The sequence below is a fragment of the Mytilus edulis genome, chromosome 14 (genome assembly GCF_963676685.1).
Source record: "Mytilus edulis chromosome 14, xbMytEdul2.2, whole genome shotgun sequence".
NCBI classification, from domain to species: domain Eukaryota; kingdom Metazoa; phylum Mollusca; class Bivalvia; order Mytilida; family Mytilidae; genus Mytilus; species Mytilus edulis.
In genome coordinates, this window is record NC_092357.1 from 9,196,624 (window position 1) to 9,422,825 (window position 226,202).

General features: G+C 33.2%; 11 protein-coding genes across 12 annotated transcripts in view; 3 read left to right on the top strand and 8 right to left on the bottom strand.

Moving 5' to 3' along the window:
- The window catches only part of LOC139502525 (acyl-CoA 6-desaturase-like), a 14,518-nt gene extending 3,428 nt beyond the window's left edge, over positions 1-11,090 (top strand). The window contains exons 2-10 of the mRNA XM_071292015.1: positions 1,432-1,521; positions 2,067-2,270; positions 3,133-3,234; positions 3,540-3,726; positions 5,581-5,657; positions 6,906-7,003; positions 8,697-8,873; positions 9,985-10,110; positions 10,636-11,090. Of these exons, the coding sequence (XP_071148116.1) occupies positions 1,432-1,521; positions 2,067-2,270; positions 3,133-3,234; positions 3,540-3,726; positions 5,581-5,657; positions 6,906-7,003; positions 8,697-8,873; positions 9,985-10,110; positions 10,636-10,687 (1,113 nt within the window). The 3' untranslated portion in view covers positions 10,688-11,090. The remainder of the gene's footprint in view (positions 1-1,431; positions 1,522-2,066; positions 2,271-3,132; positions 3,235-3,539; positions 3,727-5,580; positions 5,658-6,905; positions 7,004-8,696; positions 8,874-9,984; positions 10,111-10,635) is intronic.
- A 7,827-nt stretch (positions 11,091-18,917) lies between these two features.
- Positions 18,918-36,818, top strand: LOC139503820 (prolyl 4-hydroxylase subunit alpha-1-like). The gene is made up of 13 exons (XM_071293751.1): positions 18,918-19,231; positions 21,431-21,588; positions 23,461-23,798; positions 24,581-24,632; positions 25,769-25,911; positions 26,819-26,986; positions 28,371-28,417; positions 28,799-28,904; positions 30,069-30,113; positions 30,587-30,640; positions 31,590-31,658; positions 32,077-32,146; positions 34,997-36,818. Exons 1-13 carry the CDS (start codon positions 19,044-19,046, stop codon positions 35,074-35,076), a joined length of 1,518 nt encoding a protein of 505 aa, XP_071149852.1. The 5' UTR covers positions 18,918-19,043; the 3' UTR covers positions 35,077-36,818.
- Positions 36,819-41,519: 4,701 nt separating this feature from the next.
- LOC139503278 (fibronectin type III domain-containing protein 2-like) lies at positions 41,520-58,620 on the bottom strand. Its single transcript, XM_071293039.1, has 8 exons — positions 58,161-58,620; positions 47,808-47,920; positions 46,317-46,515; positions 44,514-44,795; positions 43,909-44,202; positions 43,434-43,628; positions 42,650-42,742; positions 41,520-42,272 (listed from the first exon to the last, which is right to left on the bottom strand). The coding sequence occupies exons 1-8, from the start codon at positions 58,465-58,467 to the stop codon at positions 41,917-41,919; spliced, it is 1,839 nt and encodes a 612-aa protein (XP_071149140.1). The 5' UTR covers positions 58,468-58,620; the 3' UTR covers positions 41,520-41,916.
- A 21,837-nt stretch (positions 58,621-80,457) lies between these two features.
- On the bottom strand, positions 80,458-88,118 carry LOC139503958 (acetylcholine receptor subunit beta-like). Its single transcript, XM_071294001.1, has 5 exons — positions 88,091-88,118; positions 83,898-84,046; positions 83,350-83,394; positions 82,644-82,756; positions 80,458-80,629 (listed from the first exon to the last, which is right to left on the bottom strand). Exons 1-5 carry the CDS (start codon positions 88,116-88,118, stop codon positions 80,458-80,460), a joined length of 507 nt encoding a protein of 168 aa, XP_071150102.1.
- A 5,720-nt stretch (positions 88,119-93,838) lies between these two features.
- Positions 93,839-101,879, bottom strand: LOC139502851 (acetylcholine receptor subunit alpha-like). Its single transcript, XM_071292479.1, has 4 exons — positions 101,837-101,879; positions 101,133-101,245; positions 98,435-98,967; positions 93,839-94,650 (listed from the first exon to the last, which is right to left on the bottom strand). Exons 1-4 carry the CDS (start codon positions 101,861-101,863, stop codon positions 94,247-94,249), a joined length of 1,077 nt encoding a protein of 358 aa, XP_071148580.1. The 5' UTR covers positions 101,864-101,879; the 3' UTR covers positions 93,839-94,246.
- Positions 101,880-112,401: 10,522 nt separating this feature from the next.
- Positions 112,402-124,988, bottom strand: LOC139502852 (acetylcholine receptor subunit alpha-like). The gene is made up of 6 exons (XM_071292480.1): positions 124,878-124,988; positions 121,805-121,953; positions 118,793-118,837; positions 118,176-118,288; positions 114,867-115,399; positions 112,402-113,225 (listed from the first exon to the last, which is right to left on the bottom strand). The coding sequence occupies exons 1-6, from the start codon at positions 124,942-124,944 to the stop codon at positions 112,822-112,824; spliced, it is 1,311 nt and encodes a 436-aa protein (XP_071148581.1). The 5' UTR covers positions 124,945-124,988; the 3' UTR covers positions 112,402-112,821.
- A 7,671-nt stretch (positions 124,989-132,659) lies between these two features.
- On the bottom strand, positions 132,660-166,691 carry LOC139503959 (acetylcholine receptor subunit alpha-1-A-like). The gene is made up of 6 exons (XM_071294004.1): positions 166,391-166,691; positions 142,222-142,370; positions 139,285-139,329; positions 138,682-138,794; positions 135,190-135,722; positions 132,660-133,198 (listed from the first exon to the last, which is right to left on the bottom strand). Exons 1-6 carry the CDS (start codon positions 166,689-166,691, stop codon positions 132,741-132,743), a joined length of 1,599 nt encoding a protein of 532 aa, XP_071150105.1. The 3' UTR covers positions 132,660-132,740.
- A 4,698-nt stretch (positions 166,692-171,389) lies between these two features.
- On the top strand, positions 171,390-174,657 carry LOC139502418 (glyoxylate reductase/hydroxypyruvate reductase-like). Its single transcript, XM_071291870.1, has 3 exons — positions 171,390-171,705; positions 172,971-173,141; positions 174,042-174,657. Exons 1-3 carry the CDS (start codon positions 171,414-171,416, stop codon positions 174,638-174,640), a joined length of 1,062 nt encoding a protein of 353 aa, XP_071147971.1. The 5' UTR covers positions 171,390-171,413; the 3' UTR covers positions 174,641-174,657.
- Positions 174,658-186,528: 11,871 nt separating this feature from the next.
- Positions 186,529-188,483, bottom strand: LOC139503798 (inositol oxygenase-like). The gene has a single exon (XM_071293725.1). It carries the CDS (start codon positions 188,382-188,384, stop codon positions 187,515-187,517), a length of 870 nt encoding a protein of 289 aa, XP_071149826.1. The 5' UTR covers positions 188,385-188,483; the 3' UTR covers positions 186,529-187,514.
- Positions 188,484-196,919: 8,436 nt separating this feature from the next.
- LOC139502529 (probable Bax inhibitor 1) lies at positions 196,920-206,676 on the bottom strand. Its single transcript, XM_071292025.1, has 8 exons — positions 206,295-206,676; positions 205,027-205,135; positions 203,355-203,524; positions 202,064-202,161; positions 201,497-201,576; positions 200,425-200,525; positions 199,065-199,134; positions 196,920-198,243 (listed from the first exon to the last, which is right to left on the bottom strand). Exons 1-8 carry the CDS (start codon positions 206,357-206,359, stop codon positions 198,226-198,228), a joined length of 711 nt encoding a protein of 236 aa, XP_071148126.1. The 5' UTR covers positions 206,360-206,676; the 3' UTR covers positions 196,920-198,225.
- Positions 206,677-212,131: 5,455 nt separating this feature from the next.
- Positions 212,132-223,062, bottom strand: LOC139502528 (uncharacterized). Of its 2 annotated transcripts, none has more exons than XM_071292023.1 (5): positions 222,466-223,062; positions 220,281-220,952; positions 219,178-219,380; positions 215,464-217,198; positions 212,132-212,329 (listed from the first exon to the last, which is right to left on the bottom strand). In XM_071292023.1, the coding sequence occupies exons 1-5, from the start codon at positions 222,664-222,666 to the stop codon at positions 212,213-212,215; spliced, it is 2,928 nt and encodes a 975-aa protein (XP_071148124.1). In that variant the 5' UTR covers positions 222,667-223,062; the 3' UTR covers positions 212,132-212,212. The 2 variants fall into 2 exon arrangements, with proteins under 2 accessions (XP_071148124.1, XP_071148125.1); XM_071292024.1 differs by having other exon boundaries at positions 220,287-220,952; positions 222,466-223,059.
- Positions 223,063-226,202: the final 3,140 nt, after the last annotated feature.

Below are 226,202 nucleotides of genomic sequence, written 5' to 3' on the forward strand. Positions count from 1 at the left end.
GAAACATGCACAAGATTTGCCGTAATTTCATAAGAAATATTTCCACCTCTATCTAAAAATCTGCTCCTATTGAGGGTAACAACTGTGAAGTGGCCTTTTGCATTAGAATAGGAATAACAGTAACTTTTGTTGTTACCACCATCAATTTTTACATATATAGTTTCGTTTTTTATTTGCAAGAATATGAACAAATAAGATATATGTTAAATTGAAAGTTTTTTCAAATTCCTAGTGATAGAAAGTTCCATTTATAAGGTAAAATTTAATAGTCTGTTTACAGACAGTCGGAAACCCGGTTGAAATAGAACAAAAGAATCGAAGCTCTTTGTTAGAGAAGGCGATAAATGTGTACTGTTATGTTTACCATAGTGACAAAAATTTTAAAAGTTAATAGAAAAAACAAATTACAATTTTCTTCTGAATTACGAAGTGTTTTATTTTAAAAACACCATTTGCAGAAGTTTTCAATTTATCTAGTACATAGTTAAGCAGAACAATTAGATATCAAGTCGACGACATGGGTATCTTTCAAGTTGGATGTAGAAAATGCATAACCTACGATTTTTTTTTTAAATTACCACGGACAAAAAATGACGGATGGAAAACATATCAATCTATTAGTTGAGTAATTTTCGTGTCTGCCCTTCCATTATGCGACTCAAGAAAAAAAAAAAAAATTGGGTAACAATAGTATCGAAAAAAGAAAATTGAGTGCACCTTTTAATGTAAGGGTGTGTTTGAGTTGAATATTTTGTACAAAGCAAGAATATTTCATACATCGTCTCGCTTCAGATTCTATCATTTTTATATATCAAAGCTACAGGTTGACTTTATAACATAAAAAAAATCACAGTACTAAAAGATGAAATATATTGGTGAAGTGAAATACCTATCTAAATATATAATGAATCACAAAAACAAAGTAGGTGTGTTCGAATAGCTATTTTTTTACTGTTTACGACAGTCTTTCAAGTTGGATGATGAAAATGCATATCTTCGAAAAATTATAAATTTTTGTGTGTGATAAATTGGGTTTATAGTCTTCAACCACTAAAAAAATCTAGTCTGCCCTTCCACGAAATATTTAATTGGAATTTTTTTTTTAATATTTATGAATTTTCAAAAATTTCACCTGACAACCGATCAGACAATAGTTTTAAGTTGAATCAATGCAGACAAGATCATTAACTGATGCTCATTAGCTATTTGATACAATTGTCTTTTAAAATACAACTGACATATAAGGATCGTAATGGTGCAATGTGGATAAATTTATAGGTTTCCAAGAGCAAATTTGGTAGCACATCATCCCTACAATGGCTTCCATTTCTAAGATTGTGAAAATGAACTGGCGTAATGGGGAGATAATTTTGACGAAGTAGAATCCTGACTGCAGAGAAGTATTAAGGACACATTTTCTTTTCTTTGTAGGATGCATGGAGAGCATTTCATAATGATAAAGACTATGTAAAGAAGTTCATGAAAGCCCTGTATGTTGGAGACCTAGAAAGACCAGAGGAGGTATGGTGAAACAGGATCACAGTGTTCTCCCAAGAATGTTAAGATAGCAACATGGAAATTAACATGCAATGTGGCACTGGTTTAAAAAAAAAATAGCACCATGGCCTCAATACATAATTACATTCCATTATAAAATCATACAAGATAGACCTATGGTAGAAAATGTAACACAAGGTTACTTTAGTGCGTTGCCTGGTGAGGTCACTGGGATCAATGATTATTGAGAGTTATCAAATTAATGATATAAAAATCACAATTTTAATGCACCAGATGTGCAATTCTATATTTAATGCTCTAGACAAAACCAGTTGATTGATTGATTGTTGGTTGCTTAATGTCCAGTGGCAAATATGTTTTATGGACAATCCAAACTATTTGAAAATTTAAACTGTGATACATTTGAAGAACAGTATATATGTACAATGTATGTAACTGTAAAAGTTGATTTTTTATTTGTTTGGGGATGAGTCTGTTTCATTAGAGAATAAGATAAAAGCTGAGAAAAACAATATTATATTAAAGGTTTGAATTATTTATACTTTCAGAGTTTGACAGAATTAAAGAGTGACTTTAGAGAACTGAGAAAACACGTTGAAGACAGTGGCATGCTGAAAACACAACCCTGGTTCTACACTTTACATCTTGCTCATATCATTCTGTTAGAAGTATTTGCCTATTGTCTGGTGTCATACTATGGTGGAGGACTGTATACATTTATAGCAGCAGCAATCATTCTGGCTGTAGCTCAGGTAAAACAACAATTTAGCAGATTAATTAATTATCGCTATTGTACGAAATTTTCCTTTGATCTTGCTGACATGATAATTTCCTTTCTCGGTGGAGTCAAGTGATATTAAAAATTATTGCTAGAAACTAATGGGGCACATGTCTTAGTCAATGAAGTTAACATGAAAATAACTACCTCGTTTAAGGTAAAATAGCTATAAACAAATGATCATTGATCATCTCAACTCGATTGTTTTCACTTTCCCTGTATCGGCTCAAGCCAGAAAATCAATGTCTTTGAGATGATCAATGATTATCTATAAGTACAGCATACTAATGCTCAGTGACTCAATGTTAACTCAAGAATTCTTGTGTCAGTCTCTCTCTGCTAACATGTATAATTATATATATACATGTAAATAATCACATTACATTTACAATGTATGCTTGACAGAGAAATATAGGATGTTTTATTGAGACAACAACAATTGATTTTTTTTCATAAGTTGAACATAAAATACAGTTTGTTGAGATTTTGAAGTTTGTTTTGACATATAGGCAAGGTTTGGTCAATATGACATGTCAGACAAGTTAAGTTGACATGTCAGACAAATTTTATTCAATGTGACATGTTTGGCAAGTTTTTGATTGGAAAAAAATACACAAAACATTTTGTAACCCTTTCTTGTAGGTACAAACAAGTTAATATTGACTAGATTATTGACATAATTTTATATATATCCTTTATTCTTCCAGCAATTGCACTGTGGTTTAATGTAGTATTCATTATTGTTATAAATCTATATTTGAATATTTTAAATATATGCATGATATAGTTACATTCTCTTACATGTGTAATCTATAAACCTTTACATTCCTTTTCAGGCACAAGCTGGGTGGACACAGCATGATTATGGACATAATTCTGTGTTTCCAAGTCATAAAATGAACAAAATATTTCATCATATAGTTATAGGACATATTAAGGTATGTAGAAACCAAGGTAGAAGAGGAGAAAGTTCTGTTCTGGAACAAAAATTGGTCATAAAAGATCTCCAGTGAACCTTGAAATGAAATACTAATATATACATGAATTTATTTTATTCAAACAACTATGTGTCTTATTTTTAACTTATCTTCAACTGGAAAAATGTATTACGAAATCAAGTATAAATTTCTTATAGACACTAATAATACTAACTATTCACTTAATAATCTATTGTTTTATATGAAATGACTTCAAATATATTATATATGCATTTAAATTTTTATGTTTGTTTGTTGTTTTATAGGGTGCATCATCTCATTGGTGGAATTTCCGTCATTTCCAACATCACGCCAAACCAAATGTTGGGAAGAAAGACCCGGATGTAGATTTCCCTTATCTTTTATTACTTGGAGAACATTTCCCTGTGACCTGGGGAAAACAGAAGAAGGGTTACATGCCATATAATCAACAGCAGAACTATTTTTTCTTGAGTAAGTTTGTGACAAACAGATTCCTACACTGTTTCTTAAATGATTATTATCCTTCTTTTTTAAAGATTTTCAGAAACTTGTGTTCTTTATATGCGACATCATCAGGCATGGTTGCCTTTTTTCATGGCGTCAGATAGGAAAATTCAGAAGAAAACAAAACATTTAGACGTCATAATCAAATTTCAACTAATCATTTGCTAAGAACAGATTTTTCACTAGTGAGGAGAAATATTTTTCTCACACCAGTCAGGAAATGTAATACAGTACATTCCGGTTATTTGCATAGCCTATTTGTCAGACGAAATTATGCAATAAAGCGGAGTATGCTTATATCCGAAATGCCAAATTACGGAGTCAAATAACATCGGTAGTGCAGATCAGTATAAAAAGGAAATCCCTGAAGAAAGATGAACGTCCATAATCCACTTACAACATATTGCTTGCTTATTTATTCTAATAAAAGTTATTTGTCTAGTGTTATACATTTTATTTCATTGCGCATACTTTCAATAAAGTTTATAAACACATTTTGTTTTTAGTTTATTTGTGTACCGACTTTTCCTTTACCTGTGATACGAAAATAAAATTGATCTAAAAATAGATTTGTTTCTATGACCCGGATGTACACATTACATTGTTAGGCTTTGATTAAAACAAACTGTTTAACAATGGTACATAGTTTATAATCATTTTAAACAATAAATGTGCAATGAACTGCCTTTGATATGCAGTATTTACCGATTACACAGTGATGTAACACTGTCACTTTAACCTCGTTAGTTTCGTATATGCAAAGCAGTTAGGTAATGGGGCCCTGTACGGGTTATTTGCTGGACACGAGTGTTGAAAGTTAGAAAATATAATAATTGGAAGTAAATGTTCTTTTAAAAAAAAAAAAAAATGAAAGATTGATTTATTAAATTCTTTAACCCTATAAATATGTCCTGTAATATTTAACATAAATGTAGATCACCCCTAGCCGAATTACGAGATTAACACATTGGATAATGATCGATAATTAGCAGGCGTTAATGTTTTAAAAATTTACTAAAAAGGTAATTTGTGAACAATGTTTGAAACCCAATCAATAATTAACACATTTGGATATAGAAGATCATAGAATGGTTGTGTTTTTACAACAATCAGTTGATTGACATTTTTATGACCTCGAGGCTTAAAATAGAATATGGGAAACTTTACCTGTGTACACATCGAGGACTTTTTTATAATCATATAAACACGAAACTGTTTTAAAACTTTATTTAAAAAACACAGAAGTAAATGTGAAATATTAACGAAAATAATGATGCATTCAAGAAAAATATACTTAGCAAATTGCCGTTTCCGGTCAAAAATCTCGTCAGTTTTAACTAAGCATATCTAGCTGGCGATTATTTTCTATGCAATTAACCGAAATGCCACTTGTAAGGCTATGCATATAACCGGACAATTTAACATTAGATGAATGGGAAATGGTTTTGTGCAGGAGAAAAGTATGCAATTAACCGAATTATGCTATTAAGCGGTATGCAATTAAGTGGAATCGACTGTATGTAAAAAAATTAGAAAAAAAATTATTTCTGTCCTATTTCACTTTTATGATATTCAGATACACTTTTTCTCAATATTTGCTTGTTGGAATGTTTTTCGCATACTTGTGATTTGACAAAACTGTTTTTCAAATATTTGATCATAAAAAAGCTTAACTTTGATTTGCTTCACAAGGTTAAAAAAAATGAATTCCAATACAATGTGGTTAGATTTGAAGATTATGGTAACCATGTAGACAAAGTTATTGCAGCATATAGAATATAAAACCTATAATATTAACAACACCTTTCTTTTATTTTTCAGCAATGCCACCATTACTGTTGCCACTCTACTTTCACTTTGAGAATATCTTATTTGTATTTAAAAGACGTGATTGGGTGGTAAGTTTTGGAGATTTTGATTGGTCTAGAACCAAATTAATAAAATGCCATTTGTTTCTGTTTTAACTTATGCTATACATCTTTGTTATTTGAACATAAGTCATACTTTCTTACATATATCATGTATATATTGCCTATAAGGTAAACATATATTGTTACAAGAACGCAATTATTCGTCAAGCATTTTCTATAGGATTCTAATGGTGTTATGTATTTTATTTCACAAAAAGAATACACAAAGAAGAAAAAAAGTAGCATTCCTGTTACTAGAAATGCCAGTGTTGATGACAACAACAAAAATATATATGATCATGCAGCAAAAATTGACAAAAACTGCATCTGAAAAACATGGTCTTTTTGTTTTACTTAATGAAAAAGGCATATTCTTATATGACATTTTTTTGTTCACTTTGTGAACAAACCCATGCCCTAAATCCAATAAAATTTATTATGACTGCATTAATATTACGAAATTGACTTATTTGACCTAGATACAACAACTGTTCATGCTGGCTGTTCAAACTCCTCCCTCTGAAAAATCACAGTGCCAGCTGTTAGCTTCTTTACAAACAAAAAAGGAAGGTTCATGAAAGAGCTTACACAAACGCTTTTACACTTATACTAATCGGCCATAGAAATTACCTTAATTAATTGTCCTATTCAGAATCAAAATAATTGCTATCGCTCAGTCAAAATTAATCACAATATAATGCCCTACCCATGTTAAAACTACAATAAAGTATAGCTTGCATCAATTATTTCTTAATTTTTAATTGCTTGGAAGTGCAGAAATGGAAGATATATATTTTGTACTTTGTTAATTTGGAATTTTTTTTCTGGATTTTTAAAACCTAACTTGTCTGCTCTTTGTTTGGGTTGTTGTCTCTTTGACATATTCCACATTTCCATTCTCAATTTTTATTTTAGCTTTTGATTAAAAGTAATTCCTATCCTGTATCATCCAATCATAGGTCAGTCGTACAAGATTATATTCTGAGTACAACCTTTGGGTAAAAAATTTGCCTGTAATGCATTCATAAGGAAGATAAAAATTGATTAAAATTGGGTTTTCTAAATTTTATTGGAATATTTCATTTTTCAGTTCTGGCACACTCGCATATCAAAGCTGAAGGAACAATGCTTTTATTGCTTTATTTCAAAGTTTTCATGGTTATATACATATTTGTATAATATGATAAGTTACCACATAATGTAGATAAAAATAGATTTTTTTTTTGTTTATTTCAGGATTTGTTGATGACAATATCATTCTTTGGACGTTATTTTTACCTGTACACACAGTTCTGGGGTGCATGGGGAACCTTTGGATTCTACATGTTTGTAAGGTGTGTATTTGTACTTAGATATAGTAATGATAATCATATTCTGCTTTTGATGATTTACAGAGTCATTAAGGAAGCTGGCATGTCATGTTTTAGATTTTTTTGTCAGATTTTCGGAATCCTCTGGTTTTATCCATTTGAATGCATTGAAAAAAATTGCCTGGTGACCCCCATTTTTCTTTTCGTTAATCTTTTACATGTATAATGATAAGCCATCTGTAAAAGTCTTATAAAATTTTAATTACTTTTTAACAGTTTTTGAGAACTTTAATTGTCAATGATAAAGCTATGAAAAGTCAAGAGAGAATATTTTCCCGCCAAAATTTCAATGGCATATCTCGAAAACAAGCACAGTGACCTATATATAATTTTTTCTCTTTCGATTCCTTCATTAATCCCCTATCTATATAAACCAGTGTTTTGAAAAGTTAATTACTTTGAAACTGAGAAACAAATTTCCTTAACTGAAGAATGTAAAAAATAGGAGATGTTGTATGATTACTTATGAGACAACCAGAGACCAAATGACCAGGTCTTTAGGTCACCCTACAATCTTCAACAATGATCAAAACCCATACCACATAGATAGCTATAGGTCACCCTGCAGCCTTCAACAATGGTCAAAGCCCATACCACATAGATAGCTATAGGTCACCCTACAGCCTTCAACAATGGTCAAAGCCCATACCACATAGATAGCTATAGGTCACCCTACAGCCTTCAACAATGGTCAAAGCCCATACCACATAGAAAGCTATAGGTCACCCTACAGCCTTCAACAATGGTCAAAGCCCATACCACATAGAAAGCTATAGGTCACCCTACAGCCTTCAACAATGGTCAAAGCCCATACCACATAGAAAGCTATAGGTCACCCTACAGCCTTCAACAATGGTCAAAGCCCATACCACATAGAAAGCTATAAGATAGCAACTATAGGTCACCCTACAGCCTTCAACAATGAGCAAAGCCCATACCACATAGAAAGCTATAAGATAGCAACTATAGGTCACCCTACAGCCTTCAACAATGAGCAAGTCCCATACCACATAGAAAGCTATAAGATAGCAACTATAGGTCACCCTACAGCCTTCAACAATGAGCAAAGCCCATACCACATAGAAAGCTATAAGATATCAAAAAAGGGGAAAAAAACCAACACCGAAATAATAGCCTGATTTATGTACAAAAACAATTAAAGAAAAACAAATATGGTATACAACAGCAAGCAACAACTCCTGAATTACAGATTCATTTAAAAAAGATTGCTTGTAACTCATTGTTACTCATATTCTAGAAACTGATAGCAGATATTTGGAAAAAAAATACTGTTATCACAAATTTAGTAAATATGTTAATGATACTATTTCACATGTGATATTTTTTTATCAGATTTCTTGAAAGCCACTGGTTTGTGTTGGTAACACAGATAACGATACTATTTAACATGTCATATTTTTTTTATTAGATTTCTGGAAAGCCACTGTTTTTTTTGGGGTAACACAGATAACGATACTATTTCACATGTTATATTTTTTTATTAGATTTCTGGAAAGCCACTGGTTTGTGTTGGTAACACAGATAACGATACTATTTAACATGTCATATTTTTTTTATTAGATTTCTGGAAAGCCACTGTTTTTTTTGGGGTAACACAGATAACGATACTATTTCACATGTTATATTTTTTTATTAGATTTCTGGAAAGCCACTGGTTTGTATGGGTAACACAGATGAGCCACATATCGATGAATATTGACATTGAACGAGATAATGATTGGTTCACTTCACAGCTGATATCTACATGTAATGTTCACCAAGGACTCTTCAATGATTGGTTCACGGGACATTTGAACTTTCAGATAGAACATCAGTAAGTTAATAGGTGTTTTTGGTTATAATAATGATTTTAATAAGAGAATATACCAAGGGGGCATAATCAGGGTTCTCACTCAAGCAACTCATGAAAATCTGCCTGGACTCGCCATTTTCAATACTGGTGAGTCCAAAGATGCATTAAGATTAAAATATTTGGTATAAACTGAACACACATATCATCATTTTGTAGCAAAATAATAAAAGTAATCTGAATTTAATGTCACTTCATTGTTCTATTAGATCATTGAGACTCAAATAATAAGTTTTATTGCTTTAAAATATCTTCTCTTTACTGTTGGACTCACCTTTAAAAAATCCGTAATGAGAACCCTGATAATTTTGCCTCATAGATCTTTCGACACTTGCATGAATGAATAAATAATTTATTTAAGTGCAACCTGATTGACATAATATAATATGCAAATGTTATAATCATTAATATTTTCAGTCAGCTGTACATGTAGCTACATTTGATATAAAAAATTAAGGTGTACTGTTTTTACTGTGTGTAGATTTTGTAAAGTAAAAGTGTTCATATATTAATCATTTGTCTTATCTTTAAACAACTTATGACAAACTTTGCCACTGTTTTTTGGGGTTGCTTTCATATACACATATAGGGATTTTTTTTTTAATAAAAATTATTAATAAATTGAAGTTGACAACCTTTCTGTATCCCTCATTTCTTGTTACTTTCATATTTTTTTATTTTTAATTTATAATTAATGACTCAGTGTTCTCCAGATATTTCATATAGCATCTTGGTAATCAGGACAAATTTAAATACCATCTTGTTTCTAAAAATTATAACATCACATTCAAGATTCAAGAAATATAGCATCACATTACCATGATGCTAAAAGGACCTTGGTAGAACATTAATTATGTTATTTCCTTTCAATGTATTTTCCATTTGTCATGTGATATATATTTGTGTATGGTTGAAATTGAATAAGATGCCAATTATGATAAATCTAATTTGAAGACTGGCCAATTATTTTGGTAATAGTAGGTTAAATCAGGTTTTATTTACATTATTAAAGTTCTACTACATGAATAACGATTATGAAATTAAATATTCTTATAAATAAATATTTATCTTTCAGTTTGTTTCCTACAATGCCTCGTCATAATCTACATAAAGTGGCACCGCTAGTCAAGTCTCTGTGTAAAAAACATAACATTGAATACATTAGTCTGCCTCTGTTTGGAGCATTTGCTAGACTGGTTACGTAAGTAGAGTTATTTCCCATTATCATGCAGTGTACAGTTAATCGTCATACCACTTTTATTGCAAACAACATATTTTGTCCATAAAAATTTTGCAGCTAAACTTATGCTTTGTTTGTTTAGTGTACAATTATTGTTTTCTTGATTTTTTTGTCATGTAAAAATTATTATATTTAGTTAAAATTATTAAAAAATCTCTACTTTTTGATGTGCACATGCTTAGAAATAAATAATAAAAAAAAAAAACCCAGAAAAGATATTTACAAAGTGATTGTATTTTGTATTCATTGGCAAAAACATATTTTATGTAAAGTTTGTTCTCTTTATTAGTAGACAAAACGTTCCTAAATTCATCTATTTCTTCTTTAAAATATCTGAAAATTTCCATTTCAAGTTTAATAATGATAAAAGAATTAACTTAAAATCATAAGGGGCCTTGGTATCTGATATTAAAATTTGCCAAAAGAACACAATATTTTGTCACATTATATGATGATTAAAACATATTTTTTTTTTATCTTTTTCAGTTCCCTGAAGAAGTCTGGAGAGCTATGGTACGATTCATATTACAATGGATAATAAACATAATCACAGACTGACAACCTGAATACTCTTCTGGAAATGAGTTATCAATATCTTTATGTCTTAACTTATTGTTTAATTGTGCATATGTAATTCTTTCACTAATAACTTTTATGCTTTGTTAAATTTGTATGTATGTGTGTTTTTTGGGAGTTTAAAGTGCAAATGAAAATGAAAAGTTGTCTCTATATATATACAGAGAGGAGAAATTGTTTTCTTACACTCATCCTGAAATAAGAAAATAGCATGAAAATTTAGAGAATCATTTTTTTTTTATCCTCACGACAAATACAACCATGACATTTAATAAAATCTCAATACTTTTCGCTAGCAACTGAACCAATTAATTGTTTATTGAACATGAACTCGTATAATTTTGTAAAATAAAAGATTCACTATATATTGCAAAACTCATATTTAAGTAATTATATCATATAAAACCAAAGAGCTGGAAAAGCAGTATCTATAAAAAAATTAATTTGAATTATTTTTTTTGCCACTTAAAGTTTTCAATTAATGTTGTTTAAATGACTACCGGTGTTCCCTGTAAACCAAACACTTTTTTAGTAAAATGTGCAAGGTTCAATGATTTTATTTTAATGTGTTTAATAGCAGCAATATAAGACTAGATACAGTACTGTGGATTCAGTTATTTTTGTGGGTATCAAGTTTCGAGGATTATGGGAAACTTGCATGTTCGTGGATTTAGTACTGTGGATTCAGGTATTTTTGTGGATATCAAGTTTCGTGGATTGTGGGAAACTTGCATGTTCGTGGATATTTGATTTCATGGTTTCGCCATTCTCCGCAAACAAAGCCTATAGAAAATTGTAATTGGTTGAACATTAAAATGCTTGGATCCCTGCACCCACGAAACCAACAAAAATTGGTATTTAATGAATAATAATAAATCCACAGTAAATCATCAATTCTGGCACTAATTATATGTCACTATTTTGTTTTTTAAGGTTTTTACAATATGAAAATATGTAGTGCGAAAGGGGTGTCATGTCATAGAATGGACACATATTCTTGCTCAATTTGTTTTTATTCCTTGATGACACCTGTTCAGCATTGTTTTTTTTATCAAAGTTTTAATTTTGTACATGTATGCAGTTTTTTAGAAGTATGATAGATGTGAGAGTGTTTTAAGTTATAAATATCAATCCTTTTTATCTGTGATAGTTTAAGTATTATTCCACTGAGTATTTGACCATCAAATATATTTATATTTATTAAAAACAAACGTTGTAAAAATGTGCTATATTTATAGGTAAACATTTCTTCGTTAAAATTTATTATTAAAACTTTATTTGCATGCTCATTGTAACGTATATTGTCAGCATTTTATGTATTATATGTAGATCAATCAGTGATGTAACGCTGCTACCTGTTTGCAATAAAATCACAATATAAACATGTTGATACTTCAAATTTTTGATTGTGCAAGTGATATTTTCCAAAAATCTACTTTTTAAAAAGGGGGGGGGGGGGGTTGAAGGACCTTTATACTTCAGGATCGGGTGTTTTTAAGCTCAGGATTTTGGGATTGATCCTTTCGGGATCCTTGATTCCTTTTAATTTCAGAATGTTGGGATTCAAATTTCTTTAAATTCAGACCTAGGGATTTCATGTTTTTAAGCTGAGGATCCCCCCCTTTTAACAATCAACTGCAATACAAGGGAGATAACTCTATTTTTATTTACAGTATAAAAAGAAAAGTTTGTATTTTTTATGTTCCACCATTGTGTATTTATAAATGGCAATCTATGGTTCACCTTAAATGTATCATGGTTAGGTCTGGCAATCTATGGTTCACCTTAAATGTATCATGGTTAGGTCTGGCAATCTATGGTTCACCTTAAATGTATCATGGTTAGGTCTGGCAATCTATATGGTTCACCTTAAATGTATCATGGTTAGGTCTGGCAATCTATGGTTCACCTTAAATGTATCATGGTTAGGTCTTATATGTCTGCAATAGTTTCCACATGTTAGACCTATCCTTGATATAGATTTAAAACAGGATCTCATTTAATATAATCTGATCTTTTGATTGGTAAATATTTACTTTGGGATATTAAAATTGTACAAAAATAGTATTTTTCTCTTTTTAGTATGTGAAATGTCTAACAAATTTTTCTTGATTCTTTTTATTTAAAGCATAAAGTTCTTGTTAACAATAATCATAAAATTTTAAAGGCCAATTTATACGGAAATGGACCAAATTTTGTTTTTTTAAAGAAATGAAGCAATTTATGTCAAGTGTTTATTCATAAAATTTTACAGTTTAAAAAAATATATATATATTGTGTATAGTTAATAATTATTTTCTCTGTATTAATGTTATTTGCTTTATGAGAATAACTTCATTAATATTAGAATTTTATTTAATTATTTACTCTAAATATGATTAAATCTACTAATGCATGTAAATTATTGACATAGTTATTTTTAATAGGATAAGTTTTGAACTTTGCTTATCTTAAACATAACAGAAATATTTATATAAAATACTGTAACTTTACTAAGAATATATGGAGTGAATTTAATGTTGATATGAATGTGTATTATTTATAGATTAATGTTGGTCATCTCAACAAGATTGATTTTTTAAGCTCCACCTACGATTCACCTACTATAGTAGAGGGGCATTATGTTTTCTGGTCTGTGGGTCCATTCGTTCGTCTGTTCGTTCGTCTGTTCGTCCCGCTTCAGGTTAAAGTTTTTGGTCGAGGAAGTTTTTGATGAAGTTGAAGTCCAATCAACTTGAAACTTAGTACACATGTTGTTTTGCTTGAGCTGGTAAGGCAAGAGTAAGAAAAGTAATCAATTTATCGCTTTTTACCTATGACAACGTTGTTAATTTCATTGACAATGCACAATCACCCATAATTTCTAGCAAGAATTTTTCATATCACTCTACTGCACTGAGAAAAGAAATTATCAGTCAGTAAGATCAAAGGAAAATTTCGTAAAATAGGAATAATCGTCTTTAACATTATGGAAATATTTTAAAGTGAATTAAGGATACACTAAGGTGAGGTTTGGCATTTGGGTCAAGTGCTTGGACTCTTTGGTGTTTTCCCATACAAAACAAGGTATTTGCCCCATAACACCCATTTATTTTTTTCATACAAGATTTAATTGCTTATAAAAGGTCATTTACGCAAATTATAGTTGATTGTAGATTTTCTTTCTTTTGATTTTGGACCCAAATGGTACCAATGCAAATATAAGGTAAAAGTCCGGGTCAGCCTTTTCCCGCCATATTTTCAATATCAAATATCTCGAAAAGGCGCTCCATGACCTATCAATATTCTTTGTTTATTTTGATTCTTAACCAATACTCTTTTGACTTATAGTATCAATTTTAAATTCTTGATTTTTTTTTAATTTCACAAACCCTCACCTAAGTACATCCTTAAATAGTGATATGAATGTGTATCATGATTTATTATTATTGTCTATATATAGAGATTGATAATATATATTTCAGGGGCAGTAAACTTAGCTTTTGTCTTTCAGAAATATCATAAATTATATGATGATTTTTCAGGGAAAGTAGTTTGCTAGTTCACCTATTGAAAGTGTTCATAAAATAAATAAGCAATATAAAAATCTGGAGAGCAAAGGGTTTTTTCCAATTTTCCAATTTTGATTTTGAATTTTGATAACATTATTTAATTTGTTATCAGTATTTCCAATTATTGCAGTAATTAATCAAACATTATTGTCATTTGTACAACGGCTGCAAAAATAAATGTACTTAAAATTTTCTCAGTTTATTACCAACCCTAAAACAAGAAAAAAATGCAATACAAATCTTGAGGTCATAGTGCAATTTTCAACAATAAAAAATGGTTTAAATTAAATGTCAAGCTGTGAATAGCTTGGAGTCTTGGCAAGTATATTGACATAAATGATTCTTTAAGTATTAAAAAATAGATTTAACATACTCATTTATTCATTCAATAATCTCACGTCTAATAATTTATAAAGTTGATTACAATTGTATGTATACTAAGTGACAATAGAAATTAATTCTAATGTCAATTTTCTGTTTAATACAATTTTTTTTTTAAAAAATCATTGCAAGATTTAGCAGCTTCTGCAGGGAAGCAACCAAAACTTTGCAGACAAATTTTCAAGGATTCCAGATTTTTAGATTAAAGTATCTTACTATTATTCCCTTTTTAATTTGCAAGTTCTTAAGAAATTTTAACCACATAAATGTAGAAGGAACTCTGCTGGCAAATAATTGAAAGAATGGCAAATGTTGAGGTTTTTTTAGCAACCTTGACTATCCAGGAGTGCCTTGCATGGTCAGCTATGGCAAATTTTACAAACATAATTACAGTTATATAAAATTTGTTAGTTTAGATTTTTACCACTTTGAGATTAGTGGAAAAGTTTACAAAATAGTTGATTCGATACACACTTGTTTCAAATGCATTGAATTTCTGTTGGTTCTCAGTATAGTTTTCTTTCAATCAAATTTATTTTTTATAGATGTTTTTAAAGCTTAATGTTACTTTTACATTTTTCACAATAAAATTTACTTTTGAGACTTTTATTTTTATTTATTTAAAGTGAATAAAATGAGACAGCATTCTACCAACATATATAACTAACAGGCATATAATCTAGAGATATTTGTGGTACGCACTCCACACATTGAGGCCTTGCTCCAACTCATTGAGTGGTCTATATTTCGCCTGTTGCAAGACAAACGTTCTGTCCATTTACAATGCCCCCTTATTATACAGTTGTGGTCCTTTGTCCCTTTGGACCATGTTAATCAGACCTCACTATTGAAATATTTGTTAATAAAAATAAGGTGCAGGGGCGGATCCAGCCACTTTAAAAAGTGGGGGTTCCCAACCTAGGACAAAAGGGGGGGGGTCCAACTATATTTCACCATTCAAATGCATTGATTGGCCAAAAAATAAGGTGTGGTATGAATTCCAAACAGACAACTCTCAATCTAAGTCACAATGTATAAAAAAGTAAAGAAATATAGGTGAAGTAAAGCCTTAAATTTGTGCTCACCCTGATGCATGAAATATTTGCCACTGGACGAAAAGCAAGCAATCAAACTCATTCAGAGGTGATGCCTTTTATTCTAACATAAGAAGATGTGGTTGTATTGTTAATGAAACAACTATTTACCCAAGGCCCAAATGAAGTAGACGTTGATATAGGTCACCGTACAGCCTTCAACAGTTAGAACCTCATAGTCAGCAATAATTGTTCACGACAACAAAATGTAAAATCAAAATCAAACTATCACAAAATTATTGATCAAAAAAAAAAATCATGACGAATTTGGAAAGCAAAATATCTTAACAAACTGCAAATATCAGTTGACTCATTAGATCGACACGAGTCCCTAAAAGAAAAGTGCGTTTTGAAGACACAGAACCCAATACTAGCGTGTAGTTACATTATGCAGTATTGGATTTGCTTATGTTTAAAGTTTGTATTTAAGGTGACCAGGAAAATACAGGTTAATGAATATAAGTATGATAGGATTCAATTTTTGTTTAGATCTCAAACATATGTATTAAAGAACTTGATAGTGTATAGCAAATATAACTTATTTATAGTGTATTAATGTTCGATTAGTATACAGAAAAATGCTAAAGCGCAGAAAAAAACATGCTTTTTAAATTAAACTCTGCAGCAATTTAAGTATTGCAAAAAGTACTATACGTTGTGATTTAACAACAACGTACTGTATATATAAAACAGCTACCAATAAATCTATCAAGCGAAATGCTAGATGTTTTAAGGATTATTCTTGAGTTTGGCAGCTTCAAATTAAACATTATATAACCGTAAAGAACTGGATGCAAAGTATATGAACGATTTTTTTATACGACCGCAAAATTTGAAAATTTTTCGTCGTATATTGCTATCACGTTGGCGTCGTCGTCGTCGTCCGAATACTTTTAGTTTTCGCACTCTTACTTTAGTAAAAGTGAATGAAAATCTATGAAATTTTAACACAAGGTTTATGACCACAAAAGGAAGGTTGGTATTGATTTTGGGAGTTTTGGTCCCAACATTTTAGGAATTAGGGGCCAAAAAGGGCCCAAATAAGATTTTCTTGGTTTTCGCACTATAACTTTAGTTTAAGTTAATAGAAATCTATGAAATTTTGACACAAGGTTTATGACCACAAAAGAACGGTTGGAATTGATTTTAAGAGTTATGGTTTCAACAGTTTAGGAATTAGGGGCCAAAAAAGGGCCCAAATAAGCATTATTCTTGGTTTTCGCACAATAACTTTAGTTTAAGTAAATAGAAATCTATGAAATTTAAACACAAGGTTTATGACCATAAAAGGAAGGTTGGTATTGATTTTGGGAGTTTTGGTCCCAACAGAATAAGGGGCCCAAAGGGTCCAAAATTAAACTTTGTTTGATTTCATCAAAATTGAATAATTGGGGTTCTTTGATATGCCGAATCTAACTGTCATGACTGTGTATGTAGATTCTTAACTTTTGGTCCCCTTTTCAAATTGGTCTACATTAAGGTCCAAAGGGTCCAAAATTAAACTTAGTTTGATTTTGACAAAAAATGAATCAGTTAGGTTCTTTGATATGCTGAATCTAAAAATGTACTTAGATTCTTGATTATTGGCCCAGTTTTCAAGTTGGTCCAAATCGGGGTCCAAAATTAAACTTTGTTTGATTTCATCAAAAATTGAATAAATGGGGTTCTTTGATATACCAAATCTAACTGTGTATGTAGATTCTTCATTTTTGGTCCTGTTTTCAAATTGGTCTACACTAAAGTCCAAAGGGTCCAAAATTAAACTTAGTCTGATTTTAACAAAAATTGAAATCTTGGGGTTCTTTGATATGCTGAATCCAAAAATGTACTTAGATTTTTTATTATGGGCCCAGTTTTCAAGTTGGTCCAAATCAGGATCTAAAATTATTATATTAAGTATTGTGCAATAGCAAGTCTTTTCAATTGCACAGTATTGCACAATGGCAAGAAATATCTAATTGCACAATATTGTGAAATAGCAAATTTTTTTTTAATTAGAGTTATCTTTCTTTGTCCAGAATAGTAAGCAAGAAATATCTAATTGCAAAATATTGTGCAATAGCAAGATTTTTTTTTAATTGGAGTTATCTTTCTTTGTCCAGAATCAACTTAAATCTTTGTTATATACAATATACAATGTATATTCACTTTTTACTACCAACTGATAAATTAAAATAATCTTTACCATTCAGTGATAACAAGCAGTTTTTTTTACATATTAATATTTTATGATGTATTTAAATGAGTAGTTATTGTTGCAAACTCCATTAGAAATTTTAATTGAGATTAGTTTTGGAATAAGGGAAAGGGGGATGTGATTAAAAAAATTGGGTTCAATTTTTCTCATTTGAAATTTCATAAATAAAAAAGAAAATTTCTTCAAACATTTTTTTGAGAGGATTAATATTCAACAGCATAGTGAATTGCTCTAAGAGAAAACAAAAATTTTAAGTTCATTAGAACACATTCATTTTGTGTCAGAAACCTATGCTGTGTCAACTATTTAATCACAATCCAAATTTAGAGCTGAATCCAGCTTGAATGTTGTGTCCATACTTGCCCCAACCGTTCAGGGTTCAACCTCTGCGATCGTATAAAGCTACGCCCTGCGGAGCATCTGGTTAAAGCTTTTTTTCTCTTTTTATCAGATTGTATGTTCAGGTCTCAATATGCTTATTTAATTTTGTCTCGTGCGTTTACTAACTTAAAAATTCTCATAGTCTATTCATTTATTGTTTCGTTGCTTTTAAGTAGCTATTTTCCCTTATTTTTTAATTTGATTTTATGAATGTGCGATATCAATTTTGGACAAAATGAGAACAAAAAGCCTTGCAATCGATTTCATTTTAGCGTATTTTAAAATTCGATAAGAAAACGATAATGTTTATTTAGAAAATATATAAATAATTTCTTTTTTTGATGAATATGCCACTTTTTATCAGTAAGATTCTACTCCAGGTTCCTGTTATCAAGTGGCTGATAATAGTTAGTTACCTATCCAGAAATGGTATATTAAAACTTGTAGTATTTACGTGTATTTATGAACATGTAAAACATGCCACATAACTAAGATCGAATCACACCAAGTTAGAAAAGATAAACGTGGAGACAGGATTTATCATCCATCCTTTGTTAGGTAATCGATTATTATTTTTAAACCATTGACCGCGCATTCGTTTAGTCAATACTCCCGCCATATGTTACACTCTATAGATTGATAGCATTTACTTTAAAATTTCATTATCTTAATTTAAATATTGTCCCCACCGCGTAGTAAAATATTTTTTTAATAATGCGGCTTTACATCTTAATTTTATACTTTGTGTATCAAACTGTTTATTCGGAACTTTTCACAACTTATGTTAACTTTGAGAGATATTATCAGATGGAAGAAGAACTAATAGTACTAACGGATTTAGTTATTCAACAGGAAAGGATAATACACGGGGAAGACGTCCATAACTTTAATAATATAACACAGTAAGTTTGTTTTAGTTTTTCAAAAGAGGCAGACGAAAAAAAGAGGGGGGGAATCAACAATCTAAATTGTTAATACCTAGACTTTTCCCGTGCTCTACTCTACCCAGAACATTGCCTAGTTTGACCCTCTCCATCCTCCTGTTCCAAATTCAGGTCCGCGAATTTTAGTTCAGCGTCGATGCAGTGTATTACTTAGTTTTCATTTTGCCAATAGTAAACCAAAAACAATTGAGAATTGGAATGGGTAATGTGTCAAAGAGACAACAACCCGACCAAGGAGTAGAAAACAGCCAAAGGTCCACGGAAGCATATATTTTACACATGATGTAAGCTTGAGAGACACATAGTTATATTTCTTTGATTCTTACTTGTAAAAAAAAATAACACGATGTCTTAAGATTTCCAATAGACACGGAACTCAATTAAGTTATATTGTTAGAGACAACTCTTGAGTATTTTTGTATATCACAAGTCTGAAACTTAGTAAGATGAAGAAAAAAAAATATCATTTGTCCATCCTCAAACATTTTAGAGTTACAAAGCATTATAATAAAACAATTACAAGAGATTAAATAGGTAATTGCCTAAAAAAAAAGCCAAAATAGAGTATGTTTAAAAAATCCGAACGGATTGTGAACATTATCCGAATGGATTAGCATTAGATGTCATCATAAGATGTCTATATGCTTGCAACAGATGTCTACCAGTGATTTACAAAGAGGATCGATTTGTGCAACAATAGATAATGTTAGATGTTAGATGTAACTAACTGTATCCATCATGTGTACTATAACAAAATGAACGAATCGATTTTTTTTTCAAATTTACTTAGAAAGAGGATGTGTCAATTTCAATAGACTTCACACTTTAGTTTACTCAGAAAATCTTAAAGTTGCAAAACATACTGAAATTTAAACATTTAAGAGTCTTCGACAATTGAAATTCAAATTTAAACAGCCATAATATCAAAGTTTTAGCTCAAAAATACATTGCCGTTGAAGTCAGTAGTTATACTATGTCGAATTTTTTTCTAGTACTTCCTATGAGTTTAGGTTTTGATGACGAATGAAATATTTTTATTCACTTTGTCTCGACTATGGCTACCGTTGCTTTATCGTCGTCTATATTTAGGTTCAGGTATTAAATTCAAATATGTATTCATATACCAATCACGTTGTGAAGCTATCTTTCACTTTATGGATTTCAACGAAACTTGTGCAAAATCTTGTTTATGACCGAGAGACAGCATCATCTAGAGCAAAACTTTGAAATAATTTTCTCGTAACTTTCTGCATATTACTAATAAATAGATAGACTTGGTTTTTTGTATTGAAGTTTAGGACTCAGATACAGCTTTAACGGTTTTAGTAAAAGCTAATTTTGTCTAACCTTCATAGAATTTTATGAAACGTCGATGATAAAAGCTTCGTAATTAAAAGAAAAAATTTAAAGCACAGTTTAGAATTTAGTTTTTTTCGTTTTCCATACACGTATTTTACTGAATGATTGACTTCTTGTTGACATTTTCGGTCAAATATGTGCAATTCATTTCAAGTAGGCGGCATTGATAGCCTTTTCCTTAAATTAACTCCCGTATCTGTATAAACTGCATGGGCCGTCGACTCACAAACTTTACATATAACTCAGATTTAGAGTTACATTGCAACCACATTTAGAAATAAATCAACAGTAGTATACCGCTGTTCAAATAAAGGCAACAGTAGTATACCGCTGTTCAAAACTCATAAATCCATGGACAAAAAACAAAATCGGGGTAACAAACAAAAACTGAGGGAAACACATTAAATATAAGAGGAGAACAACGACACAACATTACGCCCAGATACAAAAGTTTGAAAGCCGAAACAAGTACAAAGTTGAACAGCATCGAGAAACAAAAGTTCAAAAAAGTTGTGCCAAAAAACGGCCAGGGTTTTCTGTTAGGTACCAGAACATCCCTATTATTTAGAATAATTTATACTTTTGCAAACTGTAATTTTATAAAATGACTAAACAAAAGATATATGATAAAACTGAAGTATTAACTAATTACAAGAAACAATCGAAATACACTACATAACCCGACGAAATGCAGCACATCTGAATAAGTTTAAATGTGTTTAATCCTTATATTGTTTTTAGTTAATAGTATCTTTATAGTTTTCGAGATGGATCCTTTTAACTATTTCTTCTTTTCAGTACGATCGACGAGGCGAAATCGATCCACTTGCAGCATGTAGAGGACATAGAAACATATCTCTCCCATCCTATAAATACATTTCGTCTGTCCAGACGTCTCGCTCAAAATTGGAAACAGATTATTGGACAGATGATGGAAACAGACACATGCGTAAAAGGTTAATATAGATTTGATTGTATATTCGGCACTATTGTCTATTTTGTATATATAGAGGCAAATTTGTTTGATATGGAGGAAGCTATAATATTCATAGACAGTTTCGCGCAATAGTTTCTGTAGATAAACCGGTATCTGGTTTCAATGTGTAGCAAGTACTAGCACTTGTGTGCAAGTTTTACTATTGGAGTGATTGATAGATTGGCAGTTTAATTAAAGTCAGATTAGAATATTGTAAAACACCTTTGCCACTAACTAAAAGAAAAAAAAATACAACTTACTTTATAATTCGGTTAGCATAAGAAATAAACTCATCATAGATACCAGGATTAAAATTTAAAGTTGTGCCAGACGCGCATTTCGTCTACAAAAGACTCATCAATGACGCTCGAATAACAAATGTTAAGGCAAAACAAAGTACAACTTTGAACAGCATTAAGGACCAAACATTCTGAAACGTTTTGCCACAATACAGCTAAGGTAATCTATTCCTAAGGTAGAAAAGCCTTAGTAATTTAAAAATTCAAAATTTTGTTAACAGTTAATTTATAAATATAACCATATCAATGACAACTCATGTCAATACATATTTGCTTCACACAATTACTATCATTGTTTTCATAGAACATTGCAAGGTTCATGTTCGGAACCAAATCGAAATATATTGGTTTCACTAATGTTTTGCAATAATTATATCACATAATCTATAATTATGTTTATAAAGAGATAGATTCCTTCTGATAAGAAATTATCAGGTTTGTATTATATATGCTATTTATTAATTATTAATCCTATATTAGTGTAGGATTGATTGCAAACATATAAAATTTATAAATAGCATATATAATACAAACCTGATAATTTCTTATCAGAAGGAATCTATCTCTTTATAAACATAATTATAGATTATGTGATATAATTATTGCAAAACATTAGTGAAACCAATATATTTCGATTTGGTTCCGAACATGAACCTTGCAATGTTCTATGAAAACAATGATAGTAATTGTGTGAAGATGAAGAGGGAAGCCGTGGACGTTGGGTTTCGCTTTTTCTTAATTGAAATTATGATGTATACCGACCAATCCCGATCTCTACACGATCCTTTCTCGGTCAATTCGACTGCTACTCGACGAATTTTCGATCTCTTCTCGGGTGAATTGCTTCTCGGACCTTACTCGATTGTTTTTGACATGTCACAAACTCTCGGGTAGATGGTCAGATCGATGACGAGTAGGGTAGACTATCCCAAACATCCTTGTCGATTGAGTCAGACCAGTCTCCCGATCACGTAATTTGTCTTGAACGGGCTTGATCGAGTTTGATCTGATCGGCAGTGTGAACCTAGCTTAACAGTTAATTTATAAATATGACCATATAAATGATAATTAATGTCAATACAGAGGTGCTGAGTACTGGGGTGGTGACAAACTCGGGATATAAAAACTCCACCAGCAGCGATATTGACCCAGTGGCTGTAAATGAACTCATCATAGATACCGGGATTGAAATTTTAAATTAGCACCAGACGCCCGTTTTGTAAATTGACGTGAATTGAAATGACAATAATCTTATGGTCTATATTGAAATGGATTTGAAATGCAAATGTTTATATTTGCTCAGATTTGAAAAAAAACCGTATTTTAGGAATGCTCAAGAAAGCAATCTAAAGGGTTCTATCTGTGGTAAACACCTTCTCATTTACCTTTAGTAAATTTCCATTTACTGAATATGATATTCAATAAAAACCATTACCTAAATATTGTGCTGTATTTCACCAAATGGTTCTTAATTTGTTTTTTTTTACCTTACATACAATGATAAGACAAAACTATTAATTTGAACTAAATGAGTATTTATTTTCTTACTTTAGCCTTAAGAGTGAAATTACAAAATATGGAGGATAACATCCCAGACGACAAGCAGCTCACAGAAATTGCCAATTCCGTGCTCAATTTGGAACAATTTCACAACATAACAATTGGCGAACTTTTGTTGGGCGAGATTAATGGTCATTTACCTCACGAACCTTTAAAACTTGGAGATCTTGTATATATAGCAAAGGCCGCATACGACACTGAACAGTATTACTATACCATCACATGGTTGCGACACGTGATAGACGAAATTAAGGTTCAACGAATTGATGACGTCGATGGCGAATATACAAAAGCCGCTGTTTATAGTTTACTGTCGTCTGCATACTTTAAAGTAAGTAAAGAGTCTCTAATGAGTTATAGAATACACTAGTTATCAATAAAAAGGGATTTCATATTAAGTAGGCAGAATGATTATCAAAACAAAAGAAAGGTTTGCTTGCCGAAGGTCCTAATTGAGCTTTTTTTCGTTGGATATTGGGATTTTCGAGTTTAACAGTAGGAATTGAAATTGGAGCAAGTTATTTCAAATTTAGAAAAGGGCGTTCTATTAAAAGGGATTTCTGGTTGAGACATTAATACGTACACATACCTGTACAAATCATTATTAAAACAACAGGCAAAATCATTGCTTATTCTATTAGAATTATTAATATTACGCTTATTACGCAATGCTGTGGATAAAGTTGAATCCCTTGGCTTTTTGCTCATTCTATATGAGGCGAAGATCAGGGTACAACGTTTACATCTATGCGTTAACCTTAATTACTAACAATTGTAAAAACATGCCCAGAACAACCCTTTATTTGGTGGTCTTTACATATATTATTGTATATATATTCCAAGTCAGGAGCCTCTAGCCTGTGTTAGTCTTGTATTATTATTATTTTTTAGTTTCTTGTGTACAATTTGGATTTAAGAATGGCGTTCATTACCACTGAACTAGTATATGTATTTGTTTAGGGGCCAACTGAAGGACGCCTCCGGGTGCAGGAATTTCTCGCTGCATTGAAGACCTGTTTCTACTTTTGTTTTTTAATGGTCGAGTTGTTGTCTCTTTGACACATTTTCAAATTCCATTCTCAATTTTATTGTTTATTTGGTGTTATTTTCTAGATGGGACACATTAAACCAGCAGCTGAATTAACACATGAGATTCTATCATTCGGTAAGTTTCTCTATTATCTAGACACAATTTAACCAGAAGTATAAATTCTGAAATTGGTAATACAATTAAGATCAAACTACCATGTCTGGAGCAAAAGGCAACAGAACATACAAAATAGTATAAACCTATATGACACAGCATGTTTTGTTGCGATAGCAATTTTCCAATTGTGTATGAACTACATTGCATTACATTTTTTTGTATAGATCTGCTTATACTATAAAAGTTCGTTATAATTTTTTTTCTCTACTATCAACTTAGTTTCTACACCTAAACAAGATTTTGCAAGATTTTAATTCCTATTTAATAAATGATTTTTTTTTCGTTTGAATTACACCTTCATACCTTTCACGTCAAAACATTTTATAGAGTGCTTTATCATATATGTTCTACATATTGTTGAAAGTTCCCACCGTGACATATAATCCCTTACTTCTCTGGGGAGAGTTTAGTTTAAACATATTTATTATAGTTTTGAAACTTATATTAATCCCTTTCCACTTTGCGGGTGCGAGTGCTGCCTTGTAGCGGCATTAACCTACTCTTTTTCGAAATATACAAGGGTGTCTGTAACGTGCAAGAAATATGGCTTTCTCTTAACACGGGTCAGCCATTTATCGTTCCCTTTCGACGGACTATCATCGTTTCCTCAGGACCATACTCGCAGATGGTGTCAAGGGAGAGCGTAAAATTGAATTCCTGAATTTTCATCCCCAACGGGAGAGAATGCTACTATCAAACACGTCTTGTTACTTTTATAAAGTTGAATTTCTTTAGACAAAGTTCACCTTAGATAGTGTTGGCTCTCCTTTAAGATGCTTTAAGATTTGCTTGGCTGCTCTACAATATTTCAAATTTTTGGCTTTCTAAAATTACTAGAAAAAAAATGAACTCCGAGGAAACGCAAAGTCATATACATCCAATCACAGTGCTCTAGCTGACTTCTTTCACCTGCCTTGTGTACACAAAAGGCCAACCTAATCCTGGGAAAATTTTATAGTACCGTTTTCCCTTTATTTGCCTTGTGGGAACGTAGGTATGATTTTTGATTGCCCATTGTTATCGCCCTTTAGATACTTAGCTTTCAATAAAACTTTTATACATTTTCTAACACATAATGATACACTCTTTTACAGATCCAGACAATGTTATAGCACAGAGAAATAAGATATACTATGACACAGTGGTGGAAAATAATCCTAAAAGTATTACTAAAACTAAACCTTCTGAAAAAGTCAAAAGATTGTTTCATAAGATATGTAACCAAGGCGTAAAACAAGTAAGAGAGAAAGTGTATAAAAATGAAAGATGAAAACAACATGAAAATGTCATATTATAAATTTTAATTTCCAGATATTCTTATACCGGTTATGCGCAATGACCATTACGTCTACATATTTTGTGTATCTCTTTAATTTTTCTAAATAGTAGTAGACATTTTAACTATCATGTCATATATTGCACAGATCGACAATATTCGGTACAGATATTCATATTGGTTTTTGTTTTATTTCCGGCTTTCTTCAGAATGGTATGATTGTACTAGTCGGATGTCAATGTAGAGCAGGATATGCCTAAATCTCCTAAGTATCTGATACCGGTATCACTCTTTGCATTTTATCGGTTGTCACATATTTAAAGTAACCAAAGACGAATTTTGAAAAAAGTAAAGCATTTCTTTATTTTACAAAACATACCGGAATCCTAGAAAATTTCAAAAAGGAAAGTCCTTTATCAAAGGCAATACTAAAAGCTAAAACACATCAACTGTCATATTCCAGTATGTTTACTGGATGTGTCATACGTAGAAAATGGTGGATATTAAACGTGAGATAGAAGATACCAAATGGTTTTCTAACTCATGAGTAGAGGGCAAAATGGCCAGTTAACAAAACTACTAATTAACCAAAAAAAAAAAGAACCCACATGCAACAGTCTACAAATTAAACATAGAGAAAAGCCTAAACAACCCGAACCGAACCCAAAACAGTTTAAAATACTAGTATGCAATACATATGACCTGTATTCTTTTAAAATATGCACTTATTGTCATGCTTTTTTCCGCTCTCATTCAATTCTTGATAATTCTAATTATGCATCAATGTACCCGTTATCTTCTTGAAGTATTCAGTGCTCGTGAATTACTTTCAAAAGATGACACATTTTCTTTTTAACTTCTCTTTTAGAAAATATCGCGAGAGAGATGCTTATATTTTCCGTTAAGAAATAAAATGTGGTACATGAAGTCTGATATCAAAGCAGAAGTACTGAAGAATAAACCTCTTATTATATACTTCCACGATTTGATAGACAATAAAACAGCAAATGCTTTGAGATACATGGGTTACGAAACGGTTAGTATGTTATAAGAAAATACATATGTTGACGAATGATTTTGTACTCATATTTTCATTTAACTAGCATCTCCGTAAATCATTGATATAGACAAATAAAGGCAACGAAAGTATACCGCTTTTCGAAGTTCAAAATAGATTGATAGAAAACAAATCTAGGTTACTAACTGAAACCGAGGGAAACAACTTAACTATAAGAAGAAAACAACGAAACAACTGATACACTGAATTGCAACACAAAACAAACAACACTGGAACACACAGAGAAACGAACTATAACATAACAACTGCCATTTTATCAAAAGCAGAAAAGAACATATGCAAACTGCATGGATCATGCTTTCTCTACTGTGAATTTGCGTTTTAATATATTTTCAAATCGATGTGAACATCTTTGCCTTAAAATTACGACTTGAATGTCAAAACAAAAGGTAAAAGCACAAAAATACTGAACTCAGTGGAAAATTCAAAAAAGAAAGTCCCCAATCAAATGGCAAATGGCAAAATCAAAAGTTCAAACACATCAAACGAACGGATAACAACTGTCATATTCCTGACTTGGTACAGGCATTTTTTTATGTAGAAATTGGTGGATTGAACCTGGTTTTATAGCTAGCTAAATCTCTCACTTGTATGACAGTCGCATCAAAGTCCATTATATTGTCAACAGACACAATACGTAAAAATGTCAAAAAATGGGGTACTTCGCTAAGTAGATTCCTTGTTAATGCATATATTATCATCTTATTAAAATCACAAAAATACTGAACTCGGTGAAAAATTAAAAAATGAAAGTCCATAATCATATGGCAAAATTAAAACCCCAAACACATCGAATGAATACATAAAGTGTGCATGCAAAGGACCCAGCAAACTGTCTACACTGATAACTGTCATGTGTCTATAAAACAAACGATGCTCTGAATCTCGCAATTGACTAAATGGGAGGTGACAGTAGTTTTAGGGATGTTCAAAACTCCTACATCGATTACGAGGATACAAATCAAGATCATAATAATTGAAGATAAAATATCAACAGAAACATGACACAAGTCAGTTTGGATACAGACAAATCATATCAGTCAATCTGTACAAAGAAGAATTACAAAAATTACCAACCCCAAGGAAATGTCAAATAGACTAAATTTAGAAAAGATATACAAATGACAAAAGCCAATGTTTAAGGACATTTTAAAAATTAAGATACATGTACGTATAATGGATGATTTTAAAAGATATAAAGTGGAAAATCAACAAATAACTAAACCAAATTAAAAAAATCAAATAAACCCAACGAAAACATTACACGAAGGACGACGGAAATATAAACAACCATATCAAAAGACTACACAGCTTAGCAAAGACATCTTTTGATATACTTTAGTTGATGAACAGCACCAGTAAATACAGATACAGTTATCCTAGACAAAGGTGAGTTTCTCGTTTAGATGAAGTATCTTGATTTATTATGCAAGTCACAATTATGAATGATTTAATACCGTTTAACACAGTTCTGAATGGTCAAATGAATTATTAGGCAGCTGTAAATGGTTTTGTTATGCTTTCTTTAAATTATAAGAATATAAAAAGGGATACCACATACAATGACCGGTCGTAATACAAATATGAAGGTTAATAGGTCGCAAATAAGTGAGTCTTAGAATGATAAATGAATTAGGTAAATAGAATTTCTCGTATAAAAAATATTGAGTTGATATATGTAAATTGTTTTACTTGTGACTTTACTTGTAATTGTTAACGTTATATAAACATTAATACACATATTTATACAATTATCTGATTGAATTACAGTTCTATTGTTTATGATAACACTAATTGGAACTGGGTTCAAAAACTAAAGGAAAAATTCTACAGTATGGACATCAGCAACAAGCTGGTTACAAAGTCAAAGTTCAATGTAAGTCTAATTTTTACAATCTATATAAAATGAGAAAAAACACATTAAATAATTATCTTATGGTAAAAATTAAATAATTTAAATGCCCAAAGAGGTGCAGGCCGTGCAAGGGCTGTATAGCCAGTCAAGGTAGTTAAAAACTTTCATCGTCGTAAATGTTGTACGTCTAAACACTCGTGAACGCTTAAACTCTGGAATTTGAAAGACCACGATAAATTTTCCTATGGTGATGAATAAAGGTAAAACCACAAAACTAATGATTGGATTTTAAATGATCATACAAATGATGTTGATGAAAGTTAGGTACTACTTCATCATTTCGCACGCGGTTGTTTTTTATATCTATATTAAAATAATGAACATTTTGGATAAACACCATTATGAGTCAAATATGGAATTTCCATAAAATCACACTGACATAACAAAAAAATATTTGCACTAAACTGATCAGACATAGATTTTTTTAAGGACATACTTTATTAGAAAACATTTATTTTTTATCATAAATCTGAGGTAACATAAGTCATCCTTTGTCCAAATCGCATCTCAAACATATCTAATCAAAGCATGGACAAAAGCATCGCAAAAAGGCCGCACTACTAGTCAATCCAAAAGAGGAAGTTCACAAAAGGACAAAATCAAACGCTAGCAATGATTCGAAAAAGTGAGAAAAAAAATGCCATATTCCTGACATGGTACAGATGAAGGTACAAAATGATGAAGCGAATTTACAGGATCGTCGTCTCCTGCCACATGTTTGCTTGCATCACCTCCCATGCGAATCTAAATCAGTCTAAATACCACAATATATTTATTGGACAACATCGACAAACTGACAGATCAGACGTCAACGCTAGAATCTTGAAATCTAAGACTGAAAAATTATAACTAGTTTGTTAAGACAAAGACACATCGTATGAGTCAATCAATTAGTGATTGCAAAATTAAGCACTAACTGTGGGTTATCGAGTGACAAGACAAATGAATGGAAACAATGAAATTGGCAAGATGCCATTTGAAAATGTGTTATAAGTGCCAATGAGACAACTCTCCACAAGTCATCACAGGGACGAGATATGTGAGTGTTATATGTGAGAATTACATTAAGTCACATATTAAATTGAAATATGCATCTTAAAGTATTTTCTCCTTTTTTTTAAATAGGTGATGAATATAGGTTTGGAAGGATCTATTAGGAAACCACAAAGGGTAAGATATAACTTCATTCGTAGCTCGGATAATTGAAGTAAGTAGTTGATCAGGCGATTGGGCAAATGCAAATAAAATTAAAAATTTAGTATTGAAAGAAATGTTCAGTTTTGCCGTTGGAAAACTATTTTACTGCTATTTTTAAATGTTTCAAATATCTAGTTCATTTATAAATATATAGACCTTTTTATATAAACATCCTGTTTTCTAAGCAATTTCGTTTATGATGATATTTGTTGATCTTATGATTTGCTAACTACCATTACACGACGATAATATTTATAGTTAAATGAAAATACAAAAGAATTAAAACTTTTCCTCAACATTGTATAGCCAACAGGTAGTCCATATATACAATATTCTAATGATCTTTTTCTACATGCTATTCGTTTAATATTATTTAAAAAGAAATCTATGTTTCATTCTTAAAAAGGATTCCTAGTTTCTTAAGGAGTTATCTTTCTATTTTACAGAACATTTATCCATATCCACTTGGGTCCTTAGTAGTTGGATCGTTTATAGTTTCTGTGAGTACGGAATATATACATACGACGATGGGGGTGGGTTTGGGTATTATAACGAATGAGACAACTATCAAATACAAAAATGTGATAAATCCGACATCGTAACGACAAAAAGAAATAGATTCAGCAACATGATCCCTGCGTATCACTATGTTAATTCCTCATGTCTTACGCTAACCAATTTTTCTGCATCAACCATTTAACGTTAAGGGGAACAATTGGTTCTGTTTTTTTGTCTGAATCAGAATAATTTTCCAATAAATTGAGGAAACTTAGGCAGAATATCCGTTTAACAGATGATAGCGGATATGGTGCTTATAACTTCAATACCGTTCCCTTTTCACGAACGTGACCCTCCGAATTAGACCGATTTCCGGGTTCGTAATAACATGAGCAACACGACATGTGCCACATGTTGGGCAGAATCTGCTTATTCTTCCAGAGCTTCCGCGATCAACCAGTGTTTTGGTGGGGCTGGTGTTGCTCAGTCTTTATTTTTCTATTTTGTGTTTTTCTGCTATTGTTTGTCTGTTTGTCTTTTTATTTTCTAGCCATGACATTCGATAAATCTGTTTGAATGTCCCTCTGGTATTGTTTGCACCTCTTGGTACGCCAGACGCGCATTAACTATTCATATTTGTAATTAATAAAGCTCGCATGAAAACAAATGTAATGACTAATCAAATGTGAAATTTAGGAGCAGTATGGGTTTTTAGCAAGGGCTCACAATTCAACTTGTTAAAGCTGAATTAGTATTTTCTAGTGTAGTCGGATAGTTTTTAATCCATCATCCATTACTAATGTTTGCACGTTTATCTAATTGGTTCGTTTCTAAATAAAGCATGAGTACGTTACCTTTAGGAATGCTTCCAACGGATGGATTAATTTAAGTTCAATATAAAGTATTATGTTTGATATACATGTTTTGTTTATTTTTCATTTCATTTTACAGCTGTCAGAGAGATCATTAGGAGGGGAATTGGTCTTTCCTTTAGCCAACACTAAAGTATCAATCAATAAGGTTGGTCATTTTTTTATTAGATATTTTTTGTTAAATTCTTAAATCAGATATGTTAAAAATGGCCACAATCTGTACACAAATAGAGATGCCATAAAATGGACAAGAAATGATCTTTTTAGAAAGAAAACGACAAAAAGACAGAACACAGGTTCTATAAAGCGTATTCACTTTCTACTGCAGTAAACCCATTCGAAAAGATTTCAAGATAAAGAGACTTTTCTGCAATTGGTTCATTATTATGTTTTATAATTGTCTACAATAGAAAATTGTGACTGCTGTTTACAGCAGTTAATTGCTTAAATATGACATCTAAAATTATTTACAACTCTTTATGTGTTATAATACTTATGGAATTAAATACATAATTAAAACAGTACATATCTTTCCAAAATATAATTTGATACTTTCTCCGTTCTAGGGAGACGGTGTGTTTTATGAAGAAACAGCACTTCTGACAATGTGTCCAGTGGCTTATGGTAGTCAGTGGTGTAAGTATTAGCATCTTGTTTTATTAAAACAAAATAAAAAAAATCCCGATGTCCAAAGTAAATTAAAAAAGGGGGTATTCTTAAAATTTGTCATCAGAGGAAGTTTTGTATATTGAAACAAGGCAAAGAACAAAAAACGATTTTCGCTGGTATGAACGTTGGAACAACATGAACTAATAATCACCAAAAAATAATGACAAAAATACCGAATTTAAAAGTAAATTCAAAAAGGGGGAAGTCTACTATTGTGTGTTTATTATACCCCACGCAACGAAGTTGCGCAGGGTATAATGTTTTTGACCCGTCCGTCCGTCCGTCCGTCAGTCCGTCCGTCAGTCCTGTTTCTTGTCATCGCAACTCCTCTCAAACCACACAACAGAATTTCACGAAACCTTTTCAGATAATAAGGACATACTATGTAGTTGTGCATATCGACGGGAAATTGCGATTCATTTTTTTTCTAGGAGTTACGCCCCTTTGAACTTATTTGCTTCAATGTGCGTTGCAGTAGTTTGTCATCGCAACTCCTCTGAAACTACATAACAGAATTTCATGAAACCTTTTTCAGATAATAAGGACATACATGTAGATGTGCATATCGACAGGAAATCACGATTCAAATTTTTTTCTAGGAGTTACACCTCTTTGAACTTATTTGCTTTAAGGTACTTCTTCAACAGTTTGTCATCTCAACTCCTCTCAAACCACACAACAGAATTTTCATGAAACTTTGTAGATAATAAGGACATACTACGTAGATGTGCATATCAACAGGAAATTACGATTCAATTTTTTTCTAGGAGTTATGCCCCTTTGAACTTATTTGCTTCAATGTACTTCTGCAACAGTGTGTCATCTCAACTCCTCTGAAAACACACAACAGAATTTCATGAAATTTTGTAGATAATAAGGACATACTATGTAGATGTGCATATCAACAGGAAATTACGATTCAATTTGTTTTCTAGGAGTTATGCCCCTTTGAACTTATTTGCTTCAATGTACTTCTGCAACAGTTTGTCATCTCAACTCCTCTGAAAACACACAACAGAATTTCATGAAATTTTGTAGATAAAAAGGACATACTATGTAGATGTGTATATTGACAGGAAATTATTATTCAGTATTTTTTCTTATACTTATTTAATTTCTCCAATGACAATGTGGGTACGTGGGGTATGTGAGCGTGCTCACTAATGTTCTTTAATTAAATTTGTCATCAATTACAGTTGTGTATATTAAATCAAAGCAAAGAATAAACTCCATTCGTCTCAACTCGGCCGATTCCGTACCCTCATAAAACCTCGTCCGTAATACGTAGGTTTTCATTACTGATCTCCTGTAAAGGAGGGAGATAAAGTATTAAAAATATTAGCACTAGCAGTAAATCGTTCAGCTTCCGGCGAAGAAATGTAAGGCGTAGACACATATCACATACCGTATTACAACCGAGGGATAGAAGGAGAGTAGCAGATTCTGCCGAAGATTGCTGAATGGTACAAACTCATATAACATTGGCAAACTAACAACGCCATTGCAGATATAATTAATGAGGATCACAAACCTTATAAACAACCAGGAGGTGATCGGGAAAATGATAACTGTGGATTTTGAATAGACGTTGAAATAAACAGTCTTTAGTTTACATTTCTTTCAAACTCAAACAATTTGGTATTATGCTCTGATAATTGTGTTTAAAATGACACTGACATTTCATAAATCATCAGAGACAATGTATCATGTCTACTGACGATCTTCCGCATAATTAGCGATTGACATGTGGCTGTTTACACAGAAAGTGCACCTGATGTTAATGCTTAGAATTCATAAAGAATGTAGATTGTTTTAGAAAGGTAACCCAATATAACCTTCCTAAAGTAGTAAATTTGTATAAAAATATTTCAACAATAAACCTCCAGTCTTGAAGCAGAAAAAGATTCTTGGTTTCAATAAATTGAAAGTGTTTGCTATTCACTATATAATGAGTGATGAGCATGAAAACGTTTGTTTTTTTTTTCATTGTATTGTGCACTATCATAGAGCTCTTTAGTGAGGTCCACCAAGGGTGACTGGGGAATAGAAATATTGTCACTTGGTCTTCTTCCGACCGGCAGTAAAACGCTTGCCGAAGTGGGGCGTCCGTTTGGCTGTGCGGGATGTACCAAGTTCGCAGTCACATCAGGTCAGATTGGGGACGTTTAATCCGATGTCTCGTGTAAAGAGAGTGCCACGCTCTTTGCACGTTAAGAACCCTTGTAACAACTCTTTGAGGGGTCCGTAGATGGCCTGTTGCAAGGCAAAATTTCTGTCCCTAACCAATATACCCTCATTTTCCAGTGGCAGTCCGAATTTCCCCGACTATCATCCCAAATGACCTCTATTATGACAAGTCCTACCTATTGTATTTATTGTTAACTTGTTCTCATCCTGAATATGCATGAAATATTTGCCAGTGGACGTTAAGCAACCAAAAATCAATCAATCAATATTTTGAGGTACTGGTCTTTCAACTGGATAACGTTAAATAAAGATTGACCTATTGTTTATCAAGTTGTATATTATATATATATTAGGATGTGTTCGAGTTCACATAGACCGACAGCCAGAATGTATGTCTTGATAGTTATCAAAGGTACCAGGATTATAATTTGATACGCCAGACTCGCGTTTCGTCTACATTAGACTCATCAGTGACGTTTAAATAAAAAAAGTTATAAAGACAAACATGCACAAAGTTTAAGAGAAATCTAGATTTCCATATAATCAAGGAATGTATTTGTTGTTAAACTACGTTTATTACTAAACTTTTATACGTCTATGAGACAAAACCATTTTTTTCTGTTCTTTCAGATGGATTTCAGTATTTATACCAAGTACCATACTCGCATAAAATATGTCCACCTAAACGACACGTCAGGAGGGGATATTAGTAGAAAATCATTTGAACATTTGATTGTCAGAGAAGCATTTTATGACAGTTATATTTGTGCAGAATTTAAAACGTATTTACCTAATTACAATTACGCAATTTACTATAATAAAAACGTATTTACTTAATTGTGAGAACAAGTTACTATAACAAAAATGTTACTAAAGAGATTGGTATTTCTGCAATAAATGCAGTAAATGTATACAAAAAACTGACACTAGTGTGATGTATTACGTCAAAATGGAAACTAGGCGTATAACGGTAAATCATGCATGTTTTTAAACTTGGCATTACGTGATGATGTGGATAGTCCCCATTCATGTTAAATGTAATGAATTTTAAAAGGTCACTTTAATTTTGTCTTCAATATTGAATATATTATACAGATATTTGACGTGGCTCGGTACTTATACATCTCGTCAATGTGTTTGTATTGTCATTCATTTTTTGGTGGCGTGTTTTGTATATGCGACTTTTTGTATTTCTTTGGTTCTTATAACGTGACTCTGTACTTAAACAGATCCCGTCAGTATGATATTGTTCTATTTTATGTCATTATGATATATTTCTATTATGAATTGCAAAATACGTTGAACCATAAACGTCAAAATCATTCAATCGCGTAGTGGAATTAACTATTTGTGGATTCTTATAAATTCTATATATAACTTTTGGACTATTTTCAATCTCGGTCTATTTCTGAAATTTATTCTTACACACTTTTGATTTTTTAACCCTATATGCTAACATTGCCTATGTAAATTTTAAAATTGTTTGTATGCACATTGAACGATAAATCTATGTGACGTATAAAATTTTCTGACGTCAGATACAAAAATCAATGAATGTGTTTATAGATAGATGTTTTGTGTTCTGTTAAATTGTTCCTTTTAAAATTGTTATACGATGATGACTGATGTACCCATATTTTGACTATTTTATTTATTGTGTCTGTTTAGTTAACGCATCAATGTAAATATAACGGAATTTGATGATACTGTCATCAAAGTGAGAGGGTTAGCGCTATAAATCCAGGTTAAATCCACCATTTTCTACATTTGAAAATGCCTGTACCAAGTCAGGAATAAGACAGTTCTTGTCCATTCGTTTTTGATGCGTTTTGTTATTTGATTTTTGCCATGTGATTATGGACTTTCCGAATTGATTTTCCTCTAAGTTCAGTATTTTTGTGATTTGACTTTTTATTCTTCATGTATATGATTGTAAAGCCTAAACTGTGACCAGGGTATAAATATAATGCCACTTTTGGTCTTCATCCGACTGGAAGCGATATCATTTAGAAGAAGAAAGAAATGAGAAATACGCAGTAATCTATGATCTTATGATGAACTTTGAACTTTAATTGTGTGTATATACTGCTTGTAGAAAAGACATAGAAAGACGACTGGTTTGATAAATAGAGACAAATCTGTTGGTTTATTTTTGGTGTAACAATGTTTTCGATATATTTTGTTTTGTAACGGCAGTTGTGCATGGATGAATATTCGTCTTTTAAGCATGTGAAATCACGTTGAAGGATCTTAATATTATATCGAAAGCTAGACATAAAGGACTGATTGTTTTGAATGTATTTTGCAATCAAATCTGTTTTATCTTAGAAAAACATAAGTAAGAAACCTTAATTCTTTAATTGCGTAATAGCATAACAATAGCGTAATTAAAAATTGACGGTTAAAAAATAATGCTTGAGATAATTATAATTAATAAAGATGTAAAACAGTTTGAAATTTGTATTCTGTAGGCACATGGTATTATCTTTATGTGGAAAACAATACATTAAAGAATAGATTTTTTTTATTAATTTTACGGTTAAATTATGCTTAATCTCAAGAGTTAAAAACCTTCAAAGGTCATCTTTGCTGGAAGAAGATACAACCTTAATAACTGTGCATTGTAATTATTTGTATTTTATAAAAACCTTCACAGGTCAACTTTGCTGGAAGAAGATACAACCTTAATAACTGTGCATTGTAATTATTTGTATTTTATAAAAACCTTCACAGGTCAACTTTGCTGGAAGAAGATACAACCTTAATAACTGTGCATTGTAATTATTTGTATTTTATAAAAACCTTCGAAGATCAACTTTGCTGGAAGAAGATACTACCTTAATAACTGTGCATTATAATTACTTGTATACAAATTACCTAATCACAAGATACCAAGATAAAAAGTTTATACACCAGACGAGCGTGTGTTGACACCCAGTTCAATTGGTTTATATTTCCTTATTTCTGACATTTACCTAGACAGATTCACTTTTTATGTTACTAGTAGCTCATTTATTTTACTAGTACTACTTCATGCACCATCATACAATGATTTCCGATTACGAAACCTAATATAATTCACATAATGACTGCTGTAATAAATATAAAACGTCAGGTTTCATCGGACACAAAAAAAAAACCCCAACAAACTAGACAATATTTATTGTACAGCACACGTTGTCATAGATTTCATGTTACACTTGTCAGTTTGTACATACATACACACATATAACATGTATATTTAAATAATGATAATGTTGACACTTTGGTTTTGTCCTTGTCTTGTACAATACGCATGAAAAACCTATATTAAAATAGAGGATGGCGAAGGGAAGCATAGTTGATGAGTTTGGATTGATACTTCAAAAGATTGTCCGATTTATTTTGAACATAAATAACACGCAGACAAAAACAACCCAACATTCTTTTATTTCACTTATTAACATTGACATATACGTAGGAGGTTTGGCTAACTATAAAATTAGGTTCAATCCACCATTCGTATGCCCCAACTAGTAGAGAGGCATTATGTATTATGGTATGTACGTCCGTTTGTTCGTTCGTCCGGCTGTCCCGCTTCAGGTTAAAGTTTTAGTAAAGGTAGTTTATGATGAAGTTGGAGTCTAATCAACTTGAAACTTATTACACATGTTCTCTATGTTATTCTCTTTCCAATTGTACTGCCACATAAGAGTATTTATTTTAATTTCACGGTCCACTTAACATAGAAAATGATAGTGCGAGTGGGGCATCCGTGTACTATGGACACATTATTGTTTCTTAAAATGTCCTGTCCAACGTCAAGAGTACAGCATTTGTTATAAAGTAATTCGTTTCTATGTATGTTGCATTAGCGTTTGTTTTAGTTGTGCTTCATCTTTTCTATTGTTCCGTTGTTTTCCTCTTATAGATTGTTTGTTTCTACGAGTTTTAGTTTTGTAACCCGACTTTACTTTCTCTCAATCGATTTATGACTTTTGAACAGAGGTATACTACTGTTGCCTTTAAATTATCTATGTTGTCCTGTCACTTAACATCTTATATTGAAGTGAGTGTATGCATCTCATTTACCACAATAAACCTGAGATTAAAGCTACTACCGAAACTAAGATATACTTTATATCATGCTCTTCTCCTTGATATGGACATAGTTTGACTACTTCAAACTAGAATATAGGAAAAATTGACCTTAAGACTCGAAGAAAAACTGAAAAAGACGAACAAGTCCATTTAGCACCGGAGATGATCTAAGGTGCAACGGGAAGGTACTAGTAAAATATATATTTTTATAATATGTGGAAATCTGCATACATTTAAGAAAAACTCACAACACAGGGAAATGACATTTTTTCATTATCTGAAAATTGATCGTAAGGTTGAAAGATCGGAAAATATTGCTGTTTCACCAGATGATGTATGCGTCAGGATAACCCAGGAATTAATCATGTGCTATGAACGTCGTTGATATATTCAATGTTATTGAAAATATACAATCAAACATGATAAGTTGGTACTGCATAAATTAAATAAATGTATTCGTGAAGAAATGTTTCAACAGAAGTTATATGTATGATTTATGATCTAACTATTACAAGCATTACTATTGTGAAATTATACAAAGAATTTATTATATTTTCATATCAAATATAATTTGATATTGATTTAATGTTTGAATAGATTAATTAGTTTTCCTTTTATTTGTGATTCGTGATGAGTAATATTGTGTAAACACGAACTATATATAATTAACTGGATTAAATTAATATATTTTGAGACTAGGTGTTGTGATGCAGTCTTTAAGACATCTTCAACATTTATTAAAACAAGCAGTCAATTAGTGAATGAATATTGTTTCTATATTTTTTCTATAACGAAATACATGTCTTTGGTTTGATCGATTGTTAATGATATCTATATTCAGTATTAACATCTAAAATATGAGGTGTTCGAGGCTGGTTTTGAATTTATCAACTATGACGAATTTGTCTGTTATGGAGCTTCATCCTGGATTTTGGTAGAATTCGTTTTTCTCATTCTCAAATGATTTAGTAAAATATGTCATGGACTGGTTTTTTTCCTTATTATTTGTCTTTATTCCTTTTTGGTATTAGTTTTTTAATACTATGAATTATACATTAAACACTGCTTGATTGATTGTAAACTATTTTAGTATAATATAACAATTAAATACGGCTGTGTACCATGTCCATGTAATTTAAAATTAAGTACTTTAGTTTTACTTATGGTAGACATACTGTACTTGCTGTGCGTCTTTCACCTTTCGAAAGAGTAACATTGCAAAATCCTTAAAGGAAATAAATGTTTATCAATAAATCCCGTAGAGTAAGTGGAAGGATTGTAATCGCGTGGCGCTCGACAAATTCGAGTCAAATGGAGTACAAAAGTACATTAATTTAACGATAGCAACAATAGTTAAATATATTAACAAATGTTAACCTTTGTTTTCGGAAAATGCCTGTTAAGTCAGAAATATGACAGTTGTTTTGTAGCCGTTCTGTTGGTTGTGTCCTTTACGTGTACAATACGCATGAAAACCCTATATTGAAATAGAGGATGGCGAAGGGAAGCATAGTTGATGAGTTTGACGGACTGGTACTTCAACAGATTGTCCGATTTATTTTGAACTTCGGTATTCTTTTATACTAGTTTCTTCATCCCCGTATTCAAACCATGAGAAAACATTGAGAAATGTCCATGAATCACAAACAGAGCGAAACGTTGTTTTTTGGATGTAATTAAAGAAATGAATCTCTTCCCTAGAGGACAAAACGGACAAAATGATATGCGAACACAACTACAAAAATAAATTAGGGACACAATTGACTACAAACACATGTAATATGATAAGGATAGATCAGAGAATTATAAAAGTTGTTGTGTATATGCTTCAAGGACAGACACAAACATTAAAATCACCTAGAATTATAGAGGTTATAAAACACTCCGAGTCTAGCTAAATCCGATGGACTTATTCAGGCAGAAACTTTCAAAGATCGGGAGTCAACACCAAACAAATAAAAAAAGAACACATTGTGTATGCTGTAAAAATTGATACATAACAAGGATAGATTAGCTAACAAAACAACAACTTCTATACATAACTGACCAGATAAACAACAGACATACAAAAAACATAAAAAATCAGCAACCAACAGCGAAAAGTCTAAATAGCCTCAGACTTTATTCTTTTGGAACATGTACAAAATGTGGACGATTTCAATCAGTTCTACCTACGAACAAACCTGCAATGTGCTGTATTCATATCTAGTCAAATAATTTAATTTTGGATGAAACGAGTCTTCTGATTGGCTGACGTTATTTTGTTATCAGCCCATAGACATAATTTAGTCATGTGACCGTGACGTCATCAACTTTTTTTCATGGTTTTCTACGGTTTAAAATGGAATTTAAAATTAAATTATAAGAAATGACTGTAATATTTTTTTTGTCTATTCGAAATAACATAAAAAAAATGTGGTGCACACTGTTAAATAACCCGCTACGCATAAACAGAAAAAATATTACAGTCATTCCTTAAATAATAAAGAGCGATAAAACAATGATTGACATGAAAAAATATCTTTATTTGTACAGTATATAAAAAATGAGAGAGGTCAATGTTCCAAACACTACATATTTGGTGTATCATATATCAAAATAATAAACATTCTTGCCGCAACTCTTAAACAAATTTATAACTGATCTAAATAATAATTTTAATGGCTTTATGCTATTGCCAATCGTTTTTGATACTATTTTTTGTGATCACTTACTCATAATGTACACCAGTATGAATGTACTAAATATGTTCAAATTGAGAGATATTTTGAACGTAATAACTTGGACAGCAGTTTTATTAGTTCTTGTCATTACCGTGATAGAAGTGTTTAACCACAATCATATACAGCGGCACCAACGTATACATTTTATACTAACATTTGGCCAAGAGCAGACCAAATGAATAGTTTCTATAAATGAACCATGCCAGAAAATTCTTTTTGAAACAACAGAGTAAAAATGAATTGTCTTATGGGCATGTGTACTTAAAAAATCGTGTCCCTTGATGATTATTAGAGAATCTCGCAGAGTATGTAACTTATGGTTAATATGAAAACTGAAAAATTAACCAACCTTCAAACTTTATGACATTTTTATGGTGAAAAGCAGTTACATCAATACAACTCTTATTTATATACTGCAGACAGGTATCGAGAAAGAACGAGGTCCCATTTTTTGTTTGTTCAACTCGTTATGCTTTATTCATGAACCCCATCCATACCATCCTGTAACAATAAGTTAATTACATTAAAAAATTAAAGGGAAGTATACTCCTAAAACTAATGAATGTTCCAACCTAAGTTAAAAAACGTTTATAATGGATACTTTTGAATATGTTTTTGACTCAAAGGTCAATATTGTTAATCCACAATGAATACTAATTAATTTGCATACATCCAATGCTGCACCCAATATCAATGTTTGTCACAATAATACTTTTATTGTAAAAAAACAATCGGAACTTTCTTCAACTAAAGTGGCGGAGGACCCATACCATGCATACCAGGATTCCTATTATGGTTTTGGTTCATATTATGATTCTGATGCGTATTATACATGTTCATAATTTGTCCTTTCGGTATTCCTCGGACAACAACTATATATGGATAGTCTGGTTCAACCAATGGGATTTCTACATTACGTGCTTCTGGATCGAATATTTCAACAAGTTCCCATCGTCCACTATACACAAGCTGGAACTTCCTAAATAGAATACGGAATCCGTCTACGGAAACTGGCGGACTTGACCACGTGACATTTAGTATTGTTGAACCGTTTGATTGCAGTTGTAAACGTGCCACTTTAACATTCGGTGGAATAATTGGTACTGAAAATAAGTAATTAATATAAAAGTAATTTACATTATGAGATTTCAAGTTTATAACTATCATCAAGTACAATATTACAACCATGTCATACAGATCAATATCATTGGAGAAATTCGAGGCTCGTTGACCTTCTAACTAACTTGAAAACACAAATTACGCCAAATTATGCTGTTTCAGATAAAAATAAAAGAAATATCAAAGATCAACAATTAAACAGGAGCAAGGACCAATTAAAAGGGAATTGACAAGAAAATAACAAACACATTAATAGAATATAATGATACTAGACGTTCAAGGAAAGCATCAGGTTTTGTGAGAGGTATCTGGAGGATACAATCTGTCATAATAATACAGTGTAAACATAAATAATACATACCTTTTTTAGGAGTCATATACGTTGTGACAGCAGCTTCTCCTAATCCTACTTTATTTACAGCAGAGAGTCTGAACACGTGAGTCGTGTCATCATCTGAAAATTTTATATGAAATGTAAATTAAATGTTCTTTTCTGTAAGTTTATACCGTTTATGCAATGTTAAATTTTTCAAAATTCCAAAGGTTTGTCAAGCCTAGTGTTAAGATTGCCTAGTTGCATTTGGCACATCTGTTCGGAATGTTCTGTTTTTCTGTGTTAATTGTTTTAATTTGTTTTGTAAAACTTGTTTTATACGCAGTTATTTTTATTCAAACTTTAGTCAACAATGTTTATATAAAAAAACACGTCTAACCATTGTTTCCTTCATTACTTTACATATCATAAGTTATAATGCAATCCCTTCAGTCAAATAAATCAACACATAAAAACGTGAATATTCCTTTTATATAGCTGGTCACTTGGTTTCTTTTTTATGCAATAAGAGAAAAGTGTCGGGTATATCGATCCCACATCTATATTTGTAATAGGGGCTCGGATTATCAAGTCTTAAGCTTTTTATGTAGTGTTTTGTTCACTAAGTCTTTTCATCGCCTTTCATTTTGCCATGGCGCGTTCTCTTCGATCTGTGTTATATTTTTTGACTTTTTTTTCTTTTTGACCTGTCTCTCTCTATGTTTCGATAATTTATAATCTGAATTAATCACTTCGTTATATTATAACTTGTCATCTCACTTATTTGTGTTTATTTTTATGAACATGTATAAGTACGTATTTTTATACTCACCGAGGAAATCCGAACTCCATTCCAGTCTCGTTTTACTAATATACTCCGTCCGATTCGCGCCATTTTGAACACCCCATACTAATGTATAATTTTTTAGATTTCCGTATGTATGAAGGGGAGGTAACCATGTCAGTGCAATCTTTGGTGGTTCTTCTCTAATTGTCATGATCTGGAGTTGACGAGGTGGTGAAGGAACTGAAATTATAACAAACGACTATCGTTATCTAAAACCAGATCATTACCCTTTTCATGATATTTTTATTTTGAAAATTGAAGTGATCTTTTATAGATTTGTAATCTGTTTTTGATATTGTTCGTGTATATGATTTTTTCAAGTAGATCATGGGTCTCAATAAAATTCGATAGAGTTTTTTTTAACAATTTGCCCTCTTAAAGTTGATTTCATTAATGCTTATGCTTATTTAATCTATTATAAAAAAGTTTATGACACGAAGCACAACAGATATATACATACCATCTGCAAGTGTTTCAAGTGCGATAACTGGGCCTCCTCTTCCGACTGATTTGTGTGTAAATGCAAAAGCACGGAAATAGTAGACTTGGGCTGGGGTTAAATTAGTAATAACAGTTTCGAACACGTCCGCTCCAACTCTGTGCTCGGCAACATCCGTATAACGAACGTCAGTGTAGTTGATGAGGTAACCACGAATTATACCATCTCCAGGTTTAGGGGGAGGAGGTGCCCATCTTACGACAACAGCTGTTTTGTTAATGGCATCGCCCTTGAATGCTTGTGGTGCGCCTGGAACTGTAAAAAACATTAATATATTGGGGACGGTCAAAATTATATTTACTTTCTGGACTAGAAATTTTAAATAACCGTAAAACTAATGTCTTCACTACAACAAGTATTTACAATTTTCATTTCATTAATTCGTAATTATGGTAATAAAAATTGAGAAAAGTATTACATAGTCCATCGTATATTTACGTCCACCAAATCGAGAAGCAACCATTAACTTATTATAACAAGAGCGTTTTGGATATGCTACAAACAGGCAATGTTATAATTATTACCCACAAATAAGTTTGACAGGAGTGATACACTTCAATACTTACTAAAACGCTGCGTTGATCCTTCAATAGGGATACTTTTTTCTCCTTCACCATTGTCTGACTTGGCAGACACTTCAATTTTATAACTGGTACCCTCTGTCAAATCTTTGATAACGTACATGTTCTTTGGAGGGTTGACTGTTATGTGAACCTTATTGACGGGGTTCTCCTCGTAGTATATCTCATAGGACATGAGATCGCCCATGATTGGTGGAGGATTCCACATCAATGTAATTGTATTTGCTGTTGAAGACTTTACCATCACGTTACGTACTCTTGAAGGTACTGAAAATGATATATTATATTTAAACAAGTGTGGACACAGATAAATGTGGATAGTATGTTTGGATGTTTCACAGTGTTTTCTGACAAAAACAGTTCTTTGGTATATTTAAATCAAATACATATTAACTCATTTGTATTAGGTTTTTGGACTATCAAATTTGTCTACTTCGAGCATCACCGAAGAGACATCTATTGTTGAAATGCTCTTGCAGTAAAATTGGAATCGTTAACTTAATGTTATTACTACACGTGTGTCGATATCTCTGAGAATATTACCATACCACTTAGTATTTCGGTATTGGAATTTTGGTGATATTATTTTATTTAAGTTAGAATTTTGAAATGATTTTAGATTAAGGAATGTATCTCTCTCATGCACACTCCCAAATCCTTGTCCACGGTTGGCTTTGTTTGTTTGTTTTGTTTCTTTCTGGTTTAATCAACTCTTCAACAATTTAGGACTTTCAATTTTATTTTACGTCGAGCATCACTGAAGAGACAGTTATTGTTGAAATGTGCATCCGGAACAGTGGAATTGATACCGTTCATTTTATTATTCATACTTTTAAAAAAAGGTTTTCAAATTCGGCGAGGTTTTGATTAATTAAATTCATATGAACCGACGGTTTATTAATTTGGTTATGTCTTACGGTAAGACAAAAGATGATTAATAATCCGCCATTGTATGACGCTGGTTCAAAGGTTAGCTAGTTAAATGATTTAAACGAAGCAACATGGCGGATGTCAATAAAGAATTCTTATTGTTCAATTCAGTTTTAATTGTTTAACGTTTTGTATAAAGAAAGAAGGTGCAGTAGGCTTGCTAATAAAATAAATCTCCGCCATAGACGAAATGTCGAGATACGTCACAGGGGGAAACGTTTAATATAACTAATGTACATGCACTAGTAGTTAACCCTTTAATGACCGATATGTTGTAGTAAAAATAATTATGACATGTACTACTGTTACATATATCCATGCAAAAGACTTAAGTAATTACATGTATATATGTAAATGTTAATCTTGTATGTACCTAAGGTTAAACAAACAATTGTCATTCATGTCCATTACGGGAACCTTACAGTTGTTATTATTTTATCACATTTTTATGCATAAATTGCTAAACAGGTGCGCGTCAAGACAATAATTTATATAAAATACCGGTCAGTTACGCACGTCTTTTACGATGTTCCTATAAAATTTTATTTTTAAGGATTTGATTCTGTAAATTTAAACCAAATGCAATCAAATGTCAAATTGATATCAATGTTTTCCTTAATCAATTTTAACACTCAAAGATACACTCTTTTACTGACAGCTGGACATTTTAAAGTTTTAATTTTGCTCTTTGTTGAAATCCATACGGTAACCTATAGTTGCTTACTTTCCGCCATTTTTTTTTAAAAGTTGGTCACATTGGCAATCCTATTACAATCCACGTAAATTTGGACTCTAGTCGATAGTTGTTTAATTGGAAAATTACTACAACTCCATATTCTTACGGAAAAAAATTCTTACTTATATCTGGAGTTTTTACATTAAGTGGCATGCTAGCCCCCTCTGCCACAGCGCCTGCTACTGCTCCGACTCTAATCCTGTATCTTGACCTAGGGGTTAAGTCTGTGATAGATGCTATTGTTTGTGTTGAATCACAGATCCTGAACACTACTTCTCCTGCTGTTTGCAGACCATTCATATCCACTGGTACAAAATACACCTAATAATAGATAATTAGTAACATCAATGGTAATATAGTATCATTTTGTTAGCTCGGATAAGGTCAAAACCAATATTAGACAGTCTTGTATGTTTTTCTTTGCTATATTTGGTTCGTTGCTCCCGGGTGCGGAATTGTCTCCTTGTGTCTAAGACCCATTGGTAGCCTTATGTTGTTATCTGGTCTTTTGTCGGGTTGATGTTTGGTATTGGTTAGGTTCGTTTATAATATTTTGTCTCTTTGACATATTCCCCATTTCCATTCTCAATTTTAAAACTATATAATTTATATGTATTTATCTTGTTCTTGGTGCAATTCGCCTGTCTCATTAAGTTTGCCTTTCGATGATTTATTTTCAGGGGGTACTCGTGTGTCTATGTGTTTGATTTGCAAGTGAATTGTAATTGATTTAACTCTTTGATTTGTTTCCTTCTGGTAATGTGCATTGGATTCATATTTTAAGAATTTGTTTTTCTTTTATTCGTTTTACAAAGTACTGTACACTGGATTTGCAGAATAATACAATCCCAATAATCTTTGAATGTACACTGGACTTGCAAGGCGTGCAACATAACGTTTCAATGCGACGAGTGTTGAATGCTGAACAGAACATGGAAGCCAACGACCTCGAATGACGTCAATAGAAGTCTTATTATGCAATTATATTGTCTAAGATTTTAATTAGTTTGCTTATTACTTGTTAGTGTGTTTGTGTTCTGAATATTGATGGTTATAAAACCCATCCAAACACCGTCTGGAAATTCTATGTTATAAACCTACACGTTCTAGTGTACTAGTATTTTAGTCAGTTAATGCTTAACAACTTCGGTTTCTTTTTCGTGTGTTTTTTTTTTTTTTTTTTTGCCTTTTAAACTTTTTTATTCGAGCATCACGGATTAGTCTATTGTACATCTGGAGTTCAGTTTTTAAATCTGGTATCTAAGATGAGTTTATTGTATCCGATTGTTTTGTTGTCTCTAGAGGAGTTTGCCTGTTTATAGAAGGTGTTTGGTCTTTTGGTCATTGTAAAACAATTGTTTCAAAGCTCTTGTCGATTACGAGCCTGACATATTGCATCCGCACTTGTGTATTGTTCAAGTATATTAGTCATAGATACGTGTTGTACCGCATTGTATCTTCCTCATTAATGTTCCTTGTATTTGAGTGATCTTCGGACTATCCAGTTCTAAAATTATCTTTTCATTTTTCAATGCATGCATATTCTATTGGTACTTATCTGGTAAAACTGAAATGTTCATAGAATGAAAACAAAATGGCTACCGTTCTCTTACTTTATATTGCATATTTTCTGGTGGGTTAAATGGTGGATCCCACTTGACGACAATAGATGATACATTATCAACAGTAGTTGATTCTACGATGACGTTCGTTGGTGGAGGTGGCGCTGCAATAATTAAAGAAATAACTTTTTAAATCACGTGATGACATTTTTTTGCAGCTTAAAGGTGGACAAAATACTGATATGAATACAGAATGGTAATATATGCTCACTTTAATTATTGGTGTCGTGTTTAAATAGCACACTCATAAGATTAAGCAGATTGTACATTATGATGGGGTGTATCAAACGCTCTTCAAATCTCCAATGTCTAGGTACATACAGACAGACGGATTTAAAAAATAGTACGAACGGTTTTATATCAAATTCAGAAGATGCGAGATGAAAACTTGCGACATGTTTTTTTTAAGTTAAAAAAGGTATTATTATCACATAATCACTATTCTAACACTATTACAATCGTAATGAATTTGTGAGAAATGCGTTAATTGTATCTCGAAGTACTCAAATTGGTACCATATAGGCTTATCTTTCTCTGATATATACTAAATTGACAAAACTAAAAGTTCTAACACACGATACAAATGGAAAACAAATGTCACATTCATGACTTGGTACAGGCATTTCCTTAAAAAACAGTCAAACAGTCATAACAATTATTCAATTTGATATGATAAGACATCAATATATTCCTGTCACAAGCATGTTGGATAAAAACAATTCCTTGTGTTTGCGAAGACTATAAATTATGATTTACATTGTTTATAGCACAAACAACATGTTCAGTTACACTATAGGCAGGTGTTACATAAAATTTGAAAAGATCAAGGTGAAAGACAATTTGACCTTCGAATGACCTCGATCAGAATGATTGATATACCGCATGTATTGACGGCATTGGCATAGTTTATTGAAACTTAACATGTACTTAATAAATAGTTGGTACTAATGAACCTACATGTATAACAAAACATGGAATAGGATTAAAACTTTCGAAATAGAAATGCAATCGCCATGATAAAACAAAGAAACAAGCTGTGGTATGATTGCAAATAAACAAACCATCAATCAGAGACCAAATCATAACGTTACGACACCAACCATTGGATAACATACTCTTGACGTGGGACATGCGTATTTATAGAATGTGGCAGAGTTAAACATGTCCTCATCTGACACATCATCAATATCTACGTTAATTCTATACAACACTTAGGGAGCTACCATTTGATTTTTAGGGGGGGGGCTAGGATGAAATTTGAAAAAAATAGGCTGGACAGGAGTTTTGAGTAAAAAAAAAGGCAGGATGAGACACTTGCAATAAAAAAAAGTCAGGATGACAATTTATGTAAAAAAAGTCAGGATAAACTAAAAAAAAAGAAAAGCAGGACCGAATAGAGTGAAAAATAAAAAGGCAGGACAGAGATTACAACTCAAAAAATATGCAGGACAAAATTTTTCATCCTAGCCCCCCCCCCCATAAAAATAAAATGGTAGCTTCAATGGTAATTTCAATTGGCATTACTGTCCTTTTGTTGTTCTACTGAAACAAAACCTAAACATCAGGTTTTAATGGATATGATAATAGAAATGTAATGTAATTGTATAATACAAAAGTATTGAACTCACGTACAAAAACTATCGACCTATTGTTTGTTAAAGCTTTTCTAGTCATCATGCCAATAGTCTGTCGTTTTATGTAGAGAGCGAAATTAAAAGTCGAAACGAAGTCTAGTCAGACAAGAATGAAACCCTTTAAAGATAGGTGAATGGACCAACCAAACATTGTAGGATGGTTAATAGTTAAAATATTTGATCTGGATGATACCAGTTATTTTTTTAAGTTTGTACAGAGAACTGTAGTTGTTTAGATTCTTTCACTTTTAGTTTTTGGTGAATAGCTGTCGTACTTGCTGTATTTGGCAAAACGTTTTGGAATATTTGAACTTAAGTTCTTCAATTTCGTTCTTTGTTTCGTTTTTTTTTTTATTTAAGCGTTCCTGGTGAGTATTATTTGTGTACAAAAATATTGTCATGGTGTTGATGATAAAGTTTATTAGCATACCCTTAGTTTATATTCTTACTGATACAACGGATCAGAACGTACCGAAACCTTTATCATATCCTGCATACCCCATTTGTTACGTGACCAGTGGTCAATGCTCGTTACTTGGTCTAACCTTTAAAGATCAATATAGCGGGGAAAACTGACATAAATAATAAGGAGATGTAGTATATAGTAACCAATGAGAACGTTTGTTAGGTTAATGTTCTATTTAGTTTGATGAATGGCTTAAAGGAAAACCGCACGTGGTGAAACCATGACGTCAATATGAAAAATGAAGTTATGTGATCAAATTGACACGACCTTATTACTTACATTATAAATAAGTCAATTAAAATAATGTGTGTTTGTTTAGAAAATGACAGATATGAAATTATAACAAAGTATGAGAAATTATCTTGTTACTTCTGGTATACTGTGCAAAGTGGGTATGGAACGGTAGTTAACCGGTCGAAACCGAGATTCTGTACGAATGACTAATTTATTTTTACTTCCCTTTTTGATCATATAGGCTAGTATCTCTACTTTAACATCCTTGACATTCGAATTCTTTGATTTCAGTGTTAAATCTAGAAAAGTGCTTCCGATGCATGAAATTTATAAACTGTGGTTTTTATCGTATTATTCAAATTGTACAGCTGTTCAGCTAAGAAAAGATTTACATTGTAGCACTTATTTTTTATGTAAATTATGCATTCACATTTGTTATTAATTGTTTTGTACATTATAGCTTGGTGACACGTTAGGTCAACCGTACGTCTGTTTTGGCTCAGACTCGAACAGAACGAAGCAAATATCGTTCAATCTATTTCACTGTAAGTTCATTTTCTTACGATACAATGCACTGTTGATATTTATGACTACACTACCAGAAAGACATTAATACATGCAGTGCAGAATTTTATAAGTAGACTAAGTTGTATAAAGATATAAAAATGTTAGATTTTACAAAGAAAGGAAAAGATCTGACAACATATGGTTATCAATCAATATATTGTGCATAACATAATAATAATGAGGAAATACTAAAAAAGAGTCGAGGAGAAACCCACAATACCATGGCAAAAAAAGTATGAAATAATGAAATGCTAGTCTTCCTCAGTGAGATAATACTGAACACTACAATATCAGTTCAATCCTTAATACAACAGTTTATGACCATTAAAAATAATAAAAACATTTCCTTGTTTACCTTCTTTATATATATAATTACAAACAAACAACCATCAATGTTTCCTTTACACTATATATACACTAAGTCGTTTTACAAGAAAAAGGTCAGCTTGGCTTAAGACATGTACGAATCCAATTTATGCTTTTTGTAATAAGGACACAAATATGTTTGTTAAAGTGTTTACTTGAACTGCATAAGTAATAAAATAATTAGCATGCGGTCGCTGAGTTGAGACAAACTGTAATAAAATTCAAGACCATGGTAAATATTTCAAATAACGACTGCATATATAGCTTTGTTCATAAATCACGCCAGTTAATTTGAAATTTCAATAACAAACCAGATAGCTTTCATTTCAAAGGTCTAATTGTCAAAACAATTGTCAAAACTTCCGCCCTCCTCTGCCTCCCCCATCCTCCCTTGCCTCCCCACCGCCCAGCATATAGTATCGATTTTACCGATACTCTTTGCTCATAAGTTATCAAATCCCTCCGTTTATAGCTTTTTTTCTAGCTCCCACTAATTCTATTCTTTGTATCAACAAATGGAAGTTTTTAACTACCTTGACTGGCTATACAGCCCTTGCACGGTCGGTCCTTTGTATCGAACATCACCACCTTTTGTTATATCCCACTATTTACCCCCCCCCCCCTTTTCCTCCTTTGTTAGAACAACCCAAATGCGTTTTACTACCCCCCCTCCCCATTCACTGGTTTAACCCTATATCCCACACGCTAACTATCTCCCCTTTCGCATCTCTTTAAATACTTAGTAGAATAACAAAGAGTACATAAAAGTTGTACCAGGTACACTTTATTGTCAACGAAATGTTGTTTATTCACGTGGCACTATATAGTACGACATAATGACCCTAAATCATCATGTGATACTCTAGTACGATATAATTACCCTAAATTACCGGTACATCGTATAGATCAAAGATAAATAACGACCCCGTAATTGTCAAAATGTATTTTGTCATTTGCGTTAATTATATCATTAAGAACAGATATGGGATATTTCATGCACAAATAGAAATATGTATATGTATTATGAGGGTCGCGATTGGGGGCTTCCTTTGTGTATGCTTTAATTTTTTTGTTTTTCTATTCTCCATTTTTGGAACCCATTAATTATTCTATATTCTTCATACATTTAGAACCCATTATTCTCTATCCCTTTGGATCCTCTTGTTTTATGCCAATTATTCTCTATCCTTTTGAGTCCCCTTTTTGTTATGCCCACTGATTATTCTCTATTCTGTAAATCCCACCAGATCCTCTACTCTGTTTATGTACTAGATGTGTACAATAAATATATAATTGTCATAATTGGTATTATACAGGGATATCGTATTTGGTCGTTTAAATTAAAATCGTGTAATGGTAGATAGTATTTGCTGGAAACAAGAAAACGTTTTCTACAATTTATAGCTATTGTAATTAAAAATGCTACTTTAATATTTTCGTTAAAACTTTCAAAAATTAGGAAACTTATTAATTTTAATAAGGCATTTTCCACAATTGCTGTTATAATTTCAGAATCTAGCTGCAGTATTTCCCTTTCTTTAACCTTATTTATCATACATTTATATATAATTCTACATTGAATGCCTGATTAACTGTATTTCATACAAAGTTTAACCTGTAAAAATAATTTCTTAGAAGTGTGACAGTAATGAGAACCTATCATCGTGTAATGTGTTTTCGTACTAATAACAATTTTCACTGCTTACGGTTTTTACTGTTGAGTTTTTATTTAGGTGTTTACTCAGATTTAAAAAGCATGTCCTGTAGATTGATTTTAGGTATCTAGTTTTTTTGTCAATGATTTCTACGATTTTTTACTGTTTCCGATTACTTTGCGATTTTTGTATGTCAAAAAAACGGCGTCATATGTTTTCGTATGAAATAAAAATTGGATCAGTAAACGGACAGGAAATGACTACAAAATCCGGAAATAAATTTTTTCTAAAGTCGTGGTTCTGGTGATCGCTTGAATCATAAAAAAAGTTATTAAATACTTTTCAGTACTAAAAATTACTAGTAAATAGTGTAAGGTTGGTGTTTCGTGTGATGAAATTTTTAGATTTTGATTAATTTTCAGATTGGCACCTGGTTTGTACAAAATACATTATTTTTTCTAAAATAAAATGCAGTTTTCAAAATTTATGATTAAATATAAAAAGTTAAGACTGTTTTCATCTTCATGTATCAAGGATGTATAAAAAAAAATTGTCAATGAAATATTGAATAGTTGGATTTTGAACAACCATTTTATATAAGAACCCTGCTAATTTTAACTCGATGGTTTGTAATTAAAACGGCCAAAAAAACACATGACAGTCATATGTCTTGAAGATCCGGTGTCTGACTTGCAAAAAACATATCTGGACTTTATTTTAACCCTTCAGAATTTTTTTCCACAACTATTCTAGTGATGCGTATTTTTGACATTAAATAAAAATGGCTAAATAGGTCAGTTTTATTTAATTTGTTCTAACGTCTTTAAAAAGCGACGTTGAATATGTTTTGAATATATCAAGTTGTAGTGGTGTTGTTGTTCTAAATATAGAAACAGAAAAACATGTCACAATGTACGCGTATGCAGTCGAAACCGACGAAATGTGGTTGATACGAAAACATATGACATACGAAAACATATGACACGACGATACTTAACATAATTTCTGTTATTAAAACATTTTTTTTCTACTTTAAATATTTCATATTATATACAATTCTGCATTGTTTCCCTAATAAATGAATAACTATTATATTTCACAGTTATTTAAAAACATTTGACAAAAAAGTGACAATAATGTTTTAATTCTTAACAATACGTCTGTTAATAAAACACTTTAACTGCTTTAATATAAACACGCTTTCATTCGAGAGACAGGTACATGCATCATATATCAACTTCGTGACGACATTTTTTAACAATATTTAAGTATAATGTTTATGCCTCTGAGTCAAATGTTAAAAAAATCTACGTTAAATCATGTTCCTTTTGTTGTCAATTCCACGATTATGTCTAATGCTACCTCTGATTGTGACTAATTATAAATTAATTATTAATGATAACGACAATAGATAGATTTAAATGTCTCACATTTTCTTTGAGCGGGTCACACACGAGAGTAAGATGGATGTGACAAAATGACATGAATGTCTATTTATATATTATACAATTGAAATAACATACAGTGAAACCTGGGTAACCAAATCATACACAAACCGAAAACCTGTAAAAACCGAAGATTTGATATCAAATTGTATGAGTTGTGAACCTGATAAAACATAACATCGGTCAAAGCCGATAAAAATCTTAAGTCCCGATGAGGTTCGGTTTAAACAGGTTTCACTGTATCTTTATGATGTTTCACTTAAAGGCTATTCATTGCGACTAGTTATTCGATTATCAATAATGCTTAAACTAGCAAAACTAGTTATGTATGAACTGTCAAGACCTGCTATATGTCCCTACAATTTAAGGATTAACTTTCATGGTTGTAGCCAAAAAATGTTTTTATAAGAATTGAATGCTTCTTTTTGAAATTTTATTGAAGTTTAAAAAAGAGTTGAAAGTAGCATTTTTTATACGGGACACAGAAGCGGTTAATTCTAAAAATGTGCATGATCCACGCTTTTACAATTCTGTAAAACTACAAGGAGAAGCATTCAGTTCTTATAATCACATTGATTACATGTACATGTGTGATTTTTAGGCCACAACCATAAACTTGTGAATTAAATCAAAATGTTCGTTTGTTTTCTAAAGCATTGTCTTGACGTTGTCTTGATAAGCAACTGCTGATATGAATGTTAAATTATACTGAGAAATACAATTTGTTTTTGGAATGCATCGCGATTGCTTTCAGCCAATTAAAAGTTCGGATTTTTATGAAACATGCATGACATGTAATCATTGTCATCTTCGACAAACTAAAATTAAGAATGGAAATGGGGAATGTGCAAAAGAGACAACAACCCGACCATAGAAAAAAACAACAGCAGAAGGTCACCAACAGGTCTTCAATGTAGCGAGAAATTCCCGCACCCGGAGGCGTCCTTCAACTGGCCCCTGAACAAATATATACTAGTTCAGTGATAATGAACGCCACACTAATTTCCAAATTGTACACAAGAATCAAAAATTAAAATAATACAAGACTAACAAAGGCCAGAGGCTCCTGACTTGGGACAGGCGCAAAAATGCGGCGGGGTTAAACATGTTTGTGAGATCTCAACCCTCCCCCTATACCTCTAGCCAATGTAGAAAAGTAACACAATGTAGAAAAGTAAACTGCTTTTAAAACATGAATATGTTATCCATTAGTCTGACATCTGCACAGGGACTCCAAGGGCAATTATTTTCTTGGGGCATCATATCACTGTTTGTCTAAAAAGATTGTTTGTTAATAGAGAATGTGCAACAAGTTTTGTATAAGTTTTCAAAGTAGGGAGCTTGTTAACCAGTGGTTGTCGTTGTGATGGATGCTGTTTAATTTTATTGTTTTTCGTTACTGCTTCAATTCTCTTCTGAAATGTTTCATATTTTTTGTCATGCCATTGCCTTTTATAGCCAACTGTATGAGTCAATTCGATGACCTGAAGTTGTTTATCCTTAGACTCTGGTGGTTGCTGTTTCATTGGCAATGATGCCATAACTCCTTTGACTCATGGCCTATCGTTCAGTGGCTGTCGTTTGTTGATATTGTTTATAAGTGTTTCTCGTTTCTCGCGTTTTAAATAGAATGGGCGGTTCATTTTACTGTTTGAATGGTTTAACACTATTCATTGTTATGCCCTTTAAAGCTTGCTGTTCGGTGTGAGCCAATGCTCCGTGTTGAAGGCCGTACTTTGATCTATTATGGTTTACTTTTACAAATTGTAACTTGGATGGAGAGTTGTCTCATTGCCACTCATACCAGATTTTCTTATATATACTAACATGGGATTGATGGCCCTGACTTGGGATTGATGGCCATGAAAAAGAACTGAATGCCCTGACTAAACACTGATGACTATAAAAAAGAAGATGTGGTATGATTGCCAATGAGACAACTGTCTACAATAGACCAAAATGACACAGACATTAACAACTATAGGTCACCGTACGGCCAAGTAGTAGGACTGATGACCCTGATTTATGCATAAAAGCCTTCACTTGTTATTGATAGTCATGACTAAGCACTAATGGTCCTGACTTAGCACTGATGGAACTGACGTAGCACTAATGGTCCTGACTTAGCACTAATGGTCCTGACTTAGCACTAATGGTCCTGACTTAGCACTAATGGTCCTGACTTAGCACTAATGGTCCTGACTTAGCACTAATGGTCCTGACTTAGCACTGATGGAACTGACGTAGAACTAATAGCGAAGACATTGAACTGATGGCACTGATGGCCTTGACTTTGGGCTGATGGCTCAAAATTAGTACGTATGACCCTGATTGTAAGTTACACAAAGTTTTCTAACAATACTACAACAGGAAAATGTTCAAATAAAAGAGAAAAAGGGGGAGAGAGAGAGAGAGATTTTCTTCCCTCTTTTTTGTTTCAAGCAATGCAATGATATATAACTGAATATTTATAAAGATTGACACGAGGCAATTAATCACATGACAATAAATCAATATGACAACCCTTATAGGTGACATAAACAATGCTTGATGTTATGTTACTAGAAAATCATTAAGACACGTGCACATGTCATATTTGGTATGCACATTAAAGTGCAAAGGTCAGAGGTTGGGGATACACGGGTACATGTGAAAACATTAAAAATAACTATTTTTTTTAGTTTAAACGAGAAGAGACAAGAAGTTTTTAACCCTCACTTTTCATGGTAGAGGCAAACTGTTTTTAATCTTAGTGACCTCGGAACTCTTTTCATTTCAATTCACTTCTTCACCGGAACCCTAACATTAGCTACCTTATTTTCAATCTTAAAGAACAAAACAATTTTGCAAATAAGTTTTGACAGTATTACTTGTATACAATTAAGCAAGCTTCATATTGAAGGAAAAAAATCCTGCATTAAAATGAGAAGAAAATGACGGGGGAAGAACAACCCCAAAGTAAACACAATTTAGTTCTGAAAATATCGAATGAAAATAAAGAAAGCAATTATATTATATCAAGTACTATGATTTAAAATTCTTTGTCCAAGTTGCTGAAACTGGACGTAACTGGTACGTGGTTTATTGGAATTATCTGACAAGACATACTAGGTCATAGAGGTTAAATGTATGCAAGGTTAAACGAGAATCTAGTAGGAGGCTGCAAAATTATAATACAATCATCAAAACAAATTTAGGATTACTCGTTCGGAAAATATTGGGGATATACCGTATGAAAGAGTTTTTTTTTTATTAGGAGAAATGTCATTGGACATCAATTCCTAAGCCTACATACAACAAAACATCTCATTTGTGTAAATTTTCACAACGCATAATAAATGATGGAGGGGAGGTTGAATCCCCCTTTTTTTTGGACGATCAATACATTTGAATGGGAGCATATAGTTTGAACCCCCCGTTTTTACTCTTTTTACCCCCCCTTTTAAAATGACTGGTCTACTAGTTGATGTAATTGCTAATTGCTTCTAAAATTTTGAAGCATTTAAAATAAATAGAGAAAGTCATTGGAAGACAGTGATGTTCCGAATCCGTGACTGATATGGACACAGATAGATCATTATATTTTTTCCAACTTGATGTGAAATATTGCAGTAAAAAAGTCAAGTTTGATGTAGATGTTTATAGTTTTTAAACAATTTCAAAAACCTGGTGGGCTAAAAAAGATAGAATCTTTCCCAAAGAGTACCGGTATCTTGTAGGTAGGTAATTTTAAATGCTGAAATACAAATAGGATTTACTGCACAAGAAAATAAACAAAAATTTGCGACATTAAAATTACCGATGGACGTCCGCAAAGCTTCAAATACAATACAGTTATCTCTTGATTGTAGGGGCAAGGATAGAACAAATACGGGACAATTCATATAAGTTCAGCTTACCCAACGGTGCATCCGGGCTCGTTCTCGTAGGGGCAACGATAGAACAAATACGGGACAATTAATATAAATAAAGCTTACCCAACGGTGCATCAGGGCACGTTCTCATAATTCGGACTAATTCTTGCGTCGCCTGTTCCATATCGGCGAGACGTGTTTCAACGTCATTTATAAACGAAGAATAAGCGACGTTGTGGCTCATTAATGATCCACCCGTCATGTTGCCTCCGCCGTGCTTTTGTCGCTCTTGATAAATAAAGTCTAACAATGTCTGACCGTTTTGCACAATACTTCTTAATTGGTTTTCTGCCGTTGTAAACATGTCTTGTCGCCATTGCGCATTTGTAAAAGACACTAAAGTCAGTAAAACTATACCGAACGAAAACATTTTGAATGTTTTTTTGTTTTTCTAAATAAATATGTTTTTTTTCCCTACTGCTTCATATGTAAAGAGCTTAAATCCAAGACGAAAATATTATCTTTGTATCTATCCCTGATATTACACCGTATGTCTCTTTTACCCAAGTGGACGTTTCCTTCTAATGGTTGCTGGCAGAGACAAGTTATATTTATTAGCCTTTTGACGTGTTATACGGACTCATTAGTATGCAAGCTGAATGTCGACCTCAGGCAAAATATCTTACATTGTCTCCTGTCAAACAAAATAATAATAGTAGGTAAAAAGACATGCATTTGGTTTTTCCCCTATGTTACGCGAAAACGTTTTAATTTATGGGTTATATCAGTAGCGTATTAAAACTTGTTAACCGGAAGTTGTTGAATTTATGCAAATCTTAAAATGAAATGCGCAGTTTCTTTTTTATTTAAATGGTCGATTGGATTACTTCCAGTCATTAAGCAGTATTTTTAAATCTCTTTAAGAGAAACAAACAATAATAAAATTGAAGCTGACAAATGAAATTATGTATTCTTCAATTTTCTGTACACGGTACGAAATATTGAGAAAAAAATGAAAATTAAAAAATAAGGTTATAATTAAATACCTTTGAAAAAAAATTGGTATCGCTTTTAACACCCTTTAAAAGTAAACAAAAAATTAAAAAAATGTTACAGGTTCCCGTCTTGAGGCAGGCACACAAAGAATACTCGCAGTAAATCAAAGCTAGTTTATAGATAATTTCAACTAACATATAAACCATGTTTCTTTACTGTATAGGAATGCATATGGAGTTTTTTTTATTAATTTAAATCCAAATCAAATTGTTTTCATTTTTTTAAATATAAATTGAAGGGCTTTGTTAAAAAGGGATCGAAAGATACCAGAGCGACATTCAAACTCATAGATCGAAAATTAAAAAAAAGCTGCCTATACGGTGATCTGTAGTTGTTAATTTATCTGTCGTTTGATCACATGCGGAGAGTTGTCCTATTTGCAATCATACCACATCTTCTTTTTTATATGCAATAAGAGGTTCATTTGTTTGTTCATCCCCCTAATTTAGTGATAGTGGATAGCTAATATCCGTGCATAGGCACACGTAGAAAAATGTGATTTTTGCTAGAATTTTGTTTCAGATGTTAATTTTGAACTCCCCCCAAATGAATTGAAGGATTCCACATACATTGATAGTTTCCTTGGCGTCTGACGTTTCTTTTTCTTAAATAACTAACATAGCTGTATTCAAATCGTCGAAACTATTTCTATAAACCTAGATACATTTTGATACATAATTGTTCATATGCATAATGCATGGAGATAATCAACATCTTACAAATTGAGGATGAAAATGGGGAATGTGTCAAAGGGACAACACCCAGGCCAAAGAACAGAAAACATCCAAAGGCCTTCAATAGATAGCATGCTTCTTTGCAAGTTATGAGGCGGAGTTGTAACGCTGACTGAAAATGAAGCGGCTACTTCGCGTAAGTTTCATGTTCAGCACTTCGTTGGTGCTGGTAAATAAAAGAAATCGCATCTTTTGAATTTTGCTTCGAATATTTAGACAAATATCCCAAATCTAATGATGCAATAATAAAACTAAAAGAATAGAAAAAACAGCATTTTTTAGCATGCAAATGCTGATATGATACCGTACACTGATAAAATCAAAGTTAACCATATATGGTCATTTCTAGGTTTCTTTAAGGGATATAGCTCTTCAACTGTGTTGGTTCTTATACATCCTTAACTTTCACAGATTCTATTTTGAGCGTTTCTGATGAAGGTAAATTCAGAAAAGCGCATCGGACGCGTGTCATTGATTTAGTGTTAAGAATATAAGAACTAAATATACGATGGTAAAAAAATCTATCATTTAACCGAGTTATTACTCTTTTAGAAACCTTAATTATATAAGAAAAAAAATATACGATGGTAAAAATTCTATCATTTAACCGAGTTACTTCACTTTCTGAAACCTAAATGAGACGAACTTCTGAAAGTAAGCTAATAATCTTATTGAAGATTCCCTGTCACATAAGAATGTACATATGTTCTCTGCGATATGTAATTTTATTAGTACAACAATAATAAATCGTAACACACGTCAGCCATGGGTATAAATATAGCATCGTATTAGTCACTTGACATCACAAACTTGACCATTGCGTCATGTTTTATATAAAAATGTCCGGTAAAGGTCAGATTTGTGAGGTCACTCAAGTTTAATAATAATTACATTGTCAAGATTATACACTAAACTATAATAAACTCATCCCCAATACACACACACTGACTAGAAACTTTATGTACAAAATGTCCGACGATGGTCATACTTGTGAGGTCACTGTATTTGAAAGGTTAATTCATTATTATCTAAATTGTATAACGCCATAATAAACTCATCCCAATACACAAACGTAGACTAGAAACTGTATGTCAAACGATGGTCAGATGTGTGGGGGCACTGTGGTTGAAAGGTTAATCATTAAATCACATCATAACAAGATCATCCCAATACACGAACGTAGATCAGAACTTTAGTTCTACGATGGTCAGATTTGTGAGGTCACTGTAGTTGAAAGTTTAATCATTGTTATTAGAATTATATAACGCCATAACAAAATCATCCCAATACACGAACGTAGATCAGAACTTTAGTTCTACGATGGTCAGATTTGTGAGGTCACTGTAGTTGAAAGTTTAATCATTGTTATTAAAATTGTATAACGCCATAACAAAATCATCCCAATACACGAACGTAGATCAGAACTTTAGTTCTACGATGGTCAGATTTGTGAGGTCACTGTAGTTGAAAATTTAATCATTGTTATTAGAATTATATAACGCCATAACAAAATCATCCCAATACACGAACGTAGATCAGAACTTTAGTTCTACGATGGTCAGATTTGTGAGGTCACTGTAGTTGAAAGTTTAATCATTGTTATTAAAATTGTATAACGCCATAATAAAATCATCCCAACACAAAAACGCATATCAGATGAGAAATTCGTCACTTTGTCAGTGATACATCTTGTTGGTTTTTTTCTTTATCTTTTTTGACATTTATCAAAAAATTAATAAGCCATTAAATTTGCTTCGGTAATATATTTGATGTAGGTTTTGGCTAATTATTTTTTGATGTAAACAACCGGTATTTAATGTTTATCGGTCTTTAAAATAATGTTGTTCTTTTTACTAAACAAAATCTTACGCCTTAAATTGATCGTAATTAAGTCGTATTAAAATGTTCATTACTTAATTTTAAGATTTTCTGTGAAGAATTAATCCATTTATTGACCTGAAATATTTTTCTGTACTACTTTTTAATATCTTGTTCATATGTTATATCAGCACGATACATTGTTTGTCTTCTACATATGAAGTGTCTTTTATATTCAGTAAAGTGCTGGAGATTTAAAGGGTAGATATGTAAACTCAAGCGCTGTAGATACAAAGTTCAGGTAGTTCAGTTGTGGACTTTACACATTCGGTGCTTAACTGGTAACCTACATCTTACATCCCAGCGCCGAAGTTTATTTCTACAGCGATAGACTTAACTTAATCATCACTGGATTATTAGTCCTAAAGTGCCAGACTTTGTGTCTCTAGCACTGGACTTAAAAACCCAACTCGTTATCTACGAGACCAACAGGGCTCCGTTTATCTGTATCGTTGCACAAATCTTTAGACTTAAATAGATACATTTAGTAGGTCTAATATATTTCTCAAACGATGGCATAGTAATTTTCAACCACCAAATCGTCGGCCGCAAATTTAATTTCTAATTCATCTCTTGAGAGAGGTTGGTATACTCTAATCTGTTTTTTTCTATATGGATTCTAATACAATTTTGAGTTTTGACACCGACTCTTCAGAAACCATATTCTTTGCTTCGGGGTTAAAAAGACGATTTAACTTCTATTTCACCAATGAAAACAATCCACATACTGCCACAGCATCTAACTATATTTTTCAATTTTGAGGAAGGATTTGTAGCTTAAATATAATCAAACTATACCCAGAAAACAATAAACGGTCTTCGACAATAAACAGGTAAACAGTGTTTGCCTGAAAATGGTCGTACTAAAAATGCATGCACTGGTTGCAACTGGACGTTTAGCAACCAGCAGATGTAATCGGTCTATACTTGAAAGGATGAATATATTATAAAACAGAGAATACCCTAACAAAAAACGCTCAATAAAATGTTTTGTCAAAGACACAACCATTTGCAAGGTTGTAGAATGGGACAAACAATGTAGAGAGCGAGCATAACGTTACGAGCCTCTGGCCTTTGTCAGTCTTGTTAGATTTTTTTTTACAGCGGATGACCGTGAGGGCAATCGCCTAGATTTCCAATACGTAATATTCGTTTTGGGTTTTTAACCGATCTATAAACATGATGAATACGTTGGCATCATCAAGTTCAAACTAACATTTCTTACTGCTTGTTATAAATTCATTTCTTCAATGAATACTCATCAAATACTTTTTAAAGAAGATACATTGATAATATTGAAATGTTTTTGTTGTATGTACTATATACATACAAATAAAAAAATATTGATATCGATGCACATGCGTCCGGAAGAATATCTCAAGAACGTTCGCAATCTCAAGGAACGAAAACTCTGCATGGATGATTACACTTTTTTTCGGGAAAATACGAATGCTTACTCAAATCTATTCTATTAGAAAAAAAGATTTATACAGAACAGTGTCCACCATGCACTTGCACTGACTTGCACTATTATTTATATAATAAAATAGAATGATATACAAATGCATGAAATTATATATACCTGTATCTGTAATATACAATTCATGGTTAATATAATATATAACAATAAACCATTTGTATTTGTATTTTGATTTGTATCACTACAATATAATAATCAATACGGTGAGGTTGAATTCCCTGTAATTTATTTATCATACACATACGAACTTGTCCCAGAAAAAAATATATATGTACAAAAAACTCACTTGAAACATGTATAGAGACAAGTGCTTGTCGGACCATCCAAAACAACTTGCGGTCATCCGATGTTCAATACTTCAGTACTTTGATTAATTGTAGTTTCTTTTATGTAATAGAGTTTAGTATGATTTTAATTTCTTTTATTTATCGGAGTTTAGTATTACGTCCATTATCACTGAACTAGTATGCATTTTTGTGTAGGTCAATCAGAAGACGTGTTTCATCCAACATCAAATTATAGGGAAAACGGTACTATTTATTCTGCCATAGTCGACAATGTTAACATTTTCTAAATTTACCACTTTTTAAAAAAAAAAACTGGATAAAACAGTTATATGTTGTGTTAGTACTTTATTATTCTGTTTTAAAAATTAAAGCCAAATAGTATCATGACCAACTTCCAACGGAGCTTGTTTATGTTATCCATGCCCACCATCATTTTGCACCAAATTTATGAAATTTTGCAAGTCTTTTCGAATAATTCTCTAGAAAATATTTCAATAGGTTTTAAAATTTATATTGTCAATATACACACTGCAGTTATTCATAGATAAATAAGAAATATATTGTACCCTTACATCCAATCACAGCGCTCCCAATTTGACTTCCTTCACCTGCCTTGTGTACACAAAAGGCCAACCTAATGCTGGGAAAATGTAATACTACCGGTACCGTTTTCCCTATAGAGTGTATAATACTAGTGATGAGTTAAAAAGCTTGGCATTAGGTACGGGCATTAACCATTCCGGTTTGTTTTTTCGTTTTTTTGCGTAAACCCCTGAGGGTTTACGCAGTATATATTGGACGAGTGATGTAGTCTTTCGGAACACCGGATGTTAGTCGGAACACTTCTGGTCTTTCTATGACCACCTTTCAAATACATGCGCAATAGCTATTACCACCTTTCAAATGCATGCGCAATAGCTTACAAATCTGTTGAATATGCATTAGCATCTTAAGTTGCTATAGAGATATTTTACGTATGATCTGAAATTTATTATGATATAATATTTTCTTGCACACGATTACAAGCTGCTAATATTAACCTACATGCGTAGTATTTTAATTAGTCAAACGATGTAACCAGCTGTGTTTAGATATGAGATAAGATTTCATGTAAACAATGCGCTTTATATTCTGAACGAGAATAATTAAAAATAAAATCTTTAGAAAGAGTTTTAGTAGCATTTTATTTTAGATTTTACGTTTAGTGAAGATGTACATGTTGTAAAAAGCAAGCTATTTATTTTTTTATACTGAAATTAAAGGGAAGTCTTTCTTGCATATGATTAAATTACAGTTATTTTTTTGGTTAAATATTGCAACTTTAATAAAAAAAAAAATGGTTATTAAAAATAAAATTAAATAGATATTGAATATGAAAAAATAAAATATTTTGAACGAGAACAATTAAAAATAATATCTTTAAAAAAAGTATTAGCACTTTTTGAAATTTTACGTCTAGGATAGACCAAGGACATGGAAATAAAATCATAAATACGTGCCTCAAATAGGTGTAAAAACGAGGATTTAAAAAAAAATCGTTTATTGAAAATAACGTTAAAATTAATTATGAAAGTTATGTCCGTATTTATTTTCATTAATATTGCAAATTTAAAGTTATTTTCTTTGTTTAAATATTGCAACATTATTTACTTTTTTTAATAACCTCTGAATCCTTTTGTCATTAAAATGCGACTGATAAGTATAGATATTCAATATGAAAGGGGGGGGGGGGGAATAACCGTGACTGAAATCTAAATCTAAAATTTATTTTAAAAAAATACACATTTGACCATGCAGATGTAAGAAATGATACTTCAAGCAATGAAACAACGAATTAAATGTGCCACTTTAATTACGACTGATAACCTAAAAATGAATCATGCATGCATTTTTAGCAGACTTAACCAGGTCGGCGATAAGATATCGAATATAAAAAAAGAAGATATCGGGTTTGGTGTCAATGAGACAACTATCTGCAAGAAACCAAAATAACACAGAAATACAAACTATGGGTCACCGTACGGCCTTCAACAACAGGCAAAGCACGTACCGCATAGTCGGCTATAAAAGGCCCCGAAATGACAATGTAAAACAATCAGTCAAAAAAGAAAATTAACAAAGTCCGTATCATCGTATGCGTAACTTAGTTGCTCACCAGAGGAACTTTACGCAAGCGTTTAAACACGCGTTTCATAAGTTTGAAGTACGTCGAAATGCAAAGGTATACGCTTGGTGAACGCTTTTACTTCAGGAAAATTTTAATAGAACATAAAAAAAATCATTCAGCTCAAGCGTTTGTCAAACGTATATACATGTACCTGTAAACTGCACGCACATAATATACACGCTACACGAGCGTTGAAAACGCTACAGATAAGTTTTAGACACGTTAAGGGCACATTGCATACAAAAATACTCGTCGCCTTAAAGCTTTCATTTAGGAAAAGAAGTCCGATACGGGTGAAACTTCATCAAACCTACAGAAGATATTACACCCTCTCTAACCATGCAACATGGATGGGACTAGACATAGAAGTACAGGAACTACTCACATTAGTTTGAGCTGTACAAGATCTACAAAAATATCCCGCCTGCCTCAAAGGTGCATATAGGATCGACCATGGTCCAGCACTAATGATACAAATACCAACCAGAGTTACAATGACGTGGTAGTAAGTCTTTAAAGGCCACCGAGCGGCCTTCAAAAATGAAAAAAAACCTACTATTTAGTCGGCTATTAAATGCCCCGACCATTAAGATTTAAAAACAAAAATCAAACAAAACTAAACAGCCTTATTGATAACAAAATAATTTACGAAAACAACTTGACCGACATGAATTATGAACAACAACCACTGTACTACATGTTTCTGGCTTTAGAATGGACATTGGCACATAAACAATGTGGTGGCCATAAACCCAACCCTCCCAAATGAACCAAACCTTAAGGACAACACATCGCAAGAAAAAACTGTAAAATATCAGTTGCAATTCGCGTCCCTAAAATTATGGGTACGGTGCACAATAATCAATTACATAAAAACAATAGACACAAATCACTGAAATAATCGCACTTACCGAAAGCTATTTCAAAGCTAGTGAACATGTAGACGAACCAGTGGACATAGACGGACTGGTAAACATATAAACAGACGGGCGAATGTGACAGACTTATTGACAAACATTCACATATAGACAGACCTGCAGTTGGGAATGTAGGAAGACCAGGAGAAACGCTAAGGTACGCTTTACGCACACCCAATACACGCTTTAAGCTCGTTGTGCACACGATACAGATATATATGATTGACAGGTTGAATGCATCAAAATTACTAGCGTTTTGGTAGCGTGCATGATTTTTTTTACCTCGGCCGACGTACGTCGGATCTATACGTTGATGTGTGAAGCCGGTATTACATTATTTAAACCACTAAACAGGCAATGTCAGTTTCTAATTCTTATGCACAACAAAAGTAATATAAGACAATACATCTTTATTAAACAATTATCTAATATATATTTAATGCCAAACAAGCATTTGGGTTTACGATTGCATTTCTTTTTTTAAAGAAAGCAACTTGTTTTCACCGTTATCTTCTACCTCAATGACGTTTCTAGACATAAATTCATTAACAAGTCTTTCACACAAGAAAGCATCATGATTCATGAACTACGACTTTTTCATGTTTTTTTGAAACGGTAACAAATATTCTAATTTAAACATTTCCTGGTATGAAAATACCTAAGTAGCCCAGGTTGTATATACTGAGGACCCCTGTTATTTTTAAATGTACTACGACTTTTTCCCCCTGTATTGACAAGATAAAGGTGATAAAAAACGCTGTTGTATAACAATCTTTCACAAATACTTTATCATAATAAATCACGCCCCACTATTTTAAATACATTTGTAATTGAAAGATTGAGGATATATATAGTTGGCGTGATTTTTTAAACATTAGATAAATCTTTAATACGAATATTTTGACACATATTATTCGTAGCTTTCTGCGTACTTAAATGTCCTTAAAATTTGTAATTTATATATATGATTTTTTTTCTCGTGATTTAGAAAGTGTACTTCATTTTTTTGTAACTCATTTGAGACGTTTTATCTGTTGGTAATACATGGTTATGTTTTTTTTCTTCTTCTTTTTTGTCTTTCCTTATTCCAATGCTTTTCTTTCTCTTATGTTTATCTATTCATTTATTAGTATTTTTAAATGCTGTTATACAATGTTCGGTACCACAGGGATTTATACATAACAAGCGGAGTTTTTTTTTCTTACAGGGAAATTCGTAGATATCTTTCTACCATAGGTGACAATACTCATATTTTCTAAAGTTGTTTCTATTTATAGTACATACATGTGTTTTAAGGATGTTTGCTCCTCGTCTTTTTGAATTTTTGCCAGATATTCAGAATCCTCTGATTTTATCCATATAGTGCCACTAAAACAATTTACCCACTAACCCCTACTTATCTTTTTATAATTTTATAACAAATATTTTAAAAATCCATAATTTAAAATATTATTATTTTCGTGTTATTTTTTTCATGTTTTGAAAGGAAAAATCTAGAGAGAACATTTTCCCGCCAAAGTTGAGGTCAACTATCTTCTTATTGACATCTATACACCTCAGTTTTAAAGAAGTGAATGTAAGCAATTGTATCTCACCTTTTATACATTTATAGGAATATGAATGGATAAATTGGAAATGCACCACAAAATAACTGTCCTATGACCATCTTGATGTTTGTTCCACTTTCTACGTAAAGATGTAATACCACCAAAGAGGGGGAGGACAGGGGGTACCCTTCTCCCTTCTCCCACCCCTCTTCTCTTTTCTCCTACCCCTCTTTTCCTTATTTTATTTTTTTTAATTTACCGGACAAAAGGGAGATATTTTATTTTTTCATATTTTATTTTTTTCTCCAACCTTTTCTCCTTTCTCCTACCCCCTTTCTCCTTTCTCCCACCCCTTTCTCCTACCCCTTTCTCCCTGTCTCCCTTACCCCTGTCCTCAGTCCCCCTCACCAAATACAGTATGACGAAAAAGGGTCGAAAAATTATTCCCTTGAATTTGACAGTTATCTGATATTTATCCTACATTTCATTGCAGCAAAACAAAGCTGGGTAATAAACATATATGTCTTGTTTGATTCAAAGCACCATTATTCTTTATTTGGTGTTTCTATAGAATATTTTGGAAACTTGAGGTTACATGGTTACTAAGCTTGTACACAGGTTAAAAGAAGGTCATCATTTGATTGGTTAACTTCCAGTGATAGTTTTTTTTTCTATTATTCAATGAAACATTGTGTGAAATATTTCTTAATTTGAAATAAAGATAAATTCTGCATAACTCTTTGAAAAGTGCAAATTAATGTGGGGAAATCAACGGTGGTATAACACCTAAACATGATTTAAATTGTGTCATAATTTCACAATGCAGCCCTATATTTAAGATAAATAATAATAATCATTATAGCCCTGTAGTTTCAGCCTCCCTAAAAAAAACCAACCAAATACTACTTTAACATAGACGACAGCTTCACGACATTATAAAGTTCTACCATTCAATGCAATCAAAATAAAAAGAGAGCATGCAGAACTAGTCACGTAGAAAAAATAAATCATTTATTTCCATAAACTATAATTAAATGAATATTTTAAGCAAACTATTAACCGATAGAGTGATATTTTTGTTACTTATTACTTTTAAATGTTTATAAAATTTTCACCGCAGTGACTAGACGAGAGAGATATAAAATGTATACATTCATGATACAATGTATACGTACTTTTTTATTATTAGATAAGTTTATTTTTACACGAACATGTTATGTCGTAGCAAGGCTAGAAAAATCAAATCGATTATAGTCAAATTTGTCATGAAAACAATTTGACAATTGTTCTCTGTTTTACGTAGAATAATGGATTAATAAAATATTTTTTCTGTTTTTCTTCCGTTTAGATTAGAGTAAACATTACTTTTTAAGTTTGAAGATTTGCTGGGGCATTTTCATTCAAAAAAACCAAACTAATAAGCTGATGAATAAATGAAATAATTAAATTTGGGATGTAACGCGTCTTCTGAGTGGCTGACGGAGTTTCGTCTATCAGCTCATAGACATAATTTTGTCATGTGACCGTGACGTCGTTAACGTTTTTCCCTGATTTACTCTTGCTTAAAATGGAATTAAGAATTGAATTATAAGAAATGATTATGGCATTTTTTTTTCTATTTAATACGCAAGTTATTTAGTGTGCACCACATATTAATGTTATTTCTTTATAGACAGAACACATATTACAGTACAGTGGCGGATCCAGCCATTTTAAAAAGGGAGGTTCCCAACCCAGAATAAAGTGGGGGGGGTTGGGGGGGTTCCAACTATATGCTCCCATTCAAATGCATTGATCGTCCAAAAAAAGGGGGGTTCCAACCCCCGGAACCCACCCCCTCCCTGGATCCGCCACTGCAGTACTTCCTAAAATGATTTCTTAAAAGGGGAGCTAGAAATTCAAACAGTTTAATTGAGGTCTGTAGTTTGTATGTCTGTGTCTCCAATTAGTCCTTTGTTAATGTATGTATCATTGTCATCTTGCGTTGTTTCTTTTGTTACCTATTCCAACATCGAACTCGTACTTCTTTTAAACTGAGTTTTACTGTGCGTGCTATTGTGTGTGTGGTTTTTTTCTACACTGACTAGTAGTATAAGGGAAGAGTTGAGAAATCACAAAACATATTCATACCCGCTGGATTTAGGCCTTTGTTATTCTTGTATGATTTTTTATTTTATTTCAATTATATGTTTTTGAGTGTAGTTTGGCGTCCATTTTCAATAAACTAGTAAACATTTTTGTTAAAGGGCCAGCTGAAGCCCGCCTGCGGGTGCGGGATTTTCTCGCTCTGTTGATGACTTTTTGGTGTCCTTCGGCTGTGTTCTGCTATTTGGTCGGTTTGTTGTCTCTTTGCAACATTCCCATTTCCATTCTCAATTTTAAATAACTTCGGTTACAAAACTGTATATATTGAACAATAACTACAATTTGAACTTTAAGTACTTGCTCGCTGTGATATATGATGTAACGATACAATTAGAGCGTTCATACCGCATGGAATTCGATGTACATATTTGTACATATTTTGTGGTTTTTCTATATTGATATGTACATGTTATAAACTATTATAGGTGTTTTGTCTTAATAAAATTAACGGATGTCATTTAAGAATAAAAATAGTGAGTAATATGTGTAAATTGATAACACAATTAAACATGGTAAAGACTTGAACATGCATATTTCATCATGTCAATTTATAATATTGATTTAAGAGCCAAATTGGAAATAATTTTAAACTCTCGAATCACGAAAAAAAACCAATTAAAATGCAATGTGTATCTGTTATGTCATATCATTGGTAGAAATGTGTGAGAAACGGGAAATATCATGATGATGTGATTTCTTCATTGACTCAACACACAATAGTAAACGGAAATATTCGTAAAAATGGTCTCAAACCTATGACGTCGAAATTAATTCGAAATTATTCAACTTTCTAATTTTTCTAACGAAAAACCCAGCTTTAGTATTTGAATCACTTTTTCATGTCTAAAACAAAAGAAAACTGGTTTTTTTCCACGTGATCATTTTATTGACCTTTTTATGTTTTGTGTAGTACTTTGAATAATTAATGTTATTCTTTGTTAGCTGCGGAACCCTCATGGTCCTTACGGTATTTACAATTTGCGGGCCATTGTATATAATATAATAATGACCATAAGAGCTACAGTTCAGCAGGTAATTCTACAGCTTCAAGAAAATAAAGATTTTATGTATCAAAACAATATGTTGCATGATTCTTATTCATTTTATTGTGTTCACATTCAAGGTGGGCAAATTGCTTAGACACAAAATGTTTTAAGTGTTAACAAGAGCGAAAACAGCATTATTACATCATTGAAAAAAGTCTTCATGGTAGTTGCGACTGACACAATTAATTAGCCGCAGCATAATGAATTTGTCTCTCCTCTTGGTGCACCTGGACGCCCGCTTCTACCTTTCCAATGTGTCAGGTTGAAGATTTCTATAGTTAATACCTTTTACCTGTGACAACCTGTGACATTCCAGTTTGCAATTGTTCGAGTATTGCCGATTGATACCTTCTAATTTGCCACCACCCCTTTCCCCGTTGTCCCTCTGCGCCCACTTTTATCCTTTCTCTGGTAACAAGCATCGGGATGAAATTTCACCTTACTTCAAACTATAAAATCTCTGTTTTGCCTTTTTCTACTCTATTCGGTACTCCCTTCTTTATTCGTTTATTCTGACTTTTTATTTACATAAATTGTCATCCTGCCTTTTTTGCCAAAGATTTTCATCCTGCCTTTTAAAAAAAGAAGAACTCATGTCCTACTATTTTATTTTTTACAAATTTCATCCTAGCCTCCATAACAATTAAATGATAGCTCCATAATCATGAAATGCAACCATACCCTCAGTTTAATGCTATGTTATTAATAACGACGAAGTAAGGAACTGAACATCCCCCCCCCCCCCCCCCCCCATTAGTCTTTGTTACATTTGCACTTTTCAAAAAAATGTGCATAATTTATCTTTGTTTCAAATAAAGAAATACTTGGCATGTGTAATATAAGGTTTTATCCTGTCCAGTACTTTAGAAAAACAAGAGTGCACACGCTGAAATGTCTCGCCTTCTATACTAATCATTGATATTATGTTGATAGTCCTAAGTATAAAGCTTAGTTTTATTACAACTGTCTCATAAACTTAACATTAACCAAGATAACTAAACAAAGACTAATGAACCTTGAAAATGAGGTCAAGGTCAGATGAACCATGCCAGGCAGACATGTACAGCTAACAATGCTTCTATACAACATATATAGTTGACCCATTACTTATAGTTTAAGAAAAATAGACCAAAACACAAAAACTTAACACTGTGCAATGAACCGTGAAAATGAGGTCACCGTCAAATAAAACCTGGGCGACTGACATAAAGATCATCAAATATTTCCATACACCAAATATAGTTGACCTATGGCATACAGTATTAGATAAAAAGACCAAAACTCAAAAACTTAACTTTGACCACTGAACCATGAAAATGAGGTCAAGGTCAGATGACATCTGCCCGCTACACATGAACACCTTACCATCATTCCATACAACAAATATAGTAGACCTATTGCATATAGTATGAGAAAAACAGACCAAAACACAAAAATTTAACTATAACCACTGAACCATGAAAATGAGGTCAAGGTCAGATGACACCTACCAGTTGGACATGTACACCTTACAGTCCTTCCATACACCGAATATACTAGCCCTATTGCTTATAGTATCTGAGATATGGACTTGACCACCAAAACTTAACCTTGATCACTGATCCATGAAATGAGGTCGAGGTCAAGTGAAAACTGTCTGACATACATGAGGACCTTGCAAGGTACGCACATACCAAATATAGTTATCCTATTACTTATAATAAGAGAGAATTCAACATTACAAAAAAATTGAACTTTTTTTTCATGTGGTCACTGAACCATGAAAATGAGGGCAAGGACATTGGACATGTGACTGACGGAAACTTCATAACATGAAGCATCTATATACAAAGTATGAAGCATCCAGGTCTTCCACCTTCTGAAATATAAAGCTTTTAAGAAGTGAGCTAACACCGCCGCCGCCGCCGGATCACTATCCCTATGTCGAGCTTTCTGCAACAAAAGTTGCAGGCTCGACAAAAATCACATAACATTTCATTACATATAATGTAACCTCAAGTTTCCAAAATATTCTATTATAGAAACCCCGAATAAAAAGATAATTGTGCTTTGAAATACCCAAGATATATGTTTAGATCAACGCGCTTAACAACCTAGCACTGTTCACTTATGACGAATAAGAATGTTAATCTGAGAATACCACACAATGGTACATGTGTTGTGGTAAAGTATCTTTTTATAATTGACATTTTGGCATTTTTTTCCTTTAAGTCAACAAATATTGACTAATATATATTCACGAATTGTTTTCGTATTATTTCGACAAAATAAAAATAACAAATATTTGAAAAATGTGTTTGGTAGTGATTTGTTTGGATTTGTATTCAATTGGTTTTTGTGCGAAGAGTAGAGAAAATTAGTAATTTGGAATTCTCATGACATGCCTCGCTCTCAAAATTAAACAAAATGATTTTGTTTACTTATGTGGAAGGTGTGCCGTGTAATGACTTACGTAACAAACATTTGACATATAGGAAGTCTTTTTCAACATTTAAAAGAAATAGTATTATTCTAGCCTGATTTACTTGATAGCACAATTTCATTCGTCACAACTCGACTTTATCGATATCGGATTCACCCGAACATTGCCGATTGGGAATGATTTCTCCATTCTTTTTGTACCAATCAGAATGAACTACACATATTGTCTGCACGTCTGCAAATATTTCCACATTTTTCTCATCTATTATTGTAAAAAAAAAAACCTGCATCTTTGGTCAGCCTCTTGATGGGTTGTAATATGGGTCTATTATATTTTCCTATGTGATATAGTTTTTACCAATTTTTGCAGGCCATACATGTACATGTGATGTATGGTAACATATAGTCCATATAGTACGCCTATGGAACCGTCTCATTCTTATGGACGACGAGAGACTCACGAAAAAAGTTTTCGAGTGGGAGTATAAGAATAATGGATTATGGTGCACACAAGTTATGGACATCTTTAATAAACTTGGTTTAAGTAACCTCTATGAAACAAAACAAATAGTGGACATACAAGAAGCCAAAGAAAATCTTTTATGTTTACTGAAAGTGAATGGAAATACAAATCTGCTTTATCACCGAAACTACGAACATTTGTGACCTTCAAAGAAAATTACGAACTAGAACAGTATATTACATCAAATCTGTCTAAACAAGAACGATCGGCTCTTTCCCAATTAAGATGTGGGATTCTTCCTATACGCATTGAGACCGGAAGGTTCCGTAACGAAGCGCTACCAGACCGAATATGTGTACTGTGTGAAAAGCAAGAGGTCGAAGATGAAAAACATTTTATGTTAAACTGTCCATGTTATGACAAACTTAGACAAAGGTTTCTACCTATGGCCGCATTAGACAATATTAGTGACAACAGCGAAAAACTTATCCATTTATTGAAATACTATCAAATTCAAACTGCAAAATTTGTAAATTCAGCTTTCATTCATAGAAAAAAAAACTTTACGTCTAATTCTGTATTTTTATTTTGTAAACTTTTACGTTTTCGGATATGATATTATATTGCTAAAGTGACATATAGGTCCAATGGGCCGGGTGTAAATATCAAATTGCTATGTATATAATTGTATAAATGTATGTTCTGATACACATGTCACTATAATAAATAATTACTTACTTACTTACTTACTATAGTGATTGAGAAAAAAACAAAACAAATCCGGGTTGCCAACTAAAACTGAGGGAAACGCATCAAATATAAGAGGAGAACAACGACACAACAGAAACATAACATTGAAATGTAACCACAGAAACGAACTATAATGTAGCTATGGCCATTTTCCTGACTTGGTTCGGGACATTTTTGGAGAAAAAAAAATGGTGGGCTAACATCTACGTTATTTCGTATCTGGACCGGTATGCATACAACCACCAAAGTTAAGAAATCCAATCATAGTACTATAATTCATCGTATTAGAACGTGTATAAAAGCTAGTCCGTCCGTGCGGAACAAGTCTTAATTTTAAAAAGTAGTTTTATACATACAGGCCAGGTATATGGTTGTCTTATTGGAAATCATATCCACATCTCTATTTTATTTAGTTGTAGATAGGAAGAAAATATTTCAACTTATTCTTGTTGTCAAGATTTATAATTTCTGACAAAACAACTGACATAATGTACGAATTTCTGCTTTTTTAAAGAATTCTCAGACTTCTGCTTAAGAATGCTCGTCCTATTGTTTTAGAATTTAGGAATCTTCTGATCTATGTATTGTCATAGAGAATCTTACCCTCTAACCCCTTCTATTCTTTTCATAATTTTATAACATATAGTTTAAAAAGTCACTTTTGAAACTTTTATAAACTCCTTGTTTTTAAGGCTGCATATGTTAAATGTATGAAAAATCTAGAGAACAACATTTCCTGCCAAATGTTCAATGGTTTTATTTCTTTGATTTATAAGCTATTGATTTGAAATAGTGTTTTAAGGTGGTACCTAACACTACAGGGATATAACTCTGTAAAATTAGCAAAACGTTTTAATCACGTTGTATTGTTAAGGTAATATTAAGCTTCTCAATAATCAAAATTAGTGTTTCTCAAACTGCTATATAATCAACAATAACTTTTCTGTCAAAATGGTTGGTTAAAATGTTTTGAAGTTTTATATTTCTGTCAAAGGGTCAAAGTGAATACTTTTCTCAACATTAAATGAAAATCAAACGAGCAAAATTAATTTAAGTCACAGTGTTAGGTACCACCTTAAAAAGTTTATTATTTTGAAACAAAGTAACGAACAGCCTTAATTGTTTGTTATGACGAAGAGACATCTGGATTCATTCTGATCAACTGTCATCTTGTCCATATATAATATATCCAGCAAGCAAAGTGACCATCATAATTGTTGTGATGACAATTACAAAAATCATATAGACGATGAAAAAGAATTCATCCCAAATTCTGCTTATTTCGCTCCATGTCAGGTCCGGGTTATCATCTGATTTTATTTTGCACGCCGCATTCTCCATTAGATCGACGGTGCTTACAGTTTTCGATTTCAGGAAATTTACCTTTGTTGATTTTTTATCATTTCGTCTCCAGCAGTTTAGGAACTTTTGAAAACCAGAAGTTGTAGACAAAAGCCATTTTGGTACAGGGTCTTGTGAAGACTCGTGGTGACATTTAAGTATAAACAGAGTAATTGGAATAGAGAGAATTCCTGCTATCAGCACCAGTAAATTGTAAAGACCTGAAAATAAACACTAACATCTTTAAGTTCATGTTGTAATAAATGATACTTTCTTGACAGATTCTGCACACCTAAACTGATGTACGCTAGAGCAATATTGTCTGAGGTTTGCAACTATAGTTGTGTAAAAAGCCATTGTCCTATTTTACAAGGCAACAGAGAACAACCACAAAACACAATACAGTTGATAACCGAGAGGGACCATCTCAAAGATTTATTTACTTGGTAACTTCACGGGTTTATCGAGAGAATTGATCGTAAAAGAATATCTAACGGTGGTCAAGCATTTCGTTTAATATCGTGAAAGATCTGGTACCGGATCGTTAATGTAATCAAATGTTAATTCTATCTCAAAATCTGCGGAAAAACGCTGAATTTTCAAAACGTTGAACAAATCCGAAAAACAAATATGCCTGTCAAAATTATTCAACTTTCTCCAAAATACTGTGCAATAAGATAAAGAAAATATACAGCACTTTATGAGAAAATACAAAAGGGGCTAGGATGAAATTTGAAAAAAATAGGCAGGACAGGAGTTTTGAGTAAAAAAAAAGGCAGGATGAGACACTTTGCCAAAAAAAAAGTCAGGATGACAATTTAGGTATAAAAAAAGTCAGGATAAACTAATAAAAAAAAAGGCAGGACCGAATAGAGTGAAAAATAAAAAGGCAGGACAGAGATTACAACTAAAAAAAAATGCAGGACAAAATTTTTCATCCTAGCCCCCCCCCCCCTTTCCCCCCCATAAAAATCAAATGGTAGCTCCCTTATGAAAACCTAAATTTTTGTTGATTTTTCTTCAAACTTGATCGTGAAAGATCAGGCAAGGCATTATTTTAATCGTTTCAATGCGTAACCAGACTTTTGGTCTTTTGTGGATAGTTGTCTCAACCACATCTTCTTTTTTTTTTATATTAAACAATAACAAAACAATTGATTTTGATATACTTACAACTGATGGAAGAATGTCAATATTTTAATCACTATTTTAAGAAAGAACATTCAAGCTTTCAATTTTATCTAAATTCAACCCTTTACCTCGAAAGTTAAAACGTGTCTAGATAAGTTGATTTCCAAAATAGAAGGATACCTATGGGCGAAAAAAGGTATATATGTATCTTTAAATTCCTCCGCCTTTGAAATACATGCATGTGCAAGCATTTTTTTGGTAAGGGTTGTTACTTTCAGTTAAGTTGAGTTTCGGTTGTGCATACATAATATGATACTGTTGTTATTTCGTGGCTGCTCCGACACAAACTAAAAAGGAACAAAGATAACGTAATTTATAATTTTAAAATTCATTGTTTGTTTAATATTTTCATAATAGCTTTACGTCATTGTACCAAACTTAGTGGGGAACCTTTCTTTCAACGTATAATTCTTAGGAATGTCCAGTTTGGACTGTTACTTAACTGATTAAGCTCTATTCTCAATCGTTACAACTTTTACTGAATCTGCACTGATATCATCAACAAAAGAAACACGAGTTAGTCATGCAAATCTAGTTCTTGGAAAGATTAGAACTTGTTCTAAATCTTTACTAAGACACCGGTCTCCCTAACAACAGGACAGGTTAGCTACTGTTAGTAAATGTATTCATACTGAAATATAGTTCCCTATGGTTCTCATGTATGTGCACATAATACACATATAATCTGAAAAAATGGGTATATTATTGGAGCAGTTAATTCAAGACTGTGTGTCATTAAGGTGTGTGGATGTGCAGGCTTTTTTAAAAAACATTTTGATTAGGTAATTGGGTATTGATACAATACTAGTATGATTGACAACTGTCATTATCACTAAACAATTAGAGACAAGGTAGACCTTTAATTACAATGCCCAACCTCCTAAACTGTCAATCAAATTGACCACATTACATATCAACCTCAGTCTTACATAATTATACAGGGGCCATTACACAGAACCCTGTAATATACATCTAGATCTTAATATACAAATATTTGACCTCATAATTGAATACACAAATGTATATATTAGATGTGTGATATATATAAGGATGATAAATTTATTGATTGCCTATTACTTTTGATCTATATGAATATATAAAAGGTATTCAAGTACGGCCTATAATTTACTTGATAACTTTCCAATAATTATCTGTAATTAATCAACTATTTAGATTAGTTCACTTTTTTATCAGGTATTGGCTTGAAACAGTTTTAAAATTTTAAAACTTTTAATTATAACAAACCATTGTTTATTAGTTTACTCCCCATCAATCATTATGTCTATTTTAGTCATTTGAATTTAATAAGTTTTTTAATTTGTTTACGTTGAAAGGGTACATTTTCAATGCCCTGTGCGGAAAAATACTTTAAAAAATTTATCAAAAGGCACTCTATAACTTTTAATCTGCAATATCATAGAAACTCTTTTTCAACTTACAAAATGCCCCAAAACGACATTTTTAAATTATTTTTGTTGACACTTTAAAGTTCTTAGCTGTTGGTCTAGATTTTATGTCTTACAAGGATAGTTGATAACATTTACTAGAAGAATTTTTGATTTGCAATTTTGTTTTTTAAACATGTTCAGAACAGGCAACATTATTTGGATAAGATATAAACTGCAGTTTAAATAAAATTGTGCAGATTAAGAGACTCATGTTATTTAATTTGAGCTCATTTTATCCTCATACTGGAAAAGCATGTTTCCTTCTAAAGACCTGCTGTTAATGCAATTTTCAGCAATAGTGCTTACTTAAAGTTCATTTTCCCCCACCATATCATAATATGAAATTATTCCAACTACTCTTCTAATCTTTCCATGAGTGATATCCATCACTTTGATTTCTATACCAGTAACAAATATAACTTTATCATTTAATTAAAGAATGATTTGAACGTCTTCGTAGCATCAGATCTTTCACGATCCATTTCACGATCTTCAAAAAGTGGTACATGATCTTTCAAGGTCCGGATTATCAATTTTATTTAAATATTTCTGTTTTACAGAGTTTTTGATTATGCTGACACTAAATATATTTTTGAGAACCATTTGATTCATTCAAATGAAATCATCTTTTTTGGAGAAAAGTAGTTTAGTCAGTCGAATTATGAAAAAAATCATGTTTGTTTACATTTAATGTAATGATTTGAAGTAATGTCGAGGAGCAACCTGTCTATGTATTTTTTTTAAAAACGAAGTACTTTTAAACCTGGATTTTCTCACATATTGATCATAATGTGGAATCATTTTGACAGACAGTTTTATTTTGTTGTAAATATATCCGCTTGATTAATTAAGATTGAATTCATGATCAGGTACCAGAGCTTTCACGATCCAATCGCAATACTAGACCACCGTTAGATATTCTTTCACGATAATTATTCTCGATAAACCGAATTATACCCGTAAATGTGTATTTCAACAAAATAGAGAACGATAATATGGAATGTGTAAAAGTGACAACAACCTGACCAAGGAGCAGAAAAAGCCCAAGGCCAGCAACAAGAAAGTTCCACACTCGGAGGCAGTTTTATACAAATTCAAAAAGAAACTTCTATCTAATTAAGAGCTTTTTTTAAAACATAAATAAAAGAGAAATGCCATACCGTCTTATGAGAGCTAAATTCAATCAACTTACTGAGAACAGATACATGTACCGACGTTGTCGGCATATTATCCGCAACTAAAGTGAGGTAAACGGCGTACGCCAACATCACAGTCAGACAATATCCAATCTTTTCCCCGGAATCAACTGCTACCTTGAAAACAAAAACTAGTCAGAATGGCTATCCCAATCACTGGTAAAATAATGTTCATAACCATAAAACCAGGTCGACGAACAAATTTGAATTCCAGCTTAGCCATATCGAAAGGAATTCGATCTCTATACTCAGCGTAGACGGAAGTTTCGTAGCCTGCGTACACCCATTCCCCGTTCTCACTGAAGAAATTCATTATAACTGGGTTGGTGTTAAATACTATAGTGACTTCGCTATTAAGACCAACTAGATAGTATAATTGAACATTTCTGTGCATCAAACGGGTAATACGTAATGTCACTATCACAATGTGTTGTTATCAACTTCATCTGCACCCAATTAACCTGGCCTGCCATCACAATTCTCATCATATTCACATCATCGTCTATAATACTAAGGTCTTCAACTCTGTAAAGAGATATAAAACAAAGAGTTAAAAAGGTATATAACACTGCAGGGAGATAACTCTAAAGAAATATAGATCAAAAGTTAACTTGACCACTTTTTACAGATATTTTGCTGAAAAAATATCACCAATTAAATACTATTATCGATATTTTGCGCATTTTTCCTATGATCTTTTATTTTGTGATTTTTATATCATGCTACTCGCTTGATATGGAAAAGTATCGCTAGAAACTAAAGAGGCACGTGGCGTTGCTAATAAAATTGAAATGTAATTGACACCGTCGACATAGGTAAAATAGAGATAAACAGATTATCATTGGTCATTTGAACTGGATTGCTTTTTTCGCCTTTGCCATACCGGCTCAAACAAGAAAATCAATCTCGTTGGGATAATCAACGATAATCTATAGAGGTCTCCAACTCTGTAAAGAGATATCAGATCAAAAGTTAACTCAACCACTTTTTACAGATACTTAAGTTTGCTTAGAAAACATCACCAATCTTATAAATTATAAAAAGAAGATGTGGTATGAATGTCAATGGGACAACTCTACAAGAGACCAAAATGACACAAATTTAACAACTATAAGTCAACCGTACGGCCTTTAACAATGAGCAACGCTTTTACCGCATAGGCAGCTATAAAAAAAAATGACAATGTAAAACTATTCAAACGAGAAAACTAACGACATAATTTATGTACAACAAGAATGTGTCCCAAGTACACAGATGTCCCAACCGCACTATCATTTTCTATGATCAATTAACCGTGAAAATGTGATAAAACTTTAATTTGGCATTAAAATTAGAAAGATCATACCATAGGTAACATGTGTACTAAGTTCCAAGTTAGTTGAACTTCAACTTCATAAAAAAACTACTTCGACCAAAAACCTGAAGCGGGACAGAGGGACGAACGAACGAACAGAGAAACGAACGAACGAACAGAGAGACGAACGAACGAACGAACGAACGGCCGGACGCACAGACCAGAAAACATAATGCCCATAAATAGGGCATAAAAAAAAAAAAAACAAGACCCTTTTGTTGAAAACATCACAATATAAACATAAAACAATGTGGCCCTAAGTGGCTAAGTGGCCAGTATATAATTTGGTCGTCTTTTGTCTTTTGTTATCAATATAGCTAGTCAACACTTAGGTTAAGAGTTCAGAAACACCAAGCATGGATCCACAATATTCCAATCTTAATTGACTAGGATTGGCCAACTCCTTATCTAATGCCAAAGTTTTGTTTAAATTATTATCTGCTGTCCTTATCCAATATATCCTCATTTTCCAATGTGATCTAAATTTGCAGATCTTCATCCTAAATGTACTCTTACAGTACCTACCTATTGTATTAATTGTTAATGAATCATGTAAAACTCCTATTTCAATTCCCTCGGGCAAAGTAGCCCTTTCATGGATTTTGATAATTCTATGTTTAACTTTCCTTTTGGCTCTCGATAGTTTTGGTTCATATATTTACTGGACTTTCAATTATTCAGTTTTCAGCGTTCCGTAGGTAAAGGCTTCACTTAAATCAGCATTTTATGAATTGCTCTGGTTTTTTTAGAGCACCTCCGTCGTGCAGAAGGGGGTGACCCTCTCTTTACACGCCCATTCTTACTAGACGTAGCTGTGTACTTGCTCCAAGTTGATTGTGTACGATGACTTCAACTCGCGCAAATAATAAAGATGGAACTATCCCCTGATACAAAAATATCCCGTTTCCCTTTAGTCATTATTTATAAACAGAGATGGATTAAGGGGAACCGACCCTTAAAGGAGCTACATATAGATATATATTGAAAACGATCTTTAGAAATTTAAAATTTTAATTACTTGGGGAAAATTCTATAATGACAAACATTTTAAATATTTAAATTTTGATATTTTATAACTTTGATCAGAATTTGAAACTTTTAAAAAAACATTGAATTGATAATTGTTACACGGACCCGCCATGTAAAATTAAAAGTACTCAGTGAAGATGTACTTTATTTACTCACGAGTTCGCTATAAATAATGTTGGTCTCCATGTGTAGTCAGACGTACTAAAGATATTATCTATTGAACTGTAGGTTGGATCAGTATCCCATGCTAATCTTGTATCGTTCCAATGCTGTAATAAAAAAATTCAATATGAAAGGATTATCTGTCATCACAATGAACACAATCATAGTTTAAAAATAAAAAAAAAATTAATTTGAGTAAAGAAACACCATTTATAGTATGAAATATGTGCGACGTCACTTGTATGTTTGTATTTTGCTTCTCCAGGTATCACGGTATGAAAAGTTTCCACAAACACACACAAGAGCAACTAGCATGTTACACCTTACATACTATTTCTTGGAATTGTAATGTACAAGGTGTTTAAATAGATAACTTACCAAGAATTTAAAACAACTTGTAAAGTATTTAAAACAACATACCAAGTGTTATCAAGTATTTCAAACAGCTTATTAACCATTTAAGACAATTTACCTAGCATTTAAGACAATTTACCTAGCATTTAAAACAACTTATCAATCATTTAAAACAACATACCACGTATTCAATGTAAAGCACCAAGTTTTTAAAACAAAGTATGAAGTATTTAAGACAATTTTCCAAATATTTATATATTATATATTCCAAGTATTTATTAGATATCGGAAGATGTGGTATGAGTACCAATGAGACAACTCTCCATCCAAATTTATGACAACTTACCAATTGAAAATATCCAGTCATCGACATTGTTTGATCTTTAATGCTCTGAAAAGTAATAAAAATCAGAGAGTTATTTAACAGTTTTCTTGAGCATGAGGTGCATCTCTTTCCGGTGCACGTGAGCTGATCCTCGGTTTATTGTGTTGTTCGTTGTGCTAGGAATATAACATTTTTTAACCATTCGTTTGATGTTTTTATTTTTTTTGATTTTGCCATTTGATAAAAGATTTTCTGTTTTGGATTTTCCGTTGATATATTTTGTTATTTTACATTTTAAACTGTATTCTCAACGTTTACAAAAACACATCGTTGGAAAGGACATAAACAAATGTATACTGACATCAAGGACAACCTTCAGACCCTAAGGAATAGTTGTATCTTTTTTGTAAATATAGAAAATAAACGCTTACCAGAGAATTGAGAGCTGCCGGGGTGATGGTCATTTCTTATACTTACCAGAGAGTTGAGAGCTATCGGGTGAAGGTCAATCCTAATACGTACCAGATAATCAAGAGCTGTCGGGGGTGAAGGTCAATCCGAACACTTACCAGAGAGTTTAGAGCTGTCGGGGTGAAGGTCAACCCTACTTCTACTGATGTGTCTGGTCGACTTAACACTTGGTAACTGTTAGTTGTATATAATAATGTCCTTAAGTTATTTTCTAGAGTATACGAGTAAGCAAAGGTTGTTGGAACATCTGAAACATACAACAGTATAGTAAGAGTAATAGGTTAATTTGAATGAGCAATTAGTTTACCCATATGGTAAGAAAAAACCTATACGAAAAGAGAAGACAAGGACTATTTTAAACGTAGAATGATATAGTCAGAGAAGTTAAGTTTATTTAAATCATCAATAAGATTACCCGCATCGTGTCTTAATTTCCTGACTCGGTAAACAACCTCAGATCATGCACTTCTAGTTTTTGGTGTTTCTAAGTCTTTAGATTTCTATGTTGTGTTATGTACACTACTAATTTCATTTGTTTGTTTGTCTTTTTCTATTTTAGCCATGGCGTTGTCAGTTTATTTTCGTTCTATGAGATGTGGAATGTCGCTATGGTATCTTTCGCCCTCCTTTTGGTACAACAATTTTCCAGAAAATATCCAATAAGTATACTAAGTTCTTTTATATTTCGAAGTTCAGGGTACTCATGTGCTGTCTAAACGCAGTCTGCAGATGGCAATATGTCATCTTTCGAAATCAAATGACTTAAAAAAAACCCGCATTATTGTGGCACAAAAGAATACCCTTTCGGTCCAAGCTTCAACCCTGCATCACTAAAACGACTAAGTATTTCATCTAAATCAGAAATGTTCTAGTAGTATTTGTATTTTTATCCATCTAATGAGTTAAGCCTTTTTCAACTGATTTTTATAGTTCGTTCTTATGTTGTACTGGTACACTACTGTCACAGGTAAGGGGATGGTTGGGATCCCGCTTACGTGTTTAACCCCACCACATTCTCTATGTTTGTGCCTGGTCTAAGTCAGGAGCCTATAATTCAGTGGTTGTCATTTGTTTATGTGTTGCTTTTTTTTTTCGTTCATTTTTTGTACATAAATTAGGCCGCTGATGTTCTCGTTTGAATTGTTTTATATTGCCATTTCTGGGACTTTAATAGCTGACTATGCGGTATGGGCTTTGTTCATTGTTGAAGGTCGTCCGGTGACCCATAGCTGTAAATTTCTGTGTCATTTTTGGTCTCGTTGGCAATCATACTGTATCTTCTTTTTTATATGATCAAAAGATTGAGGAACATATTAAACATCATCTTAATCACATAAACAAGATCTGAATGTAAGTCCATGTAACACAATCACAATGTCAATGAATTCATTTATAAAGACGGAACAGAAAACAAAATATAAAACTAAAAATGTCATAACATCAGCCGTCAAAAGTAGTTGAGGTCCTTCACCAGGACGAAATCGTATATAAAATTCAATTTTACTGCTCAAAATATATTTGTGTGTGACTACCTTAGTTTAATTTCGCATTTTGACCATGGTGATTTTTTTAAATATAAAAGTTTTGGTACAAAAGAATTGATTTTTAGATAGTGAAAGAATAATATAGCCTTCCAAGTGGGTTTAAATGAAAAGTTTTTTATGCCATGTTTCTGTTTGATAGTCTGTATTTCTACATCGTTCCGTCCATAGGTCCAGAAATTATTGTGCTTTTAAACAAAGATTTGACTCTCGATCTTTTCAATTCAATTTTATGGAAAAACGAGCAGAAATGGATTCGGGAAAGGTATCACTCTATCACAGGTTCAATCCACCATTTTCTACATTTGAAAATGCCTGTACCAAGTCAGGAATATGACAGTTCTTGTCCATTCGTTTTTGATGTGTTTTGTTATTTGATTTTGCCATGTGATTATGGACTTTCCGAATTGATTTTCCTCTGAGTTCAGTATTTTTGTGATTTTACTTTCTAATTGATTGAAAAATTCCTTTGGACCAAATTGTTAAGACTTTTGACTTTTGTGGCATTGGTAGAAAGGAAGAGTAAAAGGGTGGTTAAAAATTATAAGTGTCAATTATTTTGTTTTTCTTACTGTGTAAACTGCTACCTTTACGTGTGGCGGGAAAAAGAGAAAGAATGCTGTTGAAATATAGATAATTGTACTATGTACACATATCATCCAGGAGCACCACTATGATTCCGGTTCGATATCTACTGAACTACGTTTCAAACAATCATATTCAAATAAAGTATATATAACATTTGACCCAATTGGCCGTTTCAGAATCTAAAGCATCATGGGTAATTTCATTGTTCGTACCCCAAAGTGAAAATAACGTTACGTCATTGGTTGAATTTCCATTGTTTATAACGTTTTAAACCAATCAAAACGCTTTGATGTACGCTTTTGAAAATATTACCCAGGATGCATTAGATTATGAAACGACCAATTGGAAAAAAGTGCTGAATTAAGAAGGGAATTTCGATGGACACCAGTTGAATTTATATGTTGAATGCGATTGTTTTAGCACGGAATGTTGTATTTTGTTTTCTTGCCATTTTGTAAAATCAAGCTCATATTAAACTATTGAGTTGAAATACGACTCCAACTAAATTCTAAGACGGTTTTTACCAAATCCCTTTTCACATCGACCCTTAAACTACAATTCAGTTTGGATGTAAATATAAAAGTCTATTAAAAATAAAAACAAGATAACACGGTATGTGCTATAATAGCACGATGACACAATGTGTTGTTAAAATACGATTACACGATGTGTTGTAAAGACACGATTGCACTATGTGTTGTAAAAGAAAGATGACACGGAATAGTTTAGTATATGGCAATCAGACCGCTATTCAACGAAAAAAAAGGTTCACATACGAAGTTCAGCAAAACACAGACTATTCACTTTGTACGAAATTAAGCATGAAAACCTCATAACAATGATTATAATATATATACTTACAATTGAGTAAAAATAAAGTCGCTAAAGAAAAACGTTTGATATAATAATAACACATCCCCGGATTTATCTTTTTCGATATCTTTTCGAGACATCCAATAGACAACTTTCGAGTTCGGTGCATTTCCGTCAAAAACTCTGGTTTTAGTGAACGTCATTTGTGCGTTTAGGGGCGTCGTCACTTCCATTCCAATGTTGAGCGAGTGGTTAGAAAACTATAATTCTATATTGTACGCATTATTCGGCAAATTGAATTCTCAAAATTGACAATCAGCATTGTTGTTATTAGGGAATTGTCATAATGTACCTACAGAACAACCATTATTTCTAGTTTATCCTGCACAATGACGATCACTAAGACGCTTGATGAACGTAAATAGTGCAGGGATACAGGTGACCCCCTCTATCTGGTAAAGGACGTCATAAAGGCGCGTATAATTGACGAGTTTTTGCCGGTGACGGATGAACTCGAAAGTGGTCTATTATTCTAATATGACGTGCTTCTTAAGCTTTGTAAAGAAACCATACTTTATTATCCAATAAAATTAGTTTGCACATGCGTATATTGACTACGGCAGAAAAATGAATTTCGTCAAATATGATATGCATTTAATGTATTTCCTTAAATTAAACCACTTTCAAACACTAAAATGATACACATTTTGTTACTTATACTTTTACAATGACAACAATGTGTTACAATTCGTAATTGACATATTTGACCTAGATACCGCATCGTTCATGTTGGCTGTTCTAACTTCAAAACCCCTCCCTCTGAAAAACACATTTCATCTCTCCTTTTAAAAAGGCATGTCATTGTATAGAATAATTTCATTGAAACATATGTTCCGATGATAAAATATAAAATCAAGTATAGGTTATTATTACTGTTGTACTGAAATGACAAAATTGTTTCATATATTTCTGATAAAATGGATTGACCCTAGCAGGGAATCGAACCCCATTCTCCTATAAAAAAAAAATAGGCGTAATTACCAATATACCACCAAGGTTTCCAATCCATTTACAAATGCAACAAGATTGTCACCCAGTATTAATTTTAATCATCATGTAATACAGCATTTGAAATCGTCAGATGCACAAAGGCGTGCCCTTTGATCAACTTTACAAGGTGTAGCCACCGCAAGTATAAATGGATCTCTGTCAAAGGGCCCCTCCTTCCAAGTCTCAAATGTCAGCACAACTTTATCAAGGAGTCCTCTATCAAATATAAACATATTTACCAATGCTACACTATTAACCGGCGAAATATTTACGATTAATTTGGTAAAATAAAGACCTACCCGATTCTCCTTGTGCGTCCACCGCCATTGACAACTGACTTGAAAATGTGCGTGTCAGAAATTGACCTCAAAGGAAAAGACTGTTGTAATATAAATTTTCTGTTATATTGTGACTCAAATATTGTTTTAGTTAGGCTGATAAATTAATTTGTTAATTTCTGTTTCAATTTTGAATTTTAGAAACCTACAACTTTGCGAAATTAAACTGGTTTGAACTAGTTGGATAAAAATCGACAGCGAGGTTGATGGAAGAGCCTACACGAAGATCGTACACTTATACACAGCGAACATAGAAATTACCGTAATTGTCCTAATCAGAATCGAAATAATTGATGCCAGCTATACTTTATTTTAGTTTTAACATGGGTAGGCATTATATTCGTGTTATTTTAGCCCTCGCTATCGCTCTGGCAAAAATAATCACGAATATAATGCCTACCCATGTTAAAACTACAATAAAGTATAGCTGGCATCAATTATTTCTTAAATAATGCATTGGTTATATATATGGTAGCAATAGGAATTTCAGGTATTCCGTCGGTTATAAACTTTAATCTTTAGTATTAAAATAAACATAACGCTTTTATATACTTTACATTTTAAACAATAGTATTTTGATAATGTTAACAAAATTTAAAGATTTATATTATAAGAAGAAAGTTTAATCATATAACGAAGTATTCTCTTTATTTTTGATACCCGGAGGCTATTTGAATACAGCATTAAATACGATCGTTAGTCAAACCCTTAACAGTGATTATAAACAAACCCTATACTTACAATTGAGTAAAAATAAAGTCACCAAAGAAAAATGTTTGATTTGAAAATAACACGTCCCCGGACTCATCTTTTACGATATCTTTTCGACACATTCATGTGCTGCATTGACCATATATTAATTATATGGTAGGAATTTCATGATTGCCGTCGGGTTAACTTTAATCTTTAATAATTTTTATTTACAATAAGCTTAGACTGAGAATACGTGATTTTAATAACAATAGTATTTTGATAAGGTAAACGATACTAAATATTGATATTATATAGAAAAGGTTTAAACGATTTCCCTAAGTGTTCTCTCTATTGTTTTTAAACTCCAATCGATCTATCAATGCGGTTTGTTTTGAATGTTTATTTGTTTCGTGACTTGATTTGGCAGCAAGTCAACATTGTGAATTGATTTGACCATGTCATGGACATGTGTTGTGCTTACTATCGAGCAACTTACTGTGTCCTACATATTACCTCGAACGATTTATTGTGGTCTAAATAGTACATCGGACGGTAAGGTGTGTACTACATGGTGTACCAAACGGTCTATTGTGTCACAAATAGTGTTCCAAACCTATATTGAATCATACATAGTGCCCCAAGCGGTCTAGTAAATCTCATATAATATCCGAACATTCTATTATTATAAAAATAAGAGGAATTTGTTAATGAGATAACTTATATAGTGCACCGACGGATCCAATGTGTCTTTCATAGTGCACCGACTGATCCAATGTGTCTTTTATAGTGCACAGACTGATCCAATGTGTCTTGCATAGTGCACCGACCGATCCAATGTGTATAGTTCACCGACCGATCCAATGTGTCTTACATTGTGCCCGAACGGTCTGTTGTGACCTACAGAGTGCACTGTACGGCCAATTTTGTTCTCCATAGTTCAACGAACGGTTTGTTGTGACATACAGACTGCAATGAACGGCCCACCTTGTTCTCCATAGTCCAACGAACGGTCTGTTGTGACCTACAGAGTGCACTGTATAGCCTATCTTGTTCTCCATCGTCCAACGAACGGTCTGTTGTGACCTACAGAGTGCACTGTACGGCCCATCTTGTTCTCCATAGACCAACGAACGGTCTGTTGTGACATACCGAGTGCACTGTACGGCCCATCTTGTTCTCCATAGACATACAGAGTGCACTGTATGGCCCATCTTGTTCTCCATTGTCTCAAAATTCGGATTTGTGGCCGTATGTTCCTTTTAGAAAGAAAGACATAACTTTTTTGTTTTAAAAGATAAACACAAATTGTTTTTTGTTAAATAATTTGTAATTTCTGTATTTTAGAAGTATTCTAAAAATTTATGCATTTTTTGTTTAGAAATAACTCATATTTATCAAATGGTCATGAATTGAGAGAAAAACAGTAATTTTTTGCTGTACTTTATCAAAATTAAAACAATTGCACTATTTACAGTTTTATAAAATTTGATCCACATAATCTCCCTGCAAAATGAAACAAAATGTCGGTTTAAAAAATGGGGGTCCATGAACTCGTTTTCGAATTAAATCAGTTTGGATGCAAAAGATCAGTCGGAAAATGCATCTTTTCCCGATATGTCACAGTTTGACGTCGCGAAAATAACATTTTACGTTAGCAACGTCATTACCTCCCCTGTAACTGTATCGTATGCCCTTAATGTAAAATCAGTTTAACGTTTTAATTACGTTGTGTTGTTAATGGAATATTAAGCTTCTCAATGATCAAAATAAGTGTTTGTCAAACTGCTATATAACCAGTGTAATTTTTCTGATAAAATGGTTGGTTCAAATTTTTTGAAATTTTTATATATTTGTCAAAGGGTCAAAGTAAGTAGTTTGTCAAAAGTTTATGAATATTAAACGAGCCAAATTTCAATTATATGTTTTGGAGTGTTGTTTGGCGTCCATTTTCAATGAGCTAGTACACATTTTTGTTAAAGGGCCAGCTGAAGCCCGCCTGCGGGTGCGGGATTATCCGATGTGTTGATGACTTTTATTGATGTCCTTCGGCTGTTTTCTGCTGTTTGGTCGGTTTGTTGTCTCTTTTCAACATTTCCATTTCCATTCTCAATTTTAAATAACTTCGGTTACAAAACTGTATATATTGAACAATAACTACAATTTGAACTTTAAGTACTTGCTCGCTGTGATATATGATGTAACGATACAATTAGAGCGTTCATACCCCATGGAATTCGATGTACAGATTTGTACATATTTTGTGGTTTTTCTATATTGATATGTACATGTTATAAACTATTATAGGTGTTTTGTCTTAATAAAATTAACGGATGTCATTTAAGAATAAAAATAGTGAGTAATATGTGTAAATTGATAACACAATTAAACATGGTAAAGTGCATATTTCATCATGTCAATTTATAATATTGATTTAAGAGCCAAATTGGAAATAATTTTAAACTCTCGAATCGCGAAAAAAACCCAATAAAAATGCAATGTGTATCTGTTATGTCATATCATTGGTAGAAATGTGTGAGAAACGGGAAATATCATGATGATGTGATTTCTTCATTGACTCAACACACAATATTAAACGGAAATATTCGTAAAAATGGTCTCAAACCTATGACGTCGAAATTAATTCGAAATTATTCAACTTTCTAATTTTCTAACGAAAAACCCAGCTTTACTATTTGAATCACTTTTATGTCTAAAACAAAAGAAAACTGTTTTTTTCAAAGTGATCATTTTATTTACCTTTTTATGTTTTGTGTAGTAATTTGAATAATTAATGTTATTCTTTGTTAGCTGCGGAACCCTCATGGTCCTTACGGTATTTACAATTTGCGGGCCATTGTATATAATATAATAATGACCATAAGAGCTACAGTTCAGCAGGTAATTCTACAGCTTCAAGACAATAAAGATTTTATGTATCAAAACAATATGTAGAGAAAACTGGTTATTTGGAATTCTCATGACATGCCTCGCTCTCAAAATTAAACAAAATCATTTTGTTTACCTATGTGGAAGGTGTGCCGTGTAATGACTTACGTAACAAACATTTGACAAACAGGAAGTCTTTTTCAACATTTAAAAGAAATAGTATTATTCTAGCCTGATTTACTTGATAGCACAATTTCATTCGTCACAAATCGGCCAATTCCGTACCTTTATCGATATCGGATTCACCCGAACATTGCCGATTGGGAATGATTTCTCCATTCTTTTTGCACCAATCAGAATGAACTACACATATTGTCTGCACGTCTGCAAATATTTCCACATTTTTCTCATCTATTATTGTATAAAAAAACCCTGCATCTTTGGTCAGCCTCTTGATGAGTTGTAATATGGGTCTATTATATTTTCCTATGTGATATTGTTTTTACCAATTTTTGCAGGCCATACATGTACATGTGATGTATGGTAACATATAGTGCATATAGTACGGCTATGGAACCGTCTCATTCTTATGGACGACGAGAGACTCAAGAAAAAAGTTTTCGAGTGGGAGTATAAGAATAATGGATTATGGTGCACACAAGTTATGGACATCTTTAATAAACTTGGTTTAAGTAACCTCTATGAAACAAAACAAATAGTGGACATACAAGAAGCCAAAGAAAAACTTTTATGTTATACTGAAAGTGAATGGAAATACAAATCTGCTTTATCACCGAAACTACGAACATTTGTGACCTTCAAAGAAAATTACATCAAATCTGTCTAAACAAGAACGATCGGCTCTTTCCCAATTAAGATGTGGGATTCTTCCTATACGCATTGAGACAGGAAGGTTCCGTAACGAAGCGCTACCAGACCGAATATGTGTACTGTGTGAAAAGCAAAAGGTCGAAGATGAAAAACATTTTATGTTAAACTGTCCATGTTATGACAAACTTAGACAAAGGTTTCTACCTATGGCCGTATTAGACAATTTTAGTGACAACAGCGAAAAACTTATCCATTTATTGAAATACTATCAAATTCAAACTGCAAAATTTGTAAATTCAGCTTTCATTCATAGAAAAAAAAAACTTTACGTCTAATTCTGTATTTTTATTTTGTAAACTTTTACGTTTTCGGATACGATATTATATTGCTAAAGTGACATATAGGTCCAATGGGCCGGGTGTAAATATCAAATTGCTATGTATATAATTGTATAAATGTATGTTCTGATACACATGTCACTATAATAAATAATTACTTACTTACTTACTTACTATAGTGGCAAAAAAGGCAACAGTAGTTTACCACTATTCTAAGTTCATAAATCGATTGAGAAAAGAAAAAAAAATCCGGGTTGCAAACTAAAACTGAGGGAAACGCATCAAATATAAGAGGAGAACAACGACACAACAGAAACATAACATTGAAATGTAACCACAGAAACGAACTATAATGTAACTATGGCCATTTTCCTGACTTGGTTCGGGACATTTTTAGAAAAAAAAATGGTGGGCTAACATCTACGTTATTTCGTATCTGGACCGGTATGCATACAACCACTAAAGTTAAGAAATCCAATCATAGTACTAATTCATCGTATTAAAACATGTATAAAAGCTAGTCCGTCCGTTCGGAACAAGTCTTAATTTTAAAAAGTAGTTTTATACATACAGGCCAGGTATGTGGTTGTCTTATTGGAAATCATATCCACATCTCTATTTTATTTAGTTGTAGATAGGAAGAAAATATTTCAACTAATTCTTGTTGTCAAGATTTATAATTTCTGACAAAACAACTGACATAATGTACGAATTTCTGCTTTTTTAAAGAATTCTCACAGACTTCTGCTTAAGAATGCTCGTCGTCTTGTTTTAGAATTTAAGAATCTTCTAATCTATGTAGTGTCATAGAGAATTTTAACCTCTAACCCCTTCTATTCTTTTCATAATTTTATAACATAAAGTTTAAAAAGTCACTTTTGAAACTTTTATAAACTCCTTGTTTTTAAGGCTGTATATGTTAAATGTATGAAAAATCTAGAGAACAACATTTCCTGTTCAATGGTTTTATTTCCTTCATTTATAAGCTATTGATTTGTAATAGTGTTTTAAGGTGGTACCTAACACTACAGGGATATAACTCTGTAAAATTAGCAAAACGTTTTAATCACGTTGTATTGTTAAGGTAATATTAAGCTTCCCAATGATCAAAATTAATGTTTCTCATACTGTTATATAATCAACAATAACTTTTCTGTCAAAATGGTTGGTTAAAATGTTTTGAAAATTTTATATTTCTGTCAAAGGGTCAAAGTGAATATTTTTCTCAACATTTAATGAAAATCAAATGAACAAAATTAATTTTAGTCACAGTGTTAGGTACCACCGTAAAAAGTTTATTATTTTGAAACAAAGTAACGAAAAGCCTTAATTGTTTGTTATGACGAAGAGACATCTGGATTCATTCTGATCAACTGTCATCTTGTCCATATATAATATATCCAGCAAGCAAAGTGACCATCATAATTGTTGTGATGACAATTACAAAAATCATATAGACGATGAAAAAGAATTCATCCCAAATTCTGCTTATTTCGCTCCATGTCAGATCCGGGTTATCATCTGATTTTATTTTGCACGCCGCATTCTCCATTAGATCGACGTTGCTTACAGTTTTCGATTTCAGGAAATTTACCTTTGTTGATTTTTTATCATTTCGTCTCCAGCAGTTTAGGAACTTTTGAAAACCAGAAGTTGTAGACAAAAGCCATTTTGGTACAGGGTCTTGTGAAGACTCGTGGTGACATTTAAGTATAAACAGAGTAATTGGAATAGAGAGAATTCCTGCTATCAGCACCAGTAAATTGTAAAGACCTGAAAATAAACACTAACATCTTTAAGTCTATGTTGTAATAAATGACACTTTCTTGACAGATTCTGCACACCTAAACTGATGTACGCTAGAGCAATATTGTCTGAGGTTTGCAACTATTGTAGTGTAAAAATCCAGTGTCCTTCTATTGTCGAAGTCAACAAAGAACAATCAATACAATATAATACAGTTGATAACCGAGAGGGACCATCTCAAAGATTCATTAACTTGGTAACGTCACGGGTATATCGTGAGAATTGATCGTTAAAGAATATTTAACGGTGGTCAAGCATTTCGTTTAATATCGTGAAAGATCTGGTACCGGATCGTGAATGTAATCAAATGTTAATTCTATCTCAAAATTTGCGGGAAAAAACGCTGAATTTTCAAAACGTTGAACAAATCCGAAAAACAAATATGTCTGTCAAAATTCTTCAACTTTCTCCACATTACTGTGCAATAAGATAAAGAAAATATACAGTACTTTATGAGAAAATACAAAAGGCGCAATACATGTCTATGGGATTCATTACAAAACAAACTTTTTGTACCATTAATGGTCAAATTTCAATATATCATTTTATACTTTAAATCTTTGGTATGTCCGATAGTATGTAGTAAACCGTTCATCTGTTTAGAGAGCTACCATTTGATTTTTAGGGGGGGGGGGGGGGGGGGGCAGGATGAAATTTGACAAAAAATAGGCAGGACAGGAGTTTTGAGTAAAAAAAAAAGGCAGGATGAGACACTTTGCAAAAAAAAAGGCAGGATGACAATTAGGTAAAAAAGTCAGGATAAACTAATAAAAAAAAAGGCAGGACCGAATAGAGTGAAAAATAAAAAGGCAGGACAGAGATTACAACTAAAAAAAAATGCAGGACAAAATTTTTCATCCTAGCTCCGCCCCCGCCCCCACCTTCCCCATAAGAATCAAATGGTAGCTCCCTTATGAAAACCTAAATTTTTGTTGATTTTTCTTCAAACTTGATCGTGAAAGATCAGGCAAGGCATTATTTTAATCATTTCAATGCGTAACCAGACTTTTGGTCTTTTGTGGATAGTTGCCTCAATGGCAATCATACCACATCTTCTTTTTTATATCAAACAATAACAAAACATTTAAGCTTTCAATTTTTTTGGGGTCTAAATTAAACCCTTTACCTCGAAAGTTAAAACGTGTCTAGATAAGTTGATTTCCCAAATAGAAGGATCCCTACGGGCGTAATTTGTCGAAAAAAGGTATATATGTATCTTTAAATTCCTCCGCCTTTGAAATACATGCATGTGCAAGCATTTTTTGGTAAGGGTTGTTACTTTCAGTTAAGTTGAGTTTCGGTTGTGCATACATAATATGATACTGTTGTTATTTCGTGGCTGCTCCGACACAAACTAAAAAGGTACAAAGATAACGTAATTTATAATTTTAAAATTCATTGTTTGTTTAGTATTTTCATAATAGCTTTACTTCATTGTACCAAACTTAGTGGGGAACCTTTCTTTCAACGTATAATGCAATTGGAATGTCCAATTGGACTGTTACTAAACTGATTAAGCTCTATTCTCAATCGTTACAACTTTTACTGAATCTGCACTGATATCATCAACAAAAGAAACACGAGTTAGTCATGCAAATCTAGTTCTTGGAAAGATTAGAACTTGTTCTAAATTTTTACTAAGACACCGGTCTCCCTAACAACAGGACAGGTTAGCTACTGTTAGTAAATGTATTCATACTGAAATATAGTTCCCTATGGTTCTCATGTATGTGCACATAATACACATATAATCTGAAAAAATGGGTATATTATTGGAGCAGTTAATTCAAGACTGTGTGTCATTAAGGTGTGTGGATGTGCAGGCTTTTTTAAAAAACATTTTGATTAGGTAATTGGGTATTGATACAATACTAGTATGATTGACAACTGTCATTATCACTAAACAATTAGAGACAAGGTAGACCTTTAATTACAATGCCCAACCTCCTAAACTGTCAATCAAATTGACCACATTACATATCAACCTCAGTCTTACATAATTATACAGGGGCCATTACACAGAACCCTGTAATATACATCTAGATCTTAATATACAAATATTTGACCTCATAATTGAATACACAAATGTATATATTAGATGTGTGATATATATAAGGATGATAAATTTATTGATTGCCTATTACTTTTGATCTATATGAATATAAATATGAATATATAAAAGGTATTCAAGTACGGCCTATAATTTACTTGATAACTTTCCAATAATTATCTGTAATTAATCAACTATTTAGATTAGTTCACTTTTTTATCAGGTATTGGCTTGAAACAGTTTTAAAATTTAAAAACTTTTAATTATAACAAACCATTGTTTATTAGTTTACTCCCCATCAATCATTATCTCTATTTTAGTCATTTGAATTTTTATTAGTAGTTAATATATGTTTTTGCAATCAAGAAAAATCCATATTTCAATAAAATAAGTTTTTTAATTTGTTTACGTTGAAAAGGTACATTTTCAATGCCCTGTGCTGAAAAATACTTTAAAAAATTTATCAAAATGCACTCTACAACTTTTAATCTGCAATATCATAGAACCTCTTTTTCAACTTACAAAATGCCCCAAACCGACATTTTTAAATTATTTTTGTTGACACTTTAAAGTTCTTAGCTGTTGGTCTAGATTTTATGTTTTACAAGGATAGTTGATAACATTTACTAGAAGAATTTTTGATTTGCAATTTTTGGGTTTTTTAAAACATGTTCAGAACAGGCAACATTATTTGGATAAGATATAAACTACAGTTTAAATAAAATTGTGCAGATTAAGAGACTCATATTATTTAATTTGAGCTCATTTTATCCTCATACTGGAAAAGCATGTTTCCTTCTAAAGACCTGCTGTTAATGTTCATTTTCCCCCACCATATCATAATATGAAATTATTTCAACTACTCTTCTAATCTTTCCATGAGTGATATCCATCACTTTGATTTCTATACCAGTAACAAATATAACTTTATCATTTAATTAAAGAATGATTTGAACGTCTTCGTAGCATCAGATCTTTCACGATCCATTTCACGATCTTCAAAAAGTGGTACATGATCTTTCAAGGTCCGGATTATCAATTTTATTTAAATATTTCTGTTTTACAGAGTTTTTGATTATGCTGACACTAAATATATTTTTGAGAACCATTTGATTCATTCAAATGAAATCATCTTTTTTGGAGAAAAGTAGTTTAGTCAGTCGAATTATGAAAAAAATCATGTTTGTTTACATTTTTAATGTAACGATTTGAAGTCATGTCTAGGAGCAACCTGTCTATGTATTGTTTTAAAAAAACGAAGTACTTTGAAACCTGGATTTTCTTACATATTGATCATAATGTGGAATCATTTTGACAGACAGTTTTATTTTTTTGTAAATGTATCCGCTTGATTAATTAAGATTGAATTCATGATCAGGTACCAGAGCTTTCACGATCCAATCGCAATACTAGACCACCGTTAGGTATTCTTTCACGATAATTTCTCTCGATAAACCGAATTATACCCGTAAATGTGAATTTCAACAAAATAGAGAACGATAATATGGAATGTGTAAAAGTGACAACAACCTGACCAAGGAGCAGAAAAAGCCCAAGGCCAGCAACAAGAAAGTTCCACACTCGGAGGCAGTTTTATACAAATTCAAAAAGAAACTTCTATCTAATTAAGAGCTTTTTTTAAAACATAGATAAAAAAGAAATACCATACCGTCTTATGAGAGCTAAATTCAATCAACTTACTGAGAACAGATACATGTACCGACGTTGTCGGCATATTATCCGCAACTAAAGTGAGGTAAACGGCGTACGCCAACATCACAGTCAGACAATATCCAATCTTTTCCCCGGAATCAACTGCTACCTTGAAAACAAAACTAGTCAGAATGGCTATCCCAATCACTGGTAAAATAATGTTCATAACCATAAAACCAGGTCGACGAACAAATTTGAATTCCAGCTTAGCCATATCGAAAGGAATTCGATCTCTATACTCAGCGTAGACGGAAGTTTCGTAGCCTGCGTACACCCATTCCCCGTTCTCACTGAAGAAATTCATTATAACTGGGTTGGTGTTAAATACTATAGTGACTTCGCTATTCGAATAAGACCAACTAGATAGTATAATTGAACATTTCTGTGCATCAAACGGGTAATACGTAATGTCACTATCACAATGTGTTGTTATCAACTTCATCTGCACCCAATTAACCTGGCCTGCCATCACAATTCTCATCATATTCACATCATCGTCTATAATACTAAGGTCTCCAACTCTGTAAAGAGATATAAAACAAAGAGTTAAGAAGGTATATAACACTGCAGGGAGATAACTCTAAAGAAATATAGATCAAAAGTTAACTCGACCACTTTTTACAGATATTTTGCTGAAAAAATATCACCAATTGAATACTATTATCGCTATTTTGTGCATTTTTCCTATGATCTTTTATTTTGTGATAGTTTTTTATATCATGCTACTCGCTTGATATGGAAAAGTATCGCTAGAAACTAAAGAGGCACGTGGCGTTGCTAATAAAATTGAAATGTAATTGACACCGTCGACATAGGTAAAATAGAGATAAACAGATTATCATTGGTCATTTGAACTCGATTGCTTTTCTCGCCTTTGCCATACCGCCTCAAACAAGAAAATCAATCTCGTTGGGATGATTAACGATAATCTATAGAGGTCTCCAACTCTAAAGAGATATCAGATCAAAAGTTAACTCAACCACTTTTTACAGATACTTAAGTTTGCTTAGAAAACATCACCAATCTTATAAATTATAAAAAGAAGATGTGGTATGAATGTCAATGGGACAACTCTACAAGAGACCAAAATGACACAAATTTAACAACTATAGGTCAACCGTACGGCCTTTAACAATGAGCAACGCTTTTACCGTATAGGCAGCTATAAAAAAAAAAAAAATGACAATGTAAAACTATTCAAACGAGAAAACTAACGGGATAATTTATGTAAAACAAAAAAGTGTCCCAAGTACACAGATGTCCCAACCGCACTATCATTTTCTATGATCAATTAACCGTGAAAATATGATAAAACTTTAATTTGGCATTAAAATTAGAAAGATCATACCATAGGTAACATGTGTACTAAGTTCCAAGTTAGTTAAACTTCAACTTCATAAAAAAAACTACTTCGACCAAAAACCTGATCCGGGACAGAGGGACGAACGAACGAACAGAGAGACGAACGAACGAACGAACGAACGAACGGCCGGACGCACAGACCAGAAAACATAATGCCCATAAATAGGGCATAAAAAAAACCAAGACCCTTTTGTTGAAAACATCACAATATAAACATAAAACAATGTGGCCCTAAGTGGCTAAGTGGCCAGTATATAATTTGGTCGTCTTTTGTCTTTTGTTATCAATATAGCCAGTCAACACTTAGGTTAAGAGTTCAGAAACACCAAGCATGGATCCACAATATTCCAATCTTAATTGACTAGGATTGGCCAACTCCCTATCTTATGCCAAAGTTTTGTTTAAATTATTATCTGCTGTCCTTATCCAATATATCCTCATTTTCCAATGTGATCTTAATTTGCAGATCTTCATCCTAAATGTACTCTTACAGTACCTACCTATTGTATTAATTGTTAATGAATCATGTAAAACTCCTATTTCAATTCCCTCGGGCAAAGTAGCCCTTTCATGGATTTTGATAATTCTATGTTTAACTTTCCTTTTGGCTCTCGATAGTTTTGGTTCATATATTAACTGGACTTTCAATTATTCAGTTTTCAGCGTTCCGTAGGTAAATGCTTCACTTAAATCAGCATTTTACAAATTGCTCTGGGTTTTTTTTAGCACCTCCGTCGTGCAGAAGGGGGTGACCCTCTCTTTACACGCCCATTCTTACTAGACGTAGCTGTATACTTGCTCCAAGTTGATTGTGTACGATGACTTCAACTCGCGCAAATAATAAAGATGGAACTATCCCCTGATACAAAAATATCCCGTTTCCCTTTAGTCATTATTTAAAAACAGAGGTGGATTAAGGGGAACCGACCCTTAAAGGAGCTACATATAGATATAATGTATTAAAAACGATCTTTAGAATTTTAAAATTTTAATTACTTGGGGAAAATTCTATAATGACAAACATTTTAAATATTTAAATTTTGATATTTTATAACTTCAGGGGCGGATCCAGCCATTTTAAAAAGGGATGGTTCCCAACCCAGAGTAAAGGGGGGGTTCCAGCTATATGCTCCCATTCAAATGCATTGATCGGACAAAAAAAGGGGGGTTTCCAACCCCCGTAACCCCCCCCCCCCCTCTGGATCCGCGCCTGAACTTTGATCAGAATTTGAAACTTTTAAAAAAACATTGAACTGATAATTGTTACACGGACCCGCCATGTAAAATTAAAAGTACTCAGTGAAGATGTACTTTATTTACTCACGAGTTCGCTATAAATAATGTTGGTCTCCATGTGTAGTCAGACGTACTAAAGATATTATCTATTGAACTGTAGGTTGGATCAGTATCCCATGCTAATCTTGTATCGTTCCAATGCTGTAATAAAAAAATTCAATGTGAAAGGATTATATCTGTCATCACAATGAACACAATCATAGTTTAAAAATGAAAAATAAATTAATTTGAGTAAATAAACATTTTAGTATGAAATGGGTGCGACGTCACTTGTATGTTTGTATTTTGCTTCTCAAGGTATCACGGTATGTATAGTTTCCACAAATACACACAAGAGCAACTAGCATGTTACACCTTACAGACTTTTTCTTGGAATTGTAATGTACAAGGTGTTTAAATAGATAACTTACCAAGAATTTAAAACAACTTGTAAAGTATTTAAAACAACATACCAAGTGTTATCAAGTATTTCAAACAGCTTATTTACCATTTAAGACAATTTACCTAGCATTTAAGACAATTTACCTAGCATTTAAAACAACTTATCAATCATTTAAAACAACATACCACGTATTCAATGTAAAGCACCAAGTTTTTAAAACAAAGTATGAAGTATTTAAGACAATTTTCCAAATATTTATATATTATATATTCCAAGTATTTATTAGATATCGGAAGATGTGGTATGAGTACCAATGAGACAACTCTCCATCCAAATTTATGACAACTTACCAATTGAAAATATCCAGTCATCGACATTGTTTGATCTTTAATGCTCTGAAAAGTAATAAAAATCAGAGAGTTATTTAACAGTTTTCTTGAGCAGGAGCAGCATCTCTTTCCGGTGCACGTGAGCTGATCCTGGGTTTATTGTGTTGTTCGTTTTGCTAGGAATATAACATTTTTTTAACCATTCGTTTGATGTTTTTATTTTTTTTGATTTTGCCATTTGATAAAAGATTTTCTGTTTTGGATTTTCCGTTGATATTTTTTGTTATTTTACTTTTTAAACTGTATTCTCAACGTTTACAAAAACACATCGTTGGAAAGGACATAAACAAATGTATACTGACATCAAGGACAACCTTCAGACCCTAAGGAATAGTTGTATCTTTTTTGTAAATATAGAAAATAAATGCTTACCAGAGAATTGAGAGCTGCCGGGATGATGGTCATTTCTTATACTTACCAGACAGTTGAGAGCTGTCGGGCTGAAGGTCAATCCTAATTCGTACCAGAGAATCAAGAGCTGTCGGGGGTGAAGGTCAATCCGAACACTTACCAGAAAGTTTAGAGGAGGGACGAAAGATACCAAAGGGACAGTCAAACTCATAAATCTAAAACAAACTGACAACGCCATGGCTAAAAATGAAAAAGACAAACAGAAAAACAACAGCACACATGACACAACATAGAAAACTAAAGAATAGAGCTGTCGGGGTGAAGGTCAACCCTACTTCTACTGATGTGTCTGGTCGACTTAACACTTGGTAACTGTTGGTTGTATATAATAATGTCCTTAAGTTATTTTCTAGAGTATACGAGTAAGCATAGGTTGTTGGAACATCTGAAACATACAACAGTATAGTAAGAGTAATAGGTTAATTTGAATGAGCAATTAGTTTACCTATATGGTAAGAAAAAACCTATACGAAAAGAGAAGACAAGGACTATTTTAAACGTAGAATGATATAGTCAGAGAAGTTAAGTTTATTTAAATCATCAATAAGATTACCCGCATCGTGTCTTAATTTCCTGACTCGGTAAACAACCTCAGATCATGCACTTCTAGTTTTTGGTGTTTCTGAGTATTTAGATTTCTATGTTGTGTTATGTACACTACTAATTTCATTTGTTTGTTTGTCTTTTTTTCTATTTTAGTCATGGCGTTGTTAGCTTATTTTCGTTCTATGAGTTTGAATGTTGCTATGGTATCTTTTGCCCTCCTTTTGGTACAACAATTTTCCGGAAAATATCCAATAAGTATACTAAGTTCTTTTATATTTCGAGGTTCAGGGTACTCATGTGCTGCCTAAACGCAGTCTGCAGATGGCAATATTTCATCTTTCGAAATCAGATGACTTAAAAAAATACCGCATTATTGTGGCACAAAAGAATACCCTTTCGGTCCAAGCTTCAACCCTGCATCACTAAAACGACTAAGTATTTCATCTAAATCAGAAATGTTCTAGTAGTATTTGTATTTTTATCCATCTGATGAGTTAAGCCTTTTTCAACTGATTTTTATAGTTCGTTCTTATGTTGTACTGGTACACTACTGTCACAGGTGAGGGGATGGTTGGGATCCTGCTTACGTGTTTAACCCCACCACATTCTCTATGTTTGTGCCTGGCCCAAGTCAGGAGCCTATAATTCAGTGGTTGTCATTTGTTTATGTGTTGCTTTTTTGTTTTTCGTTCATTTTTTGTACATAAATTAGGCCGCTGATGTTCTCGTTTAAATTGTTTTATATTGCCATTTCTGGGACTTTAATAGCTGACTATGCGGTATGGGCTTTGTTCATTGTTGCAGGTCGTCCGGTGACCCATAGCTGTAAATTTCTGTGTCATGTTTGGTCTCGTTGGCAATCATACTGTATCTTCTTTTTTATATGATCAAAAGATTGAGGAACATATTAAACATCATCTTAATCACATAAACAAGATCTGAATTTAAGTCCATGTAACACAATCACAATGTCAATGAATTCATTTATAAAGACGGAACAGAAAACAAAATATAAAACTAAAAATGTCATAACATCAGCCGTCAAAAGTAGTTGAGGTCCTTCACCAGGACGAAATCGTTTCTAAAATTCAATTTTACTGCTCAAAATATATTTGTATGTGACTACCTGAGTTTAATTTTGCATTTTGACCATGGTGATTTTTTTAAATATAAAAGTTTTGGTGCAAAAGAATTGATTTTTAGATAGTGAATGTATAATATAGCCTTCCAAGTGGGTTTAAATGAAAAGTTTTTTATGCCATGTTTCTGTTTGATAGTCTGTTTTTATATCGTTCCGCCCATAGGTCCAGAAATTATTGTGCTTTTAAACAAAGATTTGACTTTCGATCTTTTCAATTCAATTTTATGGAAAAACGAGCAGAAATGGATTCGGGAAAGGTATCACTCTATCACAGGTTCAATCCACCATTTTCTACATTTGAAAATGCCTGTACCAAGTCAGGAATATTACAGTTCTTGTCCATTCGTATTTGATGCGTTTTGTAATTTGATTTTGCCATGTGATTATGGACTTTCCGAATTGATTTTCCTCTGAGTTCAGTATTTTTGTGATTTTACTTTCTAATTGATTGAAAAATTCCTTTGGACCAAATTGTTAAGACTTTTGACTTTTGAGGCATTGGTAGAAAGGAAGAGTAAATGGGTGGTTAAAAATTATAAGTGTCAAGTATTTTGTTTTTCTTACTGTGTAAACTGCTACCTTTACGTGTGGCGGGGAAAAGAGAAAGAATGCTAATGAAATATAGATAATTGTACTATGTACACATATCATCCAGGAGCACCACTATGATTCCGGTTCGATATCTACTGAACTACGTTTCAAACAATCATATTCAAGTAAAGTATATATAACATTTGACCCAATTGGCCGTTCCAGAATCTAAAGCATCATGGGTAATTTCATTGTTCGTACCCCAAAGTGAAAATAACGTTACGTCATTGGTTGAATTTCCATTGTTTATAACGTTTTAAACCAATCAAAACGCTTTGATGTACGCTTTTGAAAATATTACCCAGGATGCATTAGATTATGAAACGACCAATTGGAAAAAAGTGCTGAATTAAGGAGGGAATTTCGATGGACATCAGTTGAATTTATATGTTGAATGCGATTGTTTTAGCACGGAATGTTGTATTTTGTTGTCTTGCCATTTTGTAAAATCAAGCTCATATTAAACTATTGAGTTGAAATACGACTCCAACTAAATTCTAAGACGGTTTTTACCAAATCCCTTTTCACATCGACCCTTAAACTACAATTCAGTTTGGATGTAAATATAAAAGTCTATTAAAAATAAAAACAAGATAACACGGCATGTGCTATAATAGCACGATAACACAATGTGTTGTTAAAATACGATTACACGATGTGTTGTAAAGACACGATTACACTATGTGTTGTAAAAGAAAGATGACACGGAATAGTTTAGTGTATGGCAATCAGACCGCTATTCAACGGAAAAAAAAGGTTCACATACGAAGTTCAGCAAAACACAGACTATTTAAACAAATCTATAATATAATAATATATATATATACTTACAATTGAGTAAAAATAAAGTCGCTAAAGAAAAACGTTTGATATAATAATAACACATCCCCGGATTTATCTTTTTCGATATCTTTTCGGGACATCCAATAGACAACTTTCGAGTTCGGTGCATTTCCGTCAAAAACTCTGGTTTTAGTGAACGTCATTTGTGCGTTTAGGGGCGTCGTCACTTCCATTCCAATGTTGAGCGAGTGGTTAGAAAACTATAATTCTATATTGTACGAATTATTCGGCAAATTGAATTCTCAAAATTGACAATCAGCATTGCTGTTATTAGGGAATTGTCATAATGTACCTACAGAACAACCATTATTTCTAGTTTATCCTGCACAATGACGATCACTAAGACGCTTGATGAACGTAAATAGTGCAGGGATACAGGCGACCCCCTCTATCTGGTAAATGACGTCATAAAGGCGCGTATAATTGACGAGTGTTTGCCGGTGACGAATGAACTCGAAAGTGGTCTATTAAAAATGCATTGGTTATATATATGGTAGCAATAGGAATTTCAGGTATTCCGTCGGTTGTAAACTTTAATCTTTAGTATTAAAATAAACATAACGCTTTTATATACTTTACATTTTAAACAATAGTATTTTGATAATGTTAACAAAATTTAAAGATTCATATTATAAGAAGAAAGTTTAATCATATAACGAAGTATTCTCTTTATTTTTGATACCCGGAGGCTATTTGAATACAGCATATAATACGATCGTTAGTCAAACCCTTAACAGTGATTATAAACAAACCCTATACTTACAATTGAGTAAAAATAAAGTCACCAAAGAAAAACGTTTGATTTGAAAATAACACGTCCCCGGACTCATCTTTTTCGATATCTTTTCGACACATTCATAAGCTGCATTGAGCATATATTAATTATATGGTAGGAATTTCATGATTGCCGTCGGGTTAACTTTAATCTTTAATAATTTTTATTTACAATAAGCTTAGACTGAGAATACGTGATTTTAATAACAATAGTATTTTGATAAGGTAAACGATACTAAATATTGCTATTATATAGAAAAGGTTTAAACGATTTCACTAAGTGTTCTCGCTATTGTTTTTAAACTCAAATCGATCTATCAATGCGGTTTGTTTTGAATGTTTATTTGTTTCATGACTTGATTTGGCAGCAAGTCAACATTGTGAATTGATTTGACCATGCCATGGACATGTGTTGTGCTTACATAAGCTATTGAGCAACTTACTGTGTCCTACATATTACCACGAACGATTTATTGTGGTCTAAATAGTACATCGGACGGTAAGGTGTGTACTACATGGTGTCCCAAACGGTCTATTGTGTCACAAATAGTGTCCCAAACCTATATTGAATCATACATAGTGCCCCAAGCGGTCTAGTAAATCCCATATAATGAACCGAACATTCTATTATTATAAAAATAAGAGGAATTTGTTAATGAGATAACTTATATAGTGCACCGACGGATCCAATGTGTCTTTCATAGTGCACCGACTGATCCAATGTGTCTTTTATAGTGCACCGACTGATCCAATGTGTCTTGCATAGTGCACCGACCGATCCAATGTGTATAGTTCACCGACCGATCCAATGTGTCTAACATTGTGCCCGAACGGTCTGTTGTGACCTACAGAGTGCACTGTACGGCCAATTTTGTTCTCCATAGTCCAATGAACGATATGTTGTGACCTACAGAGTGCACTGTATAGCCTATCTTGTTCTCCATCGTCCAACGAACGGTCTGATGTGACCTACAGAGTGCACTGTACGGCCCATCTTGTTCTCCAAAGACCAACGAACGGTCTGTTGTGACATACCGAGTGCACTGTACGACCCATCTTGTTCTCCATAGACATACAGAGTGCACTGTATGGTCCATCTTGTTCTCCATTGTCAAACGAACGGTCTGTTGTGACATACAGAGTACAATGAACGGCCCATCATGTTCTCCATAGTCCAACGAACGGTCTGTTGTGACCTACAGAGTGCACTGTATAGCCTATCTTGTTCTCCATCGTCCAACGAACGGTCTGTTGTGACCTACAGAGTGCACTGTACGGCCCATCTTGTTCTCCATAGACCAACGAACGGTCTGTTGTGACATACAGAGTGCACTGTACGGCCCATCTTGTTCTCCATAGTCTCAAAATTCGTATTTGTGGCCGTATTTTCCTTTTAGAAAGAAAGACCTAACTTTTTTGTTTTAAAAGATAAACACAAATTGTTTTTTGTTAAATAATTTGTAATTTCTGTATTTTAGAAGTATTCTAAAAATTTATGCCTTTTTTGTTCAGAAATAACTCATATTTATCAAATGGTCATGAATTGAGAGAAAAACAGTAATTTTTTGCTGTACATTTATCAAAATTAAAACAATTGCAATATTTACAATTTTATAAAATTTGATCCACATAATATCCCTGCAAAATGAAACAAAATGTCGGTTTAAAAAATGGGGGTCCATGAACTCGTTTTCGATGTACAGATTTGTACATATTTTGTGGTTTTTCTATATTGATATGTACATGTTATAAACTATTATAGGTGTTTTGTCTTAATAAAATTAACGGATGTCATTTAAGAATAAAAATAGTGAGTAATATGTGTAAATTGATAACACAATTAAACATGGTAAAGACTTGAATATGCATATTTCATCATGTCAATTTATAATATTGATTTAAGAGCCAAATTGGAAATAATTTTAAACTCTCGAATCACGAAAAAAACCCAATTAAAATGCAATGTGTATCATTTATGTCATATCATTGGTAGAAATGTGTGAGAAACGGGAAATATCATGATGATGTGATTTCTTCATTGACTCAACACACAATATTAAACGGAAATATTCGTAAAAATGGTCTCAAACCTATGACGTCGAAATTAATTCGAAATTATTCAACTTTCTAATTTTTCTAACGAAAAACCCAGCTTTACTATTTGAATCACTTTTTCATGTCTAAAACAAAAGAAAACTGTTTTTTTCCAAGTGATCATTTTATTTACCTTTTTATGTTTTGTGTAGTAATTTGAATAATTAATGTTATTCTTTGTTAGCTGCGGAACCCTCATGGTCCTTACGGTATTTACAATTTGCAGGCCATTGTATATAATATAATAATGACCATAAGAGCTACAGTTCAGCAGGTAATTCTACAGCTTCAAGACAATACAGATTTTATGTATCAAAACAATATGTTGCATGATTCTTATTCATTTTATTGTGTTCACATTCAAGGTGGGCAAATTGCTTAGAAACAAAATGTTTTAAGTGTTAACAAGAGCGAAAACAGCATTATTGCATCATTGAAAAAAGTCTTCATGGTAGTTGTGACTGACACAATTAATTACCCACAGCATAATGAATTTGTCTCTCCTCTTGGTGCACCTGGACGCCCGCTTCTACCTTTCCAATGTGTCAGGTTGAAGATTTCTATAGTTAAGTCTTCATTACTGATACCTTTTACCTGTGACAACCTGTGACATTCCAGTTTGCAATTGTTCGAGTATTGCCGATTGATACCTTCTAATTTGCCACCACCCCTTTCCCCGTTGCCCTCTGCGCCCACTTTTATCCTTTCTCTGGTAACAAGCATCGGGATGAAATTTCACCTTAATTCAAACTATAAAATCTCTGTTTTGCCTTTTTCTACTCTATTCGGTACTCCCTTCTTTATTCGTTTATTCTGACTTTTATTTTTACATAAATTGTTATCCTGCCTTTTTTGCCAAAGATTTTCATCCTGCCTTTTAAAAAAAGAAGAACTCATGTCCTACCATTTTTGTTTTTACAAATTTCATCCTAGCCCCCATAACAATCAAATGATAGCTCCATAATCATGAAATGCAACCATACCCTCAGTTTAATGCTATGTTATTAATAACGACGAAGTACTGAACTGAACATCCCCCCCCCCCCCCATTAGTCTTTGTTACATTTGCACTTTTCAAAAAAATGTGCATAATTTATCTTTGTTTCAAATAAAGAAATACTTGGCATGTGTAATATAAGGTTTTATCCTGTCCAGTACTTTAGAAAAAAAAATCACATAACATTTCATTACATATAAGAAAATAAACATCACTGGATGTTAATCAATCAAATGTTTCCCATTTTCTAACCTGTGAACAAGCTTTAAGTTACAATGTAACCTCAAGTTTCCAAAATATTCTATAGAAACCCCGAATAAAAAGATAATGGTGCTTTGAAATACCCAAGATATATGTTTAGATCAACGCGCTTAACAACCTAGCACTGTTCACTTATGACGAATAAGAATGTTAATCTGAGAATACCGCACAATGGTACATGTGTTGTGGTAAAGTATCTTTTTATATTTGACATTTTGTCATTTTTCTCCTTTAAGTCAACAAATATTGACTAATATATATTCACGAATTGTTTTCGTATTAATTCGACAAAATAAAAATAACAAATATTTGAAGAATGTGTGTTTGTTAGTGATTTGTTTGGATTTGTATTCAATTGATTTTTGTGCGAAGAGTAGAGAAAATTGGTTATTTGGAATTCTCATGACATGCCTCGCTCTCAAAAATAAACAGAATCATTTTGTTTACCTATGTGGAAGGTGTGCTGTGTAATGACTTAAGTAAACATTTGACAAAAGGAAGTCTTTTTCAACATTTAAAAGAAATAGTATTATTCTAGCCTGATTTACTTGATAGCACAATTTCATTCGTCACAACTCGGCCAATTCCGTACCTTTATCGATATCGGATTCACCCGAACATTGCCGATTGGGAACGATTTCTCCATTCTTTTTGCTCCAATCAGAATGAACTACACATATTGTCTGCACGTCTGCAAATATTTCCACATTTTTCTCATCTATTATTGTATAAAAAAAAACCTGCATCTTTGGTCAGCCTCTTGATGAGTTGTAATATGGGTCTATTATATTTTCCTATGTGATATAGTTTTTACCAATTTTTGCAGGCCATACATGTACATGTGATGTATGGTAACATATAGTGCATATAGTACGCCTATGGAACCGTCTCATTCTTATGGACGACGAGAGACTCACGAAAAAAGTTTTCGAGTGGGAGTATAAGAATAATGGATTATGGTGCACACAAGTTATGGACATCTTTAATAAACTTGGTTTACATTGTAAGTAACCTCTATGAAACAAAACAAATAGTGGACATACAAGAAGCCAAAGAAAAACTTTTATGTTATACTGAAAGTGAATGGAAATACAAATCTGCTTTATCATCGAAACTACGAACATTTGTGACCTTCAAAGAAAATTACGAACTAGAACAGTATATTACATCAAATCTGTCTAAACAAGAACGATCGGCTCTTTCCCAATTAAGATGTGGAATTCTTCCTATACGCATTGAGACCGGAAGGTTCCGTAACGAAGCGCTACCAGACCGAATATGTGTACTGTGTGAAAAGCAAGAGGTCGAAGATGAAAAACATTTTATGTTAAACTGTCCATGTTATGACAAACTTAGACTAAGATTTCTACCTATGGCCGCATTAGACAATTTAAGTGACAACAGCGAAAAACTTATCCATTTATTGAAATACTATCAAATTCAAACTGCAAAATTTGTAAATTCAGCTTTCATTCATAGAAAAAAACAACTTTACGTCTAATTCTGTATTTTTATTTTGTAAACTTTTACGTTTTCGGATACGATATTATATTGCTAAAGTGACATATAGGTCCAATGGGCCGGGTGTAAATATCAAATTGCTATGTATATAATTGTATAAATGTATGTTCTGATACACATGTCACTATAATAAATAATTACGTACTTACTTACTTACTATAGTGGCAAAAAAGGCAACAGTAGTTTACCACTATTCTAAGTTCATAAATCGATTGAGAAAAAAACAAAAACAAATCCGGATTGCAAACTAAAACTGAGGGAAACGCATCAAATATAAGAGGAGAACAACGACACAACAGAAACATAACATTGAAATGTAACCACAGAAACGAACTATAATGTAACTAGGGCCATTTTCCTGACTTGGTTCGGGACATTTTTGGAAAAAAAAATGGTGGGCTAACATCTACGTTATTTCGTATCTGGACCGGTATGCATACAACCACTAAAGTTAAGAAATCCAATCATAGTACTATAATTCATCGTATTAGAACATGTATAAAAGCTAGTCCGTCTGTTCGGAACAAGTCTTAATTTTTAAAAGTAGTTTTATACATACAGGCCAGGTATATGGTTGTCTAAATGGAAATCATATCCACATCTCTATTTTATTTAGTTGTAGATAGGAAGAAAATATTTCAACTAATTCTTGTTGTCAAGATTTATAATTTCTGACAAAACAACTGACATAATGTACGAATTTCTGCTTTTTTAAAGAATTCTCACAGACTTCTGCTTAAGGATGTACTTAGGTGAGGTTAGGTGAAAATTAATAAATTAAGAAGTTAAAATTGATACCATAAGCTGGTAGAGCATCAGTGAAGGATAAAAATAAGCAAAAAATATTGATAGGTCATGGACCTCCTTTTCGAGATATTTGAGATTTAAAATATGGCGGGAAAAGGCTGACTTGGACTTTTTCCTTATATTTGCATTGGTATTATAAGGTCTCAAAACAAAAGAACAAAAATTACGAATCTTCTAAAATTTTGGGAATTGACCTTTCATGAGCTATTAAGTCTTATATGAAAAAATAAATGGGTGTTATGGGGCAAAATATTTTACATTGTTTTGTATGGAAAAACACCAAGGAGTCCGAACATTTGACACAGATTTCAAAACCTCACCTAAGTACATCCTTAAGAATGCTCGTCGTCTTGTTTTAGAATTTAAGAATCTTCTAATCTATGTAGTGTCATAGAGAATCTTACCCTCTAACCCCTTCTATTCTTTTCATAATTTTATAACATATAGTTTAAAAAGTCACTTTTGAAACTTTTATAAACTCCTTGAATTTAAGGCTGTATATGTTAAATGTATGAAAAATCTAGAGAACAACATTTCCTGCCAAATGTTCAATGGTTTTATTTCCTTCATTGATAAGTTATTGATTTGTAATAGTGTTTTAAGGTGGTACCTAACACTACAGGGATATAACTCTGTAAAATTAGCAAAACGTTTTAATCACGTTGTATTGTTAAGGTAATATTAAGCTTCCCAATGATCAAAATTAATGTTTCTCAAACTGCTATATAATCAACAATAACTTTTCTGTCAAAATGGCTGGTTAAAATGTTTTGAAAATTTTATATTTCTGTCAAAGGGTCAAAGTGAATATTTTTCTCAACATTTAATGAAAATCAAATGAGCAAAATTAATTTAAGTCACAGTGTTAGGTACCACCTTAAAAAGTTTATTATTTTGAAACAAAGTAACGAACAGCCTTAATTGTTTGTTATGACGAAGAGACATCTGGATTCATTCTGATCAACTGTCATCTTGTCCATATATAATATATCCAGCAAGCAAAGTGACCATCATAATTGTTGTGATGACAATTACAAAAATCATATAGACGATGAAAAAGAATTCATCCCAAATTCTGCTTATTTCGTTCCATGTCAGCTCCGGGTTATCATCTAATTTTATTTTGCACGCCGCATTCTCCATTAGATCGACGGTGCTTACAGGTTTTGATTTCAGGAAATTTACCTTTGTTGATTTTTTATCATTTCGTCTCCAGCAGTTTAGGAACTTTTGAAAACCAGAAGTTGTAGACAAAAGCCATTTTGGTACAGGGTCTTGTGAAGACTCGTGGTGACATTTAAGTATAAACAGAGTAATTGGAATAGAGAGAATTCCTGCTATCAGCACCAGTAAATTGTAAAGACCTGAAAATAAACACTAACATCTTTAAGTCTTATGTTGTAATAAATTATACTTTCTTGACAGATTCTGCACACCTAAACTGATGTACGCTAGAGCAATATTGTCTGAGGTTTGCAACTATAGTTGTGTAAAAAGCCATTGTCCTCCTAATATTGTCCAAGTCAACAAAGAACAATCAATACAATATAATACAGTTGATATCCATTGTCCTTCTATTGTCCAAGTCAACAAAGAACAATCAATACAATATAATACAGTTGATATCCATTGTCCTTCTATTGTCCAAGTCAACAAAGAACAATCAATACAATATAATACAGTTGATATCCATTGTCCTTCTATTGTCCAAGTCAACAAAGAACAATCAATACAATATAATACAGTTGATATCCATTGTCCTTCTATTGTCCAAGTCAACAAAGAACAATCAATACAATATAATACAGTTGATATCCATTGTCCTTCTATTGTCCAAGTCAATAAAGAACAATCAATACAATATAATACAGTTGATATCCATTGTCCTTCTATTGTCCAAGTCAATAAAGAACAATCAATACAATATAATACAGTTGTTATCCATTGTCCTTCTATTGTCCAAGTCAATAAAGAACAATCAATACAATATAATACAGTTGATATCCATTGTCCTTCTATTGTCCAAGTCAACAAAGAACAATCATTACAATACAATAATTACATATTGATGTATTTTTCATTACAAAACGTTATTTTGATTGGCTAACTGCACATCTCGCGTTATTCCTTAAGCAATTCCATTACACGATAAAATTTACCATTCATGATGACACGAGGTGAATTAAATAAAAACTTGATAAAAATCGTGTTTTCATGATCCTAGCCAAAAAATGTAATTATAAGTTTTGAATGCTTCTTTTTGTAACTTCACAGGGTTGTAAAAGCGTTGACCGTGCGCACATTTACAAAATGTACTTCGTTCAACGCTTTTACACTCCAATAAAAAAAAAGCATTAAATTCTTAAATACAATACAGTTAACTTGGTAATGTCACGGGTGTCGTCCGGTTTATCGAGATAATTGATCATGAAAGAATACCTTACAGTGGTCAAGCATTGCGTTTGGATCGTGAATGATCTGGGACCGGATCGTGAATGTAATCAAATGTAAATTCTACCTCAAAATATGTGAAAAGTATGGTGGCCGGTTAAAGCCATTTCGCGTTTTCGCCCTTCATATTCTATAGGGCGAAAACGCCAAATCGCGAAGTCGAAAACGCTAACACGCGAAACATTTTTTCTTTCCGATTTCGCGTTTTCGCGTTTTCGACCTCGCGATATCGCGTTTTCGTGTTTTCGACTTCGCGATATCGCGATTTCGCGTTTTCGCGTTGAGGCGTCCTTCAACTGGCCCTCAAACAAATAATTTTACTAGTTCAGTGATAATGGACGTCATACTAAACTCCGAATTACACACAAGAAACTTAAATTAAAAATTATACAAGACTAACAAAGGCCAGAGGCTCCTGACTTGGGACAGGCGCAAAAATACCCTTTACCTCGAAACTTTAAACGTGTCTAGAAAAGTTGATTTCCAAAATAGAAGGACCCCATCGAGCGCAAATTGTCGATAAAAGGTAAATATGCAAAATTCAATCAACTTACTGAGAACAGATACATGTACCGACGTTGTCGGCATATTATCCGCAACTAAAGTAAGGTATACGGCGTACGCCAACATCACAGTCAGACAATATCCAATCTTTTCACCGGAATCGACTGCTACCTTGAAAACAAAACTGGTCAGAATGGCTATCCCGATCACTGGTAAAATAATGTTCATTACCATAAAACCAGGTCGACGAACAAATTTGAATTCCAGCTTAGCCATATCGAAAGGATTTCGATCCCTATACTCAGTGAAGACGGAAGTTTCGTAGCCTGCGTACACCCATTCCCCGTTCTCACTGAAGAAATCCATGATAACTGGGTTGGTGTTAAACACTATAGTGACATCGGTATTCGAATAAGACCAACTAGATAGTATAACGGAACATTTCTGTGCATCAAAAGGATAATATGTTATGTCACTATCGCAATGTGTTGTTAGCAACTTCATCTGCACCCAACTGACCTCGCCATCCTTCAAAATTTTCATCATATTCACATCATCGTCTATAATACTAAGGTCTCCGACTCTGTAAAGAGATATAAGATCAGAAGTTAAGGAGGTACATAACACTGCAGGGAGATAACTATGTAAGGAGATATAAGATCAAAAGTTAAGGTTGTACATAAAACTACAGGGAAATAACTCTGTAAAGAGATATAAGATCAAAAGTTAAGGAGGTATATAACACTACAGGGAAATAACTCTGTAAAGAGATATAAGATCAGAAGTTAAGGAGGTACATAACACTACAGGGAAATAACTCTGTAAAGAGATATAAGATCAGAAGTTAAGGAGGTATATAACACTACAGGGAAATAACTCTGTAAAGAGATATAAGATCAAAAGTTAAGGAGGTACATAACACTACAGGGAAATAACTCTGTAAAGAGATATAAAATCAAAAGTTAAGGAGGTACATAAAACTACAGGGAAATAACTCTGTAAAGAGATATAAGATCAAAAGTTAAGGAGGTACATAAAACTACAGGGAAATAACTCTGTAAAGAGATATAAAATCAAAAGTTAAGGGTGTACATAACACTGCAGGGAGATAACTCTGTAAAGAAATATAGATAAAAAGGTAACTCAACCACTTTTTACAGATATTTTGCTGAAAAAATATCACCAATCTTATAAATTTGCATGAATTGAATACTAGTATCGCTATTTAGTGCATTTTTCCTATCATACTATTCGATAGAGATGGAAAATTATCGCTAGAAACTAAGGAGGCACGTGGCGTTGCTAATGAAATTGAAATGAAATTGACACCGTCGTCATAGGTAAAATAACGATAAATATACAATATACAATATTAGGTCAATGAAAGAAATATATAAACTTTTTTGTATGAGGCTTAGAAACTGGGGAAGAGCGAGGTTCTATCGAACCCTTCCCCAGTTTTGCGCCGAGTACAAAAAAGTTTATATTTTTATGACATTGCCCTTATATTGTTTTTATACTGCATCTTGAACTAAAACATTGATAGCTTTTTAAATTGTAACACAAATGTCAAACTTATATGCATCCCTTATTGAACCCCTGATTGTGTAGAAAGTGTTTCATGATGAAATTGACATTATACAAAATATAGCTATGTTACTATATTTAGGAAATAAACACCACAACAGATTATCATTGGTCATCTCAACTCGATTGCTTTTCTCGGGCTCAAACAAGAAAATCAATCTCGTTGAGATGATCAACGATAATCTATAAAGGTTCCAACTCTGTAAAAAGATATAAGATTACAAGTTAACTCAACCACTTTTTACAGATACTTAAGTTTGCTGAGAAAATATCACCAATCTTATAAATTATAAGAAGATGTGGTATGATTGCCAATGGGACAACTCTACAAGAGACCAAAATGACACAAAAATTAACAACAAAAGGTCAACCGTACGGCCTTCAACAATGAGCAACGCCTATACCGCATAGGCAGCTATAAAAAACTCTGAAATGACAATGTAAAACTAACGGCCCAATTTATGTACAACAAGAATGTGTCCCAAGTACACGGATGCTCCATCCGCACTATCATTTTCTATGTTCAGTTAACCGTGAAAATGGGATAAAATCTCTAATTTGTCATTTTAAAATCAGAAAGATCATACCATAGGTAACATGTGTACTAAGTTTCAAGTTAATTGGAAATCGATTTCATAACAAAAAACTACCTCGACCAAAAACTTTAACCTGAAGTGGGACAGAGGGACGAGTGGACGAACAGACCGAAAGGCCCGAAGCACAGACCAAAAAAATGTCCATAAATGAGGCATAACAAATGAACGAAACAAGACCCTTTGGTTGAAAACATCACAATATATAACCATTAAAAAATGTGGGCCAAAGTGGCCAAGTGGCCAGTATAATTTGTTAGTCTTTAGTCTTTTGTTATCAATATAGCCAGTCAACATTTAGGTTAAGAGTACAGAAACACCAACCATGGATGCACAATATTCCAATCTTAATTGACTAGGATTGGCCAACTCCCTATCAAAGGCTGAAGTTTTGTTTGAATTATTATCTGCGGTCCTTATCCAATATATCCTCATTTTCCAATGTGATCTAAATTTGCAGATCTTCATCCTAAATGTACTCTTACAGTACCTACCTGTTGTATTTATTGTTAATGAATCATGTAAAACTTATATTTCAATACTCTCGGGCAAAGTAGCCCTTTCATGGATTTTTATATGTTCAACTTTCCTTTTGGCCAAACACCTTCAATAGTGTCGGTTTTTATATTTACTTGACTTTCAAATATTCAGTTTTCAGCGTTCCGTAGGTAAATGCTTTACTTAAAATTCAGCGTTTTACATTGTCCTGGTTTTTCGAGAGCAACCTCCATTGTGCAAAGAGCGTGACAATCTTTTTACACGCCCATTCTTACTGGACGTATAAACTGCGTACTTGCCCAAAGTTGATTGTGTAAGATAACTTCAACTCGCGCAAATAATAAAGATGGAACTATCGGCCCCTGATACAAAAATGTCCCGTTTCCCTTTAGTCATTATTTAAAAACAGAGGTGTATTTTGGGGGCGCTGACACTTAACGGAGCTACATATATATATCGTCCCAAATATAATATATATATACAAAAACGAACTTAAGAATTTATAAATTTTAATAATTTGGTGAAAATTCTAAAATGTCAAAGATTTTTAAAAATTTTAAATTTCGATATTTTAAAACTTTGATTAAAATTTGAAAGTTTTTTCAAATTTTGAATTGATAATTGTTACACGGACCCGCCATGTAAAATCAGAAGTACTGAAGATATAGGGTATTTACTTACGAGTTCGCTATAAATAATGTTGGTCTCCATGTGTAGTCAGACGTACTGAAGATGTAAGATATTGAACTATATGTAGGGTCAGTATCCCAGGCTAATCTTGTATCGTCCCAATTCTGTAATATAAAATGCAAACACTATTTTTAATATGAAATGCGTGCGACTTGTATGTTTGTACTTCTCAATGGTATCTCGGTATGTATAACATACCTACAAGAGCAACTATTATGTTACCCTTACAGACTATGTCTTTCAATTGAAATGTGCAAGGTGCTTAAATGGATAACTTACTTAAGTTTTAAAACAACTTAGATTTAAAACATCTTATCAACCATTTAAAACAACTTAGATTTAAAACATCTTATCAACCATTTAAAACAACTTAGATTTAAAACATCTTATCAACCATTTAAAACAACTTAGATTTAAAACATCTTATCAACCATTTAAAACAACACACCACGTGTTCAATACAAAGCACCAAGTGTTTAAAACAACGTATGAAGTATTTAAGTAAAAAAATTCTGAAAACTTTACAAATATTTCTGAAAACTTTACAAATATTTCTGAAAACTTTACAAATATTTCTGAAAACTTCACAAATATTTATGAAAACTTACCAATTGAAAATATCCTGTCATCGACATTGATTGATCTTTAATACTCTAAAAAGTAATAAAAATCATAAAGTTATTTAACAATTTTCTTAAGGAGGTTCGCTACTCAGTTCAAAATAACAAGCTTTTTATAACGCTAGTATATATTGATAGGGAATTATTGAAGGAACCAAAAGAGCAAATAGAATATATAGGTCAATGTGCTTGTTTTAGAGAAATTAGCCATTGCAATTTTGTCGGGAATATGTTCTCTCTTGACTTTTCATTGACAAGTTTAAGTTCCCAACAACTATTAAAAAAATAACAAAGATTTATAAGACTTTAGATGGCTTATAATTATACATGTTAAAGATTTTTAAAAAGAAAAATGGGGGTCAATGGGCAAAATTATTTAAGGCATTCAAATGGATAAAACCAGAGGATTCCGAAAATCTGACAAAAATTCCAAAAGGCAGGAGGTGCTAATTGTGTTGTTCGTTTTGCTCCTTCCGGGACAGATGAACTAATTCTTCTTCGTTGCTGTTAATTTGCTCCTTCTGAAACATGAGCTCATGTGAGTACAAACGCAGTGATACGTCTAATTCGGTACTTCGCATTCGATAAAAATAGGATGCTTACGGGAATGTTGTTACGATAATTGTAACGTATCTGTCGTCATGATATTCAATGATGGCGTCTATTAAAAGAAACATATTTTGCAAACGTTTGTACTACGGATACCGTTGTTGTCTTTTGAATTGTACTTTTAGCATAATTATTTTGATTATGATAAGATTAGGAAGAAACCAAGTCATTTGTGAGTAATAGGCCAAGACCACAGCAGCTATTTATAGATTAGAATTTAAGCAATAGTAGCGTTTGCAGATGATATATTTATTACCAAGTCAGGATAATGACAGTTTTTTAACGATACGTTTGATGTGTTTAACTTTTTAATTTTGCCATTTGATAACAGCGGAGTTACTGCGTTAAGGACCCTCTTCAGTCCCTATAAAGAAATAGTTCTTTTTTTTTTGTAAATATAAAAAAAAATGCTTACCAGAGAGTTGAGAGCTGTCGGGGTGCATGTCAATCCTAATACTTACCAGAGAGTTGAGAGCTGTCGGGGTGCAGGTCAATCTTAATACTTACCAGATAGTTAAGAGCTGTCGGGATAAAGGTCAATACTAACACTTACCAGAGAGTTCACAGCTGTCGGGGTAAAGGTCAATCCTAATACTTACCAGATAGTTAAGAGCTGTCGGGTGCAGGTCAATCTTAATACTTACCAGAGAGTTAAGAGCTGTCGGGATAAAGGTCAATCTTAATACTTACCAGAGAGTTAGGAGCTGTCTGGGTAAAGGTCAATCCTAACACTTACCAGAGAATTGAGAGCTGTCGGGGTAAAGGTCAATACTAACACTTACCAGAGAGTTAAGAGCTGTCGGGGTGAAGGTCAATCTTAATACTTACCAGAGAGTTGAGAGCTGTCGGGGTGAAGGTCAATCCTAATACTTAGCAGATAGTTAAGAGCTGTCGGGGTGCAGGTCAATCTTAATACTTACCAGATAGTTAAGAGCTGTCGGGGTAAAGGTCAATACTAACACTTACCAGAGAGTTATGAGCGGTCGAGGTAAAGGTCAATCCTAACACTTACCAGATAGTTAAGAGCTGTCGGGTTGCAGGTCAATCTTAATACTTACCAGAGAGTTAAGAGCTGTCGGGGTAAAGGTCAATCTTAATACTTACCAGAGAGTTAAGAGCTGTCGGGGTAAAGGTCAATCCTAACACTTACCAGAGAGTTGAGAGCTGTCGGGGTAAAGGTCAATCCGAACACTTACCAGAGAGTTGAGAGCTGTCGGGGTAAAGGTCAATCCTAATACTTACCAGAGAGTTAAGAGCTGTCGGGGTGAAGGTCAATCATAATACTCACCAGATAGTTAAGAGCTGTCGGGGTGAAGGTTAATCTTAATACTTACCAGACAGTTAAGAGCTGTCGTGGTGAAGGTCAATCCTTATACCTACCAGAGAGTTAAGAGCTGCCGGGGTGAAGGTCAATCCTAATACTAACCAGATAATTAAGAGCTGTCGGGGTGAAGGTCAATCTTAATACTTACCAATGATTTGAGAGCTGTTGGGGTGAAGGCCAATCCTAATACTTACAGAGAGTTGAGAACTGTCAGGATGCAGGTCAATCTTAATACTTACCAGAGAGTTAAGAGTTGTCGGAGTAAAGGTCAATACAAACACTTTCCAGAGAGTTCAGAGCTGTTGGGGTAAAGGTCAATCCTAATACTTACCAGATAGTTTAGAGCTGTCGGGGTAAAGGTCAATCTTAATACTTACCAGAGAGTTAAGAGCTGTCGGGGTAAAAGTCAATCCTAACACTTACCAGAGAGGTAAGAGCTGTCGGGTTAAAGGTCAATCCTAACACTTACCAGAGAGTTGAGAGCTGTCGGTGTGAAGGTCAATACTAACACTTACCAGAGAGTTTAGAGCTGTCGGGGTAAAGGTCAAACCTAACACTTACCAAAGAGTTGAGAGCTGTCGGGGTAAAGGTCAATTCTAATACTTACCAGATAGTTAAGAGCTGTCGGGTTAAAGGTCAATCCTAACACTTACCAGAGAGTTGAGAGCTGTCGGGGTTAAGGTCAATCCTAACACTTACCAGAGAGTTAAGAGCTGTCGGGGTTCAGGTCAATCCTAACACTTACCAGAGAGTTGAGAGCTGTCGGGGTAAAGGTCAATCTTGATATTTACCAGATAGTTAAGAGCTGTCGGGGTAAAGGTCAATCCTAATACTTACCAGATAGTTAAGAGCTGTCGGGGTAAAGGTCAATCCTAACACTTACCAGATAGTTAAGAGCTGTCGGGGTGCAGGTCAATCTTAATACTTACCAGATAGTTAAGAGCTGTCGGGGTAAAGGTCAATCCTAATACTTACCAGATAGTTAAGAGCTGTCGGGGTAAAGGTCAATCCTAACACTTACCAGAGAGTTAAGAACTGTCGGTGTGAAGGTCAATACTAACACTTACCAGAGAGTTTAGAGCTGTCGGGGTTAAGGTCAAAGTTACTTCTACTGATGAGTTTGGTCGACTTAACACTTGGTAACTGTTGGTTGTATATAATAATGTCCTTAAGTCATGTTCAAGAATGTACGAGTAGGCATGGACTGTTGGTACATCTGAAACATACAACAGTATAGTAAGAGTATATGAATGAGCTATTAGTTTACCTATATTGTAAGAAAAAAAACCCGACATGGACTATCTAAAACATAAAATGTTATAATCAGAGAAGTAAGTTTGTTTAAATCATCAATAATTTTACCCGGATCGTGTCTAAATTTCCTAGCTCAGTAAACAACATCCGATCACTCCCAGTTTTTGGTGGAGTTCGTGTTTCTTAGTCTTTTTTTTTCTATGTTGTGTCTTGCATACTACTATGTTTGTCTTTTTCTATTTTAGATAATTACATAAACAATATTTGAATTAAAGTCCATGTAACACCCTGTCCATCAACAGTTGAAATGTATTGATTGACGAATTTAGACCCATATGTGGTCTCAAAAATTTATCAATCCCAAAGCATGTGTTAGTTGTCGGAGACTAATATGTATATTATTGACCAAGAAAAAGTCATGTGACCGGAGACTGATAATATGTCTATTTTTATGATTGATTTAAAAAAAGTGACAAGTTCCTATCTACAAATATAAAAAATGTGGTACAGCTTCTTCAATATGTCATTACCATTTCTTCTTGTAATTCTAAATATTTCCCTTTACTATCTGATAAAATAAAAGGTGTCTTATTTAAACTGTTACCAATGTCTCGATGTACATGTAACTTGGCATTGCTCATTATCACACATTCCTTATAGATCTGCATGTTGATGATGTGCAGACGATACTAACACACTGCGCTGCGAGACTAACACACTGCGCTGATTCAGCAATTTGGGTCAAAATTAACACAATTACAATGTCAATTAATTCATTTATAAAGACGGAACAGAAAACAAAATAAAAAATAAAAAATGTCATAAAATCAGCGGGCAATAGTAGTTGAGGTCCTCCACCTGGGGTCCTCCACCTGGACGAAATCGTTTCTAAAATTCAATTTTACTGCCCAAAATATATTTGTGTGTGACAACCTTAGGTAGAAATACACAATTAGAAGTTTAATTTCGAATTTTGGCCATGGTGATTTGCTTTTTTTTTTAGTATAAAAGTTTTTGTACAAAAGAATTGATTTTTAGATAGTGAAAGAATAGTAAAGCCTTCCAAGTGGGTTTATATAAAAAAAGTTTTATATGCCATGTTTCTGTTTGATAGTCCGTATTTTTACATCTTTACCGCCCATAGGTCCAGAAATTATTGTGTTTTTAAACAAAGATTTGACCCTCGATCTATTCAATTCAATTTTATGGAAAAACGAGCAGAAATGTATATGATTTTTTTTTTGGACCTCTTTATAGATAAATGTCTATGGATTCAGGAAAGGTATCACTCTAATTGATTGAAAATTTCCTTTGGACAAAATTGTTTTAGACTTTTGTTGCATTTTTACCCCCCTCCCCCCCCCCTTTTTCGGCTCATTTTTGTATCAAATAAATGCAGATTGTTGCCATGGTTACACCCAAACGAGATTATATTTCACCATTATAACTATTGGAAATGAAATCTATTGACAGATAAATATACACATGTATTATTCAAATATAAAGTCTTATTTGTTAGAAAGGAAGCGTAAAAGGGTGGTTAAAAATTATAAGTGTCGATTATTTTTTTTCCTAACTGTGTAAATTGCTACCTTAACGGTTGGCTGGAAAAAGAGACGGAACGAATGCTAATGAAATATAATACAGAGAATATAGATAATTATACTGTTACAAACACCAGCCCGGAGCACCACTGGGATCCCGGTTCGATATCTACTGAACTACGTTTCGAACAAACATATTCAAATAAAGTACGGTATATAACATTTGGCACAATTATAAAAAGGACTAAATTTAGCAGTGAAATTTCGATGGACACCAGTTGAATTTATATTTGGAATGCGATTGTTTTAGCAGGGAGTGTTGTATTTTGTTTTCTTGTCACTTCGTAAAAATAAAGCTCATATGAAACTATTGAGTTTAATAACGAATCCAACTAAATTCTAGGATGGTTTTACCAAATCCCTTTTCACATCGATCCTTAAGCTGCAATTCAGTTTGGTCTTACACAGTTTGGATGTAAATATAACAGTCTGGTGAAAAATAAGCAAGACAGCACGGTAAATGCTGTAATAGCACGATGACACAATATGTTGTTAAATACGATTACACGACGTGTTGTAAAAACACGATTACACGATGTGTTGTAAAACACGATTACACTATGTGTTGTAAAAGCAAGATGACACGGAATGTGTCGTATATGTCAATCAAATCGCAATTCAACGGAAAAAAAATAAAGGTTCAAATACGGAGTTCAGCAAAACACAGACAATTCACTTTGTACGAAATTATGCATGAAAACCTCAAAACAGTAATTATAAATAAATCGTATACTTACAATTGAGTAAAAATAAAGTCAATAAAGAGACACGTTTGATATGGTAAAAACACATCCCCGGATTTATCTTTTTGGTATCTTTTCGTGACATTCAATTTTGGTCCTCATGCTCTTCAACTTTGTACTTTATTTAGCCTTAACTTTTTTAGATTCGACTGTCACTGATGAGTCTTTTGTAGACGAAACGCGCGTATGGCGTATATTCTAAATTTAGTCCTGATATTTATGATGAGTTTATTTAATGCATTGCTTATATATATGGTAGCAATAGGAATTTCATGTATTCCGTCGGTTGTAAACTTTAATCTTTAGTATTAAAATAAACATAACGCTTTTATATACTTTACATTTTAAACAATAGTATTTTGATAAGGTTAACGAAATTTAAAGATTTATATTATAAGAAGAAAGTTTTAATCATTATACATATCACGAAGTATTCTCTTTATTTTTGATACCCAGAACCGGAGGCTTTGATTACACCGTGTAATACGATGGTTAGTCAAACCCTTAACACAGTGATTATAAACAAACCCTATACTTACAATTTAGTAAAAATAAAGTCGCCAAAGAAAAACGTTTGATTTGAAAAAAACACATCCCAGGATTCATCTTTTTCTATATCTTTTCAACACATTAATGTGCTGCATTGACCATATATGAATTATATGGTAGGAATTTCATAATTGCTGTCGGGTTAACTTTAATCTTTAATAATTTTTATTTACAATAAGCTTAGACTAAGAATACGTGACATTTATAACAATAGTATTTTGATGAGGTTAACGATACTAAAGATTGTTATTATATAGAAAAGGTTTAAACGATTTCACTAAGTGTTGTCGCTATTGTTTTTAAACTTCAATCGAACTATCAATGCGGTTTGTTTTGAATCTTTATTTGTTTCGTGACTTGATTTGGCAGCAAGTCAACATTATGAATTGATTTGACCATGCCATGGACATGTGTTGTGCTTACATAATCTATCGAGCAACTTACTGTGTCCTACATATTACCACGAACGATTTATTGTGGTCTAAATAGTACATCGGACGGTAAGGTGTGTACTACATGGTGTCCCAAACGGTCTTTTGTGTCACAAATAGTGTCCCAAACCTATATTGAATCATACATAGTGCCACAAGCGGTCTAGTAAATCCCATATAATGAACCGAACATTCTATTATTATAAAAATAAGAAGAATTTGTTAATGAGATAACTTATATAGTGCACCGACGGATCCAATGTGTCTTTCATAGTGCACCGACTGATCCAATGTGTCTTTTATAGTGCAGCGACTGATCCAATGTGTCTTTCATAGTGCAGCGACTAATCCAATGTGTCTTTCATAGTGCACCGACCGATCCAATGTGTATAGTTCACCGATCGATCCAATGTGTCTTACATTGTGCCCGAACGGTCTGTTGTGACCTACAGAGTGCACTGTACGGCCCATCTTGTTCTCCATAGTCCAACGAACGGTCTGTTGTGACATATAGAGTGCACTGTACGGACCATGTTGTTCTCCATAGACCAACGAACGGTCTGTTGTGACCTATAGAGTGCACTGTACGGACCATGTTGTTCTCCATAGACCAACGAACGGTCTGTTGTGACATACAGACTGCACTGTACGGCCCATCATGTTCTCCATATATAGTCCAACGAACGGTCTGTTGTGACATATAGAGTGCACTGTACGGACCATGTTGTTCTCCATAGACCAACGAACGGTCTGTTGTGGCATACAGAGTGCACTGTACGGACCATGTTGTTCTCCATAGACCAACGAACGGTCTGTTGTGACATGCAGAGTGTAATGTACAGTCCATCTAGTTCTCCATAGTCCAACGAACGGTCTGTTGTGACATACAGAGTGCATTGTACGGACCATCTTGTTCTCCATAGACCAACGAACGGTCTGTTGTGACATACAGAGTGCACTGTACGGTCCATCTAGTTCTCCATAGTCCAACGAACGGTCTGTTGTGACATACAGAGTGCACTGTACGGACCATGTTGTTCTCCATAGACCAACGAACGGTCTGTTGTGACATACAGAGTGTAATGTACAGTCCATCTAGTTCTCCATAGTCCAACGAACGGTCTGTTGTGACATACAGAGTGCACTGTACAGACCATGTTGTTCTCCATAGACCAACGAACGGTCTGTTGTGACATACAGAGTGTACTGTAATGACCATGTTGTTCTCCATAGTCCAACGAATATTGTATTGTGTTCTCCATTGAGCACCGAACAATATATTGCATCATAAATAGTGCACAGAACGGTCTGTTTTGACCTAGAGAGTGCACTGTACAGTCTGTCTTGTTCTTCATAGCCCAACGAACTTTGTATTGTGTGGTCTCCATAGAGCACCGAACAATATATTGTATCCTACTTTGTGCACCGAATATTTTGTATCCTTTATAGTGAACTGAAGTTCTATTTTATTCTACATATATAGTACACGGAATGTTATTTTTTGTCCTATATAGTGCATAGAACGTTTCATTATATCCTACATATTGCAGCGAGTATTCTATTGTGTCCTGCATGAAGCATAGAACGTTCTTTTGTGTCCTACATAGTGCACGGAACGTTCGATTGTGTTCTACATACATGTATAGTACACCGAACGGTCTTTTGTGTCCAACATAGTGCACGGAACGTTCGATTGTGTTCTACATACAAGTATAGTACACCGAACGGTCTTTTGTGTCCTACATAGTGCACGGAACGTTCGATTGTGTTCTACATACAAGTATAGTACAAGGAACGGTATTTTGTGTCCTACATAGTGCACGGAACGTTCGATTGTGTTCTACATACAAGTATAGTACACCCCACGGCCTTTTGTGTCCTACATAGTGCACGGAACGTTCGATTGTGTTCTACATACAAGTATAGTACACCGAACGGTTTTTTGTGTCCTACATAGTGCACGGATCGATCGATTGTGTTCTACATACAAGTATAGTACACCGAACGGTCTTTTGTGTCCTACATAGTGCACGGAACGTTCGATTGTGTTCTACATACAAGTATAGTACACCGAACGGTCTTTAATGTCCTACATAGTGCACGGAACGTTCGATTGTGTTTTACATACAAGTATAGTACAAGGAACGGTATTTTGTGTCCTACATAGTGCACGGAACGATCGATTGTGTTCTACATTCAAGTATAGTACACCGAACGGTCTTTGTGTCCTACGTAGTGCACGGAACGATCGATTGTGTTCTACATACAAGTATAGGACACCGAACGGTCTCTTGTGTCCTACATATAGTGCACGGAACGATCGATTGTGTCCTACATAGTGCGCGGAACGTTCGATTGTGTTCTACATACAAATATAGTACACCGAACGGTTTTTTGTGTCCTACATAGTGCACGGAACGATAGATTGTGTTTTACATACAAGTATAGTACACCGAACGGTCTTTTGTGTCCTACATAGTGCACGGAACGTTCGATTGTGTTCTACATGCAAGTATAGTACACCGAACGGTCTTTTGTGTTCTGCATAGTGCACGGAACGTTCGATTGTGTTCTACATACAAGTATAGTACTCCAAACGGTCTTTTGTGTCCTACATAGTAAACGGAACGTTCGATTGTGTTCTACATACAAGTATAGTACACCGAACAGTCTTTTGTGTCCTACATAGTGAACGGAATGTTCGATTGTGTTCTACATACAAGTATACATGTAGTACACCGAACGGTCTTTTGTGTCCTACATAGTGCACTGTATACGTACGGTCTGTCTTGATTTCCATAGTCCACCAACCATTTTACATATTGTGTTCTACATAGTATCCCAAACGGTCTGTAAAATCATACATAGTACCCCGAGTAATCTATAATAGATTAAACTTCAATAGGGGGTGGTATGAGGTTTAATTAAGTTTTTCAACGCTATCAATCAAACTAATTTTTTTTCAATATTTACTAGTATTACTGTGATATCATAAACCCAACGGTTATATAAAAATATGAGAAGTGGTATATATGATATCCAATGAGATAACCGCGCCGTATATAGTGCACCCACCAATCGAATGTGTCCTCCATACTGCAGTTAACGGTCTATAATGTTCTACTGAAGTGCACTGCACGGTCCGTCGTGTCATACATAGTCGACCGAACATTGTATTATGTCATCAATAGACACCCATGGTTTATTGAGTCATACATATTTCACCGGACTGTTCATGGTGTTCTTTATAGTCCACCGAACGATCTTTTGTGTCTTAGATCGATAGCGCACAGAACGTTCTAAAATTGTTTCCTACGTAGTGCAACGAACTATCTTTTGTGTACTTCATAGTGCACCAAACATTCTATTGTGTACTACGTATCTATTGTGTCTGCTGTAATGCACCAAACTTATTTTTGTGTCTTACATTATCGACCCATCGACTCCTAGTCGACTCCTAGGAGTCGATATTAAGAATTGAACGATGGACAGTTAGTGCGTGAATTTTTCTGGCTACCTGATTGGAAGATATTACGAGACGTCAACAATCAAAGTTTATTGATTGGTTAGGATAATCCAAACCTAGTAAATGTCCTTCAATCCCGAAGAGTATCGGATTTGTCCTCTCTATTTTAGCAATTAGATTTTGCCTGGTCATTAATCATGCATATTCATGATATTTGTACACAGGTAACTTTTATCTATAAATAGCTGAATCTTCTGGAGTTTCGTAAACAACAAAGTTAAACGATATATACTACTTCATAACGTGTGACCTCACGTGTGTGGTAAAATTTGTTGATTGATGCACGTGGCTATTTTAGTAAATGAATTAATCTACGAAGCGAGAGCACTTTCCATTTTTATCAGCTAAGAGTCGACTAGCCCTTTTTGAAAGGCTAATGCTTGTAGTGAAATAAGCGTTGAAGTTTATATTGTCCTCTGTAGTGCACCAAACTTTTTATTGTTTACTTCATAGTGCACTAGCACGATATATTGTGAATAACATAGTGCACCAAGTGTTCTATTGTGTACTCCGAACGTTCTACATGTATTGCGTACTACGAAGAGCACCGAATGTTCTATTATGTCCTATATAGCCTATCGAACAGTCTATTGAGTATTATTATACTTCCTGTAAGAAAGTTCTTTTATAGTAAAAATTTCTCTATTTTGCATAGTTTTTAAAAGAAATATATAGCTTTCACTGCACTATGCGAAAATAGTATGCATTGCTGTTGTGATAGACTATTGATTTTCACGTCAATCATTGTTTGATTTCACGCGCAAAGGCGGAGCGTAGTTACTTTGATAGAAAAGTGTGTTGAACTTATAAGCCTAATCGTATGTGCGCTTGAAATGACGATGTTTTAAACCACTAATTAAACTGTAGTCTGCAAAACATTTCAATTCAAATACAGAGTTAAAATCAATCATTTCGACTCAAAACATACTATTGAATCAATACCTTTGTTAATCTTTCTAGTAGCCAATAAGACAAAATCAAGTCTCTTTAAGACAGCATATATATATACAGTATTAGGTCAATGAAAGAAAAATATAAACTTTTTTATATGAGGCTGATAAACTGGGGAAGAGCGAGGTTCTACCGAACCCTTCCTCAGTTTTGCGCCGAGTACAAAAAAATTATATTTTTATGACATTGACCTTATATTGTTTTTATACTGCAAAAATAAACTAATACATTGATAGCTTTTTAAATCGTAACACAAATGTCAAACTTATTTTCATCCTTTAATGAACCCCTGATTGTGGAGAAAGTGTCCATGATGAAATTGACATTATACAAATATAGCTACATGTATGTTACTATATTAAGGAAATAAACACAACTAGTTGCAGTATAAATACATGTATATGCAGAGTTACATAAAGGGCGTTTATTTGACATTGAAATACACTACTATCACTATTCAAAATAGTTAACAGTCAGTATAATAATGATATTAATGTTGTGTTTTACATTGGCTATGGAAAATAGTAGCCAGGGTTTGAGACAATAGTGCACTCTCCTTCGGGTCGTGCACTATTGTCTCTCGCCCTGGCTATTATTTTTGCATAGTCAATGTTAAACACAACATTATTATATAACAAGTGAATTGAACTTTCTATTTTGTCTTAAATAGTACATCTATTATGTACTTAGTAATGCATCGAACGCTCTTTTGTTTATTATGCCGTGCATTATTCGTTCCATTTTGTGTTATGTGGTGCATCGAACGGTCTCTTGTGTAGCATGTCGTGCACCGAACGTTCTAATGATTGTGTCCTTCGTAGTGCACCAAACAATCTATGTTTCTAACATAGTACACATAGAGTTAATTGTGTAATACGTAATGCTCTGAACAATATATTGAGTATTTCATAGTCCACCGAACATTTTATTGTGTACTACATAGTTCAACAAACGATCTGTAGTGTCTTACATTATGCACCGACTCGGAATGTTTCTTTGTGTTCTATGTACGTAGTGCACTGAATGGTTTTCCTAGTCTTATGCAGTCCTATATATTACACAGAACGTTCTATTTGGAACTATGTAATACATCATGCAAACGTTCAATTGCGTCCCATGTAGTGCAACGAACGTTCTATTGTGTTCTATTTAGTGCACTGAACGTTCTGCTGGAGTCAACATAGTGCACCGAACATCTTTGTTGTACTTTTATTGAATAATGCAGAGGTCTGTATAGCCAGTAAATAATCCAGAGAGAAGTAACACGTGGGATATTGCATACTAGAGTGTCTGAGTGTGTCTTACAGAATAGAGAATTATGGCAAAATAAAAGAAGAATGTCAATGAAGATACGAATGCCCCCGCTCAAGCTTTGCAACTTTACAAGTTAAAAAGGGGCCTAAATGTATAATAGTTAATGGCATTCAACCCAAATTTGAAATCTGTTTGCGTGCTATGGTTCTTAGAATTCTGAATGGGTGCGTGAGTTTCGCGCTGTATTGAAGACAGATTGGTGGCCTTCGGCTGTTTAGTGATCTTTGGTCGTGTGGTTGTCTCTTTGACATATTCCCCATTTCCATTCTCAATTTTATTATTGTTGCATGTAGTTTGTCGATAGATGAGATATGAGCCTACACCTTACCTTATAAGATATTCAACCAATAAATATATCATTTATTGCTTTGTGATATCATAGGGCATAGTTTATTATTTATTAGTGAATAGAAAGGTAAAACATTCTACATGTCTATAGAGTGTCTAAATGCAATTTTGATTGTCTTTGTTTGACATAGTTTTTTTTATAGTGATTAGCAATATAATGTAACATAATGTTGTCTGCTGTACCCAAATTTCGACATGTTTATCATTTGTTTGATGTGTTTGAGCTTCTAATTTTGTAATATCGCTTGGTTAAACCAACGCATATTTGATAGGACATTTTCACCGATTTGACATCCATAGTACAAATAATAATTGATTGTTTTGTCTTCGATACTTGAATTTGAGTATTTTGGTACTGACATGATTTAACATACTTTACCAAAATTATCCGTTTATAAATTTAAAAATTATTCAGAAACTAAGGTTTCAACTCCCACAGGCAAAGTTGGCTTGAGATGAGCTTGGCTATTTATTTTAGGTATTTTTGACATATAGCTCTTCAATGGTTTCGGTACTTATACATCTTCAGATTTCATATGTTTGGTTTTGAGCGTTCCTGGTGAAGGTAAATCCAGAAAAGCGCTTCGGACGCAACAAATTATTAAATGTGTTGTTTTCACTTTTTTTACCTACCGATTTAGACTATTAACCGGATTTGTTAATTATAACAAGAGCAACATGACGGCTAAAATTGTGCCATTTTTACTATAAAGTTTCTTATAAAATTATATCCTATACCCCTCCCGCTACTTCCGTCTTCCTCAGAATTCAATTTCGCCGGTAAATACTAGTGTATTTATACTGGTAACATTCTCAAATTGTGTCACTTCGACAGGAGGCATACAGACCACACAAGGAAACCAGTAGGTAAACAAAACAAATATCTATGAACATTAAATATCTTCCCAAAAGAGGCGTGGTTTGTGAAACAGTTGTATTTACAAAGTACAACTTGTAATGTCTGGGTCTTTTATAGCTTTTTATATGGTATTGGTTTTACTCCTTTTTGAAAGCCATACAATAGCCTATAGTTGCTAACAATTACGTCATTTCGTATCTGGTGTATATTTGTCTCATTGGAAATCATACCACATCTCCTTATTTTATATAGTATAGTTATAATAAACAGGATGAAAATATTTTAACAAATTGTTGTTATCAAAAATTATACTTTCAGACAAAACAATTGAAATAATTCAGGAATTCCTATTTTTGAAATGACCTCACATAGACGTCTGCTTGACGTATTGTTATTGATGACGTCACGTCTCAAAGCAGTCTGATTAACTCTCATTTTGTCCGTAAACATAATATCCATAAAGTAATGTGATCATCATTACTGTTGTTATGACAATAACAAAAAACATATAGACGGTGAAGAAGAATTCATCCCAAATTCTGACTATTTCGTTCCATTTGAGCTCCTGTTCATCACCTGCTTTTTGTTTGTTCGCCTCGTTCGTCGGTTTACCACGTGGTTTTATTGTGTTCGCCTCGCTCTCCATTATATTGACGATGCATACGGTTTTTAATTTAAAGTCTTTCACCTCTGTTGATATTTCATCTTTTCTTCTGCAGCAGAAACAACTGGAAATACGGAGAAACCTTTGAAAACAGGAAGTAGTCGACAACAGCCATTTTGGAACAGTGTTTTGTGGGAACTCATGATGACATCTTAATATAAACAGAGTTATCGGAATAGAAAGAATCCCAGCTATCAGTACAAGTAAGTTGTAAAGACCTGAAAGTAAAAACAATCTATAATCTCATATTGAAATGTATGTTACTGTCTTGACACATTCGGCACATATCGGCACATATCGGCAGATGTACGGTAGCAGAATTTTCCGATGTTTGCCAATTGGTTATTCAAAATTTTATTACTATAATGAATTGACCTTAGAATCGTCAAATTTGAAAAGGGAAATGACATGGATTTTAAAAAGAAATCATGTTTACATTTTTAACCTTTTATTTTTTTCCGAAAAATTAAAGAAAACGCCGATAAAACTTTGATTAAAATATACAGAAGTCGATCATTTTCAATTCACATGTTAAATACTTCGTTAAGTGTGGCCGGGCAGAAGTTATATATGTAAATATAAGAAAATTGTGCGCTTGTGTCAATATCTGCAAGGAAAAGTAGCGCAGAGTGAACAAGAAAATCAAGACGACACTTTTGTTCCAGTAGGCATGGTGCCAATAATTTTCGATAATACTAGTGTAGACATATGTTGTTACAACGTATTTATACAACTGTAACCGAGCAGCCGGCGTTGTTATATGGTTTTGTTATCTGTTATTTAACTTATTTATCATGTATATAAATTTGTGTCTAAACAAACGACAACTCTATAACAAATCTATCCATTGGATCATCAGTGAAAACACATATTATATTCATAATTACTCTAAATATCAGCACTACAATGTAAAATTTGCAAATTAGCGAAAGCAATTTTTGTTCTTCCCTCTTTGGGATATCGAGAGAACACCGTTTGCACTGTTTCCATCGCTCTAGACCACTCGGTCACCTAGACTGAACTAAAACAAATCCGCTCTTGGTGGCTTAGTGGTACACCTCCCTTCGTCAGTAGAATATAGAGTTGTAACACAGTTCATGATATACAAGACATGCAGATTGAATTTATTGCAGATTAGCTAAATTATCTATCTTAAAGGATCGTACGATGCAGACACAGAAATACATCATTAGATCAAGTACGTCTAATTAGACCTTTTGCCCCTCTTTTAGATATATATCCTTGAGAATCTGTTAAACAGTGAAACCGTTTGAATACTATGAAGGATACTATGGAGAACATTATGAACAATTTGATATCGTAATAGACAAAATGTGAATATTTATATTGAATATAAATATTTGGTGCATTTTCAGCCTTATTTTTTCCCTATATGTATATAAATATACATCGTAAATTTGCCCCTAGTAAAAATGGTGAAGACAAAGGTAACACACTGTAAAAGATTCAAAGCTGAACGTGCTCCAAGTTGTTAAAGCTCCTAAGCAGCTGTCAAGTAAGAGTGTACAGGTACCGTATATAGGGTTATTTTTGCGGGTATAAAATTTCGCGATTTTCATTGATTAAGGTTTATGAAATATTTTGGCGGCTATTATTTTGGCGGATTCAAATCTTAATCAATACCTTTACATGTGCACTTTTAAATTGGCGGAATTTATTTTGGCGATGTTGTTCTATCCGCGAAAATAAGCGAAAATTTATACCCCGCGAAAATAACCCGCTATACGGTATATCAGTATACAGGTATAGAAAAACATATGTCAGAAAGTGCCACGATAGAGCAGAGTTTACAGAGAAGATCAGTATTCAGATATATAAGTGTACAGGTATAGAAATGTACAGGGATAGAAGTGTACAGGTATAGAGGTGTACAGGTATAGAAGTGTACAGGTATATCAGTTTTCAGGTATAGAAGTGTACAGGTATAGAAGTTGTCAGGTATAGAAGTGTACAGGTATAGAAGTTTTCAGGTATAGAAGTGTACAGGTAGGTCAGTGTTCGGGTAAAGAAGTGTACAGGTATATCTGTATACAGGTATAACGAACATATGTCAGATAGTGCAACGATAAAGCAGAGTATATTTCAGACAGTATACAGAGAAACAATGCAAAGTTAAAGCAGTTCATAATTCAGACAATATAGAAGGATAATTCTACCGTTTTAATTGAGCATAGTAAAATCAACTTACTGAGCACAGATATATTTACCGACGTTGTTGGCATATTATCCGCAACTAAAGTAAGGTATACGGCGTAGGCCAGCATCACAGTCAGACAATATCCAATCTTTCCGGAATCAACTCCTACTTTGAACACAAAAGTAGTCAGAATAGCCAATCCAATTACTGGTAATATAATGTTCATTGCTATAAAACCAGGTCGACGAACAAATTTAAATTGTAGTTTAGCCATATCGAAAGGAATTTGATCACCTCTATACTCAATGTATACGGATGTTCCGTATCCAGCATACACCCATTCCCCGTTCTCACTGAAAAAATCCATAATAACTGGGTTGGTGTCAAACAAAATAGTGACTTCGTTATTCGAATAAGACCAACTAGATAGTACAATGGAACATTTCTGTGCATCAAAAGGATAATATGTGATGTCACTTTCACAATGTGTTGTTATCATCCTCATCTGTGCCCAATTGACCACGCCTTCCATCAATATTCGCATCATATTGACATCATCGTCTATAATACCAAGGTCTCCAACTCTGTAAAGGACACATTATTGAAATCTTAAAGTTAACCCGACCAAATTGTATTGGTTTAGATTTTTTCTTTATATAAAAGCCACCCCCTTCCCCTCCATATCAAGTTTTTGTTTGTTTGGTTTAGTTTTTACTAGGGATGTCAAAGATCTGAAATTTAATACTCGGATACTCGGTCAAGATACTCGAGTACTCACAAGTACTCGGATGAATCTTATATTAACCGTTTGTTGAAAAATATATATTTTAGGTGTGCTGCAGTGTTTTTGTTATTACCTTTCATAAACATTAGAAAAACGTACTACAAACATAGCTTGCTCCTCTACGGTTTTTTGAGTCTGCGAATTACCGACCGCCGTTTCAACAAATAACCAATCATAATAGCAATTATTTTTCTGTTGTTTTTTTTTTTGCACCTGTTTGACTTTTTTTTTTATATAAGTAGTGCACATAAAAACATTCCCTCGGAAGGAAAGGACGTTGTTGGTACTTCTATAACAAATAGTAACCTCAGGATAAACACAGTTATGTTCTTTATTGATTTTATTTAGTATTAAGTATTACGAAGCGGACATTTCAACGGAATTAAAGTGAGTGGAAATGTGAAGAGAAAATATCTCAAGATGTATTACAGGCAAACGAGTATCCGAGTACTAAAAACTCGAGTACTCATTGCCATCCCTAGTTTTTACTTTTCTTTATTTTTTGTCCTGTATTTTCTTAGACCTAGACCCTCCCGTATGAATGCACACATATCCATACAAGTATATATGCAATATTCGTATCTTTCTTGTGTTTCGTTTATTGTTCTGTACATAAACCAGGCCCTTATTATTTATCTCATTCTAATTGTTGCATCTCACATTTTGGGGCGCACTGGGTCAATGCCACTGCTGGTGGACGTTTCGTCCCTGAGGGTATCACAAGCCCAGTAGTCAACAGTTCGGTTTTGACAATAATATCAATTATGTGGTCATTTTCTTATGTAGACGAAACGTGAGTCTGATGTACTTAATTATAATCCTGGTATCTTTGATGACTATTTACATTACTGGGCTGATGTCACTGCTGGTAGACGTTTCCTCCCCGAGAGTATCACCAGCCCAGTAGTCAACACTTCGGTGAGGACATGAATATCAATTATGTGGTCATTTTCATAAATTTCCTGTTTAAAACTAAGGATTTTCTTATCCCAGGCATAGATTACCTAAGCCGTATTTGGCACAACTTTTGGGAGTTTTGGATCCGCAATGCTCTTCAACTTTGTACTTGTTTGGCTTTATAACTATTTTGATCTGAGCGTCACTGATGAGTCTAATGTATATGAAACGAGCTTCTGGCGTACTAAATTTTAATCCTGGTACCTTTGATAACTAATTAGAGCCTGGTGTGTGGTATCGGGTTTGCACATTGAAATAAAGGCCATATGGTTTCTTAATAGTAAGTAAATTCTACGTCATTTGGTCTCTAAAGGAAAATTGTCTTATTTGCGATGAAACCACATTTTGTTTTAGGTTGTAGGAAGACAATAACAATCAAAACCAAGGAGTAAACAAAGACTCATAAAACCAAAGGACATTTACATCAACAGTTATAAATAATAAATAAGAAACAACACGAACTCCACTAAAAACCGGGAGTGCAATCAGGTGCTCCGGAAGGGTAAGGGTAATATATACTTATTATTTTTACGCGATTATTACAGGAGGAAAATCTTGTCTTTTTGAGCATTTCTCCTGTTAATATCGTATTCTAATGCATTTTATGAGTTCCTGCAATGTTCGAATATTGTTTTTATCCTACAATTTAACATTTCAGTCTAAACTTGAGAAGAAGACAACATCAATATATGATGTCCTAGCTGAACCTGTATATGTTAAATTCCAACAGTTGAATGTATGTCTCATAGTAAACCGTTCTTTTGATTGGCTAACAACAATCGCGAGGTGATATTCTTTACTGCACGTGCTTCTTATGAAGACACCATCAATAAAGCATAAGGAAACGAACGAAAAGCTTGATATAACTCGTAATGAATATAATTAAGTATTAACCGTTATGTAGTACTGACGCTGAAGAGTTTGGGTAAATTGGCAATTTGGCATTTGTAAATGCAGTTTTGCTCGCGCAGCGTAGCATTACAAAATGAAATAATACGTTAGAGCTGAAAATAAATGAATATATTTTGAAATAAAATAAAATTCTGTTAAACTTCATAAATGTCAAGGTTAAACATAACGTTATGCAATCGAAATAGTTAAAACTGAAAGTGTTTACGTTACTATTATGATTCAAATGTGTGTAATATTTCATTTAAATGGTGTCTTTAAAGTAGTTGTTGTATTATATCAATCACATTGTAGTATTCGAATATTTGTTGTTATCTTACCTCCTATATATTTCTAGGAATATGTTTGGTTAAAAGCGTCCGCGTGGAGACCGTGTATATTTCATATTAGGTAAGTCGGGAGGCGGGGCTTATTTCATACATAGTTAGTAGTGGTGTTACGTCCCTTTATATTCCATATTAGGTTAGAAGGGAGGAGGGGCTTATTTCATACACGGTTAGTAGTGGTGTTACGTCCCTTTATAAAAACAAAACGGTAATGAAAAAAAAATATTAAAGGTTTCTACAGACGATCGAAGAAATTGATGTTTAAGATTGAAATAAAGTTATAAAACACATTTAAACTTAACAAGTTGTTATTTTTGGCATCTGTTTTTGTAGGATCAATGGAAGTAGTTTCTTTATGCTAACAGTATTGAAGACTTGCTCATTTTGATAGGTCACTAGTCTAAATTTCACACGTCAAGATAGTCGGTTAGATAAATTCATTACATAGTGTGCTAGTGACGTAATACGGTATATATGAGGTCACTAGCACACTATCTAACTAATAATTCAAGCAATTCAATACATACAGGCGTTTGCATATTTAAGTTTGAAGACATATTTACTCACGAATTCGCTATAAATAATGTTGGCCGCCATGTATATGCAGATGTACTGAAGATATAAGGTATTGAATTATATGTAGGGTCAGTGTCCCAGGCTAATCTTTCTTCGTTCCAATGCTGTAATAAACAAATACAATGTGACAGGAGTAGATACAATTAGGGTTATTATAGTTATCATCACAATGAACAACGTCAAAGATAAAAATTAAAATTCTGTGAAAGGGACGTCATTTTTTGTGTGGATTCCATGCGGCTTGTATGTTGTAATGTGTTGATCAAAAATCTCTCAATTGTTATCACCGCACATTTCCCCAAGAAGCAACTATTTTGTAATCATTGGTTGAATTAAAATGTACAAGGTATTGTACACAACTTACAAGCATTCAAGACAACTGACCAAGTATTTAAAACAACTAAACAAGTAATCGTGACAACTGAACAAGTAATTGAAACAATTTACTAACTTTTTTAAAATATTATGTTAGACAACCTATCAAATAGTTATGAAAACTAACCAAATTTTTCTAAAAACTTTACAATATAAAAAAAGAAGATGTGGTATGATTGTCAATGAGACAACTCTCCACAAGTATTTATGAAAACTTACCAATTGAAAATATCCAGTCATCGACATTGTTTGATCTTTAATGCTCTGAAAAGGGAATACAATTTTAAAGTCATATAAAATATGAGTTCATCCTCGGTGTGTTGTGTTGTTCTTTTTGCACAGTCTTTAGCGTTATGCGTTGTTTTATTATGAATGTTTGTTATCCTTTCGTCCATTACATTTTTTGCGAAGGTTTGGTTTCACTGTTTTTTATCTGACTTATGATTTTTTAAATGCCTCCTTGGTTTTCACTTTTTTATTAATAAACATGTTTTTTTTTCTAAAAACCCTTTATACATAACTCTTCACATTAATTATATTAAAGAGGCGAAAGATACCAAAGGGACATTCAAACTCATGGTCGACAATAAACAGACAACGCCATGGCAATATTAGATCTAAAGACAATCAACAGTAAACAAACCACACCATAGAAAACTAAAGACCGAAAAATTAACCCCACAAAAAAAGGAGGGGGGTGATCTCGGGTCCTCTTGAAGGTTAAAGACTGGCTTTAGACTCGCGGTAGATGTATAATTTTCCGAAGCATCATGGCTACTATATGTCATTGTAGCTTCGGTATTTAATATACGTAAAATGGGGAATCTTTGCGAATTATCTGTCTTATCCGTTCTCTCAAGACTTGAACAATTAGGTATTGTTTTGACATTTTTACCTATTATATCTGTTTGTATGTTCACACATTGTTGTCAATTTATTGGAATTTTATGCAACTGGTCAAAAGTAAACAAAATTGTGATATGAGTTTTTGCTCACACCATTTTCCATTTTTTTTTACTGGATAGGTACATTTTCTTTGTTAACAGTTCCATAACTTTTGATAACAAAATGATTTTAACACAATTTTCTATCAAGTTTTCATATTTTAAAATTATTATTTGAAGCGTTTTAATATAAATAACGTATTGTATTGGTGAGTTTATTTCTGGTCTCTTGTGGAGAGTTGTCTCATTGGCAATGATATCACATCTTCTTTTTTTATATTTAGGATGAAACTTGGCCCTGTAGTTTTGCATTGATAAAATTTGATTTTTTCTCTTGGTCAATTACTATTTATTTGCAGTAATAAAATAAAATAGTTGAAGTACTCAGTATTTTTATGAAAAATGCACGGGATTTGCTTTTCAAATTTAAAGTATAAAACCGTGACACTTATATTTCAGCTTCCTCAAAACATATAATGATGTTAGCGATTACATATTTAACATGTTTTATGTTACCTCTTTACAATTTATTTTATCAATTCTAATATAAAACTTAGTTATATCTTTTTACTTATGTTTTGTTTCAAAGAGTTTAAATGTAGTACTATAATTAAAATATCAAAATTAGTTATAACCTTTAATTTAAAAAAAAAACTAATAATTATTTTCTAATAATAAATCGGTTTTTAAATTAAAGTTGTTGATTAAATTTGAGAGACTATTTCAATTTTTTAATTTGCCAGCGGTTAGGACATCCTACCTAATATAATCCTTAGATAGCTTCGATGAGCATGCCGAGACATGTGGTAAGATGGACCTAACTTTATAAAATTGAGAATGGAAATGGGGAATGTGCCAAAGAGACAACAACCCGACCATAGAAAAAAACAACATTATCATTATTTCTGTCCTTAGAATATCTTAAAGGACCGATCTTAGAACAGTTTCGATGAACAGGCTCCAGTTCTCATAATGTCATTATGTAACAAATATATTTTTGTTTATATAAATAAATGTCTTTTATTTACTGGCATTTATATTTCATGCATTAAGCTTTATGCCTGCACACTTCTTTTCAGGATTTAAGCTTAAATCCTAGGATTTCAGACTAATGCATAACATTATTTAGGCAATAGACGTACTGCCTAGGAGAAGCTTATTGCCTAGGATTTAAGCTTAATGCCTAATTTCACATTATAATCCTGGTACCTTTGATAACTATTGCCGCTAACATATATATGCTAGATTAAAACTGACGAGGAAAGGTAACACACGGCCAGCGAAAGCTCTTTTTTTGAGAGCTCAGGTGGTCGTGTGGTCTAGCGGGACGGTTGCAGTGCAGGCGATTTGGTGTCACGATATCACAGTAGCATGGGTTCGAATCCCGGCGAGGGAAGAACCAAAAATTTGCGAAAGCAAATTTACAGATCTAACATTGTTGGGTTGATGTTTAGACGAGTTGTATATACATTATGTACACAGTCATGTATCACCATCATTGATGGCGATCCGATGGAAACATCTGTTGTAGAGTTGTCACTGACTCAGACGTACTTATATATATATATATCAAGTCAGGTTTATGAAAGTTATTTTCCATTCGTTTGATTTGTTTGAGCTTTTGATTTTTGATAAAGAACTTTCCTATTTGAATTTTCTTTGTAGATCTATATTTATGTTATTTTACTTTTAATAATACGAAATCTTACGTAAGTAAAAAAAAAAATTTTAAAAATCCAATTTGAAAAAAAAACAGTATTGCATTGAGCAGTTATGCTTTGAGTAAATTAGGAGTTACACATGCGCCTCACTATTTTTCCGCAAAAAGGATCAATTACCTTGAGTACACATGTAGTTTCATAGTTAAAGTGAAGAAGAGTTCGCGAATATCAATTTATCCTAAGCGAAAGCACTTAGCATGTGTCATGCTAAATGATGATTTTAGATTGCACAAATTTGTTTAGCATAAAGGTAAATTCGGACAACCTACTACCCCCTTCTATCTCCAAAGCAAAAGCAAACACATCGTCTCATACTCACTAAAATAAACAAACACACATTGTTTTCTCCTTTGAATTGGCACACATTTTATATCTTAGTTTGCGGTGCGGGCTGTAATTATGAGAAGTAATATGTGATAATTGTATTTCATTTTTAGCCGTGTTGCGACAAAATGATGAAAGCAATCTGTCAAAAGTTCGGGAATACTTACCAGAGAGTTAAGAGCTGTCGGGGTGAAGGTCAATCCCAATTCAACTGATGAGTTTGGTCGACTTAACACTTGGTAACTATTCGTTGTATATAATAATGTTCTTAAGTCATTTTCTAGAGAGTACGAGTAGGTCTGGACTGTTGGTACATCTAAAACATATAACGATATAGTAAGATAAGGCATGCATTGTTGGTACATCTAAAACATATAGCGATATAGTAAGATAAGGCATGCATTGTTGGTACATCTAAAACATATAGCGATATAGTAAGATAAGGCATGCATTGTTGGTACATCTAAAACATATAGCGATATAGTAAGATAAGGACTGTTGGTACATCTAAAACATATAGCGATATAGTAAGATAAGGCATGCATTGTTGGTACATCTAAAACATATAGCGATATAGTAAGATAAGGACTGTTGGTACATCTAAAACATATAGCGATATAGTAAGATAAGGCATGCATTGTTGGTACATCTAAAACATATAGCGATATAGTAAGATAAGGACTGTTGGTACATCTAAAACATATAGCGATATAGTAAGATAAGGCATGCATTGTTGGTACATCTAAAACATATAGCGATATAGTAAGATAAGGACTGTTGGTACATCTAAAACATATAGCGATATAGTAAGATAAGGCATGCATTGTTGGTACATCTAAAACATATAGCGATATAGTAAGATAAGGACTGTTGGTACATCTAAAACATATAGCGATATAGTAAGATAAGCCATGCATTGTTGGTACATCTAAAACATATAGCGATATAGTAAGATAAGGCATGCATTGTTGGTACATCTAAAACATATAGCGATATAGTAAGATAAGGCATGCATTGTTGGGAAATCTAAGACATATAGCGATATAGTAAGATAAGGCATGCATTGTTGGTACATCTAAAACATATAGCGATATAGTAAGATAAGGCATGCATTGTTGGGAAATCTAAGACATATAGTGATATAGTAAGATAAGGCATGCATTGTTGGTACATCTAAAACATATAGCGATATAGTAAGATAAGGCATGCATTGTTGGGAAATCTAAGACATATAGCGATATAGTAAGATAAGCCATGCATTGTTGGTACATCTAAAACATATAGCGATATAGTAAGATGAGGCATGCATTGTTGGTACATCTAAAACATATAGCGATATAGTAAGATGAGGCATGCATTGTTGGTACATCTAAAACATATGGCGATATAGTAAGATAAGGCATGCATTGTTGGTACATCTAAAACATATAGCGATATAGTAAGATGAGGCATGCATTGTTGGTACATCTAAAACATATAGCGATATAGTAAGATAAGGCATGCATTGTTGGTACATCTAAAACATATAGCGATATAGTAAGATAAGGCATGCATTGTTGGTACATCTAAAACATATAGCGATATAGTAAGATAATGCATGCATTGCTGGGACATCTAAAACATATAGCGATATAGTAAGATAAGGCATGCATTGCTGGTATATCTAAAACATATAGCGATATAGTAAGATAAGGCATGCATTGTTGGTACATCTAAAACATATAGCGATATAGTAAGATAAGGCATGCATTGTTGGTACATCTAAAACATATAGCGATATAGTAAGATAAGGCATGCATTGTTGGTACATCTAAAACATATAGCGATATAGTAAGATGAGGCATGCATTGTTGGTACATCTAAAACATATAGCGATATAGTAAGATAAGGCATGCATTGTTGGTACATCTAAAACATATAGCGATATAGTAAGATAAGGCATGCATTGCTGGGACATCTAAAACATATAGCGATATAGTAAGATAAGGCATGCATTGTTGGGAAATCTAAGACATATAGCGATATAGTAAGATAAGCCATGCATTGTTGGTACATCTAAAACATATAGCGATATAGTAAGATGAGGCATGCATTGTTGGTACATCTAAAACATATAGCGATATAGTAAGATGAGGCATGCATTGTTGGTACATCTAAAACATATGGCGATATAGTAAGATAAGGCATGCATTGTTGGTACATCTAAAACATATAGCGATATAGTAAGATGAGGCATGCATTGTTGGTACATCTAAAACATATAGCGATATAGTAAGATAAGGCATGCATTGTTGGTACATCTAAAACATATAGCGATATAGTAAGATAAGGCATGCATTGTTGGTACATCTAAAACATATAGCGATATAGTAAGATAATGCATGCATTGCTGGGACATCTAAAACATATAGCGATATAGTAAGATAAGGCATGCATTGCTGGTACATCTAAAACATATAGCGATATAGTAAGATAAGGCATGCATTGTTGGTACATCTAAAACATATAGCGATATAGTAAGATAAGGCATGCATTGTTGGTACATCTAAAACATATAGCGATATAGTAAGATAATGCATGCATTGCTGGGACATCTAAAACATATAGCGATATAGTAAGATAAGGCATGCATTGCTGGTACATCTAAAACATATAGCGATATAGTAAGATAAGGCATGCATTGTTGGTACATCTAAAACATATAGCGATATAGTAAGATAAGGCATGCATTGCTGGGACATCTAAAACATATAGCGATATAGTAAGATAAGGCATGCATTGTTGGGAAATCTAAGACATATAGCGATATAGTAAGATAAGCCATGCATTGTTGGTACATCTAAAACATATAGCGATATAGTAAGATGAGGCATGCATTGTTGGTACATCTAAAACATATAGCGATATAGTAAGATGAGGCATGCATTGTTGGTACATCTAAAACATATGGCGATATAGTAAGATAAGGCATGCATTGTTGGTACATCTAAAACATATAGCGATATAGTAAGATGAGGCATGCATTGTTGGTACATCTAAAACATATAGCGATATAGTAAGATAAGGCATGCATTGCTGGGACATCTAAAACATATAGCGATATAGTAAGATAAGGCATGCATTGCTGGTACATCTAAAACATATAGCGATATAGTAAGATAAGGCATGCATTGTTGGTACATCTAAAACATATAGCGATATAGTAAGATAAGGCATGCATTGTTGGTACATCTAAAACATATAGCGATATAGTAAGATAAGGCATGCATTGCTGGGACATCTAAAACATATAGCGATATAGTAAGATAAGGACTGTTGGTACATCTAAAACATATAGCGATATAGTAAGATAAGGCATGCATTGTTGGTACATCTAAAACATATATGATTATAACATCACATAAGAATTTAAGTAGGCCTGTAATGTTGACTCATCTGAAACATATTTGATACAAAAAGATTATTACTCTTAGCTGAACAACAAAGATGATCAAATGTTTGCTCCATCATTAAGGATGGAGTGTGCTTCCCGCCACGTTTCATCCGTCAATAGTATCAAGATCATGAGTTACAATTTATGACTGATCAGTAATGACCCATCGAAACAATATCTAATGGAAATATTTTTAAAATAACACTTTTAGATATTTGGTTGATAGTTTACCTCTCAATGAAGACGACTTCAGTATGTACACTAAAGAGATTAGTTCTACTGAACTGACCTTAAATAAAGCTAATATTAACTATGAATACTGACCTTTCCTTAATCTTGATATCTATATCTTTAACAATAAGCTCAATACCAAAATGAACAATAAAAGAGATGATTTTTCACAATTTGCTAGATTATACGGAATGTGTTGTAAAAGCAAGAACACGCGGAATGTGTTGTAAAAGCAATAACACACGGAATGTTTGGTAAAAGCAAGATGACACAGAATATGTTGTAAAATTACACACGGTTTTTACAAACGGCGTTCAACAAAATACAGACAATTAACATTGTACAAAATTATACATGAGAACGATTGTGATTCACAACCACAAAAAATAGTTAAAAACAAATCTTGTACTTACAATTGAGTATAAATAAATTCACTAAACAGAAACGTTTGAATTGAAAAAAGCACACCCCCTTATTCATCGTGTGATGTTTCAATATTGTTTCACGACATTCAACAGATGCAATGATTATATATGAGGTAACTCATGTGTTCCATCGGATAACCATTTTAATCCTTGATTCTTTTTAATTAAATTTTTAATATACTTAAGTCTTATAATATGCACGACATTTAAAACAATATTTTGATAAGGTAAACAATACAGAACGATTGCTATTATATAGAAAAGGTTTTATGCATTTCACTAAGAATTATCTCTATGGTGTTTGAACTCCAATTCACCTTGATATCAATGAGGTTTATTTTGAATCTTTGTTCGCTTCCTGACTTAATCTGGCGTCTATTCAATATTGTGTACTGCTCGGACTATGCCATGGACACAGTGGTATGGCCTACAAAGTTTACAGAGCCGTTTATTGTGTTCTACATAGTCAACCGTACAGCTTATTGCGTTCTACATAGTCAACCGCACAGCTTATTGCGTTCTACATAGTCAACCGCACAGCTTATTGCGTTCTACATAGTCAACCGCATAGCTTATTGCGTTCTACATAGTCAACCGCATAGCTTATTGCGTTCTACATAGTACCACCTGTGATTTATTAATCCTACATAGTTCACCGAACGTTTTATTGTGTCTTAAATATAGTGCACCGAATATTCTTTTATGTCTTACATCGTGTACCAAACGTTCTATTGAGTCCTGCATAGTCTCAAACGGTCTATGACATCACACATATTGCTCCGAGTGGTCTATAAATTAAATTAAATCTACAGCGATTTGTGCAAAATTTTGTCCAAAAATACAAATAAAATGTAATCCCATCTAGAATTTCTGAATTACATTTTAACAGTGTTGTAAACTCTTGCTTTTTTCGCTTTTTTCGGGGGGGGGGGGGGATGTGATTATAGAAAATTATCCCACATCTCACTCGAAATATAGATTATGTCAAGAGCTCGATCTATAATTTTTTTTGACAGCTAGAGACATGTTATTTTGCACCTTTTTCTGCAAGACAAATTCTTAACGTAAAATACACAAGTGAAACACGATCCAAGTTTGATTTACAATCAATTTCTTCTCTCTTCTTACAATGAATAGAATAGAATAGAATAGACTATTTTTTTATTTCCCAAATAACAGGCCCATCATGAAGGGCATCAAATCAGATATAATTGATTTAAAGCCATAATAGATGAAGTAAAAAATATGGAGTACTAGTATATATATGATTTTTCCCTAATTAATCGTTATCCAGAAAACAACAAGTTCAATTAGCAGTAACAAGCTTTGGGTCCTAACAATAAATATTACAATCATTTGCTACCCCCTGGTGCTGCTGGAGATAATATTACACGCACACACAAATAGTGACATGCGCATTACATTCGCCGGACAAATAGTCCTGGTACTATTCGTCCGGCTAGCCGGCTAACCTCGACGGAGTCTACTAACCCGAGTTGGACGAATCGAAGTAGGCATTTACTTGCTTATCTATAAAATTCCTATGATGACGTCATTAGTTGATGACGTCATATTGAAATAATACATCTTTTTATAGATTTTTGAAAAATAACGGTTGAATGTGTCTGAATATCTTCAATACATAATTTCAGAGGCAGATTCGTACCCCAAAAAAAGCTCGTACAATACGATATGCTTGCACTGTGGAAATAAAATGTGTATTGTTTTTGTGACACTTAGTGAATGTTGAATGGGTAGTTAAACTCAAGGTAATTAAAAGATTAGCATTATGTAATTCTAATCTTTTGATCTTCATACAGTGAAATCTAGGCGTCACGGTTCACCATTCCAGGTGTGAAAAACAATTCGTATGAATAATAAACGGGAGTCAGTGATAGTTTAAGACACAGAAATGGGAAAAAAAAGAATTAAAATTAATTTACGGGAGTAATAAGGTCGTACAATAACTGGATAGACGTTGCATATTTTTATATTTTGCATAAGCTCACTTTTAAATGAATGATGACTTCTGAATACTTTTGTAACGATTAAATACTGAATTATTTTAATTGAATAAATTTATAAATAAATGTAGCCTTCTAAACACGAGTGTATGCACTAAAAATTGTACTATTTTAAATTAGAATCGGCAACTTTTTTAAATATTTGCAAACAGATCATTAACAATTGCAATTATATAATTTAGTCCATCCAAAGCGATCTTTATTTTATTTTACCTATTTAGGAATTAATGTTCTCATTAAAATATTTTAAATCTCACAACGCATGAATACTTCAGCTATTTAAAAGAAAAGGCAGCTTTTAATATTCCAAAAAAAAATGAAAAAAAATAACAAGATTTTATAAGATTTTGCAATATGGCTTGTTAAACTATATATGTAATGAAATGATGAAAAGAAAAGTAGGGGTTAGTGGTCAATAGATGAAAACAGAGGATTCAGAAAAATCTGGCAAAACTTTAAAAAAAAACAAGAGGAGCAAACATCCTTAAAATCTGTACCACATTGACATCGACACAAAATGTCTTAAGTATTCCAATAAAGAAAATTACTAGTAACCAGAGTTTGCCTCAAACTTTCCAAATTTACACAAAGAACTAGACCGATCATTTATCAACTTATAGTTACCAAGATAAGGGATGATAACTCTTTTTATGCTCTTCAACTTTATAATTGTTTGGCTTTTAACCTTTATTGATCTGAACTATTAACACGAGTGGGTCGATTGATACGGTGCTTTTTGTCCGCGATTTGCTTTTTGTCCGCTTTTGCTTTTTGTCCGATTATTTTGCTTTTTGTCCGATACTTTTGCTTTTTGTCCGTTGCTTTTTGTCCGTTTTGCTTTTTGTCCGATAATTTTGCTTTTTGTCCGATACTTTTGCTTTTTGTCCGTTGCTTTTTGTCCGTTTTGCTTTTTGTCCGATAATTTTGCTTTTTGTCCGACACTTTTGCTTTTTGTCCGTTGCTTTTTGTCCGTTTTGCTTTTTAGCTCACCTGGACCATAGGACTAAGTGAGCTTTTCTCATTTTCTCATTATTCGTCGTCGTCATTAATTTTTACAAAAATCTTCTCTTCTGAAACTACTGGCAAAATTAAAGCAAACATGGCCAAAATCATCCTTAGGGTATTTAGTTTCAAAAAAGTATCCGATGACCCCGCCCAATAATTAAGATGGCCGCAATGTCTAAAAGAAGAGCATCGCATAAAATGTAGATTTTGGCTTATATATCTGAAACAAAACCATAGAGACAATCTAACAAGGGATAAGAACATTTCGCCTCATAAAATAATGTGGACCAGTCAGAACTTTTCATGTGGGACAATATGAGCTCTTAATTTAAAAAAAAAGTGGGACAATCGGGAATAAGCCCTACAGACTTGAGCAATTCTAAAATAAACACTGTTGATGTATCTCTTAAATTTTCTCTGCTGGTGGACGTTTCGTCCCCGAGGGCCCCACCAGCCCAGTAGTCAGCACTTCGGTGTTGACGTGAATATCAATTATATGGTCATTTTTATAAACTTACTGTTTGCAAAAGTTTTAATTATTCGAAATACCAAGAATTTTCTTATCCCAGGCATAGATTACAGGTCTAAGCCGTATTTTGCATAACATTTTGGAATTTTGAGTCCTTGATGCTCTTCAACTTTATATAAAAAGAAGATGTAGTATGATTGCCAATATCAATGAGACAACTGTCCACAAAAGACCAAAATGACACAGACATTAACAGCTACCGTACGGTCTCCAACAATGAGCAAAGCCCATACCGCATAGTAAGCGATAAAAGGCCCCGATACGAAAATGTAAAACAATTCAAACTAGAAAAACTAACGGCTTTATTTATAATTGTTTGGCTTTTTAACTACTCTTATCTGACCATCACGGATGAGTCTTATGTAGACGAAACGCGCGTCTGGCGTAATAAATTATAAGCCTGGTACCTTTGATAACTATTAGTAAACTTCATTTTAAAGGAACGGTTAAAAAACATATGAATAATCAGTATTCCTGTATTAAAGGATATAAAAATTAGGCGGTTGCGTACACATATATTGAACATACATATATATGTATTATGAATTTTACAACTTGTTACTGCCCTAAGTGATAAGTGGGATGTAACAGGGAATCTCAGGGAAAGCTTGGACTCCTGAAGGATAGTACTAGTATAACAAGCCAATAATAAATATATAATCATGTTGTTAAAAAAGAGAAAATCAATTTTAAGAAATACATTGTGATGATCGACTATTTATTGTGAAACATAATGTCAACGATATTATCCAAAGAGCAAGTTTCTGGGTGTGACATTTTAGATTTGCGAAAACTATATATTACTTTTCCATAATTTTTTGTGGGATGTTTCTGGCACCGTAGTGCTCCATAGGAGATTTCACGGCTTGTTGTTGATTAAGCACAGTTTTTCAATATTGATTTGACAGGATTTATTTTTTTGTTATTAAAAAGGTAAATTTAGAATGCCATGATACCGGTATGTCCTAACTGCCATATACACTTTTACTGTTATATAAAAATATAATTATATTTATAAAATGGCATAGCATCTATGATAAGCATACTTCATATCAATCAAAAATGATGTGGAAGAGTGGCTGCAGAGAAAAGAGAATAATAGGCATAAAGAACACAATAAAGTGCTGATAAGTAAATAATAGAGATAAATGGCTTTGAAAATTAAGGATGTTTGCTACCCTTGATTTTTTTGTCAGATATTCGGAATCCTCTATAGTCATGATAGTATTGGCCATGCTAATGCCAATAATAATTTGCCTGATAAGCCTTACTTTTCTTTTATTACATATAGTTAAAAAAAAAAGGAAGCAATTTATGAAAATCTTTTATCTTTGTTTTTATTCATAGTTTTTGAAAGAAACGAGGTGACGTTGTTAAATGTATGAGAAATCTAGAAAGACCAATTTCCCTAAAGGATTCAATTGAATATATCTAAAAAAAAAACTAAAAAAACAAGGACACGGACCTATCTTTCTCCTGATTTTTGAGTTCTGTCATTGATATAATATTAAAGGGTCTTTTAAAAAGCTTGTTATTTTGAAACAGAGAGGCCATCACCATTAAGGAAAATAAAGTTGAAGGACCCCCGTCGTGACTCATGAAATTCCCTCAGTCTGTAGTACAACGTCCGATAACAAAATCAAAACGAAAAGGGAAGGGTGTGTGGGGCCGCTTTTTATTTTTCACTCTATTAGTATATCCTGACTTTTTTTAAAATAAATAGTCAACTGGCCTTTGCTTTTTCTCACTCCTCCTCTCCTGCCTTTTTTTTTTTAATTTCATCCAAGTCACACCATCCCACCTCTCCCTATAAAAAATAAACGGTAGTGTTCTTACGTATCAATTCAGCAGGTTATGGTCTCGTGGGATAATTTAGCAGAGTTTAATATTTGGCAATTAAGGCATTTTGAACATATTTTGATACAAGACTTGAAATGAGATTTATCCACTTTCAGATTGCAAAACGACTTTTAACTACGTCACATAAGACTGTCATCAGAGTGAGAGGGTCAGCGCTATAAAACCAGGTTGAATCCACCATTTTCTACATTTGAAAATGCCTGTACAAAGTCAGGAATATGACAGTTCTTGTCCATTCGTTTTTGATGCGTTTTGTTATTTGATTTTGCCATGTGATTATGGACTTTCCAAATTGATTTTCCTCTAAGTTCAGTATTTTTGTGATTTTACTTTTCACATAATTCAGGAAGTTTGAATAAATAAAATTAATAATTTCCAATTTTCTTCTTTATTAGTTTTCATATCCAGATAAAACTTGGTGAATATGTTTTTAATCGTATTTATAAGATGATATGTAAAAATTCGTGAATTTTACCTTTAAGGAAATAGGTAAAGTTGATATTTTTTTAATTTTGTATATATTAGACACTTCAATATTGAATTATACCAAACTGATTTATCTGTCCTTACGCCTTGAGAGGATCTTAAAATTGAGAATGGAAATGGGGAATGTGTCAAAGCTACAACAACCCAATCATAGAACAGACAACAGCAGAAGGTCACCAACAAGTTTCAATGCAGCGAGAAATTCCCGCACCCAGAGGCGTCCTTCAGCTGGGCCCCTAACAAATATATATACTAGTTCAGTGATAATGAACGCCATACTAAACGCCATATAAAACAAATTGTACACAAGAAACTAAAATTAAAAATAATGCAAGACTAACAAAAGTTTTGTTAATTTTCGCACTTCATTTGTTTTTGTACAAAACTGTTTGCTCAAAAAAGAGCATTACGAAAGTCTATGTTATTTGTTAGATTCCTGACTTAATACATGCATTTTCAAATGTAGAAAATAGTGGATTGAACCTGGTGTTAAAGCGCTAAACCTCTCATTTTGTACTAAAGTCTCATCATATTACATTATACTTACAACGATGCATGAATTAAACAGACGTAATAAATAAAACAGTCGAAATATGGGTAAAGTATTGATGGTAGCATTTTATTATTATTTATTTTTGTTTTCGCTTATCAAGTGCATCAGTAAAATAAGCAAATAAATACTAAAACAGATCAATTCAAAATCGTACTAAATATTACTTTCAGTAATAATCTTGTATCTTAATGAATTTATAAATTCAATGCATAATCCTTCAAATACTATTCAGATAGCTCTATTTCTAGTAAGTAGATATTGAATTTGTACTTTAAGGACTCAGGATTATCTTAAATTCCACTCAATTTTCACTATAACATATTCATGATGGGCTTTTTTTTAATCATTGTTATTATTTCATTATCTTACACAGGAACGTGCAGTTATAATTAACTACAGAATGTAATTCTAGCATATGTTGCTATTAAATGAAACCAAAGTGTGACTGCTTTAATTTAACACCGAACTTAAAATCAAAAGAAATTACATATTTAACCATATTTTTTTTTAATTTTTGAGGGGAAGAGGTCACCTTTGTTGACCTCACTGTAATATGTGTCGGATAGGCTGCCTTAAAAAACCTATTTAATGACGCAAATGTTCAATGACTGAACGAATCAGTGCTGAATTTTCTCTCGAAATGTCAGTTAATGAAATTTATTTTACATAATAAGACCTTGACAAAACAGACAACCCTGAAACTAATACAAAAATTAACACATTTTAAATACAAACTATATGTAACAACTTAACTTTGAAAACAGTATATATATACTACCCCAAAAATTTAATTATTTCTTCAGTGCTAATCAAATAAATTACGACTGTTTTCATAATAAGAATTCATGAATACGTTAAAAGTGATGTCACCAAGATCTCTTATTAAGGGAGAGTTATCAAGTGTTTTTGAGAAAGGGGTATGTTAGTTAAGTCGCTACAAAACAATACAAATAAAATAATAAGTCTTATGACACGAATTCCCGGGCTGAAGTTTTGCAACGAAAATGGGACGGACGGATGGAACGACGACAGAACAGACGGTCAAGGGTAACAATTAATGCCCCCGTCGCCTACGGCAGTGGTAATTTATTAATGTCTGAGTCATTTTGGTCTTTTGTGGATAGTTGTCTCATTGGCAATCATACCACATCTTCTTTTTTATGTAAACAAAATTTAATAACAAAAAGACGATAAGATACATAGTACCGATCTTAAAGTACTCGCAGTACTGAAAGCTAGTTTATCGACAAAGTTCAACTATTAAATACTAGTAAGTCATATCATTTCACACTTAAATGGGAATCAGACATTCAAAAGTGCCGTTAGCACTTCATTTGACGTAAGTCAAGTAAAAGTCGGTTGACATATATACCATAAGATATACTGAAACCATGGTTACATAAAAATAATTTAATAAGTTATCAAAGGTAACAGGATTATAATTATTATATTCATGTCAACACCGAAGTGCTGACTTCTGGGGTGGTGATACACTCTGGGATCGGACGTCGACCAGCAGTGGCATCGACTCAGTGGTGTAAATATATATCAAAGGTACCAGGATTATAATTTAAAACGTCAGACGCCCGTTTCGTCTACAAAAGACTCATCAGTGACGCTTAGATCAAAGTAGTTATAAATCCAAACACGTACGAAGTTGAAGAGCATTGAGAACCTCAAATTCCAAATTGTTGTGCCAAGTACGGCTAAGGTAATCTATTTCCTGGGATAAGAAAATCCTTAGCTTTTTTAAACATTCAAAGTTTTGTAACAGGAAATTTATAAAAATAACTATATAATGGATATTCATGTCAACACCGAAGTGCTGACTACTGGGGGTGGTGATACACTCGGGGACGAGACGTCGACCAGCAGTGGCATCGACTCAGTGGTGTAAATAGTTATAAAAGGTACCAGGATTATAATTAATACGCCAGACGCGCGTTTCGTCTACATAAAACTCATCAGTGACGCTCAGATCAAATTAGTTATAAAGCCAAACAAGTACAAAGTTGAAGAGCATTGAGGATCAAAAATTCAAAAATGTTGTGCCAAATACGGCTAAGGTAATCTATTCCTGTGATAAAATCAAAGCGCTGTAAGCGCTGAAGGCAGTTAACCAAAATCCAAGACAACCGTAATTATGAAAGCTGTGGCAACGTTGACTCAACATTAAACATTCATATATAGTACATTTATGTTTATCTAATGATTTATTTATTAAGGCAAATAATTTATATGTTATCAAGGTTTCAAAAGCAATATATATAGCAATGTATATTTTTTTATGGTGAGTCTGCAGTGGTACAAGTTCCCAATGAGTGCAGTTGTTCTACTTGGTAGTTAACCTTGGTTTTATTTGAATGCTAGAAGTTCAAGTTGACTTAGTATGAACATGTAATAGTATGAATGGACTAGTTTCTCTGGAAAGAAAACTGAATTTGTGTTCTATAGTACAAAAGTTATGAGACACGAATCAGAAAAATGTTCACTACAACAGGGATCAAATGTGAGGTCTTACCGACTTGCCCATAGTAAATGTAAATGATTTCTTATTTTGTCCCGTACATATGAATATATATAATTTAGGGGTGGTGATCTCAACGGTTTTCAAGTTCTTAAACAGGTAGGGGTAGGCAGAGGATTTAGGGGTGTGGTTGCCCCCCCCCTTTTTGGGAAAAGAATTGGTTGCTTATATAGGGAATCACTGAAGCGTATCTGGGAGCGGGCCCATCTTAGGTCAGTCAGTGGGCCCCCACTTATGAAAATTTCTGGATCCCCCACTGGGGGTAGGGTGACCCTAGGGACTTCCCCTAAATTTCATTTTATTTGTTATATTGTCCCATACATAAATATATATGGTTTAGGGGTGGGGATCTCATTGGTTTCCAAGTTCTCAAACAGGAGGGGTAGGGTGAACCCAGGGACTCCCCCTATATTTCATTTGATTTGTTATATTGTCCCATACATGAGTATATATGGTTTAGGGGTGAGGATCTTGATCTTAGGTCAGTCAGTGGGCCCCCACTTATGAAAATTTCTGGATCCCCCACTGGGGGTAGGGTGACCCTATGGACTTCCCCTACATTTCATTTAATTAGTTATATTGGCCCATATATGAATATATATTGTTTAGGTGTGGGGATCTCGACCGTTTCCAAGTTCTCAAACAGGAGGGTTGGGGTGACCACAGGGACTTCCCCTATATTTCATTTGATTTGTTATATTGTCCCATACATGAGTATATATGGTTTAGGGGTGAGGATCTTGATCATTTCTAAGTTCTCAAACAGGAGGGTGTACAGTGACCCAAGGGACTCCCCTATCTTTCATTTGAATTGTTATATTGTCCCGTACATGAATATATATGGTTAAGGGGTGGGATGTTATATTGTCCCATACATGAATATATATGGTTTAGGGGTGGGGATCTCGACCATTTTTAAATTCTAAAACAGGAGGGTTGGGTGACCCCCAGCGACTCTTCCTATATTTCATTGATTTTTCATATTGTCACAAACATGAATATATATGGTTAAGGGGTGTGGATCTCTACCGTTTCAAAGTTCTCAAACAGGAGGGGGTGGGGTAACTCCAGGGACTCCCCCTATATTTCATTTTATTTTTTATATTGTCCTATACTTGAATATATGCAGGGGCGGATTCAGTCGGAGGGAGGCAGGCGTGCACTGCCCTTAAATTTGCAAAGCATGGGTTGTTCTCAGCTTAATAAAGAATATTCCGATAATTTGACCTCAATTTGTTTTAGCCTCGCTCTGCTCGGAGAAAATTTATGTTTGCGCACCTCCTAACCTAAAATCCTGGATGTGCCCCTCATATGGTTTAGGGGTGGGGAGCTCGACCGTTTCCAAGTTATTAAACAGGAGGGGGTAGAGTGGCCCAAATGATGCCACCTTTATATCTCATGATTTACTTACATTCAGGTATATATAATATAATTGCATTATTTGTGAAAAATAAAGAAAGAAACTTTCAGCTACTTTAATTGACCCTTCAAAATTGAGATAAAAAAAATAACCCTTCGAAATTGCAGTAATATGTTTACACTTTAAAAGCATCTCACATGCATTATCATCATTTATGACTGATTTAGACTGTGAACATGAACATGTATATTCTTAGATATACTATTCCCAGCTGTCACGTTGTATTGGATTTTTAAATTAAAATTTGTCAAAAAGAATTTTGAGTTTCTGTATAAAATATTTTTCTGCTTTTTCTTTCTTTTACATATATCTTTTGGTTTACAGTTCTAGTGTTTATATTCATTTACCATGCATAGATGTATTTTTTCACCTGTTTGGATTTATTTTGTAATTGATCGCCAAACCAGGAATTACCCTTATCCGCTTCCGGAATCGGATCCGATATTGTAAAATTTTGTCTTCACGGCCGCCATTGTTATGTATTTACAAAGTTGTTTTTGTCAATCAGATACGATTTTACTCGAATTTATACAATATTTGTCGGCGATTTTCTGTATAAAGCTAGCGGTTGAACAAAATGAACATCGCTGTCATGAATAATAATGATAAAAATAAGTTTTTAGCTCGTTCAATTGGAGACTTTGGTGAACATGGTGAAAAGGTTTGCAAAGTTAATTCTTATTTTCTTTCAAGTGGAAGGTGACTACGTCGGGCGTAGCGAGAAAGCAACTATTCTAGTCGAAATTCCGCTTGCAAAAGTGGAAGGTCGAGGACCTCGGACCACCGCTAATTTGCACACCTGCCTCCAAATTGAAAAGATACGAAAATTTCTTTTTCTAATTTGAAATTGCCGCCAACAGCATGAACAGTTGAACTTATTATATAATAGACTACTGACGTAGTTGTACTACGTATTGATGACAAACAATATTCCTACGACTTTTGCCATTTGGGAAATCTAAACTGCTTGTCTTAAGAGATTTTCGGCGATTAAATATTTCATACAATTGTTCTTTGACATCTTGGCCAAAAGCAAAGGTCATAATAAACTACACAAGGATTCCTAATGAGCACTACTTCCTATGTGTAACCTCAAAACTTTTGGATAAATCGACGATCATTTAAGGTTTTTCTGGTCATATTTTTTGTAATCCAGAATAAAAAGTATTAAAAAAGTGTTCAATTAGTTATATATAACATAGTAGCAAGCTAGATAATGACTATGGCAAGTATTTCAGTATTTATTGGGTAGAACACAAATCTAGGGTGCTCGCATAATGCAGCTTAACTGCATAAAAATCCTTAGTTTTTTGAAAAATTCAAAGTTTTGTAACAGGAAATTTATAAAAAAAAAACCAACACACACTTAAACAGACAAGTATCTTAACATCGAAAATTCGTTTTCATCCTTTCCCTAACTAAAAGATGCATATTTAGAGTCAAAGCTATTATTTGAATAAAAAATTCCCTCTTTGTATGGATCTTTAAACTATTTGAAAAAAAAATTAATGGGGTTGACAGTCTAGCTTTTGCAAGCAACTTTAGATACAAAATTTTGATTAAAACTTTTTGTATCAGCACTATGAAATACAGTGGAGAAACCAAATGCACAATTGTGCTGATGGGAAGCTTTGTAGCTATAGCACTTTAAAGAATCATTTTGGTGTTGAAAGATATCTTACTTTAAATATTAAAATCACCTGAGCACAGGAGAAATTTCACTCGATTGCGTATTTCATCTCACAGACTAAGAATTAAACAAGGTCGCTATCAGGGTACTCTCCGACAAGACGGAATATGTCTCAGGTGCACCTCAAATGAAGTTGATGATGAAAAACATTTTTTATTCTCGTGTATATCATCTCAAGATTAAAGAAATTGTTTACATTCCACTATTAACTCACTATGCCCAAACTTTTCGCATTTGATTCCTAGCCAAAAACCGATATGGCTTCTTTAGTAGAGAATCTTGATATCTGTATGTGAGTAAGTTAATGAAGACAGAATATAATAACTTGAATGACAAATATTTAAATCAGGCTTTCTGCACTAGGCACGACGTTGGCATGGTAGGGTACAGGACACATCGTATAAGTTCTATTACCTTTCTGTTTGTGATATTTTTGATTAAACTGGTAACATTTTATCTTTTTCGCAATTTTATGTGTCTACCTATTCCGTATACTTTCAGAGATAAAAGAGAAAAAGAGAAAATAACGGTCATATTCGTCATTGTTAGCCATTGTTATATTATAGTTCGTTTCTGTATGTGTTACATTTTAATGTTGTTGTTTTTTTCTCTATCGATTTATGAATTTCGAACAGCGGTATACTTCTGTTGGCTTTATTTATTGTTGTAAATAGGAAGATCTCAACATTGCGGACATCATTCTCCAATCAGATTTGTCTATCTAAACTTACATTGTATCCCTATTTTCTATTGTTAGCCAAGTCGGCCATGTTAAATAAAGAATACAGAAAAATGGTCAAAAACAATCAAGTAAAAGAATTGAGGACCACGCCAATTTGGACCCTTTTGTGTCGATTCTTTTATAGTTGTTTATTGTTTATTGTCGGGGGGAAATCGGCATGATTAGATATACAATATCACAGATAGTTTGAAACAATTTCTGTATTTTGTATGATTGACATAACAGAGGGGGAGGACAGGGGGTACCCTTCTCCCTTCTCCCACCCCTCTTCTCCTTTCTCCTACCCCCGTTCTCCTTTCTCCCATTATAATAAAACATCTCCTTTTGAGATATTTTTTCTTGAAATATTAGATTATTTTTTAAAAGGAGAGATATTTTATTTTTTCTCCTTTCTCCAACTTTTCTCCTTTCTCCCAGCCTTCCTCTCCTTTCTCCTTTCTCCCACCCCCTTTCTCCTACCCCCTTTCTCCCTGTCTCCCTTACCCCTGTCCTCCCCCTCATAACAGTGTTTATGGTGTTTTATCGAGCGACATTATTCATATAGATGTAAAGTACTTATACATGTATTATTCCGGCAAAACATTGCATCACATTTCAAAACATTTGACGTTGTTACAATCAGATGGTAATATACTATGGGATATATCTATGGTTCATTGGAGCCAGTTCATTCGGTGAGAATTCAGCTAAATACTCTAAAGGTTTAATACGTCTAGGAACAGGATACATTTACCGAGTGTTCGACGGGTCTATTTTTTTTTGACAATTTATTCCATTGTTTAGCTGTTATAAGTTCGTACGCTGATGTCCAATTTAAACAGGAGAAATCTATTTAATAGCGTCTGCCTCTGTTATTATGCAAAGGGTCCATTTCTAACGACACTGTATTTCATTGTTTAGCTGTTATAAGTTCGTACGCTAATGGCCCGTTTAAACAGGTAAAATCTATTTAATGGCGTCTATACCTCGTGTTATTATTCAAAGGGTCCATTTCTAACGACAATTTATTCCACGGTTTAGCTATTAAGTCCTTTAAGATGGCACATTTTAACATGTAATATCTTAGTGGCGCCTACCTCTGTAGTAGTTCAGAGGGTGCATTTCTAAAGACAATTTATTCCATGACTTAGGTTTGTACGATAATGACCATATTAACAGGTAATATCTGAGTGGCGTTTACCTCTATTATAGTTCAAAGGGTCTATTTCTAAAGACAATTTATTCCATGACTTAAGTCCGTACAAATCGATGATAGCATATTTTAACAGGTAATATCTATCGAATGGCGTCTTTCTCTTATATTGTTCAAAGGGTCCATTTCTAACGGCAATTTATTCAATGACTTTAGCTATTTAGTCTGTATGCTGATGGTCCATTTTAACAGGTAACTTCTATCGAATGGCGTCTACCTCTATTATTGTTTAAAGGGTCAATTTATAAAGACACTTTATTCCATGGCTTAACTCCGTATGAAGATGAACCATTTGAACAGGTAACATCTATAGGGGTAAATTCAGTAAATAAATATACGTCATTAGGGCCCGCCCATTTAGGGGAGAGCTATCTTTATAACACTGAAGTCATATGCTCTTCTGATTGGTAGATAATGTTGGTAATAAATATTTTTTGGCAGATGGATTAAAACTAGAGTGGGAAAAAAAATGCTGAATATACTAAAAACAAATTCTACAGTGTTGAAAAGTAATGGGGGGTCAGTATAGGAATTCAGTGCGCATCTACACTGTTTGTAAACAAGGCCATGTGAATGCCCAAAAATGCCGCATGACCGTATGTTTTTATTGTTGCAAAAGATAGGGCTACATTTGTACTTTCATGAATGTTATATGAAAGTTTCCAATTTCTAAAGGTAAATCAGGTATAAATTTAATTCCATGCACAGATTAGCATTAAAGTCAATGGGAGATTTTTTACTGAATTTACCCCTATAGAATGACGTCTACCTTAATATTTGTTCGAAGAGTTCATTTCGGTTGCTAGCTTGAGTCTGGTTATTTCTGTAGACAATTTATTCAACGGCTTTAAGTCCGTACTATGATGATCCATATCAACAGGTAACATCAACCGAATGGCGTCTTCCTCTGTTGTTGTTTGTAGGGTCCATTTCTAACGACAATTTATTCCATGACTTTAGCCTATACACAGAGGATGCGTCCGACGAACATCGTCTTATGTGTGGCGAAAAATTCGAATAGCTTCTCTTCAATCGAGAATCGTTATAAGTTAACGAAGACTTTAAACAATACAGTCGACCACAAGAAACATTATACAGACATCTTTTGAAACCATTGCGGAACACGGAGGACATTGCTATATAGATAACACACCCAGATGCACTGTTGCTAAGCGCCAGCCAGTGGAATCCAAGCCATACCATATGGACATACATTCTATCGTAGATGGATGGATCTATATCACCGAAAATGTTTAGTGAATGCAAAGGAAGCCAGGTAAAGATAAACATCAAAACTACTGCAACCAACATTTTTACTGTCTGAAATTTAAAAAATAAATAAATATATAATCATGATGATAACGTCTAAACAAGTGACAACTATACCACAGATCCATTCATTGGATCACCAGCGAAAGTGACTCATGGCTGAAAACAGATTTTCAAACGCAATTAGAAACCAACTGTCCAGAGAACAATTGAAGGGTTTCCATTCCAAAAGATATATTTTGATATATTCGGTTTAAAATGTCATTTACAGTGTCAAATGATAGCCCATTTTTGCTGAATCCAAAAATATATGGACTTTATTCGTTTTGTTTAAAATAAGGTCGATAGTTTGTTACTGCCTGTCAGACAAATGTCATCTCCCGTATTATTTGGCCCAAGACCACAAACGAATATAGTTCCTTTTAATTAGGGTGTATTTTCCTTATTTTTTTTTCCTTCCTCACTCATTTTTTATTTATTTATTTCTTTTTTGGGGGGGGGAATGAAAGAAGAAGGGTGAAATAAATTTTTGAATGTTGTATTTAAACTGATTTTGATATGGAATGAGTGATAAGCCAAGTGCAAAAAGGTAATATTTACAGTTTTCGGAACATCTCTTGACTTGTCAATAGTGGTATGGATGTGTATTGGCTAAATTTGTAAAAGTGATTGTTTCAATCCATCTTGTTGATGGTTTTGTGTTTGTTTTTGTTTACGGTTTTGTTTTTGTTTTTTCAGTTTTTGTTTTTTAGTTGTCAGTATGTTTTATTCAGTATCATCTAAGCTGTAAAGCATGACGTGAATGGGAGGCATTATTTCTTGTTTTTTGTAAATAGATAAAGGAAGATGTGGTGTGAGTGCCAATAAGACAACTCTCCATCCAAATAACAATTTATAAAAGTAAAAAGTAAAATCACAAAAATACTGAACTCAGAGGAAAATCAAATCGGAAAGTCCATTAACACATGGCAAAATCAAATGAAAAAACACATCAAAAACGAATTAACACGAACTGTCATATTCCTGATTTGGTACAGGAATTTTCAAATGTAGAAAACCATTATAGGTCAAGGTACGGCCTTCAACACGGAGTCTTGGCTCACACCGAACAACAAGCTGCAAAGGGTCTAATCTATATAAAAAAACGAGAAACGAGAAACACGTATAAATTACATAAACAAATTACATGTAAGCATGGTTTGTGCAGTTTGATCTACGATGTAAAGCGCCAAGTGAATGGGAGGCTTATTGTTATTTTTAGTTGTCTGCACTGGGCTGGTTTATAATTGCATGTTTGAGTTTGAGGGCATACGGTCAAGTGAACCAACCGTTAAGTACTTTTGGTGATTTTTTATTTATTTTGTACGTATTGATAGTAAAACGACAGCATGACTGACAGATACTAGTTCAGATTTAAACAAAGTTAACAATTATATGTCAAAATACAACCAGTATCAAGTAACAGTGACCATTTTTATATTTATGTAAGATGTCCATCTACATAGAATCTACACAGAATGCACGTAAAGCGGTAACAAATGAAACGTTCTTTAAAGTGTCCGTATTTAAGATTCAAATTTTCACATTTTCAAAACTAATGCATGATCTAGATGTAAAGAAAGAATTTGAAATCTTAATGCACACAATTCCGTCTGATTGAGAGAGTGTGGGTTCATAGTATAAAAAACAATGAGGGAAAACGGCAGAATGAAGAGTAAAAAATAAAGAAAAGAGAAAAATTGGCTCAATAATTAGAGAAGATTGTGGGTTTAAAATACACAGAATATATAATAATGGCCAAACTAGATAGAATAGCTAAAAAAAAATTACACCCCCCCCCCCCCCCTTTTATGTGAAACCTTCATCATAGGTTTACTGCTTTTTCCCTATTAAACTAAGTTTACTAACCTTCCTCTTAGATAAAGCTATCTTGTTACCCCCCTCCCCCCCCCCCCCCCCCCCACACACACACACTATGTGAAACCTTCATTATAGGTTCACTGTTTTCTTCCCTATTAAACTAAGTTACTAACCTTCCTCTTAGATTTAGCTATCTTGTTGTCGCGAACTGTATCTACTTCTCCTGGTATCTTATTATTCCAGATTATATAACCAATATGTACATAAGTAAAGGTCAATATTATTAGCGGTATTCCGTATTGTACGGACAAAATAATACTATTATATAAGTCTCTATTTGTGTTCGATGGCCAGTTCTCAAGACATAGTCCACGAATCCCTGGCTCAAACGGTAAATGGACAATTGTAGAAAAGACCGCTGTTGGTGTAGCACCAATTATCGCAATTAACCATAAAGTTAGAATGACTAATTTGACTTTTCTCTTCGCAAATGGTTTCTTCATTCTACGTGCTATGGCATGGTGCCGTTCAAAACTAACCGCCATCATGATGAATGACCTCTGGAGCACAATCCCAACTTGTGCAAAGCTGACTATCGGGCACATCATCGACCCGAACGGCCAATAACTGTACAGGATATTACTTATACATGTAAAAGGAATACACAACGTACCCATTAGAATGTCACTAATTGCAAAACTTGCCACGAAATAGTTATTAGCATTTATACGCTTTTTAGGCATAGTATAAATAGTATATAACAAAACCACATTACCATTGATGCTAACGATGATTATTATAGCATAAAGAACCAGCATGACGCTCTTAAATCCCATTGGTAAATCATAATTCTCGATAGAGGACAAATTTACAGTGATGAAAGAATAGTCGCTTTCATTTATCTCCATTTTTCGTCCGCCACTTCTGCGTCTTCAGTGTACCAGAAAAGTGTTTGTTCATCAAATAAACATTGTTTTCCAAGAAACTACGTAACATGCTATGTAGTTCTACCAAAGAAATTAGCGATTGTACATCTGTTCAATAGTAATCCATGATGTACATCACTAAGTGCGGGAATTGTCACATGATACGAGCTTTCTAACCTCCACATTCAAAAACTATCACATAATTCTCTTACTGTAAGATGTCTCAATCAATCTTTTAATTGTTTTTGGTTTTGCTCACTAAACGTAAAATTACAATACAGGCGAGACAAAATCCACAATCAAGGACAAAATGCCTTCCAAGTTCTCTGTATTTTCTCAAATGCGTGATATTTAATCTGACATTTTCAAAATGGTGTCTGCGCTTTAATACTGGAATTGAAAAGTGTTAATTTGTTTAGTTTTCTTGTGAAATGTATGAAATTATGTAAAAGGTGAAGAACCGGGATGACAGTTATTAAACAAACGGTGCTAATAAAAAAAAAACGGATGTCGCTAAGATACATTTGCAAAACACTTGATAAAGCGCAGATTATATCTTTGAAAAAGTCAGGTTAAATATCAGGCATTATAGAAAATACAACAGATATTGTGTCTTCTATTGTGGTTTTAATCTTGTCTCGAACTCAGTGTTTTTAATATATATAATATATTGTGGCATGTCTCTTGTTTTTTTTCATATTTCGAAATAAACAGCTAGCAGCCAACATCCTAAATACAAATATAAAACTAATTTACAAATAAGCAGATGTGGTATGTTTGCCACTGACACAACTTTCCACATCTTCACATGTAAAGGTTCAAATGATCTGGATGTAAGCAATAACGTAGGTCACCGTGTATGTATGAATGTAAAACTGCAGAACTCAAATATGTGATAAATAGATTATATCATGTTTTTCATAATGGCCCTGATATCATCCTTCGACCCATATCGGCCCTCGGCTTAAGCCTCGAGGCCGATATGGGAGTCTCGGGATGATACCAGGGCCAATATGGAAAATGGCATGTTATAATCTATACTTCATTGTTTATCAAATGTTGAATAATTGATGACGCTACGGTAGTTTTTTCATCCCCACCCCATGCAATGCCTTGGTCGTTTTTTCACAACTTTTCGGGATTTTCAGTTTTATTGGTCTTCTTCCTCGTTTGATATTGTTTAGAACATAGTCAAGTACCATGGGAAGATGTGAGAAATAAACTAGTAGTGATAATTAATTCTAAACGTGAATTAAAAACAGCCTATGACAAATTACAAAATTACGTCATAAAACGTAGATCTGACATATTTTACAAAAAACAGTTCATCAAGAGTCACTGACAAGGCTTGTGTCGTTATGTAAGCAGTTACCTTATAGTGCGGGCAGACAAAACCTAATAATAAACGTGTGAAAAAGATAATAACATTTCGTCTCACACCGAATACCTATCCTAATACCATAGATAACTATTGATCTCTGGACCCACTCACGAATGCAATATACGTTTCAGAAAACTGTCTTTGAGTTTAATAATCAACAAAATGCTCAGTCCTGTTACATGACATTTCAGCCTAACGATACCTGTTACATATCATTTCAGTATAACAATACCTGTTACTTGACATTTAAGTATAACAATACCTGTCACATGAAATTTCAGTTTAACGATACCTGTCACTTGACATTTCAGTATAACAATATTACCTGTCAATTGAAATTTCAGTATAACAATACCTGTCACATGACATTTCAGTATACCAATACCTGCTACATGAGATTTCAAATTAACGATACCTAGCTGTCACTTGACATTTCAGTATAACATTACCTGTCACTTGTAAATAAGAACAATGTCTATTTATTCACACATGTCTTTAATGTCGAACAATGACCACGGTCATCTGTATTGAAACATAAAACATTATTAGCAATAATAGGCACAGTTCAGACCATAGTTATAAGTAGCCAATGTACATAGGCAATTATAACCCTCTATCTCCCCTTAAGTTTTTGGTTCGTAATGTTCCATTAAAGGTGGCAAATACTTGTACACTGTAATATGCCTAGGAGACAGCGAACTGAAATCACAAATAACAATTAAAAAAGGTTTCATTTAGTCTTAAACAAAACACAGGACTGGTGTTGACAATACTTTTACCTACCCCATTCAACATACCAGAAAACAAATGACCATGGAGGAGTGTTGGTGGTCGGCTGTGTTCCTTGGTTCTCAAGTGGCGTTTCTGTGAATTCCAAACGACGGCGCTCAGGATGTGTGTTATCAACTCTAGGACTTTTGAATGAAGAAAGTCCTGTCTTGGGCGTTTCCAGAATATGAAGTTTTTGCTCGATAGGCAAATATTGTGAATCGGTGAATTCTGGTGTAGAGCTGTCCTTGGAGTCTGAAGTTGTCTGACCAAGTGGATAATTCTTTTCACGAGTAGAATCTTTAGGGGTTTCCATTAATGTATCAGAAGTCGGTTGTAGTACGTGTTTGGTGTTGAATGATGACGGGACAGGTACATTCTTATAACAAAGGACCGTGGTCATAAATAAGAACAATGTCTATTTATTCACAGTGACACATGTCTTTAATGTCGAACAATGACCACGGTCATCTGTAATGAAACATAAAACATTATTAGCAATAATAGGCACAGTTCAGTCCATAGTTATAAGTAGCAAATGTACATAGGCAATTATAACCCTCTAACTTGACATTTCAGTATAACAATATCTGTCACATGACATTTTAGTATAACAATATCTGTCACATGACATTTTAGTATAACAATATCTGTCACATGACATTTCAGTATAACAATACCTGTCACATGACATTTCAGTATAACAATACCTGTCATTTGACATTTCAGTATAACAATACCTGTCACATGACATTTCAGTATAACAATACCTGTCACATGACATTTCAGTATAACAATACCTGTCATTTGACATTTCAGTATAACAATACCTGTCACATGACATTTCAGTATAACAATACCTGTCACATGACATTTCAGTATAACAATACCTGTCACATGACATTTCAGTATAACAATACCTGTCATTTGACATTTCAGTATAACAATACCTGTCATTTGACATTTCAGTTTAACGATACTTGTCACATGAAATTTTAGAATAACGATACCTGTCACTTCGAATTTCAGTATACCAATACCTGTCACTTGACATTTCAGTTTAACAATACCTGTCACTTCACATTTCAGTATACCAATACCTGCTAATACCTGTCACTTCACATTTGAGTATAACAATTCCTGTTACATAACATTTCAGCATAGCAATACCTGTCACATGACATTTCAGTGTAACAATACCTGTCACATTATATTTCAGTTTTACAATACCTGTCACATGACATTTCAGTATAACAATACCTGTCACATGACATTTCAGTAAAACAATACCTGTAACATGACATTTCAGTTTAACGATACCTGTCACTTGACATTTCAGTATAACAATACCTTTCACATTACTTTTCAGTATAACAATACCTGTAACATGACATTTCAGTTTAACGATACTTGTCAATTGACATTTCAGTATAACAATACCTGTCACTTGACATTTAAGTATAACGATACCTGTCACTTGACATTTCAGAATAACAATACCTGTCACTTGACATTTCAGTATAACAATACCTGTCACTTGACATTTCAGTATAACAATACCTGTCACATGACATTTCAGTATAACAATACCTGCCACATTACATTTCAGTATAACAATACCTGTCACTTGACATTTAAGTATAACAATGCCTGCCACATTACATTTCAGTATAACGATACCTGTCACATGACATTTCAGTATAACAATACCTGTCACATTACATTTCAGTATAACAATACCTATCACATTATATTTCAGTATAACAATACCTGTCACTTGACATTTCAGTATAACAATACCTGTCACTTGACATTTCAGTATAACAATACCTGTCACATTACATTTCAGTATAACAATACCTGTCACATGATATTTCAGTATAACAATACCTGTCATATTACATTTCAGTATAACGATACCTGTCACTTGACATTTCAGTATAACAATACCTGTCACATGACATTTCAGTATAACAATACCTGTCACATTACATTTCAGTATAACAATACCTGTAACTTGAAATTTCAGTATAACAATACCTGTCACATGACATTTCAGTATAACAATACCTGTCACTTGACATTTCAGTATAACAATACCTGTCACATGACATTTCAGTATAACGATACCTGTCACATTACATTTCAGTATAAAAATACCTGTCACATTACATTTCAGTATAAAAATACCTGTCACATTACATTTCAGTATAACAATTCCTGTCACATGACATTTCAGTATAACAATACCTGTCACATGACATTTCAGTAAAACAATACCTGTCACATGACATTTCAGTATAACAATACCTAGTAATAAAATAAAATTAACGGTACCAATTTTCTTGCACCAGATGCGCATTTCGACAATACATGTCTCTTCAGTGATGCTCGTGGCCAAAATATTTGAAATCCAAAGCTTATATAAAAGATGAAGAGCTATAATCCAAAAGGTCCAAAAAGTATAGCCAAATCCGTGAAAGGAATCAGAGCTTTGCATGAGGGAATTACATTCCTTAATTTATAATAATTTCTATCATTTTGTAACAGTAAATTTTAATAACACAAAAAATCCGTATTTTCATGCCAGTACCGAAGTACTGGCTACTGGGGTGTTGATACCCTCGGGGACTAATTGTACACCAGAAGAGGCATCGACCCAGTGGTAGTAATAAAATTAACGGTACCAATTTTCTTGCACCAGGTAAATGACATTTCAGTATAACAAAAACCTGGTTAATGACATTTCAGTATAACAATACCTGTCACATGACATTTCAATATAACAATACCTGTCACTTGACATTTCAGAATAACAATACCTGTCACATGACATTTTAGTATAACAATACCTGTCACATTACATTTCAGTATAACAATACCTGTCACATGACATTTCAGTAAAACAATACCTGTCACATGACATTTTAGTATAACAATACCTGTCACATTACATTTCAGTATAACAATACCTGTCACATGACATTTCAGTAAAACAATACCTGTCACATTACATTTCAGTATAACAAAAACCTGGTTAATGACATTTCAGTACAACAATACCTGTCACTTGACATTTTAGTATAACAATACCTGTCACATGACATTATAGTAAAACAATACCTGTCACTTGACATTTCAGTATAAAAATTCCTGACACGTGTCTTCTCAGTATAACAATAGTTCAGGCACAAGATATTTCAGTAAACAATTCCTGTCACATCGAAAAACCAATTGTTGCTACCAGAATTTTCACATGTACCTTTTCTGATATATAGTCTTATTAGTTTTCTCGTTAGAATTGTTGAACATTGTCATTTCGGGGCGTTTTGAAGCTTACTATGCGGTATGGGCTTTGCTCATTGTTAAAGGCCGTAAGGCGACTTATATTTGTTAATTTCTGTGTCATTTGGTCTCTTCTGGAGAGTTGTCTCATGGGCAATCATACCACATCTTCTTTTTCATATTAGATTAATAGTTTCAAGTTGATGCGAACACAGCTTGTTATTCAATTTACCGTAACAAACAAAATAAACCTATTTTGGACGGACGGACGGCAGCACAGGCCAGAAAACATTATGCCCACTACTGTAGGCGGGACAGAGAAATCCTAGTCACAAATGAAAGAATGACAAAAGAATGACTAATTCTATTTGAGACTGATATTCAGACGATCCACAATAACAACTATTCCAATTTCAATGATTCAATAACAAAATATATGATAAGGACATCAACTGTCAAAGCTAGGCATTCAATATTTTTATAGACGAAAAATGAAAAAAGCGTTTCGTTTCGCTTCGCCATGTGTTTTTTTTTTTTTTTTTTTTTTTTTTTTTTTCGTTCTGTTTTTAAACAGAAAGTCACCTCTGACGCACACTTTGACTAGGGAGCTCTAATGTTCGGTGATTTTATATGCTGATCTAGGTTGTTTAACGTATTCGTTTTTATTTCTGTAGTTATTCGATTCACTTCGGTGTTGACATGTATATTAATTATATGGTTATTTTTATAAATTTACTGTTTGCAAAAGTATGAATTATTCTAAATACTAAGGAAATATATATATATATATATTTTTATCCCAGACAGATAAACTAAGCCGTATTTGGCACACTTTTTTGGAATTTTGGGTCATCAAAACTCTTTATCTTGTTTTGGGGCCAGTTGAAGCATGCCTCCGGGTGTGGGATTTTCTCGTTGTATTGAAGACTCATTGGTGGCTTCGGCTGTTTTCTGCTTTTTGGTAAGGTTGTTGTCGCTTTGACACATTCCCCATTTCCGATTAACATTTTAATGAGTATTTATAAATATTTGATTGATTGTATATCTGACCTATATTAATTGTACACATTTCACATTATCGACACTAGTAATTATACCGTTTCGTACGGTTAAGTTCAACGAACAACAAATGCATTATAAATATGATAATATTTCTGAAATACCATCCAATAACGTAAGCATTGCCTTAATTAAGAAATATTCGAAACACTGTGTATTTTGTGGAAGATCATATCCAACCAAGAAGAAAACTTATATATGGAAGTATTTGAAATCACTAATTAAATTGTCAGCTAGTTATTTAGATTGTACGTTTGATTTTGAGATTTACAAAAAGTTTCTTTTATACGATTTAAAAATGATACGAGAAAATGCACACAAAAAAGTCTGATGCACGAATAACTGATCAGCTTCTGAGCACCTATAGGTTGTCCGTCTTTTAGTAAGGGAAAGGATTGCCGATTGATGTCTTATCAACAAATTTTCAAGGCGGTGCCGGTATCTGATCATAGATTTGATGATATCAAAATGTAAAGGAAATCTCCCAAGTTCTAAAAGAGTGGCAAGGTTTGTTGCTCTTTTCCCCACACCTAGTAGTGATTTACAAAATTTCATAATAAATGTTTTCTGTAAACATGGTAAATAAATACACTGCTGGTAATTTACGTGGTTTTTTTTCCCGTATTTTCCTGCTTTGAACCTCAACGTAAAATGAAACAATTCATTTAGAGTTATTTCCCCTTGTATACAAACCATGATAACACTGTTGATAAGACACCAATCGGCAGTTAAAATTACTCGTGTGTCAACGACTTATTTGACTTATCAGGCAAAGACTATGGCTACTGACGCTCGTCCAAAGGTATTTGTCACTAGGAGAGTGCCTGCACGAGGGATTGACCTACTTAAAGATAAGTTTGTGGTGTCCCAATGGGATAGAGAAGACCGGATTCCACCAGAGGAGCTACTCAGAGGTGTCAAAGGGGTAGACGCTTTGTTCTGTTTGTTGACAGATAAAATTGATAAAGATGTTTTAGATGCGGCAGGTATGTGTGAATTTATTAGTAAAGAATCTAAAAAAATATAGCTCGGCATTCTGGTAAACTGACACGAAAACAATATTCTGTAAAAATAACGAATTTTCGCAAACACAATATATTGCCGGTATAATATTTATCTTGAATACGTCAACATCATGAACATGGTAAATGTTTGATAAAGTTCTTCCTTGCGTAGACCGTCGTATTCAGATCGGAAGATCAATTATTAAAGATGATCTCTTCCGTAACAATCAGTCAAATGGAGACTATTTCCCAAAACGAGTAACAATATAATTTCATAGTTCTAAAAATTAAAAAAAGTGTTTTGCTGAGTCTTTTTATCCAAAATGTAATGTAGCCTTGAAAGTTGTCATAAGCTTTTAACTTCTCAGTTTCTTGTTGTGTATTATTTGGATGCTTTCCATGCTTTTGAAAATCCGCCTTTGGTCTTATATATATTGGTCTTTATATATAAAGTTTCTTTATCTTTTAATTTAATTAATAAACATTTCCAGACAGTTCTTTCTCAAATTGTTCGTCAACATTTTTCTATAATTATTGAGTGTTAAGGTATAACAAGCGTTAGCCTTGAAAAGGCTATTCGACTCTTATCTGATGAAAACGGAAAGTGCTCTCGCTTTGTAGATTAATTCATTTACTAGAATAGCCACGTGCATCAATCAGCAAATTTTACTACACACGTGAGGTCACACAGTGGCGGATCCAGGGGGGGGGGGGGGGGGGGGGGTTCCGGGGGTGCGCACCCCCCCTTTATTTTTGCCGATCAATGCATTTGTATCGGGACATATGTTTTGCACCCCCCTGCACCCCCCCCCCCCCTTTGCCCTGGGTTAGCACCCCCCCCTTTCGAAAATTCCTGCATCCGCCCCTGTCACACGCTATGAATTATTATCGTTTAACGTTGTTTTTTTTTGTTTACTCCAGAAGATTCGACTATTTATAGATAAAGGTTACCTGTGTAAAATCTAATTGCTAAAATAGAGAGGACAAATCCGATACTCTACGGGATTGAAGGACATTTACTTGGTTTGGATTGTCCTAACCAATCAATAAACTTTGATTATTCACGTCTCGTAATATCTTCCAATCAGGAAGCAAGACTGAAAAATTCACGCACTATCTGTCCATCGTTCAATTCTTAATCTCGACTAGGAGTCGAGAACAAAAGATAAAAATAACAAATTCAGGTACAAACGAGATTCTCTGATTTTTTTGTGAAAATAGCCAATAATATATATTGTTCATTTCAGGTCCTCAATTAAAGACAATTTGTACGATGTCGGTGGGATACGAACATATTGATATATCAGAATGTAAAAAAAGAAACATTCCGGTCGGCTTTACTCCGGATGTGTTGACCAATGCGACAGCTGAACTGACCATGTCTTTGCTTTTAGCAACCTCAAGGAGATTAAAAGAAGGTAAGATATAAAAAAAAGAAGATGTGGTATGGTTGCCACTGAGACAACTCTCTACAAGAGACTAAATGACACAAAATTAACAACTATAGGTCACCTGTTAATGTTAATGTCACCTGTCATTTGGTGTTTCTAGAACGGCCTTCAACAAAGAACAAAGCCCATACCACATAGTCAACTATAAAAGGCCCCAAAATGAAAAATGTAAAACAATTCAAACAAGAAAAGATGTTCGTATGTTTAGGGCCTATTTTGCATGTTAAGGGTATATTTTAACAGAAAAGAAGGAGGACATGGGACATCCATCCATGACACACAAAAAAAATCGGTACATGCACTACAAGAACCAAACCGGTTTTCAGTTTAACACAGAAAACTCTATATAATATATACGGCTTACGAGATCATTTTTCGTTTCCGATTGTTAGTTTTCACTTTTTGGACGGTTTTTTGTCTATTTTGTTTGTTTGATAGATATGGGACCATTCACGTGTTGATACTTGATATTTTAGTCAATGTACTTTATTAACCCTTGCATAAATTTGGATTTAGTCTGGAAGTAAAATAAGAATGTGCATTGTACCAACACCGTTTCTTCGTGTACAGCCTTACTTTTAAACTAATGTTATACATAAATATGACAGAATATAGGTTTGTTTAAGTACCACAGGCACTTGTCTCAGATTTTTCCCCCTATATATCTTAATGTTATATTAAGGTATATAGGAAAAAAAATCTGAGACAAGTGCCTGTGTTATAAAGTACTATGTAAGTGAAATTCTTGGATCAACAATTTAACCTGTATCAACTATGTAGAATATATAATCACACCGATCCTTCTGCAACATCATCAGTAGTCTACAATTAAAACACACCGATTTCGTCACTAATCTATCTTTACAGCAATGACAGCCGTAGAGGATGGTAGTTGGGGCACTTGGAATCCTATATGGATGCTAGGACATGGCTTAGATGGCGCAACTGTTGGCATTGTTGGACTAGGTCGAATCGGATTGGCTGTAGCAAAATGTCTCCTGCCATTTGGTGTTTCTAGAATTGTTTATAGTGGAAACAGTCAGTCGAAGAATGAGCAGGAGGTTAATGCTGAATTTGTTTCTTTTGACTATTTGCTGGAACATTCTGATTTCATTTTGGGATGCTGCTCTTTAACAGCAAATAACATGGGACTATTTAATGCGGAAGCTTTCAATAAAATGAAAACTTCAGCGATATTTGTCAACACTAGTCGTGGAGGGTTAGTGAATCAAGATGATCTTTACAACGCTTTAAAAAGTGGTAAGATAGCCGGTGCTGGACTTGACGTGACAAATCCGGAACCATTACCGACAGACAGTCCTTTATTAACATTAAGTAATTGTTTGGTTCTACCTCATATTGGTAGTGCGACAGAAAAGGCAAGGAGTGCAATGTCAGAATTAACAGCTAGAAATATCATAGCTGTATTCGATAATAAAGAAATGCCTAGTAGGTTAAACATTTAATAAACAAGGATTTTGTATGTGAAACTAGTAGTGTCTCATTGGCAGTCATCCTATATCGTCTTCTTTTAAATTGATTGTTGCTCGCCATGCAGTATTGTATCATCTTGTATGGATCGATACAATAGGCTGTCCTTGTACTTGTGGTGTATGTATTTGCTACTTTTATGATGTTTTTTTTTCTGGTATCTGTTGGAGAGTTGTCACATCTTCTAACTTTAGTTTCCTTATATTTCTTATTTACAGGTCGTAGCCTTGTGAGAGAGCATTATATTTCTCTAGATTTCGTATGTTGGATAGTTGCCTCATTGTCAAATAGATCACACTTCCCTAGTATTAAATATAAATTTACGCTTTGTTTGACTTACATAGTCTTACTACAACATTATACAAAGGTTAACAGGATCATTTACAAGCAAGGATCCGTGTTAAAGACCGTACATTGACTTATAATGGTTTACTTTTATAAATTGTGACTTGGATGGAGAGTTGTCTCATTGGCAGTCATACCACATCTTCTTATATCTATATACATACTGGGAATTCACTGACAAACTACTTTAAGAAATGTAAACTCAGAGGCCTGTTATGGTGACCAAAATAAATGAAACTTGTCGTTGAAGTCAAACACAGCATAAATTCATCGCAATCTAGAACTTTACAATGCATCTTACATGGAGGTTACACGTCTAGTTGTTTTGAACAAAACTGACATTTTTTAGTGTTAATTAAATTAGTGTGAAGGCAAAGAGTTGTTGCTAGTTGCTACGGTTTTTACAGAGAGCCTGTCACTCTCTATACTCATTGGCAGATCCAATTTTTCTATAAGGGATGATCCACTGACTGACCTAAAGGGGCGTGCTCCAGTCATGCTTCGGTGATTCCCTCAAAAAGGGGGGGCTGGACCCTCAGCCCACTGGAACCACCTATGATAATTTACGACTACAAGAATCATCAGACAACAAGTCCCCATTCTGCCCGGACGTGGGTGCTTTCTTATACATCCCGCAAAACCAAACCGAAGCCCCATTCTAGTGACGGCTTTATTGCCGGTCGGCAAAATTATATTTTAAATATGGAATCGTTGCATCGTCTTAAAGTCTCTCATACAGACTGGGTTCGTCTGACCTCGAAGTCATTTCATAGATAAGTGTTCAACTTATCTTATGTATGTTGTTTGATGTATTTATATACTTGTGTGAAACATCTAGATACATCGTGTGGTGTATCTATATACGTGTGCGAAGCATCTAGACGGTTGTGTGATGTATCTAGATATTTGTGTGAAGTATTTATATGGTTGTGTGATGTATCTTAGACAAGGTAAATGTGTGAATCTTCTTGATACGTGTGTGAAGCATGTAAATGGTTGTGTGATGTATCTAGATATGTGTGTGGTGTATCTAGATACTGGTGTGAAGCATCTAGATGGTTGTGTGATGTATCTAGATACTGTTGTGAAGCATCAAAATGGTTGTGTGATGTATCTAGATACTGGTGTGAAGCATCTAGATGGTTGTGTGGTGTATCTAGATAATTATGTGAATCTTCTTGATACGTGTGTGAAGCATGTAAATTGTTGTACGATGTATCTAGATACTTGTTCGAAGCATCTAGATGGTTATATGATGTATCCAGATATGTGTGTGATGTATCTAGATACTTGTGCGAAGCATCTAATGTATGGTTTTGCGGTGTATCTAATGAGGGCCCTCATGGGGTTTTTGATTATGTGATTACTTGGCCGTTTTTTTAATGATTATTTGATTATTAAGCCAAATATTTCATGATTATTTGATTACCTAGGACTGTATTTTTAGTTTATGATTATTTGATTACTAAAGATAAGCAAATATTTAATGATTATGTGATTATATTGGCAAAAAAATGGTGATTATGTGATTACTAGGACCCCCCCATGAGGGGCCTCTCTAATTACTTGTACGAAGCATCTAGATACTTGTGTGAAGCATCTAGATGGTTGTTTGGTGTATCTAGTTACTTGTGTGAAGCATGATGTATATTGATACTTGAGTAAAGCATTTAGATGGTTGTGCGGTGTATCTAGATACTTGTGTAAAGCATTTAGATAGTTGTGTGGTTTATCTAGATACTTGTATAAAGCATCTAGATGGTTATGCAATGAATCTAGATACTTGTTCGAAGCATCTAGATATTCGTGTAAAAGAAGAAGATAAAATTGAGAATGGAAATGGGGAATGTGCCAAAGAGACAACAACCCGACCATAGAAAAAAAAAAAAAAAAAAAAAACCAACAGCAGAAGGTTACCAACAGGTCTTCAATGTAGCGAAAAATTCCCGCACCCGGAGGCGTCCTTAAGCTTTGGGTGTAAACTTTTTTAAATGAATTATTTCCATAAAACAATACATACAATATATGAGATAAAAAAAATTATGAAATCTGATTTTAAATGATTTGGCGATAGCTACATAAATATGCATCACATATGGAGAGAGGAGAGAGGTAGAAAAGGCAAGAGTCGGGAGATATTGTAAAAGACTATGTACAAATTGACCTCTAGTTGACCAAATATGAAGTTGTAAATCATTGTCAATATATTATATCTTATTGGATACGTATGTCAGGATAAACGAATATTAAAGTAAACAAACACTAAGTATGGTAATACCAGTACATTGTTTTCAACTTTCTATGCAAAACAAGCTGAATAATATGAAAAATAAATTAGAAAAGGTCAAGACCGTCTGTGACAATCGTCAACAATTTACTGCTGACTTTTAGTCATAATTTATATCGGTCATGACATTATTTAAATGATTCATTTAATTTTAAATTTCAAGTTTATAAATAAAATCTGAAGTCGTTGGAATATTGGAAAATGACCGGCGTATTTCTTTTTCGCTTGAATTTATCACATATCCTCTTTCATTTAAAATTCAAGATGATATCAAGGAATTGTGGTCAAAGAAATGATAGTGGTGGTTACAGAACGTACCCCCGTTTTTTGGCTGCCTATAAACTAAAAAACATCATGTATCAATTTTTAGCATCAGATCGTCGAATCTTTTTTACGCGTCACTCCGCTCAGCGGTATTATATTCAATCATCGGAATTTTCACCCCTTTCCAAAATATCTAGTTTGCTCATAAACGCGACGAGAGAAACTTGAAAATACTGATATTATTTTCTGATTTGGGCATTTTTACTTTTTACTTGTCTAAAATATTTTTTTTTAAATTTCTAATTTCATGTCTTGTGATAGATTAATAAAAAAGGGTGTTTTCAAATAAATATATCTCTAAAACGGGTGTTGCTAAACGGCGGAAACGGAAAACGGAACGGAAACGGAAACGGAAAGAAACTTTTTTATAGACCGAATTTAAGGGGGAAATAAAGAACTATAAAAATCAATAGATCTTGTCTTGCTTTTAATTTTTGCTATTAAAAGTTTTATCTATTTACCATATATGTCAATATAACAGGCGAACATGCAAGTGAGAAAATTCGTCAAATAAGGTCGATAACTCCTGTAAGAAGTCATTTGACTGTTTTTACGTGAATGGACATTAGGCATAGCTCATCATTCTAATAAAATTGAGAATGAAAACGGGGATTATGTCAAAGAGGCAACAACCCTACCAAAGAGCAGACAACATCCGAAGGCCACCAATGAGTCTTCAACGCAGCGAGAAAATCCCGCACCCGAAAGTGGTATCAGCTGGCCCCTAAATAAAATTGTGTGCTAGTTCAGTGAAAATGGGCATCACACTAAACTCCAGAAAATATAAATGAGATAAATTAAAAAAATATATAAAGACAGTCTGAAGACTAACAAAGGCCAATAGTTCCTGACTTGGGACAGGCTAGGGAATGTAGAATAAAGAAACATATATGAAGCATACACACAGTAAAACTCTTTTTAAAAGAAGTCCGAGTCCGATGTTAGTTTATACATGTTTTTTACATCAGGTTTTCGTTATTCATAGCGCCTCTTAATAGACAGCACTTGCATTGTATCCCTATGTTTTAATTTAACCCATGTCGGCTAACTTGTCTGACAGGCAGGGTTATCCAACACAGTTTTTAAATTAGATACACCAATAGTAATTGTTGCAAAGTTTAACCAAAACTATCAGGCGACTCCCTTAAAGACATATGTTCAATAACATTTGGCCCAGTAGTTTCAGAGACTGAGAAATTTTGTAAAAGTTAACCTTTAAAGACGAAACGAGACGACGAACGCCAAGCGACGAGAAAGCTCACTTAGTAGTGTCAGGTCAGATAAAAAAGAACTCTCGCAAAGTATACCACTAAAGACTAAAGCAGGTCTTAGAACCAACAGAAAACGACCATGACAGAGCAAAAACATTGAATGAACATTTCACTATAATTGTATCAATATAGAAGACATCAACTAAATATGTACCACTAAATAAACCGTTACATCCAAAATGGAAAGACATAATAAATTAAATATGGGCGAGAACACAATTAGAATATGGATTTAATACATAAAAAGTATGAGGGACAGAAGAAATAGGCCATAGAATGTAAAAAAAATAGACCTAAAAAATATGAAATGAATTAGCAGCTATCATATTATTATTCACCAATTTTTCCACAATCATCAATGCCAGCTTGATATCCGATGAATGGACAACAGGAGACATTTGTGCATTTCCGCAAATTAAGTATCTCAAACATGCATTTTCTGCAAGATGCTGCAGCATATATATAGTATAGACCAACGTAATTGTGTTACCGTCTATAGCTTATTATAATATCATCAATGCTTTACGTCTTAGATGCATGGTTCTTTTATTAGTTGTTATTGGCTTTGAAATATCTGTCAGTTAACTGCGAGTACTCTCAAATCTGTACCGTCTAGTGTCTTATTGTTATTGTGATGTACAAGTACCCGACCACGTCCACTTGTATTTGTGTCCATCTGAGGAGTTACGCCTATTTGTATAGTAAATTCGTTCTTAAGTTGTAATGTTATACCACTGTCCCAGGTTAGGGGGAAGGTATGGATCCTGCTAACATGTTTAACCCAACCACATTCTGTATGCATGGGCCTGTCCCAAGTCAGTAGCCTGTAATTCAGTGGTTCGAGTGTCGTTTGTTCTACATTTGTATGTTACATATTTATATTTACTTCATTTTTTTGTACATAAATAAGGCCGTTAGTTTTCTCGTTTGAATTGTTTTACATTGTCATTTCTTTCGGGGCCTTTAACTGCTGACTATGCAAAATTGAATTTTCAGAGAAGACTTCAGCGGCATAATATTTGAAGCAGCGTAGACAATTTGATTTTTCCATTTAGGCCACTTTTTGCATATCAATTCGTATTTATTGATTTGAATTCTATGAGATATAATGTTTTTTCTATGGAAATACCTGAATACCAAACAGCAAACTTCAGTATTGCAAGGAGTTACTATACAAATCCTTGAGTATTGCAAAAGAGCGAGAAAGGCTTTGTGTAGTGAGAGATTTTGTCATTTTTTTTTCATAAAATTAAAGTATGTACAATTTTCTATTCTAGTTCCCTGGTTTCCATATTGGATTTTGTCCATACACCATTGTCCTATTAGGTTTCTTTCACGTTTTCTTTCCATTATACAAGAAAAGATACAACGAAAATCACCAATGCAGAATCATCTGACAACAAGATACACCACAACACTCATCTTGATTCACGGTAATGAAGAAAGAAAACAGAATAAAATAATGCAGAGGATTTCCCCAAAAGTTTATTACTTGACAACCTATTTATAGAATCGAGGCCAATGTCAATCTGTTTAGGCCTATATAGATTTTTTTTGTGTTGTTGGGTTGCTATCTTCTTGAAATTGATCAAACCTTTTTTTAAAGAAACGTCGAACAGACTTTCCTGAATCGCATGAACGACGTACACATGACTTTAATATCAAATATTTCAAAAACATAGTCTCATCATCTCCTCGTAATTATTTTAATACTTTATGCTTTATAATCTTTTATTTTAAATTCATTCCTTTGGGTTACTTGTGAACATGTGTAATACTATATAAAACATATGCCTATGTAGATAAAAAAAAAAAAAAAACAATAATAAAATTCTGTTTCCGTTTTCCGTTTCCGTTCCGTTTTCCGTGTTCGCCGTTTAACACCCCTCTAAAACTGCATAACCGGTTTGTTATTTTAAACTATGATTAATCTGTGAATATTTATAATGTACAACAGTCGTTATATTCCGCCGATCTCCGTCTAAAAGGTCTCCGATTGCTCAAGCCCTCGATAGGATTTAGGCCGCTAGAGGGCGTAGAACTATTCGAGTTAATCGAAAACCTACTACAACCGTTTTTATATCATTCGACTACCACACGATTTGCATGTAAAACAAAAAGTGCAATACACTTTACATGTTAATCAAAATCTAATCCTCAGAAAATGATATTTTACAAATCAGTGCTAATTTTTCTTGTCACGGCAGCTTCTCGAATAAGCACTTTTTAGCTCACCTGGTCCGAAGTGCCAAGTGAGCTTTTCTCATCACTTTGCGTCCGTCGTCGTCGTCGTCTGTTAATTTTTACAAAAATCTTCTCCTCTGAAACTACTTTGTCAAATTTAACCAAACTTGGCCACAATCATCATTGGGGCATCTAGTTTAAAAAAAGTGTCCGGTGACCCGGCCAACCAACCAAGATGGCCGCCATGGCTAAAAATAGAACATAAGGGTAAAATGTAGATTTTGGCTTATATATCTCTGAAACCAAAGCATTTATAGCAAATCTGACAGGAGTAAAATTGTTTATCAGATCAAGATCTATCTGCCCTGAAATTTTCAGTCAGATGAATTGGACAACCCGTTGTTGGGTTGTTTCCCCTGAATTGGTAATTTTAAGGAAATTTTGCTGTTTTGGGTTATTATCTTGAATATTATTATAGATAGAGATAAACTGTTAACAGCAATAATGTTCAGCAAAGTAAAATTTACAAATAAGTCAACATGACCGAAATGGTCAGTTGATCCCTTTAGGAGTTATTGCCCTTTATAGTCAATTTTTAACCATTTTTCGTAAATCTTAGTAATCTTTTACAAAAATCTTCTCCTCTGAAACTACTGGGCCAAATTAATCCAAACTTGGCCACAATCATCTTTGGGGTATCTAGTTTACAAAATGTGTCCGGTGACCCGGCCATCGAACCACGATGACCGCCACGGCTATAAATAGAACATAGGGGTAAAATGTAGTTTTTGGCTTATAACTCAAAAACCAAAGCATTTAGAGCAAATCTGACTGTGGTTAAATTGTTTATCAGGTCAATATCTATCTGCCCTAAAATTGTCAGATGAAATGGACAACCCGTTGTTAGGTTGCTGCCCCAGAATTTTTGTTGTTGTTATTATCATGAATATTATTATAGATGGAGATAAACTGTAAACAGCAATAATGTACAGCAAAGTAAGACCCTAAAAATAAGTCAACATGACCAAAATGGTCAATTGACCCCTAAGGATTTATTGTCCTTTATAGTCAATTTTTAACAATTTTCATAAAATTTGTTTATTTTTACTAACATTTTCCACTGAAACTACAGAGCCAAGTTCATTATAGATAGAGATAATTGTAAGCAGCAAGAATGTTCAGTACAAACACATCACCATCACCAACACACAATTTTGTCATGAATCCATCTGCGTCCTTTGTTTAATATTCATATAGACCAAGGTGAGCGACACAGGCTCTTTAAAACCTCTAGTTTTTTTTATTACAAACATTGTTTGATGCTGTTGGCACCAAATAAGATTAATAACTTTGTGAAGTTCAAACCGCGCAGTGCTAACCACCGCAGTTAGGTGTTTTGCTTCATTTGTGATGTATAGATACGAAGTTTGATTTTTTTATTTTTTTTTTAGCGTGGTTCGGTTTTTTAGATTGATAAATATTCCATAGGCATTCGGCAATCCTCGGTAGAATCCGCTACTCTCCTTCTGATGAGGGTACGGAATCGGCCGAGTTGAGACGAATGATTCCATAGGCAGGTTATCCACCAGTCGTCGCTCACTTCCGGTATTTTCGGAACCTAAGTTCTTTGCACTTTTCGCAACATGACGACCTGTTGCTTTCAATTATTTACATGATTCCCGTTCTAACAAAACTGTTACATTATAGTAAGTTTAATATCGTGTTTTTAGTGTACAGAAGAAGGCAGGAAAAAATACATGCCATTCTTTGCATGCTTAACAAAAATATTGCACGCAAAGTAATGACAACTTACTGACCAATTCAAAAGGACTGATACGCACCCACCTTAACATGCTAAATGTTTGACCTTATCTATTTTACTGGCTGTGAAATGCAACAGCTGTTTATTTTGTCAAATACAAGATGTCATTTTTATGCCCCATTTATGGACATTATGTTTTCTGGTATGTGTGTCCGCTCGTTTGTTCGTCCGTGCGTCCGTACGTCCGTCCCGCTTCAGGTTAAAGTTTTTGATCGAGGTAGTTTTTGTTGAAGTTGAAGTCCAATCAACTTGAAACTTAGTAAACATGTTACCCATATGATATTTTTAATTTCAATGCCGAGTTTATCCCATTTTCACGGTTCATTGGACATAGAAAATGATAGTGCGGATGGGGCATCCGTGTACTTCGGGCATATTCTTGTTTCGTTATTTTAAAACATAAATTTCGCTAGTTTTTCGAAACTGGGTCGCAACTAAACGTAGTTTCAGAACCGTAGTTGCAGACTTGTGTTGTAAAAAAATATACAACCATCATCTTTATCCTATGTCTGTATTATACACAAAATAAAATTTAAAAAATGCATTGTGCTAAACAAGTTTACAATGTAAAACATACTTCATGTTATATATACGAAAATAAGATAATAATAAATGTTTCATTCACATTCACAAGCAGTCCCCTATTAATAAATGTTGATTTATATTCACGTATGTATTAAAAGTAAGTTTTATCAAACATTGACCTGGCCTGTTTCCAGGATACACCTGTGAGCTTAGCTTTTTGGTGCAAGCTTCGTATTTTTTTATATTTTAGAATTTGTCACATTATAAATAAAGGATGATGTACGTGAGACAACTACCCATTCGTCTCAACTCGGCCGATTCCATACCCTCATCTAAGAAGAGTAGCAGATTCTGTACCGAGGATTGCCGAATGAAAACTATCCACAGATTTCAAATGATGCGTAGGGCCGTAACTAACAAAATGTTTTATATGGTCAGGATATGCTCGCTGTATTGAAGACCCATTTGTAGTCTTCCGCTGTTTTCTGCACTTTCGTCGGGTTGTTGTCTCTGACAATTTCCCTTTAGTCATCCTCAATTATAAACATATGTGTAAAAGGCGGCATTATGATAGGCTGGAGTTTGAGGCCAGCTAAGTACCTAAATGCTGAGCCGTTTTTCGTGCTTTGTTATGCAATTCCTGTTTGGTGTGAGCCAAGGCTTCGTGTTGAAGACCGTACTTTGACCTACTAGTATTATGGTTTACTTTTTACACATTTTGACTTGGACGGAGGGTTGTCTCATTGGCACTTATAACACATCTTTTTATATCTATCTTCACGGTTTCAGCTGCTGCATTCGCCCTATTACAGTTGACGTGCGCCTTCAGATTTAAGCGGTTTGTTTATCATTATTCCATACCAATTCAGTAGCGATTGTACTAGTATTTGCCCTATAAAACCGACAGATTTCATAAAGCAGCAGTCTTTAAATAAGAAGTGAGCTTTTACAAATACACATGTATCATTTTATGTGGTTCTTTTGTCTATAGCTAATTTCATATTAGTTTTCCATAAATAGGAGACAACCGGCATTGTTCCGTCACATAATTTACGGTACTAAAAGTCATAGTCTTATGATGAGATAACCTTATAATACCGTATTTAGTCCGAGTAAAAAGGCACGACATGAACAATGTTAAACAATTAAAACGAATAACAAACGGACAATTTAGAAGAAACAAAATTACAAGTTCATAGATATGTGATGTAATAATTTTGTGTCAGAAAAAGCACAAACGTGTGCAAACACTTCAAGGTTTCGTCAGATTATATACATAATGTAAATATTTTATAATGGTGTCCGAACTGTTTGGCATTCGAAAAGAATTTAAACAGCTTAAGCTAGGCCGTGTTCACATTGACTCGGACCTAATCTCGGTGTTGTGTTAGTGTAACTCACACATAAACTAAACATAATTACGTTCCCATTGATAAAATTCAATGTTTACATGTAGTTTAAATCATGTTTTTCTACATGCAGTCCATAGCCGATGTAGGCCTTGTGTAGGTTAAGTGTACACAAAACTAGGCATTCGTAACTTTAATTTCCCCATGTATATTTAAAAAAGATACAATTTTTATATAAAATTGATACTTATAACACTTATTACCAAAGTTCTTTACAGAAATATTTGTCTAAACTTGCTATACTTATTTGTTATAAAAACACTTTACGTAGCCTTGTATTAACCCCTAATCAAGACTCATCCATCATCATTGCCGAACACATAATTCATTTGAAAAAAGGTCTTCCCGAATCGATTGAACGTACACACTGACAGAAATATTTGCCACTGGGTTTATACTCAAACAACGATTCACTCATAAATGTATTACTGAAAATGGTGAGTTTAATTGTGTGTAGTATCTCAGATCCGTTAAAATACAATTAGAAATAAAAAAAAAAAAAAACATTACCCCTCCCTTTGCCAAATACTCCTTGGAGAAAAAATATCATTTGAAACAAACAGAGATAAGCACGCTCATTGCGAGCCTATGTTTTGAATGCGTAATCGAGACATCTTCAAACTACTGCAAATCATCCAAATTGACTTTCTGAAAGTAGCAACCACTTTACTTTAAAAAAAAAGGGGGGGATGTTCTGAGTCAGATTTTTTTCTCTCGCGAAAGTTTATAATTAGTTTTTTTTTTCGATGGTACCAATTCAATATTTAACACTATAATGTATGGGGGGACTTTGGATTCAGAATATTTGTTCTTTCTAATCATCTGAATAACCCGATTTTTTTAAATCAAATTGTGGAAAAATCCATCCCCCCCTTTTTTTTAAACGTTAAATGGTCGTTCCCTAACTGCTAAAAAAGTTGTTCGAAAATTTGAATTCGGTTCTACAAAAAAAATGCACATTTAAATGACATATAGTTTACAAGTGTGAACAAATCTAATGTACAGGTAGCTAAACAAGGTGTATAGATGTGAACAAATTTAATGTGAAACTAGTGTACATTACATTAAACATGTTTACTGCACACGGCGTTTGGTGTGAACACGGCCCTACTCGCATGCAGCGACTTTAAAATCTTGTTTCTCGGGGATCGTTTTCAGTTTTGAGATGGTCCCTTAAAACAGATCGTTAATCCCAAAGTCGGATGTTATACTGTATACATTAAATATAGTAACATAAACAACATTAATATATTAGTCAGGTGTTGATGCAATATGTCTAATAATCGTGACATAATAGATAAAACACATACTATTCTAGTCATTGTAACTCGCTGATTTATAGTGTTGACCTAAATTCAGAAGTCGACTGGCATACATTTAAAGGAGCAACCATTAAATTTCAGGGGGGAGGAAGGGTATGTTTTGTTCGTCTTAGTCATATCCCCCCCCCCCCCCCCCCGCCATTAAATTATTTTCCAAAATTTAAAGCTATAAGGTATTTGGAAAATCTGGATCCTGAATATTTCTTTTTGTCATATGCTTGTACAAAATATCTTCTTCTTATTATTGATTCAATATTTATCCATTTAAAATATCCCTGAAACCCCTCGCTGTTATTACATTATTCCAATGAGGCACCATCATTCATTACCATAGAGTATTCATCATGTAAACAAAGATTCATAAAAGAAAACAATTTTTTTAAATATTCATATTTATTTCTATAACAGTACAATTAAACAATTGACAGCAATGGATGGTTGTCATATTTAGTCTCATTGTCAATTATACCCCATCTCAATAGTGTTATACAAACATGATTCTAAAACAAATCCCATTTGCACTGAAAATTTGTTGAGTCAATCTTACTTAAAAAGACAGTTTATAATGCATGAAAGTTTAGAATATTTCTTAACGTATCATTAATTTACATTTTAGCGTATTTTATTTTGAAAATTCCAATTTGATGAAAAACTCGAGTAAGTAAGGAATGCGCATAGCGCGCGCATTACTGACTAAATTGCATTTGTTTTCGGAACAATATATACATACTAGTACACTGTATATGGGGAAATGGGCATAGCGCGAAATTCATTATTGGCTCCTTAAAATTCAGTTGTTTTCGGAAAAATATACATAAAGATACCATATTTGTGAAAATGCGAAAAGCTCGTAACTGACAAAATTAAAGTTGTTTTCGGAACACAATATGTGCTAGTATATGTGATTTTTATGTAGTTTTTAAAGTTAAATTTGGAATATTTTATGAGCAAGTACCTTCCAAAAATATGCTAACCAAATGAAAATAATTTATAAGACGTCAAACATTTGTAGATTCTAAAACGAATCTGTTTAAAAGTGCTTGAATTACTTTTTTTTCTTTTTTTTTTATAAAAAAAACCCAATATAATTAAAAAATCTTACGTCTCTCGATAATCCGTGTTCAGTGTGAACAAACGATTTGAAACTACATAGACTGACACACTATAATATAGGTATAAAAAGGGAAATCTTTTGTAGAAGCTTAAAATTGCTTAGATGTATATAAATACCAAAGTATTCAAGGAATTCTCATATTAATGATCCGATATATAAATTATCCTATAAAACTACTGTAACACATGCTTTGAGCATTTTTTTTCTCACTATAACAGCAAGTCAAAGTTTTTCTGTAAGACTTTTCTACCATTTTAGCTTTCCCGGAACATATTTCTCCACAAGTTTTGTGTAATAAGGCACCAACTCCTCTAGCGGAGGAATATCTGGAGTTTTGGAATACAGATCAAATTTATTGAACTCGTTCACCCATTTCATCATTTCCAAGTCCTTGTTGTCGCACAGATATTTGTAAGCACCGGAAGTGTGCCAGGGATAAAATGAATGAAACCGGATGCAGTATAAGGCTTCCTCTGGAAGATGGCAAGTATTTTCGGGAGCTTTCAGAACACGGTAAAGATATTCATCGTGACCCCAAGACATGTAAACGTTTGTCAAACCGCAGTTTTCTTCGTAGATTCCTAGTTTCGTGTTGGTTTTCTCATTTTGTAAATCGGGATTGTCTTTAAAAAGTTCGGCGTCAAACACGATCGATTTATCGGGACGGCAGCCGACTGGAAAAGTATCTCCAACGGTCGAAAATTGTGGTTCACCCCACAGCGCCATTACTTTTCCAACATCATGGATCAAACCTGTAACTTGGAACCATTCGTTGTTAGGGTGTTTCTGTCGGATACCCTGGGCCGTTTGGAATGCGTGGACGGAATTCGGTACATCGACATCGGGGTCGCTCTCATCCATAAAATTGTTCAACATGTTTAGCGCTTCCATAATGCTCATCTCGCCATGGTTGAATTTGCACCAATATTCATTTTTCTTTTTCACATAATCCAGGGTCTGGGTAGTGTGCATTGCTCTATATGTATTGATCACTCTTTCGGGTGATGTGTGGATATCGAACGTACGGTAGTCATCTTTGTCTTTATATTCTGGACGGTATTCTGACGGATCTTCAAGAGACACCGAGCCTGGAAGTACGACTTGAGCGTTCGACATGATCGTAGCATATGATTGTATTGAATGATCTATAGTCTACCTATGTATATAGTTTCAATTGATACTATACAATAAATCCGGTTAGAACCGCTTACATTTTTAATACCTGTATAATCGTATAGTCTATTCCAAATAAGTTTGTTTTGGTGTCAAGGGATGTTCTCAAAACGTAATTTTTTTTGGTGATGGGAGTACGTATTTATACGTGGTTGTTGATGTTTTACGTTTTAACTGCAGGAGGGGCCGGTTGTGTAGCCTGGTCGGAAAATGTCTTAAGTGCAGTTTTACAATTGATTAAATAAAAAAAAAAATGAGAAGACAAATGGGGAATATGTCACAAAGAGACAACACTGAACTCGACCAAAGAGCACACAGCATGCAACTATTTGCAGAAAATCGTCTTTCGCCGTTAATACAGATAATGATGATATAAGCAGTAAATGTAGAAACATTTGTAATCATATATATTATTGCGATTGTTGGACTAACACGGAGAGCGATCGAAGTGTAGAAGTATACTAATTAACACCATGAAGCCATTAAATTGGATGTCCTGCTTTTTAATATCACATGTGCTTTTCGAACGAACAAAATTAAAGGATATTGCTTAAGACTCCCTTCTCGTGCAATTATTGAAATCTATCATGTTGCAAAACATTACATCATGGAGTAACTTAAATCAGATAAACCCCAAAAGGGCTAACACCCTAAGGGTGTATTAATATACTTACATTTCGTCTTACATAGAGAAATTTATCAATACGATTACCTTAATTTTTTAGATTAAATTTGATTTAAGTCGGTTTCGTAATCTTTTGGCCATAAGATAATTTTAAACGTCTTCTTTAAAAGGATTTTAACAAAAATTCATGTAAAACAAATACTTCATATCAAAAGTTTTCTAGTTATTTTAAGAGTTGTTCAGGTGGCAGAAACCATGCAGTTATTTTACAATAAATCTTTAGAATTTCATGGATTAACCGATTTGTGATTAAATTTTCTTGAAAAATATATACAAATAAAATGTATGGTTTCAAGTGTTTAAGATGTGCGCGTACTTTAATATGTTAATATATAGAAAAATTTTTAAATCTATAAATTCATTGCTAATAAGGCAAAAAAAATTATGCTCTTATATAAATCTTATCCTCACCTGCAGAATCCTCCTAATAGCAGAAAAGAATTTTAGGCAAAATTTCAAGAGATAAATTATATTCAATGAATAAGAGCTTTGTTCTGATCCTATCCTTACCATCAAAATCTCAAGACAGTTTTGTTAACAAAAATTAATTTCCCCCTCACTTTGACTTTATGCCGTCAAGTGAGGAGACCACAATTTTTCATGACTTCTGATTGGACTCATACCACATCTTCTTATATCTCAATATTAAAGATTCTACAATTCAGGTTAATGGTGGTTTTCCAGGCGCTTATTTCCGAAAAAAAATACCCCTATAACGTGATGTAACCTAAATGGAATATTAAGGTATATTAATTATTGTTAAAAGAAAATAGAGACAAGTGCCTGTGGGTGCTTGCTACTATCGGTTTTATTCCGTCATTACTATATCTGTTTGACTCGTTTTTGTTTGAATACTACTACTTGCAGAGACTGGTTTAGGGGGAGTATGCATGATATACGTTTTACATGATTTTACTCCTGCATAGGTTTGTGCCTCCTCTCTTTTCAAAATCCTAGTTCTGCAGATGACTGTAATACATTCAAAATTAGAAACATGTAACATAAAGTTATAAAATTTGACCGCTAGTTCAAGTTTAGATAATACTATCAAACTGACCTATCAAGCTGTTCCAAATATTGACACGTCTGGTGAAAAACGTGATGGTTCGAAACTCGGGGCAATAGGGACAATAGTCTTGGTATCAATCAAGCCTTTAATGATGATTTATTTATGGTTCCGGACAGATTATACATGCTTTAAATCAGATTAAAAATGCTGTAAAAATAACAAAATAGCAACACGGCAAGATGAACAATAAGTCTGAAACTTATATCAGAACATAGGGGTCCTTGCTGTTGGGTGTGAACCAAGGCTCGCGTTAAAGGCCGTACTGTGACAAATAATGGTTTACTTTTACGAATTGCGACTTGGATGAAGAGTTGCCCCGTATGCCCTTATACCACATCTTCTTATTTATATATAAATGTTGTTTTTATATTAGAAAATTGGACAAGAAGCAATCAGCCAGTTGTTAATAATTAAAGTCTCACTGTTTGTCCCTTCCGGAGCACCCGAGATCACCCGCGGGTTTTGTTTAGTTATTGTTGCCCAGTTTTTTATGCTGTGTTTTGTGTACTATAGTTTCCGTCTTTTCTTCGTTTTTCTTTCGTTTGCTACGGCAATGTCAGTTTGCTTTCGCCATATGAGTTTGAATATCCCTTTGGTATCTTACGCTATACCAGTGCCTTTAATAGCTTACTAAACGGTTTAGGATTTGCTTGCTGTTAAAGAGCATACGGAGATCGATAATTGTTCACATCTCTTTTTATGGAAAAAGAAGATGCGGTATGATTGCCAATGAGACAACTCTTCACAAAGGACCAAATGACGCAGAAATTAACAACCATCGGTCATCAAACGGCCTTCAACAAAGACCATACCGCATAATTAGCTATTAAAGGCCAATTCAAATGAGAAAACTATCAGCCTAGTTTATGTACAAATTAATGAACGAGACAAAAACTGAATTACGGGCTTCAGCATGCCTTGGGACATGACATGTGGAGCAGGATCTGCTAACCCTTCCGGTTGGAGCTTCTGAGATCACCCCCAGTTTTTGGTGGGTTCGTCTTCTCGACACCAATATCAAGTTTGTCAAACCTGCATTTAATGTAATGACTCTTGGGCATTTATATATAAGGGAACAACCATTTAACTTAATGGGGTATGGGTTTTTGTTCGAGTCAATAAAGTTTAACATTTTTATTTAATTTTTCAACGCTTTCAGTCATTTTTTTTTTTAATATTTAACACTATAAGGTATGGGGGAATAGAGTCCAGATTATTTTTATGGTCACCCACATGATCAGATTTTTTTCTTCGTGAAATTGGGAATCAGAATACTATAGTACCCCCTTTGAAGTTAAATGGTCGTTTTCTAAGCTTTTTCTAGATCCAGAAAGACAACTGAGCATTTAAATGAATAAAACAAATTTAAATATTTTTCTTGTTATTCTAATAATTGGACTTAGTTTTTGGCATTTTCCCTTCAATTTACGCTTTAACTTCAACAGTAGCAAAAGTAGGCTAGACACACGGTTCAGTTTTTTTCTTCTATATTAAACAGAAATAGACTTGCAGAATAAGTCTACTTATCCATCTCTTAAAACATCCACATTATTCGATGCCTAATGGTGCACCAAGTTTAAAATAAAACTGGAAGCTCTATTGAGCCTGAACTAGTCACCTGTGTGTATCTTATACAAATGGTAAAGCAATACAGCTCATCAGAGCAAACTTAATAATAAAACAGATGGTAAATATTACCTGTTAACAATTTCCTATTGTGTTTCAATGTCACCTATAATGTATATATATATATATGTATTTTGAATAAAAGCTCTAGAGCTTTATGTTGTATTGCTATATAAAATTGAGAATGGAAATGGGGAAGATGTTAAAGAGACAATCCAACCAAAGAGCAGAAAACAGCTGAATGCCACCAATGGGTCAACACAGTGAGGAAATCCAGCACCCGGAGGTGGTCCTCAGCTGGCCCCTAAATAACAAATTTTGTACTAGTTTAGTGAACATGGACATCATACTAAATATATGTATACCCGACTTTAAATAAATCTATAATGCTTATACTTTTTACGTCTTCTGGAATCTATCTCAAATTACTGAAAGTACCCATACTTCTTACAGACATTCACATGAGCACTACTGTCTAATTTCGTTTATAATTCATTCATTGGTTGAAGAGAAAAATATTGAAGTGTTTTGAATCAACGAATTTTGTTCTCGTCCCAGAAGCCATATTCAATAATTGGACTTTAAACCAACCGGCGCGGGACGTTTGCGCTTTTTCAGAGGACATTTAATTTTGAGCTTTTATTTTTGGACACTTGCGCTTCAAATCATAGGACATTTGCGCCTTTTACATAGGACATTTGCGCTTTTGCAATATTTTGTTTTTATAACTATCCTCCTCTTTTGTCCGAGCTTGGGACCGGCAGGTTTGACCTGGTAGAGTTAAAAGTTTAAAAATCATCGCATAGTAGCACATTTTTTAGCACATTGATATTTGTTAAAAAGTTTATACATACAGCTAAAACTAGTAAAAGAAAACATTGTAAAGACATGAAAACACGTACAGTCATCACAGGTTAGTTTTCGCTTGATATCTGAAGCCCAAGAACTGATTTTTTTTAGCTCTTATCTGTTCTGAATGGTATTTCGCACATATTTCAAATAAATAATCATGTTTCACAATTCTGGGGTGCCTGTTCATCAATATTATAACAAATCGTAATGTATTTCGCCGCTTTTTGTTAAATGATGCTCTTCAAAAAAGATTTTTTTTTAACAGAATGCATGAGTGAGTAGAACTGTCTGCACCATTTGTCGTAATAATGACAAATATAACTTAAATTCATCTACGTAATAATATTACTTCTCATTAAAATAACAGATAGACGACTAATAATACAGGTGATTCAAAATTTAAAGCGCAAATGTCCTATCATTTTAAAGGTAAAAAAGCGCAAACGTCCTGTGCCCAAAGCTCGAGGCCCAAACACTTGGGAGATACCTTTTGAAAAACATTTCTGCATTGTTTACAATTGATTTCATTTGTTATAAAAGGAATAACAACATGATATCATTAAGTCATGCTAAATTGCTGCAATCTTCACAATTTTAGCAATCTAGTTAAATTTTAGACGGTTTCAGTCTTAACTGAAAGTGGCCACATTTGCATTCATTCTTAATATTGAAATGTAGGTTGTATTTGATGATAATACATAACATATATAAAGGTTGATGATGAACACGGATGCTGCCACTTTCATTTTTGACAAAAACCATTTGATAAGTGACATTTTTTGGCATATTTGATAGATTTTTCACATTAAGCTTGGATCGGAGCGTCTTCAATGACTAAATCAGTTAAAATCTTTCACATAAACTAATTGAATCAACTGAAATAGACACTTAAATGTTTATAGACCAGCGGTAGAATCAGAAAAAAATTAATAAGTGTTTAAAAAGTGTCCAAAATCTTTTGAGGACAAAATCGGCCCTTACCAGACCTCTTTCAATTACTTCTCGATGTTACATTAGAAAAATCAAAAGGGAGATTACATCAATAGATATAAACAATTCACCAGAGTTTCATGAGAATTGCTGAAAGCATTTTTGAGTTATTGTCTGAAAACTGGAAAATGCCCCCGTTTTTAATGAATAAAACCCCATAACTTAGATATGTAAAATCATAAATTTATAAAATTCTAAAAGGAGCTTACATCAATAGATGGAAACAGGTCACCAAAATTTCTTGCTAGTTGGTGAAAGCATTCTTGCGTTATTGTCTGAAAACTGGGAAAAAAACCCCTTTTTTATGAATACAAGAGAGCACACACTGAAATGTCTCGCCTTCTTTACTAATCATTGATATTATGTTGATAGTCCTAAGTATAAAGCTTTATTACAACGGTACATAAACTTAACATTAACCAAGATAGCTAAACAAAGACCAATGAACCATGAAAATGAGGTCAAGGTCAGATGAACCATGCCAGGCAGACATGTACAGCTAACAAAGCTTTCATACAACAAATATAGTTGACCTATTACTTATAGTTTAAGAAAAATAGACCAAAACGCAAAAACTTAACACTGTGCAATGAACCGTGCAATTGAGGTCATGGTCAAATAAAACCTGCGGGACTGACATATAGATCATAATATATTTCCATACACCAAATATAGTTGCCCTTTGGCATATTATATTAGATAAAAAGACCAAAACTTAAAAACTTAACATTGACCACTGAACCATGAAAATGAGGTCAAGGTCAGATGACATCTGCCTGCTAGACATGAACACCTTACAATCATTCCATACAACAAATATAGTAGACCTATTGCATAAAGTATGAGAAAAACAGACCAAAACACAAAAACTTAACTATAACCACTGAACCATGCAAATGAGGTCAAGGTCAGATGACACCTGCCAGTTGGACATGTACACCTTCCAGTCCTTCCATACACCAAATATACTAGCCCTATTGCTTATAGCATCTGAGATATGGACTTGACCACCAAAACTTAACCTTGTTCACTGATCCATGAAATGAGGTCGAGGTCAAGTGAAAACTGTCTGACGGACATGAGGACCTTGCAAGGTATGCACATACCAAATATAGTTATCCTATTACTTATAATAAGAGAGAATTCAACATTACAAAAATTCTTAACTTTTTTTCCAAGTGGTCACTGAACCATGAAAATGAGGTCAAGGACATTGGACATGTGACTGACGGAAACTTCGTAACATGAGGCATCTATATACAAAGTATGAAGCATCCAGGTCTTTCACCTTCTAAAATATAAACCTTTTAAAAAGTTAGCTAACGCCGCCGCCAAATCACTATCCCTATGTTGAGTTTTCTGCAACAAAGTTGCAGGCTCGACAAAAAGCTTCTATTAACTCAGAATTTATAAAAATAGAAAGGGAGCTCATGTCAATAAATATAATTAATTCACCAAAATTTCTTGCAAGTTGCTGAAAGCATTCTTCGATTTATTGTCCCAAAACTGGAAAATCCCCTTTTTTTAAAATGAATAAAACCCACAACTGGGGAACATAAAACCTAAAATTTGGAAAAAATTAAAATGAAATCACGCCAATAGATATAAACAATTCACCAAACTTTTATACAAATTGGTTAAAGTGTTTTAGAGAAAATGTCCGACATGTTGACAACAGATGGACATACAGACAACCATAACACGTCCTGTAAACAGGCTTATAAAACATGTAAAAAGTAATGTTTGTTGATGATTCAAAGTAACAACGCTTGGACAGGACTTTGTCAGAAAACTTTTGTTTCCTTCTGCTGGATTCAAATGTAACAGTACAAGAAGGACACTAGATGCCAAATAGTAGGGGAAAAAAGAGTGTTTGATGTTGATCAGACTGTTAGAAACATTTTTTTTAAAGAATAGTACAACTTTGAAGAAGCAACTAAGTAACTTTTGACTGTCGGTGAGTAGACCAGAATAGTTTCAAACTATAAAACTGCTTTTATAAACACTTCTATGACTCATATTAGTATTAAGCTAAGTGCTTGAATCAAAGGCAAAACGAACCTAGTTCCAACAGATATTAAATGACTATGTAAGTAATTCACATTAGGGCATAAAATTATAAGAATTTCAAGACTTTTGTCAGGATTTATATTTTTTGGGGGAGTATCAACAGTATTCTCCAATCAAGCTTGTACAAGTTATCAGGGTAGAGTGGTAACAGTGCATTCCAATGTTCCAGATTCTTTCAGTTACCTGCCTATATAACTCTTATTCATTTCAACTTTCATCCCGAAATCTTGCGCACCAACAATGCTATTTTTGCGATGGACAAAAGATCAAATCATGATTTTAAAAGCTTAAAAGAAAGATATATTATTTTTTTCACAATTTTTATTACCATAATAAACAATGACAGATATTATAATTCTGTAGGAAACAAATGTTTGGTGGTTAAAGTTCAAATGGTCCTAAATTTTAGAATTTACAAAAAAAAAAAAAAATTAAACCAAGGGGAGATAACAACTATATAAACTTAACCAAATGTAAATAAAATATTCACCACAAAATATTTGTCCTCAAAACTATAATATAAAACAAAATGATTGGCAAAGCAAACAATGATTATATAATTATATACTCTTGTATTAAACAGAGGAACTTAAAATATGAAAAGAAAAACATTTAACAATTAGGCCATGCAAAATTAACCTTCAGTTTCTCACTTACAGTTATAACTCGTTCAACAAGGCAGGAGAACTGGATGCTTTTCATTCCTTGATTTCAAATGATAATGAAACAAAAATCAGTTAATCCATAATTTGCTCATATATCAGATAAGATTGATATAAATGTACAAAAGAAATTAAAAGTTGATTTGATGGCCTTACTTATATAAAGATACACTTAACATTCAAAAGCAATACATGTAGTTTAATATCAGGAATTAAAATTCTTCAAGCAGATATGGTAAATCATTTTTTTTTACTCAACATGCAACTTAAATATATTTGTTTTTTAATACATACAATTACCAATACCTTTCTTAACAATGTATTATAAAAAAAAAAGTTTCAAACAAATGCTTTTCCAATTTTCAAACCTGAACTGAAAAACATACCCTGACAATATCAAACATATTTTTGATTCTAAATATCAAATTGTTCACTTATTTTTCTTCTGAATAAATGATTATTAACATATGAAACCAGAACCCACTCGAGATAGTACAATTTTTTTCTTACAGTAAAAACAGTGAGATATTCCAAAACCAATTGTTCTATAATAGTTTATGACAATTCCTTCAACGTTTACAAATAATATGGAGTAAAAATTTCATGCGTAGATCAATGATCATTTTAATACTTTAAAAAGTTTCCATTCACAAAAAAAAAACTTTATTTAACTGTCATTTACAAATCATAGCAGTAAAAAGAAAAAGTTTGACTACAAATTAAAAAAAAATTCTGAAAATCAAACCCATCTAGTCTTTAAGAAACCTAAAATTTTTACAATCAATCAATGAGCCGAAAAATAAGTAATTCTACATTTAACCTTCCAGCATGTTATAATTTTCAACATATTTGGTTCAAATTAAGTCTAAGACCAGCAGACTATACTCCTTAAACTATCACATAAGATTTCTAATTACTTGTTGGTATATTTCAATACTGTATTCTATCACTTTTACAGCCTTGTGTTTCTCAGATATCAACATTTATAAATTATCTTTTTACTACAATCATTAATACTGAATTTATCTGATTGCAGAAGATGGCAATATTCCATGGCTTTTTATACTTTACTATCTGTATGTTGAAAAATAAACAAATAAATAAATATAAGATTTTAATAAGTGCTTTATTACAATTTACTTCCAATTTTATGCAATTTAAAAAATATTAAGCATCAGTTGTTAATAAAGAACTGTGGCAAAAATAATGGTTGATTGTATTTTACCAATGAACCTTCAAGAAATATACAAGGTTTTCAATTAGACAATATAAAAATTGGTGATTTAAAGAAAATACCCATGATGCAGCATGCAATCATGAGCACAAAAACTATCAAATAAATCTTTTAGTTTAGCATTTCTATGGATTAGTAATAGAAACAAGACTTGAATATTGTAGAATTTCTTTCTTTAATTCAATAAACCAAATTGTCATGTTAAAATCTAAGTTTTATTTTTCTTCAGAATTTGTTAGCACTGCTAGAAACCTTTTATAAATAGCTGTGTCCATTACCAATGATGTGCCTTGATTTTGGGGTATCAATATCTTGCAGATAATTAATTATTTCTTTGTGTTTATAGCCCAGCTAGATGAAGCATTAACGTTGAATTAGATGTTTCTGTTTGGGTAAATACAAAATTCTCAAAAAATTAACTTTGACAGAATTTCAAATGTACAAAATAAGCAAAGTATCACAACATATGAAATCAAAAAGGAAGTTTAATAGTTTATTTTTTTTGGATTTTCTCTGCATCCTTCCAATAAAGATGTCAGATGTCATTAAGAAAATAAAGTTCTTCAATCTTGTCCATTAATCTGTTTCTGTTTAATTTACTCCTTCTTTTTTTCCTGTAAAGAGAAAAAATAATCACTCGTTAAATTTGAATTGAAATTGTAGAGTTCTATAAAAACACAGCAGATTGAGAGAAGAATTCAGATTCTCAACTATTGGTGGATGTCAAGTACTTATTGTGCCCCACATAGGGCCTTATGATTTTCAGTCCATCCCGACTCGGATTCTTAAAGTGTTTGGTTAAGGTAGTTTTTGATGAAGTTGAAGGCCAATCAACTTGATACTTAGTACACATATTCCCTATGATATGATCTTTCTTAATAGGAGTTTTGACCCCCAATTTCACAGTCCACTGAAAATAGTCATAGTTGTTCACTCTCATAAATATCATTCAATTTCATGTGGTCCTAAGTAACAACCCAATATTTTGTTCAGTTAAGTATTGTAAAGGACTCATAGCCGATTTTTTAATAATAAGTCTAAGTTGTCTAACGGCATTAACAGCGTTTTATCAGTTTTAATTCTTTGGTCAAAGAACATTTTGAAATCTTTGAAAACATGATAGGCCACAAAATAAATCCATGAAACTGTGTCACTAAAATATTACTGCTATAACTCTATGCACAAAAGCGGTAATTAAACCTAAACAATTTTGAATCTATCTAGTGATGTCAGTCTTTGCCAAACTGTAATAGGGTTTGTCTAACCGCAAAAGAAATTTGAAATTAATTGCTATATATTAAACCAAAAAATCCATTAAAATTCTGTCTGACCGAACGATATTTTGTCGGACATTTTGTCAAACAGACAGAGTTTGGGATACACTGTGATGTAAGACATTATCTTTTTGAACTGGCTAATTATTTTACTAACTTACCTTTTTGCCTAAGATGATCATCAGTTTACGGAAGATGTTGATGAAGTCCAGGAACAAATCCACACTATGCCTGCAATAACAATAGGTTTAGAAATGTTATTTGATTTTACTTACCATGCTTACAAAATGTTTAGAAATATTATTTGCAGTTCATTATCTTTTTAAAATTTAACAATGTATGTAATTTTGACCCAATGATTGATGGATTGTTGCTTGCTTAACATTTAGGATGAATATTCTGATCTTTCATCAGTTACTGTACTTTCAATATGATTTTATATGTAACACTATATGTCTACAGTCTTTATCTTAAGTGTGTATTGTTTTTTATTCATCTTCATTGGCTATATTTACCGTCAAATCCACATGTCTTAGGATGCCATTTTGAAATGCTCCAATTCTCAATGGCTCCATTAATACAATATAATCTTAAATTTAACTGAAGTAACCTCAAAAATGCTGTTTCAATCAGTTTTAACCCTTTTCCATGGATATTTTTTTTTTAAAATACTTGATTCGCATAGGATTATTAAAAAAAAAATCAAAAAATCATCAGGTTTAAAGTATTGATGCATTGCGAAAAACGATTATTTCAACAATGAAATCCCAGTCAAAGATTCTCATGAATATCCTTTTTTTATATAAGATACAAATTTTTTAAGTCTGATAAAGTTTTTTCGTAGGTGAGACGTTTCAACTGAGTCACTACACAGGCATTAAAAGGAGTCATTATGGAGTAAAGGGCCAAAAGGCGTCATTATGGAGTAAAGGGCCAAAAGGCGTCATTATGGAGAAAAGGGTTTACCCTGATCTGAATCATACCAAATAAATAAACTTTCTTGTCATTTTTTTCATTTGTATGACAATACAGTTGTATGTTTTGCCATGATGTTTTTGCACAAAATCATTCATGACATTTTACAGAATTTTATTTCATTTTCAAATAATACATTATTAAAAGCAATTATGTACAATTTTCTTTTGTAATGCTTTTGTGACTTTCTAATTGGCAACAGAAAGTTTTCAACTAGTAACTTCAGTACTGGTAATCCATTAAGTTTATGTAGTGGTGCACTGATTATCTGAACCATCCATTAATTGGTTAATCTTGGTTACTTGGTTCGTTGATTGGTTTGAAGTGTGTACTGATTTCTATTTTGGCCTATATAGTACTGAGCCTCGAGGTCTGTTTTAATATACATGATACCAAGGGAAGGCATATACCTACATCTCAAATGTACTTTACATACATTTCACAGGGCCTTCCCTGGATATCATGCACATTGTAAGTGTAAATTGACAGATGTTAGAAACATTGTTTGTTCTTTTTAAATAAGATTTTAATTAAATAATAATTTACCAGATAAAGTCATCGTCTCCATTACGTTTTTTCTCAACAATAAGTTGTGTGTCGTACAGGACAAAGGCACAGAAAATCAATAATCCAGCATGGAGGTATAACTAAAAATAGAAAAAAACCAAGATAAAATCTACAAATATGACTATTGGATAATTGTACAGCATAATTCCAATATAACTTGTTTTTAATCTGTAATTTTTTACATCTATTTTCAAGTTTTGCCAAGGCTTTCAAGGTCTTACACAACACCTGCACATGGAGATGTATTTTAAAATTTCAACCAGAATCTAAACAAAATTTGTGGTACAATGAGAGGTAAATATAATGTCCGACTCCCATTATAACATGTATAAATGTTTAATACATGTACAAAATGTACATGCATGACATGTAGAAGTACTTATCTAAATACAGTCATAATATCAATTTCTGTGTCATTTTGGTCTTTTTGTAATTGTAAATTTTACCACATCTTCTAAGCCACCAATTCCCTCTAGTAACATGGCAAGATTTGAGTAAATTATTGATATAACTACTAAGACAATTCAGACAAAGCAGCCCCGTGATAACATGTTAAGATCTGAGTAAATTATTGATATAACAAACTTACATCCCAAATCATCTGAGACACTGAACCCCCTCATAACATGGTAAGATCTGAGTAAATTATTGATATAACAAACTTACATCCCAAATCATCTGAGACACTGAACCCCCTCATAACATGGTAAGATCTGAGTAAATTATTGATATAACAAAATTACATCCCAAATCATCTGAGACACTGAACCCCCTCATAACATGTTAAGATCTGAGTAAATTATTGATATAACAAACTTACATCCCAAATCATCTGAGACACTGAACCCCCTCATAACATGGTAAGATCTGAGTAAATTATTGATATAACAAACTTACATCCCAAATCATCTGAGACACTGAACCCCCTCATAACATGGTAAGATCTGAGTAAATTATTGATATAACAAACTTACATCCCAAATCATCTGAGACACTGAACCCCCTCATAACATGGTAAGATCTTAGTAAATTATTGATATAACAAACTTACATCCCAAATCATCTGAGACTGGAAGAAAATGTTCATGAATCCCAACAGCATCAACCAACTAAGTCCAGACATCAGAAACCCTGAAAAATACAGTTTCACGCTCACTATGATTATCTGAACATACAGTGATTTTAAATGCACTTCATATAACATATTTAATTAAATTTCTCTAAATAAAATGCAAACTATTGCAAGTTCATAGGAGTTTTCTTTCTTTTTTAACTACCTGCGAGTAAAGTTTGACAGCAATATTTGTTGAAATTATTCGCTGATGTATGTATCGTCATGATCATGTACATCATTGAACATGTGTATGATGTGTATGGACAATGTGAATGCAATTTACAATTACACATTATTACATGTATGACTTCTAGATCTAGAGTGGGTGTCTAATAAAGTTAAGATATTATATACAGAAAAGCTAAACACATTTATGCCTTATAAGATTTCTTTGCATTTTTGTTTTCAACAAATGATCAAATCTTTTCATCTAAATTATCTGTAAACCAACAACTTTCCAAATGTATCTTCAGACTTAAATGCTAACAGAATATCTGTACTTACCACCCATGTATAAAAAGGTTCTATCTGTGTTGTATAATGCAGCCAAAGAAAAACTGACAAAAATCACAGTAGTGGCCATAAAGGCTGTTGCTATTATGCTGAAAATAAAACATAAACAATATTAATATTAATATCAAGATGAGGTGAACTCATGTGCGATTCTTTATAATGGATTTACTGGTAATCATATGAAAACTTAAATTATTTTTTAATCTGGTGGATTCAATGGCTGACTATTAAAGCAGTGTGAGTTTAGGTCATTGTTGAAGGAGATACTGTGACATAAGTTGTCTCATTGGATGTCATCAATGACTTACAATGAACATTGTTAGTGACCTAAGGTTGCTTACATGAACATCAATAGATTTTAGAGGATATTTGTCTCATTCAGTGTTCTCCCCAGAATTTTCAAATAACAACTTGGAAATTAACATTGCACTGGTTTTCCAAAAAAATATACTACCATGGACCCTATATATATTCTATAATAACATCATCCAAGATAGCACCAGGGTACGATGGTGCTTGAAGGCCCTGGGGAGAACACTGTGACATTGGAAGTCATATTACATCTCTCTATTTTTATACTAAGTTGTTTAACTGTAACATGCTGGTCAAATAGGCTAAAGTCTGAAGGAAGACATTTCATCCGTGTTAGATGGTTTTTCTGACCTTGAGCAGATCAATCTTTGCTCCTACTTCTCTTTGCCTAAGGGAGAACCAGCAAATGCTAATTTTAAAGTCTTTTACTTTGACCAGCTAGGAATTGAACAAACAACCTTCTACACATGTACAATGTACATGTGCACAATTTGTCACATGTACAAAATGTACTTAATTCAACCTTAAAAATTACTTAAACCATTATAACAGCAAAATTATAATTCTTATGCAATTAAACATGTACATGTAACCATTGTAACACCAATTTTGATTGCAGAGGTCTTTCATTGATCATTTTGATACTAGGTTGATAGTCAAGTTATTGACAACAACATGGCACAATTGCAGTCACTGTACATGGTTTATTTTACAGTATACTCATGTACTCAAAATGATTACATTTGTAATTTTGAAAATTTTAAGGATTGCATTAGAAATGAAATTTCACTACTGTAGCAAAATAGTTGCCACTGCCAATAATTGGTAAATTTAGATTTGACAGGCTCTGCCTCATGTCTACAGTAAAATGGCATTAATAACTGCCAAATCCCTGATTGATAGTAGCAACTCTTCTAATACTGTACTGTTATTTTTAAACAACATAACGATGTACATTTATTATTCTAACCTGGGATCAATGTCTATAACCCAATCCATGACTGGACCAAGTGACATTCCACTGAAAAAAGTAAAACCTGTAAAGATGGCCATTCTCTTCATCTGTGTCTCTTTTGAGTGATGTGTCATTGCCAACCATATCATTAGTCCAATGGAGGCTATCGAGGTGAGGAAACTGTGCTGCAAGTAGTAATGAAAAATATAATCTCATGTACATGTATGATGTGTGAGTGCCAACAGATGCGTACAAAATGGTCAGTCTTGAAACAGGAGCCTAAAACTACATTGTACAAAATGTTGTATGTCCTACTGGTTTTGCTAATTGCTAATTACTGAAGGTCATTAAATTTATAGTTGCCAACTTCTACTGATGAGAATACTGTTAAGTATTCCACATTCCAAACTAAAAGACAAATTGAAAGAGTTGATATTACTTTGCTTCATAAAAAAGAATGGCCAACGTAGATACAAGTATCTTGTCTTAGGGAGGGATAAATCCTACTTTGTAAAGAATCACTCTGATTCAAACAAAAAATTCTCTGAAACTGATATTATCAAGATGCTTGATTTCTTGATTGACAACATATTTGTTACGTTCGGAGGACGTGTTTTTCAACAGACTGTCGGCATTCCAATGGGAACAAACTGTGCCCCTCTACTCGCCGACTTGTTTCTTTATTATTATGAGGCTGACTTCATGCAGGAACTTCTTAGGAAGAAAGATAAGAAGTTAGCAATATCCTTTAACTCTACTTTCCGCTATATAGATGATGTTCTTTCACTAAACAATTCAAAATTTGGTGACTATGTGGAACGCATCTATCCAATCGAACTAGAGATAAAGGATACTACAGATACAGTTAAGTCGGCTTCATATCTTGACTTACATCTAGAAATTGACAATGAGGGTCGGTTGAAAACAAAACTTTACGACAAAAGAGATGATTTCAGCTTTCCAATTGTGAACTTTCCATTTCTAAGTAGCAACATTCCAGCAGCACCTGCATACGGGGTATATATCTCCCAATTGATACGATATTCCCGTGCTTGCATTTCCTATCATGATTTTCTTGATAGAGGTTTGCTGCTCACAAGGAAGCTATTAAACCAAGAGTTCCAAATGGTGAAGTTGAAATCATCCCTTCGTAAATTTTACGGACGCCATCACGAGTTGGTTGACCGTTATGGAATAACAGTTTCACAAATGATATCAGATATGTTCCTTACGTCGTAACTACAATCCCCTTCCCTTTCATGAATATGACCTACCGAATTAGACTATTTACCGGATTTGTAATCACTTAAGCAACACGACGGGTGCCACATGTGGAGCAGGATCTGCTTACCCTTCCGGAGCACCTGAGATCACCCCTAGTTTTTGGTGGGGTTCGTGTTGTTTATTCTTTAGTTTTCTATGTTGTGTCGTGTGTACTATTGTTTTTCTGTTTGTCTTTTTTATTTTTAGCCATGGCGTTGTCAGTTTGTTTTAGATTTATGAGTTTGACTGTCCCTTTGGTATCTTTCGTCCCTCTTTTATATGATAAATTTACAATTTCAAATTCACAAACAGACATGAGAGGTTATACAGCAGCATGTATTCATATTGTGACTCATGGTCATGATTACTAATAAGGCCATTAAACTTTACTCTCTTCAAATGTTCCTAGAAAAAGGATACCTACCCTCATAAGACCAGTAAACAGGTGGACATAGGCACCTACACCAGCAGCTATCATGGCTATAGATAGAGTTCCATAAACTTTCTTCAAATGCTCCTGTACATTTCTTTCTCTGAAGAAATTATGAAAGAAATATTTAACATGTTTAAAGGAACATTGTTTCAACCTCTGACTATATTAAATTTATTTATGTCATGTTCAAATGTACATTTTACATGTACATTATGTATGCGAGATAAAAACCAGTGTCTGTTAGAAATGCATGTGAAAATTTAAAGAGATATATATGTTTATCTTGTTGCTGATAACATCACAAATTGCATCCATTAAATGACAGTCTTTCACATAGAATGAAATGTTCTTAACCAGACATTGTTGTAAACTTGGTAAACATGTAGCAAACATGTTGAAAATACATTTGTTTTAAAAGTCAATAAAACATGAAAAATGGAAGTAGCATCTTTTCAAGAAAATAAAAAAAAAGATGCTAGTGTACATGTAGATTGATGCCCTCTAAATTAAAATCAGCACCTCTCAACTGTATGGATTATATCAAGCATACATTTAACTCAAGTGTTTGTTTGTTTCATCATCTTGGACTTATCAAAATTCAGTTTAACCTCGAAAAACAACCACAGAAAGAAGGTGTTAGTGGTACACAATTTATTTAGAGGCCAGATTAGGATTATCTGTGGATGCAGGATTTTTTCACTGCATTGAAGACTAATGGTGGACTTCGGCTGTTGTCTTCTATTTGACATATTACCCATTTCCAATCTCAATTTTATACAATACAGTAGTCAGTAGATCTATGCAAGTTTTTTATTTTTTGAAACATAACATGCATTTGAATTTTATATACCTAGGGCTAGGACAGTCTAGAAGATGCATTCATAAACAAATTTGCTGATGCACAGGTTTCTCTGCAATCAGTAGTAACAGAACATAGGAAGGCGTCCCAGAAAAAAATTAAAAATAGACTTGCCAGACGTCATAATTATTTGGACTATAACAGATGGTGTCGGTGTTAATTTCTTCAGAACCAAAATACTATTATAAAAAAAACACGTTTCAACCCGTCTTCAAAAAATAACTTCTGAGCCTTTGAAATTTTTGTCACTTCAATTAAGTTTAAAAATAGCATCCTCATAGACATACGCAAAAAACAAGTTTTACTTTCGTTTTTAGAAATTGAAATTATATAATTGTACATGTCAGTTGTGTAAGGAGTTAAATGGGATACATATTTGTTTTTGTTCAGTTTAACTTACATATGGTCAAATTTAAATAGAGCTGCCGGCAAAAATTCATCATTTCTTCTTCTTGTGCTTGTCATGTTGTCTTTTAAATTAATGACGTCTGGAGATTTCCAATTTCAAGATGTCGGTTAATAATATCGCTTCTATCACTGCAAATTATTTCTAACCGCTTACAACATTGAAATACAACTGGAAAACAATATGTGTAAAAGTATTCACAATTGATAAAAACGTTTGCGTTGATGATTTTTTTTATTCGAAAATAATAGTTTACAACCAACAATTATAAAAGGAGAGAAATAAATAAACACTACAAAGCCAAGTAATCCAATCAGAAATCGACACACGAATCACGTGAATTTTATTCATCAGGGACGTTCTCGAAATTCAATATGTTTCTGGTTACCCCGAAACGTTTCATCATTAAGGATTTTCGTCGAATCTAGTTTTAAAAAGTCTTTTTGTTGTTAATGTCACAATATCGCAAACAGAAATAACAAAAATAGCCAATTACAAAATAACCGAGACAACAATTATGAGAGGGAGGACAGGGGTAAGGGAGACAGGGAGAAAGAGGGTAGGAGAAAGGAGAAAGGGGGTGGGAGAAAGGAGAAAGGGGGTAGGAGAAAGGAGAGGAAGGCTGGGAGAAAGGAGAAAAAATAAAATATCTCTCCTTTTAAATTTTTTTCTAATATTTCAAGAAAAAATATCTCAAAAGGAGATGTTTTATTCTAATGGGAGAAAGGAGAACGGTGGTAGGAGAAAGGAGAAGAGGGGTGGGAGAAGGGTACCCCCCTGTCCTCCCCCTCAATTATAACTCACTTAATTTCTAGAGACTCATCATTTTTTTACCTGTGAAAAGGGGGAAAGGGGAGGTGGGGGGGGGGGGAGAGAGATGCTGGTCATTTTTAAATCAAACCTATAAAATTTCTTGACCCAACTACAATATTTCACTTATTTGATTTGACCCCCCAAGTATAAACATTTAAAAAAAATTGACAACCCCCTATTTACCGGTATTTCAATAAAAACGTACTTTCTTGTCCCAGCCACTTTAAAAAAAAAATGTGTTTGATTTTTGCAAGTATTTTTTTGTGCTGTCAGTACATTGAATCCGATTTAACATTTTTAAGCAAAGAAGCAGTTTATTTTTTAGAGGGATTGATAAGATATTGATTCCTGAATGGTCCAAAACAACCAAAATGACATGTACCTAGACCGCCTCCCAGATAGCAATACTTTGTTGGGCCAACATTGGTGATTGGTTGGCACAGTTGGTAAATAGTTGGCGTTGGCAGCACAACAAGAAACCGACGTTGGCCCAACAAAACTCAGCCAACAGTTATTTTGACACTATTGGCCCCTTGTTGGCCCAACAAAACTCAGCCAACAGTTATTTTGACTCTATTGGCCCCTTGTTGGCCCAACGACTTTCCACCAACTGTCATTTTGGTGTTATTGGCCCAATGTTGGCCCAACATTTTCTTACCAACTGTTATTTGTACGTATTATACCACAGATTTTTTTTAATTTTTTTTAGATATTATTTCAAAGTGCAAACCAAAAAATGTGCTCCTCATTCTCTTTATCTAATATTTTCAAATCCGTGTAGTCATTTAAATGTATTTATCTTAATGATTGAATAATTTTATGCACAAACAAAAAATACTTAAAACCAGCCCCAAAAAACAAATAAAATTTGAATATAGTTTCTGCAAGTTGTTAAAATAATCAACTGAACTCAGTTGCTCATTTGACACGAGTGTAATATCACACTCTCCACATGACAGCCGAGATTGACTTGCCAATATAATATACATTACATGCTAGAGATAAATATTTCATAATACATAACATAAAATGCATGAAAGACATGTTTGCCATACTGAAGCCATCGTTGGCATACTGCTGTTCGACCAACATTGGTCCAACATAATTTTAAAACAAGACGACGTTGGTAGACTGTTGGCAAAAAGTTGACATTGTTGGCAGATTGTTGGCAAATAGTTAACCTTGTTGGCATACTGATGTTGGGCCAACAAAGACCCAACATGTTGGGCCAACTGAAGGCCGATGAGCAAAATGACGTTGGCCCAACATAGTTTTCCAACATTGGCCCAACAATGTTGCCAACAGAATGCCAATGTTGGCCCAACACATGTTTGCTATCTGGGCTGTCCAACATTCATACTCGTTGTATGCATATCGTAAAGAAATGTGGAAATAAATATTTTTTTTACTTAATTTAAGTTCTTTAATAATTCAAAAGTATGTTTAGAGCCAACATATTTTATTAAACAGAGGATTTATAATTTCAGAAGGTGTGTCCCTGACAAAATGTCCACTACGAAACGAAGTCATTAACATTTAAGAATTGAATGCTGCTTTTTGTAAATTTATTGGGGTGTAAAAGCGTTGACCGAAGTACATTTTGTATGAAGCGCGGAAGCGCTTCATACTAAAAATGTGCGCACGGTCAACGCTTTTACAACCCTATAAAGTTACAAAAAGAAGCATTCAATACTTATAATTACATTTTTTTCAGCTAGAATCATGAAAACACGATTTTTATCAAGTTTTCTTTTAATTTACCTGTGCACTTTATTGTGGGACCTCGTGTCATCATGAATGATAAATGTTATTGTCTAATACAATTGTTTCAGGAATAGCACGAGATGTGCAGTTGGCCAATCAGAATAACGTATTATAATGAAACATACATCTAATGTAATTATTTGCTAGTAAACAGTTTTATAAAATCAATGTATTTTTTGTTTGCAAGAGATTTAAACATTAGCAGAAGTGATGCTTTTATAACGGCAATAAAATTGATGGTAAGAAAAATTGAGCACATTAAATGGACCAGAGTGATACCGTATTTTTGTTAATGTCCACTACGAAACTGGTAAAAATGCTTTTATGAATATAATCAGTTTTGTTACTATTGAAATTTAGGGATTGTTGGGGAAAAATAAAACATGTGAATATGTCACCTACGAAACGGTCACCTGCGAAACAAGTATGGGAGAAAAACGTTTCGTAGTGGACACTACCACTACCATGCAGTCTTTTTTTACTCTTTTTTTTTCAATCATATTCGTGCAAAACAAATAACAAGGGTTAGATTCATGCAATTTTTATTATGTTTTTATTAACATAGAATAGAGTTGATGTCAACTAGGAAACTTTTTGTCCACTACGAAACGGTTTTGTCAACTACGGAACGCATCAAAATGTCCACTACGTAACATGAGTTGTACCTTCATATGTGAAGTACTGTCTAATCTTTATCGATAAAAAAGATTCTCCAATTCAGAAAAAAATGAGATTTTTCTAGTATATAAAGTAAACAAACTGGAATGACTATAGGAAAGAATCAAGAATACAGACTACTGGTATCCTTTTCAAACCAAATGATTATGAAGAGCCTGCATGTTGTAACAACACTAGTTGACATATGACTTCGCATTCTTATTTAATTTTTAACGTTTTTATACTGATATTTTCATTATTTTTTTTAATGCGAAGTGTGGCACATTGATAGCAATTTTTTTTTTATCAGAACAGTAAATAGAAATAATAAATAATGCTCCCGATGTCATATATTATAGGACTTATTACCCACATACTCATTAAATAAGTAACTAGTGACATAATTATTTCTGTTACTTGAAGCAAATTCTATTTCTGTAGATTTACACAATAGCATAATATTGTTATACTATTTTTATTTCACCTTGAAGATTAGACAAATAGGGATACTCCTTTGATTTTTTATTTCATGTCAGTCAGGTCGCTTTATATGAAACTTGAAACCACTTCTCTGCCATATTGATATTTTATAACAACTCTGCTCATGACCCATATAATTGAGATTCATTCTTTAACCGTATATCATAGTAAACTAGTTTTTTATTTTGCACTAACCCACCATCTTTCATGTCAAATTTATGTCTCCATTTAAGTTTATGCCATTGAACCATTATGGTATTAAACACAATTCCAAGTAATTATGCTGTTATAGTAGGTCACCATATATTACACTTGTGTGGCATTCCAGTTATTGAAATTTGTGTCAGATTAGAACAATGAACTAGACCTTTATAAATGGATCTCATAATTTAGTATGGCGCCATAGTATGCGACCCCTGCCCAGTAAGAAAAATGAACAAACTTGAAAGGATACATGTCAAGCGAAAAAATTTATCACCAGAGATTACAAGTCAAGAGAGGATAGATACGTCTCCAAAATGCTTGCCAAACTGGAACTACAACAAGATCTCCAGACAAGGACGAACAATGCGTTGAAGCCAAAGTTAGTATTTATGTAAAAAGTAGTTGAGGAGCTATTCACGCTATTGAACCAGGCGAATTCCTCAAAAAGCATGTCCGAAGAGAACCATAACTGCCGAGAAATTCAAAGAATACCACGCAACAATTATTGTTGAAAAGCAAGTAAAGAATAACTCTAACTGTGAGTGTATTGACATTCCGCATCAAGTAAAACACCGTAAAATATTCAAACTCATCCTTTGTAAGACAGTGATCTCGTCGAATCAGCTGGACGACACTGCTGTGCACGCATCAAACGTAGAGAGCTTTAAATCTGTTCTCACGCCCCGCCAATACATCGGCGGCGCTCTCTCAAAACGTTGTATTAAAGCCAGCATCGATATCAACAATTTATTCACATGTCACACAGATACAGTCTGTTACAGACTCTGCTGCTGTAACTTTGTAAACAAAGATTGAGTCGGGCCCAGTCTGCGTCGTTAAACACTAGCCCGATGCCCCAGACTAGTATTACATTTTATGATACTGTCTTATGATCATAAGCAAGCTTCTGTCCAAGTTTGGTAGAAATCCAGTATAGTTTAAGAAGGTCATTAAAATTTCAAAAACTTTTACCACAAAGTGAACATTTGTGGCCGACCACGACGACGCACGGAATGTTGATCAATGTTGGATCGCTATGTCTCGCTTTTTCGACTAAAGTCGGAAGGCTCGATTAAAATGAAGTCAATAATTTGGCCATCACCCCAATTCTATATATCAATGTTGAGGGACACCAATACTCTCATTTAAAAACACTGACAACATATCACTGACTGGACGAAGCAATGTTAGAACTGTTACTTTCGTGACTTTGAAATGCACGAAAATAACGCTTTATAAATTTCGTGCAATCAAAGTTTCCGGTATGAACTTAATCCAAAACTGTCTAAACAGAAGTACACATATATAATATATATAAGACAAAACTATAACATCGATTTATTTGTATAACATCCTCAACATTACAGAAATTTTAACTGGCAAATCTAGATGCGGCATTCAACTTTGGAATTTCCAAAATGGCTGCCGTTACCTTGGAAACACGGCAAAAATATCAAAATGCTCAAAACTTCGTGAAACTTTACAAAAATGTTAAACATCATTCATAGATGTGGCATTTGACTTTTGAATTTTCAAAATGGCCGCCGTTGCCATGGAAACAGCAGAAAAGTACAACCTAACGCTATGAAAACCAACAGAAATATCTGTTGTCATGCATATATCTGCATTCCCTGATGGAAAACTTCGAAATACAAACTGTAACTTCCAATTTTATTGACCGAAATATACAGATACAACAATGATCATATTTAACTGACAACGCCCTGGCTAAAAATAAAAAGACAAACAGACAAATAATAGTACTTTGACACAACATGGAAAACTAAAGACTATAAGCAACACGAACCCCACCAAAACCTGGGGGGGGGGGTGATCTCAGGTGCTCCGGAAGGGTGCGCAGATCCTGCACCATATGTGATACCCATCGTGATGATTATGGTATATTACAACAACAATATAAATGATACTTTACAATTTTTATTAGAATTTTCAAAATACATTCAGCAATAACAGAGTTAACAATTTTATTTGATTTAAATTTTATCTAACATCGACTTCAGAATTTCATCGTTGTTAAGTTTATATCCAGCATTGTTCACTAACAGCTTTTGATGTTTAGTCTTAGTTTCTATTTCAGCAGCTGATATAACCTACAATGACATGCAAACCACATATAAAGTAATCGAATCATCCAATAGTGAATCTCTTGTAAATTTCAATTTCTTTGAAAAGTGAATTCTGGAAAGTTCAATATTACTAGCTATTAAGTTATAATTTGTGACATTTGTTTTCCATTCCTTTGATGTGTTTGATATTTTGATTTTGCCATTTGATAATGGACTGCTCATTTTGCAATTTTCTAGAAGTTCGGTATTTTTGTGATTGCACTATTTAGAATTACGCACCTAGTTTTTAAGATTGTCATTGTTTTTTATGTTTTGTGCAGTCTGTCGTTAATATAAGATGTTCATTGTTAATCTGCGGTTAACATGTTGTACTGACTATATGATTTTTGTGCATTTCCATAAGGTTAGTGATCTTGCGTTTGTTTGTGCTGTATTTCTATCACGTAGTGTTTAAATTTCAGCGATATTTTTGAACATTGCCTTATAAGCGGGAGGTTTGGCTAGCCATAACATCAGGTTCAGCCCACCATTTTTTTCTTAAAATGTCTTGTACAAAGTCAGGGATATGGCAATTGCTATCAAATAGTTCGTTTGTATGTGTGTTGGCGGGTTTTTTTTGTTGCACTTCAGTATTTCTTTTGTTCCTTTGTTTTCCTCTTATAGATGATGCATTTCCCTCTGTTTCAGTTTGTAACCCTGATTGTTTCTCTCAAGCAATTTATGGCCTTTGAACAGCGGTATACTACAGCTGCCTTTATCGAGCTACTTAGAATAATTTGATATTTATATATATTATGACTGATGTTAGATTTTGAAGGCGACCAAGAAACGTTATTCTGATCAACGCACCCAGTATGTAGGTTCCCAAAGTTATTAGCTTTTCCTTGATTTGTATTTCTTAAGACAGCTTTAATTTTAATGACTATGTGTGTGTTTGGTTTGTCTAGTATCAATACACCAAATATTACATTTGAAAACATTTGCTTCTTATAATGAGCTTTTAGCAAGTATGTGCCCCGTTAACGTACCTGCTCCCACTCAGTTTTAGAATCCCCTATTTATAATATTTTACTCTCTTTTGTCTTTTCTGAATCGATTGACGAAATTTAAATATCGGTAAAGTACTGTTGTCTTGAAAATTCTACCATTAAATTGTATTAAGAATTTTGATGACGATCTATGTAATATATAATGTATGTAACGAAGAAGAAGATTATAACCATTTTTTTTTAATTTCTTGTCGATTTTTAGAAAATAATTGGAAAAGTATTTATGAGTTAATGAAAAAATCAAAGGAGTAGGTCCGGTGAGGTTTATCTAACGAAAGATTTTGAACACATTTTAAACACTTAAGTGTCTATTTCAATTGATTCAATTAGTTTATGTGAAAGATTTGAACTGATTCAGTCATTAAAAAACGCTCCGATTCAAGCTTAGATATGAAAAATCTATCAAATATGCCAAAACACGTCACTTTTCAGATATATTTTGTCAAAAATGAATGTGTCCGCATCCGTGTTCATCCTAAATTTTTATATATGTTATGTATTATCATCAAATGCAACTTGCATTTCAATATTATGAATGAACACGAATGCGGCCACTTTCATTTCAGACGGAAACCGTCTAAAATTTAACTACAACATGTACAATGCTAAAATTGTGAAGATTTCAGTAATTCAGCATGACTTAATGATGCTAGTACCCGATATATGTGCATTGTATTGTCAAAAACAGCCCATATTTATGTATTAAGATTACATTTTCACAATTTTGTAAAACTGCTATAATTTGGGGGCCAAAAATGGGTCATACTGAACCTACTCCTTTAAATTTTAGAGAATCATTAAAACAATAAGTCTTTAAATATAAAATTTTTGTCAAAAAATATTATGGACTGAATTATTTCCTAACAATCTTAGGTTTTTCTATATACAAATCATAATATGTATCTAATCAGAAATTTACAAAGGTAAATGTTTATAAAATATTTGTTCATGAATACATTAAAAGATATAACGAAAACAGAACAATGAAATTTAATCCATTACTGAAATCACTAAAAAGAAGTTTAGATGATTGAATAGAATATATAAAACATAATGCATTAAAAATTGTATTTCAAGAAATTTAAACATATTATTATAATATATACATATAAACCAGCAGCTGATTACTAACCTGGGTAATCAGTGGAATATAACTGAACGATCAAGAAAAGTTTGGTTTATTGGTTTAACCATATGGATGTGTACGGATTGATAGTTTAGTCTTAGATGCATGATTTTTTATTAGTTGTTAGTGGCTTTAAACTAGTTGTCAGATAACTGCGAGTACTCTCAGATCTGTTCATTGTGTCTTGTTGTGTCGGGATGTATAAGTACCCGGCCACGTCCACTTGTATTTTTGTCCATCTGATGAGTTAAGCCCTTTTCAACTAATTTTTATAGTTCTTTCTTATATTGTACTGTTATACCACTGTCCCAGGTTAGGGGGAGGGTTGGGATCCCACTAACATGTTTAACCCCGCCAGATTATTTATGTATGTGCCTGTCCCAAGTCAGGAGCCTGTCATTCAGTGGTTGTCGTTTGTTTATGTTACATATTTGTTTTTCGTTAATTTTTTTACATAAATAAGGCCGTTAGTTTTCTCGTTTGAATTGTTTAACATTGTTTTATCGGGCCTTTTATAGCTGACTATGCGGTATGGGCTTTGCTCATTGTTGAAGGCCGTACGGTGACCTATAGCTGTTAATGTCTGTGTCATTTTGTCTTTTGTGGATAGTTGTCTCATTGGCAATCATACCACATCTTCTTTTATATATAACAATGTAACAAGCATATCTGGTGAATAAATATATAATGTTGTTAAAAAATATTTTTTTGAAGCGACCGTCGTTCAACATGTTCAAGTGAGAGCTTTAGCTAGCTTTAAAACCAGGTTTAATCCACCATTTTCTACATAAGAAAAATGCCTGTACCATGTAAGGATTATGACAGTTCTAATCCTTTCGTCTAGTGTTTGAGCTTTTAATTTTTGCCATTTGATTAAGGATTTTCGTTTTATAATATTCCTCGGAGTTCGTTATTTTTGTTATGTTACTTTTTGCATTGCCATTTCAAACAGGAAAACAAACCATTTCAAAGAATACTACTACCTTATAAGTCAGTAATCGAAGGAACTCATCTGACCCAATTTCAAATCTGGCCATTATTCTGACATCGGTTCCTGCGTACCCTGTTGTAACAAGTCCTTCCCATATGTGTTTGCTTGTTTCTTCGAGGTGCGTCCATCCTTTACAGGATACTGCCGCAACGTCTACAGAATTAGGTATTTCAATAGAAAAATAAATATCTGTTTTGGCTGACAGTATTCCGGATTTTGGAGAAAATACGCCAATATTATTGGTGCGTTCAGGACAAAGTTCTGGATATGGAGACCATCGTAAAGAAGGGTTAGTAACGGATAATAAACCATTATACAAACATTTTGAATCAGTTTCTCCCGCACCAGAAAATAATGATAATAAATATTCTCCTATTCTAGGCAGATTTAAGCGAATGATAACTAAAGACGCGTTATACGTAATGAAAACATGTCGAATCATGTTATGGAAACATGACGTAATTATGTGAAGACGTGGCTCAATATGACCGCCATTATAATTTTCCAGACGTAAAGTTACCTCCCCTGAATTTGTGCTTTTAATGATTCCGTTAACACAGTCTGTAAACCTGATTCTTTCTCGTCGGCCGTCTTTCGTTATCCCAAGTTTACCATCTTCAACAAGTGGAGGCATGCAATTACATGATGGTTCATTAAGGAAATTAATAAGATACGAACACACTGATGCATTATGGGATAATAATATCGTCTCCCTTTTTAAAATATTGAATAAGATAAGACCTTGAAATGGGCTGCTTATCCGGTATGTTATTGAATCTGTGTCATACCAGTAGAAAACAAAACGTCTTGATATCAGTTCATCGGAAGTAGATATAGTGTCGATACTGAAGTCATACATGTAGTCATCTTTTGTACGTTTGAACTTGATAAGTACTGAACTATCCGATGTTGTTATTTCTGAATCTCTGTGAGAAAGTGGAACAAGACCACAAATACTTGTATCAATTCCAGGTCCCCATTCAAAACGCAAAACATTTCTCGGAAATCCGGAAACATCCTTACTATCGAGTTTGTTGTTGTTGTCGTAAGATGCCATGATGTCATAACAGCATACCATAACATATATACTAGAGGATTCTGTATCCATGGCGTATACTTTAAGCACCCCATTCTGTGCTGTATTTAACCTGACCGCTGTTTCGCATTTGTCAACATCGGTATCGACAAACGTCCAGGATTTCTCAGGCGTGTCGAGACAATCACCACCATAAGAACAAAATCGTGCTGCAAATTGTATTTTCTTGTTAGATGGAAAAGATATTTTAAAAGTTTTCAAATTATTTGATGTCATATCTACGTGAAAAGTGTGAGATGTTTTCAATGTCAGTTTAAGTTCATAAAAGAAGGGTGTAAGGAAAATCATATTTTGCCATTCTTCATAGGTAACTGGTCTCCATAGCAGTTGCCAATAAGATTTGTGTGGAAAACAGTAATACACAAATTCAACTGGATTTACCAAAAAATGTTTGTCCATTTGTTTACGGTAAAGAAAATCTACGGTATTTATTTTTCTGTATGAAGAACCAATCATAATACAGTTTTTAGACTCCCACAATTTCTTGTCTTCTGGATGAGGGTCGATCATCATCCATCTGTTTTCATATAACACAGCTAGCCACTGACTCTCAACTGACCAATCAACTTTTTTCTCTTTCGGAATAGTTCGTACATATCCATGAACCGTCATACAAGGTATACTAACAACGCTGGAATGAATATAATTATATATTATTATAGCACTGTTATTCCTTAATTTACGAGCACACGTGCAGTATCATCCACCATTTTCTACATAGGCAAAGAATAAGACTTACAATTCTGACAAGGGGCCCAACCTGCCACAATATGAAAATGAACATTGGGCATTTTTATCAAAATTTTAGGGGCCCAACCAAAATTTCAAAATTGGCTACTGGGCCCCTGCTGAATTAAGAAAATTCCAAATGTACCAAGTCAGGAATATGACAGTTTTTTCCATTCATTTGATGTGTTCTTTCTTTTGATTTAGCCATTTTTTAAGAGTCTTTCCGATTGGACATTCCCTTGGAGTTTGATATATTTTGATATTTTACGTTGTTCTTCTTGTAACGCTGAACACAGCTAGTTAAAAATAGTTAGTTTTGACAGTCAAATCATAAGTTGACAAGGACAACAATTCAAATGCATAACAGTTAATCCTATTGCGATGCAATATAGTTCACTGATGTTTAAACACATATTTGAGATATCTCGGGAACGTTAACGTTGTTGCCAATTACTCCAATTGCCAACCGTGGAATGGATGCGTCGCTGTGTAAACAACAGACTGCGAAAGTCAAATCTACGTTTTACTTTGGTCACGCTTAAAATGCAAAACATTTATCTACTATAAAACAGTAGATATCTTCACCGTATTGCTCAGTGTATGGCTACTGGTATCGCAGATAGCTTTTGTTTTATGTGTCGCTGCGTGTTGTATCAATTCAAGTGCATGGCAACAGAAGAATCTTCATTTTTACTCTAAGATCAGCAGGTTGATATACAATATAGATAATCTCTAAAGGTTGCATTTCTGTAAATATCGGCAACACAATGTCCCATAGGAGCTCCTTTTACGGCTAAAACTGTACCATTTTTACTATGAAGTTTTGAAAAAAAATATATGTAAGAAAACTTCGTATCTTATTAGGATTTATTACTTTTTTTAATTCGAGCGTCACTGATGAGTCTTTTTTAAACGAAACGCGCGTCTGGCGTAAATACAAAATTTAATCCTGGTACCTATGATGAGTCTATTCATGTTCACTCCCATTGTTTTCAAACGTCAAAATATAGAGATGTGCGGCATATTTTCAACGTTTAGCCTTGGCATGTCATTAAACCAGGTTCAACCCACCATTTCTTTTTCTTAAAATGTCCTGTACCAAGTCAGGAATATGGCAGTTGTTATCAAATAGTTCTATTCTATGTGTGTTGGCATTTTTATTTGATGCACTTCGGGTGTTCCTTTGTTTTCCTCTCATAGTTTCCCTGATTTGTTATTTCTAAATCGATTTATGAGTTTTGAACACCAGTATACTACTGTTGCCTTTATTGTTATGCCCCGAACTTCTAAGAGTTTAAACCTAAACTTAAGTTATGTACTACCCGTACAAGTTTTCCACATATTTCAGTTTGACCGCTATGCATATGTATATTTAATTTACTTTTAACATTACCAAGTTATGTCCCTACGAGATGAAACATGGAGATCATATCTGGGAACCAGTATGTTAACAAAATTAAAATTCTATGAAGATTATATATCTCCCCAAAAGAGGCACTGTTTGTGAAGCAGCTGTATTTACAAAGTGGAACCTACATGGTCTTTCTCTTTACCTTTTTGCTAAGTGTAACGCTACTGGCAACGCAGATGGCATTTTTGTTTGTGTCGACTCGGTCATTGACAAAAATACCGCTACATTTTGATATGTCAATACAATTTGCAAAAGAATAATTTGTATTACATCTTGGCCAACTAAAATACAATACTAAATAGCGTTTTTATTATCTTTTTGCTCCATGTAATGCTACTGATATTGCAGAAGTTCTAGTATTATCGAAGTGGCCAATGATGTATACTCGACGTCTAGATCTGTTGATATTTATAGTTTCAATGATACATTAAAGGGTTCGTATATAAATCAAAAATGTGTTTTATATTTACCTGCAAAAATAATGAAATATCTCCACATATATATCGGTTTCTTCATCTCTCGTATTTATACCAAGATGTTTAGCATCGTTTTCTAGCAGTTCCTTAGAAGTGAATGACGTGACAACATCGAAGATCAATCGAAGTTTGTCGTAAGATGTAACTTCCTGTTTTAAACGGCTTTCGAAATTGGCAAGTGGTATACTCGAACACATCTATAACAAGAACATGCACATGAGAAGATATACATTAAAAAATAATACAATGTAATCAATCTGATTATGAGTGCCTTCTCTTATACATGAACTCATCACAGATACCAGTTAGGATAAAAAAAAAGTTAATAGGCCAACTAAATTCCGAAGTTAAATTGAATTGACCACAGCGATATTCATCTGTATTTCGGTATGATATTTATAACCGCTCGTGTACTTCATATGTAATTTTCAAGCTGACAGTATGGTAGATATTAAACATACGGTAACCATAGATGTGAAGTTAAAATTCTCACGGTTCATGATTAAGATTTATGATGGGAATGGGACACTTTACTTATCAAGTATGAATTTTATAAAAAGATTAGTATTAAGAAATAAAGGCAACAGAAGTATACCGATGTTCAAAAGTCATGAATCGATTGAGAGAAAATATATCCGGGTTACAAACCAAAACCGAGCGAAACACGTCAACTATAAGAGGAAAACAAAGGAACAACAGGAACACCGATGTATAGAAAAACAAACGCCAACACACATAAAACGAACTATTTGATAACAACTGCCATATTCCTGACTTGGTACAGGACGTTTTAAGAAAATGGTGTGATGAACCTGGTTGAATGAAAACATGTGATGAAGACAACGGTTTGTTGACCGCGTTTTTGTGCAAATCCCTTATCAGATGGCAAAATCAAAAGCTCAAACACATTAAACGAATGGATAATAATTGTCATATTTCTGACTTGGAACATTCTCTTATATTTCTTATTTTTCTTCGATACATTCTCTCTAGACGCGGATGAATCCTTGATCTATTTTCAGTGTCCCGATTCAACTAATGGTTGTGTTAATGTTTACTTCAAACCAATGGAAATAAGTTGTTACAATTTTACTTACATGTACCTTTGATCCATTGGTATGATGATCGCAACTTAAATCCCAACGATATGGTATTGGCATTGGCATTCCATCATTAAATCGAGGAACATCAGAATCCTTTCTTCCCATGATGGTATTTTGTGCTGACTCTAACACATTTGGAAAAGGATGGAGAAGAAACAAATCCTTCTGTATCAAAGGTTTATATTTCTCAAATGCAACTGGTATCAAATGTTCGTCAAAAGTTGATATTAAAACATGTTTTTCGTCTTTGTCTTTGTTTGAAATGCCATTTAGGTCATTCGATTCAGTACGTTGATCTTCTAAGCTAATTACATCATTTTGCAACATATCGTTCTCGCTGTCAGTTATCACATTATTTTGTGTCTGACCGTCTGCAGTGCATTGGTCACGTGTCATTGTAGTTGAAAATGGCGGGATGTTAGCAATGCCCTCTACGTTTGAAATCTCGCTACAATCTTCTTGTATATCGACTGCATTACTGAATTGAGAATGTGAGGAGAGTCTTTCCGCTTCAACATCTGTTTCATTTTCAGGAGGATGACCTTTTAGTCCTTGGACACTAACTTCACGTGCTGTTCTGTCATTTAGGTTGTTTGTTTCTTTGTCTTGCAATTTTGCACGTTCAATTGAAGAAATTGAGTTTGTTCTGTCACACAAAGTAATAGGCTGAAAGGATAAAAAAGTGTTAGTTTACCGTTTTACAACCATGCTTGCTCAATGTCAGGTGAAATATGTCATTACAATCGTTTGGTTCCCGATTAACATACGTGGTTTACAACCGTGTTTACTCTCTGTCAGATCAAGGTACAATTTAGACGAAACCTCAAATAAGATCGAGATATAGTTTGGCAAGGTATTTATAACAAACCAGGACTGCCGTTTAGTTCCTGTCATTGCATTTTATTCATTTCTTTAAGAAAATGTCACCAAGGTCAGGACAATATTTACTGTGTATGTGAGCTGGTGATTAAATCTTTCTTTTAGATAACCTGTCAGATATCTTCCTTTGATTTTTTATACTATTACAATGATTATATACACAATATCTTATTTGGTTTATATATATACTATCAAGTTCAAAATAAGATATCTTTGTAGATACTGTATGAGTTGTCCAAGGACAGTGGTACAATGGTTTTAGTTAAAGGTGACTTTTAGTCCGTAGCTTTTATAAAAAGCATGCCCAGAATTCAGAAGAAAAAAAATACAAAGTTAAATATTTAAGGACAATCATTTGTGATCCATAGGGGTTGGAAATGAATATTTTGATCTGGTAGGAACTAAGAATAAATCATGTCCAAGCCAGGATAAACATGAATGATTTGTTCAACCAAATCCAGATAATAACTGTGTGTAAACTGTGTTAAAGTGAAAATAAATAAATAAAACATGATGACTAGCACCATGTAAATTAATCTATCACGTCCGAAATTAAATCCGTAGCAATTAAAAAAATAAAATATTATTTATGCTTACAAGTTTAAGTGTTTTATTTTGAAACTGGGATTTTTTTGCAAGCAAATGTCCTGGGTACCTGAATAGTACATTTCTGTTTATTTGAACTTTTCCATGAACATTTTTATATAATATAATTATAATATAATTTATATTATGAATTAGTAGTGTAAATAAAAAAAAAATAAGAAGATCTGGCAAATATGATTGTCAAATGCGACAACTCTTCATCAGAGACCAACTGACTTATAGGTTAACATCTATATGTCAACGTACAGCCGTACAACAATGAGACGAACCCATCCGCATAGTCAGCTAAAAAAGGGCCCAAAATGACGAATGTGAAACAATTCAAACGAGAAAACTAACGTTATGAATTATGTACAAAACAATGAAAGAAATACAAATATGATATTAGGCAAAACAACGACAACCACTGGGTAACAGGCTCATGACTAGGGACATGTTTGAATACTAGTAAAACTGTAGTCAAAAACTATTCTCCTTACAATTTATAATCTGCTTTGATACATGAATTCCTTTGTGAAAACAATACTTATTTCGAAATAAAGTGAAAGTTAAAGCTTATATATATATATGATATAACTTTCTTCTACAAAAACGACAATTGAAATTTCTAGTACCGTAGGTCCTTGCCTTTTAGAAACGGCCATGCAGTTAAACAAGTTATTAAGGTTTCTATCCCACATTAAAATCGTCTTACCTTAGAAGCAATGTTATAAAGTTCAAGATTACTATTACAGTTTATAACTATGATTTCATCGGCATCGTCAAAAACAGTACACTCATCGGTGGTATTTGTTGCATCATCAGATTTATGCTCCGTAATATCAGTTGACAAATGGTTAGACAAACGAGTCTCGCCGAACTTATGCTGCTTAGATTTACTTGTTGCGCTCCCCATTCTTCCTTATCTAAGATGAACTGGTATCGCAAGACACATGCTGATTAGTTTGACTAGTTACACCTCTCATTCTTATCTATTCATCCTTTTCATTACATCACTTCATTTTCCAGCTGATATTTTAAAAATAGACCCAAGAATGGACCTATGCACTTTTTTACATCCACTTAACACATTACTTTTTTTTCTGGGAAAAATAACTTTCCAACAATGTATAACTTTAGAACTCATTTCTCATAATAGCAGAAAATTATATTCTAATTAGTTAAACATTATAAAGAACAAAAGACATTAATAGCGTCCAATTATTAGTCACAACTACATTATGGTTAATTATAAAAGCTATAACACCAAACTAGTACCATGTTCACATAGTTTAAATTGTAATAAAACAGTGATAATGATCGTCAGGTTGCATGGTATTGTTTTACAGATGTATTATGATGTTAAATGAACTTAAAGGAGGTCTAGTGGAAAGAACGTGGTCTTAAAGGGGGTCTATAGGAAAGGACATTAACTTTATGTAAAACAAAAAGGAGATGGGATAAGACTATTATCCGCCAATGTTAAAAAATGTAAAAATTAAAAGCAAACGTACATACGGCCTGCAACAATGAGAAAGACATATACCGCTATTCAAGGCCCCGACATGATACCATTATGTTAATTTAGATATGAACTGAACGTTGGTCTGAACGTGGGTCTATTTGAAGTAACTATTGTCCAAGAAATGTGTTGTGATGTCGATGACTGGATTGACTGTTGGTTACTACTTTCAACACTTTGCTAATATCATGGAGGTAGGGTTGTTATTACATGGTGGAGGAAGCAGAAGTGCCCGACGATAACCAGAACCAGATTGGAGTCGAACATACCTGCCACGTGCAGGGTTCGAGCTGACAGACTAGCCTATTTTAGTTGTACAATGTAGAAATAACAGCTCCCAGTAACAGCTGAGGAAGTATATACAGGTTCAACTCACCATTTGTTTCTTAAAACATTTTTAAAATGTCTTGTACCAAGTCAGGAAAATTGCCAATGTTATGTTATAGTTCGTTTCTTGGTGTGTTACATTTTAATGGTGTGTTGCTGTTGTGTCGTAGTTCTCCTCTTATATTTGATGTGTTTCCCTAAGTTTTAGTTTGTAACCTGGCGGATTTGTTTTTTTTCTCAATCGATTTATGAATTTCGAACAGCGGTATACTACTTTTGCCTTCATGTAGCAATACTCAGGCAATTATTTTTGCTTTCATTCCGGAATGGTGTGAAAAGTGTTTAGGTTAAACCATCTTTGTATGTCATATCTACTCTTTTTTGTGTTAGTTGTGTCTATTGACGATGTAACAGTGTCGAATGATTAATTCAAATTATTTAAAGAACCAATTATTGTCAAATGATTTTTTTTTATCAGATATGTCTTAAACTATAAATACGAATAATAATAAATCGTTTAAATAATGCCGTCATACAACCTGTGTGAATCAAAAGGTTTAAGTGTCAAGGTCAAATCTAGTAGAAATTGTTACCATTGCCAACAAACAAATAGATTTTGATTAAGTTTGTCTATTGCGGTTCTGACAATAGATCATTTAACTAGGACTTGAGAACTATAACCAGTTAATAAAGATGAAGGTTGATTAACACGTTTGACGTGAAGCTGATACACAAAAATATAAGCATATACACCATATCAATTCTCGATAATGGTGGTTACATACACATGTACTAACAATATGATGCAATAGCCGTCAATTTCATTTAATTCACCCCGAATAAGGTTCTAATTTTTCTTGACGTCGTTCAGACAACTTTGCCAACTCTAATGTTGGTCGCTGTACTTAACTGCACCATAACAGAGAAACAAGTATTACCGAAAATTAAACATGGAGTAATCAGATGTGTAATACTATACACCTGGAATAAAGTATTGCAACACTTCCATTGAAAACAGTGTAAAATGACGTGATTGTAGAATGTGTACAATTTGGGTTTTACCAAATACATTTAATCCGTTATGTTTTAAAATTGAATTCATGGTATTAACTTTCTATTCATTTTCTGTATCAGATGTTCAGTTTACTGTAAAAATTTGTAAGGGTTCCGCGGAACCCAGTGTCGCGCCTACTTTTGCTGTAAATCACAGGCTCAACAAAAATGAGGATAAAAATCAATAAAAATATTTCTATTGATGCTATCTTTTGAGTGTAAGAAGCTTCTGTCCAAGTTTGGTAAAAATCACGGATAGTTTATGAATATTTTTAAATGTTTTAAAAACTTTATCTGCAGACTGTATGTAATGTTAACTGGAAGAAAAACTAAGTCCATTTGCAAGTAAAATACAGATACACAGGTAAAAAGTATTAACAAAATTTCCTTCTAGATACTAGCTTTTGATCATAAACAAGCTTCTGCCCAAGTTTGGTTCTGTTTAAAAAAAGTATAAGAAAGTTATTGAATTTTTAAAAATATTAACCATAGAGTGAATGTGTTGTTTCATGGCAGAAAATCTAAGTCCATTTAAAAGTAAAATACGGAAAAAATGGATTTATTTTTTTACAAAATTAACTTCTGGAAACTATCTTTTAATCATTAACAAGCTTGTGTCCAAGTTTGGTACAAACCCAGGATAGTTTAAGAAAGTTATAAAAATTTCAAAAACTTTAACCACAGAGTGAATATTTGTGGACGACTACGACGACGACGACGCCGACGGAATGTAGGATCGCTTAGTCTCGCTTTTTCGACTAAAGTAAAATGTCGGTATATAGACAATAACTTTTTCAGTACAGCTGTATTGATGCGTCTCGTTAGTCTTAATTTTGCCTGAAAGGTAAGTTAATAACACAAATTAAAATTTAAACCATAAAGGGATTAAAAGTATTTGGTTAAACACAAATTGTACACATTCTATAATCCTGTCAATCACATTGTTTTACATGGAAGTGTTGCAATATTTTTATCCAGGTGTATATATTCTTATACAGTATATCTCTTTGTGATAAGAGTTAGTAAAATATTTTTACTAATTCATGTAATTTATAATATGAATATATTGCTGTGAACGTTTTTGGTGAATGCAAATAATAAGCTAATTGAAATCCCTGAACCCAGTGCAGTCATATGCATGTTAAACTACTAGTAATTGGGGATTGTAATTTCAGAAAGAACCCAAGGGAGATCACAATCAAGAAAAGATAACTATGGAAAAATGAAAATCCTTTGTACAATTAAAGTGAACTATCAGTGGATAATGATACCTTTATTTTAAATCCATGTTTTAGGTAACATATTATTCATGAAGCTCTTAGTTTAGGAATCGTTCTTTAAATCTTTCACTTTGGCTGTACTTGATCATGAATTTTTAGTAAAGATAACAAACTAGACTATTGATGTTCAGTCACTTTTGTATCTAGTATATTAACATCCATTTGCTTGTTTTACTATTGAAACCACAGGCACTTGTCTCAAAAAAAAATTCCTATATACCTTAATTAAGGTATATAGGAATTTTTTTTTGAGACAAGTGCCTGTGATTG

Bases quoted from the DNA above. Each gene is read 5' to 3' on its own strand.
- LOC139503820 (XM_071293751.1), top strand. From the start codon at position 19,044: ATGCGGCTTTACATCTTAATTTTATACTTTGTGTATCAAACTGTTTAT. The intron at 28,418-28,798 runs GTGAGTTTCTCG...ATTGAATTACAG, and splicing joins TACAGTTATCCTAGACAAAG to TTCTATTGTTTATGATAACA. The intron at 32,147-34,996 runs GTAAGTATTAGC...CTGTTCTTTCAG, and splicing joins GGCTTATGGTAGTCAGTGGT to ATGGATTTCAGTATTTATAC.
- LOC139503278 (XM_071293039.1), bottom strand. From the start codon at position 58,467: ATGTTTTCGTTCGGTATAGTTTTACTGACTTTAGTGTCTTTTACAAAT. The intron at 47,921-58,160 runs GTAAGCTTTATT...TAATTATTGCAG, and splicing joins GTGCCCTGATGCACCGTTGG to CGCCACCTCCACCAACGAAC. The intron at 46,516-47,807 runs GTAAGAGAACGG...ATCTATTATTAG, and splicing joins CAGAAAATATGCAATATAAA to GTGTATTTTGTACCAGTGGA.
- LOC139503958 (XM_071294001.1), bottom strand. From the start codon at position 88,118: ATGGCGGTGGACGCACAAGGAGAATCGG. The intron at 83,395-83,897 runs GTAAGTGTTCGG...ATTACTTTTCAG, and splicing joins CGACAGCTCTAAACTCTCTG to AGCATTAAAGATCAAACAAT. The intron at 82,757-83,349 runs GTAAGTTGTCAT...TTTTTATTACAG, and splicing joins TGACTGGATATTTTCAATTG to CATTGGAACGATACAAGATT.
- LOC139502851 (XM_071292479.1), bottom strand. From the start codon at position 101,863: ATGTCGATGACTGGATATTTTCAATTG. The intron at 98,968-101,132 runs GTGAGTAAATAA...ATCTCTTTACAG, and splicing joins ACATTATTTATAGCGAACTC to AGTTGGAGACCTTAGTATTA. The intron at 94,651-98,434 runs GTAAGTTGATTG...GTTTATTTTCAG, and splicing joins GGTACATGTATCTGTTCTCA to GTCTTTACAATTTACTGGTG.
- LOC139502852 (XM_071292480.1), bottom strand. From the start codon at position 124,944: ATGAATCCTGGGATGTGTTTTTTTCAAATCAAACGTTTTTCTTTGGCG. The intron at 121,954-124,877 runs GTAAGTATAGGG...TGTATGTTTCAG, and splicing joins GACTTTATTTTTACTAAATT to ATGTACCAACAGTCCATGCC. The intron at 118,838-121,804 runs GTAAGTGTTAGT...ATTACTTTTTAG, and splicing joins CGACAGCTCTAAACTCTCTG to AGTATTAAAGATCAATCAAT.
- LOC139503959 (XM_071294004.1), bottom strand. From the start codon at position 166,691: ATGGAAACCCCTAAAGATTCTACTCGTGAAAAGAATTATCCACTTGGT. The intron at 142,371-166,390 runs GTAGGTAAAAGT...TATATGTTTTAG, and splicing joins TTTCTGGTATGTTGAATGGG to ATGTACCAACAGTCCAGACC. The intron at 133,199-135,189 runs GTAAGTTGATTT...TTTTACTTTCAG, and splicing joins GGTAAATATATCTGTGCTCA to GTCTTTACAACTTACTTGTA.
- LOC139502418 (XM_071291870.1), top strand. From the start codon at position 171,414: ATGATAACACTGTTGATAAGACACCAATCGGCAGTTAAAATTACTCGT. The intron at 171,706-172,970 runs GTATGTGTGAAT...TGTTCATTTCAG, and splicing joins AGATGTTTTAGATGCGGCAG to GTCCTCAATTAAAGACAATT. The intron at 173,142-174,041 runs GTAAGATATAAA...CTATCTTTACAG, and splicing joins CTCAAGGAGATTAAAAGAAG to CAATGACAGCCGTAGAGGAT.
- LOC139503798 (XM_071293725.1), bottom strand. From the start codon at position 188,384: ATGTCGAACGCTCAAGTCGTACTTCCAGGCTCGGTGTCTCTTGAAGAT.
- LOC139502529 (XM_071292025.1), bottom strand. From the start codon at position 206,359: ATGACAAGCACAAGAAGAAGAAATGATGAATTTTTGCCGGCAGCTCTA. The intron at 203,525-205,026 runs GTAGGTATCCTT...TACTACTTGCAG, and splicing joins TGTTTACTGGTCTTATGAGG to CACAGTTTCCTCACCTCGAT. The intron at 202,162-203,354 runs GTTAGAATAATA...TTTTATTTTCAG, and splicing joins GTTATAGACATTGATCCCAG to CATAATAGCAACAGCCTTTA.
- LOC139502528 (XM_071292023.1), bottom strand. From the start codon at position 222,666: ATGGGGAGCGCAACAAGTAAATCTAAGCAGCATAAGTTCGGCGAGACT. The intron at 219,381-220,280 runs GTAAGTAAAATT...TTCTTGTTATAG, and splicing joins CCAATGGATCAAAGGTACAT to ATGTGTTCGAGTATACCACT. The intron at 217,199-219,177 runs GTAAATATAAAA...TATTCATTCCAG, and splicing joins ATATTTCATTATTTTTGCAG to CGTTGTTAGTATACCTTGTA.